This window comes from Natator depressus, chromosome 1 (assembly GCF_965152275.1).
Source record: "Natator depressus isolate rNatDep1 chromosome 1, rNatDep2.hap1, whole genome shotgun sequence".
Lineage (NCBI taxonomy): Eukaryota > Metazoa > Chordata > Testudines > Cheloniidae > Natator > Natator depressus.
This window is the reverse complement of record NC_134234.1, coordinates 206,950,594-207,237,921: the sequence shown is the minus strand read 5'-3', so window position 1 is coordinate 207,237,921 and position 287,328 is coordinate 206,950,594. Positions and strand designations below refer to the sequence as shown.

The 287,328-nt window shown below is 46.8% G+C and overlaps 7 protein-coding genes, 1 long non-coding RNA gene and 1 other non-coding gene across 12 annotated transcripts; 3 read left to right on the top strand and 6 right to left on the bottom strand.

Moving 5' to 3' along the window:
- Positions 1–37,371: 37,371 nt before the first annotated feature.
- On the bottom strand, positions 37,372–42,660 carry GAPDH (glyceraldehyde-3-phosphate dehydrogenase). Its single transcript, XM_074975384.1, has 12 exons — positions 42,432–42,660; positions 41,598–41,641; positions 40,749–40,848; positions 40,273–40,379; positions 40,090–40,180; positions 39,760–39,875; positions 39,510–39,591; positions 39,063–39,214; positions 38,810–38,888; positions 38,397–38,480; positions 38,055–38,152; positions 37,372–37,690 (listed from the first exon to the last, which is right to left on the bottom strand). The coding sequence occupies exons 2-12, from the start codon at positions 41,618–41,620 to the stop codon at positions 37,621–37,623; spliced, it is 1,002 nt and encodes a 333-aa protein (XP_074831485.1). The 5' UTR covers positions 41,621–41,641; positions 42,432–42,660; the 3' UTR covers positions 37,372–37,620.
- Positions 42,661–47,116: 4,456 nt separating this feature from the next.
- On the bottom strand, positions 47,117–50,306 carry LOC141984659 (uncharacterized). Its single transcript, XM_074947876.1, has 2 exons — positions 50,219–50,306; positions 47,117–49,238 (listed from the first exon to the last, which is right to left on the bottom strand). The coding sequence occupies exon 2, from the start codon at positions 48,983–48,985 to the stop codon at positions 47,939–47,941; it is 1,047 nt and encodes a 348-aa protein (XP_074803977.1). The 5' UTR covers positions 48,986–49,238; positions 50,219–50,306; the 3' UTR covers positions 47,117–47,938.
- Positions 50,307–50,482: 176 nt separating this feature from the next.
- On the top strand, positions 50,483–55,148 carry LOC141984663 (uncharacterized). The gene is made up of 3 exons (XR_012638766.1): positions 50,483–50,583; positions 54,049–54,168; positions 55,052–55,148. It is a non-coding gene; the product is annotated as an uncharacterized LOC141984663 (long non-coding RNA).
- A 34,814-nt stretch (positions 55,149–89,962) lies between these two features.
- On the bottom strand, positions 89,963–147,226 carry NCAPD2 (non-SMC condensin I complex subunit D2). Its single transcript, XM_074975464.1, has 31 exons — positions 146,980–147,226; positions 144,855–144,930; positions 143,171–143,229; positions 142,535–142,716; positions 141,864–142,003; positions 140,879–141,006; positions 140,674–140,797; positions 140,455–140,602; positions 138,781–138,978; positions 138,445–138,579; positions 137,782–137,866; positions 135,919–136,096; positions 135,481–135,608; positions 134,953–135,153; positions 133,478–133,652; positions 131,760–131,844; positions 130,807–130,940; positions 129,532–129,664; positions 118,759–118,843; positions 118,512–118,673; positions 118,035–118,252; positions 115,646–115,757; positions 115,172–115,295; positions 114,547–114,702; positions 114,138–114,315; positions 108,907–109,001; positions 98,790–98,870; positions 92,154–92,340; positions 91,733–91,874; positions 91,438–91,602; positions 89,963–90,092 (listed from the first exon to the last, which is right to left on the bottom strand). The coding sequence occupies exons 1-31, from the start codon at positions 147,119–147,121 to the stop codon at positions 90,010–90,012; spliced, it is 4,239 nt and encodes a 1,412-aa protein (XP_074831565.1). The 5' UTR covers positions 147,122–147,226; the 3' UTR covers positions 89,963–90,009.
- Positions 142,796–143,107, bottom strand: LOC141981109 (small nucleolar RNA U85). Its single transcript, XR_012637664.1, has one exon. It is a non-coding gene; the product is annotated as a small nucleolar RNA U85 (small nucleolar RNA).
- Positions 147,227–147,441: 215 nt separating the features above from the next.
- On the top strand, positions 147,442–149,330 carry MRPL51 (mitochondrial ribosomal protein L51). Of its 2 annotated transcripts, none has more exons than XM_074975485.1 (4): positions 147,442–147,504; positions 147,872–147,964; positions 148,081–148,188; positions 148,416–149,330. In XM_074975485.1, exons 2-4 carry the CDS (start codon positions 147,880–147,882, stop codon positions 148,610–148,612), a joined length of 390 nt encoding a protein of 129 aa, XP_074831586.1. In that variant the 5' UTR covers positions 147,442–147,504; positions 147,872–147,879; the 3' UTR covers positions 148,613–149,330. The 2 variants fall into 2 exon arrangements, with proteins under 2 accessions (XP_074831586.1, XP_074831579.1); XM_074975478.1 differs by lacking the exon at positions 147,442–147,504 and adding an exon at positions 147,554–147,755.
- A 12,995-nt stretch (positions 149,331–162,325) lies between these two features.
- On the top strand, positions 162,326–241,934 carry VAMP1 (vesicle associated membrane protein 1). Of its 3 annotated transcripts, none has more exons than XM_074975369.1 (5): positions 162,326–162,456; positions 165,207–165,336; positions 165,487–165,645; positions 166,564–166,615; positions 241,915–241,934. In XM_074975369.1, coding segments are annotated over exons 1-5 (348 nt in total). In that variant the 5' UTR covers positions 162,326–162,454; the 3' UTR covers positions 241,920–241,934. The 3 variants fall into 3 exon arrangements, with proteins under 3 accessions (XP_074831470.1, XP_074831463.1, XP_074831456.1); XM_074975362.1 differs by lacking the exon at positions 241,915–241,934 and adding an exon at positions 167,067–169,380; XM_074975355.1 differs by lacking the exons at positions 162,326–162,456; positions 241,915–241,934 and having other exon boundaries at positions 165,172–165,336; positions 166,564–166,863.
- On the bottom strand, positions 192,962–201,983 carry SCNN1A (sodium channel epithelial 1 subunit alpha). The gene is made up of 13 exons (XM_074947862.1): positions 201,725–201,983; positions 200,746–201,122; positions 200,152–200,407; positions 198,913–199,100; positions 197,880–197,980; positions 197,264–197,427; positions 196,533–196,631; positions 196,250–196,367; positions 195,891–195,969; positions 195,380–195,437; positions 195,186–195,241; positions 193,961–194,036; positions 192,962–193,746 (listed from the first exon to the last, which is right to left on the bottom strand). Exons 1-13 carry the CDS (start codon positions 201,731–201,733, stop codon positions 193,420–193,422), a joined length of 1,908 nt encoding a protein of 635 aa, XP_074803963.1. The 5' UTR covers positions 201,734–201,983; the 3' UTR covers positions 192,962–193,419.
- FBXO40 (F-box protein 40) lies at positions 241,558–273,935 on the bottom strand. The gene is made up of 4 exons (XM_074975342.1): positions 273,883–273,935; positions 249,589–249,618; positions 246,611–248,497; positions 241,558–243,250 (listed from the first exon to the last, which is right to left on the bottom strand). Exons 1-4 carry the CDS (start codon positions 273,889–273,891, stop codon positions 243,053–243,055), a joined length of 2,124 nt encoding a protein of 707 aa, XP_074831443.1. The 5' UTR covers positions 273,892–273,935; the 3' UTR covers positions 241,558–243,052.
- Positions 273,936–287,328: the final 13,393 nt, after the last annotated feature.

The window sequence follows — 287,328 nt, the reverse complement described above, 5'->3', positions numbered from 1 at the left end:
TTAGTCTGATTTTTTACATTTAAAAAAAGAATTGATTCTTCCCCCACCCTCTTTTTAGAAAATGGAACTGGGTGAGGTTGTGCGTTTGGTCCATTTGTTTGTCTCTGTGAGGACCATGTGACTGGGACACTTGGGTTTTTGTTCAGCCCCAATGTTTGAAATCTCCAAGTGGTTAATCCCTCCCTATCAGTGAAGGGTAGAGCTGAGTATAACAGGTATGTCAATTTCCTGCAGTATCCTAGATAAACCTTATTGAATTATTTTTAAGCATTTTAGGAGTTAATTATATTAAAAATTATTTGTGTTATTGTGGATTGTGTATAGGGGGCAAACATGCCTAATATAAACCTTGGGAAGTATTATGTGTGTCAGAGGACTATCTGAAACTATGTCCTTCCTTTCCCAGGAAGTCTGTAGCAGGAGATGTATGCAGATGTGTACCCCCTCCAGTTATGCAAGAACTCAGCCTTCTGAAGCTTTGCCTTTGTCTGCTGATCACCTGTTACATGAGGACAAGATCAGAGGCCTAGCTGTCTAAAGGAGTGTCTCTCAGATTCATGGAGGTGCTTGTTCTGAGCCAAGGGGGTTATGAACTTGTAACCACACAGAAAAACCCTTGTGGGGTTTGAAGGGCTCTTCACATGCCCTTGCTGGGATGATTTCTGGTAAGCTCATCAGTATGCGTGTATGTTCATTTATTGTTTTTAATATGTTTCTTCTGTAATGCTTTCACCTTAAGACTAAATATGCTTGCTTAGGAAACGCTGTGTGGTACCTTATAACTTGGCAATTACCCTGTTTATAGCCATAGAGAAGAAAAGCTAAGCAGGCCAACAGAGACAATCTGCCCGGCTAGGGAATTCGCAGTGTAGGCAGTGAACTGTGCAGCCTGGAAAATCCCTGGTCAGGAGGGAGAGAGATGCTTCTCTAAATCCAAGAGCGGTGATGGCTGACAGCCAGAATCTTAAGAGTGGGTGCCTTTGCTGGACCATAGAGGGGGGAATACAGGTCCAGTTGTCCTGAACAGTGACGCTGAGCAGCAAGACTTTGTATATAAATCAATTGTCAAGGGAGCCTTTGATCAGGAGTGGCAAATGGGAGTTTCAGAGGCACTGTGTTTAGTTATAGTTCTGCACCCACCTGCTGTGACTTGCCCTTTTATGTGCTATGTTTTCCTTTCTGCTGGAAGATAGAAGAGAGATCTAGGGTATGACATGCAAGTTGGTAGCCATGTTGGAAGAGAGGATATGTTGTCTGGAAGTGCGAGTTTCAATGGTGCATAGCAGCTGAGAAAATGGAGATCTCTTGGACAATCAGATTCAGAAATCATTGCCATGGACACCACAAGGGAAAGGATCACAGTAAGAAACTGAAGAGAGTATAAAAACTGAGAAGTAGAATGGTGATTTGTGACTAAGAAAGGAAACAGACTGAGAAGCCATTCAACCTGGCTAGAAGGATCCAATTACTCGCAGATACTCAGTGAGTAAACTACTGAGAAACCTGTTTCTGGAGGAACGAAATGGGACACACTTAAAGGGTGTCCTTATGGTATGAAGTAAGCAGCTACCAAGAGAGGTTCTTCAACCATCCTGCGAAAGCAAGCATCGGTGACTCCGTATTAAGAAGGCAATGGACAGAGAATTCAGCCAGGACACAAGGACATCAAGACAGAGTTCTGTCTCCCTGGATACAAGGTGTAACTGCAAGATTAGATGTATCATGAGGTTCTCTGCAAGTCTCCATTGATGATTATAGCCACAGTTCAGGGCAACTGCATCTGCATTCCCCTTCTATGGTCCACCAAGGGCACCCATGATTAGGCTTTAGGCTCCCCAGCCATAACATCTCATGGGCAGAGACACATGTCCCTCTCTCCCTCCTGATTGGGGTATTTCCAGGCTGCACAGCTCTCTGCCTCTACCATGATTTTCCCAGCAAGGCCAGACTTTCTAAGCAGGTCTGCTTTACTTTTCTCCTCCAGTATGGTAAACTGTAATTGACACAGTCAAGTTACCACACTGCTCCTTCTAAGCAAGCACATTTATTAATTGGGTAAAAGTATTACAGAGAAAACATATTAAAACAATAAAAGAACTTACACACATGCTAACAAGCTTACTAGAGACCACCCCCTAACTCCAGCAAGGGCTCTGGTCAGTAAACAGCCCTTCAAATCCCACCAAGGGATTTTTTAGTGACTACCATCCATAACTATTTTGGTTCAGAACCACTACACCCATGAGTCTGTGAGTTGTTATTTGGGCCTTTTAATTCTGGGACTAAGGAATACATAGATAAAGGTTCCCCCCCCGGCCCCCCCAAAGGAAGCTTCAAAAGATCAGGTGTGGAGGTGGGCATTTGTATTCCCCTCTTCACAGGTATTTCCTAGGAAACCTCAACTAACCATTCTTGTCTTCACCCATTGTTTAAGAGTCCTTTGAATCTCATAAGACTTCCCAACATTTACATTAGTCATTTCTCCTAGACAAGTTACCTACAATCCCACAAGAGTGCATAAACCTTTGCATTTTTAATACAATGAGCACCTAAGATACTTCAATTTAATTCAGTAAGGTTTGTCCAGGATAATGCCTGTCACAATTATAACATTTATAAACAATTATAATCAATGATATGGCATCACATGGAACTACACAGATTATAGAAGACATCAGAGATCTTGGAAGGGAACTGAAGAAGAGAAAAGATGAAGTGGAGATCCTTTCAGTCCCGTGAGTGAGAGAAGGCAGAAACTATTGGAGGTGAACCACTGGCTGAACAACAGGTGTGAATCTGAAGATTTTGGTTGGGTAGAGCATTGGTCAATGCTCCAATGGGAAAGGAGGCTGTACTAATGGCACAACCTGCATCTCATGGGTAGGGGAGACTTGCTGGAGTAGCCAGGAAAATGTTAAATTAGAAATGCAAGAGAAAGGTACTAAGAAGGCAAATACAATTCAAACGCACACTCTGTGTGTCATGAACAAATTGAACCAAAGTAGCAAAGAATGTAAAGAGAAGACATTTTTTCAATTGCTTGTATACCAATGCTACGAGTCTGTGTAAAAAGCAAGAGGACTTGGAAATTTTCATGGATAAAAGGAAATGTGATATATAATTGGCATTACTGAAACCTGGGAGATTTGCATGATTAGAATGTTAAAAATGTTGGTTGCAAACTATTTAGGAAGGACAGAGAGGGGGAAAGGTAGTGGGATGGAGGTTGAACTCTATATAAAAGTTTTAGTTTTCGAGTTATTGATAATTCAGAACCACAGGATCTTGAATACATGTGGATCAATGTTCTAACAAACAAACCACAAGAAAAGGATACTGGTGGATACAAACCACCAACTCAAACCAGAGAACAAGATGAGTTTATCTCCAAGCACCTGTCTGTAGTGTGGGAGGGGGGAGTGTGTTATAGGGGACTTCAATTTGTGACACACATGCTGGAGTTCTCATGCAACCAGTAGTAAAACATCCATTAGAGTTTCTAAAAACTATAGATGATACTTTTCTAATGCAAAATTTTATAATGCGCACAACACAGGATCCACCTCATTTTAGACCTCATTATGACAACTAAAGATGAATTAATCACTGGACTGAAAGTTGATGGTTGCCTAGGGTGCAGTGATCATGACATGATTAATTCAATATGAACAGAGGACAGTCCTAACCAATAATATATATTCTTGGTGCTTCAAAAGGGCTAATTTCTCAAAGATGAAGAAAATTATGAGAGATATTATGGAGATAAAATACTGGGTATTAAAAAGCCCTGCAATCTAACAGAAAAAGGCATAACAAAAACCAATGGATGGGAAGCTGAAACCAGATAAATTCAAACTAGAAATAAAACAAAAAATACTAGCCATTGGAACAAAGTACCAAGGGCAGAGGTGGCTTCTCCATCTTCAATTCAAGACTGGATCCTTTGCTGTAAGATTTGGTTTAGTCAGAGATGAGTATTGGGTTCAATACAGGGATAAGAGAATAAAATGTAATGGCCTCTGATGTGCAGGTCAGACTAGATAATCTAATTGTCCCTTCTGTCCCTTAAACTGTATGAATCAACACATGTTGTCCATTCAATCTTATTATACATACAGCCTAGAAACAACAACAGTCACCAAGGTAACAGCCAAATGCTCTTAACCCTCCCCTCCATTGAATGTTAATGTTCCTGAGGAATTAATCTTTGTTTTCCACTGTTTGTGATCTTAATCCTGGGCAAAACAATGAAATGGCTGATTAAAGGAGGGTAATATAAGTAATACCAATTAACATGGGTTGATAGAAAATAGATCCTGTCAAACTAAATATCTTTTTTGATGAGATTACAAGTTTAGTTAATAAAAGTAATACTGCTGATGTAATATCCTTACACTTCTGTAAGGCGTTTGACATGGTACAGCATAATATTTTGATTAAGAAACTAGAATGATACAAAATTAACATAATACAAGTATCAGAGTAGCAGCCTTGTTAGTCTGTATTCGCAAAAAGAAAAGGAGGACTTGTGGCACCTTAGAGACTAACAAATTTATTTGAGCATAAGCTTTCGTGAGCTACAGCTCACTTCATCGGATGCATTCAGTGGAAAATACAGTGGGGAGATTTATATACATAGAGAACATGAAACAATGGGTGTTACCATACGCACTGTAACGAGAGTACAAGTAAATGCACTAAAAACTGACTAACTCATAGGTCTCATGGGGAAAGCATCATCAAATAGGTTTGTGTGGGACCCGAGAACCCATTAATGCCAACTGGCAAGGGAGTTACACATTCTGGTATGTCCAGGCAAGGGAGTCCTGATTCTGGTATGTCCATTCTGATTCATCAAAGAATGTCATGTGAGGTAGTAAATGAAAGTTGGGATCACACTCGTCATTAATATTATTATGAAATGTATGTACAAATACTACATAAGGAGTTTTTAAAATATATATTAGGGCTGACAAGCGATTAAAAATAATTAAAATTAATTGTTAAACAACAATAGAATACCATTTATTTTAAATATTTTTTGATGTTTACTACATTTTCAAATATATTAATTTCAGTTACAACACAGAATACAAAGTGTATAGTGTTCACTTAATATTTATTTTTTATTACAAATGTTTGCACTGTAAAAAACAAAACGTATTTTTCAATTCACCTCATACAAGTACTGTAGTACAATCTCTTTATCATTAAAGTTAAATTTACAAATGTAGAATTATGTACAAAAAATAACTGCACTCAAAAATAAAACAATGTCAAACTTTAGAACCTACAAGTCCACTCAGTCCTACTTCAGCCAATCACTCAGACAAACAAGTTTGATTACAATTTGCAGGAGATACTGCTGCCTTCGTCTTGTTTACAATGTCACCTGAAAGTGAGAACAGGCATTCACATGGCACTGTTGTAGTTGGTGTTGCAAGATATTTATGTGCCAGACGCACTAAAGATTCATATGTCCCTTCATGCTTCAACCACCCTTCCAGAGGACATGCGTCCATGCTGATGACAGGTTCTGCTCAATAACGAAGCAAAGCAGTGCAGACTGACGCATGTTCATTTTCATCATCTGAGTCAGCTGCCACCAGCAGAAGGTTGATTTTCTTTTTTGGTGGTTTGGGTTCTGTAGTTTCCACATCAGAGTGTTCCTCTTTAAAACTTCTAAAAGCATGCTCCACACCTCGTCCCTCTCAGATTTTGGAAGGCACTTCAGGTTCTTAAACCTTGGGTCGAGTGAGGTAGCTATTTTTTTAAATCTCACATCGGCATCTTCTTTGCGTTTTGTCAAATCTGTTGTGAAAGTGTTCTTAAAATGAACATGTGCTGAGTAATCATCCAAGACTGCTATAACATGAAATAGATGCAGAATGCAGGTAAAACAGAATAGGAGACATACCATTCTCCCCCCAAGGATTACAGTCACAAATTTAATTGATGCATTATTTTTTTAACGAGCATCATCAGCATGGACGCATGTCCTCTGGAATGGTGGCTGAAACATGAAGGGGCATACGAATGTTTAGCATATCTGGCGAGCAAAAGGGCCATGCGAATACCTGTTCTCACTTTCAGGTGACACTGTGAATAAGAAGCAGGCAGCGGTATCTCCTGCAATTTGTAACCAACCTTGTTTGTCTGAGTGATTGGCTGACCAAGAAGTAGGACTCAGTGGACTTGTAGGCTCTAAAGTTTTACACCATTTTGTTTTTGAGTGCAGTTATGTAACCAAAAAAATCTGCATTTGTAAGTTACGCTTTCACAATAAAGAGATTGCACCACAGTACTTATATGAGGTGAATTGAAAAATGCTATTTCTTTTGTTTATCATTTTTACAGTGCATATATTTGAAATAAAATAATAATATAAAGTGAGCACTGTTCACTTTGTATTCTGTGTTATAATTTAAATCAATATTGAAAATGTAGGAAAACATCCAAAATATTTAATAAATTTCAATTGGTAGTCTATTGTTATAAGTGTGATTAATTGCGATACATTTTTTTAATCATGATTAATTTTTTTTAGTTAATCGCATGAATTAACTGCGATCAATTGACAGCTCTAATATATATATATATATATATATATATAAATATTTTTTAAAGTCTATACCAAGGTTAGGCTGAAAAGCAGGTTTTCCTCCCAACAGGAGGTAAGAAATGTATCTCTGTCAGATATCAATTAAGCATTGTAAGCTAACATAGTGGATGCCCATTTACATACAAAATCAGAAGTTAGCAAAGAGATGTGAAGTTAACAGGGAAGGAGCACCAAGGAAAAATAAACCACAGGTGGTTACGTGGCTCTATGCAAAGACAATTAACTTTGGGGAGTACACGAAGAAAGCAAAGACGACATCCCCTTATCCTGCACCAAGAAAGTAAACGGACAGCACCTTTATTCATGAAAATGGGATCACAACTAGTCATTGTTGAAACACTACAGAGGGCTTTGGGGGTGAGATTAACCTGTTGGCTTAGTCTCCAGAAAGCATGTTATGATTTTGTTTTATATGTAGCAATGTGTTTCCCTTCTTACTGACTATCTCTTGTGTTTTCGAAAATAAACTTATCCTTGTTTTCACTATAAATATACCTAAGTGCTGTGATATTAAGCAAGGTGCTGATCCTTGTGTTGAATCAGACAAGCTGGTGAGTACACTCTCTTTGTGAACAGCAGACCTGGTGTATCTGAGTGTTCAGTGGATAAGGGACTGGACACTATGGGGGAATGCTTCATAGGGACCCGGGGACTGGAGTGCACCTATTGTTAACCTGCAAGGCAATGTAAGGGCTGGCATAGTCCAGAGGGGAGTGCTTGGGTGGCTAACAGGCTGGTGGTGTCATAGAAGATTAGGGTTGGAAGAGATCTCAGGAGGTCATGTAGTCCAACCCCCTGCTCAAAACAGGACCAACACCAACTAAATCATCCCAGCCAGGGCTTTGTCAAGCCAGGCCTTAAAAACCTCTAAGGATAGAGATTCCACCACATCCCTAGGTAACCCATTCCAGTGCTTCACCACCCTCTTTGTGAAGTAGTTTTTCCTAATATCCAACCTAGACCTCCCCCACTGCAACTTGAGACCATTGCTCCTTGTTCTGTCATCTGCCACCACTGAGAACAGCCTAGCTCCATCCTCTTTGGAACCCCATTCAGGTAGTTGAAGGCTGCTATCAAATTCCCCCTCACTCTTCTCTTCTACAGACTACATAAGCCCAGTTCCCTCAGCCTCTCTTCATAAGTCATGAGCCCCAGCCCTCTGATCATTTTTGTTGCCCTCCGTTGGACTCTCTCCAATTTGTCCACATCCTTTCTGTAGTGGGGGGGCCCAAAACTGGATGCAATACTCCAGATGTGGCCTCACCAGTGCCGAATAGAGGGGAATAATCACTTCTCCTTCTTCGCTTTTTTAAAGATGGGCACTATATTTGCCTTTTTCCAATCATCTGGAACCTCCGTCAATCACCACGAGTTTTCAAAGATAATGGCCAGTGGCTCAGTAATCACATCAGCCAACTCCCACAGCACCCTCGGATGCATTGCATCTGGCCCCATGGACTTGTGCATCTCCAACTTTTCTAAATAGTCTTAACCTGTTATTTGAGGGCTGCTCACCAGTGCAGCAGTCTGGGAACTGACCTTGTCTGTGAAGACCGAGTCAAAAAAAGCATTGACTACTTCACCTTTTTCCATGTCATTTGTCACTAGGTTGCCTCTGCCATACAGTAAGGATCCCACACTCCCTGACTTCCTTCTTGTTGCTAACATACCTGTAGAAACCCTTCTTGTTACCCTTCACATCCCTTGCTAGCTGCAACTCCAATTGTGCTTTGGCCTCCCTGATTACACCCCCGCATGCTCAAGCAATATCTTTATACTCCTCCCTACTCATCTGTCCAAGTTTCCACTTCTTGTAAACTTCCTTTTTGTGTTTAAGCTCACCAAAGATGTTAAGCCAAGCTGGTCGCCTACCATATTTACTGTTCTTTCCGCACATTGGGATAGTTTGTTCCTGCACACTGAATAAGGCTTCTTTAAAATACAGCCAGCTCTCCTGGACTCCTTTCCCTCTCATTTTAGCCTCCCAGGGGATCCTGCCCATCAGTTCCCTGAGGTTGTCAAAGTCTGCTTTTCTGAAGTCCAGTGTCCGTATTCTGCTGCTCTCCTTTCTTCCTTTTGTCAGGATCCTTAACTCAACCATCTCATGGTCACTGCTGCCCAGGTTGCCACCCACTTCTGCTTCCCCTACCAATTCTTTCCTGTTTGTGAGAAGCAGGTCAAGAGAGCATGGCCCCTAGTTGGTTCCTCCAGCACTTGCACCAGGAAGTTGCCCCAACACTCTCCAAAAACTTCCTGGATTGTCTGTACACTGCTGTATTGCTCTCCCAGTAGATGTCAGGGTGATTGAAGTCCCCCATGAGCACTAGGGCCTGTAATCTGGAAACTTCTGTTAGTTGTCAGAAGAAAGCCTTGTCTATCTCATCCTCCTGGCCTGGTGGTCTATAGCAGATGTCCACCATGACATTACCCATGTCAGAGTAATGTCACCCAGTTAAGTATAAGCAAGTCTCCATCACAATGGAGGCATGGGGGTAACAAGGTGACTCCCAGTCCTGGGTACCCTGAGAACCATCAGAGTGTGTTGCTAATGGGGTCTGGCAGGGATCAGTCCTTGACCCTGCACTATTAACTTGCTTATCAATGACCTGGAAGAAAACATACAACCATCACTGATAAAGTTTGCAGATGACAAAAATAGGGGGAGTGTTAAATACTGAAGAGAACTGGTTACTTATGCAAAGTGATCTGGATGGCTTGGTAACCAGGGGGAAAGCAAACAATAAGTGTTTTAAAAAGGGTAAATCTATACATCTAGGAGCAAAGAATGTAGGCCGTACTTACAGGATGGGGGACTCTATCTTGAGAAGCAGATATGCTAAAAAAAATTTGGGGGTCATGGTGGATAATCAGCTGAACACGAGCTCCCATTTTGATTCTGTGGCCAAAAAGGCTAAGGCAGTGATATGCAGGCTATGTACACAGTACAGCTTATGTCGGTATAAATTGTGTCACTCATAAGTCTCCCCCCTGAGCAACATAAGTTACACTAACCTAAGTGCCGATATAGCTAGTGCCATTGAGAGGGGCTGGAGTAATTAAGCGGACGGGAGAATTCTCTCCCATCAGCTTAGAGCGTCTGCCCTAGCAGCACTAGCAGCGGTGCCGCTGTAAGCTCCATAGTTAGGGCCCTACCGAATTCATGGCCATGAAAAACACATCACGGACCATGAAATCTGGTCTCCTCCCATGACATCTGGTCTTTTGTGTGCTTTTTACCCTATACTATACAGATTTCACAGGGAAGACCACCGTTTCTCAAATTGGGGGTCCTGCCCAAAAAGGAGTTGCGGGAGGGTCACGGTTATTTTGGGGGGTAGGGGGTTACAGTACTGCTACCTTTACTTCTGCGCTTCCTTCAGAACTGCCCAGCTGGAGAGTGGCGGTTGCTGACTGAGGGCCCAGCTCTGCAGGCAGGAACGCAGAAGTAAATGTGACTACATTATACCATGCCAGCCTTTCTTCTGCACTGCCGCTGGTGATGGCTCTGCCTTCAGAGCTGGGCTCCTGGCCAGCAGCCGCTGCTCTCTAGCTGCCCAAGTCTGAAGGCAGCGCCACCGCCAGCAGAAGCAAGGGCAGCAGTACCGCAACCCCCCCCTACAATAACCTTGCGACCCCCTCATGACTCCTTTTTGGGTCAGGACCCCTACAATTACAACTCTGTGAAATTTCAGATTTAAATAGCTGAAATCATGAAATTTATTATTTTAAAAATCCTATGACCATGAAATTGGCCAAAATGGACCATGAATTTGATAGGGCCCTATCCATATGTAGCCAGAGCCTCAGACTGAGGCTCCTTTAATGTGTCTCCTGATACTCTTTGCAGCACATGACAGTAAAACACTGTGATTTAATTATTAATCAATCAGGATGCTTTTACTAGGTTATTAACCAATTGTAGTTAACTGTAGTAAGAGCATCCGATGAAGTGAGCTGTAGCTCACGAAAGCTCATGCTCAAATAAATTGGTTAGTCTCTAAGGTGCCACAAGTCCTCCTTTTCTTTTTGTAGTAATAGAATAATACTGGCTCAGTCCTTTTGCTGTGAGAAATATATATATATAATAAAATTGTAAATGAAACAATGAAGTCACACTACTGTGGCTCTTTTAATGTTGAGGGCTAATTTAGCTCCTGAACCACTGAGGTCTGAGCGTCTCTGGGCTAATGCAAAGCTTGGAGGCATAAAAAGGGGAATCTCAAGTAGGAATATTTGGCACTAGTGCAACTTCTCACTGAGTCCACAGTTCATGAAGCCTATTGATAAATTGGACACAGTTCATAGAATCATAGACTATCAGAGTTGGAAGGGACCTCAGGAGGTCATCTAGTCCAATCCCCTACTCAAAGCAGGACCAATCCCCAATTTTTGCCCCAGATCCCCAAATGGCCCCCTCAAGGATTGAACTCACAATCCTGGGTTTAGCAGGCCAATGCTCAAACCACTGAGCTATCCCTCCCTGAGAGGTTCAGAGAAAAGCCACAAGAATGAATAAAGGATTAGAAAACCTGTCTTAGAGTGATAGACTGCAGGAGTTCAATCTCTGTATTTTAAGGAAGAGACTGTTACAGAGTGGCTTGATTACAAACATTAAGTAGCTACCTGGGGAACAAATATTTAATAATGGGCTCTTTAGTCTAGCAAAGACAGGTGTAATAAGATCCAGTGGCTGGAAGTTGAACTAGACAAAATTCAGACTAGAAAAAAAGGTACAAATGTTTAACAGTGAGGTTAATTAACCACTGGAACAATTTCCAAGGGTCATGCTGGATTTTCCGTCACTGGAAATTTTTAAATCAAGACTGGATATTTTTCTAAAAGATCTGCTCTAGTTAAAACAAAATAGTTCAGGGAAGTCCTATGGCCTGTGTTATACAGGAGGTTAGAATATATGATCATAGTGGTTCCTTCTGGTCCTATACTTTTGTGATGCGGCAGGGAGGGGGGAGTGTTGATCTGGGAATGTGGCAGGGGAGTTTCACTGGGAATGGGAGACCTGAGAGCCTGTAACCTGAGCCAGGAGGGGGAGGGGGAAGGTAACACTTCTGCCTGGGAATGTGGACAAAGGCTGCAGGAGAGAGCCTGCTGGGGGGGCAGGGGTTAGTTTCAGTTTGGTGCTGGGTGGTGGAACGCAGGGAACCCCAGGGCTGGGGTCTAAGCTCCCTGCTCTCCCAGAAGGACTTGACTGAGGGGTCCTGGTTGTACCCACAAGCTCTGTTTTAGACTGTGTTCCTGTTGTCCAATAAACCTTCTGTTTTACTGGCTGGCTGAGAGTCTCAGTGAATCCCAGGAAGAGGGGTGCAGGGCCTGGACTCCCCCACACTCCGTGACAACTGGTGTCAGCGGTGGGATCTACTGCACCCCGTGGACGGCACTTCCTGCAGTAAGTGACTGGGGAGCAGTAAAACGAAGGGGGATTGACGGGGACCAGGCATGCTGAAGATTCAGAGAGAGACGGTTTCAGGGGGCGGTTAACCCCTGGGAGTGTGTGACCAGAGAGAAGGCCTTTTGCAGCAACAGGGTCCCCTGGTGAATTGCAGCAAGTGGTCCCAGGGGTGGAGGAGTCTGCAGCTCGACCCTGGCAAAGAGGTGGTAACCTCAAGAAGGACTGGCACCCTAGGGGTTCTTCCTGGAAACCGTGGAAAGCTGCCCAGGCCTGCGAGGGGCCAGCAGTGAGATGAATGCTAAACGCCTTAAGAGCGACCTGGTGGAGCTGTGCAGGCAGAGGGGGCTGCGCATTGGGAGGTCCACCAAGGAACAGCTGATTGTCCAGTTGGAGGAGAGAGATCTCTTGGATGACCCGATCCCTGTCCCTGAGGGAAGCCGCCCGGTGGACGCACTGTGGGCTCTGGTGCCTGACCGGGCTGGGAGGGGTCAGACTGCTGCCGAGGACATTCTGAGACCCTTCCTACCTATGCCTAGGGGAGGGGTTGGGGGAAGCCCAGCGAATACCAAGGGTACCCTGACCCCGGCAGCCAGCAGGGAATCCTCCCGGCGGAGCTCCCCGTCCCTGGAGCGGAGGCAGCTGGAATGGGAGAGGGAGATGAAAATGATGGAGCTGGAGGATCATGAAAAGCAACGTCAGCATGAGTGGGAGGAGAAGGAGAGGCAACGTCAACATGAACTGGAGCTGGCCAGGCTGAGGAGCAGTGGGGCCCCAGCTGCGGTGAGTGAGGGGGGACCCAAGACTGCAAGGAGCTTTGATAAGTGCTTCCTGGCCCAGCGTAAGGAGGGAGAGGACATAGATAGCTTCCTGACTGCCTTTGAGAATACCTGCAAGATGCACAGGGTTGACCCTGCAGACAGGCTCCAGTTTCTCACCCCCTTACTGGACGCCAAAGCCGTGGAGGTGTACAGCCGAATGACGGGGGTGGAGGCAGGGGACTACGAACTGTTCAAACAGGCCCTGCTCTGTGAGTTTGGGCTGGCCCCTGAGATGTACCGGAAAAGGTTCCGGAGTCAGCGTAAAACGCCTGAGGTCATACCTACAACTGGTCAACCGAATGCAGGGATATGCCCGCAAGTGGACAGCTGGGGCCCAAACTAAAGAAGACCTGCTTGACATAATTGTACTGGAGCAACTGTATGAACAGTGCCCATCCGACCTGAGGCTATGGTTGGTGGACAAAAAGCTAGAGAACCCACAGCACGCAGGGCAGCTGGCCGACGAGTTTGTGAACAGTCGGTCAGGGGGTAGCAGGGAGGAGTCCCAAAAGAACAGGCCCCCCACGATGCAGAGAGAGAGTCACCATGGGACCTCCCAGCGGGGAAATATGGAGAACCCCCTCCCAAGGGGAACGCCTGGCGTTGGGACCCTCCAACCTGCTCGAGGGGACCAATGTGACCTGAGCTGCTATCACTGTGGCCAGAGAGGCCAATTATGGACCCAGTGCCCCAGGCTCAGGGACAGACTGAGCAGACCCAACCTACCCAGGGTTAACTGGGTAGGGACCCAGCTGGACGAGGGGCAGACGACCCAGGCAAGGGGGGCTGCCAGCTTACCACCTGCTCAGGAGGGAAGAGTATCCCAGGGCAGCTGCTCCGGAGGGCTGGATGCTCTGGACTCAGGGTTCTCGGTTTACAGGGTGGGCGCGGGGCTGTCCCTGAGGAGCGAATGCCTTGTTCCCCTGGAGGTGGATGGGAGGAAGGTCAATGGATACTGGGATATGGGCGCGGAGGTGATGCTGGCTCGGCCCGAGGTGGTGACCCCAGATCGGGTGGTGCCCAACACCTACCTGACCCTGATGGGGGTGGGTGGGACCCTATTCAAGGTGCCTGAGGCAAGGGTACACCTGAAATGGGGGGCCAAGGAGGGCCCCAGGGATGTGGGGGTGCACCACCATTTGACCACTGAGGTTTTGATGGGGGGACCTAAAGGACTGGCCAAGCAACCCCCAGACCGCCCTGGTTGTGACCCGTAGCCAGAACCGGTGAGGGGCACTGCGCCCTGACCTTGGGGAGGGTGCCCCACCGGAGGCACAGGACCCTACCCTGGTGGGAAGGGAGCACCAAGGGGCATGGCTCAGAGAGGCTGTGGCCTCAGACCCGGTCAATGAGAGGGAACCGGTCCCCATCCCTTCCCCAGCCGCTGAGTTCCAGTCCGAGTTGCAGAAAGATCCCTCCTTGCGGAAGCTCAGGGACCTGGCCGACCTCAGTGTGGTACGGACCATGAGGAGAGGCTGCCAGGAGAGGTTCCTGTGGGAGAAGGGGTTCCTGTACTGAGAATGGGCTCCCCCAGGGGAAGTGGAGTCCTGTGGGATCAGGAGGCAGCTGGTGGTCCCCAGAAGTATCGCCGCAAGCTACTATACTGGCCTATGACATCCCCCTCTCAGGGCACCAGGGAATCCGACGCACCCAGCAGAGGCTGCTACAGAACTTTTACTGACCCGGGGTCTTTACCACTGTCCAGCAGTATTGCCGATCCTGTGACCCCTGTCAGAGGGTGAGGAAGGCCCGGGACAAGGGGAAAGCAGCTTTGAAACCTTGCCCATCATAGAGGAACCTTTCCAGAAGGTGGCCATGGACATAGTGGGACCTCTCAGCAAGACGACCTGGTCGGGGAAGAAATACATTCTGGTCGTGGTAGATTTTGCCACCCGCTACCCCGAGGCAGTGCCCTTAGCTTCCATTGAAGCAGACACCGTGGCAGATGCGCTCCTGACCATTTTCAGCCAAGTGGGGTTCCCCAAGGAAGTCTTGACAGACCAAGGATCCAACGTCATGTCGGCCCTGCTCTGGTGCTTATGGGAGAAATGTAGGGTCCGGCACAACTGGGCCTCAGCTTATCACCCCCAATCCAATAGGATGGTGGAGAGGTTCAATGGGACGCTAAAGATGATGCTGAAAACCTTTATGAACCAGCACCCGCAGGATTGGGATAAGTACTTACCTCATCTGTTGTTCGCGTACAGGGAGGTACCCCAGGAGTCTACCGGGTTCTCGCCTTTCGAACTGTTATATAGAAGGAGGGTAAGGGGCCCCCTGGACCTGATGAGAGATGAATGGGAGGGGAAGGCCACTCCCAATGGAGAGTCAGTGGTGGAGTATGTCCTGATCTTCCGAGAGAGACTTGCTGAACTCATGGGCCTGGCCAGGGAGAATCTGGCCAGAGCCCAGAAGAAGCAGAAGGTCTGGTATGACCGCACGGCACGGGCCCGTGCCTACGCCGCCGGGGATCAGGTGATGGTTCTCATCCCCGTGAGAAAGAACAAACTACAGGCTGCCGGGGAAGGCCCTTTCAAGGTTGTCAAGCAGCTAAATGAGGTAAACTATGTAGTGGAGCTGTCAAACCAGGTGCACCACCGCCGGGTGTACCATGTGAATATGATGAAGCCATATTATGCCAGGGGGAAAGTGGTGTTGGCCGTGTGTGGACATTGGGAGGAGCAGGGAGATGACCCTTTAGTAGATCTATTCCCTGGGACCAGAGCTGGTTTACCCCTGGAAACAATTCCCCTCTCAGATCAGCTAACCCCTACCCAGCAAGCTGAGATCAGGTGGGTGCTACATCCGTACCGACAGCTGTTTTCCAACCAGCCTGGACGCAATAATCTGACTGTCCACCGGATGCAGACAGGGTCGCACCCGCCGATAAGATGCTCCCCCTTCCGAGTCACAGCGCAAACTGCTCAGGACCTGGAAAGAGAGGTCCGGAACATGCTGGCTTTGGGGGTGATCCAGCCATCTGCCAGCCCTTGGGCCTCGCCGGTGGTGCTGGTCCCCAAAAAGGACGGGTCGATCCGGTTCTGTGTGGACTATTGGAAGCTCAATGCCATCACTGTATCTGATGCCTACCCCATGCCCAGGCCTGATGAGCTCCTAGACAAGCTGGGAGGAGCTCGATACCTTACCACAATGGACCTTACAAAGGGCTACAGCCAAGTAATCGGCCTTTATCACCCCTCTGGGGCTCTATGAGTTTCTGACCCTGCCTTTCGGCCTCAAGGGAGCGCCGGCCACCTTCCAGCGCCTGGTGGATCAGCTACTGAAGGGGATGGAGAGTTTTGCCGTGGCGTATATTGATGACATCTGTGTTTTTAGCCAGACCTGGGAGGACCATGTGTCCCAGGTTAGACAAGTGCTGGACTGACTCCAGGGGGCTGGGCTGACTGTAAAAGCTGAGAAATGCAAGGTGGGGATGGCTGAAGTATCTTGCCTGGGCCATCGGGTGGGGAGCGGCCGCCTAACGCCGGAACAAGCTAAGGTGGAGGTGATCAGAGACTGGCCTGCTCCCCACACCAAAAAGCAGGTCCAAGCCTTTATTGGGTTGGCAGGATACTATCGAAGGTTTGTGCCCCGCTTTAGCACCATAGCCACCCCCATCGCTGAGCTTGCAAGAAGGGGAAGCCAAACAAGGTGGTCTGGACCGAGCAGTGCCAGGAGGCTTTCCGGGCGCTGAAGGAGGCTTTGGTCAGTGGCCCAGTTCTGGCAAACCCAGACTTTGAAAAGCCCTTTATGGTGTTCACCAACGCCTCAGGCACGGGACTGGGGGTGGTGTTAATGCAGGAGGATGAAAAGGGGGAGAGACACCCCATTGTGTACCTGAGCAAGAAGTTGCTACCCCGGGAGCAGAACTACGCTACCATCGAGAAGGAATGCCTAGCCATGGTGTGGGCCCTCAAGAAACTAGAGCCCTATCTCTTTGGGCGACACTTCACCGTCTACACCGACCACTCTCCCCTGACCTGGCTGCACCAGATGAAAGGAGCCAACACCAAACGCCTGAGGTGGAGCCTGCTCCTGCAGGATTACGACATGGACGTGGTCCACGTGAAGGGAAGTGCCAACCAGATAGCGGATGCGTTGTCCCGGAGAAGGGGCCCTGAACTTCCCCAGGTCACTGGTCAGAATGACCCCGCTCAGTTCAGTCTCGAAGGGGGGAGAGATGTGACGCAGCAGGGAGGGGGGAGTATTGACCTGGGAATGTGGCAGGGGAGTTTCACTGGGAATGGGAGACCTGAGAGCCTGTAACCTGAGCCAGGAGGGGGAGGGGGAAGGTAACACTTCTGCCTGGGAATGTGGACAAAGGCTGCAGGAGAGAGCCTGCTGGGGGGGCAGGGGTTAGTTTCAGTTTGGTGCTGGGTGGTGGAACGCAGGGAACCCCAGGGCTGGGGTCTAAGCTCCCTGCTCTCCCAGAAAGACTTGACTGAGGGGTCCTGGTTGTACCCACAAGCTCTGTTTTAGACTGTGTTCCTGTTGTCCAATAAACCTTCTGTTTTACTGGCTGGCTGAGAGTCACGGTGAATCCCAAGAAGAGGGGTGCAGGGCCTGGACTTCCCCACACTCCGTGACAACTCTATCTATTATTCCTGCTTAGGAACCTTCACCAGCTACAACAAATGTGTTTGTAATATTAATATTTCTTTCTGACAGCTGTGATGTATAACAAGCTCATTATAAACAATTATTTTTATGTGTGCAGTAAAAGTGTAAGATGAAGAAACTGTGTACAATAAGATTACATGTGGAAATAGATTAGCTGTGAATGTTATGCTATTTTTGGAGACATTGTTATATTAAGACAGTATGTATATATCCAGCTCACAAATGTAGGCTACAAGCTCATTTTAATTTTCTAGTTTATGGTGTATATATAATTCCATAGTGTATTCATGTGAGGTGGGTTTATTTTTGGCATTTTTTTTATGAGTTCTGCATGTTCTCTAAAAATTGCACAAATACTAATGTTTGCATACTATGACTCTGTAAATGATGGCAGGTCATGAACACTGTGCACTGTACACACTGTCTGTTATACAGAACTATTTTGATGTATAAAGGTTAGTTTTAGACAAATACCACTGAGGCTCATTTGTCTGAGCAGCATTAAGAGAATAGCTGTGTTGATCTCTTGGGTGTCTATTACTTTGAGTTTTTTCTATCTGAAAGACACATACATTCTTTCTTACATCATTTCATGGGGAACAGAGTGTGACATTGCACCCCCATATTCATCATAGTGGTATGCTTATGACATGATTATGACATAATTATGATGCATTTTGTACAAGATGTATCATGTGAGGTCTCATTGGAAAAGTTATGATCTGCTGTATATGATTATCCTTTTTGTGTGCATGTATCATTTTTGTATCTGAAGTTATGAACATTGACTATATATCTGTATTTCAAATGTGCTTACTCTGGGTAACACCCACAACCAGACTTTCAGGTACAACAATGAAGAAGCTAGACAGTGCTAATGGACAGTGGAGCATGAAAGAGCTTAGCCTTCCTGTGAATATTTCAGCCAGCCTATGAGTAATGGCTGCTATGACCCAGCAAGGCATGCAAGGGCATGTGACCAGACCACATGACACTAAACTCCATTTTAGTATCTGTATTTTTACACAAACTGGACTGGGAACTTAGCTTGGAACAAAGGGTGCCCACCATATGGAAAAGCTATATAAGGTGGGGAGTGACATCATCTCTGGGCCTCACTCCCCACACAAGAGAACTCCTGGAAACACCTGAGGAACAAAGACTGAACTGGACGAAGTGCTGGTCCCAGGCTAAAAGGATTTCTAGCCTCTGTATCATCAGTCAGGATGTTAAATTGCTAATTCAAATCCTATCTATCTAGTATGCTAGGCTTAGTTTGCGTTTTTGTTTATTTGCTATATAATCTGCTTTGATCTGTTTGTTATCACTTATAATCACTTAAAATCTATCTTTCTATAGTTAATAAATTTGTTTTTTGTTTTATCTTAACCAGTGTGTTTTGAGTGAAGTGTCTGGGAAAATCTCAGCTCTGTAAACAAAGGCTGTTGCATATCTTTCCAACATCAAGGGGAAAGCTTACTATATTAATAAGCTTGCATTGTAAGCTGTGTAGTGCAAGACAGTATAATACTGGGTTTATACTCCAACAAGTGTGCAAGGCTGGAAAGCTGGGAAATTGGCCGTTGCCTTTTGTCTGTCCTTGAGTGGCTTAGGTAAAGCACTCAGCAAGCTCAGTTGGATGTGTGGCACCACCTGCTGTCATTTTGCGTGATAACAGGGCCTTGAGAGGCTGGCTGAATCACCAGCAGAGCAGTGTGAGAGCGACTAGCCCAGCTGTATGGTTAGGGGGCAAAGTGGTTCCCACGGCTCCAAGATTGCTCCCCAGGGGTGACAACCTGTCACAGAGAGTTCAGGTTGTCTGGGTGTGAACTTTGTGGTTAAGAAAGGTAGATTTGTTATGGCAATGGAAAGTGACTATTATCTAGAGCTAGGCAGAACATTTTTGACTAAATGAACTTCTGTGAAGCAGAAACATTTAACAGCCAGATACTTTGTTGGAAAGGAGTTTTGGGTCCAGAGATTGGTGGTCACTTCTGACATACATAGGAGAGAGAGTTGATGCCAATGTAGAACAAAACCTAGAAATTTGTCACAAAATGGAGTTATCATCTGCCAGCCTGTTTCACACAAAATTGTGGTTTATTTGAGTTTCCCTGATTAAAATAAATAAAAATTATAGTTTCAGTAGGGTCACACATCATCTCCATATTAGTGCACATAACAAAATTCCTTCCGCATATGGGTGGGAAAAATTAGAGGGAACACTGATCACAGGCCATTACATTTCACCCAGAGACCCTTGTATCAAGCTCAAAGATTTTGATTAGGCCAAAGAATTACAGACCTCAGAAGACTAAACTGTTGCGTGCCACAGGCACTGAACTAGAGAGCCTGAATGGCAGGGAATTGACTGGATGAGATATGCGCAGATGAGCCCAGTAAGGAAACCACACCCCATACAGGAAGGCAAAAACTCCCCAAGGTCCCTACCAGTTTGATTCCTTCCTGACCCCCAAAAGAGACAGGACACTGATAGTTTACCTCAGGGATACATTCTTGGTTTACCTGATTCTATCCCTCATATATAGGGGAGGTCCTCTGTGGTCACTTTGCACCAGCTATGCCATGTGACTGGTTGTAAAGGCACCTAGAGTCTCTCCTCTGGTGAGTTGTCCCCGCACAACAGCCTCCGATAAGCGCAGGGCTGACAGGGCCAGGCATCTCTACAGCATTCCCTGTCACAGGCTCTGCTCAGGCAAAAGGAAGCATGGAAGAGGCAGAGCCAAGGCAGTGCTGCACGTTAGTGGTGTCCCATTGCTATCACAGCCCTGGGGTGATGGCAGCAGGGAGCACACATTGAGGCAGCAGCCTTCAGCTTGTTGTCATCTGCTCTTGGGACCAGTCAGCAGCCCCCACAGAGCACAGGCACAAATCCTGATCAATTCCTGGACTAATTTAGGAAGGCTGAAGTACTGTTCTCTGTGTTAGCATTCCCATTACTTTTCTCTGCACATAGTCACTAGAACAAAACCAGCGCTTCATGACTTTGGAAAAAGATCTGAAGGCCGGGAAGAGCAGGCGAGGCAGCAAAGCTCACAGCTCTTCTCCAATGTCACCTCCAGCACTAGGGCTGGTTCTATGACAAACATGTTATTTTTGACAGAGCACTGGAGCTAAGCTGAAACTGCTTTGCCCCTTGTTGACGTGCCTCTGGTCCCTCAGCTCTGCTCCAGTGCCATCTACAGGAACAACGCTGTCTCCATTTAAAACATGACAAAGGCTGTAAGACAGTAGCCAGTGTTTTGGTTCAGATGTTGAGGTCATAGTTTGTTAAAGTTGGGATTTTAGTGTGATTGGTTCAAATTTGCATGGGTGCCCCCTTGCGCCAGGTCACAATGTCACTCACTGATATTTGGCCTGGCTGCCCTTCTGTGATTTTCTTACAGCCTTAAACATAATGGTCTAATGACAAAGCTGCATCTGCAGGTGCTTCAGTGACAACAAGTTGAGCCAGCCAGTCCCTCTGTCTAAGGGCTTCATATGATTCTTCTTGTCATTCAGTCCTCTTAATCGCTCTCAGTTTTAGCTCTGTGCTAAACTAATGTCTTTTGGTTTGAGTTACTAATTTGGTTAGCACAGGTGTTGTATCATTTTCAAGGAATTGCAGGCAGAGAGTAAACTGCTTGAAACATTGTGTCATATCGCTTGTGAAGAAAACTCTGTCACAGTAACGCCTGGTCCTGAAACATTGTGGAATAGTAATTCCATGCTCAAAACCCACAGTCTGTCATCACACAGTGATGCTAACTGAGTCGTCCCCTCGTGTCCCTCCCCCCGTCCCATTTTGTGTTGTTGCAATAGGCAATAGTTTTATTAACCAATGTGAATTCTTTCCTATGTATACATTTTCAGGCGGTCTTCTTGCCATGGTCTTTAAAAGATTTTTTTTTTTTGATACTCCTTGTCTGAAAAAAGTGACTTATAAAACACTAATTTAAAAACAACATAATTTTTTCCAAAAGGGCCTTCAAAAATTCAAAATGATAAAGTGTCTAATGCCAAGTACTTTAAAAAAATAGTTAAGACTAGGGCTGTCAAATGATTAAAAAAATGAAACATCATTAATTGTGCAATTAATCTCACTGTTAATAATAGAATATCATTTATTTAAATATTTTTAGATGTTTTCTACATTTTCAAGTATATTGATTTCAATTACAATACAGAATACGTGTGCAGTGTTCACTTTATATTTATTTTTATTACAAATATTTGCACTGTAAAAAAACAAAAAAATAGTATATTTCAATTCACCTCATACAAGTACTGTAGTACAATCTCTTTATCATGAAAGATGAATTACAAATGTAGAATTATGTACAAAAAATAACTGCATTCAAAAATAAAACAATGTCAAACTTTAGAACTTACAAGTCCACTCAGTCCTACAAGTCCACTCTGTCCTACGTCAGCCAATCACTCAGACAAACAAGTTTGGTTACAATTTGCAGGAGATACTGCTGCCCGCTTCTTGTTTACAATGTCACCTGAAAGTGAGAACAGGCATTCACATGGCACTGTTGTAGCCGGCATCGCATGATATTTACATGCCAGATGCGCTAAAGATTCATATGTCCCTTCATGCTTCAACCACCATTCCAGAGGACATGCGTCCATGCTGATGACGGGTTCTGCTCAATAACGATCCAAAGCAGAGAGGACTGACACATGTTCATTTTCATCATCTGAGTCAGCTGCCACCAGCAGAAGGTTGATTTTCTTTTTTGGTGGTTCGGGTTCTGTAGTTTCCACATCAGAGTGTTGCTCTTTTAAGACATCTGAAAGCATGCTCCACACCTCCACCTTCTCAGATTTTGGAAGGCACTTCAGAGTCTTAAATCTTGAGTCACGTGCTGTAGCTATTGTTAGAAATCTAACATTGGTACCTTCTTTGCGTTTTGTCAAATCTGCTGTGAAAGTGTTCTTAAAATGCACATGTGTTGGGTCATCATCTGAGACTGCTATAACATTAAATATATGGCAGAATGTGGGTAAAACAGAACAGGTGACATACAATTCTTCCTCAAGGAGTTCAGTCACAAATTTAAGTAATGCAATATTTTTTTAAAGAGCATCATCAGCATGGAAGCATGTCCTCTGGAATGGTGGCTGAAGCATGAAGGGGCATATGAATGTTTAGCATATCCGGCATGTAAATACCTTGTAATGCCAGCTACAAGAGTGGCATGTGAACTCCTATTCTGACTTTCAGGTGACATTGTAAACAAGAAGTTGGCAGCATTATCTCCCATAAATGTAAACAAACTTGTTTGTCTGAGCAATTGGCTGAACAAGAAGTAAGTCTGAGTAGACTTGTAGGCTCTAAAGTTTTACATTGTTTTATTTTTGAGTGCAGTTATGTAAAAAAAAAATCTACATTTGTAAGTTACGCTTTCATGACAAAGAGATTGCATTATAGTACTTTTATGAGGTGAATTGAAAAATACTGGTTCTTTTGTTTATCATTTTTATAGTGCAAATATTTGTTATAAAAAAATAATAATATGAAGTGAGCACGGTGCACTTTGTATTCTGTGTTGTAATAGAAATCAATATATTTGAAAATGTAGAAAAACCATCCAAAAATAGTGAATAAATGCCAGTTGGTATTCTAGTGTTTAACAGTGCAATAAATCGCAATTAATTTTTTTAATCGCAGTTATTATTTTTTTTAGTTAATCACGTGAGTTAACTGCAATTAATCAGCAGCCCTAGTTAAGACAGAACTAGAAGATTGCAAATGTCTCATTAAAAGGAAAATCCTGGTGCAATCTTCCCTATGGAGGCACCTCTATACTACTGACAAGTTGAAGGCACTCAGAGAAGAGCCACACAAACATTCAGGAGGCAAAGTACAGCAAAGCCGTTAAAAAATCCAAAATATGCCCAGCTCAGCAGGGGGAGGGGAACATCATGGAACTCATCTGCCAAAGGCTATGGGGCATGGGCTTGATCTGTGGGTTGTAGGCCAACCAGCCCTGCTGGCTTCTGAGAATCCCTTTCTTAGGTTCCCAACTCTCCCCATGCACTGTATGGGGAGCTTGGTGCCTAACGCCTCAGCACCCTGTTGCCTTATGGAAGGCTTAGGCCTGAGTCAGGCGCATGGGGTGAGTTGGGCACATAAGGGAGTCTCAGATGCCAGCCAGCTGAGCAGGGAGCCACCTAAATGAGCCAACAGAAAGTGCCCAGGAGTGGGGCAGAGATAGGGCTCAAATTCACAAAGGTAATGAAGCACCTAGGTCCCATTGATCTGGGCCTCGAGGCACCTGGCTCCACTTTGGATGCTCAGCCATGAGCCTTCTCATGGAGTTGGGCACTTAAGCCAGGTCAGAGCGAGACAGCAGTTAGGACACGCACCTGGGAGGTGGGAGCCCCAGATTCAGCTCCCTGTTCTGCCTAATTTGGGGCGGGGACTTGACCTACCATCTCACAGGAGAATGCCCTGACCACCAGACTATTGGGTTGAATCAGTTCAACTTATATAAATAATTAAATATTCACTGGAGCAGGGATTTGAATCTGGGTCTTCCATGTTTGTGTGTGTGTGTGAGGCAAAGCACACGCCGGGAGGTGTTCGCAGTGCACACCTGGGGAGCTAGGTAGGGAAATGCCTAGTTTGAAAATCCTGCCAGTGTTTAGCCATGAGCAAGGGCTCCAATCAGCCAGTGAGCTGTGGGGTTGTATCAGGACACATACGGCTTTGTGCATACCAACCAGCAAACATTTAAGTGCCTACAAGGTTAGGTGGCAGCTGAGCAGTGGTTTGGCGAATGGCAGTGGTGCCTAAATGCTGGCCTTAGTCCTGGTCCACACAACAAGTTTAGGTCAATGTAAGTCACCCTGCTTCAACCTACTTGTGCTTGTGTCTACACACAAATTTGTCTCCAGCTGCCATAAGTGTTCCATTATGGTGATGCAGTAAAATCAGCTCCCCAAATGGCCCAGAGCCAAGATTAACCTATTGAGGCCAACCAGTGCACGTGTAGGCACTGCAGCAGCTATCCCACAATGCCCCATTCTCTGCAACAGTGAATGCAGAATTGTGACCTCCACTAGCCAGGAGTCATGGAAACTGGAAGTCAAACCCACCCCCTCCTCCCCTGACATCTGTATATTTTAGAAATGCCTTTTCCTGACCGCCCAGCTTGGTGAGCACACCTAGCAAGCTCTCTCTTGTGATGTGCAACTGAACATGCTGGCTCCATGCACTTGACATACTCTTGTCTGGAGTAGCAGGAATCATAGAATAACAGAGTTGGAAGGGACCTCTGGAGGCCATCTAGTCCAACCCCCTGCCCAGAGCAGGACCAGTCCCAACTAAATCATCCCAGCCAGGGCTTTGTCAAACCTGACCTTAAAAACTTCTAAGGAAGGGGATTCCACCACCTCCCTAGGTAACGCATTCCAGTGTTTCACCACCCTCTTAGTGAAAAAGTTTTTCCTAATAGCCAACCTAAACCTCCGCCACTGCAACTTGAGACCATTACTCCTTGTCCTGTCATCTGCTATCACTGAGAATAGTCTAGATCCATCCTCTTTGGATCCACCTTTCAGGAGGGATTAGATCTTATGGGCATGTGGGGAGAAGAGCTGTGCAAGCTCAGTTATGAACCTGCTGAAAAAAGGGTGGCCATCTATGACTAGCTTGCACAAGGAATGCAGGAAAAGGGATATGACGGGGCTCAGCTATAATGCCATGTGAATATGAAGGGACTGCCCCAGGCATACCACAAGCCAGGAGGCCAACAATCAATCTGGTGCTGCGCCACTGATCTGTCGCTTTTACAATGAGCTGAATGCCTTGCTTAGCAGCGACCCCTCCCCCCCATTCCCCCCCCCCCCCCCCCAGCACACTGCCGACAATTGTGGATGCCTCGGAGGTGCCCAAGACAGAAATCCTGCTGTGAATAGTGAGGTCGGGGGAGAGAAGCAGCATGGAGGCTCCAGCCAGGGCACAAGCCAGGACCTGTTCAAGACCTCCCTATAATCTAGCTAGTCCTGCCAGCCAAGCACAGGTGAGCCTGATGAAGGAGAAGGCGCCTCAGGCATGTGTGTGCATGAGTCTTTCCTTATAACATTTAAATGTAAAGATGGCACCCAACCCATCCCCTGGTTAACAAGACACAGGTATCGACTTCTCTTTTCTGTGTTTTACTCCTACAATAAGAGGTTATAACAAACAGAGGCAGAGGTGTTATTGGCTTTTAGTAACTCAGACTATCTGTGTAATCTATTTTCAGTGGCTTATAAATTTGCCAGACTTTAACTGTTCAGACTGAAGTTGTCCATGCCTGAGGTTGAAGCATTTTGAACCATTCCAGCAAAAACAATTCCAACATTTTCAAGAACAAGTGTAGGGAAAAAGAGATAATTTTTCCCATGGTAAAAAAAAATGTGGCTGCTTCTTTTTATTTAAAGACATAAAAGTCCTGGGTTGCCGAAGAGTGCTTTGCGCTAGCTGCATGCAAATCCACAAAAAAAAGTGGCCAACATACAAATATACACAGAAAAAAAAAGTCACCATTTACACCTGGTATCAGTAGAACTTGTTTCACTTGGTCCTTAATTTTCTGACCATTAAAAATATACTGCACATACCTGCAAGCCAGCCACCATCAAATAATCCTTGCAGAGACAGAAGTAGAATCCAGGAATCTTGCTATCTCACCTGCCACTGCTGTTTAGAAAGCAGTTCTGTAACCCACTGGCAATGTGTGTCACAGCTCCACGGAGACAAACTCTGTACTACTATTAGTTAATAGATTCATAACTGCCAAAGCCAGAAGGGACCGCTGTGATCATCTAGGCAGACTGCCTATATAACACAAACCATACACCTCCCCCACAATGATTCCTTTTGAGCTAAAACTTTTTTTTTCAATCTAACCTTGATTTAAAAATTGCCACATCCCTTGGTAAATTGTTCCAATGCTTAATTACTGTTAAACATGTACACCTTATTTCTAGTCAGAATTTGTCTAGCTTCAACTGTCAGCCATTGAATCCTGTTATACCTTTGCTAGACTGAAGAGCCATTATCAAATATTTGTTCCCCATGTAGCTACTTACAGCCTGTGATCAAGTCACCCCCCAGCCTTCTCTTTGTTAAGCTAAATAGATTGAGCTCCTTCAGTCTATCACTATAAGGCATGTTTTCTAACCCATTAATCATTCTCTCCAATTTATCAACATCCTTCTTGAATTGTGGGCACCAGAACTGGATACAATATTCCAGCAGCAATTGCACCAGTGCCAAATTTAGAAGTAAAATAACCTCTCTACTCCTACCTGCGATTCCCTTGTTCATGCATTAGTCCTTTTGGCTACAATGTTGTATGGGGACCTCATGCTCAGCTGATTATCCTCTCACTCACAACTCTTTCAGAGTCGCTGCTTCCCAGGGTAGTGTCCTCTCTTTTAAGTATGTTCCAGTTGTTCCCTTCGTTTAAGGGATAGAGGTCTGTGCTGTGTATAGTGCATAGTGCTGGCTATACTTGACTGACACGTCCCATTATAATAATCTGTTTTCAGTTGTTCATTAACCATTCAGACTGAAACTTCCTATGCCAGCAATCAGGCACCAGCTGAATTTTTTCTGGAAAGTTTCAAGAAAAATGATTCAGTCATTTCCAAGAACAAAATTAGGGAAAACATGTTTTTGCCCACATTAAAATCATTTCTTCGTTAAAGCCTCTGTGCTTTAGAGTAATGGTGTGAAACTGGAGTTGGAAGCAGCAGGGTCTTTAAGGTTCAGGGTTTTGTTTTTCCGATGAAAAATCACTTGTGTTTGACCAAGTTCTAAGCTGCTGAAAAATCTGTTTGCACATGCTCAGAAGAGACTTATTTGGCAGCTAAATTTAACCAAAGATGCTCTCTGCTTTGGGCATGCTCCATCCCAGGGGACAAGCAGGACTTTCCCTGCAATTGCTCACCCAGTCTCCCAGGGCAGGCAGTTTTCTGAGCCTACACTGCTCCTCCTACACTGGCACTCAGACATCCTGGAGAACAAAGGTAAGCCTTGGGACAAGGCGCCCAGAAGATTGGGGTAGAGAGAATAGGGAAACTAGCTGGGTAAAGAGCAGGGGTAGAGAGTAAGGTGGGATAAGAAGCCGGAGGGGTTCGGGATAAAGATTGGGAGGAAGACCAAGGCTCAGGCAGGAAGCAGAGACTAACTAGCCAAGGAAAATGGGGCAGGGCAAAGGAGCTGGGGGTTACAATCATAGAAGATTAGGGTTGGAAGAGACCTCAGGAGGTCATCTAGTCCAATCCCCTGCTCAAAGCAGGACCAACACCCACTAAATCATCCCAGCCCGGGCTTTGTCAAGACGGGCCTTAAAAACTTCGAAGGAAGGAGATTCCACCACCTCCCTAGGTAACCCATTCCAGTGCTTCACCACTCTCTTTGTGAAGTAGTTTTTCCTAATATCCAACCTAGACCTCCCCCACTGCAACTTGAGACCATTGCTTCTTGTTCTGTCAAATCCCCCCTCACTCTTCTCTTCTGCAGACGAAATAAGCCCAGTTCCCTCAGCCTCTCCTCATAAGCCATGTGCCCCAGCCCCCTAATCATTTTTGTTCCCCTCTGCTGGACTCTCTCCAATTTGTCCACATCCCTTCTGTAGTGGGGGGGACCAAAACTGGACACAATACTCCAGATGTGGCCTCACCAGTGCTGAATAGAGGGGAATAATCACTTCCCTCGATCTTCAAAATGGATTCCTTGAGCACCTACTCCATGATTGTGCCAGGGACTGAAGTGAGGCTGATCGGTCTGTAGGTCCCCGGGTTCTCTTTCTTCTTTTTTATAAACATGGGCACTATATTTGCCTTTTTCCAATCATCCAGGACATCCCCCAGTTGCCACGGATTTTCAAAGATAATGGCCAATGGCTCTGCAATCACATGAGCCAACTCCCTCAGCACCCTTGGATGCATTAGATCTGGACCCCTGGACTTGTGCATGTCCAGCTTTTCTAAATAGTCCTTAACTTGTTCTTTCACCACTGAGGGCTGCTCACCTCCTCCCCATGCTGTGTTGCCCAGCGCAGCAGTCTGGGAGCTGACCTTGTCTGTGAAGTCCAAGGCAAAAAAAACATTGAGTACTTCAGCTTTTTCCACATCATCTGTCACTATGTTGCCTCCCGCATTCAGTAAGGGGCCCACACTTTCCCTGACCACCTTCTTGTTGCTAAACTACCTGTAGAAACCCTTCTTGTTACCCTTCACATCCCTTGCTAGCAGCAACTCTGATTGTGCCTAGGCCTTCCTGATTACACCCCTGCATGCTCTAGCAATATTGTTATACTCCTCTCTAGTCATCTGTCCAAATTTCCACTTCTTGTAAGCTTCCTTTTTGAGTTTAAGCTCACCGAAGATTTCACTGTTAAGCCAAGTTGGTCGCCTGCCATATTTGCTATTCTTTCTGCACTTCAGGCTGGTTTGTTCCTGTGCCTTCAATAAGGCTTCTTTAAAAGACAGTTGTAGGGAAGGAGTAGGACAAGCTAGAAGAAATGAGCAAAAGGGACAATGACTGTTAGAGCATTCTCTCTTCCAAACATCTGGAGGGGAATCTAATATTCCAGAGTCTCTTTATTCCTCCACTGCCACAAACAGCTGTGAAACTTGCTGGCAAACTGTCTTATCCCCCTCCACTGCCAGATAACGGCTTGTTACTGGTATCACTTACCTCACTACCTCAAGTGAAATAATTTTACAAACCACTCCACTGACCCTAATCCTGTTAATGAACCACATGGATAGTAATAAGAAAAGGAGTACTAGTGGCACCTTAGGGTATGTCTACACTATGAAATTAGGTCGAATTTATAGAAGTCGGTTTTGTAGAAAGCGGTTTTATACAGTTGATTGTGTATGTCCCCACACAAATGCTCTAAGTGCATGTAGTCAGCAGAGTGTGTCCACAGTACCGAGGCAACCGTCGACTTCCGGAGCGTTGGCTATCCCACAGTTCCCGCAGTCTCCGCCGCCCATTTGAATTCTGGGTAGAAATCCCAGTGCCTGATGGGGCTAAAACATTGTCGCGGGTGGTTCTGGGTACATATTGTCAGGCCCCGTTCCCTCCCTCCCTCCGTGAAAGCAAGGTCAGACAATTGTTTTGCGCCTTTTTTCTTGAGTTACCTGTGCAGATGCCATACCACGGCACGCATGGAGCCCTCTCAGCTAACCATCACCGTATGTCTCCTGGGTGCTGGCAGACGTGGTACTGCATTGCTACACAGCAACAGTTTATTGCCTTTTGGCAGCAGACAGTGCAGTATGACTGGTAGCCATCGTCAACGTAGTCCTGGGTGCTCTTTTAACTGACCTCGATGATGTCAGGAGTGCTTGGGCAAACATGGGAGTGACTCAGCCAGGTCATTTACCTTGTTTCGTCTCGTGGCGATTCAGTCCCGCACTGTCTTTTAATCTGCAGCTAGCAGAAGATGATGGCGAGTCGTCATACTGCACCGTCTTCTGCAGAGCACCCAGGTGTTGATGATGGCTAGCGGTCGTATTGCACAGTCTGCTGCCAGCAAGATGTGTAAAGATAGATGAAGTGGCTCAAAACAAGAAATAGACCAGATTTGTTTTGTATTCATTTTCTCCTCCCTCCCTCCCTCTGTGAAATCAACGGCCTGCTAAACCCAGTTTTGAGTTCTATCCTTGAGGTTTTGAGTTCTATCCTTGAGGGGGCCACTCAGTTTCTCGCAAAACCACCCCCTTTGTTGATTTTAATTCCCTGTAAGCCAACCCTGTAAGCCATGTCGTCAGTCGCCCCTTCCTCCATCAGGGCAACGGCAGACAATCATTCCGTGCCTTTTTTCTGTTCAGACACCATACCACGGCAAGCATGGAGCCCACTCAGATCACTTTGGCAATTAGGAGCACATTAAACACCACGCGCATTATCCAGCAGTATATGCAGCACCAGAACCTGGCAAAGCGATACCGGGCGAGTAGGCGACGTCAGCGCGGTGACGTGAGTGATGAGGACATGGACACAGACTTCTCTCAAAGCACCGGCCCTGGCAATGTGGGCATCATGTGCTAATGAGGCAGGTTCATGCTGTGGAACGCTGATTCTGGGCTTGGGAAACAAGCACAGACTGGTGGGACCGCATAGTGTTGCAGATCTGGGACGATTCCCAGTGGTTGCGAAACTTTCGCATGCGTAAGGGCACTTTCATGGAACTTTGTGACTTGCTTTCCCCTGCCCTGAGGCGCAAGAATACCAAGATGAGAGCAGCCCTCACAGTTGAGAAGCGAGTGGCAATAGCCCTGTGGATGCTTGCAATGCCAGACAGCTACCGGTCAGTCGGGAATCAATTTGGAGTGGGCAAATCTACTGTGGGGGCTGCTGTGCTGCAAGTAGCCCACGCAATCAAAGATCTGCTGATATCAAGGGTAGTGACCCTGGGAAATGTGCAGGTCATAGTGGATGGCTTTGCTGCAATGGGATTCCCTAACTGTGGTGGGGCCATAGACAGAACCCATATCCCTATCTTTGCACCGGAGCACTAAGCTGGCGAGTACATAAACCGTAAGGGGTACTTTCCAATAGTGCTGCAAGCTCTGGTGGATCACAAGGGAAGTTTCACCAACATCAGCGTGGGATGGTCGGGAAAGGTACATGACGCTCGCATCTTCAGGAACTCTGGTCTCTTTCAAAAGCTGCAGGAAGGGACTTTATTCCCAGACCAGAAAATAACCTTTGGGGATGTTGAAATGCCTATAGTTATCCTTGGGGACCCAGCCTACCCCTTAATGCCATGGCTCATGAAGCCGTACACAGGCAGCCTGGACAGTAGTCAGGAGCTGTTCAACTACAGGCTGAGCAAGTGCAGAATGGTGGTAGAATGTGCATTTGGACGTTTAAAGGCGCGCTGGCAGAGTTTACTGACTCGGTTAGACCTCAGCGAAACCAATATTCCCACTGTTATTACTGCTTGCTGTGTGCTCCACAATATCTGTGAGAGCAAGGGGGAGACGTTTATGGCGGGGTGGGAGGTTGAGGCAAATCGCCTGGCTGCTGGTTACGCACAGCCAGACACCAGGGCGGTTAGAAGAGCACAGAAGGGTACGGTGCGCATCAGAGAAGCTTTGAAAACCAGTTTCATGACTGGACAGGCTACGGTGTGAAAGTTCTGTTTGTTTCTCCTTGATGAAACCCCCCGCCCCTTGGTTCACTCTACTTCCCTGTAAGCTAACCACCCTCCCCTCCTCCCTTCGATCACCAGTTGCAGAGGCAATAAAGTCATTGTTGCTTCACATTCATGCATTCTTTATTCATTCATCGCACAAATAGGGGGATAACTACCAAGGTAGCCCAGGAGGGGTGGTGGAGGAGAGAAGCACCAGGAGGGGTGATGGAGGAGGGAAGGACAAGGCCACACAGCACTTTAAAAGTTTAAAACTTTAAAACTTATTGAATGCCAGCCTTCTGTTGCTTGGGCAATCCTCTGGGGTGGCCGGAGACCCCCCACCACATTCTTGGGCGTCTGGGTGAGGAGGCTATGGAACTTGGGGAGGAGGGCAGTTAGTTACACAGGAGCTGTAGCGGTGGTCTGTGCTCCTGCTGCCTTTCCTGCAGCTCAACCATACTCTGGAGCATATTGGTTTGATCCTCCAGCAGCCTCAGCATTGAATCCTGCCTCCTCTCATCACGCTGCCTCCACCTTTCAGCTTCAGCCCTCTCTTCAGCCCACCACTTACTCTCCTCAGCCCACCACCTCTCCTCCTGGTCATTTTGTGCTTTCCTGCACTCTGACATTGTCTGCCTCCACGCATTTGTCTGTGCTCTGTCAGTGTGGGAGGACAGCATGAGCTCAGAGAACATTTCATCACGAGTGCGTTTTTTCGCCTTCTAATCTTCGCTAGCTTCTGGGAAGGAGAAGATCCTGTGATCATTGAAACACATGCAGCTGGTGGAGAGAAAAAAAGGGACAATGGTATTTAAAAAGACACATTTTCTAGAACAATGGGTACACTCTTTCACGGTAAACCTTGCTGTTAACATTACATACATAGCACATGTGCTTTCGTTACAAGGTCGCATTTTGTCTCCCCCTAGCACGTGGCTAGCCCCTCCCGCCTCCCCGTGGCTAACAGTGGGGAACATTTCTGTTCAGCAACAGGCAAACAGCCCAGCAGGAACGGGCACCTCTGAGTGTCCCCTTAAGAAAAGCACCCTATTTCAACCAGGTGACCATGAATGATATCACTCTCCTGAGGATAACACAGAGAGATAAAGAACGGATGTTGTTTGAACGCCAGCAAACATACACTGCAATGCTTTGTTGTACAATGATTCCTGAGTACGCGCTACTGGCTTGGAGTGGTAAAGTGTCCTACCATGGTGGATGGAATAAGGCTGCCCTCCCCAGAAACCTTTTGCAAAGGCTTTGGGAGTATATCCAGGAGAGCCACGAATGCCAGGGCAAATTAATCATTAAACATGCTTGCTTTTAAACCATGTATAGTATTTTAAAAGGTATACTCACCAGAGGTCCCTTCTCCACCTGGCGGGTCCAGGAGGCAGCCTTGGGTGGATTCGGGGGGTACTGGCTCCAGGTCCAGGGTGAGAAACAGTTCCTGGCTGTTGGGGAAAATGGTTTCTCCGCTTGCTTGCTGTGAGCTATCTACAACCTCATCATCATCATCTTCCTCATCCCCAAAACCTGCTTCCATGTTGCCTCCATCTCCATTGAAGGAGTCAAACAACACGGTTGGTCAAACAACACGGCTGGGGTAGTGGTGGCTGAACCCCCTAAAATGGCATGCAGCTCATCATAGAAGCAGCATTTTTGGGGCTCGGACCCGGAGCAGCTGTTCGCCTCTCTGGTTTTCTGGTAGGCTTGCCTCAGCTACTTAAGTTTCACGTGGCACTGCTTCTGGTCCCTGTTATGGCCTCTGTCCTTCATGCCCTGGGAGATTTTGACAAATGTTTTGGCATTTCAAAAACTGGAACGGAGTTCTGATAGCACAGATTCCTCTCCCCATACAGCAATCAGATCCCGTACCTCCCGTTCGGTCCATGCTGGAGCTCTTTTTCGATTCTGGGACTCCATCATGGTCACCTCTGCTGATGAGCTCTGCATGGTCACCTGCTGCTTGCCACGCTGGCCAAACAGGAAACTGAAATTCAAAAGTTCGCGGGCCTTTTCCTGTCTACCTGGCCAGTGCATCTGAGTTGAGAGTCCTGTCCAGAGCAGTCACAGTGGAACACTGTGGGATAGCTCCTGGAGGCCAATACTGTCTAATTGCGTCCACAGTACCCCAAATTCAACCCAGCAAGGCCGATTTCAGTGCTAATCCCCTTGTTGGGGGTAGAGTAAGGAAATCGATTTTAAGACCCCTTTAAGTAAAAAAAAAGGGCTTCGTCATGTGGACGGGTGCAGGGTTAAATCGATTTAATGCTGCTAAATTCGACCTCAACTGCTAGTGTAGACCAGGGCTTAGAGACTAACCAATTTATTTGAGCATAAGGTTTTGTGAGCTACAGCTCAATTCATCAGATGCATTCAGTGGAAAATACAGTGAGGAGATTTATATACACAAAGAACAAGAAAAAATGGGTGTTATCATACACACTGTAAGGAGAGTGATCACTTAAGATGAGCTATTACCAGCAGGAGAGCAGGGGGCTGGGGGGAAGAAAACCTTTTGTAGTGATAATCAAGGTGGGCCATTTCCAGCAGTTAACAGTGATCACTCTCCTTACAGTGTGTATGATAACACCCATTTTTTCATGTTCTGTGTGTATATAAATCTCCTCACTGTATTTTCCACTGAATGCATCCGATGAAGTGAGCTGTAGCTCACGAAAGCTCATGCTCAAATAAACTGGTTAGTCTCTAAGGTGCCACAAGTACTCCTTTTCTTTTTTCTTTTTACGAATACAGACTAACATGGCTGTTACTCTGAAACTAGCCCTTCTTTGCAACATGAGCATAGTAATATACCTCTTAGCTCACATGTGAGCTGTGAAAATAAGTTATGTTTTCAGGGCATGGTTTGGATGGTGGATAGTAAATGAGGCCAGGAGCTACTTGTGTAACTAAGATAAGAGAAATACTATCTAACAGCTCTATATCTAGGTGATCATACAAATTTAAAACTTCACTAATACATATGAACAACAGGACCAAATATTACAAAGGCAACTTTTTCTAGTTGGGATGATTGACTTTGCAACGTTATAACCAAATAAAGCAACAATACCTAATTACATGATATACTGTACTGTCCTCCCACCTCACGTCTTACACCGGATGGACAGTGATTGGTGACTGAGCATGAAATATTTAATAGCTGCTTGTTTCCATTACAGAGGTAGTGCCACATCCTTAATCATACACCATCCAAACCTTACACTGAACATCTTTTATTTTCATGACACCCACAATAGCCAAGTGTGACATTGCACTCTATATGATTTTATAAAAATATGCTAATGAGTGTGAATATAATGTAACTGGAATATGCTTCATGCAAAAAGTCTCTTGTAAGATATCATTACAAAGCTTATAATCGACTGAGTGTAGTCATCCTATTTGTATAAATGTATCACTCTTGTATCTGAAACTAGAAATATGAAGCATAACTCTGAGGTCCTATTGTAGTTATGCAACGTGCGGGCCATTGATGGTGGTTTGGAATCTTAATGGCTTCCATTAACCAGGACAACTAACTGTAGATGGCTCCGTTTTACTTGTAAATCTTCCTGTATACCTGTGGGCTGGTAAGTGGGTAATGAAGTCTTACAGTGACATGTGACCATGTCACCTGAACTGGAATCCATCTTTAACCTGGTGCTTTTCCATTGAGGAGGGGTGGGAACCCAGAGGGACAAAGGATTCCTGCCTTATGCAAAAGATATATAAGTGGGTGGAACAGAACAAAGGGGCGGCCATCATGAGAAATCCCCTAGCTACCACCTGAGCTGGAACAAGGGCTGTACCAGGGGAAAGGATTGTGCCCAAACTCGGTAGGCATCCAGTCTGTGAAAGAAACTTATTGAAACATCTGAGGATGAGATATTATCTGTATTCAGTTTTATTACTGTACTAGACTTAGACTTGTGTGTTTTATTTTGCTTTGCTTGGTTATTCACTTTGTTTTGTCTGTTATTACTTAGAACCATTTAAATCCTACTTTGTTTTTAATAAAATCACTTTTTACTTATTAACACAGAGTATGTATTAATACCTGGGGGGGTGCAAACAGCTGTGCATCTCTCTCAATCAGTGTTTCAGAGAGCGAACAATTTATGAGTTTACCCTGTATAAGCTTTATACAGGGTAAAACAGATTTGGGGTTTGGCTCCCATTGGGAGTTTAGCATCTGAGTGTTAAAGACAGGATCACTTCTTAAGCTGCTTTCAGTTAAGTCTGCAGCTTTGGGGCATGTGGTTCAGACCCTGGATCTGTGTTGGAGCAGACTGGGGTGCCTGGCTCAACCAGACAGGATGCTGGAGTCCCAAGCTGGCAGGGAAAGCAGGGGCAGAAGTAGTCTTGGCACATCAGTTGGCAACCCCAAGGGGGTTTCTGTGATCAAACCTGTCACACAAAGTACTTCACCCCATTAATGAATTTAGTTCCCTGCTTTCTAGCAGTATTAAGGCAAGTATTTTAGAAGGCAACTGAGGAAAAAGATGAAGGCTAAATATTTGTATAAGTGCCCAACTTGGCAGACCTAGGGTCTGATATTTCCCAGAACTGCTAAGTACCCGCCACTCTGACTTCAGTTAGTTGTTCAATCAACACTTCTGAAAGTCAGGCTTTTGTTGTCAATTGAGATACTGACAAGAACACAATTAGCAGCCACCCCTGAAAGTTAAGGCCCAGCATCACACAAGAACTGTAGTAAAACTTCATTCATATAACCCCACCTCATCTATTGTTCATGTATTCATTCAAGAATGAATGAAGCATAGGGCTTATGGATTAAAAAAGGTACTGTATATGATCATGTAGCTTGAATATCATTAAAAAGCAGATTTAAGGTTCCCTGCATAGTAGGAAGAAAGCCTGAAACATAAACCCTTGTATCAGAGGCCTGGTAGGAGGCAGGGCCTGCTCACAGAATCTGGCAAGAACAGGGCTTATATCGCAAAAATACACATTCCTAAGAAGTGCTAGTCACAAAGTACTCTCAAACACATCCTGATATCAAGGATGGTACAGAAACATTCCTCAAGAATAGCAGGAACACACTCACCCCTCCTAAAAGATAAGGTCAGGCGGACAGTATGTAATAGAAATGTTTTAATTAAACCAACACCTTCAAGGTAATGGGTAATAACTAGCCACACCAGGGGCAGTAACTACAGTAGAGGGGGAGTACTAACTTGTTTGCATCTGGATATAAAAATGTATCTCAGAGGGAGTATCTTTGTCTGGCCTAGGGAGGAACAGAAAGTCCCGCCATTCACTCAGCTGGTCCATTGTTACAGGCATACGTGCATTAGTGGTCTAGTAGTCTGTAGGACACTAGTACTGTGCTTCATTGACAAAACTGGCTGGGTGCTTTCACTGCTTAACGGATCTTGTGATCATTGGGCAGTTTGCTCAAAGTCTACCATGCCAGCTATGTGCACAGGGCTGGGGCAGCCCACAGAGGGAACATCACCCCACCTCCCAAAAAAAAAAAAAAAAGTCTAACCACACTCTGCACAACCTTTCTTCTGCCATTTCCCAAGTTTTGACTGCTTGGATTAAACCTTAGTTTTAGTCTTGTATGAAATATTCTTAGTTTACAACAGCTGTATTTCCTGGCCAGTAGCTACCATTTGGGGCAGTGGAAAAGTCCCAGGCTATATCAGTGGCCACAGCAACACATGCTATGAGCCCTTTGTGGTCTCTCCTGACAGACAGAGACAGGAATATTTTAGGATAGCTATTACTTTATTTAAGAAAATGTGGTATAGAAACAGGTGAGCTTCTGTTAGCCTCTCCACCTCCCCCAAGCTTCAGAGACAAAAGTAGAGGAATGGGGAAGACAGATGGAACAGAACTGGCTTCTCGCTGCAGAGCTGAGTGGTGGTGAGGAGTGGAGGGGAGGAACAAGGGCCTCCAGTGATCCTTTTCCCCCACACCTCATTCCCCAGGCACAGGCTGATCCATGCACCTGGTTTACTCCTTAGATGCCATGTGAACTAACAAGTCCACAACACGGTTGCTGTATCCAAACTCATTGTCGTACCTGGTGACAGAAGCAGAGAAGGAGCAGTTAGGGGTGGGCAGACCCCTTATGCATTCCCACAGGGAGTCCCCGTCCCTCCGCACCAAGCCCCAGCTGGGAAAGATTGGAGACTGCTGTTGTTCATATAGAGTGAAGTTGACCCCCTAGTATCTGAGGTCTTCCTAGGCAGATATTGCCTCTTTGCCAACCAAATTCTGCTGCCAGCCGCAAAGTGTTCTCCACCTAAAATTCTATCTGGAGGCAATAGAGGGAGAGAATGCAAAGCTTGCCCTTAAGTGCCCCCAAAGTCTCCCATGGACTCCCAACCTATCCCAGAGAAACAACCCTCCAAATCTGGCATCCCCACAGCCTCTCTTCTCCATACCAGGAGACCAGTTTGACAAAGTGATCATTGAGAGCGATGCCAGCAGCCGCATCAAAGATGGATGAGTTGGTCTCACCGTTGAAGTCAGAGGAGACAACCTACAAGTGGGGAGGGAAGAGGGAAAGACTGAAACACCCCTTTTGTCCTCAACTCCATCCCCCCATCCCACAACGATGTTATTGACACCCTGATCCATGAACACTCCTAGGGGGAGGAAAGATTAATGAATATTTGATGTCCCAAAGGGTTGCTTCTCTTTTCCCATCATGTGAGGAGGTATTCACTCCATTTCCCCTCCCCTCCCACCCCCCATCATCTGATGAAACAATGGTGAGAGTTTACCTGGTCCTCCGTGTATCCCAGGATGCCCTTCATAGGCCCCTCAGAGGCACTTTTCACCACCTTCTTAATGTCATCATACTTGGCCTGAGAGAGTGACAAACAGAAGTCAGAGCATCCCAGGCCCCATGGAGTGGCAGCTGCTTCCCAGGGAAGGTTGCAGCCACAGTTTTGAGACTGCACAGCAGAGATGCATAGCTAGGGCCTAGTTATGCCAGGTACTACACCAGACAGGGGCAGCCCCTTGCATAATCTCTTACAGCCACAACAAGCAAGCAACAAGGGGCTAGTTCCAAATAGGATGGAGACTGCAAAGCAGCTGCTCCCTGCCCCATAGGTTGAGGATCTGACAGAAGCGTTGGGGGTACAGGGAAGTTGCTCCAGGGCCTGCCTGGTCCCCTTCCTGCAATACTCACTGGTTTTTCCAGGCGACAGGTAAGGTCCACGACAGAGACATTGGGAGTTGGAACACGGAAAGCCATTCCGGTGAGCTTCCTGAGAGAGAGAGAGAGAGAGAGAGAGAGAATGGATCAGAACAGGCTCCTGCCCCTGATCAGGGCTTCCGCATATCCTACTGGGGAGAGGGCAAAGTGGGCCAGCTGCAGGTTCCTTGCCCCTTCTGATGTCCCTGTGCTCCCAAAGTAAGGGATGCACAAAACTGACACTCACCCATTCAGCTCCGGAATGACCTTGCCCACAGCCTTAGCAGCCCCAGTAGATGCTGGGATGATGTTCTGGGCAGCACCTCTGCCATCACGCCACAGCTTTCCAGAGGGGCCATCCACAGTCTTCTGTGTGGCTGTGATGGCATGGACAGTGGTCTGGAAGTTAAAAGGGGGCGTGGGGGGTTAGAGCAGAATCAACATCCACACAGAGCCTCATCGCACTGAACTATTCTTCCCCCCAATCCTCCCTTTTCCTCTATTCCAGGCAGCATAGGGAGGCTGTCTCTCCTGCTCTGTGGTTCACAGCCACCATCCCTCTCCACCCAAACCTGTGGACTGGGGAAAGTCTTGGGAGAGAGGCACCCTTCAGAGCTCTGTGGTTTGCCCCTCAAACAGAGCTGGTGTGGGGGGTTCTCAGGAATAAGGGGTTCTGTGCCTCCAGATCACCTACCATGAGACCTTCCACTATGCCATAGTTGTCATTGATGACCTTGGCCAAAGGAGCCAGGCAGTTGGTGGTGCAGGAAGCATTGCTGGAAGAAAAAGAGACAAGAGGCACAGTCAGCCAGAGGCAGTCAGGGCCCACCCCACAGAAGGCAGTCCTTCTGCAGGATCACTCAGCTCCCCCACACAGGCTCACAGGAGAAGGTAATAGTCAGCTCCTGCACCTCAGGTTCAACCCTAATCCCCCCCATCCTCACCTGACAATTTTCAGAGACTTGTCATACTTCTCATGGTTGACACCCATCACAAACATAGGTGCATCGGCTGAGGGGGCAGAGATGACGACACGCTTAGCGCCACCCTTCAGGTGAGCCTGAGGGAGACAGACCAACATTAACAGAGTCCTCTACAGCACCAGTAAAGCAGCACATTTGGGACACCTTGCCCTCCCCGCCCCCCCAAATCCTACTGCAATACATCTTCAGGCAGGGATAAGTCTGTACATACCCACTTGCACCTGCAGGGGAGGGAGTGATCCCTACACCTTTTTCCTCCCACACCCAAGCCAGATGTGACCCATCACTCACGCCCGCCTTCTCCATGGTGGTGAAGACTCCAGTAGATTCTACAACATACTCTGCTCCAGCATCTCCCCACTTGATGTTAGCAGGATCACGCCTAAAAGGAGACAGACAGTTTAGGAACTGCAGGGTTGTCAAATGCCCTCTTCCATAGCTCCAAAGGAAAAGGGGAGGAAGAGTCATACTCACTCCTGGAAAATGGTAATTTGGTTTCCATTTATCACAAGTTTTCCATTTTCAGCCTTGACAGTGCCATGAAAACGACCATGAGTGGAGTCGTATTTGAACATGTAAGCCTAGGGGTAAAAACAGATGGAAGTTGAGTGCTGGCTGCATTCTCAAAGCTCCTCTATTTCAATCCTCAAAACCCACCGATAGCTCTGTTCATGCCCCTCAATCCTGATTTATAGCCACGGGACCCGGTGCGTGTAGTTTGCTGCAGCCTATAGTGACCTTGCTCATCTGAGCTTGGCTCAATTGAGAATTCCCTGTCCTATTAATCTGATCTCTCATCCCCTGGGTTGTTCTCTGGCTTTCACCAGGAAACGATATAATCCATAGGTCAGATAACTTGCATTCCTTCCCCACCCTTGGGGTACTGTGGTAGAGGACCAGCACAGGCCACGCACAGCAAGCTCAAAGTTAGAGATCAGGGTCCCACTCACCATGTAGTTGAGGTCAATGAACGGGTCATTGATTGCTACAATCTGGATTTTGCCAGAGATGAAGGCAGCTCTGGTGACCAGGCGGCCGATACGGCCAAATCTAGGAGAGGAACAGAAGAGGTTGGTACACACCCCCGCTCAGGAAGGGAACCCCTGTTCTGATGGGGAGCTCAGACTTGGCTTCATTCCAGCGGCTGCCCCAGATTCAGACCCCCCGGATACAAAGGAGACCCCGACGCTCTGCTGCTTCCCAGCCCGGAGGCACAAAGGCCATGAGGTAGGAGGGGTCCCCAGGGCGCTGCAGCCCTGCAAGGGGCGAGCAGAGATTAACATAGAACCGCAGCCCCCCCCCCCTTGCTCCAGCCCGCGCCCCCAAAGGTCGGCCGCTAAATTTACCCCGGGCCCTGGATCCCGTTACTCCGCGGCGCGGCAGGAAAAGGTCACATTCCCCGGGCCCGGCGGGGACACGCGATACCCTGGCGCCCTTCCAGGGCGGAGACTGGAGCCCGGCGTGCAGCGGCGCTTCCTGCTCGAGGTGACTCACAGCCCCCCTCCCCCCAGCAGCCGCAGGGAGACGTGAGTCACCCGGGCTAGGACCGCCCCGCCAAGGGCCCACAGCCGCTGTCCAGCCCGGGGGTCAGGCCGCTGCAGGGTGGGGCCGGGCAGGCTAGCCGCGGCCCAGGTGACCTTGCCACGCCCTTGGCGCAAGGGGGCAGGGGGTGGCCACGGCAGCTGCCGCCCACGGGCCCCCAGCGCTGGCGGCGCTGCCACAGAAAGAGACCCGTCCCCCTCCCCGCCCACACCCTGGGGCCTTACACTGCCCCTAGGGGCAGCCCCGCCGAGACTCACCCGTTAATTCCGACCTTCACCATCGTGTCTCTGCCGCGATGCTCCTGCGGAGAGGGCGGGGATGAGACACCCTCGAAGGACAGCGGGACCCGCACCCCCCAGCCACGCGCCCGGCCCCAGCCTGTGCCTCCCCCCGCCGGGAGGTGGAGGTCTCCAGCAAACAGGCCCTTAAGCCGCGGCGCCGGGCCGGAGAGCCCCTCCAGGCGGGGACTGGGTGTGTGGGGGTCAGAGCACCGGAGCCCCACGCGTGCGTGCGGGGCGGGACCCAGGCGCCCTGCTGGGGCCTCCAAACCCACTTCCCGCAGAGAGCAACTCGGTCACAGGGCGACTTCCTCCTGCCTTGGCCAGCACCAGCTCCCGCCACGCTCCACTCCCGGCTCCGTTTGCAGCGCATGTCGGGCAGTTACCCCCCCCCCCCCGCCGCCATCGGGTTTTGTCGCCTGGCCCCCCGTCCCAAAGCCCCCCTTGGGACACCAAGTACCGGTAACAGAGCTCCCCCCCCCCCCCCGCTGCGCCTCCATTTTGCTTGCCCCGCCTGAGCACAAAGGAGACTCCGGATTCAGCCAGAGCCTCACGTGCACCTGCCCCTGTAACTTCTCAGCGCCCTCCGACCTAACGCCGGCCCCAGCCCCCTTCCCAGCAGGGCAGCGAGATGCTGCCTGACCCCAGAATCCAGCCGCCCCCGCTCTTGGCCAGCACGTTCTTTATTCCTCCAGCAGCCCGAGACCCGCACTCCGTCCTCCGCCACCCCAGAGCGGCCAGCCTTGCTGCCCAGGAGCGCAGCGGGAGGCCTCCCCAGTTGCCGGCTCCACATCGTGGTGAGCCCTTTCTTACCTGGGGGCTGCCTCTGACCCGCACGCCTGTAGTAGGGGGAAGGTAAAGGGAGGAAGGCTCGCTGCCCTGGCCTTTATAGATCCCCGTATGGTAATTGCTGGGCCCAGCCTTTTGAGAAAGCGTCAAATCAGAGGCGGAGGGCAGCACAGAGCAGTGTACGTGCAGCCCTAATGCTGCTGGGTTGCGCGCCTCCCTCCTCCCACACCCATTTTTGGCTGCTCTCTTGCACTCCCTATCCTACAAAGGAAAGGCAGGGGGTGGGGGCTCCCCCTCCCTCGCCTCTCGCAAGCCCCACACAGCCAATCACTCACAGATCTCTCCTGTGTCCCCCACTTGCTGTGCAAGGCGGAGGCAGAGGGGGACTCCAACCCATGAATCCCGTGCAAGTTTGTGAGACGAGACACAGGCAGTTGGATTCACCAGCTACACTGAGAGGTTTCAGAGTAGCAGCCGTGTCAGTCTGTATCCGCAAAAAGAACAGGAGGACTTGTGGCACCTTAGAGACTAACCAGTTTATTTGAGCATCCTATGACGTGAGCTCACGAAAGCTTATGCTCAAATAAATGGGTTAGTCTCTAAGGTGCCACAAATCCTCCTGTTCTTTTTACCAGCTACACTGTAACCGCAAACACAGGTACTGCAACGTACCCAGGGCACAGGCCCAGCCATCATGGCTGAGGGGTACTAGGAGAGCTATAGAGGCAGGGGCTGACTGGAATAGAAAGAGGATTGTCGCTATTTATAGCACAACGGACCCATGGTCCTGGCTGGGCCCTCTAGGTGCTACTGTAATACAAATAATAATAAGTAGCATGCCCTGTGTGTCTGGGAATGGGGGACGCTGGTGAGTGAAATCGCCGGAGGGTTGCAGATTACCCCTAATAGGCATAGTTAGAGCTGTATGTGAGGAGCTGTATTCTATGAATAAAAAGAAAAAGGAAAAGGAGTACTTGTGGCACCTTAGAGACTAACCAGTTTATTTGAGCATGAGCTTTCGTGAGCTACAGCTCACTTCATCGGATGCATATACAGACTAACACGGCTGTTACTCTGAAACCTATTCTATGAATGTAATAGTTGAGTATTATAAACCAGGATTGAAGGGCTATGGCAGGGAGGGGGATCATCACATTTCTCAATGGGGTTTATTCTGTACCTGCTTGTTTGGCTCCTGTGAACCCCCGCATGAGCCCCTCTGCTGTACAGTGGGCCGGAAAAGGTCAACAGCATGAGGACAGAATCCCACAGGAAGCTGGAGACACAGTGGGGAGAAGAATGTGGGGAGGGGAAGCACACAGATGTCTGAGGGGATCCCTCTATTGGGGGAACCTGTTTTCAGGGGCTCTGACATTTTCAAGCAGGGAGAGGGCAAGGGTTCTGGAAGCCCCTCCCGATCCCCCTCAAAGGCCCTGCATGGGGGATGGGCCCCCTGGGTCTCTCACTGATGTGAGCCAGGGGTTTGTCCCCACTCAGGGTGAGTTATACCTGGTGCTCCCTTCTATCCCGCTCACCGAAGACTGGCAGGAAAGTAAGTGTATGCACCTCTATCACAAACACTATGGTAATATGGCAAGTGGCCAAGCCCAGCCGCTCCGCTCTGAGTTGGGGGCTGGGTTGGAGTTGCACAACCACCTACCGCCTTTGCCCCCGCCGCTGGAAAGAACAGGGAACAATTGTCACGTGGACTGAGCAATGAAGGGGCTCAGACAAGCTACCAGCTGGAATCAGAGGAAATAAATCCCCCAAATCAGCTCCAACCCTCACAGGAGCTTGCCAGGATACTACTATAGGGAGGATCCTACCACCGCGGGCACCTTTCCCTCAGCTCAGCACTGCTGCAAGGAAGCTGACAGTGCTGCTGGCCCCGAGCCCTCCTGAGCTAAAATTGCCCTGGACTTTCATTGGCTCTGTTCCCCCTGAATTGCTCTAGCCAGACATGCTTAGAATGGGACTGTGTTTCCCAGACGCTGGCTGGCCTGGCATCCCCCACCCTCGGGCCAGGTTCCCATCAGGCTGCGCTCAACAGCGTGAGTAACATTTTAATAAGGCACTGGGAGGCTCCTACCCGCGGGACGTGACTGCGGACATCCTGCCTACCACCTGACTAGCCTGCTCACATCAATGGTGTCAGGGCATTTTCATTGGCTGGAGAACAGGCCAGGGCCTGGTAATGACACAATTGTGTGTGTGCGGGGGGGAGAGCGCCCACAGCACGAACAACTGGTCTTTGGTGGTGCCCTGCCTGGATACAATGCCTGCTGCACATCAGTTCACTGCACCTGCCTAGCCCAGGTTGGGATCCTTGCAGCATGAGCTTTCCCACGGCAGCGCCCTGGCTATGCCCAGCCCAAGTTGGGATGCCCGCTATACAGGCTTCATCTCAGCAATGCCCAGCATGGGACAAGATGCCTGCAGAATAGGCATCCCATTTTAGGATTTAGAGGTGGAGGGTATTTGAAACTACATTTGAAATCCCTTTCATGAGAATGTGTGGGTTATGGAGATGCATATGGCTAGTAAATGAGGAGCAAAATCTTCCCCAGCCCTCATATCAGAGCTCAGTCTTCCAGGACTGTGTGGGTCAGCAGAGCAGGATCTGTAGGATGCAGCAGTGGAAAGCACAGATGGGAATGGGTAGCAGAGCAGATACGGGGCGGGGGTGGGGGGTGGAGGGCAGAGACAGGTCACCTGGCTGAGGAGTAATCCAACTCCCCTTATCCAGCTACTATTCCCAGTGCTAGGAAAGTGGGAGGGAGCTAAGTTTAGCTCCAATTTAAGTTATGACCTTTAATTAAAGGCCATAGGGATGGTTTATACCAGTGCTTCTCAAGCTAACTGATGTGGGGGACTGGCAATTTTTTTTCCCAATGTGCGCGCAGACTGGCAGCCAATGGTGCCGGTCCGCGGACCACCACTTTGAGTAGCACTGGTTTATAGCACAACATTGAGGAGGAACCAGGGAAGTGGGAACAATTTGGCACTTCTGCCTCACCAGGAGATAGGCTAGATCCTGGGCAAAACTTTATAGAGGAGTGAGGAAGAAGAGGGGACAGAGGACATTTCTGGGACTACTTGAGCATTTGCACAATCACAAGACCCTGTGTTTGCTGAGTAAACACAAACATTGGGAGGACTCTGTGCAGAAGGGAGAGGGCAAGTAAGACCAACCACCACAACAGCTGCAAACCGCTACACCCCCAAGCCTGCACGCCAGTGGCCAATGAACACTCTCCCCACAGCCAATACTTCTGCCTTGCTCTTCATAGTGTCTCCTGTTGGGGGAAACCAGAACTAGAGTAACTGAGCGATAACCCCCCTTGCCAACACTCCTGCTCTCCTCTACAGCACCTAGTCCTGGTCTTTCCTAACAGGAGAATATACTGGAGGTACATGTGGTTTGGAATATGCCATCTGCTTGTCTCTGTCAAGGCCTCTGGGACTGGAAAGCAGTTTCCTCTGAGGCTGCCAGGAGGGAAGGGTTGAACGTGAAGCTAGTAGACGGGCACAGGGAGATGGAGGGATTTGTTCCCAGTCATCTCCTAATTAGGCTGCCAAGGACCTGCGTATGAGAGTCTAACAAGGGGAATGCACGATCAGCAGCCAGTTCATTAGGAACCTCTCTGGAAGGCTCTGGCTTTTCTGTGACTTTGCTGCTATTGGGAAAGGAAAGGAGGGAAGGCAGATTCATATGTGGGGTTTGGCAAAGGCAAGACAAGGGAATGAGACTTGAATGGCTGTTACATAAGTGTTAGGTCAGGCTGGGACAGCCAGTAGGGTGAACACAACAGAACAGTGTCCACCTGAGGCTAAGAGCGAGAGACAAGAGAGAAAAGGAGTACTTGTGGCACCTTAGAGACTAACCAATTTATTTGAGCATAAGCTTTCGTGAGCTACAGCTCACTTCGTCGGATGAAGTGAGCTGTAGCTCATGAAAGCTTATGCTCAAATAAATTGGTTAGTCTCTAAGGTGCCACAAGTATGCCTTTTCTTTTTGTGAATACAGACTAACATGGCTGTTACTCTGAAACCAGACAAGAGAGAGTGAGAGAGAAAGATTTTATGAGGCTATACAGGGCTGGGAAGTCTTTCCCCAGCAAATAATGTGTCTGGATTCAGCCATTCTTTTAAACTGGTGGTGAGATGGGGAATAATCATGATTAGTACACTGGAAACACTGGAGCCCCTTGACTGAAAAGGGAAACTGGAGCATGAAAGAACATGTCAGTAAACTGACACCAGAAGGTTGCACCATGCCTAGGATGCTGCTGCCACCTGCTGGCAAAGAAACACCAACCAACCCAAATGAAGATTCATGGGGCAGGAGAATAAAAATGGACGTGGGAGGCTCCAAGGGGTTCAGGGGCTTTTTGCTTTTAGGTTAGTGGTTCCAGTTGACTCCAGGGCAGGGCACTGGCTGTCTCAGGGGCTTGAGGAGCAGAATACAGGGGTCTTTCACCTCTATAAAAAGAAAAGGAGTACTTGTGGCACCTTAGAGACTAACAAATTTATTTGAGCATAAGCTTTCGTGAGCTACAGCTCACTTCATCGGATGCATTCAGTGGAAAATACAGTGGGGAGATTTATATACACAGAGAACATGAAACAATGGGTGTTACCATACGCACTGTAACAAGAGTGATCACTTAAAGTGAGCTATTACCAGCAGGAGAACGGGGCGGGGGGGGGGAACCTTTTGCAGTGATAATCAAGGTGGGCCATTTCCAGCAGTTGACAAGAACGTCTCAGGAACAGTGGGGGGAGGGGGGGAAGGGTGATAAACAAGGGGAAATAGTTTTACTTTGTGTAATGACACATCCATTCCCAGTCTCTATTCAAGCCTAAGTTAATTGTATCCAATTTGCAAATTAATTCCAATTCAGCAGTCTCTCGTTGGAGTCTGTTTTTGAAGTTTTTTTGTTGAAGAATTGCAACTTTTAGGTCTGTAATCGAGTGACCAAAGAGATTGAAGTGTTCTCCAACTGGTTTTTGAATGTTATAATTGTTGACATCTGATTTGTGTCCATTTATTCTTTTACGTAGAGACTGTCCAGTCTGACCAATGTACATGGCAGAGGGGCATTGCTGGCACATGATGGCATATATCACATTGGTAGATGTGCAGGTGAACGAGCTTCTGATAGTGTGGCTGATGTGATTAGGCCCTATGATGGTGTCCCCTGAATAGATATGTGGACACAGTTGGCAACGGGCTTTGTTGCAAGGATAGGTTCCTGGGTTAGTGGTTCTGTTGTGTGGTGTGTGGTTGCTGGTGAGTATTTGCTTCAGGTTGGGGGGCTGTCTGTAAGCAAGGACTGGCCTGTCTCCCAAGATCTGTGAGAGTGATGGGTCGTCCTTCAGGATAGGTTGTAGATCCTTGATGATGCATTGGAGAGGTTTTAGTTGTGGGCTGAAGGCGATGGCTAGTGGCGTTCTGTTATTTTCTTTGTTGGGCCTGTCCTGTAGTAGGTGACTTCTGGGTACCCTTCTGGCTCTGTCAATTTGTTTCTTCAATACCCACCTGCTGAAGTGTAGTTGTAAGAATGCTTGATAGAGCTCTTGTAGGTGTTTGTCCCTGTCTGAGGGTTGGAGCAAATGCAATTGTATCGTAGAGCTTGGCTGTAGACAATGGATCGTGTGTTGTGGTCTGGATGAAAGCTGGAGGCATGTAGGTAAGCATAGCGGTCAGTAGGTTTCCGGTATAGGGTGGTGTTTATGTGACCATCGCTTATTAGCACAGTAGTGTCCAGGAAATGGATCTCTTGTGTGGACTGGTCCAGGCTGAGGTTGATGGTGGGATGGAAATTGTTGAAATCATGGTGGAATTCCTCAAGAGCTTCTTTTCCATGGGTCCAGATGATGAAGATGTCATCAATGTAGCGCAAGTAGAGTAAGGGCATTAGGGGACGAGAGCTGAGGAAGCGTTGTTCTAAGTCAGCCATAAAAATGTTGGCATACTGTGGGGCCATGCAGGTACCGATAGCAGTGCCGCTGATCTGAAGGTATACATTGTCCCCAAATGTGAAATAGTTATGGGTGAGGACAAAGTCACAAAGTTCAGCCATCAGGTTTGCCGTGACATTATCGGGGATACTGTTCCTGACGGCTTGTAGTCCATCTTTGTGTGGACTGTTGGTGTAGAGGGCTTCTACATCCATAGTGGTCAGGATGGTGTTTTTAGGAAGATCACCGATGGACTGTAGTTTCCTCAGGAAGTCAGTGGTGTCTCGAAGATAGCTGGGAGTGCTGATAGTGTAGGGCCTGAGGAGGGAGTCTACATAGCCAGACAATCCTGCTGTCAGGGTGCCAATGTCTGAGATGATGGGGCGTCCAGGATTGCCAGGTTTATGGATCTTGGGTAGCAGATAGAATACCCCAGGTTGGGGTTCCAGGGGTGTGTCTGTGCGGATTTGTTCTTGTGCTTTTTCAGGGAGTTTCTTGAGCAAATGGTGTAGTTTCTTTTGGTAACCCGCAGTGGGATCAGAGGGTAATGGCTTGTAGAAAGTGGTGTTGGAGAGCTGCCTAGCAGTCTCTTGTTCATATTCCAACCTATTCATGATGACAACAGCACCTCCTTTTCAGCCTTTTTGATTATGATGCCAGAGTTGTTTCTGAGGCTGTGGATGCCATTGTGTTCTGCACGGCTGAGGTTATGGGGCAAGTGATGCTGCTTTTCCACAATTTCAGCCCGAACACGTCGGCGGAAGCACTCTATGTAGAAGTCCAGTCTGTTGTTTCGACCTTCAGGAGGAGTCCACCCAGATGAAATTCACTTCCGATGAAGTGAGCTGTAGCTCACGAAAGCTTATGCTGAAATAAATTTGTTAGTCTCTAAGGTGCCACAAGTACTCCTTTTCTTTTTGCGAATACAGACTAACATGGCTGCTACTCTGAGCTCTTCAACCTCTATGGTTCCTCTCACCCTCATTTCTCAACATACCTCTTTTTCACAAATAATACCAGTCAAAAAAGGTCTTTTGCAGAGAAGGTTTTACTACTACTGATGTTGGGCTAATTTAACTCTACAGGACAAATCAATTACACATCTTTTTAATTACCAAATGTGTCCTTAAACACAGAAACTACTACAGAAACTAAAACTTTGTTCATACAGATAAGAGAACAACTGGGGCACGAGGATTTCTGTGAGGTCAGACTTGAGGAGCATGGGCAGAGCTGTAGAGCAGCAGGTGAGGATTGAGGGGTATTGACAGAGGTGCAGGATCGCACAAGAAGGGGGCACTTTTGGACCAGACTGGAGGCAATGGCACAATTGTGGGGTTGTTCTGTTCAACCATCTTCACAAGTTACAGCCCCCTTGTCACAGTTTCCAGTTTGGAGCACAAGACAAAAGGAGTTGAAGGGTTTCAAGTGCATATATACTGGGCACTTTGTTTTGAGTTGTCCCAAATGACAGGCTGAGTGTCTGTAACTCCTGTGCCTAGGGAAAAACAATATACATCAGCCACACAGCAATCTGGAGCCATCCTGCCATCTGTGCACCACCCCCTCTACTATGATCATACAAATAATAAAGAAAAAAAAGACCCACCTCCACAAGGCTCAGCCTCACCACATCTCTCACCCCCATGTCCCATGAAGAGAGAAAGTTAGCTCCACAACCCCTTGTTCCTCTGCTCCCACACCCCACCCCAGCACTCATATGTCCTCAACTCTGGCTCCCACCACATCCTTCATGACCCACTGCCCTTTGGTCCCACCCACCTCCAAGCCCCCCATCTCCCATCACTCCTGGTACCCCGTCCCCCCGCAAGACTCCCCTCACCTACCTGTTCCCCTCATTTCAATGCTCGCTCCTTTGTCCCTCTCCAGAGCTAGCATTCAAGGCCACTGACTGTTCCAATCCGATCCAACTTCAGCCCAAAGCAGCCTGTAGGTATTGCCTAGTGTGACCTCTCTCCAGATGATGCCCACTTGCGATTGGCCAGGGTCCGATGCCAAAGGGCTACCCAGACAGCATGTGCTCTGGATAGAAGGAGTGGTGGGGCTGAGGGGAGCAACTGAGGTCCAAAAGTGGATCCCTCCCTCATGTTATCTTCAGCCAGCATGGCTTCAGAGTCCAAGAGCAGCAGCTGGGAAAGGAACCTCTAAGAAAAGGAGACAGGAACAGACAGAGACACAGAAAGGAGACAGGGTGAGATCCACAGTGTCCTATTCCACCCTGATTCACCTCCCTGTCTTCCCTGCTCCCTCCCTTCAGTTCATCCAGGTGATTACCCTGCTTCCTCCCATCAAGCGCTGGAGTGTCACTCTCCATCCACACTAACCCACCCAGCTTCCAGCAGAGCCAGGCTTGAGAAGAATCTGGAGAAAGGGAGAAGAGGAACTAGTACCTCCAATCCAGGAAGATGGCATCTCTCAGGGAACAAGATCTTTGCCCTCTGCCCTTGCACTGACCCAGTGCAAAAACAACAGGATTACAAATAAGGCATTTTAGTGTATGTGGATCCAGATTAGATTAAACTGAGTTTTAAAACACATTAGATTATTTTTCACTTTTCCCCTCCCCTTCTGGCAGCACTATAGGACAAAGGTTGTTCGTGTGACCTGAAATTGCTTGTTTGGCTTTCTTTGAAATTAAGGCTCCCTTAACCTGTTAACTCTTAATTTCCTGAGTTTAACATTTAGTTTTGAGAATATTGCAACATCCCTCTCTACCCTAAATTACTGATATATACTCTCAATTTTAACTTCATTTTAATGTGTTTTGTCTCAGATTTCCCTTGTTGGTTGTTAAACTTCATTCATAAACAGTAAAAAACCTCAAAGAATGTTAGCATGCAAATTTCAAATGATCTAAAGATATGAATGACTTTAATTTTAACGGTTAACGCCAGATTCTCCCACATTTTCTAACTGCTTTACCTTACTATTGAGCAGCACAATGCAACTGGAAAATACTGGTCAGCTAAAGTGAGTGTATAGGTGCTTTGTTTTGCCAGAGCCGCGCAAAATATCTGGAGCACATATCCTATTTTCCCCACCTCCGTCCTCCAAAATCCTCATTTCTTGAACCTCCCTACACCTCCTTATGTTACCATGTATGCACTCATGCCCCTCCCAATGTGTCCCCTCTGCTCCTGGCCTACCTGTTCAGTGGTTCTCAGGCAATGAGTGGCTTTTGAAAAGATATTTAAGATAATATATGCAGTGTAGTTGTAGGTGTGTCGGTCCAGTCAAAGATCTTACCTCTTACCCACTTTGTCTCTCTAATTTAAGACAATGCCAATGGTCATTTTTTGCTATTATTTTTCATACTGAAAGTTTAGCTGTCATGAACCATATCCCATTGTTCTCAGTTGGGCTGAAGTTACAGCTGCCCTGAGTGAAAAGGGTAACCCCACCCCCTGTTTTGTGAGGAGATGGAAACACTCCATTCCACTGTGGAAAAATAAGAAAGGGGGAAGGGGAAAGAGATTTCTCAAAATGGCCACCAACTGAGGGCTCCAGTGGCTTCAGTCTCAGTGAGAAGAATGGGAGACTGGCAGCCATTTTGAAAGAGGGCAGTTCTTCATACTATTCTCTATAGCAAGGGTGGGCAAACTTTTTGGCCTGAGAGCCACATCAGGGAATAGAAATTGTATGACGGGCCATGAATGCTCACAAAATTGGGGTTGGGGGTGTGGGCTCTGGGGTGGGGCTGGGGATGAGGAGTTTGGGGTGTAAGAGAGTGCTCTGGGCTGGGACCGAGGGGTTCAGAGGGCAGGAGGGGAATCAGGGCTGGGGTAGGGGTGCAGGAAGGGGTGCAGGTTCCAGCTGGGTGTGCAGGCTCTGGGGTGGGGCTGGGGATTGAGGGGTTTGGAGAGCAGGCGGGGGGATCAGGTCGGAGGAGGGAGTTGGGGCATAGGGAGAGGCTCAGAGGTGCAGGCTCCGAGTGGTGCTTACCTCAGGTGGCTCCCGGAAGCAGTGGCATGTTCCTTCTCCGGCTCCTATGCTTGGAGCAGCCCCCGACCCTGCTAGAGAGCCGGAGTGGGGCCATGCAGCTGCTTCCAGGAGCTGCGTGGTGTGGCCTCTGAACCTGTGCCCCGGAGTGGGGGCGCCCCGGCTGAAGCGCCGGAGCAGGGCCGAGCAACGTGGTGCAGCCCCAGACCTGGCACCCCTGGCTGGGCTGGAGCGGGGCAAGCCCCAGACCTGCTCCCTGGAGGGAGCTCGCGGGCCTGTGAGGGTCCCATACCAATGCTGCCTGGGCTACGCTGGGGCAATCAGGAGGAGCCAGGCCTTGTCCGTCTTTATCTTCTCCGGGATCCTGCTGATTAGAGGGAACAGGGGAAGGTGTAGAGAAGCCGGCCTGACCAGGACAGGATAAAGGCATTGGAGATAGCACCCCTCCCCGGGGCCCCCCTGGAGCAGAACCGGGGGCATCGCCGGCTCTGCTGAGTCATGAATAGGTCCACCTGGGGAGTTCTGCATCTTCGGAAGAGCCGGCGGGCCACCTCCAGGTGGAGGGACCACTCGTGTTGAGAGGAAAAGTCCCTGTTCAAGCAATCCACCCTCTCGTTCCGGGCGCCCAGTAGGTAGAGGGCTTTCAGGTGGATGTCGTGGGTTATACAGAAGTCCCACAGACTGAGGGCTTCGTGGCACAGGGCAGAGGATCGGGCCCCGCCTTGCCTCTTGATATAGAACACTGAGGCTGTGTTGTCCGTGTGAAAGTAGAATGAATTATATTGAAATTATAATTCATTAAAGAAATGCTACTTGAAGGGTTTGTTGAAATATAGTTGTCAGGAAGAGAAACATTAAGGAGTGTGAGACAATGGGTCCTCAAACTAATTAACTTAGAGCTCCTACTGAGCTAGGAGATTGGTAAACGTTAGTATGCAAATAAGATATGTATGTATATTTGTCAGTTTCTGCTTTCTTTTGTCTCTTATGTTAAATTAGCTTTGGCTTAGCTGTATAAATAAGTTATCTTGGGCCTCAGAGAGGGGCTCACATCTGGGTGCATTAGCAAGGCGCTTTGCTAATAAACAGAGTGGTCTGACAAATTATGTGAGTCCTGAATCTGACTTTGACATCCATGAGGACCCTGACTACCTTGCCCTCCAGGTGCGAGCAGAAGGCCATACACGCCAGCTGCACCACCCTGAGCTCCTTGATGTTTATATGTACGGTCAGGACTTGAGCCAGCCACAGGCCTTGGGCCTGAAAGTTCCCCACATGGGCCCCCTAAACCAGGCCCAACGCATTGGACACCAGCTCCAAGGATGGGGCCCTGTCCCTGAACGGAACCCCTTGGAGCGTGTTGTTTGGGGCGGACCGCGACCGGTAGGGAGGTGATCACAGAGTCCAGCACGGTGAGGACCTTGTCCATCCTGTCCGTGGCCTGGGAGAACTTCGAGACCAGCCAGAGCTGGAGGGGCCTCATCCTGAGTCTGGCGTGATGGACCACATACGTGCACGCCGACATGTGACCCAAGAACTGCAGGCAAACCCTGGATGTTGTCATCGGGAACCTTGTGACCAAGTCGATGAGACCTTTCAGGGTCTTGAATCTGTCTGGCGGGAGAGAGGCCCTGGCCAACACTGTGTCCAGGAGCGCCCCGATAAACTCTATGCGTTGGACCAGGACTAACGTGGACTTGGTGTTGTTTACCAACAGGCCCAAGGCGGTGCACGTGGACAGGAGGAGCGCCACGTGATCCCTCACCTGTGACCGGGAGGTGCCCTTGACAAGCCAATCAGCCAGATAGGGAAATATCTGGACCCCCCGCCTTCTGAGGTAGGCCGCTACCACCAACATTCATTTTGTAAACATCCTGGGGGCAGTGGACAGACCAAATGGGAGGACCGTGAATTGATAATGATTCTGTCCCACTACAAAACGGAGGAAGTGCCTGTGCCCCTCAAACATGTGGATGTGGAAGTACACATCCTGTAGACTGAGGGCAGCGTACCAGTCCCCGGGATCCAGGGAGGGGATGATGGAGGCCAGGGAAACCATGTGGAACTTGAGTTTCACCATGTACTGGTTCAGACCTCGCAAGTCCAGGATGGGCCTGAGCCCCCCTTTGGCCTTTGGGATAAGGAAATAACGGGAGTAATACCCCTTGCCCATGAACTCCACGGGCACCGCCTCTATCGCTCCTAGTCCTAGGAACTACCCCACCTCCTGCTCTCGCAGAACTTCGTGCGAGGGGTCGCCCAAGAGGGACAGGGCGGGGAGTGGTTGGGCGGGGAGGAAGTAAACTGGAGGGTGTAACCCCGGGAGATGGTGTTGAGGACCCATCGGTCCAAGGTTAGCCGCGACCAATCCGGGAGGAAAGCACACAACCGGTTGGAGAAGGGGAGCTTCATTGGGGGTGGATCCCTGATGAGGACTGGCAGGGTGCCCCCAAGCATCCCGTCAAAAGCGCCTTTTCCCTGCCTGCTTGCCCTTGGAGGACCCAGGCTGGGGGCAGGCCAAGACTGCCTCTGAGGGCGTCTCTTATAGTCCCGCTGCTGCTTATGGGAGGCCTCATATGCGGGAGGGCGGCCTGGGCAGAAGTCTGCTGCAGCTTGAATTTAGGTTTTGCCGGAGCCTGGACATAGAGGCCCAGAGTCTGGAGGGTCGTGCGGGAGTCTTTCATGCCATGCAACCTTGTATCTGTTTCCGCCGCAAACAGAGCTTTCCCATCAAATGGGAGATCCTGCATGGAAGACTGCGCCTCGCTGGACAGCCCAGAGAGCAGGAACCATGACGCCTGTCTCATGGATACCGTGGAGGTCATGGATCGTGCGGCCATGTCCGCAGCATCTGAGGTTGCCTGCAGGGACACCCTAGCAGCCGCTGCCCCTTCCTCCACTAGCGCCTTGAACTCCTTCCTATCTTGCCCCTGGAGGGAGTCCTCAAAATTGGGCAGGAAGCCCCACAGATTGAATTCGTTCTGGCCCAGGAAAGCCTAATGGTTTGCCACTCATAACGGGAAGCTCGAAGATGAATAAATTTTCCTTCCGGAAGAGTCCCATCTCCAAGAGTCTTTGTTCTTTGGGGTCGGGGCTGGCTGACCCTGCCGTTCCCTGTGGTTGACCGACTCGACCACCAGGAAGTTGGGCGCCGGGTGGGTATACAAGTACTTATGCCCCTTAGTGGGTACAAAGTACTTGCGTTCCGCCTTCTTAGAGATGGGGGGCCAACGAGGCCAGTGTTTGCCACAGGGCATTGGAAATCTTAGCCACCCCTTCATGGAGAGGCAAGGCCACCCTACCCGGTGCCGATGGGGACAGCACGCTAAACAGGGAATCTGAGGGCTCCTCCATCTCCTCTGCCTGGAGGTGGAGGCTTGCTGCCACCCTCTTTAAGAGTTCTTGATGGGCCCTGAAGTCCTCCTGCAGGGCGGAGTGGGGCGGGGCCGCAATCGCATCCTCCAGGCAGGGCGAGGAGGCTGGTGCAGTGCTCTGGGTATTGGCTGGCACCAGAGGGTCCATCACCTGGTCAGACTCCGGGCATCGTGCCGAGGACGTACGTCCCACCGACTCCTTTCTTGGGGGTCTGGGGAGGGAGGCTGACGGTGCTTCCGAAGCTCCCGCCACCAAGCGAGCTCCCACTGGGGGCTGCGCTAGAGGCCATGGTGCCCACTGGTACCATTGGGCCGGCCACGATGCTCAGTGCCACTGCATCTGCTGTGGCACCGGCTGGGCTGGCTGTTCAGGTTGGCTGGCCTGTCCCATCGAAGGATGGCTACAAATGGAGGCCGGGCTGGTGTAATATCTGCTGCTGTTTCTGGACCGGGAGGAGCGGTGGTGCCAGGATCTACGTTGGCCACTGGACCGCAATCTCAACGTGGAGGACTGGTACTGACAGTAACTGCTGCTCCGCGAATGGCCTCAACGGGCAGGCCTGCGACAGCGAGATGCCGGCGATCGACGCCCGGGTTTGCGATGTCTTGGCGGAAACTTGGAGCGGGAGTCCGAGCGGGAACAGCGTCGACGACCGTGCCGTGACTGATTGCAGTACCTGCTCCAAGATGAGGACCGTTGGCAATGCCTGCCGCAGTCCCATTGCTATTCGGTCCTTGAGGATGAGCAGTGCCGAGAATCCCGGCTGGACGGAACCCAGCCAGACAGTCTGGTTGGCATCAAGGGCGATCCACATGGACTCTGCCCTGAATGGTCGCTGGGCAGTGAACGGTGTCAGAAACGTTCCCTCAACCAAGACCGGTACCAGGCTGGAGGTGACTGCGGAGATCCCACTTGCCTCTGGAGTGTGGGGCCGACATCGGCGGCGCTCCAGGCACCGGCATGGATATAACGTCCCGGGCCGCCTGGAGGGCTTCAGGCATGGATGGCATCTGGACATCCAGAGAGGCCTGTTCTGAAGGGGCCTGGCTACTCCGCTCAACATGAGTCGGAAGCCTGGGGCCTGGTGTGGATTGAGGACTGCCCGACATGGACCTAGCCTCTGTCCAAGACTTCCCTCGGTGCCGCTCTGAAGAGGGAGTCTTCCTGGCCCTCTTGGTGTGCCCTGTGGATGGGGAGTGGTGGTGACTGGTAGATGGCACTGGAGGGTCGCCGCATACCGACGCTGCGGTGCCGGGTACCGGTTCGGAGCGGCGTGCTGGAGTCGGGGTCAGCACTGACTCCATCAGGATGGCCCGGAGCCTAATGTCCCTTTCTCTTTTGGTCCAAGGCTTAAAAGACTTGCAAATCTTGCACCTTTTGTTGATATGGGTTTCTCCCAAACAGTGCAGTCTGTATGCAGGTCACTTCTTGGCATAGAACGCCTACAAGAGCCACATGACTTAAACCCTGGAGCGTGGGGCATGCCCCGGCCCGGGCTCACTGACTAACTAAACTAACTAAACAGCTAACTAACTACAGGTACTAACACTGAACGAATGAACGTTTCTGGGGACGAGCTACAGCAAAGCTGGAGCAGAGTAGTTCTGATGCACTTTCACTGGTGGCTAGAAGGAACTGAGGGTGGGGGGAGTGCACAGCTCCCCTTATACCGCGCCAGGCAGGTGCCGCTCCAGGGGCCGCGGGGGGCACTCCCCCCCCTTAGGGTACTGCTAGGGGAAAAACTTCTGGCACTGATGCACGTGGCGAGCACACACACCTATTGTGGAATACACATGAGCAATCACTCGAAGAACTAATGGGCTTGTACCACTAGGAGGATCCCATATGGTAATTCCTACATTCCTGGATCCTGTTGTGAACTGAACTGAGACCACGCTCCACAAAGCTTGCTTCAGACATAGGACACCAAATGGCTGACCCTTTTCTTTATTACTGACATGGGACTGGATTGAAACCAGTGTCCTAGAGGTGAAAGGCTCTGTGTGTGATGCCCTAACACCCTTCAGCCAGCCAGTCCCCACTGACTGTCTTCCACATAGAGATCCTGGTTCTCCTCTTCTTGGACAGAAGATCTGGGTATCTCAAAGCTGGTAGGCTGGAAGGGTAAGATAATGCCTGAAAGGTATGAAGGAGGGGAATAGCATCTTCCACACATACCTGGCAGGAGTAAAGGGTGGTTTAGTTTCTGGTAGCTGGGATTCTGCGCCTTTCCCATTACCCCCATTTAGAGCCCAGACATGATCTCCATGAGTTGTTCTTGCCACTTTCAAAGCCTCCCTCAGCTCCACCCTGACAGCTCCTAGCTGTAGCTGCCATCCTGGTAAGAACACAGCTTGGACACTGGCAGAGAGAAGAACCAAGAGGAGAAAGAGAGAGTAGGGCCAACACTGGAGCTTCAGCATCTTCAGCTTCTCCCAGGATTTTTGGGAGGTGAAGTAGGGTGGGATATTTAGCATCTGTACTAGCTGCAATCTCTCTCGCTCTCTGGCCATTCCTTTGGTAGCCTTAGCTCTGGCTGTCACTTGGCCCCCAATTTCCCACTCAACTACCTCCTGGAGCTCATTAACCTTCCAGCCACTTTGTACATGATGATATAGATCAGGGTGAGCACAGCAACCCCTTCCTCCAAAGAAAAGGGACGAAGATGTTTATTCAGTGTCAGGAAAGACAAATGAGACCACAGCGGCAGCTGGCCAGAAGCTGGTGGTATTTAGATGCTGGCCAGAGTCATGAGCAAGGTGGGCTGGTGTAGCACAGAGTCAGAACTGGAGTCACTTCCTAAGGAGGTAGCAAAAGCGTCAACATGTAACAAAGCTTTTTGGTGTCAGGATGCAGTTAAAGTTATACCATGTGTCAACTCTGGTGGTGGTGGGAGTGTGACTCAAATTCTTCTACTGCCAGTGGCTGTAGCTGCCACTGAGTTCACGGGGTGATAAAGTGAACTTCAGTACTAGTATTTGAAGGTGCAGATTTTGCTGAACTTGTGGGGCTGGGAGCATAAATACCAGTTAATGTCCCACAACACATATTTCACTACTGGATGTATAAATTCCAGTGATATTACTCTGGGGCATAGATCCTGCCGGACTAGAGGGGGCATGGTGGAACAGGAAGCCCAGTGCTAGTGCCCCAAGGGCCATATAGCTGCAGACATTAAACATTTCTAAATCACCAGCACCAGATAACTTGCAGCCATGAGTTTTAAAAGAACTGCCTGATGAGCTTACCGGACGGTTAATGTTGATTAGGAAAGTTTCAGAAGACTGGAAGAAAGCTAATGTTGCATCAATTTTTAAAAAAGATTAAGTGGGATGACACAGGTAATTATAAGCGTGTCAGTCTGACATCGATCCCAGACAAGATAATGGAGTGGCTCATATGGGACTAGATTAATAAAGAATTAAAGGAAGTTAATAAAATTAAATAAAAATTAAATTAAAAAATACATAAAAAGTGGAAGTACTCAATGCTTTTTTTGCCTTGGTCTTCACAGACAAGGTCAGCTCCCAGACTGCTGCACTGGGCAGCACAGTATGGAGAGGAGGTGAGCAGCCCTCAGTGGTGAAAGAACAGGTTAAGGACTATTTAGAAAAGCTGGACATGCGCAAGTCCATGGGTCCAGATCTAATGCATGCAAGGGTGCTGAGGGAGTTGGCTGATGTGATTGCAGAGCCATTGGCCATTATCTTTGAAAACTCATGGTGACCAGGGGAGGTCCCAGATGATTGGAAAAAGGCAAATACAGTGCCCATTTTAAAAAAGGGAAGAAGGAGAATCTGGGGAACTACAGACCAGTTAGCCTCACGTCAGTCCTTGCAAAAATCATGGAGCAGGTCCTCAAGGAATCCATTTTGAAGTACTTGGAGGAGAGGAAGGTGATCAGGAACAGTCAACATGGATTCACCTAGGGCAAGTCATGCCTGACCAGCCTGATTGCCTTCTATGATGAGATAACTGGCTTTGTGGATATGGGGAAAGTGGTGGATGTGATATATCTTGACTTTAGCAAAGCTTTTGATACAGTCTCCCACAATATTCTTCCCAGCAAGTTAAAGAAGTATGAATGGACTATAAGGTGGATAGAAAGCTGGCTAGATCGTCGTGCTAGAAGTAGTGATCAATGGCTCCATGTCTAGTTGGCAGCGGAGTGCCTCGTGGTTGGTCTGGGGCCAGTTTTGTTCAACATCTTCATTAATGAACTGGATGATGAGATGGATTGCACCCTCAGCAAGTTTGTGGATGACACTAAACTGGGGGGAGAGGTAGATATGCTGGAGGAGGGATAGTGTCCAGAGTGACCTTGACAAATTGGAGGATTGAGCCAAAAGAAATCTGATGAGGGTCCAACAAGGACAAGTGCAGAGTCCTACACGTAGGACAGAAGAATCTCATGCACTGCTACAGGCTGGGGACTGACTGGCTAAGCAGAAGTTCTGCAGAAAAGGACCTGGGGATTACAGTGGACAAGAAGCTGGATATGAGTCAACAGTGTGCCCTTGTTGCTAAGAAGGCTAACGGCATATTGGGCTGCATTAGTAGGAGCATTGCCAACAGATTGGGGGAAATGATTATTCCCCTCTATTCAGCACTGGTGAGGCCACATCTGGAGTACTGCATCCAGTTTTGGGGCCCCCCACTACAGAAGGGATGTGAACAAATTGGAGAGAGTCCAGCAGAGAGAAACGAAAACGATTAGGGGCCTGGGGTACATGACTTATGAGGAGAGGCTGAGGGAACTGGTATTATTTCGTCTGCAGAAGAGAAGGGGGGCAGGGATTTGATGGCAGCCTTCAACTACCTGAAGGGGGTTCCAAAGAGGATGGAGCTCGGCTGTTCTCAGGGGTGGCAGATGACAGAACAAGGAGCATTGGTCTCAAGTTGCAATGTGGGAGGTCTAGGTTGGATATTAGGAAACACTATTTCACTAGGAGGGTGGTGAAGCACTGGAATGGGTTACCTATGGAGGTGGTGGAATCTCCTTCCTTCGAAGTTTTTAAGGCCCGGCTTGACAAAGTCCTGGCTGGGATGATTTAGTTGGTGTTGGTCCTGCTTTGAGGAGGGGGTTGGATTAGATGACCTCCTGAGGTCTCTTGCAACCCTAATATTCTATGATTCTATGATTCTTCTAATGCCAATCAACATAGTTTATGGAAAATAGATCCTGTCAAACAACTTGATGTATTTTTTGATGGGATTACAAGTTTGATTGGTAAAGATAAGTGTTGATGTAATATACGTGGCCCAGATCCACAAAGGTACTTAGGTTCCTAAGTCCCAATTTAAGCTCCACTGCAATCCACAAAACTCCTGCTGAACCCTGTAGGTGGCTAAATTCAGCCAATGCCTAAATTTCTGCCTCTGGGCATGTGCACTATTAGGTGCCAGGAAGCCTATCTCCCATGTAAGGCCCAGAGCAATTCATGAACCCGGGATACATTTGGCTGCCTATCTCACGCATGGGATCCAAGCCAGCAAGCGTGCTCAGAGGCTGCCTACCAGCTCGGGTCCCTTTCAAAATCTAGCAGGAGGAGAAGTGGTGGTGGTACCTTGTAACTTTTAGCCCAGTTGTTAGAGTACTCACCTGGGACTCATTCTCTCCCTCCAGCCCATGTTCAAAGATAGAATGTGACTCTGAAGTCGAGTGGTTAGGCACCCACTGACACAGGATCCAGTCCCTCTTCAATTATTTATCCACAGTGCCACAGCTTTGACAGGAGAGACAAAGGGAGCCCTACATCAGGCTATCCCATAGCTCAGATATTAGTGCACATGCCTGAGAGGGGTAGGAGACTCTTGTTCAAATACTTTCTCTACCTGAGGAGGAAACTGAACTCAGGTTTGACCCATCCCAGGTGCGTGCTCTGATCACTGGGCTAAGAGTTATAAGGTGGCCACTATCTCCTCTCCCCACTTTTGTGTGAAGCAAGGCCGGCACCTAATTCATTTCACAAGAAACAGCTTAGGCTCCTAAGTTGTCTGACTCCAGGTAGTGGGTTCACTTGTATAGATTGCTATGCAAAGATATGGCACTTAAGCCCAGGCTGCAGGGAGGTGCCTACCACTGTGAGAGGGGGAGGGCTGAGCAGACACCCCTGGCATTTGCATCTCCCATTGGATAGTTTAGGCAGCTCCCCATTCATCATGCTAGCTTTTGTGGATCACATTTTAAGGCCCCTCTGTCCTCCCATTCATTGTATAGGAGTCTAGATGCCTAACTCAGGCTTTACAGATTACACTGTTGTTCCTGTGATTTTCTCGGCCTCTAAAAGTTATGCACCACAATGCTCAGCATTGCAGTGGCTAAGTCCCTTTGTGGCTATGGGCTTTAAACTTCTGTAAGGCATGTGACTTGGTACTGCATGATATTTTGACTAAAAACTAGAATACAAAATTAATAGGACACACATTAAATTGATTAAAACCTGGCTAAATGATAGGTCTCAACATTTAATGGTAAATGGGGAATCATCACTGAGTATGTGTTTCTAATGACGTCCTGCAGGGGGCAATTCTTGGCCCTACAAAAAACGGTTACCTACCTTTTCATAACTGTTGTTCTTCAAGATACATTGCTCATGTCCATTCCATTCTAGGTGTGCGCATGCCCACATGCGTGGTCGGAGATTTATGCCTTAGCGATAGCCATGGGGTTGGCAGTGGAGCGCTCTGGAGTGCCACACTCATGTGTTGGTATATTAGGCGCCACCAGCACTATGCCCTCTCAGTTTCTTCTTGCCAGCAACTCCAACAGAGGGGCAGGAGGGCAGGTAATGAAATACCTCAAAGAACAACAGTTACCAAAAGGTAGTGTAAGCAGGGTCTGAATGAATGCTTCCCTGGCAGCTAGCTGGGAAGGGAAGAGACTTTGGATTTGTTTATGTAAATATAGTTTGCTCCTGCTCTGCTTAGATATTCAGCACATAGAGCAGTGTCAAAGTAATCAATTTTGGCTGGTATTGTGCACAAATCACTTTAGTACTGAATACAGGGGTAGTGAAATGCTGTTACCAAAATGTTGTAATTATTGTAGGAATACAGGAAGCAGGACTGTGCTTAGCCTGTCCCAAATGAGGGGGGTCACTTTCAGCTGAAAGGACCTTGAAAGGACCAGGGGCTCGAATGCTAGAGCCCTGTGAAAGTAAGAGATGGGTGGACAGATGTCCCAGCCAGGAGGTGTTGACGCTCCCTAGAAGTCCTCACACTGATTTGACTTGTTCCTCCCCACTGTTCAAAGAAAGAACTAAATAGGCTTCATTAGGAGCCTCTTAGTTATTTTAAATGCTCAATCAGAGCTAAAAATCAGTTATGGTGGGACTGTTTCTGCCCTGCCTGCCAAGAGCTAAAAATCACTAAGAGACTGATGTGCAGAGGTCACAGCAGAGGGGCAGGTGGCAGCAGAAGATGACTGACAGTTGGCTGGAGAATGAGAGGTGGCGAGGCGCAGCGAACAGCCAGCAGGGCGGCTGGCGGAGAGCTGCAGTGAGCAGCCAGCAGACGGCTGGCAGAGAGGCATGGCGGACGAGTGCCCAGGCAGTGGAGCGAGTAAGGTACCTCCTTACCTCCACCCAGCGTAAGAGGTGAACTTTGCAGATGCACCTGGATCTGCACTGACCAAGGACAGCAACTGTGAGTGGGGTGCAGAACAGGGATGGGTATCCTAAAGGGAATTTTGGGTTGCAGGACTTAAGAACCTGAGGGGGAAAAGGACACTGCCCAACTTACATGAGTAGTGGGTCTTCTGCTGACGGTTTAGGTTTATGAACCCTGTTTGTGGTGTTTTCCCAAATTAATGCCCAGTTACTTCCCTCCTTTTATTAAAAGTTTTTCTGCTACACTCAGACTCTGTGCTTGTGAGTGGGGACATATTGTCTCTCAGAGGCACCCCGGGGTGGTGTGTAATTTTCCCAGGTTACTGGGTGGGGGCTCAAGCCAGTTCTATGTTGTATCGACAGAAAGGAACCCCTAGATTTTGAACCCGGCCCTAGTTGCTGCTGGCTTTGCCTGGCAGAAAGGTTACACATTAACCGTTTTTTCTTCTTTGAGCAGCGTGCCGAACCGGTGCTGGCAAGGCCACACAGGGGCTATTAGGGTAACCTTTGCCCTGTCCTGTTTGATCTTCACTAGGACTGGCGGGAAGGCATACATCAGAGCCCTTGACGATGGAAGGAGAAATGCATTTGACAGGGAATCCTTGTCTGTCCCCAAGATTGAACAGAACATGTGGCATTTCCTGGTCTGTCTGGATGCGAACAGGGTCCACCTGGGGAGTCCCCCACTTCCGGAAGATAGCACTGACAGGCTCTGAGTGGAGCAACTGCTCGTGGCGAGATCAGAAGGTCCTGCTGAGGCAATCTGCTAATATGTTCCTGGTCCCTGGCGGGTGCGCAGCTACCAGATGAATGGCATGCCACACACAAAAGTCCCAAAGGCAGAAAGTTTCTTGGCAAAGGCCCGATGACCTGGCTCTGCCCTGCCTGTTCATGTAATACACTGCAGTGGTATTGTTCATCAGGACCTACAACCAAGGAGTCCCTGCCCTTCAGGTTGGGCAAGAAAGCCTGGCAGGCTAGGTGAACCCTCTGAGCTCCCTGACGTTGATATGGAGAACCAGATCATCCTGCAACCAGCGGCCATGGGTACTGAGCTCGCCCAGGTGGGCTCCCCAGCCCAAGTCCAAAGCATCGGAGACCAGGGTCAATGATGGGGCCGGGGCCATGAAAGGAACTCCCTCCAACAATGACCTGGGGTCCAACCACCAATCCAATGATGACCGGATGTGATCCGGCACCCTGACTACCCGGTCTAGGTCATCCCTGTTGGGGACGTAGACTGATGCCAGCGACACTTGCAGTGGCCAGAGAAGGAGCCTGGCATGACTGACTACATATGTACATGCGGCTATGTGGTCCAACAACCACAGGCAGGTGTGAGCCACAGTGAGAGGGTGGTTCTTCACATGGGAGATCAGGTCTGACATGGCCTGAAAACGCGCTACCAGAAGGAAGGCTCTGGCTCATGTGGAGTCGAGAATCGCCCCAATAAACTCTATTCACTGGACCAGACTTAAGGTGGATTTTTTCTCGTTTATTAAGAAACCCAGGTCGTGGCAGATGGAACGCACCAGATCGAGGCTCCCTCTGCACTTGTTCCCGAGACCTGCCCTTGATGAGCCTGTCGGCAAGATACGGGAAGACCTGGACCCCTCAACATCTCAAGTAAGCAGCCACTGGTGCCATATATTTTGTTAATACCTTTGGGGCCACTGAGAGGCCAAGGGCAGTGCTGTGAATTGAAAATGGTGTCCGCCCACTATGAAACAGAGGAAACGTCTGTGACCTTGGAATATGGAAATTAGCATCCTTCAAGTCGAGGGCAGAGTATCAGTCCCCCGGATCCAGGAAAGGGATGATGGAGGCCAGGGAGACCATGCAAAACTTCAACTTCCTGAGAGACTTGGTGAGGCGGCACAGGTCCTTACTTTTGCTTTTGGGATTAGGAAGTATCAGGAATAGACCCCTTTCCCTCCATATCCTGAGGGACTTCCTCCACTGCCTTCAGGTGCAGGAGATTCTCAACGTCTTGAACAAGGAGTTGCTCGTGAGAAGGGTCCCTGAAGAGGGATGGGGAAGAGGGTGTGTGGGAGGGAGTGGCGGACAAGAATTGCAGAATATAGCCCCAAGATACTACATCCAGCACCCAGCGATCCGACGTGACCCACTATCAGGCCGAATGGTAGGGAGGCAGACGGTCAAGGAAAGAACCAGGTGGATCCGGGGAGTTGACTGGGGTGTCAATCTCAAGCGCACCTTCAGAATTAGCACTTGTGGCCCTCAGACTGCTTTGCCAGGCCGGGCTGCGCAGGTGAGCAGGAGGAGAAAGGGCGGCGACGACTAAAGCTCGTGTCTCTATCCCTTCTCCTGGCCTGATGAGGCTGCCAAGGCCTTGGTGGCAGGGACGGCTGGAACTGCTTCCTTGCAGACTGCGGCGTATACATACCCAGCGAGTGAAGGGTGGCCCGCTTGTCCTTTAACCCACACAGCCTCGCATCCATCTGCACCGCAAAGTATTCATTCCCATTGAATGGAAGGTCCTGGATTGAGGTCTGCATTTCTTGGGACAGGCCAGTGGTTTGAAGCCAGGTGCTGTGCCTTATGACCACCATTGATGTGACCACCCTAGCCTCCGAGTCTGCCAAATCCCATGCCATTTGGAGAGAGCACCTCACTGCCGTGGTACCCTCCTTCACCAGGGTGCCACATTCCTGGGCCAACCCTTGAGGGAGGGACTCCTTAATTTATGGGACTCTTTCCATAAGTTCAAAATTGTACCTGCCCAAGAGGGCCTGGTGGTTCGCCACCCGGAATTGCAGGCTGGCAGTTGAATAAATTTTCTTCCCGAAAATGTCCAGTCTTTTGGCATCTTTATTTTTGGGAGTTGAACTGGTGAGTCCCTGCTTGTCTTTCACATTGACCACAGAGACGACCAGCGAGCCTGGAGATGGGTGGGTATAAAGGTATTCGAACCCTTTGGCTGGGATGAAGTACTTCTTTTTGGCCCTTTTGGAGGTGGGAGGGATGGACAACAGGGTTTGCCAGAGGGCCTTGGCTATTTTCAGGACCCCATCATGCACTGGTAGTGCAACACGGGCAGGGGTAGAACCCGAGAGTACATTGAACAAGGTGTCTGCCTGCTCGGCCATCTCCTCCACCTCTAGGCCCAAGTTCTCGGCCACCCCTTGAAGCAGGGCCAGGTGTTCCTTAAAATTGTTCGGCGTGCTGGCCCTCAAGGGTCCTGCTACCACCTTGTCCAGGGATGAGGACGACGATTGTACCGCCGGGGGCAGGCCCCAGGACATCATCTCCCGTGGGGGAAGGAGAGTTTGGGGTGGGCACTGTCTTCTCTCCCCCGACCTCCAAGTGAATTTCATGCACCAAGCTTGGTGCCGCTGGTGCTGTCAACTGTTGCTCTGAGGTGGTGGCAGCTGAGCAGTGTGAAGGGGACATCAGCATCACCGGCATGCCTCATGCACTCCAATAGGGCCACTGCACTGGCCACTGGCCATGCTGCCAAGGCGGTGCCATTGACATTGATGTGGTCTCTGGTGCCCAGTCATGCTGGTGGAGTCTCAGTGAGGGGCTGAACTGCCCTTCTGTGCCGGAGAAATCCCCTTCCGGTGACCACAAAATCATAGAACATCAGGGTTGGAAGGGACCTCAGGAGATCATTTAGTCCAACCCCCTGCTCAAAGCAGGACCAATCCCCAATTTTTGCCTCAGATCCCTAAATGGCCCCCTCAAGGATTGAACTCACAACCCTGGGTCTAGCAGGCCAATCCTCAAACCACTGAGCTATCCCTCCCCCCCATGGAGAGGCTCTCAATGCCTGTGTTTGCCTGCTGACTGTCGCTGCTGGAGACAGGTGCTTGAGTGGGAAGACAAGTGCTGGTGTCGGGGGTACTGGTATCGCGACAGGGAGCACTCCCACGGGGCAGGTGACAGAGATCTCCGACGGGAGGGCGAACGGTGCTGTTAGGTGACTGGCACCTTCCCCTAGGCGATTCGCATTGAGATGGCAGGGACCGTGAACGCAGTGCCGGTGACCAAGGGTAAGGCCCAGAGGATCTGGGCTGTGATACCAAAGATCTGCAACGTGGAGATGGGGAACGCTGCCTTGGCTCCAGGGGATCAGCAGTGCTCCACTGTCCTCTGGGGGGTCTTGGCAGCTGGCTTGCCCTCATACGGAGCCTTTGCTGCTTCCTGCAGCACACATGGTGCCGTCGGCAGTGGTGGAGGCCTCTGCTCTCTCGGCGCTGGGGGAGCTTGGGAAGGCGTCAATGTCACCACAAGTTTGGGTCCCCTACTGCTCCCGGGAATCGGTGGTGGATCCTTTAAGGGGCTAAGGGCCCTGACTGGGGAGGCACATCCGCGTGGCTCTGACATGGGTCCTTTGCCTAATGGCCTTTCTTACCCGGTGCTGGGGAGCCATGCTTCTTAGTTTTCTTTCTGGGCACCGGTGCCGCGGAGTGGTGCTGGGCAAAGCCCAGTGCCGGGGGTGTGCTATGCAATGGGGTACTAGGAGTTGAGTCCGGCCGGGACGGCTCAGAAGTCAGTTGGAGGGCAGCCTCCACGAGGAGAGTCCTTAAATGAATATCACACTCTTTGTGAGTCCTGGGTTGAAAGTTTTTACAAATATGACACTTGTCCTTCACATGCAATTCCCCCCAGGCACTTGAGGCAGCTGCTGTGGGGGGTCACTTACAGGCATAGGCCTGTTACAGTCTGTGCAGGGCTTAAACCCCGGAGAACGGGGCATGCCCCGCCTGGGGCAAAGTCCCCGATGGGACTCTAACTACACTTAACACTAATTACTATAAACAACTAATTTATAAGGCTCTAAAGCTCAAAGTTAGAAGAGACGAAACTGCTAGCCCAGGGGTGGCCAACCTGTGGCTCTGGAGCTGCATGCAGCTCTTCAGAGGTTAATATGTGGTTCATAGAATCATAGAATCATAGAATATCAGGGTTGGAAGGGACCCCAGAAGGTCATCTAGTTCAACCCCCTGCTCGAAGCAGGACCAATTCCCAGTTAAATCATCCCAGCCAGGGCTTTGTCAAGCCTGACCTTAAAAACCTCTAAGGAAGGAGATTCTACCACCTCCCTAGGTAACGCATTCCAGTGTTTCACCACCCTCTTAGTGAAAAAGTTTTTCCTAATATCCAATCTAAACCTCCCCCATTGCAACTTGAGACCATTACTCCTCGTTCTGTCATCTGCTACCATTGAGAACAGTCTAGAGCCATCCTCTTTGGAACCCCCTTTCAGGTAGTTGAAAGCAGCTATCAAATCCCCCCTCATTCTTCTCTTCTGCAGACTAAACAATCCCAGCTCCCTCAGCCTCTCTTCATAAGTCATGTGCTCTAGACCCCTAATCATTTTTGTTGCCCTTCGCTGGACTCTCTCCAATTTATCCACATCCTTCTTGTAGTGTGGGGCCCAAAACTGGACACAGTACTCCAGATGAGGCCTCACCAGTGTCGAATAGAGGGGAACGATCACATCCCTCGATCTGCTCGCTATGCCCCTACTTATACATCCCAAAATGCCATTGGCCTTCTTGGCAACAAGGGCACACTGTTGACTCATATCCAGCTTCTTGTCCACTGTCACCCCTAGGTCCTTTTCCGCAGAACTGCTGCCTAGCCATTCGGTCCCTAGTCTGTAGCGGTGCATTGGATTCTTCCATCCTAAGTGCAGGACCCTGCACTTATCCTTATTGAACCTCATCAGATTTCTTTTGGCCCAATCCTCCAATTTGTCTAGGTCCTTCTGTATCCTATCCCTCCCCTCCAGCGTATCTACCACTCCTCCCAGTTTAGTATCATCTGCAAATTTGCTGAGAGTGCAATCCACACCATCCTCCAGATCATTTATGAAGATATTGAACAAAACCGGCCCCAGGACCGACCCCTGGGGCACTCCACTTGACACCGGCTGCCAACTAGACATGGAGCCATTGATCACTACCCGTTGAGCCCGACAATCTAGCCAGCTTTCTACCCACCTTATAGTGCATTCATCTAGCCCATACTTCCTTAACTTGCTGACAAGAATACTGTGGGAGACCGTGTCAAAAGCTTTGCTAAAGTCAAGAAACAATACATCCACTGCTTTCCCTTCATCCACAGAACCAGTAATCTCATCATAAAAGGCGATTAGATTAGTCAGGCATGACCTTCCCTTGGTGAATCCATGCTGACTGTTCCTGATCACTTTCCTCTCATGTAAGTGCTTCAGGATTGATTCTTTGAGGACCTGCTCCATGATTTTTCCAGGGACTGAGGTGAGGCTGACTGGCCTGTAGTTCCCAGGATCCTCCTTCTTCCCTTTTTTAAAGATTGGCACTACATTAGCCTTTTTCCAGTCATCCGGGACTTCCCCCGTTCGCCACGAGTTTTCAAAGATAATGGCCAAGGGCTCTGCAATCACAGCCGCCAATTCCTTCAGCACTCTCGGATGTAACTCGTCCGGCCCCATGGACTTGTGCACGTCCAGCTTTTCTAAATAGTCCCTAACCACCTCTATCTCCACAGAGGGCTGGCCATCTCTTCCCCATTCTGTGATGCCCAGCGCAGCAGTCTGGGAGCTGACCTTGTTAGTGAAAACAGAGGCAAAAAAAGCATTGAGTACATTAGCTTTTTCCACATCCTCTGTCACTAGGTTGCCTCCCTCATTCAGTAAGGGGCCCACACTTTCCTTGGCTTTCTTCTTGTTGCCAACATACCTGAAGAAACTCTTCTTGTTACTCTTGACATCTCTTGCTAGCTGCAGCTCCAGGTGCGATTTGGCCCTCCTGATATCTTTCCTACATGCCCGAGCAATATTTTTATACTCTTCCCTGGTCATATGTCCAACCTTCCACTTCTTGTAAGCTTCTTTTTTATGTTTAAGATCCGCTAGGATTTCACCATTAAGCCAAGCTGGTCGCTTGCCATGTTTACTATTCTTTCGACTCATCGGGATGGTTTGTCCCTGTAACCTCAACAGGGATTCCTTGAAATACAGCCAGCTCTCCTGGACTCCCTTCCCCTTCATGATAGTCCCCCAGGGGATCCTACCCATCCGTTCCCTGAGGGAGTCGAAGTCTGCTTTCCTGAAGTCCAGGGTCCGTATCCTGCTGCTTACCTTTCTTCCCTGCGTCAGGATCCTGAACTCAACCAACTCATGGTCACTGCCTCCCAGATTCCCATCCACTTTTGCTTCCCCCACTAATTCTACCCGGTTTGTGAGCAGCAGGTCAAGAAAAGCGCCCCCCCTAGTTGGCTCCCCTAGCACTTGCGCCAGGAAATTGTCCCCTACGCTTTCCAAAAACTTCCTGGATTGTCTATGCACCGCTGTATTGCTCTCCCAGCAGATATCAGGAAAATTAAAGTCACCCATGAGAATCAGGGCATGCGATCTAGTAGCTTCCGTGAGTTGCCGGAAGAAAGCCTCATCCACCTCATCCCCCTGGTCCGGTGGTCTATAGCAGACTCCCACCACTACATCACTCTTGTTGCACACACTTCTAAACTTAATCCAGAGACACTCAGGTTTTTCCACAGTTTCGTACCGGAGCTCTGAGCAGTCATACTGCTCCCTTACATACAGTGCTACTCCCCCACCTTTTCTGCCCTGCCTGTCCTTCCTGAACAGTTTATAACCATCCATGACTGTACTCCAGTCATGTGAGTTATCCCACCAAGTCTCTGTTATTCCAATCACGTCATAGTTCCTTGACATCACCAGGACCTCCAGTTCTCCCTGCTTGTTTCCAAGGCTTTGTGCATTTGTATATAAGCACTTGAGATAACCTGTTGATCGCCCCTCATTCCCAGTATGAGGCAGGAGCCCTCCCCTCACAGACATTCCTGCCTGTGCTTCCTCCCGGTATCCCGCTTTCCCACTTACCTCAGGGCTTTGGTCTCCTTCCCCCGGTGAACCTAGTTTAAAGCCCTCCTCACTAGGTTAGCCAGCCTGCTGGCAAAGATGCTCTTCCCTCTCTTCGTAAGATGGAGCCCGTCTCTGCCCAGCACTCCTCCTTCATGGAACACCATCCCATGGTCAAAGAATCCAAAGCCTTCTCTCCGACACCACCTGCGTAGCCATTCGTTGACTTCCACGATTCGACGGTCCCTACCCAGGCCTTTTCCTTCCACGGGGAGGATGGACGAGAACACCACTTGCGCCTCCAACTCCTTGCATGGTTCCTTGCATAGGCGCTGACTCCGGGGCTGGAGCTACAGATGCTAACTTTCCAATGTGCCGGGGGGTGCTCACTGCTCAACCCCCTGCTCTGCCCCAGGCCCTGACCCTACTCCACCCCTTCCCCCAAGGCCCCTGCCCCTTCCCCCAAGCCTGCCATGCCCTTGCTCCTCCCCCTCCCCCACAGAGCCTCCTGTGCATGCAAAACAGCTGATTGTGGCAGGTGCTTATTGGCGGGGCTGCTGGCAGGCAGGAGGCACTGGGGGCTGGAGCTGATTGGGGGCAGCTGACGTATTACTGTGGCTCTTTGGCACTGTACATTGGTAAATTCTGGCTCCTTCTCAGGCTCAGGCTGGCCACCCCTGGGCTAGCCCTTGCTGTGCAAGGAAAGGCATGCCAACTAATCACCATGGGCAGTAAGAAGGAACTGAGAGGGCGTAGGGCTGGCACCACCTGATATACCAATGCATGAGCGTGGCACTCAAGGGGGCGCCCCAGCAGACCCTACGGGTACCGCTAAGGCAAAAATCTCCAATGCCCAGGCACATGGGCACGTGTACACCTAGAATGGAATCAACATGAGCAAGCACTTGAAGAAAAACATTTAATGTTTTTATCAATGCCCTGGAAGAAAACATAAAATCATCACTGATAGAGGCTGCAGGTGACACAGAAACTGGGGGAGTGGTAAATAATGAAGAGGAGAGGTCAATGCTATAGAGCAACTTGATCCTTGGTAAGCTGGGTGCAAAGCAAACAATGAGTTTTGATACAGCTAAATGTAAATGTAGGAACAAAGAATGTAGGCCCTACTTATATGCTGAGGGACTCTCTGCTGGGACTGAAAAAGATTTGGGGGCCATGGTGGATAGTCAGCTGAACACGTGCTCCCAGTGTGACGCTGTGGCCAAAAGGGCTAATGCAATCCTTGAATGCATAAACAGCGGAATCTTGAGGAATAGAGAGGTTACTTTACCTTTGTATTTGTGGAATACTACTGGAATACTGTGTCTAGTTCTGGTGTACACAATTCAAAGATGTTAATAAATTGGACAGGGTTTAAAGAAGAGCTATGAGAATATGATTAAAGGATTGGAAAACGTGGCTTATAGCGATAAACTCAAGGAGCTTAGCCTAGTTAGCTTACTAAAGAGGTTAAGGGGTGACTTGATTATAGTCTACAAGGGCAACAAATATTTGATAATGGGCTCATCAATCTAGCAAAGGTATAACAAGATCCAATGCCTGAAAAAGTTGATAGACAAAATTCAGACTGGAAATAAGGCATAACAGTGAACATTGGAACATCAAGGGTGGTGGTAGATTCTCCATCACAGGCCATTTTAAAACCAGATTGGATGTTTTTCTAAAAGCTATGCATTAGGAATTGTTTTGGGGAAGTTCTAAGGCTTGTGTTATATGGGAGAATGGACTAGATTATCACAACATTCCTTCTGGCCTTGGAATCTATGAATGTATGTTCCTTTGAGCTAGTGTTCAGCATGCAACATCTGCAGGAACCAGGCTGTTTCCAGAGAAACAAGCATAGCAAGAGTCTCAACTAGGAAAGCACTAGGTCAAGCTGTCACTTTCTCAGGCTCAGACACACAATGCAGGAGATAGCAAGAGGCAGATTCCTATCTCCTAAATCAGCAGCCTCACTCTCCCCTCATTTGTTTATTTTCCCCCATTTTATTATAGTTTCTCACCATCTGAATGTGGCAATGAGATCATTGTTTGGAGACCAGGGCGCAGAAGTCAGCCAGGGGGCGGGTGGGCATGCGTGCGTGAAGACAGAAACTAATCAGCAGAGCCAGTATGGAAAAATGAGACCCAGTACAAGAACAGCAGCCACACTGTGAAACAGTACTGAAGGGCAGCATAGAGCTGGGTGAGGTTAATAGTACCTCTGTCTTGCCTTAATCTAATTGCTCAATGCTGAAATAATTGACACAGAAGTTGAAAGAAACAATCCATTCTAACATCCGCTATTTGCTTCTTTTGTTGAGGACATCAGTGAAATAGTACCTGGAGACTTGTGCTGCAGCTATTAGCCCTAGTTCAAATATTTGCCCTGCACTGCCTCAGATTGTCTTCCCTTCTCACAATTATACCTCAATGGTTGATACAGCTTCTAGGGCTCCTTCTCAGCCCAAAGAGCCAGGAAATGCCTATCCACTTCATTGCATCCATTCTTCCCCATACACATTCCATGAAAAATTATCATGGGGGCTTTTGTCCGCAGCACTGAAATGAGGTTTTTTTTGGGCAGGTTGTGTGAGTGAGTGAGAGAAGTGCAGTAGGAATTTTGTCCTGGGAGCAGCTTACTTTGTCACTCAGCACCAGAGACTTTGCCAAGCCACAACTGATTTAATTTAATTTTTCTACAGTGCAAAAGAACCACCTGAAGGCACAAGACACAGCACCAGGTTGCAGGGATCCAGCTGAAGAGGGAAACATTCAGAACATGGGGCACTACTGTAAGTAATGCAGCTGGGGAAATGTTTGATTTGAGTCATAGTAAAGCTTTAGAAAAGGCCCAGATGTTTTGGTGATTGAGCATCTGAAAATAGATGCAGCCACATTTTCAGAAGGGGCCACCATTTCTTGGGTACTTAACTTGGAACTTTCAGGGCTCTCACAATAGGCTCCAAATATTGAGGTAGTCAAGGATAGTGAACACTTGAAAGTATTAAGCTAAGCACCTTGTGAAAGCCTAAACCAAGATGGCCAGCACCAGGCCAGACCACGAGAACGCCCCAGGATCCTAGGTGAGAACCATTGGTGCTGACTCCGTGGGTGCTCCACATACTCAGAGAACCTGCTTGAATACAAGGGAAAAAACCCCTCCAGCTGCACCCCCTTAGTTGTCACCTACCACCCTACATTGGAAACTGTACAGGGTATAGTAATGGGTTGGATCACAGAAAACCCCTTGGGAACTGCCAACTGATGTGCTGGGTCTACCTCTAAAACTGTTTTCCCTGGTAGCTTGGGACTTCAGAACCCTGCCTTATCTAAGCCAGATACGCTAGCCTGCTACTAAACACAGACCCAGGTCTGAACCATGTCCCCCAACAACTGCAGGCTTAACTGAAAACAGCTTAAGAAGTGCTCCTGTATCCAACACTCAGATGCCCAGCACCCAATGGGGTCCAAACCCCAAATAAATCAGTTTTATCCTGTATAAAGTGTATACAGGATGAACTCAAATTGTTCGCCCTCTATAACACTGATAGAGAGATATGCACAGCTGTTTGCTCCCCCAGGTATTAATATATACTCTGGGTTAATTAATAAGTAAAAAGTGATTTTATTAAATACAAAAAGTAGGATTTAAGTGGTTCCAAGTAATAACAGACAGAACAAAGTGAATTACCAAGCAAAATAAAACAAAACATGCAAGTTTAAACCTAATACAGTAAGAAAGTGATTACAGATGAAATTCACCCTCAGAGATGTTCCAGTAAGTTTCTTTTACAGACTAGCTTCGTTCTAGTCTGGGTCCAGCAATCACTCGCACCCCTGTGGTTACTGTCCTTTGTTCCAGTTTTTTTCAGGTATCCTTTGGGAGTAGAGAGGCTCTCTTGAGCCAGCTGAAGACCAAATGAAGGGGTTTCCAGGGGCTTAAATAGACTTCCTCTTGTGGGTGGACACCCCTCCTTCCCACTGTGTAGAATCCCACCTCCACAATGGAGTTTTGGAGTCACATGGGCAAGTCACATGTCCATGCACGACTCAGTTCCTTACAAGTGGCAGCCATTGTTTACATGCTCCCTTGAACATCCTCAGGCAGATTTCTTATGTGGATCGGAGTTTTCCACAATCCATTGTCCGTTAAGTGCCCAATCAAGAAACACTTAACTTGCAAATCTCTTTCTAAAGAAGCTGACCAAATGCCTTACTAAGGCTACTTAAAATCAAACAAGTACACAGTCAGTATTCATAATTTTGAATACAAAAATGATACATGCAAACAAATAGGATGAATAGATACAGTAGATCATAACCTTTGCAGAGATATGTTACATGGCATATGTAGCATAAAGCATATTTAGTTATGTCATATATACATTCATAAGCATATTTCCATAAAACATTACGGGGTGCAACGTCCCAGTATGATGTGGAATTGACAGGTGGTGCCATAAGCCTGTAGGCGAGGTGAAACAATTGTACAGTACACAAAACGAGCAAGTGTACTTTTTTGCACAGTTCCTGAAACACTATAACATGACTACAGTTCTTACTAGAAGATAAAATGTGTAAGATATCTTTTATTGGATCAACTTCTCTCGGAAAGAGAGACAAGCTTTTGAGCTACACAGAGCTCTTCCTCAGGTCTGAGAAAGGCACTCAGTGTCACAGCTAAATACAAGGTCTAACCTAGCGGTTCTCAAACTTCACTGCACTGTGACCCCCTTCTGACAACAAAAATTACTACATGACCTCAGGAGGGGGACTGAAGCCTGAGCCCACCTGAGCCCTACTGCCCTGGGTGGGGGGCCAATTCCAAATCCTGGTGGGGCCAAAACTGAAGCTCAAGGGCTTCTACCCCAGACGGGAGCTTGTAACCTGAGCCCCACCACCCAGGGCTGAAGCCCTCAGGCTTTGGCCCTGTGCCCGAGCAAGTCTAATGCTAGCCCTGGTGACCCTATTAAAACGGGTTCCCAACCCACAGTTTGAGAACTGCTGGTCTAACAGCTAGTTTAGCATAAGTAGTTAGCACATATTCTAATGGGACCATTCAAGGCGAAGTGGCCCATTAACACCCCTGTAGTAAAAAAAGGGGCTTACTGATTGTTGTGATTGGGCTGTCAAGCTATTAAAAAAAATAATTGTGATTAATCACAGTTTTAATCACACTGTTAAACAATAATAGAATACCATTTAAATATTTTGGATTTTTTCTACATTTTCAAATATATTGATTTCAATTACAAAACAAAACACACACTGCTCACTTTATATTATTTATTACAAATATTTGCATTGTAAAAAACAAACAAAAGAAATAGCATTTCAATTTATCTCACACAAGTACTGTAAAGGCTGGTGCAGGGAGGCTGACCTCGCCAGGCCCCTGTTCTCTATGCCTCCTGGAACAAGTGGCCAGCCGGAGGCAACAGGGCATGACGCAGGGGTGGTCCCTAGAGCGAGGGGCCGGCTGGAGGCAATGGGCTGCAGCAGGGTCAGGATCCCCACCTCTTTGTCAGAGCCAGGAGCCACTTCCTCTTCTCTCCTCTCCCTCCGGTGGAGGATTGGGTTACAGCACCTGACTGGACAGTCCACAGCCAATGCCTCCCTCCCCATCCAGAGGTATGCAATTTAGAGTTAAAATTATCACTTTTTTTTTAAATTTTCAGTTGATTGCAGCTGTTAACTGCAATTAAATGACAGCCCTAGTCTAAATTATCTGAAAGAAAGATCCTGGAGTCATTGTGGGTAGTTCTCTGAAAACATCCACTCAATGTGCAGTGGCAGACAAAAAAGCTAACAATGTTGGGAATCATGAGGAAAGGGATAGACGACAAAACAGAATATCATATTGCTTCTATATAAATCCATGGTGCGCCCACACCTTCAATACAGCGTGCAGTTCTAGTCACCCCATCTCAAAAAAGATTAGAATTGGAAAAGATACAGAGAAGAGCAACAAAAATGACGAGGGTATTGAACAGGTTCTGTATGAGGAGAGATTAAAATGACTGGGACTTTTCATGATAAACCTGTATAAAATCTTGACTGGTGTGGAGAAAGTGAAGAGGGAAATATTTACCCTTCCACATAACACAATTAGCAGGGGTCACCTAATCAGATTAATAGCAACAGGTTTAAAACCAACAAAAAAGGAAGTACTTCACACAAAAGTCAACCTGTGGAACTCATTGCCACAGGATGTTGTGAATGGCAAAACTGTAACAGGGTTCAAAAAAGAACCAGATAAATTCATGAAGAATAGATTTGGCTATTAGCCAAGGTCAGGGATACAACCCCGTACTCTGAGTGTTCCTAGCCTATGTTTGTCAGAAGCTGGGAGTGGACGACAGCATGGATCACTCGATGCTTGCCTGTTCTGTTCGTGCCCTCTGAAACACCTGGCATTGGACAGTCAGAAGACAGGATACTGGGGTAGGTGGACCATTGGTCTGATCCATTATGGATGTTACGTTCTTAAGTACACAATGTAATGTGGCCTAGTAGAGAAAGGCAGAACTTGACGGTGGTTTGTGGTCTGAAAGTGACCTGTCTTATTAAATTGTTCATGGTCTTGAATCTTTCCATAGGGAGGTAGGCCCTTGCCGAGATCAAATCTATGATTGCTTCTATAAAAATCGTTAGATCTTGCAAGAGTCAAAATGCAATTTTCTTTGTTGATGCAGATTCTCAAGGTTGTAATTTGATGGAACAAGAACAATCGCCAACTGCACCTCCTGACAGGAGTCATTCATCCACATATGGAAAGACTGTATAGCCTGGATGTGATGGGCTGGGTCACAGAAACCCTTTTGGGTTTTGCCACCTGATGTGCCTAGACTACCTCTGAGCCGGTTTTCCCTGCCAGCTTGGGACTTCAGTTCCTTGCCTGATTGAGCCAGACACACTTGCCTGCTGCAAAAACAGATCCAAGACTGAACCACGTCCCCCACAAGTTGCAGGCTTAACTGAAAACAGCTTAAGAAGTGCTCCTGTCTCCAGCACTCAGATACCCAACGCCCAATGGGGTCCAATCCCCAAATAAATCCGTTTTACTCTGCATAAAGCTTATCCAGGGTAAACTCATAAATTGTTCGCTCTCTATAACACAGAGAGAGATATGCACAGCTGTTTGCTCCCCCAGGAATTAATACTTACTCTGGGTTAATTAATAAGTAAAAAGTGATTTTATTAAATACAAAAAGGAGGATTTAAGTGGTTCCAAGTAATAACAGACAGAACAAAGTGAATTACCAAGCAAAACAAAATAAAACACGCAAGTCTAAGCCTACTACAGTAAGAAAACGGAATACAGATAAAATCTCACCCTCAGAGATGTTTCAATAAGCTTCTTTCACAGACTGGATGCCTTCTTAGTCTGGACACAATCCTTTCCCGTGGTACAATCCGTGTTCCAGCTCAGGTGGTAGCTAGAGGATTTCTCATGACTGCCACCCCCATAATCTCTTTTGCATAAGGCAGGAATCCTTTTTCCCCTCTCTCAGTTCCCACCCCTCCTTCTAAATGGAAAAGCACCGGGTTAAAGATGGATTCCAGTTCAGATGACATGATCACATGTCACTGTATGGCTTCATTACCCACTTCCCAGCACACACATACAGGAAGACTTACAAGTAAACAGAGACATCTAGAGTCAATTGTCCTAGTTGACTAGAGCCATCAAGATTCCAAACCACCATTAATGGCCCACACTTTGCATTATTACAATAGGACCTCAGAGTTATGCTTCATATTTCTAGTTTCAGATAAAAGAGTGATACATTTATACAAATAGGATGACCACACTCAGTAGAGTTACATTATATTCACTTATTAGCATATTTTCATAAATTCATATGGAGTGCAATGTCATGCTGGACATCTCATTTAGGCTGCCACCACTAAGAAAGCTTTGGGTGCCGTCGCTAACCCAAATGGGAGTACTTTTAACTGGTAGTGTTCTTGTCCTACCAGAAACAGAACTTTCTGTGGGATGGTTGACCATCGACATTAGAATAAGCATCTTTTATGCCAAGAGCTGCAAACCACATTCCCTCATGGAGGGAGGGGATTATTGATTCCAGCATAACCATATGGAATTTTGATTTGCAAGTAAAAATGTTCAGTTGCTCAAGGTCAAGAGTTTCCATCCTCCAGTTTTCTTGGGACTAAAATACGGGGAGTAGAACCCTTTTCCTTGGTGCTGATGTGGCAATCATTCTATGGGTTGTTTTAACAATTGGGCCTACAAATTTATCCTAGTTGTGAGCTCAACTGTGGAAAGTGCATGAAAATTAATAACATGTCACAATAATCTATAACAAGTGTTGATTGGAAAAGGTATAAAACAGAGACAAATACTGAATTAGCCCAAACACTAAAGCCTACAGATATAATTCAAGGGCTGTGTTATGATCAGGAACCCTAGAAATCCACTTGCTGCAAAAAAAATGGAATGTGTGTTTTTACAGAGAATCTTTAATTTTTACATTTTGTGAAAAAAAAACCCCCATTCACTATATTTTATTGAAAGTACCAGTGTCATTTATTCAATGTGCGCACCACCCTCTTGTGGTTGATTTTTGAATGCTTTAAATTTACAGTGGAACCCCCTTTTGCCAATCTAATTGGGACCGGAGCCACATAGAATAATTAAAAACAAGGAGAATGGGCAAAGAGCTTTCTATGACTTATTTTAAGATTGTGGGAGGGGGGCCCTGACTGACAGTTTGGTTAATACAGAAAGCTGGAAAAATGGAGGCTCGGGGGTCTGATGAGATCCCCAAGGTGCAGCCTGGGACCACTGTGCCCCCTTAACTCTCCACCCTGGGCTCTCTCTCACAATGCTTTGCTAGTGGCAAGCAGCAAGCCCCTCCACGCACTGTTATCACTCAGCACAACCGCATGCAGAGCCCCACGCCCAGCTAGATCGCATGAATGCTCCCAAAGTTACTCATGAATCACACAGAGTAAGGTATCAGCCAAATTCCCCCAGCTCCCAACCTTGTACTTCAGGAATATACCATCTTGCACTGCTCAGGACGAGCAGTGCAAGTTAATTAGTTCACCACTTCATCAATGGAAAGTGGATATACACCAGCCTTTGCAAACCTGAGCCAATTTACCAAAACTTCAGGCAAACTCACTGGTAAAGATAAACAGTTAAACAAATTTATTGACTACAAAAGATAGATTTTAAGTGATTATAAGTGGTAGGCAAAAAGTCAGTTACCAAAAATAAAATATAAGCACGCAGTCTAAACTCTCAACCCTATTAGACTGGGCAACATCTAGATTAAGCAGTTTCTCTCACCCCACTGGATATTGCAGCCCTTAATATACAGGTTTGTTCCTTAAATCTGGGCCAGTCTCCTTTGTTGGAGTCTTCTGAGTATCTTTGTTGCTTGCAGCACGGGTGGGGGCAGGCCTGGCCTGTGTTCTATGCCAGTGCTTCTCAAACTATCTGATGTGGAGGACCAGCAATTTTTCCCCCCCAATGTGTGTGCAGATCACCAGCTGATGGCTCGCAGATGGGCACCGGTCCACAGACCACCACTTTGAGTAGCACTGTTCTATGTTATATCCTAAGTCCATGGGTTTGGAGAACACAAGTCCAGGCATGTCTGGTGGGCATTGCTGAGTCCCCAAGCAAGGTTGAGCAATTCCCTGGGTGTGGGCTTATGCAGGTGAGCCAATGAATTGTAGCTACCTTGCTGGACAATCATATAATCATAGGACTGGAAGGGACCCTGAGAGGTCATCTAGTCCAGTTCCCTGCACTCAAGGTAGGACTAAGTATTTCTAGACCATCCCTGACGGGTGTTTGTCCAACCTGCTTTTAAAAATCCCCAATGATGGAGATTCCACAACCTCCCTAAGCAATGTATTCCAGGGCTTAACCACCCTGACAGTTGGGAAGTTTTTTCCTAATGTCCAACCTAAACCTCCCTTGCTGCAATTTAAGCCCATTGTGTCCTGTTCTATCCTCAGAGGTTAACAATTTTTCTCCCTCCTCCTTATAACAACCTTTTATGTACTTGAAAACTGTTATGTCCCCTCTCAGTCTTCTCTTCTCCACACTAAACAAACCCAAATGTTTCCGTCTTCCCTCATAGGTCACGTTTTCTAGACCTTTAATCATTTTAGTTGCTCTTCTCTGGACTTTCTCCAATTTGTCCATGACTTTCCTGAAATGTGGCGCCCGGAACTGGACACAATACTCCAGCTGAGGCCTAATCAGCACAGAGTAGAGCAGAATAATTACTTCTCATGTCTTGCTTACAATACTCCTGCTAATACATCCCAGAATGATGTTTGCTTTTTTTTTTTTTTGGGCAACAGGATACACTGTTGACTCATATTTAGCTTGTGGTCCACTATGACCCCCAGATCCTTTCTGCAGTACTCCTTCCTAGGCAGCCATTTCCCATTTTGTATGTGTGCAATTGATTGTTCCTTCCTAAGTGGAGTACTTTGCATTTGTCCTTATTGAATTTCATCCTATTTACTTCAGACTATTTCTCCAGTTTGTCCAGATCATTTTGAATTTTAATCCTATCCTCCAAAGCACTTGCAACCCCTCCCAGCTTGGTATCATCCGCAAACTTTATAAGTGTACTCTCTATGCCATTATCTAAATCATTGATGAAGATTTTGAACAGAACCGGACTCAGAACCGATCCCTGAGGGACCCTACTCGTTATGCCCTTCCAGCTTGGCTGTGAACCACTGATAACTACTCTCTGGGAATGATTTTCCAACCAGTTATACACCCACCTTATAGTAGCTCCATCTAGGTTGTATTTCCCTAGTTTGTTTATGAGAAGGTCACGTGAGACAATATCAAAACCCTTACTAAAGTCAAGATATACCACATCTATCTCTTCCCCCCTATCCACAAGGCTTGTTACCCTATCAAAGAAAGCTATCAGGTTAGTTTGACACGATTTGTTCTTGACAAATGGCTGTTGATGGGTTGTTTGACACCCGACCGGGCATTAGTTACTTTCCTTGACATTGTTTCTGGAGAACTAGTATCCAGGCGCTTCCCAAACCCACAGCACATTTTAATGACTATCATACAGCACATTCTCATAACCTTATATGTATGGATTATATACATATTTAGATGGAACAATATTTAGATGGAACCTTTCCCATGATACCTCACATGGTATGCTTTATATGCAAGGTCACAATTATATATAAATGAGGAATATGGGGGTTACATGGCGTTCCCCCATGGTATAGAATGTCACAGGGGGTATCAATAAAACATTGTGTTCAACTGATACCTATATATATTGTGGCTAGGGAAACTTCAGCATTTTATTTTATTTGCAGAAAATCATGGATTTTTTTTAAATCAGAATTTTTTTTTTAAATCACAGAAAATAGGATCCCTGGTTATGATCATACTTGCTAAATAAAAATATTGGATCAAAAATTAATAAGCCAAAATTGGTGTTGGACATTAGGCCTAGTTAGTGGACAGGCTATTCCACCCACCATTCCCAGGTCCTTAAAGAAAGACATGGGTGTGTGTGTGGGGGGGGAAATTGGCTACTAAAGCAAGCTTCACCATCATGGTTGCCACCCCCACTGTAACCTGGGACCACAGGCCTTGATCATTCTGAGAGATTTTCTGACCAGGCAGGGCCAGAGAATTGGATTCAGGTGACATTGCCACTTCTACTGGCTCCAGCTGAATCCTAAACACTACCTGGGATGAAATGTTAACAGCAGCTCCAGCCCATTTCAACTAACTACTCTTTTCCCCAAAAGGACAGTTGTTACCATCTAAGACTGTCAAACGTGCAGGGTGTGTGTGTGTGTGTGTATATGTGTGTGTGTGTGTGTGTGTGTGTGTGTGTGTGTGTGTGTGTTTCCTTCTAAAACACTCTCCAGCTATAGGGAAAGGGAACAAGGGATGTTGTTAAAACAAAAGTCGTATTTAATACTTTACATTTCAAATACCTCAACTGTTTTTCCTTTTAAATAAAAAGTTAAAAGGATTTTTAATGGTGTGCATGCCATGGTCCTGAGCAGATGAAGGTCTCTGTATACAAAACCCTGAATTTTGTTTAACAGTGTTTAGTAGTCAACAGTAACTGGGTTATATTAACACCTGTATTAATTTAGATGGAATAAAGTGAGCCAAAACAGGCCCCTCGGAGGAGAGACTCTTCATGTAAGAATAGTCCCTGAAGAGGGACTGTGACAGGGGGCACTCACCTCTTGAACATCTCCTGCTGCTGCATCTGTTACTGCAGGCCTTTTCTTGCCCCAGGTGTCCCCTTGTAGGTTGTCAACATCGCCTGGCAGGTCTTCAGTGGCTCAGCCCTCCAGCCAAGTCACAGTCAGAATAAACCCCTTCCAAGGTAGAAAAAATCCAACAAAAAACTATCTGACCTCACAGGTCTTGAGACCTGTCTCTGGACCCTTTAAATTCAAGCCTTGTCTCCTTTGTGGGGCTTAGACCACTTTGCCAGAGGCGGGGACCCTGACCCACTCACTACTCCAGCCTCCAACCCAGGGACCTTATAAACAGCAGTCATTTACTGCTGCCTTCAACTAGCAGCTGCTACTTCCCTAGGCCTCTTCCCACATGATCCTTTTATCTTTATCCCTTATCTTGAGCTTCAAGCTCTCAGGTCCCCTTTCTCCCAGCTTAAATAAACGCAGACAGTCAAGCTCCTATGTCCAGAGAGGAACACCCTTCCTTCCCCCTCTGGTCCAAGCCTAGAGCTGACCTGCTCAGGCGCTGCAGCTCCTTTTATCTGAGCCTGCTTGGGCTCCGATTGGCTTCTTCCACGAGGTCTCTGCTGCTCCTTCCTGGGGAAGGGTGTAGTAGGACCACAAGGCCTCTAGCAGGGGGCCACAAAAGGGCCAGGTTTACCCCATCACAGGGGCCAAGAAGGGTTTGGGGTGGCCAGGGGAGGAAAAGGACTCTACAGAGTAGCTGCAGTGGATAATCTCTAGTACCCATTTGCCTAAGCAATTTCCCCCAGTTGTGGACGAAGAGGGTAGGGTGGCCACTAAAGATTGGAGGGGGTGGGAAGCAAGGCAGTAGTGGATGGTATCAATAGGTGAAGGCAATTCTTGATCGGCCTGTCAAAAATAACCCATGGATGATGGATGAGGCTGAGTAGTTGCAGCAGAGAGAATTGCATATCTAGGTCTTCGTACCTTCTGGCATTTTTTGAATGAGCACTAGTGGTAGAATGGTTGGGGAGACCGTCTTGGCCTGTACACCCGTGTATGGTATTCTCTGTTTGGGGTGTAAAATACCCACAGAGTGGACTGCTGTTCTTTTAATGGAGTATAGAGATTATTCAGTCCTCATTAAATAAATTAGACTCACTGAAAGACAAGTCTTTATGATATCTTGCACCTCCTGGAGAACCCCAAGGAGTGCAGCCACCTCATGACTATTTCTGTGGCTATCCTTCTAGTTGCAGTGTCAACTACAACCACTGCAGCTTGAAGGGACATTTTAGCTTCCAGGTTGCTTTCCTCAATGAGGGCCTGGAATTACACTGTTTTCTGAAGGGAGTTTGTCCTTGAAGTCCAAAGTCTTCAAGTAATTGTTGAAATCATTTTGCGAAAAAAGCTCGGTAGTTAGCAATGTGGGACTGAAGACTTGCAGAAGAAAACATCTTCCTCCCCAGTGGGTCAAAGTCATTTAGAGCCCTTATCTCTGTGTAGCCTTGGGGTGTTGTATCCTAGGCCTTTTAGTGGTTGCTTGCACCAGCAGGGAGTTGGGTGCTGGGTATGTGAAGAGAAACTACTTCTTTGGCTGGTACAAAATAGCATGTCTCAGCTCTTTTTCAAAGTGAGGGAGCAGGAGGCTTGAGTGTTACTGACTCCCCATGCTGGTTCCTTGATTGCCTCATTTACTGGGAGAGCCACCTACTGGGACCAGAAGTTTATCAAACATCAAAGAGCTAATGCTGGGTATTCTCCTCTAGTGGAACCTGGAGGTAATTTGCCACTCTTTTTAGAAGCTTGTGATATTGCCTGTGGTTGTCAGGTGGGGATGGCAAAGATGTTTTATTAGCAGGAAAACAAACAACCGCCCCAATTCTGTTTCATTTCAAAACAAATTGAATTTTTTTCAGCCTCATCTGGTGAGGAAGATTGAACACCCATCCTCTCTTCCACAGACTCTGATGGAGCCAGTAGGCGTTCCCTGGGAAAGATATGGTGGGACTCATGGACAGCTCCAGGATGTCTACCGTAGAGATCCCTTAGGCCACAATAGGGCCACTGAAGAGTCAACCACTTGAGAGGAACTGCATGGCATCAGATGGTGGACAGATCCCAAATCTGGATTGTCTGGAGGGTGAAGGATTGTCTGGAGCCTCCGAGTCCTGTTAAGTCTGGCTCTTTTTTGACCGGCAGAGCTGTTGGTGCCTGTGGGTGAAGACTCCTGCCTAAAAACTGAAGTAGGGGAATGCTCCTTTTCCCTGGAGGTAGCTTCCTCCTCTGGTGTCTCAATCTCGCTCAGGAGGGTTGGACCTGAAGGAAAAGGAGACTGGAGGATAAGAAAGCATGAAGATATCCTTTGGTTAGGTGCAAAATTTGGTTCACGCGGGAGTCAGACATTCCGGTAGTCAGGACCAACGGATCCAGCACATTCATGGCCATAGTGGACATCAAGTCTTTACGGTGATGGCTTGGTACCATCAAAGAGTCTACTAAGGAGCTCATACATGGTGTCACTGAGTGACTCTCCTACAGTTTAGGAATCAGTGCAGATGTTGAAAATGGCAGCTCCTCACTCCTTCACCCCTTGCCCTCATGACAGGAAGCTTTAAGTGAACTTAAGTCTTTAGGACCCATGTGCAAGGACATACCGGACTTGGACAGAGTCGGGGAGGGATCCCTTTTCATAGATATTTAGAGCAGACCGGATCATTATGATCTAGTCTGACCTCCTGCACAAAGCAGGCCACAGAATTTCACCCACCACTCCTGCGAAAAACCTTTCATCTATGTCTGAGCTATTGAAGTCCTCAAATCATGGTTTAAAGACTTCAAGGAGCAGAGAATCCTCCAGCAAGCGACCCATGCCCCATGCTACAGAGGAAGGCGAAAAACCTCCAGGGCCTCTTCCAATCTGCCCTGGAGGAAAATTCCTTCCCGACTCCAAATATGGCAATCAGCTAAACCCTGAGCATATGGGCAAGATTCACCAGCTAGATACTACAGAAAATTCTTTCCTGGGTAACTCAGATCCCACCCCATCTAATATCCCATCACAGGCCATTGGGCCTATTTACCATGAATATTTAATTACCAAAACCATGTTATCCCATCATACCATCTCCTCCATAAAACTTATTGAGTTTAATCTTAAAGCCAGATAGATCTTTCGCCCCCACTGCTTCCCTTGGAAGGCTATTCCAAAACTTCACTCCTCTGATGGTTAGAAACCTTCGTCTAATTTCAAGTCTAAACTTCCTGGTGGCCAGTTTATATCCATTTGTTCTTGTGTCCACATTGGTACTGAGCTTAAATAATTTCTCTCCCTCTCTGGTATTTATCCCTCTGATGTATTTATAGAGAGGGATCATATCTCCCCTCAACCTTCTTTTAGTTAGGCTAAACAAGCCAAGCTCCTTGAGTCTCCTTTCATAAGACAAGTTTTCCATTCCTCGGATCATCCTAGTAGCCCTTCTCTGTATCTGTTCCAGTTTGAATTCATCCTTCTTAAACATGGGAGAGCAGGACTGCACACAGTATTCCAGGTGAGGTCTCACCAGTGCCTTGTATAACGGTACTAAAACCTCCTTATCCCTACTGGAAATACCTCTCCTGATGCATCCCAAGACCACATTAGCTTTTTTCACAGCCATATCACATTGGCAGCTCATAGTCAACCTGTGATCAACCAATACTCCAAGGTCCTTCTCCTCCTGTACTGATTTTACTACTAAATTTACTCTACTAAAGTTACTTCTAATTGAAGAATCCCCAGCTTATAACTAAAATTCTTGTTATTAATCCCTAAATGCATGACCTTACACTTCTCACTATTAAATTTCATCCTATTACTATTACTCCAGTTTACAAGGTCATCCAGATCCTCCTGTAGGATATCCCTGTCCTTCTCTAAATTGGCAATACCTCCCAGCTTTGTATCATCCACAAACTTTATTAGCACACTCCCACTTTTTGTGCCGAGGTCAGTAATAAAAAGATTAAATAAGATTGGTCCCAAAACTGATCCTTGAGGAACTCCACTGGTAACCTCCCTCCAGCCTGACAGTTCACCTTTCAGTAGGACCCGTTGTCCCCCCTTTAACCAATTCCTTATCCACCTTTCAATTTTCCTATTGATCCTCATCTTATCCAATTTAACTAATAATTCCCCATGTGGCACGGTATCAAACGCCTTACTAAAATCTAGGTAAAATTAGATCCACTGCGTTTCCTTTCTTTGGAAACAGACATGGAAGAAGATCTGTCCTCCTGCTTGTGTGTGCCCCTTATCCAGGGCTTCTGATGAGAGTAATTCCTTGGGTTGAGCAGCTCTAGCTTCTGTTCCTGAGTTTTGGCTTGAAGGAGCACAGCTTATCAGTTGAGGTTGATGTACCATGGTGTGGAAGAGGGGGTCTCACTGGCCCGGTTCTGACTGAGGTCTCAGCCTTCTCCATATGTTTTCTTAGCTGGAATTCTTGAGCCTTGCAGGTTCGTGGGGGAAACAAATGGCAAATGCTGCACTTAGCTGAGATATGCGCCTGTCTCAGACTATAGAGACTGCACTAGTGCTCATTGCTCACACAGAAGGAGCGGGGACAGGAGACAGTTCTTAAGCCCTGGAACTCTGGGCATAGTCTTTGTCCACAGGGAGGGAAAAACAAATTTAGTTATACTAACTATACTATACTAAAATACTAAAAGCTATTTACAACATGTTTGCAGGTTTGTTAAGACAAAAAGAAACGCAGAGAAATCAGGCCATGCAGTGGTAAAAAGGAACTGGAGAGACATCAGTCCACACCACCTCTTATACTCTTGGGTTTAGAGCACAGGGAGAACAACTGCACAGGCAGAGACCAACAAACACAGCTTGCTAGAATCTCTGATCTCAAGCATATAGTACACATGCATTCCCACATCTGGAATACAGATAGGGACCGCACTCTGAGAAGAGCTGTATGTTCAGAAAGTTTATGACAAGGAAGATGCAGCATGCCATCTGCAATGTGATGTATGACCCTGCAAATTATTTTTGAAAACTCGTGGCGAACGGGGGAAGTCCCGGATGACTGGAAAAAGGCTAATGTAGTGCCAATCTTTAAAAAAGGGAAGAAGGAGGATCCTGGGAACTACAGGCCAGTCAGCCTCACCTCAGTCCCTGGAAAAATCATGGAGCAGGTCCTCAAAGAATCAATCCTGAAGCACTTACATGAGAGGAAAGTGATCAGGAACAGTCAGCATGGATTCACCAAGGGAAGGTCATGCCTGACTAATCTAATCGCCTTTTATGATGAGATTACTGGTTCTGTGGATGAAGGGAAAGCAGTGGATGTATTGTTTCTTGACTTTAGCAAAGCTTTTGACACGGTCTCCCACAGTATTCTTGTCAGCAAGTTAAGGAAGTATGGGCTAGATGAATGCACTATAAGGTGGGTAGAAAGCTGGCTAGATTGTCGGGCTCAACGGGTAGTGATCAATGGCTCCATGTCTAGTTGGCAGCCGGTGTCAAGTGGAGTGCCCCAGGGGTCGGTCCTGGGGCCGGTTTTGTTCAATATCTTCATAAATGATCTGGAGGATGGTGTGGATTGCACTCTCAGCAAATTTGCAGATGATACTAAACTGGGAGGAGTGGTAGATACGCTGGAGGGGAGGGATAGGATACAGAAGGACCTAGACAAATTGGAGGATTGGGCCAAAAGAAATCTGATGAGGTTCAATAAGGATAAGTGCAGGGTCCTGCACTTAGGATGGAAGAATCCAATGCACCGCTACAGACTAGGGACCGAATGGCTAGGCAGCAGTTCTGCGGAAAAGGACCTAGGGGTGACAGTGGACAAGAAGCTGGATATGAGTCAACAGTGTGCCCTTGTTGCCAAGAAGGCCAATGGCATTTTGGGATGTATAAGTAGGGGCATAGCGAGCAGATCGAGGGATGTGATCGTTCCCCTCTATTCGACACTGGTGAGGCCTCATCTGGAGTACTGTGTCCAGTTTTGGGCCCCACACTACAAGAAGGATGTGGATAAATTGGAGAGAGTCCAGCGAAGGGCAACAAAAATGATTAGGGGTCTAGAGCACATGACTTATGAAGAGAGGCTGAGGGAGCTGGGATTGTTTAGTCTGCAGAAGAGAAGAATGAGGGGGGATTTGATAGCTGCTTTCAACTACCTGAAAGGGGGTTCCAAAGAGGATGGCTCTAGACTGTTCTCAATGGTAGCAGATGACAGAACGAGGAGTAATGGTCTCAAGTTGCAATGGGGGAGGTTTAGATTGGATATTAGGAAAAACTTTTTCACTAAGAGGGTGGTGAAACACTGGAATGCGTTACCTAGGGAGGTGGTAGAATCTCCTTCCTTAGAGGTTTTTAAGGTCAGGCTTGACAAAGCCCTGGCTGGGATGATTTAACTGGGAATTGGTCCTGCTTCGAGCAGGGGGTTGGACTAGATGACCTTCTGGGGTCCCTTCCAACCCTGATATTCTATGATTCTATGAAACTGAGCTCCTGTAAATCTCAGCTCTGCCATTTCCTCATTTACATGGTCAAAAGGCTACATGGTTGGTTTAACACAGAAGACAGCAGAGGAAATAAAACCAGTTTTATTTCTTAATAACTAAGACACATTTGTGAGATATTTTGTCACAGAGCATGGCAAGCAGAAGTTCGGGAAATGGGAGTCACTTTGCTTGGGGTTTCATCCTCTATCAATTCGGCACAGAGTTCTAAGAGGAAGGAAGCAGAGTATCAGTCACTAAGGAGACAGCATACCCATATACCCAGAGTATCAGAGGACATAAGCAAGGGACCAAGGCTACTGATAACCCATAATATAATCTGCAGCCCCCTGCAGCAAGGGGGCGTGGCCTCCTTCCCAGATGGACAACTGCCACTGCCCCCTGGTGGGCAGAGCCAGGACACCCATGCCTGCCTCACCGGAAGCAGAGGGCAGGGGAGGGGGGGACAGGAACCCAAAGTATAAAAGGCAGGCCCCTCCAGCTCAGTTGGAGGAGCAACTGCAGGAGGACGTCACTCATCCGTTGCTAGAGGTCAGTCCCGACAGCAACCGCTGCAGCTCCCAAGATCTAGAGGGAATGCCAGAGCTGTGTTGCTGACTGACAGCCGTCCAGAGTGTTGCGGCCAGATTTCCCTGCTGACCCAGTGGCAGGGCCCTGGGCTTGGATGCAGTGGAGTCAGTGGGTGGGCCCATGTCCCCCTACCCCAGCCACCTCACCCGTGGCGGCAGCCTCCGCACCATAGGTCAAGAGGCCTGCATTTTTCAGCGGTCTGCCCTGTTTGAAGGCCTGGGCCTATAGACTTTGCTGCCCAGTCCTGTCTGAGGGCTTGGGCATAGAGACTCATTGTTCTGCCCTGACCCCAGACCAGAGACTCCTGACTTTTCTGCCCTGCCCAAGGGCTGGGGCTTATAGACATTACTGCTCTACCCTGCTGAGTGACAGAGACCCCAGTGCTAATTCCGCCCTGAACTGTGCCCTCCCTGAGGCCTTGTAGCAAAAGGTCATGGCCTCCCTTCCAGACAGACAGCTGTGAATGCCTTACACCCCCAAGAGATGATGGGACTATTTGGGACTGGGAACCTAGGAGGAACATGCAAAGAATGCCTGAGAAGAACTTTATTATTAGAGCTGAGTGAATAATTGATTTTTCAGTTCGATGGTCTTAATGGAAAAACCCATAAAAAATTCAGTTTGTATTGAACTGAACAGAATTTTTTGTTTTTCTTGATGAAACAAAAATTTAAAAAAATGGCCAGGATGAAGAGAGTGTTGACATTTTCAAAGCGAAATATTTTGAAAGTGTCAATTCAAAGTATGCCAACATTTGACATTTCCACTTTCCCCCCTCAGCTGAAACTATTTGCCAAATTTGACCCAAATTCGAAAAACAGTTTGAGGTTCCAAAAAAAAAAAAAAAAAAAAAAAAAAAAAGCCAGCTCTCATTACAACATGGGCCTTAGCAACGGCAGCAACCACCCGCAAGATTCTGTTAAAGGGCAGTCCAGGCTTCTTCCCCCACACCTCAGCCTTCTAGCATGCGCAGAGTCCTTACCATCCTCAGGGCTGTTCTCCTCATCACTAGAGAAGATGATAGCAGGTTTCTGAGATGAATGGCGCTGTGTGGCACCCCGGCAACGCCTGGGCACATGGGGTTGAGGTGTGATGAAAGAAGAGTCTGCATCTCCGTTGGCTATGCTCATGGGACGGCGGCAGGAGCCTGCAAGAGAAGCAGAGAGGTGAGGGGCCAGGCTTCCTGAAAGGGGTGAGAAACCCACAGCTGCTCTGCCTGGATTGCAGGATAGGAGGGACAAAGAGGCCAGGACTGTGCTGCCTTAGGAAGAACATACCAGCTACTTGTCTCTTCTTTCCTGGTTTTAGCAGGGGAGTCTTGCCTCCCTCCTGGCATAGAAGCTCCTTGGGAACCTCTGTAGAATCCATACCATGGTTGTGGCAGGCATGGAGTTTCTGCTCCATCTCCTCAATCAGAGCCTGATACAGTGAGACAGAAGCTGATAAGTGGGGAGGGGGGAGAGGGATTCCATGCTGCAGCCCAGATTCCCCCCGAACCCCTCAGCAAGCTCAGGAAACCCACCTTGGGAGTTCCCTACATCTTAAGCTTTGTGATCCTTTATTATGGCCTAGAAGCAGCTATATCTAGTCTTCCAGCTCATCCTGACTTTGGCCATTCCCATACCTACAGTACTAGTCTGTGATAGCTTGGAAGGAGAAGTACTCTTCCAATCTCGGAATTAGTTATCAGATTCTCACCTTGATCTCCGGTTTGGTGACCGACCTGCGGAGTCGGCCCAGTGCAGCTAGGAAACAGTTATAGACAGCCAGGTCATGGAGCTTGTCAGCAAAACAATCAAAATTATCTTGCATCTTGCGGAGGCCTCGTTCAGAGAGAGGAAGCAAAGTGAGACAGTGAGAAAGGTCTCGATACTGACGCTCTGTTCTGGGGAAAACAAAGATTGTCTTCAGCTTCAGAGCGAAGGAGCACCTACTAAGCAGAGTTGCTCTATAACAGGCGTAATCTTATAAAAAGCAGTTAAATTCCAGGAATCCTATACATTCAGTTAAAGGGCAGAAGGAACCATTAGATCACCTAACTCAGTGGTTTTCAACCTGTGGTCTGTGCACCCCTGGGAGTCCACAGGCTTTGACTAAGATTTCCAAAGTAGTCTGCTCCTCCATTTGAAATTTTTTTTAAGGGTCCGCAAATGAAAAAAGGTTGAAAACCACTGATTTTGTCTGACCTCCTGTATATCACAGCCTATTAAGTTTCACCTAGTTATTCATGTTGAGCCCAATAGCTTGCTTGACTAAAGACATCCAGTCTTGATCTGTAGGTATCAGGAAATGGAGAACAGAAAGATTACTTATCTTACAGTAACTGTGGTTTGAGATGTTGTAGTCCGTGCGGATACCTCATGCACCCGAGCTCAGAATCTTTAAGTAGTAGTGTCAGAGCGAGCTCTGGATACAGCCAAAGCAGGTAGCTTCTTCCCTTGTGTAAAGTGTCATTTTGGGAAGAACGCAGATAAGCTGATTGAGTTTCACTTAAATCAAACTACTTTGGGAATTAATCTCACAGGAGGTTTGAGTACTATCTTGTCCTTGTAAAACTAGGTATATATAGGCATTTAGATCAGAGTGCCTGAGAGCACATTCACTTTTGGCCAAGGTGATGGCCACCAAAAAGATCAGTGTGGGTGATATGGTGGATGCAGCACTGAGCGGAGCTCAAAAGATAAAACTTTCATACAGTGCCCTAGGAAGATGATATTGAGATCTCATGAATTTCAACAGGAGTTTGAATTTGTGGGTGATTCTTCCCCAGACAATAATGTGGCTGTTACTTCAGCTTCATCCCCCTCTGATAATGCTATCCAATTCCACTACAAACTTTGAAATTGCTTTCACTAGCTTTGGAAAAAGCCACTCATCGGATTTTCAACATTTTAGAATGTTAGAGACAAGATTGGAGAGGTAATATTTTATTGGACCAACTTCTCTTTTTTGATAGTTGTTTCGGGTTTCTTGATGATCTCCAGGTAGGTTTTCCTTTCAGGGCGTGGGAGCATCTGATTTCTTTTTTGAGGTGGTTCCTTCTGGAATATCTTAGAAAATTGTTGGTTTCCCCCTGGCTTCTCTGAGTAAGAGTGGCCAATTATCAAGCAGCAATGTTGAGAGATCAATTTCACCTTTTGGAGAAGATTTCATTTTTCACCAGAAATCTTTCAGAGGATTGATGGAAATTAATGTCCTCAACAGAAAAAGTCAGAATGTTGAAATACATGCACTTAGAGTGCCTTCTGATATTTCAGACACTGCTTCCAGATTGATTGCTTCCTCAATACTGCTCTATAGGTGTGCATGGTTAAGATCTTTGTTGTTACCTATAGAGACTGTCTAGAATACAAGACTTTCCTTTTGAAGGGGATGGTCTCTTCAGTGCTAAACCTTATGAAGTTTTAGAAAAAAATGGAAGACAGTCTTCCACTAATCTCAGTCTGCTACAATCTTTTAGAAGGAAATCTGCTCCTATGTTCAGATACCATGTTCACTGGACTTCAACACTCTAACAAAAATTACTACACAATCCCAGGAGGGGAGACTGAAGCCTGAGCCCGCCCAAACTCTGCCTCCCTGGGTGGGGGTGCAAAGTCAAAGCCCAAGGGCTTCAGCCCCAGGCAGGGGGCCTGTAACCTGAGCCCCACCACCCAGGGCTAAAGCCCTCAGACTTTGGCTGTGGCCCCAGGTGCTGGGGCTCAGGCTTCGGCCTTGGGCCCCAGCAAGTCTAAGCCAGCCCTGGCAACCCCATTAAAATGGGGTCCCGACCCAGTTTGAGAACCACTGCCATAGGCAGTACTGTCCACCCTCTTCTTCCTCTTCCTGTTATGACCAAAAAAAAACAAATACCAGTAGTAGCAACAATCCTCTCCTCAGTCGAAGAAGAGAGCCTTCAAACCTCAGATCAGAACAAAGAGTTCTTCAGCTAAGTCTTCATTGCCTAATATCCCACCACAGGTTTAACAGGAAAATTGAGGGCTGCAAAACAGAGGTCTACCCATATATTTGGAGACTGCCTGTCATTTCTACAATGTATGGAAGACTATCACCTTGGACAGATGGGTCTTAGACACAAAGATTTGAACTGGATAGTTAAAGCTTCCCTTCCTCCACACAACCCCCCACTCCTCAACTCCCTTTTTCACAAGAGGGTACTAAGGACATAAATACAGACTATTACAAGCAACAGCAACAGAGGAAGTTCCATTAAGTTTTAGAAACATGGGATTTTCCTCATTTTCTTATGCCAAAGGACAGGTATCTTAGACTGATTTTAGATCTCAGGAATCCAAACAGATACATCTGAAAGTTCTAATTTGGATTGCTAATTCTTGTATCACTTATCCCCTCCCTTTCTACTTTGGATGGATTCACTGCTCTCGATCTCAAGGATGCTTACCCCCGTATTTCTACAATACCATCTCAATGCAAATATCTTCATTTCACTCTTGGTCAGGACTATTTTCAATGTAAGTCTTTCCCACTGTGCTCAGAATTTTTACCAAATGCCTTTCTGCGGTAGCAACATATCTGAGCAGATTTTGTTTTGTTTTCTTCTTCCCATATTTAGATGATTGGCTCCTAAAAGCTTCTTCTGAAGAGGAAATGAGAAACACCATTCAGTTCACTTGTTCCCTGTTCAAGAATTTGAGCCTTCTAACAAACAAGAAGTCTATTGTCACCATCTCAGAGAATCTCCTTCACTGGTGCAATCTCTGAGAAATGTTTATTAAGTTGCACTCCAGCATTCAGAGATTACTTCCAAAACCCTCTCAAAGTGGGTCATGACCCCATTTTAATGAGGCCTAGTAAAGTCCCCCCCAACATATGTGACTAAGAATGAGGCCACTTCAAACACTGGGTATCAATGAATTCCAAACTCAGTATGGGTGGTGTGTTCAAAATATTCAAATACTGGAGTGAGGATTCTCTCTAACATGGTGGCTGAGATCAGAGAATGTTCTCAAAGGAGGTTCTATCCTCCTACTGTAATAGTTACATCAGATGTGTCCTCCAACCAACTTTGGAACCATCACAGCAATTTATTAATTTGAGGCCTTTGGAATCACCAAGAATCCCATTTGCACATAAATGTGTTAAAACAACTGAGGGCCATCTGTCTAGCTCTCAAGTTGTTCCTCCTACAAGTAAAGAATTCAGTTGTTCAAGTTGCCATGGATAATATGTCAGCAATGTATTATGTGACGGAGCTTATTTTAACTTTGCAAGGAGGCAATAAAGCTATGGGACTGGTGTATTCTACACAGCATTTATTAGTGGGAGATCACAACAAGATTGTGGATTGGCTGAGCAGAGATTCCATGCAGCTGTATGAGTGGTCACTGAAGGATTCAGTGATTCAGGTTATTTTCAACTTCTTGGGCTGCTGAAATATCAGTCCTTTTGTCACCAGATTAGATATCAAATATTCTTGTCTTTGTTCAAGAGCGGGCTCAGACAGTCAGTTTGTATCTGAGTTGTTGTAGCAACCTTGTTGGTCCCAAGATATTAGAAACAAGGTGGATGAGGTATTATCTTTTATTGGACCAACTTCTAAAGACAAGGTGGTTCTTAGACCTCACCCCAGATTTCTTTCTAAAGTAATTTCTGACTTTCATGTTAATATTGTGACAGGGTCAGGCCAGATGGCTACAGGAGAGTGATAGAAGGTAGATATATTAGCCCCAGATTAAGCAGATCCCTGTTCCAGATCAATCAGGAAGTTGCTGGAACCAATTAAGGAAGGTTAATTAGGACACCTGGAACCAATTAAGAAGTTACCAGAATCAATTAGGACTAATCAGGGCACCTGGTTTTAAAAAAGGACCTCACTTCAGTAGGTGAGGTGTGTGTGTGGAGCTGGGAGCAAGAGGCACGCAAGAAGCTGAGAGTGAGGTGGTGTACTGCTGGAGGATTGAGGAGTACAAGCGTTATCAGCCATCAGGAGGAAGGTCCTGTGGTGAGGATAAAGAAGGAGTTGGGAGGAGGCCATGGGGAAGTAGCCCAGGGAGTTGTAGCTGTCATGCAGCTGTTACAAGAGACACTATAGACAGCTGCAATCCACAGGGCCCTGGGCTGGAACCTGGAGTACATTGTGATCTAGCAGGCAAAGCTGGTCACTGACCTCAGAATCAGAGGATGATGTGGAGTAGTCCTCCAGAAAGGGAGGTGCTCTCCAGTAGATGTAGAAGATACTGGACAATTTGGTACCAGAACACTGGCACTAAAGAGAGTTGGTCCCAACAATCTTGAAGGAATGAGCAGTGAAAGCTGTACTGAGGATATGGAGATCTCTTTATTGGCTAGGTATGCTTCCCCCGTCAATAGTGCTGGAGAGGCTGCTGGTACCAGGGGGTTTGAAGCATGGATAGTTAATACTATGATATTACAAGTAGAATCTGACGCCATAGAAGACATCGCTGAAACAGATTGCTGTAGTAACACAATCTACAAAGTTGTCAATACAGCTAGTGGCTGTCTGGATGAGCTCAGTACCAATGAAGTCAATATCACTGATTTTGTGCTGGGAGAGACCTGGGGTAAGCCTTTTTCCACAGGGCCATGACCAGAAATCAATATTGAAGCTCAGGGACCTCTTGCAAAATTTTGATGTCAGAAGGCCTGGAATTTTTACAAGCCTGAACAGCAGGACTGGAGGCGGTGATCTGCACTGCTAGTCCATGTGATGTTTAAGCTCCCATATGAGGTCTGACCTAAGGCTTGACAATAAAGAGGATGAAGCTGCAGGGACTGACCTTGAGGCTCCTCGATCTTTAGAAGCATCCAATGGTGAGAAGCCAGGATCAGAGTCAGTATGAATGGATTATTCAATTAGAGGTGCCATGAGGCAGGACTCCCTAGCCCACTGCATCCTTTTTGAAAATGACCAACAGGTATCAACCTAGGTGACCCTCCCCTAGGCAAAATAAGCACCAGGTGTACCCATCTTTTAACATAATAGAACTTTTTTTTTAAAAAATGTTTCCCGATTTGTGATCTGTCATTATTACAGGATAAGCACCGACGTACCCCCCCCCCCAAAATTATCTAAACTAGGAAGAAAATTAACAGAAATACTAACACTACATTGAACAGCACTGCTAATTATCACTAACCACTTTAAAATATTTTACAAATAATGCACAGTGAGGAACAAGAGTGAGAATGCGCTGACTCTTAGCAATGGGCAGTGAGAAGGAACTGGGGCACAATTGGGGCAGCTCTGCCCTTTGTGATGTGCCCCCCACCAACAGTGGAATATTTTTATAGATCACTTGAAGAACCATTGTGCCAGAGTTGGGGTTAATGTGTCCTTCTGGTCAAGACGGAGGAGTGCCTCCAGAACTCTCTCTTCATGCTCACAAGGCTCTTCCTTGGGTTCAGGCATGAGAGACCTGGCCACTGATGTTACTGGCAATAGAGACCAATTACTTTTTCCTCCACATTTACAATATGGATCTGCTTCTAAACATATGGAAGCGTGGACCCTAGTAAAGTTAGCAGGGCCAAGAAAATGAGTTATAAGGTTACTGACCAGGTTGTAGTAGACCAACCTATTACCAGTTGTGCAGATGCTTGGTACAGGGCGCTTCCAGAATTTGAGAGTCCCACTCCTGACCTGAGAGGAGAGGGATCCCTACTTGATGTAAGAGAAGAGTTGAAGCTAGGAGATGGTGATTAGGGACACACCTCCTGGAACAGTCATGCTGATGCAGAGATCGTGTCAAGGATCCTGGTGCTGGTTCTGGATAAGTGTTTTAATGTTCTCTTCTCCCCACTCAAATCTTGGTGCCTGCTTGCTAGGGTACTGCTAGATGGCCTTCTTGGCTCCTGCCGCCTCAGGATTAGGCACAACTTTCACAGACTGCTCAAGTAAATGTAATAGTACCTTACATCTCCGGATTTTTAGGTGCAGAAGGCAGATCAAACATGTACTGGGGATATGTCCTTTCCCAAGGCAGAAAAGGCATCTGCTATGCCCATTATTCAAGGGCATAAGACCATTGCATGGTGGACAGGATTTAAATTTTGACAGTTTGGAATCTGCTATGGCCTTCTGCAGTCAGGCCCTGCTGAAGTCATGTACCCTCCCCACCAATGACAGAGTGATAACAGCAAACAGCTTTAAGTCTCAACTGTCCTTAATTTTTTTGTTTTAAAAGGAGGTGGGGAAAGGAAGATCCCAACCTAGAACAGGGTCTGCAGAACTATCATGCCATATGGGCAGCACAATGGGAGCCTGACGCCATCCCCATGGGAGCAGGCTCACTCTCTGGTAATCAGGGAACTCGCACTATTCTCCTTGTCCTAGAAAGTTAGAGTGCAACCCACCTGGCAGTCCGGAATCGCTGGCACAGCTTTTCCACCAGGCTCTCTGTCTGCTTGTCCTTTGTGATATAAGAGAAAAGCTGTCTGTAGGGAAAAAAGGATTAGGGAGGATGAGCGCAAAGAGAATTCCCACTTCTCCACACAGAGCCGCAAAATGGGGTCTTTTGGGATATTGCAGAGCTGAGTGAAGGAGGAAAAGAAGCTGCAAGCACAGCTCAGTACTAATCATATTTTCCTAGGCAGCAGCACTGTGAATTTGGGTAACTGTCATAGCTTCCATTGCAATAAGAATTCAGACAAAACTTTGTTATAATTAAGATTGTGGCCCATAACACTGGTCTGTGTACCCTGTACCCCTCCTGAGTGAATTTAAGAACTCAAACCAGAAGTGCAGAGTTAAGGATACATGCCAAAAACCTGCAAACGGACCCCATTTTATGGCAATTCCTGCAGCACTGCATCCCATATATTGTAAGAGCATTACATTAAATTTGGTGCTTTTTTTAACTGGTTTTTTAAAGGTAAAGCTTTCTAAGAAGATTAACTCTAACACCATTGGGGCACCAGCAACTCCTTGTTCTTTTGGTTGTGGGGAATATTTGCTTTCTGATCTGTGTGAATGACAGGAAAATAATTTGAAGAAAATCCCAAATGAATATGGCAGCTGGAAGCAAAGCATCAGCTCATCATTGCTAAATTAATCTGTTAGCCAGCAGCAGTTACTCTCTGGATCAGTATTGCTTCACAGACCATACAGAGATCCAACTGGAGCATATGAAGAGGAGTCCTCATTACGAGTTGTGCTGGACATATGGAAAGAGGCAGGTAATGTTGAGGATCAAGATGTTGAGAGTTTCATTGTTCTTCTCTTTTGAGGAAAGTACTGCCTTCAACTCTGCTATTCTGTTTTCCAAAGTTTACTGTTTTTTATTGTAACCAATGTTGTGATATTGGGAACCAATTCAACCTTATGTAAATTAGTCTTTACATAAAAGGGAGTGATGGGGTGGACTAGGCCCAGAGACCCCCTTATGGAGGTCCCAGGGTCTTTCCACACCTCTACTACTCCTTTCCTGGGACAGGAGTCCTCCAAGCAGCCTACAGTGACTGAAAGTGAAGCAGCCAATCAGGGACAAATAAAGAGGAGCTGCAGAGCCAGAGACATTCAGTTCCTTGCTGGAGCCAGAGGAGTGGAGTTGGTGCTCCTGGCTGGCCAAAGGGAACCGCAGCACTGTGGACAGCTCAGACAAAGAGCTCCTGACTTTCTGGTGGGCCTGAACATAAAAGAGCCCTGAGATAAGGGTGAAGCTTTGGTGAAGGCTAGGGCCACAGAGAAGTGGCACAGGGAACTGAAAGCAGTTTTGTTAAAGGGACACAGCGGTGCATGGCTGCTATTCTTAGGGTCCCTGTACCTGGAGTAGTGGGTGGGCCTCAGTCCCCCTCCCCCATAAGTAGGGCCCTACCAAATTCATGGTCCTTTTTGGTCAATTTCAGAGTCATGGGATTTTAAAATTTTCATGATTTCAGCCTGTTAAAATCTGAAATTTCACGGTGTTGTTATTATAGGGGTCCTGACCCAAAAAGGATGGGGGAGTTGCAAGGTCAGCGATTGCAGTACAGCTACTCTTACTTCTGTGCTGCTGATGGCAGCAGCGTTGCCTTCAGAACTGGGCAGCTGAAGAGCAGCAGCGGCTAACCAGGAGTCCAACTCTGAAGGCAGAGCCACCGTCAGCAGCAGCACAGAAGAAGGATGGCATGGTATTACCACCCTTACTCTGCAGAGCTGGGCCCTCAGTCAGCAGCTGCAATTCTCCAGCTGTCCAGCTCTGAACGCAGCAGAAGTCAGGGAGGCATGGTATGGTATTGCCACCCTGACTTCTGCACTGCTGCTGGTGGGGCGCTGCCTTCAGAGCTGAGCTCCCGGCCAGCAGCTGCCACTCTCCAGCTGCCCAGTTCCGAAGGCAGTGCAGAAGTAAGGGTGGCAATACTGTGACTCCCCACTAAAATAACCTTGTGATCCCCCTGCAACTCCTTTTTGGGTCAGGACCCCCAATTTGAGAAATGCTGTCTCCCCCATGAAATCTGTATAGTATATGGTAAAAGCATGCAGAAGGTCAGATTTCATGATCAATGACGTGTTTTTCATGGACATGAATTTAGTAGGGCCCTACCCATAAGCCACTGGGGAAGTGGCCTACAATCGGACAGCAATAAACCCCCAGAAGGGAAACCGAACTGTTAATGGACCCAACTGGCAATCAGGGGCGAGAACAGACCAAGAGGGCAAAACCATTGGGGAGGAAGCCTGGGGGTACAGCCCGATAACAGGGCCGGGACTGTTTAAAGACTGCAAATGCACCTGACCAGAAGGGCCTGTAGCCTTTCTCCACAGCTTAGAGCAGAGCTGCACAGAAAACTTCTCACTGTGGTACAGAGGCAGCAAGACTAGGTCTGACAAACATATACAGGGAGCAATTTGGGTGCCACCAATTGATCAGCTGTGTGTGATCTTGTAGGCATAGCTAACAGCCAGGATCTCCACCCCAGCCCCAGCACAGGTGTAGTGTGTGGTGGGTCAGCTGGGAGTAGGGAACAGAGGGGCTGCATTGAGGAGAAAGAGCAGTCTGGGAGCCACTGAACAAAGCTCTCTGGTATCTTGGCTGCTTCACTCAGCCCATTGTCCACCTCAGCTACTATAGACCTGCCAAGTGCTACTCATCTCACATTTACTTTTGATGTCACACTCTCCCTTACACATAGGTGAAGGGAGAGCAAGATATAGGAGCGGGGTGCCGATGGCTGCTCCTTACCCCACTGCCAGCCTTGAAAAGTTTTATCCTCCACCCTTCCCACCAAAAAGGTGGAAGGAAAGACGGGAGCAGCCACTCCACAGCTCAGTTCTGGTAAGCCCAGGCCACAGGGAGAGGAACTTCAGAATCAATAACCCCCTGAACCTTCAAAGTTGGCTGCTGTTAAGGGCTCAACTATGCCCATCCCAGTTTCCTCAACTCATACACTGTTCCTAGCTTCCCCATCTATTGCTATAGTCACCCTAGCTGTATCCACCCCCCTGTATCTCTGCCTCCCCCCTAACTCTCCAGTCCTGTTCCCTCCATAACTGCAGTCACCTTATGCATGAGCCTTTGGCTGGTGGGGGGAGGGGGAGAGACTGGTTCCAAGTGACTGCCCTCTCTGGGATGAGTTTATATTTTGAGCTCTCAGGAAGGAAGACCGTTAGAAGTGTCTGGACCTTTTTAAATACACAGAAATGGTAGCATCACCTACAGTGAAGGTTGCTCAAGACTTCCAATTATAAAGAACTTGTTTTCAGTCACTTATTTGCCAAGCTGTTCAAGCTGAAGTTTCCATGACGACTGTCTCAGGTGGTTTGGGGGAATTTTTCCAGCCAAATGCATTTCCCCACCATGTTTAAAAAAAAAATAAAATAAAAATAAATCTTACAACTGCATGAGAGCACTCCAGCAGAGATGATCCCCCTCTAGTGGCTGCTTCCTCTAGAAAGTGACTACCTAATATTGTTATCAGTTACTCAGTTAGCTCAAGCGATTGAGGTCTGTACAGTGGATCTAAAGCTTCCAATACTGCTTGTGTCCCATGTAGGTATCAATATGATGCCACATGACGACATTTGTTTCTTCAATTTGCTTTTTTAAAAGCCTAAAAGATATCAAAAAATGACATTAAAAGAAAATTAAAGTTACAAAGTCAAGCACTCAAAAGTTAAGAAATGCCACATTGAAGGTTTTCTATACAATATAAATCTGGGCCCCTTGTGCATATGCATGATACAGTCTTTAATTACATGTGCATATACTATACTATAATTACATGACTAGACACTTATCCACAGGACCCCTGCCTCATTCAGTGGACAGTGACCAGAGAACGAATCATGGATGTGTGATGAATGAGACTTGGCTGTAGAACTCCTTCCTTTCACAGGGCAAACAGTTCCTTTTTTTCAGGTGCCTAATTTGAGATGCTGAGGTCTGATTTGCAGCAGTGCTGAGCATTCACAACTGAAAATGAAGTCAATGAGAACACAGAAAATGCTATATGGTAACTCCTCGCTTAACATTGTAGTTATGGTCCTGGAAAATGCTACTTTACGCGAAATGATGTTAAGCAAATCCAATTTTCCCATAAGAATAAATGCAAACGGGGGGTGGGGTGGGGTTAGGTTCAGGTTCCAGGGAAATTTTTTTCACCAGACAAGACAATTTTATATTCACACACACACACACACACACACACAGAGAGAGAGTCTTAAACAATTTAATACTGTACACAGCAATAATGATTGTGAAGCTTGGTTGAGGTGGTGGAGTCCGAGGGTGGAAGAGGGTAGGATATTTTCCAGGGAATGCCTTACTACTAAATGATGAACTAGCACTTGGCTGAGCCCTCAAGCGTTAAGACGTTGTTAATGTAGCCTCACACTCTACAAGGCAGCACGAATAGAGAGAGAGAGAGAGAGAGAGAGAGAGAGAGATGTGTGTGTGTGTGTGTGTGGGGGGGTGCATTGCCCTTTTAAGTACGCTGACCCCACTAAGTACACTGCCTTTTTAAGTAGATTGGCAAGTTGAAACAGCAGCTGCTGACCGCAAGCTCCCTCCGTCCTGAGCCCTGTCATGTCCCCCTCCCCACACTCTGAAAATGGGGTATGGGGGGACACACCCTGACATTAGTACCCCTCTTTCCCCCACACACAGCAAGCAGGAGGCTCCCAGGAGCAGCTCCAAGGCAGAGAGCAGAAGCTGTGCACAGCAGTGCGGAGGGAGGGACAGCTGAACTGTCCATCAATTGATAGCCTGCTAGGCAGCTGCCACAAAGGGAATTTAGGGGAGCTGATGAGGGTCTGCCAGTCCACCCTGGCTCCAAGCCCTGACCAGCTAGATCCAATGGGCTGCTCTTTCTGCAAGCAGTGGACAAAGCAGGTGGCTGCCAAACAACATTATAAGGGAGCATTGCGCAACTTTAAACGACCATGTTCTCTAATTGATCAGCAACATAACAATGTTAACTGGGTTGACGGTAAGTGAGGAGTTACTGTATAATACTATGTATTCTGAAAAGAATCAGGTCATAAGCACCTCAAAAGCAGGCCTACAAAATTGGGATATTTGACCTTACTCTATGCACGTGTTTCTCATTTTCAAAACAAGTAATACCACCTCACCTCAGAGGAGTTTTGTGAAGCTCATTCAGTGAGCACTATCCACCCTGAATACTGAATGAAGCAGGGGGATCTGTAGAAAAAAATAGTATGATTGTAATTAAAAAGACTATCATAATACTTCAACATAAGGGGGCCAAATTAATGTTGCACAGGGAACCTTATTTCTAGCACTTCTTAACTTCTGCAGGTTTGACTTTGTAACCTTAAATGTTCTTTTAACATAGTATTTTTGACATCTGTATACCCCCTTCTTCCTACTGGCCGAGAAAGATTAGGACTCCTGCCATGCCCTAATCTCTCCCAAGCTTAGAGAAAGCAGACAATTTACAGCATAGTTCCAAATGGAGAGTTTACAGCTTTGGTATTTCACTTTTCACAACTAGATCATTCCAGTTAAGCAAATTATATGAAAAAACAAAAAGGCAGGAAGGAGACAAAGTGGCAAAAAAGTTAAATTTTGGGAACAGTGGAAAACATCCATTTTTAGGGTGCTGTAACAGCTTGCATTTTTGCAGGGGTTAGGGTTAAGAGAACTAGACCCATCAGTTATTAGGAGAGCACCCAGTCATCTAAAATACCCACCAGCAGAGAACTATTACAGATAAAATAATTTCATTCTACTTTCCTAAAGTCAGAAAGTATGTTGTCTTCAAAATATAGTTAATTTCTTGTTCAGAGCATGAGGATAGATTTCCCCTTTAAAAAAACCTGAATGCTAATTTTGCTTTCATCCCAGATGTTCCTTTTGTTTCCAGGATGGGGCATATTTGTGGCCCTTATTATAGATAAATTTTTCCATTCTTAGGCTAAGATTATCACAGAAAAATCTTCAAGTAAAGGCTTCCCTGTGTTAATAATGCAAAATAATTATTGCAAAAAGTGAGAGCTAGCATGATGCCCCTCTAAGACTCAAATGGTGAATATTATTCATCTATAAATAGATTACTTTGGATACCTTACTGCACTTTCCAGTGTCCACTGTGTGTGAAGCCCTTCATCCACAAGGTGGGGTATTTGGGGAACTCCCCAAAAAGCAAATGCAGCTCTGGGGCATGATTGGGATTCAGTAGCCATAAGTCAAATACGAACTGAAAAACTTTAGAGTTTTCCTCAAACATGGTCTGCAGTAGGTAAGCCTGCTCAAGACTGCCTGCTGCTATGAACACCCATCATATCTGGCTATGGCACTCTTACAGAAGAAATATTAGGACTCAAACCATCCTCAAGCCACTTTCACACAAAAGGGCCAGCTTCCTGCAAGACAAAACCAGCTTCCTCCAGAAACTCTGGAACATTAACAACCTTCCTCAGAATTCAATCCTTGCCACTATGGATGTCATCTCCCTCTACACCAGAGGTGGGCAAACTACGGCCCGTGGGACCGTCCTGCCCGGCCCTTGAGCTCCCGGCCAGGGAGGCTAGCCCCCGGCTTTTCTTCTGCTGTCCCCTCTCTCAGCTCTGGCCCACTGCTCCTGGTGGGTGGTGCGACTGGCTCCGGCTGGGCTGCGAGCTCCTGCTGCTCTGAGTGGCATGGTAAGGGGTCGGGTGCGGGGGTGGGGTGGATAAGAGGCAGGGAGTCCCAGGGGGCAACCAGGAGACAGGGGTGGTTGGATGGGGCAGAGGAGGAGCACGGTCAGGGGACAGGGGGAAGTTGGATAGGGGGTGGGGTCCTGGGGGGAGGCGGTCAGAGGACAAGGAGCAAGGGGGGTTGGAAGTGGGGTGGGGCAGATAGGGGGCGTGGGCCAGGCTGTTTGGGGAGGCACAACCTTCCCTACCCAGCCCTCCATACAGTTTCGCAACCCCAATGTGGCCCTTGGGCCAAAGTTTGCCCACCCCTGCTCCATACCAACACCCCTGCTCTACACCAACACCCCTCATTGCTGCCTGCCTCAAATATCTACAGGACAATAGACAACACTCAGATCTCGACCCTAAACCTATCTATCTAACTCATTCATTTCATTCTCACCCATAACAATTTTATATTCAACAAACATTTTGTCCAAAACAGGGGCACAGCTAAGGGTACTAAGATGGCTCCCCAGCGTGCCAACTCGTCACAGGCCACCATGAGGAAGAATTTCTGGACAAATGCTTCATGAAACCAATGATATATCTTAAGTGTGCCAATGATATTTTCATCCTCTGGACAGACAACCTAATCTCCTTCAGATTTCCACCATAACTTCAACAACCACCACCTGTCCATTATACTCTCTGGAACTAGCATCAACTTCCTAGACACCATTAGCAGCTTCAACAATGGAACCTTACAGACAAGAAACCCACACCTACCTTCATAGATCCAGTAACCACTCCAAGAATTCTTACACAGCCAGGTACTCAGACCACAGAATATGCTCCGAGGAGAAAGTCCAGGATACACACCTTAACACAATTAAAACCACCTTCACCAAACAAGGACATGCCACCAGAGAAGTAGACTGCATCACAGACTGCGCCACCCAAATACTCTGAGAGAACCTGCTTGAATACAAGGGAAAAAGCCTCCAGCTGCACCTCCTTAGTTGTCACCAGCACCCTACACTGGAAACTGTACAGGGTATAGTGACGGGTTGGATCACAGAAGACCCCTTGGGAACTGCCAACTGATGTGCTGGGACTACCTCTAAGCCTGCTTTCCCTGGCAGCCCAGGACTTCAGAACCCTGCCTTGTTTGAGCCAGACACACTAGCCTGCTACAAACACAGACCCAGGTCTGAACCACATCCCCCAACAACTGCAGGCTTAACTGAAAACAGCTTAAGAAGTGCTCCTGTATCCAACACTCAGATGCCCAGCTCCCAATGGGGTCCAAACCCCAAATAAATCCATTTTACCCTGTATTACACTTATACAGGATGAACTCAAATTGTTCGCCCTCTATAACACTGATAGAGAGAGATGCACAGCTGTTTGCTCCCCCAGGTATTAATATATACTCTGGGTTAATTAATAAGTAAAAAGTGATTTTATTAAATACAAAAAGTAGGATTTAAGTGGTTCCAAGTAGTAATAGACAGAACAAAGTGAATTACCAAGCAAAATAAAACAAAACATGCAAGTCTAAACCTAATACAGTAAGAAAGTGATTACAGATGAAATTCACCCTCAGAGATGTTCCAGTACGTTTTCTTTTCTCTCTCTTTTTTTTTTTTTTTTGACAGACTAGCCTCTTTCTAGTCTGGGTCCAGCAATCACTCACACCCCTGTGGTAACTGTCCTTTGTTCCAGTTTCTTTCAGGTACCCTTTGGGGGTGGAGAGGCTATCTCTTGAGCCAGCTGAAGACCAAATGGAGGGGTCTCCCAGGGGCTTAAATAGACACTCTCTTGTGGGTGGAGACCCCTTCCTCTCTCCTATGCAGAATCCAGCTCCAATATGGAGTTTTGGAGTCACATGTCCATGCATGACTCAGTTCCTTACAAGTGGCAGCCATTGCTTACATGCTACCTTGAACGTCTCCAGGTAGACTTCTTATGTGGATTGGAGTCTTCCAAGGTTCCCTTGTCAAGTGTTTCTTGATTGGGAACTTAACTTGCAAATTCCTTTCTTAAGAAGCTGACCAAATGCCTTACTAAGGCTACTTAAAATCAAAACAAGTACAGAGCCAATATTCATAACTTCGAATACATGATACGCATACAAATAATTTAAACTCCTAATAACTTTGCTAAACAAACCCAGACCTAATAAAGACACTAGATTTATGGCTCATTACAACAATTTAAAGCCACTATCCTTCCTTTTTTGTCCTACGATCGCATAAGTGTTAATGGGCCACTTAACATACATTCTACGGGACCATTCAAGATGAACTACTTATGCTAAATAATTTGTTCCATCTTATATTTAGCTGTGACACTCTAAAGACGTGTCGACACTAGAGAGCTTACAACAGCACTGCTGTACCGATGCAGCTGCACCACTGTAAGATCTCCTGTATAGCTGCTCTATGCCAACGGAAGTGAGCTCTCCTGTCAACATAATTAAACCACCATCAATGAGTAGTGGTAGGAGACACTCTCCAGCCCAACAAGGCGCTGTCCACACTGGCGCTTCTGTTGGTGTAACATATTGCTCAAGAGGTGTTCCCCCCCACTCCTGAGTGACACAAAATATACCAACAAAAGTGCTAGTATGCAACACTGCCTTAGTATCCTTCCCAGACCTGAAGACCACCTCTATGCGGCTTGAATGGTCTCTTTCACCAACAAACGTTGGTCCAATAAAATATATCACGTCACCTATCTTCTCCACAGCTATGAAGGCAGAACTCATGGGAGCTTCAAGAGCCAGGTCATTCCCTTTCTATCAGCCAGTGACAAGTATATCCCCAGATTGAAGAACGTTTCTAATGGATGTGTGGACCTTATGATAAAAAAACAGGCTTCTAGAAGAATCCCAGCTGCAACTCTAAGTACAGAGTTACTTCAACAAAATCCCAACAGCACTGTGGCCAGAACACAACTCTTTAGGAAAATGCTGTATGCTTCTGGGGGTGTTTGTCCATGTTACCACATAGCTCTGGAAAAGAACATTATCTGAGAAGAGCTGGGGGAATCTCACTATAGCGTCCCTCACCCATATCTGGCTACAAAGCAGGTGGAGGTGGGTCTGTGTACACATACACGCGCACACATCTCTTGAAGGCTGCACAGCCAAAGCTAGAGAAACAGATGAACAACTACTAGAGGGAGCATTCAAGACTAGTACAGGAAATACACCTACAGATTTCCTGCCATTTTTACCGCAGTTCCTATTTCAACTGCTCATTATGAAACATGTCAACAGTTCTGATCAGACAGTGACTGGAAGGTATATTATATACCACTGCAATTTCTCCTTTTCTCTAGACCTTTGTACACGTTGCATACCAAGATATACATAATATTAACACAACATCCATTTCCCCAGAATACCTCATAATGGTATGGAAGGACTCTTCCTCCACGCCACAGTCTGGGTCTGAGAGGCGGCTGATAATATCCGGAAGCAAGTTGTAGATGGCATTACCCTGCATAGGAAAAAAAAATGATCACATGGCATATACTAACAAAGGAATGACTGCACAGTTCGGGCCAAGCTAGAGAACAGAGCTTCCAACTGAAATGGCCCTTCACCAGCGCCAGTGATTTTTGGCATGGTTGTGTCCATTAGCTTCTGGAGGTGGGTCTGTGTACATGTACATGCACACACACACTTCTTGGAGGCTGCACAGCCAAAGCTAGAGAAACAGATGAACTACTACTAGAGAGAGCATTCAAGACTAGCATAAGAAATACCCTTACAGATTTACTGATGGCCTAAAGCCAGGATCAAAAGAGGTTTTGAGGATGGAAGCAAAGGAAATGACACCCCTCTTCCGGGATTGAGGACTTCAAGGAGTTGACACTGGAGTCTCAGAGTCAGCACCAAACTTTCCCCACTTTTCCTTTAGAAGATGTAAGGGAAGTATAAATATTGGAAAAGGTTTTTTTCCTATACACTGAGCCTTACGAACACTCTTACTTTGGGGGAAACCTTAGCAGGGGAAGCAGAGTCGTGAGTTATTCCCTGCTGGCCTGGCAAAGCTTGATACGCTTTCAGGATAAGCTTATCAGTGTCTTTGGTGTCGGGCAATTTGGATTCAGAATATTTGAGGAGGCTGTGTCACTGTCACTCAGCCCAGGAGAATCTATGCAAAGCTTTATTTTTCTGGCAGGAAAGCTCAAGGAGAACTGAGGAATCCTAGGGATCATTTGTGTCCATAATTGGGGGCTTAATTCCCATAGGCCCCCATAGTGGAGGTGGAGGAAACAGTTTGCCAGTCAGGCTCCCTCAAGTAGAATTCCCAGAATAATTAAAGGAATAATTCAGTAACTAGTGTAACAGCACAAACAGCATCTAATTCAGGAACGAGTTTCTAGGCAGGCTAGCAACCCCAGAGGGACAGACCTGACCAGGAAAGTAAAGGCTTGAGGCCTAAGATCTGGAGGGAGTGCACTCAGATACCACAGAAGGGGGTCAGAAGTGCAGCTAGCCCTGGACCCATCATAATGGTGGTACTAGTGGGATGAATGTGACAGTGGTCATTTACAGTAAGTGACAGCGGTAAAAACAAGGAAAAAAGCAAGAGAAAAAGTAGCTTATGTTCTTTTGGGGAAGAGAATAAGAAAAGATGGTCAGGAAAATCAAATATGAACAGCTCACAAAAAAGAAGCAAGTGGAGTTATGCAAAGAAAAGGGCTAGACAATAAACTGAAAAAAGGCATTGCTGGTCAGTCTGCAGTATCTGGAGGAAAAACTGGGGACCAGAACTGTGTGAAAACAGAAAATGACTCAGTTCTCTAGTGGAAACAGGAGAGTCCAAGGAAGAAGTTCCCAGTGGAAGGCTCGGGGGAGTGATCAGAGCAGCAGCTGGGCCCCATCCCAACTGGGCTTCCTAAAAATCAATCTTTGGAGTGGGAAAAGCTGCAGATAGAGAGAGAGAGAGAGAGAGAGAGAGAAACTGGAGTACCAGAGGCTTGCTGATTGTGAGGAGGAGAGAACTGAATAGGAAGAAGCATGCCAGCTGGAAGTGAAACTGCTATGAGGAACACAAACGGCAGTGCCAGCATGAACTAGAGCTCGAGAGATTAAAGGGACCAGAAATCTAGTGAACTGGTAAGTTATAGAACACAGACCACCAACTCTGGAGAGAGCATATATGCTCAATTGTTGTCTCTCCCAGCAGCAGGGGATTATAGGCACTTATCTCACTGCCTTTGAGAAGAGTTGTGATTTGAACCAGGCTCTACCATGTGAATCAATTCCATTTTCTTACCCTGTTACAAAAGGCACAAAAGCCTACCGCCACATAGAGCGGACAGACTGTGTGGATGATAGACAACTTAAAGCAGCCTTGAATTTGAACAGTCTCCAGAAGATTCCAGAAAAAAGGATTTCAAGGGGCGAGAAGGGGTTCAGAAGCAAAAGGGAGCACCTTGTATGGAGGAAACAAATCAGCTGAGGGAGTGGGAAGGTGGAGAGGGAGGGAGGCAGGGAGAGAAGATTACCTCCATGCAGACTGCAAGTAGCACTCAAACACCTACAGTCAACTTCCCTGCACAAGCAGGTCTGCTGACAGTTGTGGCACAGAAGCAGCTAATTGGGGTTGTGAGCCAATTCCAGAGCTAGTATAGGAGGTGCCAAAATACCAAACAGTTTCAGCTGCTTCATTAGACTATGTTGGCACTGTAACCCAGTAGTTGGATGCCAGACCAGAGAATTCTTTCTGCATGTGAAAGTAATGGAGACAGGGCTAAACAGGGAGCCTGAGGCCTGGAGAACAATCAATCAGTGAGAACACAGAAAGCAGGAATCCTGGACCCATTTAGGAACCCCTTGACTATCTTAGAGGTAGGGGAAAACCTTAATTTACAGGGTAAGAGGTTATGCCCAGGAGGAGGCTACCAAGCAAGTTGAGAGAATGTGAGCTTCCGAATGGAGAGTTAATGACTAAACATAGGACTTCCCAACAGTAGCGCTGACCCACTAGGGAATCTTGGGAATCACATTTAATGGGGCTGAAAGCAAGTCTGAAGAGGTAGGCTCTCAAGACTGGCATCCTTTATAGTACTAGATATAGGGTTTTCAAAGCAGTTTGTCTTCTGGATCCAGACTCAAAGTAGTGAGCACTTGAGCCAGTAAGTGAAGCTCCCAAACAAAGAACTGAAAACTTCCTTGGGACACTCAGTAGCTAGAGTTTGTTTTCTAACTAGGACCTGTTCAGCAAGCAAACCTTCAGTTAAAGGAGGTCTGAACAGTGGTTCAACTCAAAGAGCTGCTGTCCCAGCTCATGTCTGAGAGAAGCCAGTCAGGAACTCCTCTCTCCTCAAGGTGTGGAGATTCTTCAAACATCTTGGGGACACAGGGAAAGCCAAAGGGCACATACAGAGAAGTAGGTGTGGGCACCAAGAGAAGTATGCAAGTGGGAGGTACCCCTCCTTTGGATGAGTGGTTAAAGTGTACATGTGTGACCACATAGTGGGTGGAACTGGCTGAGAAGATATTACTTATCTTTGAAAACTCATGGCAATCGGGGGAAGTCCCGGACAACTGGAAAAAGGATAATGTAGTGCCCATCTCTAAAAAAGGGAAGAAGGAAGATCCTGGGAACTACAGGCCAGTCAGCCTCACCTCAGTCTCCGGAAAAATCATGGAGCAGGTCCTCAAGGAATCAATTCTGAAGCACTTAGAGGAGAGGAAAGGGATCAGGAACAGTCAGCATGGATTCACCAAGGGCAAGTCATGCCTGACTAATCTAATTGCCTTCTATGACGAGATAACTGGCTCTGTGGATGAGGGAAAAGCAGTGGACATGGTGTTCCTTGACTTTAGCAAAGCTTTTGACAGTCTCCCACAGTATTCCTGCCAGCAAGTTAAAGAAGTATGGGCTGGATGAATGGACTATAAGGTGGATAGAAAGCTGGCTAGATTGTTGGGCTCAACGGATAGTGATCAATGGCTCCATGTCTAGTTGGTAGCCGGTATCAAGTGGAGTGCCCCAAGGGTCGGTCCTCGGGCTGGTTTTGTTCAATATCTTCATAAATGATCTGGAGGATGGTGTGGATTGCACCCTCAGCAAGTTTGCAGATGACACTAAACTGGGAGGAGAGGTAGATACGCTGGAGGGTAGGGATAAGATACAAAGGGCCCTAGACAAATTAGAGGATTGGGCCAAAAGAAATCTGATGAGGTTCAACAAGGACAAGTGCAGAGTCCTGCACTTAGGATGGAAGAATCCCATGCACCACTACAGACTAGGGACCAAATGGCTAGGCAGCAGTTCTGCAGAAAAGGACCTAGGGTTTACAGTGAACAAGAAGCTGGATATGAGTCAACAGTGTGCCCTTGTTGCCAAGAAGGCCAATGGCATTTTGGGATGTATAAGTAGGGGCACTGCCAGCAGATCGAGGGATGTGATCGTTCCCCTCTATTTGAATTGGTGAGGCCTCATCTGGAGTATGTGTCCAGTTTTGGGCCCCACACTGCAAGAAGGATGTGGAAAAATTGGAAAACATCCAGCGGAAGACAACAAAAATGAGGAGAGGCTGAGAGAACTGGGATTGTTTAGTCTGCGGAAGAGAAGAATGAGGGGGGATTGGACAGCTGCTTTCAACTACCTGAAAGGGGGTTCCAAAGAGGATGAATCTAGACTGTTCTCAGTGGTAGCAGATGACAGAACAAGGAGTAATGGTCTCAAGTTGCAGTGGGGGAGGTTTAGGTTGGATATTCGGAAAAACTTTTTCAGTAGGAGGGTGGTGAAACACTGGAATGCATTACCTAGGGAGGTGGTAGAATCTCCTTCTTTTGAGGTTAAGGTCAGGCTTGAGAAAGCCCTGGCTGGGATGATTTAGTTGGGGCTTGGTCCTGCTTTGAGCAGGGGGTTGGACTAGATGATGACCTCCTGAGGTCCCTTCCAACCCTGATATTCTATGATCTGTGGAAATTCTGCTTCTTTTCAGGCTTGGTTCTGGCACACAAGGTGGAGCATAAGGCCACATGAGCCGAATCAGCAATGCATCTGGCCTGGCAGGGTTTGCCAGGTAAGCTGGTTAGTCTGCTGGAGCTCCAGCATTGCTGTGCCCTGTAAATGTGGTGGGTAGAAGTCTGCTCTGAGTGACAGCCACCAAGGTTGCTTAAGTGTCAAAGGCTAGATACTAGAGCACACAGTAGTATGTTTGAAGAGGGAAGGAGAGAGAACAAGTGAGCACACAGGCAGAGATGAGGCACAGGGCTGGTGGCAGCAGTTACATGCTGTGGTGACAAAGTCTTTAAGATTCGAAGGCCAGAATGGACCATTGTGATCATCCAGCCTGATCTCCTGTAGAACACAGGCCATATAGAGTCAATGTACTCTGCAGCAGATGGATAGTCACTTTCAACAATATCAGGATTGGGGCAAGGATGGTTCTGAGCGTGTCCTTCTAGATTTATACAGTCACTAGACAGCATGAGAGCGGGTCCAGGACAGACACTGTCTCCTTGGCCATGCGCAAGACAGCTTGGAAACCAGCATCCTTCTCTAGAGCTCCTCACTCTTCGCTTAGATCCCCAGTCCCAACAACCTCCTCTCCATCTCCACACCTCCTCACTGGGATCCTCCCTAGAATCCCTTGCCATCCCTCACCTTGTTGGAAAGTTCGCTGAAAAAATTCCGAGCCAGACGCACAATTTCCTCTTCAGGGTCAATGAGCAGAGCAGCCATCTCACTCACTTGCCCCTTTACTTTCACCATGTCTTTGAGAATCAGGTGCGTCATCACCAACCCAGCTGTCTGCCTCACACCTTGACAGGGGTCCCGCAGCCTAAGAGAAAGATTCAGTTACACAGGGAACCAACAGGCCATCTGGCTCCCTCCCAAAGAACCAAGTCTCCTATTTGTTCAGGCTTCCCTGCCACAACCCTTAGCACTCAAAAATTCCCTCATCTCCTCAAACCTGGGTTACTGTAGCTCCCTCACCTTCCTAAGAGGCATTTTCCCCCCCAATCAGCTGTTCTAAACTCTCCACTCCCAGAGGTGAGAGAGGAGGTTTTACCTGGCATACAGATGGGGGGTCCAGGGCTCCACCAGATTGGGGAAGCGGATAGCTAGATCTCCTGCTGCAATCATGAGGTTGGACCTCACAACAGGTAGGGTGGATTTCTCCAGCATGGTAAACAGGAGGCGCAAGTGAGAGTCACAGAATTCAGTGCTGAGGGGAGACAGGGTGGGGACACAGAAGACAAAAGCAAGACTCGATTTTTAGAGCTTCAGTGAGAACAGAGCCAAGGGCACGCTCATCGTACTTTCTCCAGAGAAGGGTGCTATGACATGGGGACAAAATCACTTTTGACAGATGTCTATACTACCCACTGGATCAGCTGGTAGCGATAGATCCAGCGGGGGTCGATTTATCGTGTCTAGTCTAGACGCAATGAATCGACCCCCGAGCACTCTCCCCCGAGCACTCTCCCCTCAACTCCTGTACTCCACTGGCACAAGAGGCACAGGTGGAGTTGAAGACACCGCGGTGAGTAGCTCTAAGTACATTGATTTCAGCTACATTATTCACATAGCTGAAGTTGCGTAACTTAGATCGATTTCCCGCCCCCCCAGCGTAGACCAGGCCTAAGAGGTTAGGCTGGGGAGAAGAGGATTATGGCCAGAAGGCTGGACATTACCTGACCATGCAGAGTTTACCAAGGGCCAGCGCTGCAGCAGCTGAGAGTGCTGGATCATTGTAGAGCCCAGGGTTATTGCAGATCTTGAGCACCAGGGGAATAAAGGCAGAGAGCAGCTGCTTTTCTGCAGTGGGGAGAAACAAACACTGTCAGTTCTGAGAGAGCATACCCCAAAATGTATCTCATTTCAAAGGAGATCACATAGGTAGTCACAAATTACTGAAGAGTCCACACAGATTTGGTGTCCCCTCACTTTTGTAGTTGGGCAAGTGCCATTAGAAATTCAGAATCATGAAACTGAGGTCATAAGAAATTCACATGAAAAGGAAATTTCCACAGCATTTTAAGTTTCCTGAAGGAATAATTTATGTGCCTCATGCTGGTTCTCTCACACATTGTGTCCATTCTTTAGGGCATGGCAGATAAAGAGGTATGGACTGGAGGGGAACACTCCCATGTGGGGGCCACACTCACCATCCAGCAGCTCTGTGTCACAGATGTTGCGGATAACTTCTGCCTCAGTGTCATCAGCTGAGGCACCTACTAGGCCCAGATCCTCCTCCATGGTGGTCTCATTCTCAATGCTCTGTGCAGAGGGAAGGAAGAAGTTATTGAACAAAAGTTACAGAAAAGACTTTGCATCATACTAGCACCTTCCATCACAAGGTCCTTCCCTCCAGGATGGGATGTGAGCACTCTAACAGCAACACGATAAAAGCTTACAAGATCAAACAAAGGAAGAATTCAACCTATTTGCCCCCTCTAGTTTGAACAGAATTATGATAGCGGGGCAGAGGTCTGTTAGTTTGTATTTTGTGGTATGGCAACATTGATGAGGGATTTAAAGAAGCAAGTCCATGTGACCTCTGATCAGCCAAGACAAACTGGGCTACAACCAGCATGAGGGCCTGATCTAACACCTATAAGCAACAATGGATATGCAAATCCAAAAGGCCAATTACTTTGATGAGGAACTTATAAAAACAGAAGATCAAACTGGTCTTGCTCTATATGGAGGACACTGTTTACCATTTCCTCCAGATGGTACTCTGGCATAAACACTCAAAGAAATGTCAGTGTAACCTGACCTGATCTGATAATAAACTAGAAACACTTGGAAACTGGATAAGCAGAGTGCATGAGGGATAAAGAGAAGAGTTTTCTGGACACAGCAGAGTGGAGGCTTCTGATCAGGAGGAAAACTGTATATACGTTTTGCAACTTAAACTAGCAGAAGTCTCCCTCACTGGGCTTTGCAAAATATTAGAGTAGGTATGATATATGATCTGTTTTTGTTATACTACCATTTTCTCTATTTTTAATATAGCTTGTTTAAGAAAACTACTCTTGTATGTGTAATTTCACAGGCTGTTCCAAAGGAAGAAGAATCCCACAACCTCAGAGAGGCTCCAGAAACTCCTTCAACCTTCAGCACCTCTCCCATCACTTAGTCTTGGTCAGACAAGGCACAAACAAAAGACCTCTGTCACTGAAGTTCATTGCAAAAGGTTGTGTCAGGTGAACACAGAAAAGAAGCCAAAAGGCCAAAGGTGCTGGGGAGTGCCAGTGCCAGGAATTACATGGGACAGAAAGAAGAGGGGAGCATGGTCAGGACACCTGGGTTCATTCTCTTTCTCCCCGGCATCCCAAACTCAAGGGCATCAGGGGATCTTTAGGGAACATGAGAGGACACGACCTCAACTGTCTCTGATCTGAAACATGTAACAATGCCCCCAGCACTTTGCTTGAGCACTGGATCAGTACTCTTCAGAGGGAGAGAAAGTCTTAACTGTTGTACAAGGAGGATAAAAACTGAAAATTCAACTTTTAAAAATTAAATACAGGTTCATTTTGTATAAATATTTAAATTAAATATGAAAATATGACAACTTATGTTAAGACCTAGTGTTACTACAATACATTAAAATCATTTAATTTAAAAATTCAAAAAATAATACTGAGCAGTATAAGTTTGCTGCCAAGTTTAAAAGCAAGTCAAATCACTGAACCGGAGGAAGTCACTCACTAAGTACCTGGAACAAGTTTGCTGAAATGCTAAACTAAATTCTGAAAGCAATAGCCTCTTCAGAGAGAATATTTTTTCATTTCAGTTTATTCAACAAGTTCAGTTCAATGACTAGTTCATTCAAAGTTAAGAAGCCAATGGGAGCTGAAAAAGTAGGAAACCTAGTTTTTCCTTTCCAGTCTATGAATAAGAACTAGGTGAGGAGGAGATCTACAAATTCTAAAATCTTGAGGAACATGGTGAACAGAAACAATTACCTCAATTCACTAACTACAGATATTTCATTTGTTTAATAATCAGTTAATTTTAATTGCAAAACACCTTTTTTCCCAAAAATTTTTCATATGTATTCAGTATATTTAAAGTAGATTTAACTAATAGAAAAATCATTTAAAAATGCTATTTTTGTGCATTTAATTAAATTTAAATTTCCAGCCAAACAGAGCTTGACACAAATCACAAGTAAAAAAATTTAGTAAATAAGAAATACTAAAATCAACATATTCTAACATAATGTATCCTCCTGGATAGCAAAAAAAGCACTAAATTTAGTGTGAAGGCTATATCAACGTGTTTTAATGGTTACCACCAACCAATGATAATCAGCCTCTCTTTAGGAAAAGAACTGAAAAGTTCATATACAAAACAAGATTAAAAATCAATAGTTTAATCCAAGGTTTCCTGCTTGCTGATTTAAACTGTGATTAGAATCAGTGATTTAAATCAATCCACGCTGGTCTTGCACACCACTCCTTACAGAACAGTTCTCCCTAGAAACTTGCTGGGGCAGTGACTGAGGAGGAATGGGCTATGCATAGGAAGGAGCTCAATTCTCACCTTGGCACTCTGCTCTTTGGTGCTGTTGGCAACATGTTTCTTGGCCTCCTGCTCCTCCCCAAGGACACGGCGCCTACGAAGCTCTGCACTCACTGCCCGCTCCAGATGCACAACCTGCTGTAAGGCCACATTTCCCACGAGGGAGAGCAGATGTGTCAGCAGGAAGGTAGGGAGAGTGTTGGCACCACCAGGGACACTGCTTGGAGAAGTCCCTGGTTCTGATGCGTGGAAAAGGAAGGTGTCAAAATTCATAGAACTTCTTCTCTGGACTTACATTCTGTTAATTATCAGCAAGTCTCAATGACTCTGCACCCCACCTCTACACCTTTGGATGTTCAGCTCACTGCACCCTCACATTCCCTTCCAATCCAGCTTCTTCTGGAGCCACTTCACCATGCCTCCCCCACCTACCTACCCCAGGGGCAGCTGGTTACAATGCTGCAGGCTATGGGAACAGACCTCCTCCATCCACCTCACCTGCTCCCACCCCTTGGGCCTCCTGAAGCCTCTCCAGAGCCTGTTGGCTACAACACTGCAGGATTTGGGCACATATCTCCTCAGGCCCTTCTGCTAACTGGTAGATGAGGGTCACTGCTGACTCCATGAAGGGGATCCAGAGTGTGCTTGGCTGGGCAAAGCCTGGTGAGTACAAAAGAGAACCACATGTTACACAGGCCAGACATATCAACACCTACCCCATGCCCTGTAGCTTCCTTGACCTCACCTGTGGTCACAGCCTCACTCAGGCGTCCAAAGAGCAGGTGTGTCTGCGGCAGCCGGAAAGGAGCATGGTTCTTCCCCTCAGCTGGCTGCAGAGAGAAGCCCAGACAGATGGGTAACCTTAGCTAACTCACAACCTTCTCCATCTGTGCTCCTGAGGGGCTCTTTCTTTTCCACACTCATACTACTAGATACAAATGTGTTATACTGATGGTAGAGCCATCCAGAATGTTTGGGGGGAGCCATTCTAGAATCATTTGAGATCCCAAGCAATGCAGAACAAAAAGTGGTTCCTGCCCCTTTCTGAAGTTACAATGGTCAGACTGCATCATACAGAAAGACTACAGCTATAGGCCAACAAAGGAAGCTTCCAAGCCAAGATGAGCAATCCTACTTTTGAGCTTGTTCTAGCAGTTATTCCCTTGGAATAGCGCTTGATCCTGCTTTCCAACCAGGTGAACAAGGGTACAAGACAGGTAAATGATGAAAATACTCTAATGCTATTATATCAATCAACAGAATGCCTTCACCTGAAGTACTGTGACCAGTGCAGTCATCTTATTAAAAGGATATAGTAGACCCTCCCCCTTGCCATTTTGGGGGCTTAAGAGAAGCAGTTTCCACAATCAGCAGCACAGAAGCTGGACAAGTAAAGCCAAATGCCCATTCAGTATGCATGGAACCTGGAGCTAGGGAGGGAGAGAGTAAGCTGGAGGAGAGGAATTACTCCTGGGCTGGGAGTCTGACATACTTGGACAGCCAATCATGGCCAGAATAGCATGGGCATATCTGGAGCTGCCTAGATGCTGAATTCACAAAAGCATGTTGTTTGGGGTGTGGAAAGTAAGAAAATCAGTTTCCAGCAGTGGGAGATATAGCCTCAGTTGGCTAGAATACTATCCCTACAGTCACAATCCAGGTCTGGAGTATCAACGAGGGAGGGAGAGAGGGAGGAAGAGCTGCTATGAGCATTCAACCATCTGCAGCCCTAGTTCCTTCCATAAAGCCGAGCTGCTGAGAGAAGCTGTGTGCTGTGGCAGAGAAGTAGCCAACTGGGGCTGTGAGGCTAATATAGGGAGGAAAGTTTGGCACTAAAACACTCAGTTTCTCAAGGCTTCATTTGTGGCATTGGTAACCCAGTCAGTCTCCAGAGCAGAGAAATTCTATTGCGCATGAAGAAGTAGGTAGATCAAGTATTTCTATTCACACTTTAGCGTATGAACAAATTAAAAAGACAACCTATTTTAAAAGATAAAAAGCTCATTGCCCCTCTATATCGGGGCCAAGGGTTCAGATATCCCTATTGATATACAAGTGTTCAACTGTTTCTGAATGCATCCGATGAAGCGAGCTGTAGCTCACAAAAGCTTATGCTCAAATAAATTGGTTAGTCTCTAAGGTGCCACAAGTCCTCCTTTTCTTTTTGCGAATACAGACTAACATGGCTGCTACTCTGAAACCTGTTTTTGAATACTAGTTTTAAAAGATTAAAAACCCCTCTCCCCTAAGAACTTAAGTAGAGATAAGGAATTTGTATTTCAGGACATAGGCCAACTTATAATGGAGGTTAGAGAAAGCAGCTTTCCCTGTGGATGGACCACGTCTCTCAATTAATGTTACTTACTTGTAATTGGAGTTCAAGATTAGGGATGTAAAAGGTTAACCAGTAAGCATTAGGCTTACTAGTTAACCAACCGTAAGCGTTAACACCCGGAGCCCCCGTGCTGGGCTGGAGCGCTTCCCCCCCCCCAGCTCCGGCCAGGCTGGAGCAGCCCTGGCGCTACCAAGCCTGCTGGAGCTACCTCGGTGAACCGATATAATTTTAAGCGCTTAACTGGTTACATTTTTTAACAGATGTTAACATCCCTATTCAAGATGACTACATATTTACACTTATGGGCAATGTGCTGACCAGGGCTGTTTATTGGTGGAGCCTTCTCTACACAGTACCTGTTGGTGTACACATGCACCACCACCCTTCCACCACCACTCCCCTCAGCATTCACAAACATTCCAAGGTCAGAGGAACTGCTGCTAACTTGTAATATTCAAGGATACTATCTGGAAATAGTTTGAAAAGACACATGCTAACCCATATGATTCTTAACATGAACAACCCAAAAGACTTCCTAAAAATCTTTATTTCTATTTAAATAATATGCTAGAACTCTTCTAGCATCTGAGATATCTAAAGCAGATTCCCCTGTATTAGCACGTGGCTTCTGAAAGAACACTGATAAATTTACTGTCCTATGTGAAACTCAGGTGCTATTTTTGGTAAAAAACCTGGGATCAGGTCTAAAAACCATCTTATTTTTATAAAAAAAATAGATAAAAGGTGGAACTGCCATCAATGCAGGCAATTAGCTCACCCTTTTGGCTGATGTTATAAACAATCAAACACAATCTTAATAGATAAATAAGGACCACCACCAAGTGCTCAAGAGAGGTCTTCATAAGCACAGATAAAACCAAAGTAAGATTGCATGCAGGAACTGGGTCCCTGAAGGGGGATACAAACTAGATAACTGCTTTAGAAATCTTTTAATCGTATCATGCACAAACAATCTACCATCAAAAGAAAAACAAAGCTGCCAAGCACACTTAGAGAAATTAGATAACCCCTCAGACTTTAGATACAATTTTTATTCCTTACATTTTGGAATAGTTGATGTAACTGGTGACCTAGGCTTGGTCTACATTACTGGGAAAAGTCGATCTAAGCTACGCAATTTGAGATACGTGAATAGTGTAACTCAAGTCAATGTAGCTTAGATCTACTTAATGCGAGATCCACACTACATTATGTCAACGGGAGCTGCTTTCCCATCAACTCCCATACTCCACTGAATCAAAGAGTAAGGGGAGAGCGATCTGCCACCAATGTGTTAATCACCGGGTGTCAATCCCCTGGTAAGTGTAGACAAGCCCTAAGATTTTTCCCCACCTCCAAAAGACAAATCTAGCTCATTTCAAGTGATAATATTTTCTTGTACAATGTTTTCTAGAGTAAAGTGATACACTATGAAACAACAAGGAACAGGATATTAGTCAGAGTCCAATAGTCCAGGCCTGTTAGATTAACAGACTGGAAATCCAGATGAAGAATTCTACATGCTACTTAGACAACAGATCCGGAGACAAGTAGTTTGTACATTTCCCCTGACAGCAGGTCTGTATACCATTGCTGATCCCTACCAGGCTGATGTGACCAGGGTCAGCCTCCTCTTGTCCAGTCTTATCTTCCTCACTACCTTCTGAATTAATGTAAAGGAGGGAAAGTATACAAAAGGCCCTCTTCCCAATGCATTAGAAAAGTGTCTGAGATGGGCTGACTGTCGTTACCTGCTCTTGGGCCAAAAAAAAAAAAAAAAAAAAAAAAAAAAAAGACTTTTTAAACACACAAGCAGGTTCAACAAAGGTCCATGACAAGCTAACCCCAACTGGAGAAGATCTCTATAAGCTGGTCCTTTAATAACCTCTTGTGCATCTGAGAGCTTTCCCTCAGCTGAGCCAAATCTGCCAACACTCTCCTGTTAAATGCAGAGCCATCAGACAGATGTCTTGTGGTATGCCCCAGCCCCACAGACTGGTTGCCTCAGCACGCAGAGCTGAATCAGCACCTCTGCTTGACATAACCCAGCCATTGTATTGTCCATCACTACCTGCATAACTTTCCCCCTTAGATGAGGAGGAAAAGAAGATTTGAGAGCTAGATGAATTGCCCACACTTCTAAAACATTTATGGGCAGATTCTTTTCTTGGAACAGGCAGTGATCTCAAACTGTCAGAGGGCCCAGTGAGTTCTCCATTCATTGTCTGACGCATCAGAGGTTATTGTGACCAACAGCGAGAGAGGACTGAACAGAACTCCCTTCAAAACATCAGTTCTGTTCATCCACCACACCAAAGAATCTAAAATGTGCTGTGGCATGGTGACTAGCATATGAAGTTTATCCAAATTTGGTTTGTAAATTCGAGCCAACCAATTTTGCACTGGACTCAGACGTTCAAACCGAATGACATAAATAGTCACTGCCGTATGACCCATCAGACCCAAAGTGAAAATATCTGGGTTTGAGAACTACCAATCTTCAGACATCTTTCCTTTGAAAAGAAAGCCTGTCCTGCTACAGAGTTCACCACTGATCCTATAAAGGTGATTCTCTGAGTTGGACAGAGAATAGACTTCTTGACATTTATAAGCAGTCCTAAATCTGAAAAGAGAAGTTTTAAACCGAATGTGAGTCAACAGATCCGTGCGCAAAGCCTACTTTACCAGCCAATCATTTTAATATATGGGTAAGCAAAGACACCCTCTTTTCTAAGATATACCACTACCTCTGAAAGGCACTTTGCAAGGACCCGTAGCACCAGAGAGAAAAAACACTAGGACCTCATACTGAAGAGGTCAGTCCCATGACAAAACAGAGGTACTTCTGATGACTGAGCTGAATAAAAATATGAATCCTAGAGAGCTTTGAACCAATCCATGCTTGAGAGTGAGGGAATGATCAAGGTTAGGCTTAACATTTGAGACCGAAACTTGCAGATGAATGTGTTCAGCTTCTTTATGTCCAACACAGGGCAGAAAGCCCCATCTTTTTTCAGCATCAGGAAATAATTTGAATCCCATAGATCTTTGGGAACTTCATTTATAGCTCCTATTAGGAGCAATCCCTGAATTTCTGACAGAAGAACAACTTTGTGAGATGGTTCCCTGAAAAGGGGAGGGTTAGAGGAATTGAAAGGAGATCGTGTTTTGAACTGTATTGCATAATCCTTTCCCATTATTTTTATTTGTTCAATGAAATAAGCCTCCAATTGCTTGCAAAATGGTCTGGCCTGTCTCCAAACAAAGGGTAGAAAGGAATTTTGCAAGTTGGTCCTCAAATCTCTACCCTCATATCAAATCTACAAGCTGTATTCAATGAAGACGAGAAAGCAGATTGCATCGACTTAGGTCTGGGCCTAAATGACAACTTTTGTTGAGACTGAGAAGTAGTAAGCTGCTGGTGTTGTTGTTGCTGTTGAGTTGAGAAATACAATAACTCCTCACTTAACGTTGTAGTTATGTTGCTGAAAAATGCAACTTTAAGCAAAATGATGTTAAGCAAATTCAATTTCCCCATAAGAATTAATGTAAATAGAGGTTAGGTTAGGTTCCAGGGAAATTTTTTTCACCAGACAAAAGATAGACACACTAAGTTTTAAACAAAAAATTTAATACTGTACATAGCAATGATGATTGTGAAGCTTGGTTGAGGTGGTGGAGTCAGAGGGTGGAAAAGGGTAGGATATTTCCCAGGGAATGCCTTACTGCTAAATGATGAACTAGCACTTGGCTGAGCCCTCAAGGGTTAAGACGTTGTTAATGTAGCCTCACACTCTACAAGGCAGCATGAATGGAGGGAGGGGAGACAGCATGGTTGGCAGACAGACAGAATGTGAGAGAGATGCACATTGCCCCTTTAAGTATGCTGAATGCACGCTAAGTACATTGCCTTTTTAAGTGGATCAGCAAGGTGAGACAGCAGCTGCTGCCAGCAAGCTTCCTCCATCCTGAGCCCTGTTGTGTCCCCGTCCCCCCCCCCGCTCTATGGAGATGGGGTGTGGGTCAGGAGACACCCTGACATTAGTCCCTCCACACAGCAAGCAGGAGGCTCCCAGGAGCAGCTCCAAGGCAGAGGGCAGGAACAGCACATGGCAGTGGGGGGAGGGATAGCTGAACTGCCGGCAATTGACAGCCTGCTGGGCAGCTGCCGCAAATGAAACTTAGGGAGCAGGGAACTGATGGGGGGCTGCTGGTCCACCCTGGTTCCAAGCCCCCACCAGCTAGCTGCAACGGGCTGCTCTTTCTGCAAGCAGTGGACAAAGCAGCCAGCTGCCAAACAACGTTATAAGGGAGCATTGTGCAACTTTAAACAAGCATATTCTCTAATTGATCAGCAACGAAACAACGTTAAGCGGGATGACTAAGTGAGGCGTCACTGTATGAAGAGGATGGTGGATAAAATTGCCTCCTGTAGTGAAAAGCAGTAGATGGGTCTCCTTTTAGTAGTAGAATATAAACCAAGTGATATACTGCTCTGTTCTCAATTTCTCCAAAGGTTTGCCCGTTTTGTTACTAAATGGACCCTCACCCTCAAAAGGAAGACTGTCAACTTTAAATCTAGTATCCACAGCCAATGAAGATCTTAACCATACATGTCTACGGGTGGCAGCAGACGCTAAAGCCCTAGCCACAGAGCCAGAAGAAGTATCAAAAGCACCCATGAGGACTTGTTTTGCCACATTCTGAGTTTAAGAGGATAGCATTAGCAAATTTCCTCTGATCCTCTGGTAATTCTAAAACAAGAACAGCCATTTTTTCCCCTACAGGTGAAACTGGTAGTGGGACATTACCATTGGTAATTGGCTACTCTTCTCTTCATCACTGAATATTACTTTCCTCTGAAAGGCAACAATGTCTTCCCTTCTCTCTCAGCAACAGTATGGACTTGACCAGACCTAAATCTGTTACTTGCTGTTGAAACCATCAAAGAATGTTGCATAGGGTACATATGGAAATACGAAACTGCTCATGAGGGAGCTGATAGTTTGTCTGCCTTCTTAGAGATGGACTGGCAGGAAGCAGGAGCAGCCCAAACTGCTTTAGCAGATTGAAAAAGTCTATCCAAAATAAGCAGACATCATACTTCTCAAAGGTGCTCCTAAAATGTCAAATACTGGATATGTCGTCTCTTCAATAACAGAAGGCAAGTTCAAAGTAGATGCCATTCAATCTACCAATTCATGGAATTGTAATTCATCCTCTGAAGGAGACAAAGCAGAAACAATGCTCATATTTTCAACAGAATACAACTCTGGTGGATTTGCAACTGGAGCCAGATGTTCCAGGAGAGGAACCAATTTCTCTTCTTCCTCAGAGGATGTATCTGGCACTATTGTTTGGGCTGCAGATGGATCTGAGGACATTGGATCTGAAAAGATCACTTTGACTGGATCCTTTTCAGCTAGAGCCTCATCACCCAACCCATACTGTAGATGATCCAAAAAACCCCAACACACCTCTTCAGGTGGGGCCCAGTAAGGCCATGTTGCCCAGGACTGTCAGTCTCTCCAATAATCTGGAAACATATCTATAAAATAAGGATATATGAACTGTCCATAAGGTTACAGGAAAACAGTTCTAGGTGGAACAAATAGACTGCTCAGGTCTTCTAAATCCATCTTGATCCTCTTGTAACTTTAGGTCTGATTTCAGAGCCGCAATGGATCTTACCAGGGATAATAGCACTGTGGGGCAGGGAGGGGCATAGAAGAGAAATGAAAGGTAAAAAAGGTCTGTCTGGTGACCCAGCAGGAGTCTTAGGAGAAGGAAGAGGAGACAGACTGTTCTGGGGAAAAAACTCAAAATATCCTCTCCTACCCGCTTCTCAAGAGTAGGGGATTTAGATCTTGCAACCATCAAGGTCCTTCTCTTCCCATCCCCAAGCGATCTCTCACTCATACCAGATGAATGATCAGATGCAGCACAGTGAAACGTCCTCTTTGGAGACAACATCAGTACTGGGGTTAATAAAAACATATGCGTCACTGGAACTGGGGAAAGTTTTCTGTCTGTAATCCTGGACTTGAACGTAGATTGCGGAACTACGTCAGCTCTTATAGCTACAACTGAAGAAAACATTTGAATCTTAAAGATCCAACAAACCTGATCCACAGGATCTGGCACTGTTAACATTGGCCATTTTCTACCTAGCCTCCTCCTTCGGAATGGAAATTAGTCAGGACAGCTTTAATATAGGTTCCTTAGCTGCAGTCTGAACAGATGATACCTTAGCAGCTTTCACAGAAGGATTCGTGTCACACTCACCATAGGTGGCACCTTCTTCAGGCTGCTCTGGGGAATAGCTCTCTTCCAGGTCCAATGCCTCCCCTTGTGGTCTCTCAAGCCATCATCTTCTCTCTCTCTGTGGCTCCTCTCTCACTCCAGAACCTGCAGCTTCCTCCTTGTAACTTGGCCCGCTGGCCAAGTCACTGTGGGGTTTTCCCCTTCTGGTCTAGTTTCACTGAACCTGCTGTCCAGGCACTGCCATTCTGTCAGTGGCTGGTAGGGGAATCCAGGCATGCCCACTGCTCTGGGTTCCAACCCAAGAACCCAACAATATGCAGCCACGGTCTGTGCAGTCCCCCAACCTTGCTGCTCTCTCTCTGCTCTGCTTCCTACCCACTTCTCACATGCTCTCTTCTCCACCATTCTCTTTTCTGGGTACACTCTTCCCTCAGGCCAGGCTCCCAAGGTCCTCCTCTTTCCCTGGGTTCCTTCCTTTCCCCTCTAATGCAGAGTGGCTGCAGACTTCTTCACTGCCTCCATTTCTGTTGCCAGCTTCCTGACTTTATACTAGCCCAGCCCACACTTGCTCAGCTGAGCTTCATCTTCCAGTCAGGGGTTTCTTCTCCAGTCTCAGCCCCTCATCTGTGGCCTATCATACTAATGGGCCCTTTCCTAGCTTCCTCTCTCTTTCAGGGCCGCTGTGGATTTCAACACCCCATCACAATTTTTATGAAGCAACTCCAGAATGTGGAACTTTAACAAAATCAGACAAAAAGGATCCCCAACCACTTCTTAGCCTCTCCTTATGTGTGCTGCATGTGAAGAGCCAACAGATGGACCACCAAGAGTGGCCTTCTCTGAGACATCTCACAGGGACATCAGATGCCAGGAAGACCATTGAGCAGGAAGCAAAATCTCCTGAAAAAAAGCAGACTTCAAATCTGCCATCCCACAGAACCCAACCAAAAAAAAAAAAATCTAACCACTCACACTACAACTGACAAGGCACTAAGGTAGGAAAAAAACCCTGGATACGAAGGTTCGGAGCAATTCACTTCCGTCTGGTGCTTGCAGTTGGGAAGGAATTGAGATGGTGAAGGGTGCAGTGCCCCTTTATATAGCCTTGAACTCAGAATGTTCGCAGACAGAGGAGATGGGCAGGAGGGAGTGCATGTGGGCTCCAATAGGCATTGCTTGGAGAAGGTTCCACTATTAGGCAGCATTGGTCAGCACATTACCCACAAATGGGAATATACAGAGCTACATGAAGAATCCCAATTTATCCTGCTAGTTTATGAAAATAAACGTCCACAGATCCATACTATAGGTTTCATCCACTACTCACAAGGCTAGTCAGACCCCTTTTCTGTTTACACCAGTGTCTGAATGAGACTTCCTTGTAGAGGACAGCCCCTATTCACAGTTTCAGGGGATTATCTTTTCTTTTTCAAGTTTCAGAGTAACAGCCGTGTTAGTCTGTATTCGTAAAAAGAAAAAAGAAAAGGAGTACTTGTGGCACCTTAGAGACTAACCAGTTTATTTGAGCATGAGCTTTCGTGAGCTACAGCTCACTTCATCGGATGCATAGCATATTGTGGAAACTGCAGAAGACATTATATACACACAGAGACCATGAAACAAAACTTCCTCCCACCCCACTGTCCTGCTCGTAACAGCTTATCTAAAGTGATCATCAAGGGAGGGCCATTTCCAGCACAAATCCAGGTTCTCACCCTTCCCCCCGCCCCCCCCACAGACACACATACAAACTCACTCTCCTGCTGGTAATAGCCCATCCCTCTTTGAAACCTCTCTTTATAATGCGCATGATAATCAAGGTGGGTCATTTCCAGCACTAATCCAGGTTTTCTCACCACCGCCACCCCCCCCCCCCCACACACACACGCACCCCCCTCCAAAAACCACACACACAAACTCACTCTCCTGCTGGCAATAGCTCATCTTACAATGTGCACAGCAATAATCCAAGTTTAACCAGAACGTCTTGGGGGGGGGGGGGGGTTTGTAGGGAAAAAAAAAAACAAAAACACTTTTTCAAGTGTTTGTTTTCAAAGTTCAAGCAGCCAGTCTGAGCCTGTTGGGTCTGAAAGCAAAGCAAGGTCTTAAGTCCTAAGATAGATTCCGTAGGACAGAATATCAGTAAACTGGATGTTAGACTGCTTGGATCTGAAAAAAATCCAAGGCCTCCTGGGTCAGCAAAGGGTGCTCAATATCACTAAAGCCCTTTCTAAACCTTTTGGATGGCCTTGTGGCCAGGACAGAGCAAAAACACATTCAACAACCTGGATGGCCATGTCTGAGACAGGCTCTCCTATTGTATCATCTTCTCCTGGAAGGGTACTAGATAGCAATCTGGGAGGCTTTGTATTGGTCTGGGGAGCAAAAAGCTCTATTGTGTCCCAATTCTTGAATCTAGGGCTGCAGACACCTATGAGCGATCAATTCACTTGCTGTATTCTCTGGGGACTGAGCCAGTCCACTGCACTGCTTGACCTTCAATTTACATGTAAAACTTTAAATGCGATTCTTCCACCAATATAAACAAAGATCTGAACCTGATGCTATGAGAATTTAGGACAGATGGTTTGAAGAAAGACTCCCCAGCTGGTCAAGCTGGCCTCCATCTCAATTACCACTCTGGAAGCTCACTGATGGGAAAACAATTGGAGAATCTGCTTTCCTAGTTTCCACCAAATGAAGTTAGCCTTATCTTGTCAGTAATGGACAGAAATGGTTCCACTTACATCTTCCAGTCTACATTGTGGAGGCATCATATGGATGTGTGGACCTAGACTTGATAAACCTATTTTCCTATGAATTAGAGGTTCATGGATAGATGATCTAACAATGGCAGCCCATCTAAGATGCTCAACATTTCTGGTTTGGGGGAGCTCACTTGCAAAGTACTAGCCTTACCTTGTTGCTGCTGGCAAGTTTGGAGATGGCACTGCACACTTCTTGGGCGAGGCGATAGTCTTCAATTACCTTCTCATCTAGCCCAGTCTTCACCAGAACATCCAGGTTACTGCCCACAATCTCTGGCTTTCCCCTGAGTGACAGTGGTTAGGGGGAAATACATGTGATTAGGTAGGGTTGCTCTTGAAAGCTTACATCAAATATGTGAAAACGGCCAAAGTTTACTCTGTGCCCCAGGGAAGAGGAGGGACTTGAGCCTGAGGAAACAGCTGCCAACTGACCTAGCTGAGACAGTAAACCAAATTCCAGGGAGGTGGGTATTACACATGCTCTGGTGGGGGGCCAGCAGCATTGAAACTAAGTAAACTGGACAATACATCCCTATAGCTGAAACAATGTTGCAAACCTCTTCTCCCCCTCAAGAAGAGAGAACATTTTTGGGGTAATGAAGGGAGAAGAGGCAGCAGCTGACATTTTTACAGGAGGAGGAGAACAGAGTCCAGCGGCTCAGAGTAGTTCTGCTCCCTCCTGTGGAAAAAAAAAAAGGGTCAGTCTGCTTCGCAAATGCTGCTGAAAGTTACCCTAGGGCTGCACAGCAGTAATATCTTTGAGGATCTATACTTAACACTTGTGACATGATCTGGCTGCAGCCCCACAGGTGAAGGGTGCACCACATGGACCTCACTGGGGATTCTCCCATCTCTAACATCAAGAGTTCTGGAAACACCCTCTAGGTGGATCATGGACTGATGCAGTAGGGGATGTGAGGACCAGTGGGGGCAGGTATGTGCTCTCATGGGTCATTAAGTTGGGAGATAAAGAACTGAAATCCCCATGTCCCAAAATGTAAAGCCATCTCCTCCCCTGACCAAAGTGGGGATGGAAAGATACATCTTACCTGCAACGCCAAAGTCTTCAAATACCCCTATTCAGTAGCTTCCCCCATCTATAGAATGCAGCTGTAACTAGGTACCCAGAAGTGTAGTATAATATACCATAAAAAAGGGAAGGTAGCCTAGCTTAGACCACAGGGAATTCAGTATCAAGTTAACAACCTAGAGAACCTGAGGCTGGTGGGACACAGTAGTTCCATGTCTAATTCAAGTATTCATTTCTGAATGATCCATCTCTGCAGAAATCAGGGACCTTGCCACAGAATCTAGAGCCAGATGCTGCAGTCCACAAAGGCGTTGTATGTAATCAACTCTGGGAAGACTCCTTGTTTTCACGGAATCAGTACTGATACAGAAAGACCTGAACTATGTATGGGCTTACCGTGCCATCATCCCCAGCAGCATGACAGCAGCATGGCGCTCCAGTGACAAACACTGTGATTTCTCAGTGAACTGCTCCCAGAGCAGGTGGACCACAAGTGGCTTTATTTCATCTTTCTGCACAAACTCTGAGATCTGGAGAGGAAGGGGACAACATTAACTAGGGATGCAAGAATACAGCAAGTGGGACATGTTTCACACCCTCATGAGGGGATCTTATTGGGATGGCTAGATTACTGTGATGTGATGGGGTATACAAACCCTACACTGGACAACAAGGGAGCTTCCCAAATGACCACAAACTAAAGGCCCCTCCCTGAGGGAAGGGAGAGACAGATTCTGATACACACTAAGGGTATGTATATACTACCTGCTGGATCAGCAGGCAGTGATCGATCCAGCGGGGGTCGATTTATCGCGTCTAGTCTAGACGCGATAAATTGTCCCCTGAGTGCTCTTCCATCAAGTCCTGTACTCCACCGCCTCAAGAGGCACAGGCGGAGTCAACGGGGGAGCAGCAGCAGTCGACTCACCACAGTGAAGACACCGCGGTGAGTAGATCTAAATAAGTCGACTTCAGCTACGTTATTGACGTAGCTGAAGTTGCGTAACTTAGATCAACCCCCCCCCCCCCCCCCCAGTGTAGACCAGGCCTAAGAGGGAATTATTCCTGTCCATTTCTTATTAACTCAGTTTATTTGAGTTAATTCCACTTACTTTTTGTTCATGAACTACCCGGGAAGAAAAGAGACATTAAAGCGGCCTGGCCAGAGGGCCAAGGAAGAGGCAGGTCACCACAGAGGCAGAGTAGCCTTTGGCAGCAGCAGGGAGAACACTGCTATGCCAAGCCCAGCCACAAGGAGGCACCAGCAGCAAGTCAAACCCTTCACAGTGAGCAAAACAAAGACTCAAAATCTTGGACAGAATCTGATACAGGGTGGGACTAGTACTTACTATTTCCCCTAAGCACTGAATGGTCCCTAGTGATGCATCTACCATGAGGAGGGAAAGAGACCGCACCAGACTCTCCGCCCTGGCCCTATACAGGAGATAAGCAAACAAAAGGCAATTTACATGCAACTACCTCCTAGATCCAAATCCCACACACAGCAAACCAGTCTGTGATATGTAGTGTGCATGTACTCCCTTCCCCCAGCAGGATACATAAACATCTGGGAATAGGGCAGTTGTTCCCAAACTGGGGTTCGTGAACCCCTGGGGGTTCGCGAATGTTACAGGGGGTTCTCGGGAAAAGTTTCCTAATGGTGGACAGAGCTGTCCCTAGGGCAGGTGCGGAGCCAGCAGCCCAGAACTCCTGGACTTCCAAGCGTATTTATCACACTGAGGAGATTTAAACTTCAAGACTCCTTATAAGAAATGGAAAGGGAGGTGGATATTTTTTGCTGTTTTTAAAATGATGAAGAACAAGTTTAAGCTTTGTTGTAATGTGCATTGTTTGCCTGGACTGCTCAAGACCTGAATGCTTGCGAAGGAGGGACTCTGAGTCAGCTTCTTAAATACCTTCATGCTGTTTCACATCTGATACTCTTTGATGAAACATAGGAGCCTTGTTTTATATCAGACTTATTCGAAGTGATACAAACTACGAAAGTGAGATCTTGGAAGAGTGTTGCCATTTTCATAATGTAAATAAATTACACTTTCACCACAAAGACTGCGCGACAGTACTTGTATGAGGAGAATTCAAAAATACTATTTTTTTATCATTTTTACAGTGCAAATATTTGTAATCAAAAACAAACACTGATTTCAGTTACAACACAATACAACATATATGAAAATGTAGAAAAACATCTAAATATTTAATAAATTTCAATTGGTATTCTGTTGAACAGTGGGATTAAAACTGCGATTAATCACGATTAATTTTTTTTGAGTTAATTGCATGAGTTAACTGCGATTAATTGGCAGCCCTAGTTGTAATTGAAGCCAACATATTTGAAAATGTAGAAAACATCCAAAAAATATTTAAATAAATGGTATTCTATTATTGTTTAACAGTGCAAACCTTTACAGAGGCAACAGACCTTTAATATCTGAACTGCGCAGGACAGGGTTAATACAATTTAACATCAGCTCAGCCAGGCAGTCAAAAGGAAGATTTAGACCTAGAGCTGGATTCTCACCACACTGTCAGTGAAGTCTCACTATTATGGTATGGTGCAATACAAGCAGAGACAGGGTTGAAGAAAAGGGATAAAGTGTTTTACCTCTATAGGTACTGGTATCAATACGGCCCCAGGACAAGAAACTAGCGAGCTCAGAAAAGCTACCTGTGTAGTGCAGAACACACATTTTCAGGATTGGGAGTGGGTTGGGAACATCTGGCAAGTAGTAACCAATGCTGGTGGAAGCCAGTGTGTGACTAGAGTGTTGTTGACTGGCTGCTGGACCAGGGCTGCAGCTATATACAGACACAGGGTGTGACATAGGCCCACCTTGATAGCTCCAAATAGCAAAGCATTGCAAGGCACTCAAGGTTGCAGGGCAGGCAATGACAACCCCTCAGTGGTCTGGATTATACCTCGGAACTTCATTAAGCCACCCCACACCCTGCAGCTCATCACCCACTAGTATTACAGCTCAGTATGAATTTGACCACTGTCCACACTCCATTTCCAACAGCACCTCCTGATTTGGGGGTTCCATACCTTTCTGAATCCCCGCTGGGGCTCAGATAGAGCCTCCTGTAGGCGCTTAGCACGGCTTCTCTAATACCTGGCTCCTTAGACCATATAAGAGGAAGCATCCTTTGAACTCCACGCAGTGCCTGGGGGACACCAAACTGCGAGACTGTCACAAAGAACTCAATGGCCTCCTGCACCACTGGGGGGAGTAGAGAGAGAAGTCAGTTCAGCTTTACACAATCCCGGCCAGAGACATCATTAAGAAATAAATCATGCACCCATTGTTCTTCCAGCAAACTCATAACACACATACAAAAGACACCCCCTTCTCTCCCCATACACACTATTGTCCCCTCCCCGTGGAGCAGAGAGGTGGCTGCTACAGCGCTTTCAGCAGTGTCCAAACAGTGGCCCAAAAAGATGTCAACTCCCCCCACCCAAAACAAAACCCAGCAAACCCTGTATTTGATTATGAATTGAGAACATGTTTCCAGAGCCACGCCTGCAATTTTTGAACAAAAGCATTTTGAAACAGATCACTTGCTACGAAAAAAAGTGATTTAAAGCAGCTGCCATTTCTTCCCTACTGCAGCTACTCAGCAGCATGCCTGCCAGCCACACACTGTTATACCATTTTCTTGTACAACTGATCCAATTGCTCCATAGCCTCTTTCATACCAGGCTACAGGAGCCCCAGGAAGAATACAATAAGAGCTTGACTGGCTCCATCAGAGATTGGGGAGCAAAGATGGTTCCTGTGGCCCCCTGCTGCTGCCCACCAAACCAGAAGAAAGGGGGGGGTGGGAGTGGGGGGAGAAGAGAAGAGGATAATTTAAGGAAAGAGAAGCTGCGAATCAAGTATTTACACCTTTCTGATTCTCCTCCCCACCTCTTACACAGGTTTGCAGCATCCTGAGGTCTGTTCCAACTTGAACCAGCTGGCTATTGCTCCCAGAGGCCATACACCAGCTGTGATTAGCCACAGCATAGCATGGACCACCAACCACTCTCCTTGCTCTTCAGCATACCTGGGAACCGTGCAGTGTGGCAACATAGAAGCCAGCTATGCTGGCTCTTTGTGTATATCAGGGAAATACTCAACAAGAGAGCTGCAGGGGGTGTCCACTACTTGAACACCACCCAAGCAGAAAAGAAGAACAGAGCAGAGAATCTTCCCCAAAAAATTGATTGCGACCACCTGACATTTTGAAATATCTTCAGCCCTCAGGCTGAATCCTCTACATTTACCTAAAAAGCTGGTTGAGGCTTTTAGATACCAGAGGAAGCCCTTCTCTCCCCCCCACAAGACTGCACTTTCCCCAAGATAACCCTCTTGACTGGTACTGTGAGCCTAGTATAAATAAGGTAGGCAAACCCCCAAGGCACCTGTCCAGCCTACTCCAGTCCCGGGCTCTCCCACATAACCAAAACAGAGCTCTCATACACCAAGGACCCGGGAAATCTTAATGGGTAGGATGATCTGTGTCTACCCCACCTACCAGAGACAGAGCTTTCATACATCATCCTGCTGACCATGCTCAAGGCTTCAGTGATTTTCATAGAGAAGCTGTGGGCATCTTGCAGATATTGCACCAGCATCTCCTGCTTAACCAGCTCAGGTGGTGGCTGCTGCTCTATTACAGGGTCTTCATCCCCACTGCTATGCAAAGGATGTTGGATATGGTTTTCCAGGTGGGAATCTACACAGCAAAAATAATGATCCATAAACAATGCTGCAGGCCATGAGAAACTGCTCTTTGACCTCTCTCCCTTCACCCCTGGTGACCTAAACCAAGAGCCCCTCTCCGAACAACACAATCTAACATCAGCTCAGCCAGGTAGTCAAAAGGGAGATTTAGACCTAGAGCTGGATTCTCACCCCACTGTCAGTGAAGTCTCACTACTATGGTATGGTGCAATACAAGCAAAGACAGGGCTGAAGAAAAGGGATCTAAAGTGTTTCACCTCTATAGTATTGGAATCAATATGGCCCCAGGACAAGAAACTAGCAGGCTCAAAAAAGCTACCTGTGTAGAGTGTCCTCAGAATGCCCAGGATCATGGTTTCCTTGTCACCCGCCAACCCTAAACTGCTGGTGAAGGGCTCCGTCCCCTGGAAGTGGCACACAGCCATCTGTGTTAGACGGATAGCATCCCTGGACAGAGAGGATACACAATAAGAAATCATCCACTAGGTGGGGAGAGCATGTCAGTGAAGAAATCCACCACTCAGCTTCGTCCCTGGACCTGTGGGACAGTGGCTTCTGTCAGCACCTCCAGCCTAGTGTATAGAGCAAAGCTCTTTCCACACAAGTCTTCAATCTCCCACATGCTGTTACCCCTTTCCCAGGGCTCAGACCTCACCTAACGATATGATTACAGATGGAAGTTCCTAGGGTAATCCTCTTCCCCAGAGTGAAGGCGCCACCCACTCAACTGGGGCCCATTGGAGGGTCCCCCACTCACTTGTAATTTAGCTTCCTCAGCAACTGGATGATACGCTCAGCCGTATTCAGTGCAGTCTCCTCAACCTCTAATGTTTCTTCCTCCTCGTCTCCTTGCAATGGGTGAAGGAGCTGATGTATGGTGGCCCTAAGCTCTGGCTGCATGGCCTCCCACTCCTCCTCTGGGGTAATTAGTGCAGCTAGGAAAAGATACAGATATCCAGACCCATTATCCTAAAGTGAGGGAAACAGCTTAGACTGAGATGGGGTTGGGGTCCTGCATTCCCCTCTCTAGATGCCCAAGGCTAGATCCACTCCCTTTGCTTACCCCTCCTAATCCTCCCTCTCCCTGCGGAAAGCTTCTGATGGTCTGGGCCATGCTCTAAGGCAGTGGTTCTTAACCTGGGGTGCATGCACCCCCTGGGGGTACAAGATGCCTTTTCTGGGGGTGTGAGACATGCCAGGTTTTTTTTAGAAGGTAAATCATTGAAAACACAAATTAAGCACAGGCACGTAAGTACAACTACTTTGTTTAATCAAACCTATGTATTACATTTAACAATTACTGTAATATACAAACAAAAAATATATCTAGGTTTAAAGAACTGACCTACTTCAATGATTTTTTGATAAGGGGTGCAAGAACATATTTTGAGAACCAAAGGGGTGCAGGCTGAAGTAAAGGTTAAGAACCACTGCTCTAAGGCCACCGAATGTCAAATGGATAAGAGATTGGGGCAAGGTCAGTGGTGAGCTGGAGCCGGTTCACTAGAACCAGTTGTTAAATTTAGAAGCCCTTTTAGAACCAGTTGTTCCGTGGGGGACAACCAGTTCTAAAAGGGCTTCTAAATTTAACCGGTCAAAAGTGGCACCTTAGGCGCCTACTCCATGGGTGCTCCAGGGCTGGAGCACCCAAGGGGAAAATTTGGTGGGTGCAGAGAACCCACTGGCAGCTCCTCGCCCCCAGCTCACCTCCGCTCCGCCTCTGAAGGCACTGCCCTGCCCTGCTCCTCTGCCCCCTTCCCTCCCCCAGGCTTCCCGCGAATCAGCTGTTCGCATGGGAAGCAGGCGGCAGCTTCACACTCAGGCCCAGGGAGGTGGAGACAGTGCGGGGGTGGCAGTGCACATGCAGCGGAACCACTCCCTGCCCCAGTTCACCTCCACTACCCTCGGCCTGAGTGGGAAGCCGGGGGGGGAAGCCTGGGAGGGCTTAGAAGCAGGCGTCGAACAGTTGATTCATGGGAAGCCGGGAGGGGGCGCAGAGAAGCAGAGCAGGGCAGCATGTTCAGGGGAGGAGGCGGAGCAGAGGTGAGCCGGGGCCGGGTGTGGAGCTGCTTGTGGGTGCTCTGCACCCACCAAATTTTCCCCATGGGTGCTGCAGCCCCGGAGCACCCCTGGAGTCAGCGCCTAAGGCACCACTTTTGATGTGATCAGTGGGGGAATGGCCGCTCCCCCTGCTCCCCCCCAGCTACGCTCCCCCGCCCCTAGGAGCCAGAGGGACCTGCCAGATGCTTCCTGGGAGCTGCCCCAGCTAAGCACTGACGGGACTCCCCACCTCACCCCCCGGCAGGTCCTTAGGGGCAAGGCGGGCACCCACTACGGTGGCCCACGAGACCCTCCTGCCTGGTTCTGGGGGCACTCAGGGGACAGGGGCAGATGGGGCAGGGGGCTGTCAAGGAATGCGGGGGGTTGGATGGGGCAGGAGTCCCGGGGGGCAGGGGTGGGCAACGACCCCCCTGTGGGGTGAGGAGGGAACCGGTTAAGATTTTGGTAGCTCATCACAGGGCAAGGCCAACAGGTTGAGTATGGATGCAAGACAGGAGGTAGAATGAGAAGTGCACAGGAACTCCACTAGGATGGAGATTAGCCAGTTGAAAGAGATTACCAGCTGTTGCTGTACGTTTGTCCCTCATTTCTTGCAGCTTCTGCATCTCTTTCTTGAGTGGCTCAGCCAAATCAGTGCAGCTTAGCTGGGGATGTGAGGGGAGAATGGGAATGTTTCACTTTCTATCCTCCATCTTCTTAAATCTTAGGATCCTCCTTGCTCCCCCACAGCCTGCTTTCAGCTCCCACTTGAAATACCCCAGGCCCGTAGAAGACACCTGCTTTTGGAAGCTGGAGTAGCTGGTTCTAGTCCACTTCCCAGAACGGGGGCTGCAGTAGGTTGCCGATCTGTGAAGCTAGGCAGTTTGGGACAAAGTCTAAGTGAAGGGCGTGCAACAGCATGAACCTCATGACCTAGAGGGGGTGCAGTGGAGCAAGATCCCGAAGTCTGAACCAAGATCCTAAAGAAGAATCCCCACTGCAGACTCAAATCAAACTGGAGCAGGTTTTTAGCAGAGTTAAGAGGCATACACCATGCCCCTGCATACATGCAAGCTGCATGAAAGGATGGAAAGCCCAGATATTAGGGCACCTGGATCAGAGGAAAAACAAGGAAGCCTCCAAACTTGAGCCTGAGCCACAACCAAAGACTGGTGACCACTCTCTCCCTGGGGGCTCCTGCCCCAGGGGAGGCACAGAAATTCCAGCATGGTACAAGGGTTACCTTGCAGGAGAAGGGGTTGTTTGAAAGAAATGCAGCCAGCAACTGGATGGCATTCTTAGCCACTGTTACTGATCTGTCTTGGAGACGGCCCACAGCCAGAGACACCACAGCCTGGAACCGAGCCAAGGGAAGGGCCTGCAGCAAAGAGCAGATTGAAGAGGTTACCCAGAGGCCCTGGAGAAATTAGATGCAATCTTTCATTCCTCACTCTGGGAAGGCTCTTTGCAGCCAAGTTTCCTCAGAGCCCAGCAAGAGGCCTGATGTTCTCCCTTACCCCTCCTTGCATAGGAGAGCAGTTTGAGGCCAACCCCCCAGTCTCCTCACGCAGAGGTTCACCTTCTGCTGGACAATCCGCGTGAAGAGCTGCAGCACACGGCTGCGCACAAACCCATTGACATCACATAAATGGGCCTGCAGTGTATCCAGGAACTGGTCCCGAGTACTCCTCGCAGCTTCCTCTAGCTGATCTCCACTCAGCACCTGCAGCAACATCTCTGCCATGGCTGTCAAGATGGCATTTCTCATCACATAGCTCTGAAGAGAGAAAATGACTTCATTATACTGGGAGCGAAGGGAGGGCATATTCCTGAAGCCCCTATCCAACCAGGACTCATGCTAAGGCAGCAAGGATGGTCCAGTGCTTACAGCACCTAGCCTGGGATTTGGGAAACCCAAATTCAATTCCCTGCTCCACCACAGAATTTCTGTGTGACAACAAGCAATTGTGGCTGAGCCCAGGAGGCTGTGTCTCCCAGCCCTCCTATGCACCTAGGTCCACAGCACCCAATCCGTGGCATGAGTATCATTTGTGGACTTTGAGAATGACTTAAGAAAATTTGTATTTGGTTATGAGTTGAAGGTAAGCCACACCCTGCAGTTTAAATAAAAGCAAATCCGGCTCCTTATTATGGGGAGCACCACTTCCCTTGCAGCTCCAAAACAGCTACTGTTCTTTTCCTGATGCATTTTCTCAGCAGCTCCTCTATTGGCCAAATGCTGAATCGTAATGAGGAAAGACAGACGTTCTGGCTGCTCTATTGGCCAGGGTTGGCAATTTCCCAGAAAAAACTAGTTTAGGACAAGATGCTGTAAATACCATCTTAAGCCCGGGTTAAACTGGGAAAAATAATTGCATCAGCAAGTACAAAACAAATCTTTTCAAACTTTGGATACATCCATTCAAAAAACTGAGGAATAGGCTTGGTCAATCCACTATGTCAAAGCTGGTCTTCTGCTACAGAATGCTGTATGGCCAAATGGACTTGGGTGGTAGTCTGCAATTCTGCATGCTTCTGATTCCTTAATGCTTCAACCCTGCATTACTGTCAATTCCACATAATCAAATGTTTTCAACTTTTGTTCATATAAATATTTAAAACTGAAATGAGTCATAACATGTATAACTTCCTTTAGAAAATACTAAACCAGAATGTATAGACATTCTGATGTTCGATATTATAATTACATGAGTATTGTGCCCACTGAAGTTTTACTTTTTATTTGTACAAACCTAAATTAGTTTACAAATCTACTGCCATATGTAACCACAACTTGAATATGTAACTAAAGCTAAGAGGAATGTGGCACGCATTTATGAAACAGTTTTTAAAATAGAAAATGCCTTAAGCTGGTACTAACTACTTTGTCCTGTGGTGGTACAAACCATTTTACCTGGTAAAACCACCTCTGGCAAATATCCATTGCATCCCTGCTATTGGCTGCTTCCTTGCCAGGCTGTAGGAGCCCCATGGAGAGCAGTATCTCTCTGCTGTTGGATATTACCTATGCTGGGAGAATTTCCAGCATGGTACTTTCTGTACCATGTGGTTCTGGCTCTGTTCGCATCACCGGAGCATGAAGGGAGTGGAGCAAGGCAGAGAATCAGCCCCAGAATATTGATTGCAACCCCTTGATCTTTGTGAAATACGCTTCAGGCCAAAAGATTTGACACCACTATGTTACACATTCATTTCCCTGGAGATGCTGTGCTTTGCCCTTTCCAAGCAGTACCTCTCCATCCAAGTGATGCATCAGGACACTCATGTTTGACAGCACTATCGCTGGGATTTGTTCAGCCAGTTCTGTGAGAAAGGCAGCATAACCCTTCACTCCGGAAGCATCTCGAGTCAGATCTTGTGGACATTTCTGGCCAATCTCCCTGCACAAAGGAAGAGTCAGTGTCCAAGGCTGCTGGGGATGGAGGGGGCATGGGCTTGGAGAGTTTCTCACCTCAGCAACTCTCCCACCATGCTCTTCATGCCATACTCTGTGGCCCACAGGCTCACAGCCCCCGCAAACACTGGGGCTACATGTTCAAAGTGCTGCAGCATCTGTGTGATCTTCAGAGTTGCACCTGCCAAACCAGAGGAAGGGAAAAAGGGTCAGAGGATACACGAGGGGGTCCCACATCAGGAAGGGGAGATGACAGACTCACTGAGCATGTGGTCATAGTGAGTCAGAGCCACAGCAAGTAGATGCATTACTGCCTCCCGCATGGCCCGATGCTTCTGGTGGCTGATGCTGGGCTTCTCCAGAATGCGGTAACAGCTGCCAGTCACTAAGCTAAAAGGAAAATAGGGAGAGAAGGAGACCTGACACTAACCTGACAACCCCATCAAAGAGATCTGAACTGGCAGAGCCTCTAAGTTTCCACCTCCTCACCCCGGGACAGAACAGGGCAAAGAGCTGTTGCTCAGGCTCCAACTTCCCAATGTCCTAAGCAATGAGGAAGGCCCTGGGTAAATAATTTCATGGACTGCATGAAAAATCATGAAATTAGCCCAATGCCATGGTTTTTCCAACAGAAGGGAGACGCTTCTACCTATCTATGGAGGCTGTAGCTGTTCATCATGGGCTAGCGGGTCAGTTCCATCCTGGGGAGCAGGGGCAGGCAGAGGTATCAACACATGGCACCAGGTGGTCTGGCTCAGTCCAGCCCAATTCATTCCACCCTAGGCCATCATTGCTACTTCTTGTCTAGCCAGCAGAGAAAGGGGGTGGCACTGAGAACACCTCTCTCATGTTGGAAAAAAAAAATCACAGCAGTTTGAAAAGGGTAGGAGAAGGGGGAAGAGAAGACTCAGGAGCCATGCCTGTCCCAGGAAATTCAAACATTACCCATGACACTGCAGTGAATTGAACAAAAAAGATTTTTCTCAGGGCCTTAGCATGAGGTGTCCATGCTCATAGATCCCTCAGCACTGGGAATGGTTCCCAAACTTTTCCCTTGGTTCAGTCTTACCCTGATCTCCCTACTCCCCTGAGGTTCACATCCTATAGATTGTCTTTGAATGAGGTGGAACAAACTGATTTACCTATTCCTCTTCCAAGTCAGCCCTTCCAAGTCTCCCACATATAGCTCACCCCCTGCAGCCATTCCATCCTGCTTTCCTCTCCCCAGCATTCACTTCAACCTTTACCTGATGAATTCCTCCTCCACCACCAAACCACACCACAGTCGACGGAGGTTCAGTTGCAGCAGCTGTGTCAGCAGCTGTATGAGTGGCTGCCTCTCCTCCTCCCAGCAGAAGCCTGAGCCCGTGGTGCGGTTTTTCTTGCTCTGAGGAGATTATGGGTATTTACATCAGGCAGCATTCCCTTTTAAAACTGGAGGCAACACTCAAGCTTTACAGTAATGAAACCCTTGCCTCAAACCTGCCAGGAACCAAAGGGCTACACCAAATGGAAGCAGCTGCTTTCCTCTAATATGCAGGGGGGCGGAAGAAGGCATGTGCTTGGGAGGAAATGCTGGTATACTGGAACTGCAACAAAGGCAGACACAGAAGTGGGAGGCAGCACAGAGAACAGCCTGGGCACTTAGATATCAGGGGAGCATTACATGCTATGTGATGTCCTGTCTCCTGAAGCTGCTGCCCATAAGCAATTCTTAGAGGTGCATGTACCACAACCTGGCTTTCCTCATGTCATATTGGCCTGCCCAGTATCCATATGGGAAATTCCAGCTATGCCACTGAACTGATATTGCAGTTCTCTGAGGGGACATCAGTGAGTATGAACAAAGTTGAATGGAGTCCAGTAAGTTTATGCATCTCCATTTTCATAAAATCCACCCCCAATCCCGCATACATACCTTCCCACTGGGATCTAGCCCTGCCAAGCCACTCTTGCAGGAGTCTATTTCAAAGGCCTCCACTAGATGAGTCAGTACATAGCAGTTCATTTTAAGAGCATTGAGGTGAATGGTGCGGTCTGAAGGGCTCAGGTCAAGATTATCCAAGATGGAGGAGAGGTCACTGGAGTGACGGGACACCACTGCAGGGAGGTGAGAAGGCATAAGCATCACTACCCATACACACCCAAGCACCCACTTCCCTTTTAAGAAATTCACAGCAGCCATCAGATTACCAAAGAACTGTGCTCATGCCTCACCAGCCATAATTTGGGCTACACCCTGTGACCCAGGACCCAGAGATGCTAAGTTTACCCTGTCCCCACATCCTGCCCAGCTCCTAGGACCACTTGCTAGGGGCAGGCATATCTCCTGCCAGGAATGAAATGGAAAATGGGACTTCCTGTCGGTCTGCCCTTACAGCGAACGCACACGACTCTGCACTGCCTGCCAAGATTACAGACCTGTATCGGGGATGGGTGAGGGTGCAGCCCGGCCAATGGGGTCACATTTGCCTTCATATCATCATAAAGCTGCAGGGAAGAAGCAAACATCTCACCGTTCCCTCCACAAGGGGAGAAGGGTCCTCATACCTACCTCTCCCCATCAGCTCCAGGGCATCCTCCTTGACTGCAGCATTTACGGATCGGAAATGGCTGTGAGGCAGACAACAGATGACAAAATACAGGATGACCACTGGCACTAGGTCTAGTTCAAGGCTGTAACACAAGAGTCTTCAGAAGCAACTCTAGACTTGTCTTCTAAACCCAGTCCTCTCCCAACCTGCCCACATTTGTGACTAGAGGGCTCAATTTATAAGAAGGTTCAAATCGGTTCCGCAGAGAGTTTCTCTGGAGAATTTGGAGACAAAAGAACTCATCTAACTGATTTTAACTCATTGATGGGTTTACCTGCAATTTCTCAGAAAATTTGGTACTCAAAACGTATGTGCTAGTTTTGGGAGGATACACTATATTCCTCCTCATGTAATGGACTGAACACCTACATTAAGAGGAAAACTCTTACTATAGTGCATCAGCACCTCCAAAACAGGCCTCTACACGTACACAAAGATTTCATAGAACATTTATAAATGTTATAAACAAAATAATGGATCTAGGTGAGCGATCAGAATTTATTGCTTATTGAATAAGCTTATTAAGCAAATACCACTTCACTTCTGAGTACCAAACACTTAGCTATGGTCTGGAAATGCAAATTATTTGAACTAGTGAGAGTCTGATATTGTACGAACACAAAAAGTTACAAAAGACAAAGGCAATGCAAGAAGTTATAATATGGTAACTAAGGCCTTGTCTAGTTTTTGCCAAGCATAGGATACCATTATATACCCCTTATTGACATAGCTATGCCAGCAAAAGTTTTGCAGACCTAGATTAGTACAAATCAAGAGATGTTTTCCCACTACAAACTATGCAAACTGCAAAATAAGCTGACAAGCAATTTTCACTGCAGCCTTAAGACTGAATTCACATACACAAACCATTACCCAATGCTATTTAACAACCAGCCACCCAGAAAAACCAAATTATCCTATAATAAAAAACTCAAGACAGCTGTAACACACGCGCACACACACATCAAAAGGTGTCAGTTTTGTCCTGATGTTGAAGGGGGGGAAAAAAGGAGAGAGAGACAGACAGACAGAGACAAAATGGCCTACCTAAAATATTGGTGAGATAGGAAATCTGTTTCCTGCCCAGCTGTAACATTCCCTTTCCTCCAGGAACTCCCAATTCCCAGCAGTGAGGTGTCTATGCTCATAGATCCCTCAGCACTGGGAAAGGTTCCCAAACTTCTCCCTTGGTTCAGCTTAACACCCTCTCCTTCCCGAGATAGCATTTGCAGTAACCAGTTAAACAGTCAATGTTTATGTTAACACATTACTAACTAGTATCCCAGTGGGATAACCATAGGGTGGGGATGGGTTTATGCCACTCACAGCATCAGGCCCCACCACACTCAGGAAGACGAGGCATCTATAAACGGACCTGGCCAGGGGCTCAGAACCCAGTGGATGAGAAGTTTGCAGGGACAGGGGTGTCCAGCTCTGTCAGATGGGTACAATTGTGCTGTGCAGGCCCAGCAGTGCTTAACTGACCTAGCCCCATCTGGATACCTCTGCAGACACACCCAGGACTCTGTTCTCCTGAACCCTTGGTAGGAGCAAGAGCAGCAGTGCCCACTACCACTGATCATCATTCCTGAAACCCATGACCAAGCCACTCCCCCTCACCCCCGCAGGTCGGGGTATACTCACTGGAGCAGACTGTAGAGGGTGTCAAAGTGCTGCAGGATGGCCAGTGGCCCCTGCACCCGGAATGCCTCCCGGAATTCTGAAAAGACGGTGAGACACAATTAACACAATATTGCCAACTGCAAGGGATCAAAAATCATGAAACAAATGCTGAAAAGTCATGAGATTGGCCCCACAAAATCATGAGATTTAAAAAAAACAAAAGCTATTAAACTTTTTTTTTAGCCTCTTGATTTTTTAACTCCCCTCCACTGTTTTGGCTATATGTAATAATTTCAGGATGAAAAGACAACCTTCAATGGACAGAAAATGGACACCCCTCTCTGGCAGCTCAGATGGAGACTCCACTTATCCTCTCCTCACCCCTAAGATGTGGGAACAGACATCCATTGTCTATTACTGTCTGGACTCCTCTGGTTACCTGCCTCACTGCCTGAAGTGTCCTCCCCCCAACCCCTTCCCTGGATCCAACAGCATCAGGTCTCTGACTCGCTGGCTCCCCTGGGGCTTCTCTTCTGCTTGGATGTCAAGTAGAGGAGAAGTCCCAAGACAGTGGGAGAAGGTAAGTGTTGTTGCAGAGCTCAGGGCCCCAGATCCAGTATCAACATTTTCCCAACTCCCCGCTCTACTGACTTCTGCTGCCCCAGGACACTATCTCATTACTACAGGACCATCCATGAAGCACAGATGCCAGTCCTCCCTAATTTTCAGTAATCCTCTCAATTTTTTACATGTATTTACTAGGGCTGTCAATTAATTGCAGTTAAGTCACACAATTAACTCAAAAAAAAATAACCACAATTAATCGCAGTTTTAATAGCACTGTTGAATCCCAACTGAAATTTATTAACTATTTCGGATGTTTTTATACATTTTCAAATATATTGACTTCAATTACAATACAGAATACAAAATATACAGTGCTCACTTTATATTATTTTGATTACAAATATTTGCACTGTAAAAAAAACCCGAGAAATAGTATTTTTCAATTCACCTCATACAAGTTCTGTAGTGCAATCTCTTTATCCTAAAAGTGCAACTTACAAATGTAGATTTTTTTTTTGTTACATAACTGCACTCAAAAAACAAAACGGAGTAAAACTGAGCCTACAACTCAACTTAGTCCTACTTCTTGTTTAGCCAACAGCTAAGACAAACAAGTTTGTTTACATTTATGGGAGATAATGCTGCCCGCTTCTTATTTACAATGTCACCTAAAAGCGACAACAGGTGTTTGCATGGCACTTTTGTAGCCAGCTTTGCAAGGTATTTACGTGCCAAATATGCTAAACATTTGTATGCCCCTTCATGCATGCATGCTGATGACACTTGTAAAAAAAAGTGTCAATTAAATTTGTGACTGAACTCCTTGGGGGAGAACTGTATGCCTCCTGCTCTGTTTTATGCACATTTTACCGTATATATAATGTTATAGCAGTCTCCAATGATGACCCAGCACATGTTGTTCATTTTAAGAACACTTTCACTGCAGATTTCTCAAAATGCAAAGAAGGTACCAATGTGAGATTTCTAAAGATAGCTACAGCACCTGATCCAAGGTTTAAGAATCTGAAGTGCCTTCCAAAAATCTGAGAGGGCTGACGCGTGGAGCACGCTTTCAGAAGTCTTAAAAGAGCAACACCCTGATGCAGAAACTACAGAACCTGAACCACCCAAAAAAGAAAATCAACTTTTGCTGGTGGCATCTGACTCACATAATGAAAATGAACATGCGTCCGTCCGCTCTGCTTTGGATCGTTATCTAGCAGAACCCGTCATCAGCGAGGGCGCGTTGTTTTCGCTGATACCGACTAACACGGCTACCCCTCTGAAACCTATCACAAACAGTTGGAGAGCGCAGCCAACTTTCCCTAGGGCAGCCTCACTCCCACACGCCGGCAGACCGTCGGGAGATGGCGCCCATTTTGCTGGCTTCAGCCCCATTGACAGCAAAGGGAGATGGCGGCCATTTTGAATAAGGGAGAATCCGTTTTCATGAGACCAGGAAAACACTCCCAAAATTGCCAGTCACAATCATAACGTGAGAGGCGGGAACGCTATTAACCGCACAGCCCGAGGCGGGGGGGGGGAGGGGGAGGGGGAGGGAAAGAGCCGCGCCTCTTACCCGCCAGCTGCACAGCAACCTGGGCTAGAGACAGCACCTCCTGCACCACATACTGCGCCGGGTCCCCGCTCCGGAGCAGATCGCCCGGGGACAGGGGCAGGTGGAACTCCCAGGGGAGCGGGGACAGCGACAGCGACGGCATCTCCCGGCTGCCCAGGAACAGGGCGAGGGCGGCGGCGGCGGCGGCGGCGGCGGGCGCCTTGCCTCCCTACCCCAAGAGCCTCCTCCAAACGGTCAAACCGCGCGGGGCCCAGGCAAACACTATAACCCCCAGCTTCCGCCTATCAGCGCCCGCGGAAAACCAGGGAGCCAATCACAGCACACACCGCTTTGTTCACCTCCATCCAATTACCCACTTGCAAGCCCTCTCACCTCCGAACGGTCGAGTTCCCGCCAACTCCTCCCGCATTCGAATTACAACCGCCTCCTTGTTACCGGCGCCAATCAGAGGGCGGTTGGAACCCAACAACCAATCACACCCCAGAGGCTCCTTCCACCTCTCAGATCTCGGCCGCCCAACGCCTGGTCCGTGGCGCTGGCAAGGCGGGGGCGGGGGGTTTGAATCTTTCGAGCCCGGGCTCATAGTCAGGGAGGGGCGTCCGGGGACAGCAGCTACCGTTGCTTTGGTCTGGACCCGTGGCCAGGGACACCGGGGTGCGCCAGGACAGGCCGCGCGGGGAGCGGTGCATTGTGGGAAGCAGCAGCCAGTCAAGATGGCTGTGTCTCGGCGGGGCTTCGGCTGCCCCTAAGTCCGTCGCTCCAGTCGGGCCTGCCCGGTTTGTGCCCCGTGGTTCCTGGGGGAAGGGAGCGGGGAGCGCATGCCCGGTCGTCCCGCCCTTGCTGCGCGGGCTCTGTCGGGGCCGCTCCGGTGACCGGGGCTCTGTCTTTGCAGGGTGGACAATGGGGCCTCTGCTGCAGCTGGCAAGATGGGGCCTCTTGGGCCGTAGTCTGTCTCTGGTCCAGGCCGCGAGGAGCCTTCACTGTGGTGAGCGGGGCACGCACCCTGACATTGTATTGCCCTCCTGGCCAGGCAAGGGCGACCTGCAGGGTCAGGCCCTTCTACTTTTAATGTAGTTCTTCAGCTATTTTCTCCGTTTCAAGGGGTCTCCAGCTGGATCCATGTGAAGTTGCCCCCTGAACCTAAAGAGGTTGATCGCTGGACAGAGAAACGAGCCTTATTTGGGGTCTATGACAATATAGGAATTCTAGGTAAGTGACCAAGTGTGGGTCTGAAGATATCACGGGAGAAGGGAAAATAACTGGAACTCCAAATCGGGGGTCAGGAGAGTAGAGGTTAGTCCTACTCTGGGGCTGGGGAAAATGTAATGATGTCAGAATGAATTGAAGTTGATGGGACCTGGGGCTAACATTTCTGCTACCCTGGGTTTGTTTTCCTGTTACTTGCATCTGTTTCACACTTACCCCTTCCTCCTCAGGAGACTTCCACATTCACCCCAAGGACTTGATCACAGGGCCCAGGTGGCTGCAAGGCTGGAGGGGAAATGAGCTACAAAGATGCATCCGCAAGAAGCAAATTGTAGGACACCGAATGTTTGAACAGGATTACAAGAACCTTAACAAAAGGATCAGGTTCCTGTACAGACGCTTCAACCGCACTGGAAAGCACCGCTAGGAGCAGACCTGTGAGAGCTAGCCATGTGCATCCTGGAAGGAATGGCATCCTGGGTCTAACAGGTTTAACACCTGGAGCTGTGCACAGAATGGGGTGTTGTAAAATCATAATAAACTGAAAAGGAGTACTTGTGGCACCTTTTCTTTTTGCAAATACAGACTAACACGGCTGTTACTCTGAAACCTATAATAAACTGAGTTTCTCTTCCACAACCACCTTCTACTTCTGGTCTCTCTTGAAGCTCAGTTCCAACCCACAGACCCTCCTGCTTGTCCAGACCTGAGCTTCCTTTGCACACCTTTGCTGATTATTCCTCCTTCACCACCACCCTTAAATTTATCTTCTTACTGCTTCCCTTAGTTTGGCTCCCCATCTTCCTCTATTGCAACCCCTCCCTATAGTATCTGGTTTCCAGCTTCATAGTTTGTCACACCAACCTTAATATTGAAATGACACAAAACATTTAAATGTTTTCAATTACCAGACACAAGCACTCAGACAACCTTAATTCCATTTTATAATTCTCCCAGAGAGTTGCAAGTCTGTCTTGTATTCTCCTTCTCCACTGATTCCCCATCTGCTACAGCTCACAGTTTAGTCATCTGTCTGTCCTTCAGAACCCTCCAGTGAACTGTGACTTGAGTAATGCTGAAGTTACCTTAACAGCCGAGAATTGAAGTTGCATTGAAATTTGTCTTTAAAGGATGATTAATCCTTTTAATACACACTACTTCCTGTGTTTAATCTCTATATTTAATATACACCCTGAACAGGTAAATTTTCTTAGCTAAAGGTTACTAATGTAACTTAAGCAGGTGAAATTTAGAGAAACCCTTTTTGAAATTTTTCCCTGAAGTCAGGTTGTCATCAGGCTCTTGTAGGAACAGCCCTGCTGGATCAGAGCTGGGGTCAAGAGTGCTGTCTCATAGAGGGGCCAGTACCAGATCCTTCAGAGGCAGGTGCAAGAAACCTGGTGTAGGCAGATCTGTGGTACTCTGCTCCCCATTAGTTCACATCCTGATTTCTCACAGTTAGAGATGGGCTGAAACCAAGTATAAAATTTAATAGCCCTTCCAAAAAAATTATTAATGATAACTAGATATTATTCAGTGCCTCTCTGAATGTTGCTAAATTCCCATCCCCACTCTACTCAGCTCTGTCCTTTGGTGCATCATCTAGTAGCTGTGTGGGGAGTTACAAGGGGAAGTGAGAGAGACAGAGTGGATGAGTTTATATCTTTTATTGAACCAAATTCTGGGATTGACATAGCTACAACACTGCGTACAGTAAGGGGATGTGAGGCAGACTTGTGGTGGGAGAGGGAAAGAGGGTTGTGGACACAGTTGCCAACTTTCACATGGTAAATAAGCACCCCGATTTTCACAGTAAACTAAAAATGAAGCTAATCCCATTTCAAAACAAGCCAATCCCTAAGAACCCCAACGCTCTATGTGACTAGATCCCCTAGCATGCAGTCTGGGACTGGTGGGCCTGCTGTGCACCCCTGACTCTCTCCCCCTGCTTCCCCCCCTTGCTTCTGCTTGCCAGGAGCTGATCAGAAAAAAAGAAGCATAAAGCTACAAGCCAAAAACTAGCCAACAAGCAACTCACAAGCTAATTAAGCCAAAAACAAGCCCAATTTCTGTAGTTTTTTTGCGGGTTTAGCATGTCTGGTTGTGGATGGGGTCTTGGGCTAGTGGATGCTAGTTCTTCTGTAATGAAGCATCAGCAGTTCATTGGCTTTGCTGAAATTTCTGCCAGAGGGAGCCCCTGATGTACCAAAGCCTCACTGGAGACACAGAGCTGAATGAGGAGTTCTGTGGTGTCCCAGGAGGAGCAGTGTTGCATTGAGATGTTATTGCATCAAGAGTTAGTCTCGGTAAGGAAGTTGTGACAGAAGAACTGAGTTCATTTCCCTCCTTCCTCCAGTTGTGGGGATAGCAGTTGTGACTGGAGAATTGAAACTGGAGTAGCAGTGCTCTCTTGGAGGAAGTTTTAGCTGGTGTCCTGGCAGAGAGCAGTAGTTTCCATTCTGATCCAGTGGGAGGCAGGAGTTGGAAACGTTTGCTGCTTGGTTTGTACCCCAGCATGGAACGCTGCTGAGCCCTTTGTCTGCAGAGGGACATAATGGAAGAATTCTGGCCCCTAGGAGGGTCAGCAATAGGTCTCTAGTCAGGAGACAGAGGGCTGTCTCCTTAGACCTGGCTACAACTTTGGCTCTTACTCTACCTTGTGTACCTTCATGCCTTGATGGAAGAGCTTGAAAGCACTGCTCCTATGGAGGCTACAAACCCTATCAGAGTGCTCCAGAGGTTATGTCTACACTGCGGACTTTACACTGTGCCACTGTAAGGTCTCCTATGTAGCCGCTCTATGCCAGCAGGAGAGAGCTGTCCTGCCAACATAGCACTGTCCATACCAGCACTTTTGTCAGTGAAACTTACGTCAGTGAGGGGGGTGTGTGTGTTTTTTCACACCCCTGGTGGACAAAAGTGCTAGTGTAGACAAAGCTTTAGAGTTTCTGACCATTGCTGCTGCTTCAGCCTATAAGGCATATGCTTGAGCTATTAAATTCTGCTATACAAAATATGGCTCCAGCAGCAATGTATTGACTGCTCAGCCTACCTGCAGCCACCCACTGTTTGCTTCCCCAAATCTCCTGTATTCCTTCTATTCCACACCTCTTGTCTCTTTGCTTTCCCTTTCTAATCCTATCAGTTTCTCCTAACTTGTTTCCCAAACTTTTTAACCTCATTTTATTAGTAGTTCATATCCTGTCATTCTAATAAAGGATGGTGTGTTTGTGGGTCAAACTATGAACATGCTACATCTGCTCTTAACCTGTGCCGGGATATAGAAAGAACCTCTCCTTTTCCCTTGATGGGATGGGGTAGATTGTACCTCAGCTCAGGTTTAATCTTGAGAATCTTTGGAGGACTGGTGGTAGAAAACACCTGTGCTACATGCACACTAATCATGGGTGTTCCCAGGGCTGTTGCAGAGGCACTGGGATCTTTTTCCAGATACGATGGTTGATTCTTAGGAACTGAGCTAACTGGCTTCATCATCTACAAGATGAATGCAAGTACTTACAGGGGCTTATTCATTAAATCTGTATCATCTGGAGGCATCTTAGTTATGGTTCCATCTTGATTTCCACTCTGGTGGGACCTTAGCCCTGTAAATACACCAAACAATTCTTGAATAAATTGAATGTTGGTGAAACAGCATTAGTGAATCTTTTAAAGGGAATGGGTAAAATAAAGGACATATCTCCTCCCAAAGCATAACTGCTTTCAGTACTGTGACACAACTCAGGGTTTTCTGATTTTTTTTCACAATCTCTACACAACAGATAAAATTTGTTAGTAGTAGATGGAACTGCAAGGTGGCATGGCAAGGAGAATCATAGGAGTAGAAGGGACCTCGAGAGGTCATCTAGTCCAGTCCCATGCACTCATGGCAGAACTAAGTATTATCTAGATTGGGGGTTGGGACCCCCTCAGGGGGTCGTGAGGTTATTACATGGGGAGGCTATCAGCCTCCACCCCAAACCCCGCTTCACCTCCAGCATTTATAATAGTGTTAAATATAAAAAAGTGTTTTTAATTTATAAGGGGGGATCGCATGCCCTTGGTGAATCCATGCTGACTGTTCCTGATCACTTTCCTCTCCTCTAAGTGCTTCAGAATTGATTCCTTGAGGACCTGCTCCATGATTTTTCCAGGGACTGAGGTGAGGCTGACTGGCCTGTAGTTCCCAGGATCCTCTTTCTTCCCTTTTTTAAAGATGGGCACTACATTAGCCTTTTCCCAATCGTCTGGGACCTCCCTGATCGCCATGAGTTTTCAAAGATAATGGCCAGTGACTCTACAATCACATCAGCCAACTCCCTCAGCACCCTCGGATGCATTGCATCTGGCCCCATGGACTTGTGCATGTCCAACTTTTCTAAATAGTCTTAACCTGTTCTTTGAGGGCTGCTCACCTCCTCCCCATACCGTGCTGCCCAGTTCAGCAGTCTGGGAACTGACCTGTCTGTGAAGACTGAGGCAAAAAAAGCATTGAGTACTTCAGCTTTTTCCACATCATCTGTCTAGGTTGCCTCTCCCATTCAGTAAGGATCCCACTTTCCCTGACCTCCTTCTTGTTGCTAACATATCTGTAGAAACCCTTCTTGTTACCCTTCCCATCCCTTGCTAGCTGCAACTCCAGTTGTGCTTTGGCCTTCCTGATTTCACTCCTGCCTGCCCGAGCAATATTTTTATACTCTTCCCTGGTCATTTGTCCAATCTTCCACTTCTTGCAAGCTTCTTTTCTGTGTTTAAAGAAAGGAAGGAAGTGTCCATTGTTTGGCACATATAGCTGATCTGAAGTGCCACGCAGTGCTAGGTTTTGGGTAGCAAGCATTCTCACAATGGCAATGAGCCTTTTCAGAACATTTTGCCAGTCAAGAGACTCTGATGCAATCTTCTCTTGATGCTGATCATCGATGGTGGCCTTTAACCTTCGTCTCATCTCAAGCTCTTTCCACCTATGAACTGCTCTCTGGTCATTTGGTGCCTTCTCATGGCATGCCAGATTTCTAGCCAGATTTTTCCAGTCCTTTGTTCCTGTAGAACCCAATGTGGCTGGAATGTTAGACTGGAAGAGTTTGCAACAAAAACAGTATGCAGCATTCTGGGTTTTTGAGTACATAAGCCATGGCCTCTCCACTTTGTCACCATTGGGGATTTCACGCCAGTAATGTGTTGGATGGAAACTTCTATTTTCATTGTCTTTGGGGAACATAAAGTTTTTCACTTGCTGTGGCCCATGCAGTACAAGGAAGTCCCTCAGGCTACTGCTTAAGTGGGTCCACAGTCCTGGATCATCTAGACTTAAGGAACTAAACTCAGGAGCAGCTGTTTCTTGTGCCTCCACCACACTCTTCTCTGATCTACACTTTTCTTCAGGAATGTGCATGGTTACATCCATTTGAGATGGAGATATGGGTGCTGCAGTAGCTGCCAGGTCACCTGCACTCTGACTAATTGGAAGATCAGGCATCTCCTCACCACTCACATACTCACTGAGACCAGAAGGCTCACCATGAACATTTGTGTCTATGTATCTCAGGAGAGCTCCTTCCTGCTTACTTCCTTTGCTTTTTTTCTTTTTCTGAATGCTGCCCCAGAGGGGTGTTTTCTTCTTTCATTCATGACAGCTGTTCTGTGCCAGCTATAGTGGCTCTCAACACTCTACTGAAGGGGACAAATAAGCAGGCTGGTAGCAGGGCCTCAGTGTCTTAAGGGCCTAATTGGCTCCTACTACAGTTGACTGCCTGTTCTCCTCAGGTGGGTTCAGGGAAGCAGCAGGAAACAGGAAGCGCCCTGAGAAGCTGGTATTAATCAGTCCAGGCTCCTGGGAGTGCTAGAGAGGTACCTAAGAAGCTCCTCCTCTCTCTCTCTCTCTCTCTCTCTCCCTGCAGCTCCTGCTGCTTTCTGTTATTCCCTCTCACCTTTTCTGCTGCTTGCCTGTTATGTCTCTTGTGCCCTCCTTCCTCCAGCACAGCACTCCACCATCTCTGTGCATCTAGAGCAGAGAGAATACATATGCACCAGCAGCAGACACAATTTTTTACACTCTGAGTCCAAGTGCCTCACCCCACCCCCCCCAGTCTGGCACCTGAGGCAGCCACCTCAGTTCGCCCCATGGTAAGGCCAGTCCTGTTTCAAGGTACAGAAGTTAAGCTGACTGGTCTGTAATTCCCTGGGTTGTCCTTATTTCCCTTTTTATAGGTTGGCACTATATATGCCCTTTTCCAGTCTTCTGGAATCTCTCCCATCCTCCGGGACTTTTCAAAAATAATCACTAATGGCTCAAATATCTCCTCAGTCAGCTCCTGGAGTATTCTAGGATGGATTTCCACAGGCCCTGGTGACTTGAAGGCATCTAACTTGTCTAAGTAATTTTTAACTTGTTCTTTCCCTATTTTAGCCTCTGATCCTACCTCATTTTCACAAGTATTCACTATGTTAGACGTCCATTTGTCACCAACTTTCTTGGTGAAAACCAACAAGGAGTCCGGTGGCACTTAAAGACAAACAAGTTTCATGTTCTCTGTGTATATAAAATCTCCCCACTATATTTTCCACTGTATGCACCCAATGAAGTGAGCTGTAGCTCACAAAAGCTTATGCTCTAATAAATTGGTTAGTCTCTAAGGTGCCACAAGTACTCCTTTTCTTTTTACGGATATGGACTAACACGGCTGCTACTGTTAAGGAAAAGTTAGCACATGTGACTCCATTTTGGTTTGGGGCCCACCATTGTCTACAAGCAAGCACATCATGCACCAGGAGGAGTGTTCCTTAGACACTGCATCCCTGTGAAAATCCTCCTCCTTGTCTCCAGTCTGCCTTGACTCCCAGTATCTGTTTTTTGTCAGTCTCTAACACCCTATCTTTGATGTGAGGCCTCCCATCCTGATAATAAAAGTTACTGATGCATGGCTTTAGGACCATGCTGTGTAATTAACATGCTGGTTTAGCACGAGGAATGCACCAAGCAGGGATAGGTGGTAGATAAGAAAAGGGTTTGTTTATTGGCTAAGGTTTCCGATGCACGAGGGCAACATGCTTTGCTAAAAAGTATAAAACCTTTGTATAATCTGTATTCAGGGTCCCCTCCTGGCTAGCAGGGGGGCACCACGCTCGAGCATAATAAACTTGGTGTTTTTTGGGAACTCTGCAGTTGTGGACTTTGTTTATGTGCCTCAGCCTAGATTCGAACTGTGCGTGACCTATCAGATATAATTCGACGCATTTGTGTGTGTGATCTATCAGGTGTAATTCGCAGCATTTGTGTGCGTGTCCTACCAGGTGTAATTCGCAGCAGTTGTGTGCGTGTCCTATCAGGTAAAATTTGTAACAGTTTTGGCGACCCAGATGGGACTCTACGCTCGCCCCAACAAGCGAGACTACACTCCTCCTCTCGGACAGCTCCAGCCGGCACAGGGTGAGTTCACCTTTGAGAACTCCGAGGAGGGGGGGGTGTGAGCCGTCGCTTAGGCGATAAGGTGGCACATTTGGTGTCCTTTTGGTAGCCCATTATGGGTTCTGGGCAGAGTGTAAGTAAGGGGACCCCTTTGGCTGAAATTCTCGAGAATTGGGGGAATATTTCTGGTACCCATGGGTTAGGTTAAAAAAAAAAAAAAGCTGTAATCTTGTGCGAGGTTAAGTGGCCAGCACTAACAACTCAAACATCTTTTGAATGGCCACCAGATGGTTCCTTTGCTGGGGAAAAATTAACAGCGCTTAGGAAAAGGCTGGAGAACAAAGCTCCAGCCCAGATGGATTATTGGTATGTATGGGACAACTGGGCTTATGCGCATGCGAAAGGACGTCCTCTTTCCTCCACCTTTTCTTATTCATCTCAGGGGTCTCCAGCCCCGCTCTGTGCTATGCCTGCTTCTGCTCCTCCTCCGGCTTACCCTCGGCTTTCTGACTTATGCCCGTCACCTCCTTGCTTGCTAATTAGCCGTGCTTTCTGTCCAGGTGACAAGCCTCATGGGGGGAGGACTCAGGTAGCCCTTGTAAGTGAGAATATTTAAAAAAAGAGACCAGGAGGGCTGGGGGCTAGTTAAGATGCCCACCCTCCTTGTTATTTTGGTAGTGAAACAAAGCTGGTGCTCATGGAAGGGACAGTTTAGAGAGAAAAACAGGATCGGGCCCAAACGGGCAGGCAACAGATAGAGAGATTGAAAAACAGGTTGGAAACTTGGAGGTCATAGTGGAAAAAGAGGAGTAAATAATTACAGGAATGGAAAACATAAATCCCGGAATAATACTTGGAATGGTAAAATCTAAGTTAATTGGGTGTCATTTTGGGAAATAAGCAAGTAATTTAAGAAAGGAAAGTAAGAAGTTAACTCTGTAGTTGCTGCAAAGAAGTAAGCAGTTGAACTTTGTGAAATACTGGAAAGAAAAAGAATTCTTGGTTTCTTTGCAGCCATTTTGGAAAAAATGGGCCCTTTTCCAAAGAAATGCAATTATACAGTGCTACTTAATTAATATCTTATTAGGCTCCAAGGGGCTACAATAGGTGGTGTCTTCCTTTTCAGGTCGCTGTGTGTTTAACAGCAGGAGTTAAAAATAAAAGGCAATCAAAAGTCTGGTAAAGTTTATTGTGCCCTTTTTAAAGTAAGAATCTTTAAGCAGTGGATCCAAAAGCAAGCCGGAAAGCATTTGTTTTAATGTAAATTACCTAACTGATAAGGTAGAAGTCACTAAAACCTGGGCTGCCTATGAAACAAATACAAAAAATATGTGTAATTCCTCTGTTTTGCCTGCAATTAACAAGGGCATTTGTATAAAAAGGAAATATTTTAAGCAATGACTGACTGTCCAGAAGGGGTAGATCTATGTTCTTTTTGTCTTTCAGAAAATCAGAGAAAACTGATGCCAGCTAAAAAGCAATTCAACATCTCATGAATTTACTGGCACAATAGGCATTCTGTTCTGTGTTCTATGTGTCCTGTCTTGTGGTGTTTGTCTTGTGGCCAGAATTGCTGTGTTTAATTTTTCATAGGACAGTTTAGTTTAAAACTAAATAGAAGGGTTAAATCAAAATGCAGATACTTGTTTTATTCAACTTGGAATACAAAGTGTTTGGATAATATCAAAAAAATGTGATATACTAAAGTTTAATACATTTGCTTAAGTAAAAAAAAAAAAAATTTCATTGGCCAGATCTTTTAATTGAAAAAAATTGTTGTTAAAATTCGCACACCAACAGTCTTTGGAAGCAATGCCATGAAAGGTTAACCCATTCCCCATATTATACATGAGATCCTTCTGGCTACCTCACATTTCTAGCCAGAGGGCTGGGGAGGAAGAAAAGCTATTGGACACCAGAGGTTGTACCAAGTGGACTCCTCAAAAGTGGGTGTGCTTGTCCTGGCTTGTTGCTCCACAGCTCTGTAATAAAGTCATTTTCCTAGAAGGGTGTATGTGGCATACATTAAACAATAAGACTGAAGTGCTGTTTAATGGGCAATGTACACGTGTTCATTTTTGAACAAAGGTGTGTGAGTGAAAAGTAAATGTTTCCTTTGCAGGTTAATAAAAGCCAAGAAGGGGAAAAGAAATAAAATGGAGGACGAGCTAATTCAACGCTGTAGCTGGCAGGCTCGGTCCAAAGATAAGACGCTGGCCTGCCCAAGGACACTACTCACAGCTAGAATTTGGCTAACAGCCAAGAAAGAGGGGGGCCTGAATGTGCCCAAGCAGCTGTGAGATCTGTAACACACTGCCAGACATTAATGAAATGTGTTAGATCTCTGTATTTACAGGTGAAAGGAGTCCTGCTTCAAGAATCCTGAGCAAACCTGCCATTTGTTAAAACCAAGTAACTGGGTCTACATAAAGGTCCATCAACAAAAGACTACTCTGGCCCCATGCTGGAAAGGCCCTTACTAAGTCCTGCTAACTACCAACACCGCTGTGAACTGCCAAGAACTGACTGCCTGAACCCATGTTTCTTACTGCAAAAAGACCCCCTCCACCTCAAGATGACTTCACTTCGACTACCGATCAGCCTGTCCCTCCTTCTGGTTTTTTTTTTCTTTCCTCCTTTTGGACAGCAGGGAAAAGGACAAGGTGAAGTGCTAGTAACCTCTCCCTTGTCCACTGACAGAGCTAACCTGCATTCAGTATTTGCTAAAGAAACCAAAGCACTACAGGGTGACGTGCTAGTAACCTCTCCCCTGTATAATGCAAAACCGTGACTGTTCCAAGAGAGAAGAAGAAACGCCTGCTCTGCTGAAACCACCAAGATCCAAGGATTCCTGACTGCAAAAGACACTGAAAATTGGCCTTGGTGGCATAGACGGAGCATTGTACATTGGCAGGGAGGCAGTTGCGGGATGTATTCTTGGGAATGTGCAGTGAAGTGGTGGGGTGGGTTTATTCCAGGGGCTGGAATCTGTGCTTGTGGGCAAGTATAAATACCAAAAACGCCTTACAGCCACGAACATTACTCCCACCATCTGCCACCACTCCTTTGCAGGTAAAGGTTCCTGGATCCATCATAACTACGTTAAGTTGGCGCTGGGACCCCCACCTGACCCTGACAAGCCATTGGACGAGCCACTTCGCAAATGAACACCACAACCAACCCATGAACTAAGCTTTCCAGCTATTGGGATCTTTATAGCCCACCAGGACTTCTTGTGTTCCTGTTTATCGGACTTACATTGGTGGTGTTGTTTTTTGTATGGTATAAAGGAGGATGCCGACATTGGTATCATTTGCCTGGGGGGTTCCTCTCCCTATTCCCAAGTCCAATACAAGGATGGGAGGGCAATAGCTTCTTGAATTTAACCCGCGCTATCAAACAGGGTGTAAATCGAACGCAGTGTTGGATTTGTATTCATACCCCCACATATTTGGGTCAGGGGGTCCTGTTGGTAGGGGTACCTATCCCCCTTAATCGAACACTCCAAACTAAGCTATGGGCAAATACTACATTTAACTGGAATGTTACAATCCAAATATGGTCTATTGATATGGTGGCCCAGGGTAATTATGCTTTATGTGTGTCACGACGTAAGGGCATAGAAGATACAGTTTTTGTAGGAAATTTTGTGGGGTGTAAGGACACCACCCAAATCAGCTCTGGTGCGGGAGGCCCCTCCACCTACTCCAGGACCCCGTGGCCAGTCCCCGAGGGGTCTGGCTGGTATTGGTTATGCAATCACACAGCCTATAAGGTTCTCCCAGCAGGATGGTGTGGTACATGTACCTTAGGGGCTATAGTACCCGCCGTGACAGTACACCAGAACCTGACCCGGGGAGAGATCCGCAATCTAGTATGGAGGGACCGACGAAGTATTCCTTTAAACCCCCTTTCTCAACGGCCCAAAGGCTTTCACTCCTTTGTGCGTTGGTTTCTGCCATGGTTGGGAGTAAGCGAGCTGAAAAAAGCTGTAGTTAACATTTCAGCTGCTTTGGAACTAATGGCAAATGCTACTGCAAATGCTCTATCTGCCCTTCAAATTGAAGTAACTCAGCTATCCCAAACTACATTGCAAAACCGTCTAGCCCTGGATTATCTTCTTGCAAACCAGGGCGGGGTTTGTGCTCTGGTCAACTCAAGCTGTTGTGTATTTGTAAATCAGCACCGTAGGGTGGAAACTGACATCCACATCCTCCAGCAACAGGCAGCCCTATTCCACCACATCAGCCTCGACACTACCAGCGCCGGATTCCAGGAGGTCCGGATTCCAGGTCCGGGTGTGGGGACATGGGGACGGTGTATTTTGTATTTACTTTTTTTGACTGTTATTGTTTTTGCGTTATTTTTTGTATGCCTACAATGCTGCAGTATGTGCTGTTGGCAGTTGCTAACCCTGCAGCGCAGTTACTCAGCCCCGATATAGCTTACTGATGTACAAAAAAAAAAGGGAGGACTGTTAAGGAAAAGTTAGCACGTGACTCCATTTTGGTTTGGGGCCCACCATTGTCTACAAGCAAGCACATCATGCACCAGGAGGAGTGTTCCTTAGACACTGCATCCCTGTGAAAATCCTCGTCTCCAGCCTGCCTTGACTCCCAGTATCTGTTTTTTGTCAGTCTCTAACTCCCTATCTCCTGGCCTTTGATGTGAGGCCTCCTATCCTGATAATAAAAGTTACTGATGCATGGCTTTAGGACCATGCTGTGTAATTAACATACTGGTTTAGCACGAGGAATGCACCAAGCAGGGATAGGTGGTAGATAAGAAAAGGGTTTGTTTATTGGCTAAGGTTTCCGATGCACGAGGGCAACATGCTTTGCTAAAAAGTATATAACCTTTGTATAATCTGTATTCGGGGTCCCTTCCTGGCTAGCAGGGGGGTACCACACTCGAGCATAATAAACTTGAAGTGTTTTTTGGGAACTCTGCAGTTGTGGACTTTGTTTATGTGCCTCAGCCTAGATTCGAACTGTGCGTGACCTATCAGGTATAATTCGCAGCATTTGTGTGCGTGACCTATCGGGTGTAATTTGCAGTATTTGTGTGCGTGTCCTACCAGGTGTAATTCGCAGCAATTGTGTGTGTGTCCTGCCAGGTATAATTCGCAGCAGTTGTGTGTGTGTCCTATCAGGTATAATTCGTAACACTACTCTGAAACAAGTCATTAAGCACTTCTGCCATTTCCACATTTGCTGTTATTCCCCCCCCCCTTTGAGTAATGGGCCTACCCTGTCCTTGGTCTTCCTCTTGCTTGTAATGTATTTGTAGAATGTTTTCTTGTTACCCTTTATGTCTCTAGCTAGTTTGATCTTTTTTTTGTGCCTTTCCAATTTTCTCCCTACATACTTGTGTTATTTTTATATATTCATCCTTTGTAATTTGACCATTTCCATGTTTTGTAGCACTATTGATTTTTAGATCATTGAAGATCTGGCTAAGCCAGAGTAATCTCTTGCCATAATTCCAATCTTTCTTCCACAGTGGGATAGTTTGCTCTTGTGCCCTTAATAATGTCTCTTTGAAAAACTACCAGCTGTCTTCAGTTATTTTTCCTCTTAGACATGCTTCCTATGGGATCATACCTACAAACTCCCTGAGTTTGCTAAAATCTGCTTTCTTGAAATCCGTTGTCTTTATTTTGCTGTTGTCGCTCCTACCATTTCTTAGACTCATGAACTGTACCATTTCACTCAAGCTGCTTTCCACTTTCCTATTCAAAACCAGGTCCACCCTATCTGTCGAAATCAAATCTAGAACAGCCTCTTCCCGCCTAGCTGTCTTCACCTTCTGAAATAAATAGTTGATCTCTATAGAGTAGGAGAGGCAAATGAATCAACACACTGGAGCCCTGCACCAGGAATCACGGCTAATGCTTGGGAGAGGAAGGGTGTGTGGCAGAAATTTGGCTAGTGTCACCTGCCGCTGTGGAGTTTCTCTGAGTCACGAAGTGGGGGGGGCGGGCGATAAATAGGCTATGTCAGTATTCCGCATTGGGGGGTGGGGCGACAGTCCTTAGCCCCAGCTTCTCTCAGGGCTGAACCACGTGTGAGCCTTGCTGTGGTGCCGTCGGTACGCCAGGCTGTGATGCCGCGGCGATTATTGTTTTTAGTCTGACGCGGCCACACGCCCCTGTTATGATGACGTCTTGCTGCAGTTGATGATCTCCGGCCGCAGCTCGGCCCTGCAATGACTGCGTCTGCTCCCGGCTGGATTTTCTGCGCTTCTTTCTCTAGTTTACAGGGTCCTCTTCTTTCCCGTGTAAACACCCATCATCCGGCTCCCGCTCCCGCTGCGCAGCTTTCTCTGAATTCAGGGCGTGGGGACTGGAGGGGTTGCCTCGCCACGCCCGTGCCAACCCTCGGCGGGAGGGTTAATCGTCCCTTAGAAGTGGTGGGCGTGGCCTGAACGTGCGGCGGCGCGAGGCCAGAGGAGGGCACGGTGGTCGGTCTGGGGACCGGGCAGCGAACGTTCTGAGTGGGCCGGAACGGAGGCTGCGGGTTGGAGCGCCGCCAGGCGGCGGTTGGCCGGGCGCTGGGGTGGAGCTGTTGGGTTGTGCGGACCGCGGGGGAGCGGCCGGACTCACAGGGTGCCGAGGCTGGCGCTGAGGGAAGCGCTGGGCCGCCGGTGTGAAGGGACGGTTGCAGACAGGAGGGGGCGTGGCCGTGTGCGCTGGCGGCGTTGATTGGGCCGGGGTGGGCGTGGTCAAATATCGCCAGAGTATAAAGGGGAGGCGGGCGGGGGCGTGGCGGCGCGAGAGCTGAAAGTCCAGGCTGGCGGAGGAGCGGAGCCGGGGTAGACGCGGAGCTCTGAGTGCGCGTTCTCAGCCCGGCGCAGCGCCGAGCCATGTGAGTACGGGGGGCGCGGCGCTGGGGCGGGCGCAGAGCCGCGCTCCCCAGGGTGCCGGCGCCGAGTGGCGCATTGTAGCAGCTGTGGCTCCGCGGCCCCTGAGCGGGGATTGGGCACTGCCCCCGTGCGAAGTGATGGCAGCGGCCCCGATCTCTGCTGCAGTCTCGCGTGGGGCTGAGCGGCCTGCAGGGAGGGGAGGCTCCTCTGGCCCGCAGGATGGACCCGCCATCTCCCTGGGACAAGGGGCTGCCTGCGTGCCACCACCGGCCGCCTCTCCCCGGCAGCCTCAGGACTGGCCCCCCTCCCCTCAATTGGTGGGAGTCTCGGCTGGCACGACATGGCCCTTCCTGCACCTCTGCCTGGGTCCCATCAGCGTCTGTGGCCAGACCCGCCCTGCACGGCGGCCTCTGCACTTCTCCAGCCCGTGCTCACGCCAGCCTGCCCTGCTCTGCCCGGCCAGCAGCAGCAGCTCGTGTGTCGTGTCTCGCCCCCAGCAGCCTTCCCCTGGCCCCCGCAGTCCCCGCCCAAGGGCTCAGAGGCCGGGGCTCTCTTGCTGTGCAGGTGTCCTAGGCAGAGGCTCCACCATGGAGTCCCATGTTCTAGGGGACTGCCTGGGGATCCTGGTTCGTGCACCCCTGCCCATGAGTGGTGTCTGTCAGGCAAGGCACTAGGTGTGTCTGGCTCCATACAGCTGAAAGTAAGGGGTGCGTATGAGGGGAAGGGTGGGGGTAGTGTCTCTTTGCCCAGGTTGTAATGGCGTTTGGAATGGGCTCGCCTCCCCCTGTAGAGGCTTGTCTAGGATTGGGAGGTGGCTTGTCTGCCCTGTGAGGCCCAGGGAGCTGCTCTGAGAGTGCCCCCCCCCCCCATAAAAGAAAAATCTGCAGGCTCTAGTTGTCCCTGCTCAAGTGGTGGGGTGGTGCTGGTTAGTTTCTTGGATGATGTGGGAGGGGAAAGTTTGTCGTGGTCCTGTGCGATGAATGCTTCAAGTAGCTGCAGTCCCTGGATTGGCTTCCTAGACAGGGAAATGCAGCCTTGATTCCTAAATGGCAGAAATCAGTTAAAGCTGACTGTGGGGGCAGCAAGATACTTGTGTTGTCCAGCTGGGCAGATCTCAACAGCCTGCCTTGTGATTCCAGTCCTGCATGCACATGTGCAGGTTTACTGCTAGATTCAATTCCCTTCCCTCGCTTCTGTTTCTTTTCTTTAAAGTTGGCCCTTATTTGTTGTTGCCTGGCATTAGGCAGCTGTGTGACATAGAATCATAGAAATGCAGGTCAGGAAGGGATCTTGAGGTCAAGTTAAGCCCCCTACATTGAGGCTGGGACAAGTAAACATAAGTCAGGTCCAACCTGTTTTTAAAAACCTCCAGTGATGGGGGATTCCACAACCTCACTTGAAAGCCTATTCTGGATATCTCGCCTGACTCTCCCTTACTGCAGAGGAAGCCCGTTATTACTTTTCCTATCTCAGTGGACATGGAGAACAATTGATCACAATTTTCTAACATCCTTTAACATATTGGAAGCCTGTATCAGGTTCCCCCTCACTAGTCTTCTCAAGACTAAACATACCCATTTTTTTAACCTTTCCACATAGGTAAAGTTTTTTAAACCTTGCCTTTTTTGTTGCTCTCCTTTGTATTCTCTCCAGTTTGTCCACATCTTGTGCCCACAACTGGACACAGGACTCCAGCTGAGGCCTCATCAGTGCTGAGCAGAGTGGGACAATTACCTCCTGTGTCTTACATAAAACACTCCTGTTGCTAATGTCGTTCTGTGATATATTCTTTTTTGCAACTGCATCATGTTGTTGACTCATTTTCAATTTGTGATCAATTATAACTCCTAGATCCTTTTCAGCAGTACTACCACCTAGCCCAGGGGTGGCCAACCTGAGCCTGAGAAGGAGCCAGAATTTACCAATGTACATGGCCAAAGAGCCACAGTAATACGTCAGCAGCCCCCCATCAACTCCAGTGCCTGCCAACAGCCCTGCCAGTCAGCGCCTGCTGCAATCAGCTGTTTCGCATGTGCAGGAGGTTCTGTGGGGGAGGGGGAAGAGCGAGGGCATGACAGGCTTGGGGGAAGGGGCAGGGGCCTTGAGGGAAGGGGTGGAGTAGGGTCAGGGCCTGGGGCAGAGCAGGGGGTTGAGCAGTGAGTACCCCCTGGCACACTGGAAAGTTAGCATCTGTAGCTCCAGCCCTGGAGTCAGCACCTGTGCAAGGGACTGCATATTAACCTCTGAAGAGTTGCATGTGGCTCCAGAGCCACAGGTTGGCCACTCCTGACCTAGCTAGTTATTCCCTATCTTGTAGTTGTGCATTTGGAGTTGTGAACTATGTCTACTACATCACGCTTGTTTTTAGTGAATTTCATCTTGCTGAATTCAAGCTAGTTATCCAATTTGTTACGGTCACTTTCAATTCTAAACTTATCTTCCAAAGTGCTTGCCACTCCTCCCAGCTTGGTATCATCCATACATTTTATAAGCATAATTTCAATGCCATTATCCAAATCATTAATGAAAATATTCAGAAGTTCTGGACCCAGGATTGACAGCTTCCCCCCACATGGAAACTCACTACATATCCTCTCCCAGTTTGAGATCCTGTATCTGTTCTTGAGCTTTTTCCTGGCTTTTCAGTTTGGGACTTGACTTCTGAGTTCTGTTTTTCTCTCAAATCTGAGGTTCATAGATGGACCCATATTACTCTATTTCCTCTGTTGGGTATGTCTCCTTGTCTCATCAGGTCTGATCCAGCTCAGCAATCTGCTCCTGGGGCCCCAGAAGGGGGTGCTCTTGGTGGGGGTCCCCCTGGGCCTCCCCCCAACATGAGTAGTAACCTTCGGCTGCAGCAGTCCCAGGCCCAGATGGAGGAGGTAAGTCTCATGAGCTTGGTCTCTTACTACTAATTTGTATTCTCATAGTGTCTAGGACTAGTGTGATGGACTAGAATCCCATTCTTGCTTTTTTGCCTCCCTCTGTGCCAGTGGTAACACATTCTGCTTTTTTTCCTTTTTCTTTTGCAGGTGGTGAGCATAATGAGTGTGAATGTGGAGAAAGTGCTGGATCGAGACATCAGGCTGACCGAGATGGATGGCAAGGCAGAGGCACTTGAGGCTGGTGCCTCAGTGTTTAAAACTAGTGCAGGAAAGCTAAAGAGGAAGTACTGGTGGAAGAACTGTAAGGTGAGCCTCCCAACCTTCCAATGAGGCCAGATCTGAAGTTGTTCCATGTCTCCCTTGGCTGCATCCAGAGGCCACGGGTCGGGGGGGGGGGCACATGCAGGGTCACATGCCTCCCCAGATTGCTCAGTCACATGATGCAGCAGGGCCCCTCCCTGTAGAGCAGCTGAGCCAGCAAGCCAGGCATGGAGAGGCAGAGGCAGGAGTTGGAGGAAAAAGTTGGGAGCTGCTCTGAGGCACTGCTGGTTTCCCTGGGGTGGTGAGGGGTGGTGTATGACTTTCTGAGATTGTGACCCTCCCTCTCTTCTACCTCCTCTCCCTGCTCCTTGTCAGCAGGCACAAGTAGTCTGACTGCATCAAAGTGAAGCTGGGGTTATAAGACAGTTGAACTTTGTACAGTTAGGGTTGTGGTTTCAGCATGAAGCTGCCCCAAGCCCTCTTTGGAAGGCAAGGTGCACAGGAAGGAGAATGACCTGGATCTCTTCATACCCTCCCTGAGGGGTTGTGGAGTGCAGCCTTCCACTAGATCCCTGCTGCTTCCTCACTGCTCTGCATGAGAGGCCTTGGGGACTGATTGCGGGGGTGGGGAGAAGATTAGAGATTGGAATCAATTGGGTCAGCATTGCATCCATGCCCTAGGATTTGAGGAAAACTTGCTGTGCTGCTAATTAGGATTTGCTGCTCCTCCTTCTTTGGAGATTCCTGATCCAACCTGGATGTTTATCTCTTGGCTGTTGAAGCAGGTTTGTGACACTGGGGGCTGAAAAGAGGAAATGTTGTTTTGCACCAGGCCGTCCTGTATGGAAGGACTGGAACTCTGAGCTTTCTTGTCTCTAGGGTGTGGATGAGATGCTTTGGCAGTACTCCACCCCATAATAACCCCTTCTGAGAGTATTAACCCTTCACAATCTTTCTTCCCAGATGATGATCATGCTTGGAGTGATCTGTGCCATTGTGATGGTGGCGATTGTACGTAAGTACCATATGGAATCTGAGTGGAGGGTCAGGGAGCCCCCAACTCTTGGAAAATGCCACCTTCTCCCTTTTGGTTAAGGGACTGAAGGTCTGAGAGTACCCTGCATGTTCAAATGGTAGCTTCTGCCTGCTGGTTAAGGGAAAAGAGACCTTCCCAATGCCTGGTGAAGGATGGAGTATCTGGGAAACTCCACAGGGAAATGGTATGTTAAAAATAGCGCATAAAGGACCCAGTCTGAGAGCTCTTTCTCCTTGAGGGAAATGGGACCTTCCCTCTACTGGGACAGAGGAGTTCTTCTCCCAAGTGTGAAAGGCATGGGAGTGGAAGGGTTGGGAAGCCCCTACCCTGGCTGGGGGTTTGTAGGCCTCAGTTGCCTACTGTGGGGCCTTGGTGTAACTTGCCCTCTTGTTCTTTTCTCTTTTTTCCTTCTGTTGCATTCTGTCTCCAGTTTACTTTTGTACTTGAGAACATAGCCCCTCAGTCTGCAGTCCACCTTCCCCTTTTCCTGTCTCCTTCCTTGTCCACGCTCCCACCTCCACGTGGCTGCTTCATCTTCAGTTCTTTTGTTGGTTTTGTTTTGTCTTCTGTGTAAGATTCTGAAGCAACTCTCTTCTGGACCTAGGTTTAACCCCTTCAACACCTGCTGCAGCCCCAGCAAGGGACAGCTCAATTTGGGGGAAGATGTTGCTCCCACTCTTAGGTTTGAGGTTAATTTTTTTTAAATCTGAATTTGATTGAGGCATGGCTTAGATGTCATCTTCATCATAGCTGTACCTAAAGGGTGTACTTCAGCAATGTGAACTTCCTCAAAGCAGTTCCCTGGCTGTGATGAGCCCAGAAGGAGGACTCCAGTGTGAAATTGATTAGAGGAGAGCATCTGGCCTCAGCTCTTGTGGAGTTTCCCTTTAACTGCTGAAGTCTAAACTAGTTTATGGTGGTCACTTAGCCTTCAGCTCCCCACAGATAGTGATGGGTTGTGCCTTGCTCTTGTTGTGGCAGCTCTCCGTTTCACAGGAATGCAACAAGAAGGGTTGGTGATCCTTTTTCCTATGCCACAAGGACAACAGCAGTGGCTATATCAGGGGTTGGTATTCCTGTAACAGATACAGATTGTCAGGATGTCACCCTGGTTAGCTACTGGCATGCACCTTATTCTGAGGAAGTCCAGAGCATGGAGGGAACAGGACTGGTAGAGGGAGTGAGTAGGAATTCTGGATTTTTCTTGCTTCATCAAGCTGTGTACCTCATTCTGTTGCATGAAGGGAGACATGGGTTGGGGGGTCCCAGGTGTGGGGAGTCTCTGTTGCTTAAATAGTCAGCTGAGCAACTGCATCCTGTGTGTTTCTGGGCAAGTCCGCATCTTGTGCTCTGATCTTTCTCCAAAGCCTCATTCTCTGAAGGAGTTACAAAAAATGGTAGTAAAATAGAGCTCTGCTCTGAGAAAGAGCTTTGGGAAAATGTCTTGAGAACTCTATATTCAGCATCTCTTGGATCTCAGCAAATCTGCCTGGTTCATAAGCCTAAAACTCTTGCTATATGCTAGTGCTACAAACTCTAGTTTAGACTTTTGAGTCTATACTGGGCTCTCTACAGAGTTTATCATCTAGTCCAGCTCTGGGAAGGTGGGGAGTTGGGAGCAGGTAAAATTGTATAACCTTCTGTGGGTAAGTCACATCTCTTCAGAGATGGGAAAGTGGAGGCACAAAAGAGCTACACAGCTGCTCTGAGTCCTTCAAGTGTTGAGGTGAATTCTGTGGATGAAATGAGCTGCACAGTTTGTGTGCAAGTCCCTACAGAACCTCTTGTGAGTATTTTGTTCTCAAACAGAATCACTGAGGGAAGAGTGTAGGGAGAAGGAGCAATGCTTCTTGTATTCTAAACCAAAAGGAAGGGTTCCTCAGTTCAGGGAGCCCTGGCTATGAATTAGAATGCACTGGGACTTACGTGCAGGGGCCAATGATGCTGGAAGGAAGGATGCCATCTGTGGGGTTTCATGGGTGTGAGGTAGACTGAATGTTGATAAAGGAAGAAAAGACTCTGTTGCAATAGGACATTCTGGGAAGGGTATGGGTTTTGCTTGCTCACCTCCATGAACCAGCATTTCATTTGCGCTGAGTCCATATGCCTGTAATTCCCCATCTCTCCCCATCTTGGGGAGGGCAAAACCGAAGATCTGGAGTGAAGTGGCCCTGAGTGCTTCCCACTATCCTCTTGTCGAATTGAGCTGGGAAGATGGATGGACACTATCCACTATCCCCGTTCTGAGTGCTTCCCACTATCCTCTTGTCGAATTGAGCTGTGAAGATGGATGGACAGAAGTACATCTGCTGAAGAGGAGCTAGGGCCTGATTGTACTGATGCCATAATTTGGGGGGAGGGCAAGCAAGATGATGCAGGGCTCCCAAGCCAGCAGGTATTGCTCAAATTTTCTTGGACAAGCCCCTTCCCCCATCCCTCCTGTTCTTCTGGGGCTGAGGCCTCTGGGCTGTTTCTTTTATTTATTTTTCCTGTTGGTGTTTTGTATGTGTGCCCCTCTTTGTGGTTCTTTGTGTGCGGGCAAAAAATATTCCCCCACCCCTGTTCTTCTGAACATAAAGCAAGGGACTTGCTTCCCTGGCCACATGGCTTCAGTGGCTGTCTCACACATGTGATTTGTGTCATTTCTCTATAAACACAACTGTAACTTTCTCCTTGGGCATGGATAGCACCCAGCTCATGTACTTTGAACTCTCTCTGCTAATAAACACAATTCTACTCCCTTACTTTGTCTGCTTGGTCTACATATAGGTGGGGAAGGGGGCCCTGGACTACTGGTGGGGCTGAGGGAGCGGGAGCTGACTCCTTTGTATCTAGCCTGAACTGCTCCAGCAGGTGGGAGGGGGGGAAGGTAGTACACCTTCTGCAATTCCAGGCCTTGTCTCTAGGGCAGTGGTTCCACTCCAGATCTTAAGTGCATAGCTGGTTCTCAGTCATTTTATTTTACTGATCTCAAATATGCCCTTGGGAAGAAAGGTGACGACCTTAAACCCTGTTACTATCTGTGTCAGGAACTTGGGTTAGTAATTGGTGCTTGTCCCCACAGAATGTAATAAAGAGCCTGACCCACCTGGCTTTTCTGCTCTCCACCATCAAGCAGTGTCTTGTTCTTCCTCTTGGACACATTAGGTAGGAGTAGTAACTTGTGAGAGGGCGGACAACTGTTCATAATGAGGGTGGGAGGAAGATGCGTGCTCTGCCTCACTGAAAACAGACTTTACTAAGGCCGAAAGTAGTAGAGTCCAGTGCTGTTTAAACTGTGTTGCAACTGGGAGGTTATTAGAGAAGGTTCAGAGGCAGTGTAGGAATGAGGTGCTCAAAGGAGATGTCCATAAACAGAAGGACACTGAAAGACTTCAAGTTTGAATTTAAAGGAGACACTCCCATTTATCAGATGGGGTAGTTAGTGGGTGCAATATGTAGGGAAGGGAGTCGGAGGAAAAACACAACTAGAGAAGAGGGGATTGAGAGCTACAGCTCCCTAAGACAGGGAGGAGGTAATTCCCTTTGAAGAGAGTTATTAAGGAAACACACCCATCAGGAGAAAGGGGGCATGGTGGTGCTCTGTATCTGTAGTTCCTAAACTGTGGGCTGTGACAGTCCTAGGTGTTCTGCTGGGGTGAAGTTCAAGGGGGCGTGGAGTGCCTGCCCCCACCCCTCCAGTTGTGGAGTGGGGGCTGGCAATGGTCCCCTGCTGAAGGAGCATGGAGCCCCTGGTGGGCAGCAGAGGGTGAAGTGGAGCTGCCCAATGGTGGGTGGAAAGTGAGGACAAGGAGCTGGCCCTGAGAGGCAATTGCTCCCAGGATGATTTCGAGAAGGCCAGATGGTCCATGCCTGTTTCTGGTCTGAGCTGCTGCACTTGGCAATCTGTGGCTGGTGGGGGGGTCCCTCTGGACTACTGGCCTTGCAGGGGAGGCCCCCAGGGCTGGGTCTCGGTGGTGCCGCTTTGTTTCCATATGCACAATGCCAAAATCGTGACCATCCAATATTGGCTGTACTGAGCACCTGACTTTGCCTGGTACTGGTGGCCCCTGAGCCTTTCTGTCCCTTCTGGGTAGGGCATGGCTGTGAGGGATCAGGGCAGGGCTGCTGGGTGACAAGCTTGGGTACTTAGTGGGCTGCTGAGGTGGAAGGTGTTGGCAGGGACTGGCTGTGGCACTGGCCCTGGTCCCTGCTGAAGTGAGGGGCTGCTCATGCCTTGACTGTCACATGTTAATAGTGGGCTGCAGTGCCTATTGCAGCTGCACAGGTGGGCCTTAGGAGATCCTGAAAATTAAATTCCTACACTGGCAGGTAGGAAGAAGGAAGTGGTGGGGAATAAAATTGTAACGTATGATACCTATGAGAAATGAAGCGGCTCACATTTCTACCTTCATATCAGAGCTGGTATCCTCCCACAGAAAGCCATTTCTACAGGGTACAGCATGCAGGAGGCATTCTGCAAACAGGGAGGGAAGAACAAGAATTAAAGTTACAGCTTGTCTGACAAACCTTCCCATCCTGTAAAGTGGTTTAACGGGGCGGGGGGGAAGGAGGTCATTTCTTGCTTTCCAGCTTCCTATGGTATTTCCTGTAATTTCTGCCATTGATGGCCACAGTTCTCTGATGTACAACAGAAGAACGTATGCAGTCAACGATGTACTGAAACTGTATCACATATAGTTGGTGATGCCTGCAAAGACATGGTGATAGTGCAGGTGCAGCCACATGCATCATCATGTACACTTAGACTCTCCCAAAGGCACTGACATGTAGGCTGTGGCCTTGAACACAGCATTATATATGCTTGGAGACCTCAACAAAGATACAATAATTAAGGCTGTGAGTTTGTCAAGGAAGTCATGGGTTCCATGACTTTCCAGGGCCTCCGTGACTTCTGCAGTGGCAGGTGCGGCTGGCCTGGGGGCTTTCTGAGCAGCTTGGGCAGTCCCTGGGCCAGCTGTACGGGCTGCTGCTGTGGCAGTCTTGGGCCACCATGTCCCCCTCGGCCAGCAGGAGTTCAGGTGTGGGAGGGGGCTCAGGGCTGGGGATTGGGGCACGAGATGGGGTGAGGGCTCTGGGTGGCACTTACCTCAGGGCTCTCTTGAAGTGGTGACATGTCCCTCACTCAGCTCCTAGGCAGAGCTCTGTGCGCTGCCTCCACCCACAGGCGCCTCCCCTGCGCTCCCATTGGCTGCGGTTCCCGGCCAGTGGGAGTTGCAGAGCCGGGGCGGAGGAAGCGCACAGAGCCCCCTACCTGCACCTCTACTTAGGAGCTGAGGGATTTTGCCACTTCCAGGGAGCCTTGTAGAGCCAGGCAGGGAGTCTGCCAGCCCTGCCAAACCCCCACCCCAGCACCAGTGGGGGTGCCAGGCTGTGTACCCCCACTTACCCCCCTTTCCCTCAGCAGCTGTGGAGGTCCTGGGCTCCCCCCTGAGCACCCCAGTGCTGCCCCCTCCCCCTCAAGATTCAGTCAAGGGTGTATAGTACAAGTCATGAACAGGTCACGGGCTGTGAATTTTTGTTTACTGCCTGTGACCTGTCCATGACTTTTGCTAAAAATACCCATGACTAAAACGTAGCATTAACAATAATGCATGCAAGATGTCCAGATGCCCACAAAGTGACACTGACAGGCATTTACTCATTAAGATATCCATGAAGGCAGAGTAGCATTAAAAGTCAAACATAGGTTCAGCTGTCCACAAAAAAGGTAGATACTCAAATTGACTGTCACACATACTTTGAACCAATTCTATAATGAAAAGAAAGTGAATTCACTTCAGAAGAACAATGAGAGACTTTGTAAGACTATTTGTGTCATACATGCAAAGACAGAGGGACTCAGAGTGGTAATGATAGTCACATGCATTCACAGAAATGCATGTCACTGATGCTTTATTAGCATGCTATCTAATGCTGCCAAAGTGTAAAAGAGACAGACATCTTTTGTATGTCTGTCAGAGGCAAGTACAGTTGCCCAGAACAGGGTTTCATGCCGTTTGGGGTTCCCTCTGCTTAGTCCATTTGTCATGTATCTTGTCATTTATGTCCTGATGCAGTGACAGGTGGTTTTATAACATAATGGCATCTCTGATGCTGCTCTCCTGTCTCCCAGCATTGGGCACCATGTTGCACATGGTCAGAAACAGACAGAGACGCTCCTATCCTAATGGCAGGGCAGTGCCATTATAGTTAAGGATGTTTCATGACCTCAGTTGAAAGGTTGGCCTTTCTAAGTCCTCTAAAATCAATATGTGTAGACGGATTCCTTTGAAATTTGGTGTGCCACTGAAGGCTACAGGGTACAGTTAGAGACCCAAATTTGGGATCACTTGAGCTATAGGTTGGGGGGAAAAAACCGAACAGCCTTTTTCAAAACATTCTAGGGGTGTTTTTTTTGTTTAGTGTTTTGTGTGTGTGTGTGTGTGTGTGTGCGCGCACGCGCTCAGACCTGCAGATTAAACTGTTGATGTGATGTCAGTCAAAATGGTCTCAATCTGTTGAGTTTTACCCAAACTAAATTTTTGGGGGACCAAATGTGAAAACAGTATTTCAGAAAATGGTCAATTTTTTTTTTACAGTGTGACTGTGCCATTACAGAAAAGTGTCAGGAGTGTTTCCATTCCCACCATTTTATATGCTTTAAAGCTTGACTCTCTTGTAAGTGCTCTCAAACCTGTACAGTTACTCGGCTTGATTTGAAATGTGCCTCTAAATATGGGGTTACTTGGACAATAGATGCCTAAGTTATAGGGCCCCCTTCCAAAAAATGGTTTCCTTTTGCTGCCTTGTGCTATTAAACTGAGAGAGATTAATGACTGGATGAACCATGTCTTGTTGAGATTGATGACTGTGAACTCACCCTTCAGTTAATGTAACTAAGAATAAATTTATCACAAGCGCCTACCTATGACAAAAGAGTTTTGGACTGAGTGGCTGGAGCTTGCTACAATTTGTGAATTATAGGTAGTAATTTTATTTTGGAGGGGAAATTAGACATGTGAATGCTTCCTGGGAGGGAAGAGTTATTAGTGGGTAGAGGGAGGAATTGGGGGAGAGGGGTTTGGTGCTACAGTGAGAGTAGTGGGTGTATGGGGATGGATTCTAGGTCAGAGAAGTGTGGGAATTAGAGGGAGGTGGGAGTGGGACACTAGGAAGGGGGAATGTGGGGCTGAGTGGCAGCAGGACTGGGGGACAGCTAGGGGTAGGGGCACCTGGCAGCCCTACATTCTCCCTTTCTGTGTGTGTTCCCAGATCTGGGGGGGCTCTTGCTCCTTTAGGGGAGTCTGAGGACGTGGCTACACTGGAAACTTCAAAGCGCTGTTGTGTGAATGCCCCCATGGCAGCGCTTTGAAGTACGAGTGTGGTTGCGCGTGAGCACTGGGAGAGAGCTCTCCCAGCGATCCTGGTAATCCACCTCCACGAGGGGATTAGCTCTGAGTGCTGGGAGCCGGACTACACTAGCACTTTAAAGCGCTCGGACTTGCTGCACTCGGGGTGATTTTTTCACACCCCTGAACCAGCAAGTTAGAGCGCTATAAAATGTAAGTATAGACAAGCCCTGAGTCTCCCTCCCTGCCCCCTCATGTGAGCTGGGATATGAGGGATCTTGCATCTCTGGTGGTGTTTGATCCCCTCTTACTGCCTCCCAGGTGTGTGCCAGGATCTGGGGGGCCTATGGCCATCTATAGTGCTTGGATATGTCGTCCCGTCCCATGTGAGCTGGGTTGTGGGTGGCTCGCCCTTTTGGGAGGATCATAAGCCCCCTCTCTGCTCCCATGTAAGCCAGGATCTGGGGAAGTCCTGCTGCTTTTGATGGGAAGCCGAGAACAAGTATACTTCGTGCATATTACACGCTCTAATCTAAAGTACTCATGAGGGCATTGGGAACCCCCACTGAGATGGATGGAGCAGTTCACATGCTATTGTTTCAGGCTGGGGTGTTCTTAATCAGCTGGGATCATCGCATTGAGAAGAATGGGCCACTTCACACCTTTCAGAGCCTCCTATACTACAGATGGATGTGTAGAGGAGCTTTTTTCCTCCATTGTTCTTCTGTCCTTCCTGTTTAAAGGAGGACACTTCTAAGAACTTGTCTTCATTTACAGTGCTGCACCGTGTACTCCTGGGGGAATTCTGCACCAATGTGCGTGTGCATAATTAATGGACCATGCATATTTAAAAATTTTTTTGCAGAAAATAGCTTCTGCTGGAAAGTTGCTGCAGATCTGCCTTTTGCCCACCAGAGGGTGCTGTTGTGCTAGAACACAGTTGCTGTTCCCAGCCAGCTAGGGAAGAGAGAGAGCCTGCAGTGCCTTCTTCACAGCGCCTGTCGGCCCAGGTCAGGAGACAGGGGCTATGGGGAGACAGACAGCATGGGGCTGCTGGGAGTTCAGATGGGCTCATAAGGGCTAGTGGGGGGAGAACAGATTGGGGCAGGGGCTGAATGGGAGTGGAGGTGCAGAGGCACAGGGAGAGGGAGGTGCAGGGTCACATGAGGATTGGGGAGGGGTGCAAGGCCACACGAGGGAAGGGAATGGCTGAGTAGGGGCACAGACTAATGGGGGGAGGGGGTGCAAGGACACATAGGGATGAGGGGGTTGGGGGTGCAGGGCTAGATGGGGAAGGGGGATGGCAGAGTGGGGGCACAGAGACACACAGGGATGGGGGAGGGGGTGCAGGAAAACAGGGATGGGGGAGTGAGTGTCAGAGTGGGGGTGGAGGGACATATGGGGTGCAGGGACACATGGGGACAGGGGAAGATGTGCGTGACTGAATGGGAGAAGCTGAGAGTCAACCATGGTCTGAATGGGGGAATCTCTCTTAACAATCCGTCCCGGCCCCTAAAAAAACCTGTCCGATATTTTTCCCACCCATACCCAACAACCTTCCAAGTTCACACCCAGGCTTCTTCCCTGTAATTACTTCCCTCTCCCTCAGCTCCTCTGTTACCCGTCACTCCCCCAAGAACTTTGCATTGGTTCTGAGGGATGCAGGAAATACGGTTCTGTATTGTAGTTTAAATGAATTATTACTAAGAGTTCTGTATTAATATGCCTAGTAAGGAATCTATTTGACAAAAAATATTTCCTGAATCTTTTTTGTTGTCTGTATTGTTACAGACATACTTGCTGACAGGTATTTTGAAATAAATTACCAAACTAATTGAAACTGGTGTGATTACATTGTGTTATTTTGAAAAAATATGCAGCATTTTAAAATATTGTGCACAGATTTTTATTTTTTTTTGGCGCAGAATTCCCCCAGGAATAACTATGTTGGTGTAGTTAATCCACCTCCCTGAGAGGTGGTAGCTATGTTGCAGGAGAAGCCCTCCCGCCAACATAGCGCTGCCTACTTGGGGGGTTAGGTTGGTATAACTATGTCGGTCAGGCGGGTGGATTTTTCACACCCTTGAGTGATGTAATTATACTGATATAGATATGTAGTGTAGACCTGGCCTAAGTGCTCTAAAATATCTGTGCTTCAAAGATTTTCTTGAAATTTGCAGCCCTTCATAGGAGTTAAGAGTAGGACCCAGAGATAGAAGCCCTGGAAAAAATAGCAGTTTTTCAGAAAGTTTTTAGGTGGGGTTTTTGTGTGTATGCAGAATTAGAGATCAAACTACTGCTGTGATGCACGTCAATAATGGTCTCAATCGGTCAATTTTTGTGCGAGGTAGTGCCACCCACTGAGTCTTTGAGGGACCCAAATTGTGAATGGTATTTAAAAACACTTTCACATTTTTGCTTGCGTAGATGTGTAATCTGGGAGGATTACAGTGTGTGCATGTGCCAATAAAGAAAAAGAATGTGAGAGGGTTTCTGTTCATCCACTTTATGCTTGCCTGGATAATATGAGGGAATGGTGCCAATTCCGTTGCCCCATGAATGCCCTGCCACTGATGTTTCTAGTCTGAACCTTTTTACCCTTGTGCAATAAAAATTTAATAACTCACATTGTTTGCTACAAGTTGTCTATTTTTACAGTATAACATGCATTTGTTTTATGGGGAGGTTTATTGTGAACACAGCAAACTAGTCAGTATCCAGTCTAACGAAAATGTCTGTTCTATTGGGTGGGGAGGAGCTAGAGACAGAGGTCTCTGTGTGGGAAGGTATCAGTGGGGAGGGCCAAGGAGAAAGGTTGGGGCTGCAAAGGGGACTGGAAATTAGGACGGGTGGTAGGTAAACCTTGGACTGGTTGCTTGAGATAATCAGTATTTTTCTAGCCCCTGTGGGAAGGAGGGGGGCAAATGGCTACTTCATTCTCGCATAGTCCGTTGGTTTGACGACGTTTTCTTGCTATCTCTTTTTGAGGATTATTATGGAGTGACTCTGAAATCCAAAGCGTGATGCGCATGCTTGTGAGCAGATTAGGCACACAAAGTCATTGGTGAGCGTCTTGGTAGCTATAGCAGTAGCATGATGGTTTTCTCTTGCAGCTAACAGTTGATGATTTCTGTCCTCATCAAAGGCTTGGAGAGCTTGGAGTGTTGTATGTTGCCTTGTTGATCTATTTGACGGAGCCTTCTCGAGATCATCTATTGCACCAAAGTGTATGCTGTTCTTAATGCTGTCCTTGTGGTGCTGTCTGGTGCGGCCTTGATTCCGGTGTCCTTGTGCCAATTCTCCATAGAAAATTTTTCTGGGGAGTCGATGTTCAGGCATCCTAATGATTTGTGCAACCCAACGTAGTTGGGCTTTTATCACCATCGCCTTGATGCTTGTGGCATTTGACTTTTGGAGAACCTCCAGGTTGGTAATTTTGTCTTGCCAGCAGATTCCCATAATGGTGCACAGACACTGCATATGGAAGGCCTCTAGCTGTTTGATATGCCATTTGTATGGTGTCCAGGTCTCATAGCCATAGAGGAGAGATGTGAGCGCACAAGCCTTGTAAAGTTTTATTTTTCTTGAGAGGGTTGTGTTGTGAGATTTCAGGACTTTCTTGTGTAGCTTTCCTAGTGACTGAGAAGCTCTCTGTATCCTGTTTATGATCTCTTTGGAAATGTTGCTGCCAAGATAGGTAAAATTGTCAACTTGCTTTAGTTGGATTCCACTAATTGATATGCTAACGGGATATGGCATGGAGTAGTGAAGATGATTGATGCAACGCCACATTTTTCTCCAGGCTGATTGTTTCTGGGCGCTTCAGCGAAGCGATCTGCAATGCACTGGAGATCTCCCTCTGTGTGTGCTAAGAGGGCACAATCATCTGCAAAGTGTGCTTCTCTTATTAGTAGTTCTGTTATTTTTGTTTCTGCTTTAAGCCTTATAAGATTGAAGACTGAGACGTCGTGTCTGTACCTGATGTATATGCCTCTGTTGAGCCTGTCTGTAGCATGGTTGAGAACTTGAGTGAAGAAGAGGTTGAACAGTACAGGAGCAAGGACATCGCCTTGTTTGACTCCATTTGAAATGGGAAAGGAGTCAGTGAATCCACACTGAGCCTCAGGTAGATTGGCTTCCGAGACAGTTTAGGAGGACAAGAGCAAAGATTTTTCTAGTGACAGTGATAGGAGAGAGATCCCATGGTAGTTATCACAGACCATTTTGCTGCCTTTATTTTTAAATAAAGGAATAATTGTGGCATCTTTGAACTCTTGTGGCATTTCTTTGTTGTCCCAGATGTCAGTAAGGATCTTCTGGAGTGTTGTTGACATCTTTGGACCAGGAGATTTATGTATTTCTGCTGGTATTCCATCTCTGCCTGAGGACTTTCCTGAGGTCATCATACTGATTGCCTTTTCTGTTTCTTCAAGTGAGTGTGGTGAGTCAAGGTGGTGCTGAATAGGCTTTTGAGGTATCTGGTTAATAGCACTTGTTTCAATTGAGGATGGTCTGTTCAGTAGTTGGCTGAAGTGTTCAACCCATCTCTGTTCTATGCCATGTTTGTCTTTGATGACTGTCTAGCCATCATGAGTGAACCTGTGCTCACCTTTGAAGGTCCATAGACTAGCTTGAAAGAATCAAATAACTTGTTTCATTTGTTTCTGCATACATTTGAGTGTATGCTACCTTCATACCTGCATACATCTGCTACCTTCTCCCACCATTTATCTTGTATTGAGTGTAGCTGTCTCCGTGTGTTGCTTTGCAGGTGTTTGAATCTGTCTCTCTTTGGGGTGGACTGAATATTATTTTGCCAGTTTTGGAAAGCCTCTTTTTTTTTTTTCTTTCAAGAGTACTGTGATTTCCTCCTCATTTTCATCAAACCAGTCACCGTGAGCCCTTTTCTTCTGTCTGAGGACGTCAGTTGCAGGTTTTTGTACTTGTGACACTCTGTACCTTGGGGGAACACCCTGCACCCCCATGTCCATCCTTATAATATGATTTTGTGGTATCCAGTGCAAAGTTTGTGATGTTGGGTGTCTTCGGAAGGCTCATGATGCACTGAGCATAGTTATTATAGTAGTGTTATAGGTTGTAATTTCATGTACTTATGACGCTGAAAACGTGTCCTTGTGGCTTAAAACAAGCCTAGGCAAAGCTTTCCAGGAGCAGAGGGGCAGTTCCCACACATGCCTTGATGAGGTGTGACAAGCCCAGCCCAGCCTCACAGGAGCAAAGGACACTGGCCTAGGCAGCAACAAGGGATCTGTTGGACTCTCGAGTGAGTCGCTCCCCTTCCCTTGGTCAGTTTGGGACTACGATGAGATAATGCTCACCTGACTCTGAAGGGGGGGGTGGGGCAAAACCAAGAGGGAAGAAAGAACATGAGAAAAGGGAGAGACGTTTGCCATGCTCTCTCTCTTCCACCTCCATCTACTGACACCACCACCACACGACTGAAGCGCTGATCAAAGGGGAGAGCCTGGCTGAAGGGCAACCAGCCAGCCTGTGGTGAGAAGCATCTAAGTTTGTAAGGGCACTGAAAGTGTTAAGATCAGTTTAGAATGCGTTTTGCTTTTATTTCATTTGACCAAATCTGACTGGTTGTGCTTTGACTTGTAATCACTTAAAATCTATCTTTGTAGTTAATAAATTTGTTTGTTCTACCTGAAGCAGTACATTTGGTTTGAAGTGTGTCAGAGACTCCCCTTGGGATAACAAGCCTGGTACATATCAATTTCTTTGTTAAATTGACGAACTCATATAAGTTTGCAATGTCCAGAAGGCATAACTGGACACTGCAAGATGGAGGTTCCTAGGGTTGTGTCTGAGACTGGAGATATTAGCTAGTGCCATTCGGTTGCACAATCCAAGCAGTGGCTGACCAAAGGTCCTCACTCATGTAGCTAGGAGCAGCTTACATGCTAGAGGCTGTGCGTGAACAATGCAGGAGTGGGGGTTCTCACAACAGAGCAAAGTAAGGCTGGCTCCCAGAGTCGAAGATTGAAGTGACCTAGCAGATTACCGCTCCAGATAACACCAGGGGAACGTCACGGTACTGTGTCTCTGAATTCCTCTCATGAAACAAGGTTATCACCAAGGTTGGTTTCTAGTGCACTTTGTAGCTTGTCTCGATAGGATGCATGATTTAATTCAGCAAGATCCGAGGATGTCTTATTGTTTTTGGCATTTGAGGCATGTGGCTACAATGCGTACATTTAGTATTGACCTAATCATTCTATGATCCATCCAGCATTCTGCTCCATCCACGCATGCCTCTGGTGATCCAGCCATCCTTTATGTCACATTGTCGGACAATGATGTAATCTATTAGATGCCATTGTTTGGGGTGCATCCATGTAGTTTTATATTTGTCTGCCTGTCTGAAGATGGTATTTGTAACTGTTAAGCAAGTGTGCAGAACATAGCCTAGGAGTAGGAATTCATTTTCCAAAGCCATTTTTTCCAATGACATTTTGCCAGTTGACAGGTTTCAGAGTAACAGCCGTGTTAGTCTGTATTCGCAAAAAGAAAAGGAGTACTTGTGGCACCTTAGAGACTAACCAATTTATTTGAGCATGAGCTTTCGTGAGCTACAGCTCACTTCATCAGATGCATACTGTGGAAACTGCAGAAGACATTATATACACAGAGACCATGAAACAATACCTCCTCCCACCCCACTCTCCTGCTGGTAATAGCTTATCTAAAGTGATCATCAAGTTGGGCCATTTCCAGCACAAATCCAGGTTTTCTCACCCTCCGCCCCCCCTCCCCCAAACTTACTCTCCTGCTGGTAATACCCCATCCAAAGTGACCACTCTCTTCACAATGTGTATGATAATCAAGGTGGGCCATTTCCAGCACAAATCCAAGTTCTCTCACCCCCCTCCAAAAACCACACACACAAACTCACTCTCCTTCTGGTAATAGCTCATCCAAAGTGACCACTCTCCCTACAATGTGCATGATAATCAAGGTGGGCCATTTCCAGCACAAATCCAGGTTTTCTCAAATCCCCCCCCAAAACACACACACAAACTCACTCTCCTGCTGGCAATAGCTCATCCAGACTGACCACTCTCCCCACAATGTGCATGACAATCAAGGTGGGCCATTTCCAACATAAATCCAAGTTTAACCAGAACGTCTGGGGGGGGGGTTTAGGAAAAAACAAGGGGAAATAGGCTACCTTGCATAATGACTTAGCCACTCCCAGTCTCTATTTAAGCCTAAATTAATAGTATCCAATTTGCAAATGAATTCCAATTCAGCAGTTTCTCGCTGGAGTCTGGATTTGAAGTTTTTTTGTTGTAAGATAGCGACCTTCATGTCTGTGATTGCGTGACCAGAGAGATTGAAGTGTTCTCCGACTGGTTTATGAATGTTATAATTCTTGACATCTGATTTGTGTCCATTTATTCTTTTACGTAGAGACTGTCCAGTTTGACCAATGTACATGGCAGAGGGGCATTGCTGGCACATGACGGCATATATCACATTGGTGGATGTGCAGGTGAACGAGCCTCTGATAGTGTGGCTGATGTTATTAGGCCCTGTGATGGTGTCCCCTGAATAGATATGTGGGCACAGTTGGCAACGGGCTTTGTTGCAAGGATAGGTTCCTGGGTTAGTGGTTCTGTTGTGTGGTATGTGGTTGTTGGTGAGTATTTGCTTCAGGTTGGGGGGCTGTCTGTAGGCAAGGACTGGCCTGTCTCCCAAGATTTGTGAGAGTGTTGGGTCATCCTTCAGGATAGGTTGTAGATCCTTAATAATGCATTGGAGGTGTTTTAGTTGGGGGCTGAAGGTGACGGCTAGTGGCGTTCTGTTATTTTCTTTGTTAGGCCTGTCCTGCAGTAGGTGACTTCTGGGAACTCTTCTGGCTCTATCAATCTGTTTCTTCACTTCCGCAGGTGGGTATTGTAGTTGTAAGAATGCTTGATAGAGATCTTGTAGGTGTTTGTCTCTGTCTGAGGGGTTGGAGCAAATGCGGTACCTACCAACATTACAAAAAGAAGGATTCTAGGTGGACTCCTCCTGAAGGTCGAAACAACAGACTGGACTTCTATATAGAGTGCTTCTGCCGACGTGCACGGGCTGAAATTGTGGAAAAGCAGCATCACTTGCCCCATAACCTCAGCCGTGCGGAAGACAATGCCATCCACAGCCTCAGAAACAACTCTGACATCATAATCAAAAAGGCTGACAAAGGAGGTGCTGTTGTCATCATGAATAGATCGGAATATGAACAAGAGGCTGCTCGGCAGCTCTCCAACACCACTTTCTACAAGCCATTACCCTATGATCCCACTGAGAGTTACCAAAAGAAACTACAGCATTTGCTCAAGAAACTTCCTGAAAAAGCACAAGATCAAATCCGCACAGACACACCCCTGGAACCCCGACCTGGGATATTCTATCTACTACCCAAGATCCATAAACCTGGAAATCCTGGGCGCCCCATCATCTCAGGCATTGGCACCCTGACAGCAGGATTGTCTGGCTACGTAGACTCCCTCCTCAGGCCCTACGCTACCAGCACTCCCAGCTACCTTCGAGACACCACTGACTTCCTGAGGAAACTACAGTCCATCGGTGATCTTCCTGATAACACCATCCTAGCCACTATGGATGTAGAAGCCCTCTACACCAACATTCCACACAAAGATGGACTACAAGCCGTCAAGAACACTATCTCCGATAATGTCACGGCTAACCTGGTGGCTGAACTTTGTGACTTTGTCCTTACCCATAACTATTTTACATTTGGAGACAATGTATACCTTCAGATCAGCGGCACTGCTATGGGTACCCGCATGGCCCCACAGTATGCCAACATTTTTATGGCTGATTTAGAACAACGCTTCCTCAGCTCTCGTCCCCTAACGCCCCTACTCTACTTGCGCTATATTGTTGACATCTTCATCATCTGGACCCATGGAAAAGAAGCCCTTGAGGAATTCCACCATGATTTCAACAATTTCCATCCCACCATCAACCTCAGCCTGGTCCAGTCCACACAAGAGATCCACTTCCTGGACACTACAGTGCTAATAAACGATGGTCACATAAACACCACCCTATACCGGAAACCTACTGACCGCTATTCCTACCTATTTCCAGGTGCTCTGCCCTGCTTCAAGGTTAATTTCTTTACCATACCTTGGAGCACATGATTCTCTCTCTCAATTGTCTCGGAGGCTTTAACTTGGTCTGCCAGGACAACAACCACAACAACCAAATTGCTGCTGCATCTCTTTTGGCAGCACTAGAAGGTTTGTATGTGAGGATATACTGAGCCAATCTATCCTCTAGGTCCGAAATAGTGCAGACATCAGCTAGGGCTTGTTAGTCCAAGGACTGTGCCCAAATTTTTGAAGGATTTGTTTAAAATGTGTAATTTTTTTTAAACAGAAGGTGAGGTTGGAGTTCCTTCTGACTCCATTCCTCCCTCTGGTACTGGCTTACCCTGTTTTCTTTTAAACATCTTAACACGGATATTTCAATCTCTTTGTCACTCCTGGTATTACTTAGCAAGTGACACAGCCTAGATTCTGAAATCATATTTTATCAAATTTCCTCGTCACACCTGGCACAGGTCAGCGAGTGACATAGCCTAGATTCTCTGAACCTGCTACTCCTTATTCCAATCGAGTAACTTAGCCTGACCCTTAGGTCTTCTTGCTGCCCCTGATACCTCAGTGAACAATAGGACTTAGGTTTAGTAATTGTAGCTTAATCTATACGCGGCCCCCTGCTACCTTCCCGGAGGCCAGCAGGTCCCCTGCTACCTTCCCGGAGGCCAGCAGGTCCCCTGCTACCTTCCCGGAGGCCAGCAGGTTTGGTTAACCCGATAGAAATGCCTAGCTCAGTATTGCTGGCGGTGTGCACACCAATATTTACAATAGCTGAGGTATTTTACCAGTATTCCCCCTTTTGCAATTCTCCACCAAAATGTTATACCAATAAAATAAAAGCCAGCAGGATCTTATTAAAGGGGAAAAGGCAAAATACCACATTTGTTGTGAACACAGAAAGAATCATAGTAAGCAGTTAGTTATAGCTATAACATTCAATTCAATCTCATATTTATTCACACATTCATTCATACACACACACACACACACACAGGTTCTGCAAGGTTGTTATCATAGTTACCAATCTTGGAGTTGCTCATGCCAAGCCACTGGCCAGGTGGTCTGGACATGAGGAGGGAGCAGGGCCTTATCTGATGCTCCTGGAAGTTGGTTTGCAGAATCAGACCCCAAAGTTCTCACTTTCTAGAGTCCATTTTTATAGGAATTTCTTCCTATGCCAGTCTATGGGAATTGCTTCATCATGCTGTTGCTGAATCAATCAGCAGGTGGCACATTCTTGACGGCTCTGTGCTGCCAGATGTTATCTTGTTCTTTGGTTCTCCCATTCTTGAGGCTGTTGGGTGGATTCCAGTCTGCCCTCCAGGGGGTCCTCTGGTTATTTCCACTTGACGCCTTCTTTAGCCGATGGACACTGGATTCTTAGGCTGGCAGCTCCCTGATCGTTCAGTTATTATCCACACCAAGCATCCATCCACATACATCCTCTATCTCTGTTTTAATCACAATTGTTAACAAAGCGAGATGAATACAACAAAAGGCCGGGGAGTCTCTGGGTGCTGTTTCTATTGTTACAGAGTATTGCTTTGAGTCTCTCTGTGTGTGAGTAGTTGTTGTTACAAAGAATTGCTTTGAGAACAGACTCTGTCTTAAAATGTGCTAACACAATTAGCAGCTTGCAAGTTTCACACACAGAGGGAGAGAAACAGTACCAAAAACCAAGAGACCTCTTAATTAGTAATACCTTGGAATTTAAACTATGGGGAATCAAACTCATTTGTGATTTTAATACAGAACTTCTTTAATATGATCCAACACTGCCACAAGGGCCCAGAGACCATAGACTAAGCTGTGCACGGCTTCTGCATGCAGGGCTCGAGGGGTATAAGCGCTTGGCTGCTTGGCCCGTTAGCCCGGTTGGGACACTACGCCTAACTCTAATTCCCCTGACACTAGGCAGCGGTCTGACGACTTAGTGAGGCGGTGTGGCCTCCCTCCGACCCAGAGCGGCAGGGACAACAGTGCCACCACTACAGTAGTTTATTTACAATGTTTTTATCCCTCCCACCAATACATATCAGCGTCTCCATGCCTTCACACACTGTATCTCAACTTTCAAAGCTCTTCTTTAAAATAGGGGGGAGGGTAAGGTGTCACTATTGAGAGGACACCCTTTGTCACGCTCGCCTAACCTTCTGTTTCTCAAACACTCCTTGTTGGCTCATCTCCTGTTTGTCACAAAGTGTTAAATTGTCTCATCCCACACAAAGAGGAGGAATTTTGATCTAGAAAATTAAATAAGATGCTTCAGGCTGTGCTAAGTAGTTGCTGCTCTTAACAATTTCAAAATAATAAAATACAAATAAATTAGACTAGTTCAGATATTATGTCATAATCTGATAAGACTCAACGTGATAGGACACCTCATACTATGTGCTGCTACTAGTGACACTCAAACTGATCCTCCGCTCCTACCACCATGAGGTAGGCAGGAGAGGATTGTTATCCTTCCTTGACAGAGGGAGAAACTAAGGCTGAGAAGGGTGAAGTGACTTGTCTTAAGTCACACAGCCAGTCAGTCACAAACCAACATCAAGACATGCCTATTTATTATTGGGAGTAGCTCCCTATTGCTACTTTTACTTAATCATTGGGTACCCACTTCAGTAATACTACAGCACACATTAAGACAATGCTGTGGGCCATAATCCATGTGCCTAGAGTTTGTGTCCATTTGCTTTTGCTTCAGTCTGTCACCCTCTCTATCCCTAGAGCAGGTTGAGTGGATTTTTTTATGCTAGAGGTAGTTGGCAATGTTTCAGTGAAATGATTTTTTTTATCAGAAAATGCCAGTTTATTGAGACCAAAACTTTTTGTGTGAACATAGCCGTTTTGACAGAACTTTCATAAGGAAGGCAGTTCTTTGAGTGCTTGCTCTCGTCGATTCCAAGCAGGTGTGTGCGCGCTGCGTGCACAGTTGTCAGAAGTTTTTTTTCCCGTACCGGTACCCATCTGCTCGGGTGTGGAGCCCCCGGGAGTCATGCCTTCATGGCAGTGTATATAGATCCCTGCCAACCCACTGTTAGGATATAGATATTCAGGCCTGTCTGCAAAAGCCTGTACTCTAAGAATTTAGGTGTATTCTTATCACTTCGTTAGTTCTAGAAGTATAAAAGAAAGAATCAAAATCACTGTCTGCTGGTGTAAGGGCCTTCTCTTACTGTGACAGTTTGAGGCCCTGTTCTTAGGCTAAGGCCTTTGGCTAAGCAGCAGAGGCAGCCATAAGCTGGGAAGCGACCGGTCACATCCTCACATTCCAAACTAGTCACATTGAAAGAAGGTGCTATTGGGCTGTTAGGAATACAATCCTGTCCTGATAATGCCTATCACCTCCAGAGAAAGGGAAGTGCCTAGAAAATGTAAAAGGAAACTTAGTTTGATAGCATCCTGTCTGGCAAGAACTCACTTATCAATAGCTGGGATGTGAAATCCTCACTTCTGTATTGTTTTGTCATTAGAGTTCCAACTTTGCTATTGTTTGTCTGTATAATCTCTGTCTGGTTCTGTGATTGTTTCTGTCTGCTGTATAATTAATTTTGCTGGGTGTAATCTAATTAAGGTGGTGGGATATAATTGGTTAGCTAATCATGTTACAATATGTTAGGATTGGTTAGTTAAATTTCAGTAGAATGATTGGTTAAGGTATAGCTAAGAATATTACTATATAAATTAGGGGCAAACAGGAAGTAAGTTGGGATTCGAAAATAAGGAAAAAGGAACTTGTATTTAAGCTTGCTGGAAGTTCACCCCAATAAACATCGAATTGTTTGCACCTTCGGACTTCGGGTATTGTTGCTCTCTGTTCATGCGAGAAGGACCAGGGAAGTGGGAGAGTGAAGGAATAAGCTCTCTAACACCCACCACCTCTTCCTTCTTACCGCCAGTGACAGTCATTGGAGCAGCTCTCTTCTCTTGCTTTGGCAAGCAATCCCCTAGTGGATTTTTCCCTTGTATCTGTAAATAAACTTAAATAAAGTTTTCATTAGTCCATAGTTAAGATAAGTTTTAGTTGGGGGTTTCCCCCCATCACCACGTTCTCCCCCTCCCAGGGACCAGGGCATGCCTTGGTCTCAGGGATTCAAACCGTGCGGGTCCTGTCTGAAGCCTATGCCAAAGGGAGACCCACATGACTCCTGTTTGAAGTGTTTGGGGGAAGCCCATCAGACTGAGAAGTGCAAAATCTTCAGAGACTTCCATCCAAGGACTACGAAGGAGAGGGACTTTAGGCTAAAATTGCTCCTCATGGAGGTAGTCTTTCGTCCCCAGCCAGCACTTCGGTGTGGAGCACACCAGCCTCCATAAGAGAGGCTGTGGCGCCGATAAAGCACTCAGACTCCAGAGACCATTGGCAGCACCACTCCCCAGCACCAAAGACCTTCTCTGGTGTGAGTGCCCGGCACCACTCCCATTCACCAGTGCTGCACAAGAAGAAGACTGACAGAGGTCACTCTCCCACTAGAGCAGCAGAGCAAGGAGGCACTGAGACACCCTGCTCTAGCTCCTACTCTGCTGGCACCATCAACTCCAGTCTCACAGGGAGGGCCATCGAGTCCAGTTCTTGTGGAATCCCCAGTGTGGGAGTGTCCAGTGGAGGAGTTGGACCTTCCCTCCACTCTGGATCCCTTTGAGGTGGCCAGGGACCTTACAGCAATGGCAGAACAACTGGTGCCACAAAGAGGCACCATGCCTTCTAAGGGCAAGCCGGCGATGATGCGGCTCCACTCCCTCACACCATCTCGCTCCTCTGTCGCCGAGGTCTGACTCAGAGGTGTACGTGTCTAGGTGGAGCTGGCACTGCTCTTGGCACCGTTCCCGGCACAGCTCCAAACAGGAGGGGCAGCCATTGCCTATGATGCCATGGCCACTCCAGTGGCAGGCACTGGCTCAGTGGCCCTTCTGGACCCCACGGGCCTACCACCAAGCCCAAGGGCTAGGGTCCAGATAGTTGTAAGATGTGTCCAAGGCATGGGCCCCTCCATCATGATCTGTAGCCCAGGAACCTCCTCGAGGCCACGAGATCGACACCGAGGCCACAGCAGGAACTGGCACCGGGGCCGGCACGGGGCCAGAAGCCGGCATCACTCCCAGCACTGCACAAGACGCATTGGCGCAGGGGAATCTTCACGAGCCGGAGGGACAGGAGGACCCAGTACCCCTGCGGGCATCCTTCTTATCCTCTCCTAATGAGGCAGGGGCAGGCACATCTACCACACTGCCAACCTTGAACAACAGAGCCCATCAGGAGTTACTCAGAAGTGTGGCTCAGAATTTGGGCATGCAGGCGGAGGAGACTGAACCCATGGTCGATGTTGTGGTGCCTGAAGGTCCCTCGGGGGTAGATTTGCTCCTCATTAAGACCCTCCAGAACACTACTAAAGCATTGTGGTAAACACCCGCCTCTCTTCCCTCCATGACCAAATAGGTGGAGAGGAAGTATTTTGTGCCTTCAAAAGGGTATGAGTACCTTTTCACTCACCCTCAGCCGGCCACATTGGTTGTGGCAGCTGCCAATGAAAAGGAAAGGCAAGGGCAACTGGAACCGACTCCCAAGTCCAAGGAGGCGAAGAAACTGGATCTCTTCAGTAGGAAGGTGTATTCTACCAGGGTGGGGGTCCAGCTTTGCATCGCCAACCAACAGGCGGGTCTCGGCCGCTACAACTTTAACTCCTGGAACACATCCAAATTCAAGGAGCTGCTTCTGGCTCACTCTCATTCAGAGTTTGCTGCCATTCTCGAGCAAGGCAAGGTCATTGCAAGGACCTCCTGACAGTCCTCCCTGGATTCTGCAGCTCCATCCCCTTTCAGGCTTGGCTAGCCTCCGTATGCAGGCTGAACCGAGACCACCTAGACAAGTTGGTCATACTCACTCCTCCAGTTATCGAGTCCCTCCTGTGGTGGCTTGACTTGCAAGTGGTGTGTGCGGGAGTGCCCTTCTCTGGGCCGCAACATTCGCTGTCTCTAGTAACGGATGCATCGGCAATGGGTTGGGGGGTGCACCTAGGAAGACTCAGGACCTAAGGTCTGTGGTCCCAAGCAGAACTTTTGCTGCACATCAACGTCAGGGAACTACGTGCGGTTTGCCTTGCTTGCCAGACATTTCAAACACATCTGAGTCCTACCAAATTCATGGCCATGAAAAACACATCACGGACCGTGAAATCTGCTCTCCCCCCATGAAATCTGTATAGTATAGGATAAAGGCATACGAAAGACCAGATTTCATGGGGAGACCAGTGTTTCTGAAATTGGGGGTCCTGGCCGAAAAGGGAGTTGAAGCGGGGGGGTCACAGTATTATTTTAGGGGGGTTGCAGTATTGCCACCCTTACTTCTGCGCTGCCTTCACAGCTGGCTGGCCGGAGAGCAGTGGCTGTTGGCCAGGCACCCAGCTCTGAAGGCAGCACCCCGCCAGCAGCAGCATAGAAGGGTGGCAATACCATACCATGCCACCCTTAGTTCTGTGCTGCCGCTGAAGGCGGCTCTGCTATCAGAGCTGGGCTCCCAGCCAGCAGCCACTGCTCTCCAGCTCTGAAGGCAGTGCCGCCACCAGCAGCAGTGCAGAAGTAAGGGTAGCAGTACCGCGACCCACCGTCCCCGACTGTGAAATTGACCAAAATGGACCATGAATTTGGTAGGGCCCTATATATCAGTATTGACAGACAATACAATAGCGAAGTTCTTTATAGACAGACAGTATGTGCTCGCTCTTCTCCCCATGCCAGGAAGCCCTCAAGCCATGGGACTTTTGCATTGCCCACTCGATACATCTGGCGGCATCGTACCTTCCGGGCTCTCAGAACAAACTGGACAATCATCTCAGCAGGTCCTTTCACAACCACGAGTGGTCCCTCTTCCCGGATGTCGTGATCAACATCTTCCAAAGGTGGGGATTTCCCCAGATAAACTTGTTCGCAACACGGCACAACAGGAAGTGTCAGCAGTTCTGTTCCTTCCTGAATCACAGCCCGGGCTCGTTCGCAGACTCCTTTCCCCTCCCTTGGAAGGGGCACCTGCTGCATGCATTCCTGCCCTTTCCTCTTCTGTACAAGGTCATGCTGAAAGCCCAAAGAGAGGGAGCATCAGTGATCTTGATAGCACCAGCATGGCCATGACAACACTGGTTCACCACACTTCTAGACGTGTTGGTGGACATGCCTATAGCACTGCCCCTGGTCCCAGACTTGATAACGCAGGACCACGGCTGTCTCCAGCATCCCAGTCTAGAGTTTCTCCACCTCACAGCATGGAAACTCCATGGCTAAACCCTTTGGAGCTCACATGCTCAGAATCTGTTAGGGAAGTTCTCCTTGGCAGCCGGAAACCATCCACTCAAGCCACTTATTTGGCTAAGTGGAAGAGATTCTTGATTTGGTCACTGCAAAAGGACACTCCATGCCATTACAGTCATAGATTCCCTTTATCCTGGACTATTTACTGCACCTGAAACAGCAAGGCCTGGCGGTGTCGTCAATAAAGGTGCACCTGGCCGCCATCTCAGCTTTCCATCCAGGTTTTGCCGGCTGGTCAGTATTCGCTAACCCCATGGTTGGCAACTTCCTCAAGGGACTAGATAGACTGTACCCTCAAGTTAGACAGCCAATCCCCCCCCCCCCCCATTGGGATCTCAACCTGATGCTCTCAAGGCTGATGGACCCTCCTTTTGAGCCCCTAGCAACATACTCTCTCCTCTGCCTTTCCTGGAAAGCGGTGTTCCTCATGGCTATAACATCAGCCAGGAGTGTATCTGAGCTTAAGGCCTTGACATCTGAGCCCTCTTATACTGTTTTTTATAAGGACACAGTACAGTTGCGGCCACACCTGGCTTTCCTCCCAAAGGTCGTTTCGCAATTCCACGTGAATCAGGACATATTTCTTCCAGTGTTCTTCCCTAAGCCGCATTCTGGTAACCAGGAATGGATGCTCCGCTCCCTGGATGTCAGACAAGCGTTAGCTTTTACATTGAGCAGACAAAGCTGTTTTGAAAATCAACACAGCTCTTCATTGCAATTGCTGTGTGAATGAGGGGGTTTCCGGTGTCATCCCAAAGGACCTCTTCATGGATCACGGCCTGTATCAGGAGGTGCTACGACATAGCAAAGATACCTGCCTCAGCACTAACAGTGCACTCCAGAAGAGTGGAGGCTTCCTTAAGAGTGTTCCTGGCACAGATCCCCATTCAAGACATTTGCAGGGCAGTGACGTGGTCATTGATACACACCTTTACATCGCACTATGCCATTACTCGGCAGGCTAGAGACAAAGCCACATTTGGCAGGGCGGTGCTGCAGTCTGCGACTCAGTGAACTCTGACCCCTCCTCCTTGGGACTGCTTGGGAGTCACCTACTTGGAATCAATATGACCAAGCACTCGAAGAAAACACTGTTACCTAGCTCTTGTAACTGTTGTTCTTCGAGATGTGTTGCTCAAATCCATTCCAATACCCGCCCTTCTACCCCTCTGTCAGAGCACTGTGGCAAGAAGGAACTGAAGAGGCGGTGGGTCGGCAGGGACCTATGTACACCACCATGAAGGCACGACTCCAGGGGGCTCCACAGCTGACTCGATGGGTACCGCTAGGGGAAAAACCTTTCGATGACTATGCACGTGGCACACGGACACCTACTTGGAATGGACATGAGCAACACATCTCAAAGAATAAGAGTTAGGAGAGGTAGGTAATCTTTTTTTTTTCCTCAGGGCCAGGATGAAAGAGAACAAGCCACCCCAAAATAGCCAATAGCCCAGGCTAGAGACAATCTGTCTCTGGCCCCATGAATATTTAATCATTTATACCAGGTAGAACAGCTCCAACAGCAGACTGTGAGCAAAAGAGACTGTAACCTGGTGGTTAGGGCTGGGCTCTGAATCAGGCCCAGTAGGGACTTGAAGCTGGGTCTCACATTCCATGGAAGTGCTCTAACCTCTGGGCAATTGGCTATTCTGGGCAGTTCGCTTTCTCTTGTGTTTTGGGTTTTTAAAATTTTTTTAATTCCAAAGGTCTCATTTTTGTTCTGAAGGGGCATGAAAACAAATTTAAAAATCTTGACATTTTTCACAAAGCAGGTAACAGAGCCAGCCCTACCCCCATGCAGTGGGTATTCTGTGGTTGAACAGATAAGGGATGGGTGGATCAGAGCTGTGGCGGACCTGCACAGTTCTGATTCTGTGCTGCAGCAGCTCAGAGGGGCCACTGAAGCAATGTCACAGTTTAGGGCAGCTCTGCAGGCTCTGCATCACTGAGGCTACTTTGGCCCCCACAGCTCCTGATTATGGAAGATATAAACCAGTTGAGACGAATTTAGCCCTGAGTGTTCAGAAAAGAGCTGAGAGGCTGAATGGAGAGTTAGAGTGAGACATGTGTTATGTTGCAAAGAAGAGTCTTTGTATTGGCCTAAGAATCATAGAATATCAGGGTTGGAAGGGACCTCAGGAGATCATCTAGTCCAACCCCCTGTTCAAAGCAGGACCAATCCCCAATTTTTGCCCCCGATCCCTAAGTGGCCCCCTCAAGGATTGAACTCACAACCCTGGGTTTAGCAGGCCAATGCTCAAACCACTGAGCTATCCCTCCCCCCAAGAGTTGCAGGTAGCCTGTGGAAATCTTGAGAATATTCCAGACCTCATACCAGGATTAGGATCCATGCAGGACCCCCCCCACCCCCCCCCCCCCAAAGCAACCCAGACTTGGGAAGCAGTATCTAGTCTCCTGCACAGTCCTACAGAGGATGAGGCATTTGTGCACACTAGTACCCCCTTGGGTTCTATACACCTCACCCCTGTCCGCTGTCAGGCATACACAGAAGAGCCTAATTTTTCCTGGTCACACACCAAAGCCTTTTTCATTAGTTTTTATTCTCAAACGGTTAGAGACCAGAGTGGCCACGTTCTTGGGTGCAGAGAAGTGTGTGTGTGTATGTGGAAGGGGGCCGAGACAATATCCCCCACATATGCTGTCTCTTCCCATCAGTGGTGACTCTACAGCAAATGTGGCCAAGGGCATTGTCATCTGTATTGTGGGAGAGGACTGCAGGGTTTACCAACAGCAGGGAATGTAAACGAACCTCCCCCTCACCCCCCAACACTGCAGTCACCTGCCTCCCGACGGAGTGTCATGATTGAGGTGATGGAAGCTCTGCGTCAGCATGATAGAAATGCAGCTGAGCTGCAAGTGCTGTAGCACCAAACAGGAAATCAGTCCCTGCTCCAAACTGCTGCATGTCTTCAGACCCAACTATATAATCTGTGGTGTGGGACATGAAACTCCTCCACCTCAGTGTGCTACCCCACCACAATCGTCACTCCAGTCCAATCTCGGCATCCCTGTCCCGCCCATGCAGTTCCAGGCTGTTGTTGGAGGGCAGCGTAGTCACCACAGCCTCGACAGTGAAGCCATGTGGAGCACTGGGGCCAGAGGGCTCGGGCTGGAAGGCAGTGTTGTCGTGAGCACCTGGGGTTGGCACAGTGGAGGCCGGTAGCTGACAGGAGCGGAGCCACCGGAAGGAGAGAATGAAGGTGATGGCAATGAAATCCAAAATCAGCTCAGCGAGCTCCACCACAGAAAGAACAGAAGAACCAAACCAGAGACTCCACTGATTCCCCAGCTGGGAGAGCAGCGTCACCACCTGCAAGAGAGAGATGGGGGTAGTGAGAATTGTGTCTGCATGGGGATGCTTGTATTCCCACTTGCTGCCATGATCACCCACTGAAAGCATCCACAGCTGGGGCTTTATTCCCATCTCCAGTCCTGCCACAGGAGGAGAAATGTAGAAGTCAGGGATGTTCCTGGAAGGCAGAGGATCATAAGGGGGAGGGGCAGCTGGAAGATGAGGTATATACCGTGAAGGCAGGAGACTCCCCATTGGTTTTATACTTCCATTCCTCAAAAAATATGTTCACTTTGGCCACTCCATTCCTGTTTAATAAGAGAAAGATATGAGTGACTCTAATCCTGCAACCCCTGTATTGGAGTATACGCTCCTTATCCTGCACGTACACCAAACCTTTAAGCCACCAAACCTGCAGTTCCCCCATCTGGCAGCCCACTTAACACTCAAACCTGCAGTCTGCCCAAAATCCAGTGCAGCTGGCCATACCTACAGCATTCCTCTGAGATTCCTGTGTGATATCCCAGATTTAGGATCCCTCAAACCTATGACACCCACAAACTCCCACCCAACCCCCAAGCTTTTATCACTCCCACACACTTCAGTGCAGGGGCGTGTGCAGAAATTTAAATTTGACCCCTTTTGGCGGGGCACAGAAGCTCACTCTCCCCAGCCCCATCTCCGGGGCTGCGACATGGAGAGAGAACTCCTTCCCCCACCCCTGGGGCTGTGGCTCTCTCCCTGCGGGGGGAGTACTGTGTCCCTCAGTGATTATTAGGGGGGCCTGTGCCCCTGCTTGCCCCCTACCCCTTGTGCATGCTCCTCCTTTGATACAACAGCTCCAAACTTACTACTGCACCAAACTCACATAATCTCCCAAACTTTTAGAATACCTCCACATTTTCAGTTTGATTCCCCAAATTCACAATCCCTGCCCAAGGCTTCACCTCATTACATCAGTCCCTTGTCCAGGGATCCTCCCAATCGTTCTGTCAATCTCTAGACCTGGCCCCCTAAACCACTCCCCAAATCTCAAATTACCACTGGATCAAGTCCATTGGTCTGGTTCCAGGCCCCTGACAACACTCCTACCCCATTACTAGGCAAGACTGTGGGCCTGGTCCCAGGCTCCTGAAACCTTTTGTCTTCCCCCTCACTAGGTCTGTCTCTAGGTCTAGCCCTGGGCCCCCAAATTTCCACCTATCTCCATGACCGCGTAAGTCAGGCTCTCCTGTCTCCCCATCACTGGGTCATTCTTCCTGTCTGGCCCTGCGCTCCTGGACCCCTGCTTCTCTCCCTACCTGATTTGATCTCTGTGCTTGGTCCCAGGCCCCCGATCACCCCCATTCCTCCATTTCTACCCATCATTGGTTCATCTGGGCGCAGGCCTCAACCCCCTGACCCCACTATCACTGAGTCCCATCTCTGGTCCTGAGCCCCAGTTCTGGAGGTCTCACCTCTTGGATGTGATATTGTACTTATTCTGTCGGGACAGCATATGAAACACCCAATCCTGAAAGAAAAGCACAAAAAGCATTATAGATATACACCACTCTGTGATCCCAGCCTCCCCTTGTTGAGGGTTAATAAATGGTGGGACAGGTCTGCAGCCTGGGTAGGGTGGGATTACCACAAGAAACAATATCCTTACCTCGGAAACAGAGGAAGGCCAGTGGGAGTGTCCAGCTGACAGCTGATATTCAGTCACCCTGGAGGAAGACAGATCTATTCTTAACAGGAAGGGCTATTGGATCCACAAGGTCCAGTCTCAGCACAGCAACCTCAACAACAGGGAACTTTCTCCAGATCTAGCACTTCTGCCCTACTCCTTACAGGGCTGCCTCCTGAACGTAGCCAGACTGCAATATCCAGGAGCTCTCCCCCCAGCCAGCATTTTTGCCCTACTAACTTTGCTTCCTGCTTGGAGAGACCAGATTGAAGTATCTATCTGGATGTTTAGTTGATCAAACACTATTTGCCCCACATAATTGAATACTTGGTTTGGCAAATCAAATTCTCAGCCATTCAGTCAGCTCTCGGGATGAGACACACATAGGACTGGAAGTGATCTACTGGGTCAAGTCCAGGCCCCTGAGATCTCAGGCAACTATGCCATATAATGGTGTTCATAAAACCCTAGTTTTTATCCCGCTGAGACTTACTCGCAAGGTTTCCGACATTTGCTGAAACAGCCCAGAATGTTGGATTTGAATTCGACCTGGAGTTTGTAATAACAGTGACCTGAGTAGGGGAGAGAGAAAAGCAAAGTGAGCTCACCCTATGTGTACAGGGAAGAGCATCTCTGGGGAATGTACATGGGTGTTGCAGACCCAGAATAAGGTAGCTTCCTTGGAGGGGTTGAGAGCTCCAAAGAAGGAATCCTTTGGAGGACTTAAACAGGAGAGTTGGGGAGCTGATAGCAGGGGATAATGCGAGTCTCAGTGTTCGGGGGTTGGAATGGGTAGGTTCAGGAAGGCTTGGGGGTTCATTATGTAATTCCTTCTGCGCCGTCAGCACTTACCCCATGCTATATGCTTAGTGTAGTCACAATACTCCGCTCCAGAGGGTAAGGGATAGAAGTAATATGCACAGCCGCAGCGTTCTACCATACTGATCTGGAAACAGGAACGAATGCAGACCTGGGAGGCATGAGAGAAGGGGAGAGCTCAGCAAGGGAATCCTCACATCCCAGCATAACCAGGCCCAGAAAAAAGATGAGATCCACTCATGGCAGGGAATGGCTGAGATTGTTTCCCAAGGAGGGCGGGGACAGGTCTGGGATAGGACCAGTGGTGACGGATTACCTGCTCAGTGTAATGGGATGGGTACAGGTTCTGCACTTGCACATCACTGCCATCTTCAGTGCAGTCACTGTAGCTGCCCCCAAGACGCATTGTCGTCTCCTGACAACAAACAGCAGTTTGTCAATCTTAAGAGTCAGAGAATTTAAGGCCAGACAGGACCACCAGATCACCCAGTCTGACTGCCTGCATGTGACAGGCCACTAACGCCCCCCAGCACCCACACGCTAAGCCCAACACCTGAAATTGTACCAAGGTATTACAGCCCTCAGGAGAATGAGCTATTATGTGCCTCAGGCAGATAGCTGGGACTGAGGTGCACCAATGCCCGAAGCCCTACAATGGCAGGGAATTGATGAAGGGACACATACCTATGCTCCTGGTGCCTCCCCTTTCTGCCTGCTGCCCTGTAGTGCCATCCACCCGCAATCAATAACAGATACGATGGTAATAACCTCCCACTCCTCACTCCCATCTCATGTCACCAACTCCTCCTTGCTATCCCCCTTTTCCAGCCCTTCACTGATTAGTAATAGCTTCCAAGGTAATGTCCTCCCCCTCAGTCCCTCCCTCTGTTGCCACCCTCTAGGATTAACTTTTCTGCTCCCCACATCCTAGTTCCACGGCAACCCTTCTGCTCCCTACTGACCAATCTTGTGCTGACGCAAGTCTTCATGCAGGTGCACAGTGAAGCCCATGCCACCTCTTCCCTCGTTCTACCTCCCCCGTCATACCTTTCTCATGCTGATGGAGGTCTCCATACCCGGACGCACATTGAAGCCCCCATCGTCCATGAAGGCTGGTTCATTCTGCTCATGGACCATCACCCGGGCTCCTGTCACTGTGGATAGCAGTGGGATATAGTCGTTCTGCTCTGTGCGCACTAGCAGAGAGAGGCCTGTAGAGATTTCAGAGAGTGAGGAGGGATCAGGGCCAGTCACTGGGGTGGGGGGACAGCAGAGAGATCACAACTGGGCTAGTGGGGGAGGAGGCAGAGTGTGGGGGCATCACAGCTGAGCCAGAAAAGAAAAGGGGATCAGGGCTGGGCCTGAGTTGAGCAGAATGTAAGGGGGTCAGGCCTGGGGGGAGGCAAAGTGTTGGGAATCAGGGCTGGAGGTGGCAGAGAACTGGGATTGCAAAGCCAGGCCTGGAGAAAGCAGAATTTGGGGAGGCCTGAACTTTTGGCACTCCAAACTCACATGGGTCATGTTGGGGGATGCAATCCACCATCACACAGGGGAATAAGCAGAGCAGGATCTTGGTGCTCACAGTTCTCTCCCACCCCCAAAACCCTCATATTCTAGATATACACCTGAATGGGTTCTCCCCACCTGCTACAGGGACCCTCACCATTATTGATCCCAGGCAGGGATGATGTCCACAGGCTGCTATTGCCATCATTGAATGTGTAGCAGTTCCCATAAATAGGGTGATGGAAATGGGTGTAATTCCTGGGAGAGAAATGGAAATATTCAGATTAGGGCATCCAGGCATGTGGGGAAAAATCCCCAAGAGATGATGAGGGACAGGGTATTCTAAAAGGAACCATTCTTTGTACCACCCTATGGAGAGGAACTGAGAGCAATACAGAAGAGTAGTGTCTGTAGTGTAAACAAGCCCTGAGAAATGGGTCAGAGCAAGGTTATTTAGCAAGGTGCTGAAAATGACTTCTGAAGCTGAAGAGCTGTTAGATTCCTCACGTTGCTAACTCTGGAGGACCAAAACTGGTGTTAGCAGCAGTGGGATATTTTTATAAAATCTCCTTAATATAGGCCTGGCTTTAAATTCTCCCACCTCTTCTCCATCCTCTTGGATCAGATATTAATTTGATTGCCCCTTTGGGATCATTTGAATGTAGACTATAACACCGGGAACTGGCTTGTTTCTTACTATTCTTTCTACAGCAGCTGCCCCTCCTTCCTCTTCTTGTAAGGGTATGTGTCTGTGGGCTTTGGTACACACAAACATTGTACCACTTTTAATTACATCAGTATAGTTAAAGTAATACAACCCCCTACTGTGGATTCAGTTACACCAGTATAAAGATCACTTTATACAGTATAACTGCACCCACACTAGTGTATGTACCTGAATCACAATTTCAGTTATCTGAAACAAAGGGAAAAGAGCACAGGAACTATCTCATGGCACTTAGGGGTCAGTGAACCTGAGGAGCCAAAACCCCAAGGGCAGGACCCAGAGCCAATCACTTGAGATTATGGGATCCAGGAGCCTCAGGAATTGAACAAGGGAGAATACCCCAGGCTTGGGCCCTGGCAGTGAGTGTAACTGTTCTCCAGCAGTAGTGTCTTGGCTTCTCCTTGTACCCAGCAAGGAATGCAGAGGTTGTTAAGATGGGATATTGGAGCCTCTCAGCACTCACGCCTTGTCACATGGAACCTCATTGAAGCGGCAAGCGTAGATGAAGTTCTCAAAATTGGACTCATCCAGGGCCTTTGTGTTAGGCATCCGTGCCAGAATGTTGATGTAGTGGAAACTGTACCACTCACGCACAGCATCTACACCTGATGAATACGTCTGATGAAAACAATCCTCATTGGTCTCGTTGCACTGCAAGAGAAACATCAGCCGTCTCAAGGAACACAAGTCCATGAGGAGGGATGAGGGGGTATACTTGACCTCCCCCCGGCCCCCCGAACATGGACAGGAAATAAATTAAGATTATACTTGACAAGTGCAGCTAACAGACATAAGGGGAACCCCTCCCCCGCAACCCCAGATCCTCAATGGGAGGGAAACTCCTGGGCAGGGGGAATGATCAAGAGACTGAGGAAGCAGCAAACCACAGTGAAGTTATTGCAATGAGCTGTGCAAAAAATGAGATTGTGGAGTATACACAGCAGCTTTCAATTCTGGAACAGGGAGTCCCTCTCTGTGGGTGTACTTACACCTTGGCATAAACTTAAAATTTAGATCAAACTAGCTACATCACTCAGATGTGCAAAAAATTCAAACCCTAAGTGCTGTAGTTAAATTCACCTAGCCCCGGTGTACACATGGCTAGGTTGAGGGAAGAATTCTTCTATTGACGTAGCTACTATCACTTGGGGAGGGAAACTACCTACATTGACAGAAAAAACCCTTCCATTGATGTAGGAAGCATCTACACTACGGTCCTACAGCAGCACAGCTGCAGTTGTGCCATGGAGCGCCTGTAGTGTAGACATGCCCTAGCCTAGACTAGAGTTTTTGCTCCTGCTGGAACTCTAGTTAATTGATTGATGGTTGAGTATGCTCTAGAGCAGTGCTACTCAAAGTGGTGGTCCGTGGACCGGTGCCAGCCCACGAGCCATCGGCTGCCGGTCTGCGCGCACATTGGAAAAAAAAATTGCCGGCCCCCACATCAGATAGCTTGAGAAGCACTGCTCAGGAGAATGGATGGAGAAGGGGGACAGTCCTTCCCTAGATCCCTTAGGGAGAGGCTGGGACTTGAAAGGCTTTTTTCAGCTCTTAACAACTTTCATTAGTAGCAGCAACAACAACTTCACCAGATTTCCAGACAGTGGAGGGTGGAGCCGACACTGGTACGAGAGGATCTAATGAGAGATTAGGAGCTAGGCAAAGTCTGTAGAGTACAGGAGAGAGAGGGATCTATTCTCACCAGGATGAAGCCAATTTTCCAGTCACTTTTGTCCACTGGAGGACTGTTCCCCTTCAGGCTTGCTGGTTCATCACGCTTGTGTCTCCTCAGTGGGTGGCGCTGGACATGGTGGGACAGGCTCCTAGGGCTACGTTTCCGGGTGGACTGGGCTGCCCAGTTGCTTTGTACCAGAGACATGTTGTAGTTATACAGGTCCATTAGTGTCTGATGGGTGATACGATCCAGTTCATCCAGCTCCTTCTGGACAGCACTGTATCTGTGAGATGGGGAGAGTGGACTCCAGAGTTAGGGCTTATCTCTATTGGGGAATTTCCCACTATAGCTATACTTACACTATAATACTTATTTGCCTATAGCTAGACAGGTATAAGTCCCCATGTGGGAATAAAAGTGACTTTATTCAGATATAATTACTCTGCTTCCAAACTGTAGTGGAATAGTTATTCCAGTATAGCTATGTAGGGAAATTTACCCATGTAAACAAGCCCTTAGTATCTCAATATCACCTGTAGGGGTACTGGGTATTTCTCCTGATCCAGTAGGAGTGCAATACACAATATATATACCTGTAGGCCCTGGGAGTTTGTCTCATACCTGTAGGGGTTGAGAGTGCACAGTGTGACAGCAGGGAAGGTCAGCTTGTCTGAGTTGAGGTTAAGGTTCAGGTTGACAGGGAAGCTGAAGTACTGCCTGTAGAGGATCCCAAATTGCCAGTACATTAGGCCAAAGGTGAGGAAGAAGAGCACAGACCAGAAGGCTGTCTTCATTTTGTTCCTCTTGGAGCAGACTAAGCGGATGGCTCCATGGATGGTTGTGTTGTTACAGAAGAACTGGAAGAGTTCATGGTATGACTTGTGGAACTCAATGAGGCCCTGACACTCCTTCTCCACCTTCTGCTGCTTCTCTGCTTCCTGTTCACATCTCCTCAGCCTCTCCCGCACTGGCACCTTCTCTGCCTTCACAGCTACAACCTATGACACAATAAGCTTGGAATCAGGCAATATATAGATATCAGTTAAGTCTACCGTGACCCACCTAACTCAGGAAGCCTTTGCCTGCTGGGACCCTTCAGCCCCTCCACATCCCATTGTCCTCCACATTCAAGCTGTTCCACACACACACCCCATGCTCTCCCACACCCTGTCCCCTCCACACACACCCCCATTCTCCCCCATTCCCTGTCCCCTCCACACACGCACCCATTCTCCCCCATGCCCTCACCCCTCCCCCATGCCCTGGCCCATCCACACACACCTGCTATCCTCCCTCACAATCTGGTCCCTCTACACACACACTATCCTCCCCCATATCCCAGCCCTTCCACACATATACACACACCTCTATCCTCCCCCATGCCCAAGAGTCTCCACACACACACCCTATCCTCCCCCACACCTCAGCCCTTCCCCACACACTCCCCCATCTCTCCCCCGCCCCAGTCTCTCCATACACGCACCCAGACCCCCTCCCTCCTTTACCCCAGCATCCACTCTGTAGAAACCCCACTGCACCCTTCTTCAGAGGGTGGTGTTTAAAAGCAAGGTTAGAAGCAACTGAGTAGAAAGACACTAACTTGGTGCATTTTAGCCTATGATGCTGTTTCCACTGAGCTATGTGGACTCCACTCTCCTTGGAAATGAGGATCTCCCTTTGGTGTTGTCCCCCTGTGGAAGTTTCTCTCTCCTAAGCGAGATCTGTGCTTTGCTGTGCCCTGGTCTCAGACTCCCGGCTCTGCCTCCTGGCAGCTGCTTTGCCTTGGTGGTTAGGATTAGACTGGTTTCTTTCCAGCTCAATCTGGCAACCTGTCCTGCTCCTGCCCTCCCAGCCGCTCCCCGCCTCCGCAGCTCTGGGGAAAAGAAAAGCCTCATTAACATCTCAATATCTCGGTTCCTAGAGAAAAGGGAGATGGGCCGGGGTAGGGGGAGAGCAAGGGGTAGAAAAGGACAGGCTGAGAGGGTAGAGGCGAGGGGGCTAGGAGAGGAAACAAACAGACACTAATAAAGCCCCAGGAGTGGCCCGTGTTGACTGAGGACCACTGTAGAAAAAATAATTTTGTGGTCTGGGGCTTTCACTGGGGGCTTGGGGCGGCAGCAGCTCTGATCAGCAAAGAGAGGATTCAGGTACACAAGTGTGCAGCCTCAGGGGCCTCTCTCTGCTGAAACAACAGGGTGGGGCTTTGAAATAGCTGAGCCGTTTTAAGTCAAGGACACAAGCACCCCACCCATCCTTCTGACTCCCTGGGCTGCAGTCTCAGAGCAAACCGGTACTGACACCCAAGAGCCAGCTGGCAACCTCGCTTGCACCTCCCCCACTCCCTGCAGAAGGGTGGAGGAAGAGGTAAGCAGTGCTGGCTGCTCCCAGGTAGGGCTGCAGACTGCTCCGAGAGCATTACATTATGTCCCTCCCCCCACCCCTTCTCCTGAGCTGGGAACACAATGTCCCAGCAAGAGGAGAAAGGTAGAAAAAAATGTTGGCAGCAGTGTCTCAAGGACATGGGGACAAGTCAAGGTAATGCAACAGTAACAGCAGCTACCTGAGCTGGGCACACTCTCCTGTACCCCACCAGGCTGCGCGAAGGCCTTGGCTCAGGGCAGGTACTGTAGGGATCTCCCCAGTTACCAATTTCCAGGCCATTCCAGGGGTCTGGGCTCCTAGCCTGTCCCTTTAGAGCTCTCAACCATCTTCAGTGCTCTTCAACCCCAGGAGGACGTAACCTGTGGGAGCTAGCAGCATTGAAGGAGGGGCTCTTAAGCCCCAGGAACCCAACACTGCCTGTCATTCAACACAGGACTGTGAGGCAGTAGTATTCTAATAAACACCCTAGGCACTGTAAAAACACTTAAGAAGTACTTGAAGAGATTACAGCTAAAATAGAAAAGGCAGAATTATTATCCCCATGTTGCAGATGGGGAATTGAGGCACAGAGAGATTAAATGTGTGCCCAAGGTCACACAGGGAGTTTGTAGCAGCCCTAGGACCTAATCTAAATCCTAGTGCAATGTTTTAACCACAAAAACATCTTTCCTCTCAAAAATCGTTGCCTTCTAGTCCCAGCTGTGGGAAGGGACTGGCATCTACTGGGCTATCAGCAAGGAGATTTGGAGTTCAGACTCCCAGGCTACGTCTACACTGCGTGCCTTACAGTGACACAGCTGTGCTGCTACAACCATGTCTCCATAAAGTACGCAGTGTAGCTGCTAGAACGAGGAGTACTTGTGGCACCTTAGAGACTAACAAATGTATTTGAGCATAAGCTTTCGTGGGCTAAAGCCCACTTCATCAGATGCATGCAGTGGAAAATACAGTAGGAAAAGATATATATATACAGAGAACATGAAAAAATGGGGGTTGCCATACCAACTCTTAACGAGACCAATCAATTAAGGTGGGCTATAATCAATTGATTGGTCTTGTTAAGAGTTGGTATGGCAACCCCCATTTTTTCATGTTCTCTGAATATAAATATATATATATATCTTCCTACTGTATTTTCCACTGCATGCATCTGATGAAGTGGGCTTTAGCCCACAAAAGCTTATGCTCAAATTCATTTGTTAGTCTCTAAGGTGCCACAGGTACTCTTTGTTCTTTCCGCTGATACAGACTAACATGGCTACCACTCTGAAACTTGTCACAGTATAGCCACTGTTTGTCATCAGGAGAGAGCTCTCCCACCAACAAAATAAAACCACCCTCAATGAGGGGCGGTAGCATCTCCTGCTGACAAAGCACTGTCCATACTGGCGCTTTTCATTGGTAAAACTTTTGTTAGGCAGGGGTGTGTTTTTTCACAGGAAAAAGTTTTACCTATGAAAGTGCAGTGTAGACATAGCCCTAGATACTATTTGCAGCTCTGAAAGTTTTTTCAGTATATTCCAAGGTGTGAATTTAAACTTATGTAGTTATGTTGGTATAACTCTTGGTGTTGACACTGTTATTCTGCTGCCTGTTTTTCAATTTAGTTTTTGTTATTTGGGAAGGATTAAAGCTATATTGGAAAACGTCGCTCGTACACCATGAGTGTGTCCACTACAGGGAAAGGCAATGGGAGCACTACATCTGTATAACTATATTGGTATAATCAGTAAACCTTTCACATGTAGACAAGCCTTAACTCACTGTGGCTTTGATCAAGTCCCTCACTCTCCTTGTATCTCAGTTTCCCCATCTATCTAATCCTCTCTTCCCAGGAAGCTGTGAGGGTTAACGAGTTACTGTGTGTGTCTCACTAGGAGTGCTGTCACTAGGAGGACTGGGAATAATAATGGTCATCGCAAAGCTCACCAGGTTTTGGGATACAAAAAATTATTCGTGCAGGAAACTTCAAGTACTATGGAATTCCTTCCTTTAGTGTAAATAACTTTCTATAATCCCAGTTTAATGATTCTGTATTTCTGATGTATTCCACTTTTATTCCAACAACAAAAGTGAAGGGACATCAAATTTGTGTTGAAAGGAGGTTGTTTTGGAATGATAATGAGTAGCGTCCCTTGATGCTACTCACCCACTTGCTGAAGTGAAGAAACAGATTGACAGAGCCAGAAGAGTACCCAGAAGTCACCTACTACAGGACAGGCCCAACAAAGAAAATAACAGAACGCCACTAGCCATCGCCTTCAGCCCACAACTAAAACCTCTCCAACGCATCATCAGGGATCTACAACCTATCCTGAAGGACGACCCATCACTCTCACAGATCTTGGGAGACAGGCCAGTCCTTGCTTACAGACAGCCCCCCAACCTGAAGCAAATACTCACCAGCAACCACACACCACACAACAGAACCACTAACCCAGGAACCTATCCTTGCAACAAAGCCCGTTGCCAACTGTGTCCACATATCTATTCAGGGGACACCATCATAGGGCCTAATCACATCAGCCACCCTATCAGGGGCTCGTTCACCTGCACATCTACCAATGTGATATATGTCATCATGTGCCAGCAACGCCCCTCTGCCATGTACATTGGCCAAACCGGACAGTCTCTACGTAAAAGAATAAATGGACACAAATCAGACGTCAAGAATTATAACATTCAAAAACCAGTCGGAGAACACTTCAGCCTCCCTGGACACTCAATTACAGACCTAAAAGTTGCAATTATTCAACAAAAACACTTCAAAAACAGACTCCAGTGAGAAACTGCAGAACTGGAATTAATTTGCAAACTGGACACCATTAAATTAGGCTTGAATAAAGACTGGGAGTGGATGAGTCATTACACAAACAAAAAACTATTTCCCCATGCTAATTTTCTCCCTACTGTTACTCACACCTTCTTGTCAACTGTTTGAAATGGGCCATCCTGATTGTCACTACAAAAGTTTTTTTTTTTTCCTGCTGATAATAGCCCACCTTAATCGATTACTTTCGTTAGAGCTGGTATGGCAACCCCCATTTTTTCATGTTCTCTGTATATATATATCTTCCTACTGTATTTTCCACTGCATGCATCTGACGAAGTGGGTTTTAGCCCACAAAAGCTTATGCTCAATAAATTTGTTAGTCTTTAAGGTGCCACAAGTACTCCTCATTCTTTTTCCTTGAAATGAAGGACATTTAAGAGGTATGACGGTAAGGGCTGGGCCTTTGTGTACTTAGTGCTGCTGAAAGGTGTTGGCTTGACAATGCTGGTAAATGAAATCCTCTGTTAATCTATAGGGAAGTAGCAGGGTATGACTTCCTTTAGAGGAAAAAGGGACAGTTCAGCCTCCATTATCCGTGCAGTTCTTGGCCTTGATGATGAGTCTGCCAAAATCATCTCATGTGGGGCAACCTAACATCTTTTAGATTAAATGCTTCAAACCTTCATTTACAGAGTTGAGGTTATCCAGTGATGCCTTTGAAAACCAGGAAATAGCTAAGGCAGTGTAAACTTAAACTTCTGAAAACCAGGAAATACATAGATAGTGTCTTCTATGATAGCAAGGTACTGGACCCACAATGACCCAGAAAGTCCCTTCCAGTTTTGTATTCCTGTGTTACACACTGGTGCAACCTTAACTCCGTCCTTCTGGAGCTGGCAATAGCCAATGGGAATTCTCTGTGTGCACTCCAGCTACATTCTCTGAGTTAGCTCTCGTTGTATATAATGGAGGGATTCATTGGATTAGCTTGGTAGTGCTATGATAGTGTTATGAGGATATCTGTGGGGGGCTCCTGCTCCCGTGGAGCGGGGTTCTGAGTCCTCCCCAGGGGCATGTGATCAAAGGAAAGAGGTGCAAGTGTACCTTGAGAGATTCAGACTGCTTCATTTAAGCACTGTGTTGTATAGGTTGTCACAGTAGCCATTCACGGGGTTCTTCTTGCCATGGGGATTGTCAGCAGTGAGGTGGGATATGAGAGTGGAGTGTCAGAGAGCTTATTGATGTGACTGAAAATAGAGTATTAGATGGAATTGTGTCCATAGGGTGAAGGGGTTGTAAAATTTAGCAAGTAGGGGGTTATTTCTATGGAGTGGGATCAGAGTTTGAGAGTACAGCAGGTTTAGATAGCTCCTGCACAGTAAATAAAAATTTTACCTTAGCAGAGAAAAATCATATATTCTGTCGTACAGTGGTCATGTGCCCTGAGTGTTCTGCACTTCTGCAAGATCAGAGTGCTAGTATGTGTTTTGTGGGCATTTTGGGGCAGTGCTCAGAAAGGGCAGAGTTAAGGTTGTGTTGGCATTTACCTTAACACTGTGTTTCTTAGTTTTCAGCAGTTTGTTTACATTACCGTAATTCTTTATTTCCTGGTTTTCAGAGGCTTAGGTTTAGCCACTATCCATGTTCTGGAAGGGCACGAGGCACCACTTATCTCTGTGTTGTTGAAGTTTTGGGGAATTTATTTTCCTTGGTTTAAAAAGAAATATTTCTCAGTACCCCTGTGTACCAGAGTCCAGCTCTACCTCTGGATCATTGGCAATGATTATGCTCGCTACAGAATTCTTTGGCTGCACATAGGTCCCTTCACTGTCTCTGCATCATTTCCTTGTCTCCTTTCTTTCTGCTGGTCTAGCACAGCCTGGTTCTCCCTCCTCAGTCATGGATGGAGAGGCAGAAATCAACTGGGTCCTGTTGGTTGAGGCGCTCAGGAGTGGATGCAGGAACAGTGTAGAGACTAGCATAAAGTTAGTAAGGATCTTTTTAAAAAGAGAAATTGGGGGATGAGGACATGAGAGGAAGGGTGATCCAGTGGTTAGGACCTAGGAGATCTAGGTTCAATTTCCTGCTCCATAACTGATCTCCTGTGTGACCTTGGCCAAGTCCCCTAGTCTCTCCAAGAGGGTTAGATCCAGAAACGTATGTAGGCACTTAATTTCTATTGATTTCAATGGAAGTTAGGAGCCTAAATACCCTTGTGGATCTGACCCCATGTTCCAGTTCCACATCTGAAAAAATGGGGGTAATAAATACTTCCCTACCTCACAGGAGCATTGTGAGCATAAATACACTGACACTCAGATCCAGGTCCACAAAGGGATTTAGGCACTGCATCATTCACTATGATGGCACCTAAAAAATCACAGTAACGACACGGCAATACACAAAGCTTGAATTAAGCAGGTTGGATAAATAACTAGAGTCATGGGATCAGGGGCACTGCACCATGGTCTTTCACCTCCCAGGTGGGTGCCATAACCACTGGACTACAGAGTCATTCTCATTGTCCCAATGACTTTTTAAGTATTTATATACTGTAGAACAGCTTCAACAGGAGAGCTTGAGACCTCTCCATCTCAGAGTATCCTGTAGCTCAGTGGTTAGAACACGCTCTTGAGAAGTACGAGACACTTGCTCAAATCTTTCTCCATCCTTAGGCAGAGGAGGGAATTGAGCCTGGGTCTCCCACATAACAGGTGAGTGTGCTAACCACTGGGCTTTGTCACCTACCTCTTAGGCACATTCCATTCTAGAGAGCTGCATGTTTTCTTTAATAACATTTTTAATATTGTTTCCTCAAAGGGGCAGTGGGTGCCATGCACTAGCTGAACTAAATGTTGAGTGACTGAGATCAGTTGGGGGAGGTTTGAGTCAAGGTTTGAGCCCCAGGGATGTGCAAAAAAGTAACACTGTTGATTTTGTAAAATGCTAAGGTTTTTTTCAGGAAGCTGTATCTTAGGAACCCCGTGCTCAAATGACTCCAAATTTGGAACACTAACCTGACCCCTTGCCCTCATAAAGCACAACAAATTTCAAAATATTCTAAGCATGCAGCTTGTACAGCACTTAGAAAAGTTGCTCTTTAAACAGAAAGGGCTTCTCAACCTGAACCAAAGTAGATTTGGCACTCTATTGTAATGGGAACACTTTTAATTCCAGTTTTGCTGGACTGGATTCAAACTGATGACCAGCTGGTGAACGTTTCAGTAGCTCATAACCAATGCACTGAGACATCCAGTTCCTTGCATCCAGAAATTAAGCTTCCTTTCTGGAAGGATGTTTATTAAATCAAGTTCTGACTTGATTGAAGTTTACCCAGCCATTTTCCAGTCTCTGGACATGAAGGTCTTGTCTTCACTGCAAAGATAACTTGAGTTCTCACTCCAGTGTTGTCCCTAACCCGAGTCTCATCTACACGTGCAGCCATCTCACTTAAGGGTGATGGTGCTTTTCACTTGAAATGGCAGGGCTGGGTAGGCTAGAGCTCAGGTGTTGCTAAAACTCAAGCAGTTAACATGACCACTCTGCAATGTGGATGTCGGCTAACACCACTGGAGTGCTCTTAGTCTTCCAGTGCCTTCCCACATTTCCCCCTGGGCCACATTTTCTTGCTGTCTACATACTAGCCAAAGTTACCTATTAATTCACATAGCACAGTTTAGTATTTGACTCCACATTCCTACGTGGGTTACAGACTGCAATAGCACTCTGTTGCAGGGTGACTGGCCCCTTTAAGAGGGAGGGAGGTGTCCAGTGCACCTGTGATTCATCAGCTGCCGCCAGATAGGGCTTGAGTTGAAAGAGAGCATCTAGGCCCTAGAGGGGAGGAGACTGAGTGAAGTGGAAAAGGGCTCAGGGCTAAAAGACCAGTAGAGGAGCTAGCTTGTTGATCTTCCTGAGCTGAAGAGCAAATGCTGGGAGGCTGAAAGGGGCTGACTTGTTGGAATGTGTGTTTGATAGAGGAGTCATGAGTAGGGCTCCGTGTTTGTCTTGGAGGCTGCGGAAGTCACGAATTCCAAGACTTCCTGCAACTTCCTTGACTTCTGCAGCTGCCAGTGTGGCTGACTCCAGTGCCACCCAAGCAGCTGGCCTCTGAGCCAGCTTCTCAGGCGTCCCTGGGGACAGCCACAACTGCCGCTGCTGGAGCGGCTCTGCAGCCTGCTGCTCGGGTGGCCCCACAGCCAGCCACACCAGCTGCTGCTGGAGCTGCCTCAGCCCCGGGGCCAGCCATACTAGCCGCTGCTCAGGCAACCCTGGGCAGCTGGCCCTGGGGATCACCTGAGCAGTGGACCCAGGGATGGCCGGCACAGTGGCTCCCCTACAGCGGTGGCTGGAGCAGCCACTGGTCCCCTGGGGCTCCCCCACTCCTCCGGCTGCTGGTGCTGTGGGCTCCCCTAACCCCCCACCCCACCCCGCCCCCCTCCCCGCAGTCATACACTCATAGGACTAGGAAAGGACCTCGAGAGGTCATCTAGTTCAGTCCCCTGCACTCATGGCAGGACTAAGTATTATCTAGACAATCCCTGACAGTCCCTCACCTAAGATTCAATCAGGGGTATTTATAGTATAAGTCATGGACAGGTCACAGGCCGTGATTTTTTGTTTCTTGCCTTTGACCTGTCCATGACTTTTACTAAACATACCCATGATTAAATAGTAGCCTTAGTCATGAGACTGGTCACTCCCAGTTGGATGGCCTGGAGATTGAGGTCCTGGAACAAGGGCAGAAAGGAACTGGGAACAGAGTGCTGGTGGACTCATGGCTGGATGACGTGGGAATGATGTCCCTGGACAGGGGACTGGAGAATTGCTGTAGTTGTATGTTTTACTGTGGGAACTGGGAGGATAATTTTACCATGAGGGTTCTACAGACTATTGTACATGTACATAAATAAATTATGCCCAGAGGTGGGACTTTTTATCAGATGGTGAGAAATACTGTGCTCTTTATGGCTGGATTGAGGGGAAACTGAGGCAGGTGCACTTGTTTTGTTGTGGCTTGCCCCAGGTTTGGGCCACCTTGTGATATACTCCTATTTTGGTATAGCACTATGCCCAGAAGAAAAGGCCTCCAGAAGGTCATTTTCCCAGCATGATGCCAGCTGGCCAGAGGTTGACACCTGGGTTTTGATGGATCTCGGTGTGAGGCCAAGAACTATGTCGTCAGGACCATGTATGGGTTGTGCCCCCAGAAGTGCTAACCCTAGCTAGAAGCTGGGACTGCACAACGGGGGGAGGAGGGCACTTGATACATTTCCCTGTTCTGTGTACTCCTTTGAAGCATCTGGCACCGGTCACTGTCAGAAAACAGGATCTTGGGCTAGGTGGACTATTGCTCTGAGCCAGAATGGCCATTCTTATGTCCTCATGTTCTTATCAAGCATGGGATGTGTCCCCAGAAGTCCTAGCCCCTCACATGAGTAACAGCACCCTGGACTTGAAAATGATTTTGTAGTGTGTCCACACTCAGGAGGTCCCATTCAAGTGAATTGTGCAATGGAGAGAAGCCCACAGTCAAAACTTCCCACACACTGATCTCACTCTCCTTCAAACACACTCTGCAACCAAGCTTACCATCCTAAGCTTGAAGAAACAGCCTGTGACACAGTGGCCTATTGGTGCCAACTGGCTCCCTGGGGTTCACTGTTCTTTACAAGCAACTCCTGTCTCAGACCTGATAAACCCATGACACCTAACATACCACTTTCATGGTATTTAACTATGAAGGGTAGCATGTGGGGCCTCTGCTGAAAGCTTGTAACTTATCAATACTCATAATCATTGTGAGATGTGTGTACGGGTGATATTTAAGGGGTAATGCCACTATTTTGAAAATTATGCCCTTATGGTCTTGGAGGGAAAGTGAGTCACCAGGCAATAATACATAGGAGCTGGAACTAGGGGTGTGTGGGGTGCTGCAGCACCCCCTGGCTTGAAGTAGTTTCCGTTATATACAGGGTTTACAGTTTGGTTCAATGACTCTCAGCACCCCCACTATACAAATTGTTCCAGCACCTCTGCAGTAATATGTCTTGGTGATGGCCCATCATGCAGAAGGGAGCTGTCACCCTGTCCCCTGCTTATGTAATGTAATTCTCAATTGTCTGCCTTTACACCAATCCAGAAAAGTCAATGGAAAACCATCAAAGACAAACTATAAACAGTGAAACCACTTGGGAAGTGAAAAGGAACAATGTGATAGTGAGAGGATCACCCTGTCTGTGAATAAAGGTGACAGACTGATTCAGTAGAACACAGAGTGGAGAAAGACACTATGTAGCTATTCACTGCCTTGATGAGCGGGGTTGCTTCATGAAATTCAACTATTAACCAGGGACTGGAATGCTGCTAGCTGTGGAGATCCCCAGACTGTTTGTTTGCTGACAGGGTTCTGAAGTGCTTGAAGGCACCTAGGCTTGATCTACACTTACAACTTATATTGGCATAGCTATGTTGGTCAGAGTTGTGACCTCACTGACTGACATAGAGATGCCAACAAAACCCGCAGTGTAAACACAGCTACGCTGACAGAAGAATGCTTCTGTCAATATTGTGTAAACCTGTAAGGGACATATACAGCAGTTATGGCTTGAATAATTAACAACTACTGATTCTTTCTGGTCCTCAAAAATTGGAAAATATATCCACCGGAAACCTACTGACCACTATTCCTACCTACATGCCTCCAGCTTTCATCCACACCACACCACATGATCCATTGTCTACAGCCAAGCTCTACGATACAACCGTATTTGCTCCAACCCCTCAGACAGAGACAAACACCTACAAGATCTCTATCAAGCATTCTTACAACTACATTACCCACCTGCTGAAGTGAAGAAACAGATTGACAGAGCCAGAAGAGTACCCAGAAGTCACCTACTACAGGACAGGCCCAACAAAGAAAATAACAGAACGCCACTAGCCATCACCTTCAGCCCCCAACTAAAACCTCTCCAACGCATCATCAGGGATCTACAACCTATCCTGAAGGACGACCCATCACTCTTACAGATCTTGGGAGACAGGCCAGTCCTTGCTTACAGACAGCCCCCCAACCTGAAGCAAATACTCACCAGCAACCACACACCACACAACAGAACCACTAACCCAGGAACCTATCCTTGCAACAAAGCCCGTTGCCAACTGTGTCCACATATCTATTCAGGGGACACCATCATAGGGCCTAATCACATCAGCCACCCTATCAGAGGCTCGTTCACCTGCACATCTACCAATGTGATATATGCCATCATGTGCCAGCAATGCCCCTCTTCCATGTACATTAGTCAGACTGGACAGTCTACATAAAAGAATAAATGGACACAAATCAGACGTCAAGAATTATAACATTCAAAAACCAGTTAGAGAACACTTCAATCTCTTTGGTCACTCGATTACAGACCTAAAAGTTGCAATTCTTCAACAAAAAAACTTCAAAAACAGATTCCAATGAGAGACTGCTGAATTGGAATTAATTTGCAAACTGGACACCATTAACTTAGGCTTGAATAGAGACTGGGAGTGGATGGGTCATTACACAAAGTAAAACTATTTTCCCATGTTTATTCCCCCCCTCCAGCCCCTACTGTTCTTCAGACATTCTTGTCAACTGCTGGAAATGGCCCACCTTGATTATCACTACAAAAGGTTTCCGCCCCGCCCCGTTCTCCTGCTGGTAATAGCTCACCTTAAGTGATCATTCTGGTTACAGTGTGTATGGTAACACCCATTGTTTCATGTTCTCAATATATATAAATCTCCCCACTGTATTTTCCACTGAATGCATCCGATGAAGTGAGCTGTAGCTCACAAAAGCTTATGCTCAAATAAATTTGTTAGTCTCTAAGGTGCCACAAGTACTCCTTTTCTTTTTGTGAATACAGACTAACACGGCTGCTACTCTGAAACATATCCACTGCTGTTTGTGTCAAAATAGGATCCACTCAGGAAGTCAAGACAATAAAGAAAATGGGTCACATCATGTGAGACATTTTGTCTAAGGACCCAGAGATCAGCCAAGGTTGGGAGTTGCTCTCTCCAGTAATAGAAACTAAAATGGCTAAATGAGAGTATTGTTAATCACATCACATACACAAGAATCTCTCATAATTTGCATATAGATAGACTCTCTTTTTCCCTCCCAGTCTAGCTAAAAAGAACTACAAGTTACCAAGGAAAGGTGACATCCAGATTTGCTATGCAAACATTGCATAGTGTTCCTTGTGAGTGGATCAAGAGATGGGTGAGGAAGCTGCAAGTTAAGCAAATTAAAAAAGTAAGTTTGAAGGTCAAACTGGGCAAACTACCTGTTACACCAAGAAATCTAAACCACATGTTTTCACCCCAAATTGTAAGATATATATTGTTTTCCTTGTAAATCAAAAATACCGTGGATAATCTGTCTTTCATCCCAAATTAGAAGCTGCATATTTGTTTCCCTTGTGAGTCAGATCTACATCCTTCTGTACGTGAATACCACTTGTTCTGTTGGAAGGCCTAAATAATGTGAAATGCTTATGTACAATCAATGAATGTATGGAGTACGTCCTCCAAATTTACAGGTTTCAGAGTAACAGCCGTGTCAGTCTGTATTCGCAAAAAGAAAAGGAGTACTTGTGGCTAACCAATTTATTTGAGCATAAGCTTTCGTGAGCTACAGCTCACTTCATCCGATGAAGTGAGCTGTAGCTCACGAAAGCTTATGCTCAAATAAATTGGTTAGTCTCTAAGGTGCCACAAGTACTCCTCCAAATTTAGAAGACCATAAGAGATTTTATTGGTTTCATAACAAACAATTGTTGCACCCCAGAAGTAATAGGTATTTCCTGATACAAGGAAGAAGGAATGTTGAAAGATATAAACCAGGGTGTAACTTTGAAATATGAAGAAAAATTACTTGAAACCAGTGATCCCAACTGATATTAGGGGCTAATAATGAAATACAGTCCTTGAAATGACTCTCATGAAAAAAGCCTCTGATGAGAAAAAGAACTGAAGATATTTGCTGTACACCACCTGCTGGATACCAATGGAAGCAGCAGACAAACAGAGCTGAAATCTGAACAATCACTTGGCACGTGTCCAGTAGAAATCAGAGCCTGGCCCCTTACAATGAGACCTGAAATTAGGGTACTGTATATAAAACTGAGTTCACCATGTGCAACTGGAGAGCTGACTGTCACTGAACTTAACAAGAAGGCACAGCCTCCTAAGTGTGACAGATTCCTGGACCAGCCATGTGAAAAGGACTCTCCCCCATCCCAGTGTTAAGAGGATAAGAAGTGGTAAGATCTTATTTCAAATATTGTATTTCCCCTTCTGTTATTTAATATAAATAACTATAGGTTCTTCTTTGAGTAGCGTCCCCATGAGTACTCCACTTCAAGTGCCCATGTGCCCTTGATGGAAGATTTTCAGTAGCAGCCCCCTACACATGTGCCATACACATCCTTGTACCCCTTATTGAGGTATATAGGGCTGCATGGGTAAGCTGTCCTCAGTTCCTTCTCAACCACCTTTGGCCTACACAACCTGCCTGCTTCACTTTTATCTAGTTGTAGTTTAGATGATCTTAGTTGTAATTAGTTTAGTGGATTTGTTTGTTTGTTCCTTCCCCTCTGAGGGATTGTTCTGGACTTTATTATCTGGGGTATGCTGGGATCCCCAGGCTTTAAGCATTGTCTTTCCTACCAGGAGCCATTTCCTGACGGACATTCTCAGTGTTTGCAGTGTTTGGGAGACACCCATGTACTGACCAAGTGTAAGACCTGCTCCTCATTCAAGAGCAGATTTTGTAAAAACAGGGAAATAAAGTTCAAACTGTTGATGAATGATCAAGCCCTACAACAGGCTTCCAAACCAGGCTCCAAGAACCCCCTTGTACACTGGGCTGTGAGCACATTTAGTGCCCTGCCTGCATCAGGATCCTGGTCACTGAGACCCTTGAGGGATGGAATGGCTGGTACCCTGTCCACCTTCAGGTCGCAGTAACTGAAAGCCTTGGGAGATGCAGCACCTATAGCCATACCCATGGTACCAAGAGCCCCGCGCATTAAGTCTGCGTGTACCAATAAAAGGAGCAGGAGTGTTAGATCTCCTTCCAAGAAGTCTTTGTCACTGACTGTGAAGAAGGTTCTGGAGACCTCAGGTCCCAAAGGGAATACTATCAAGGTTCTGAGTCAGTCCGGTACCGAGAAAATGTCTCAGATTTCCTCTAAGAGCCATGCTTCTTCTAAATAAGACTCGGTACTGAAGAGCCCTTCTGCTTCAAGCACTCATGTCAATATGAGCAGAAATTCCTCTTCAAAAAGGTCGGCAGCATCAGATTAATCAGTAGCCTCTGTACCTATATTGGTGCCCCGGATCACTACATTGGTACCATCTGAGTCAGTCTGGATGTACTTACTCAAAGCATTTAGTGTCTGCTGCACTGGCACATTCTGGATAGGTCCGTACCTCGGTACCGACACAGCTCTCCACAGGATTGCAGCCAGCTCCCATTTACATGGCAGTACCATTGGTGTTTAGATATTCAAAGGTTCTTGTTGTGTCGGATCAGCCAGAGTCTCCATTACTTACTGGTACTGGATAGCTCTCCATACCAAAATCTTCTGGGTCACTGACTCTGAGTTTTTCACTGAGACCTCCTTCGACCCAGACGTCAGCCATCCAGGGTGAACACTTATCTTTCCCCGCAGAATATGTTGACAATGAGTCTTCTTATAGTATTGTGATTCAGGGGTCTCCTGTCTATTCTGCAGGACACCATTCTTCTACCTATTCTGAGATAATGGAAGACAGATAAATTTGTCCCCCAGCTATCTGGGATGACCAAGAGCAGATGCCTCCTCCTTTGCCATCTGGGCTCTCCGCCCCCCCTTCCCCCAGTGGCCTTATTGGGACTCCTGGGCCTTGCACCGCCAACAGTTCCTGAAGGCGGTAAGCCATTCCTACAGGGAATATAGGAAGATCCATTATCACAAACCCTCATTCCCACCTCCCCAGCCAGAGCTGGTAGTGGAGACCTTTGAGGAATATGAGGCAAGGGCTCACTTCACACAAATATTTCTTTGTCATCGCTGGGTGAGGCTGTAAATGCCTCCACTGCCTTTCATGGCAGATGACTTTAGACAATTCCAGGAGCTGATGACGCGCGTTGCTGATACATTTCAAATCCTTTTAGAAAAGGCCTAGGACTCCTCGACATTTTACATACTTCAGCTTCTGCATGGGTGGCCATTCCTGTAAATGAGGCTTTACTAGAGCCTGCTAAGACCATTTGGCAGAGTCTAGCTAGGGGAGAGGTGGGCAAACTATGGCCTGCGGGACCATCCTGCCCGGCTCCTGGCTGGGGAGGCTAGGCCGGGCTCCTCCCCCGCAGCCACGCCACCGCGCAGGCAGCGGGGCTGCGAGCTCCTGCCGCTCTGAGCGGCATGGTAAGGGGGTGGTGGAGGTGTGCGCGCGGGGCGGTGGGGGGGTTGGGTATGGGGTCCCGGGGGACAGTCAGGGGACAGGGAGCAGTTGGATGGGGCGGAGGTTCGGGGGGGGGTCAGGGAACGGGGGGGGTTGGATAGGGCGTGGGAGTCCTGGGGGGCCTGTTGGCGGGGTGGATAGGGGCCGGGGGGCAGCCAGGGGACAGGGAGCAGGGCAGGTTGGATAGGTCGGGGGCTCTGAGGGGGGAAGTCAGGGGGTGAGAAGTGGGAGGGGGCAGATAGGGGGCAGGGGCCAGGCTGTTTGGGGGGCACAGCCTTCCCTACCTGGCCCTCCATACTGTTTCGCACCCCGATGTGGCCTTCGGGCCAAAAAGTTTGTCCACCCCTGAGCTAGGGCATCTCCTGCTTGAAAACATGCTGACAAAAAATATTATGGTCTGGCCAAGGATCTGGAGTTTTTATTTTCACACCTGTCACCCAATTCTCTGGTTGTAGAAGCAGCCAGAGTGTGGTAGACAGCACAGTACAAAACTTACCCCTTTCAGCAAGACCAGAAGCGACTCCATCTCTTTAGTCTCAAGAGTTACTTCTCTGCAATGTTGCAATTCAAATAGCAAACCACCAAGCGGTCAGGTCAAAGTATGACTATCTGAATTACAATAAATTCAGCACCTTTATTGAGCATTTGCCAGAGGAACACTGCAGACAATTTAAGGGCAACTCTTAGTGAGAACATCATTACAGGGCTCCTTAGATGCAGCCAGTACTACAGTCTGGTCCATTTCCACTGTGATCATGATGTGATGAGCATCTTGGCTCCAGCTGTCCAGCTTCCCAAGGGAAGTGCAGAGAGCTGTTGAGGACCTCTCTTTTGATGTCACAAGGTATACCTTAGTCAAATGATGAGTCGCTTCACACTTTGAAGGACTCGAGGGCTACGCTTAGCTCCCTCGGGATTTATACCCCTGCGAATAAAAGAAAATTTAGCAGGTCTCAAACAGCTCAGAAATCTCGCTTGTTCCATTTCTTGAATTTCCATAGGCTGCCTGAACCACTGGACAGGAGACCAAAATACTAATAAAGAAGTCAATAATTGTCACAGATACTTCATCCCAGCCATCCACATCGTCTAAATCAGTGGTTTTCAAACTGTGGGTTGCGACCCAGTACTGGGTCGTGGAATGTCAGGCACTGGGTCGCAGCAGCTCTGGTTAGCACCGCCGACCGGGCTGTTCAAAGTCCCGTCGGCAGTGCTGCCCGGCTAAGGCAGGCTAGTCCCTACCTGTTCCGACACCACACTGCACCCTGGAAGTGGCCAGCAGCAGGTCTGGCTCCTAAGCGGGGGGGCCACGGGGCTCCGTGTGCTGTCTCCGCCCCGAGCACTGGCTCCGCACACCCATTTGCCAGGAACCAGCCAATGGGAGCTGGGGGGTGGTGGTGCCTGCGGGTGAGAGCTGTGTGGAGCTGGTTGTGCGCCTCAGCCGAGGAGTCAGACCTGCTGCTGCTGCTTCTGGGGAGCAGCGTGATCCGCGGTGCCAGGATAGGCAGGAAGCCTGCCTTAGCACCCCCACTGACCGGGAGCCGCCCGAGGTAAGCCCGTGCCCCAAACCCGCACCCCAAACCCCTGCCCCAGCCCTGAGCCCCCCAAACCCAGAGCCCCTTCCTGCACCCCAAACCCATCATCCCTGGCCCCACCCCAGAGCCTGCACCCCCAGTCCAGAGCCCTGACCCCCTCCCACACCCTAACCCTCTATCCCAGCCCTGAGCCCTCCCATACCCCAAACCCTTCATCCCCAGCTCCGTTGGGTCACGGGCATCAACAATTTTCTTCAACTGGGTCACCAGAAAAAATGTTTGAAAATCACTGGTCTAAATGCCAGTCCTGATAGCTTTGTTGAGGGCTGAACCATCTGCTCCACGGGAATCTACTGACGCACTATCCCTCCAACCTCCCTTTGGATACTGTCTTTCCCATTTCCAACGGGCATGGGAGAGAATAGCCTCTGCCAAATGGGTTTTGGAGGTCATAACATCCAGTTTTTCCATTCATTTCACTTCCATCCCTGCCTCTTACCCACTTTCTCATCTCTTTTCAGGGACCCATCTCATGATCAGTTGCTGAGACAGGAAGTTGCCTCTCTTCTGCTTTTAGGGGGCATAGAACCAGTTCCAGTGCAGCAAAAGGGAAAGGGTTTCTATCCCAAGTAATTTCTGGTCCCCAAAAAGAATGGAGGATGGAGACTAATATTAGATCTCAGATATCTAAGCAACTATGCAAAACAGCAGATATTCAGGCTGATGACCCTTGCAGCTATAATTCCCTCCCTAGGTTCTGGAGATTTGTTTGGGGCTCTCGCCGTTCAGGATGTGTATTTCTATGTCATAATTTTTCCTTCTTTACGAGAGATTGCTTTGTTTTACAGTTGACCACGATCACTTTCAGTACTGCGTGCTCCCTTTTGGCATCTCCTGTGCTCCAAGGATATTCTCACAGATCATGACTGTCATAGTTGCCCACCTATGTCAGCTAGGGATAATTGTCTTCCCTTATCTTGACAATTAGCTATTCAGAGGTCAATCTTACCAGAAGTCCTATTGGCAGTACAAGCAACAAGATCTCTGTTTCACAATTTAGGCCTCCAACTCAATCTCAAAAAGTTTGCTTTGACTCAAATTTCATAGGAACTTCTCTGGATGCTGTGACAGCCAAGGTCTACCTGCCTACAAGTAGGTTTGTGAGCCTAAGAAATCTAATTTTAAGGATTCCGATAAATCCTCAAATCTTGGCAAGAAACTGTCTTTGAGTGCTATGTCATAAGGCAGCGTGTATCTTCATAACCCAACTCACCAGATTACATCTTCAGTTCTTCCAGGGAGATTCAGGACAGTTTATGTACCAAACAAGCACAATCTGGAAAAGCAGGTGTCTGTTCCATGTGGAGTTCTGGAGTCATTCAGTCAGCAGAAGGACCCCTCCAGAATTTGTTCAAGCCCTTCCCACCATCACTATGAGTTCTGTCAAGGTGCACTTGGCAGCTATAACAGCTTTTCATTCACCTGTTGAAGGCTTTTCATTTTTTTCCCACCCCATAATGTCAAGATTCTTCAGAGGACTGATGAATCTTTTCCCACAGATTAGAGAACCTACTCAAATATGAGACTTGAACTCTTTCCTTAATTGCCTTAGGAAACAACCCTTTCGAGTCATTAGCTACGTGTTCATTGCTGCATCAGCTGTCCATGAAAACAGCTTTCTTGGGAGCCATCACTTCTGCCAGAAGGGTTGGAGAACTGGGGGCTTTAATGGCAGATTCCCCCGTTTAAAATGTTTTTCAAGGAAAAAGTCTCACATCCTAAATTTATGCCTAAGGTATCTTCTGAATTTCATATTAACCAGACCATTCATCTTCCAGTTTTTGCCCCCCAAACCATATTAGACTAGGCAGGAAGCTGTCTTGTTACCAGATGTGCCCGTTACTTTGGGGTATGCTCATTTATTAGGGTTACTCTTCTGGGGGGGCAGGGGGTGTTCTGTAATTCTATTAATGTACCGCTTATGTCACTTGTGTGTTCATATGGCGCTCTACTCCTTCCTTCTGCAAGTCCCCTCCCAATGGAGCTATCCTGCAGGACCTAGGTTCCCCAGGACTAGGTTCCTCCAGCCCTAGGAATAGATGAACACGCATACACACACACCACTAACAGAGCAAGTCTGAGCAGACCGGGTCAATCAGTGCTCTCAAGCTGATCCCCTCATGTGTCCCTGTAGTCAAGGGGCTGGGTTAAGCAGCACCTTCAAGCTGTCACCCTTATGTGCCCCTGGTCTCAATAGGCTGGGCTGAGCTGAGCAGCACTTTCAGCTGCACCCCCCCAGTATGCCACAGGTTTAACATGTCCCTATCCCCACTTTCACGTCACAATTGTACTGGTAGTAACCCACTTGATGAGCAAACCCCACAGGATTTTTGGGTGCTACAGGGACCTTTAGCTTATGTAAAAGAAGCGTTGCTGCAGAGTAAATGGGGGAAGAAATACAAAAGAGTAAAGTTCAGAGAGAGAGAAAGAAGCTTAACCGTAAAAGTTGTTTATTGAATAATAGTGATAACTACACAAGGAGAGCTAAACAAATATAACAGTTACATTATTAAAGATTAATACCTGAGGTAGAAAAGAAAACAGAGAGAGAGAAAGAGGGGGATCTCACCCACTCCATGAAGCTTGAACTGGTCGGGGTTCCCAGGTGATGGTAGCAGCTCAGGGTTCTGAGTGCTGGAGACAGGCAGAGCCCCCAGCACCAGCAGTCAGACGATGGAGTCCCAGTGAAACTGATGCAGAGTTTGGATCCATGCATCAGGACACTGACTGGAGGGTGAGCAGGGATTTTTGTAGATAAAATACAGTGGTTCAAGGGAGAACACTAGATTTTGTTTATAGGTAAACTGATGACTTAAGGGTTTTCTTTAGGCTAGACAATAGGAGCTGATCACTCTTGGCTATGGGTGGTGTTTTCTTCCAGGGAGCTCACAATACAACTAGGCTGCTTCAGCATTTTGGATATCAATCAAGGATTTATTACTAGAATTGGTCTGATAATTGCTGAGCTGGGTGTGTGCAGGCATATGTTCATTAACATCTGGAGCAGAGATTCCCATGATGCTGTGCTTCCCTGCTTTTCTGGTCCCAGAGTTCAGTGCGGTTCTCTGTTCTTCATTCTTTATGCTAATCCCTGTCCCATCTTTCATGCAGATGAGGCTAGGGGAATTGTCTCTGTTCTTCATTCTGTATGCTAATGGAGCTGTCTTAATCTTGTTACCCTTGTCGGGGTGGGGGGTCTAGGTGTGTCTCCCAGTGCCCTTCACTGCTCTCTGCAAGCCTTTTCTCTGATCGGTTTTGGTTCAAGCAGAGTCTGGTGGTGGTGGGGTGTCTTTCATGAGTCAGAAAGGCTAGATACTGCGCCCTGGTTCCCCAAAAGCACAGAGCTGACTGGTATCAGTCTTCCATAACTTGGATGTAAGAAGGGTGTTAACCTTCTATCTGGACAGAACCAAACAATTCAGAAAGTCTCCCAGACTCTTGATTTCAATTGCTAACAGATCCAAAGGATCCATAATCTCCACCCAAAGACTCTTGAGGTGGATCTCTGGGTTTATCATCTTGTGTTATGAGTCTGCCAACATTCAACCTCCTTCTAGAGTGTTAGATCGAGATCTTGTAGAATGGGCTACTTCTATGGCACTACTCAAGAATCTTCCATCATGGAAACTTGCAGAGCTGCAACCTAGACTTCAGTACATAGTTTCTCTAAGCACTGAGCTTTGGTTTATGCCTCTAGATCAGATGCTTCAGTTTTCAGTGCAATTCTGTCTTCATATTACGCTCTGCTCTGAAGCTCCCTCCTCCCTGTGGGCACACTGTTCAGGTGTCACCTGAAGGGGGGTGCCCATAGGGACACTACACAAAGAAGAAGGAGAGGTTGCACGCCACATGCAATAACTGGAGTTCTTTGAGATGTGTGTCCCTATAGGTGCTCCACTACCCACCCTCTGCTTTGAAGTTTCCTCTGCAGGGCTTTTCTGTACAGAAGGAAATGAGGGTGAATCGCCTGTGCATTCCTATATAGCCTCAGTACGGGGCATGAGGATGTGTAGGGCCACACAGGCACCACCATTGAAACTCTCTGATCAAAGGTGCATGGGGGTACATGAGCACCTGAAGTGGAGCACATAGGGACACACATCTTGAAAAACTGCAGTTATTGCACAAGGTGAGTAACCTTTCCATAGGCGCTGACTCTGTGGGTGCTCCAGGGCTGAAGCACCCACAGAAAAAAATTAGTGGGTGCTCAGCACCCAACAGCAGCCAGCTCCCCCCTCCCCCGAGCGCCTCCCATCTGCCCCGCCGATCAACTCCTCTCGTCACATGCATCTGACGAAGTGGGTATTCACCCACAAAAGTTTATGCTCCAATATGTCTAAGTCTATAAGGTTCGACAGGACTCTGCCTTCTTTGTGTAGTGTCCCTATAGGTGCACCCTCTTTATCTTACCTCCCTTGTCTTGCTAAGTCTACACTTTCTAGTGAGACTTCAAGTAACCACATTTTAGATTTTAACTCCCTTATCAGTCCAAGCAAGTTGGCCTAATAGAGATTGTAAACAATAACTTTAAGAGATTGCTTTTGATATTCTAAACATGTGCCTTTTGGATCAATCCATTCAAACACTCTTAAAAGTGCTTTACAGGCAAGTGCACCTTTGGCAGCATGATAAATGTGTTAGGTATTAAAGAATTAAGAATGGATGATCATAAGTAAATGTAATAAGAACTCTTGGTAATTTGTATTGTTCCTTGGTATAACTTCTGAGTCTTAACTCTAGTCTGTGAAAATTGCCTGCCAGACTTCTCTTACGTGATTACACCACTCCCCTGTTTGTACATCCAAGAATGTCATTAGTTCTTTTTGCTACAGCATGACATTGGGAGATCGTGTTCCATTGTTTGTCCCCTATGACTTCTAAAATCAAGGAGACAGTCCCCCTCTCCATAAGTATGACCTACATTTTTTCTTCCTATAGATATAACTTTTTATTTAGCTGTATTAAAACACATTTTGTTTGAATGGGTCCATCTTACCAAGTGATCCAGGTTGCTCTGCGTGACTGCCCTGTCCTCATCATAATTTACAACTCTGGCAATTTTTAGCGACGCATTTTATCAGTGATGAATTTATATTTACTTCCTGATCATTGATGAAAATATTGAACAGCATCAAGCTTAATATTGATCCCTGTGGAACCCCAGTAGAAGCATTCCAATTCAGTGACGATTCCCCATTGACAACTACGTTTTGAGATCTGTCAGCTAGTTCTTAATCCATTGAATGTGTGCTCTATTGATATTGTATAGTACTAATTTTTTAATCAAAATGCCATGCAGTACTAAGTAAAACACCTTACAAAAGTCTAAATCTGTTACATCTACACAGTTTCCTTTCTCAATCAAACTTGTAATCTCATGAAAGAATGAAATTGGGTTTGTCAGACAAGACCTTTTTTCCAGTAAAGCCAAAGACATTAATTATACTCCTATCCTTTCGTTCTTTACCAACTTAATCCCATGTCAACTTTTCCATTATTTTGACCAGAATTGATGTCAGGCTAGCCTGTGTCATAGGATGCTGCCCTCCAGCATGCCACCCTGTCACCCCTCATGGTCCTGCGACTGGGGTAATTGACAGAACCACTCATCATCATGCTTGGGTTCTTTCAGTTACCCCGACTAGCTTTGTTCAAAACATGCAACCCCTTTGTGGTATCTGAATTATTACGACTTTCTACAAAGTGTAACTCACTTCATTTGTTGCCCCAGTTCTTGCCCACTCTGGGTCCACATAAGAGTCCGGGTCAGTTTTTTTTCCCCTGTTCAAGAGACACCCAGCTCCCTTGGGCTGTACCTTCAAATGGTCACTCTATCAAAACAGGATCCCCAGCTCTCCTCCTTGGAATTGCATTGTAGGACCGTAGCCAGTTTCTTCTTCAGGTGGCTCTGTGACAATCAGGCTCCAGGCACCCTGAGGTTTAAACCCCCAAAATTAGTAGTTGATACAACTGATTGTATACTGTATTATTGTACTATAAAAGTATATCGAGTAAGGTCTTTTATGAAAGATTGTAATGTTATAAACTGGATGGTCATTATGAGCTACGTATATAGACTGTGGTTATGAATTTGTCTTTATGCATACAGAAAACTGTGCTGATAACCTTTACTGCAACTTCAACTATACTGTACTGCAGAGAGGAACATTTCCCAAGCCCAGTGCATACACAAAACTGGCTCCAATTAACTGTCCATTGTGCAGTCCAGGAAAAGACAATGATGGGCCAGTAGAGTTAATTGGAAAACACTGAGCCATCAAGTCAAAAGGGAATTTCTCCCACTCTGAATAATGAGTGGTCACCATGCAGCAGCAGAGAAAGGGGGGAAGAGGGGGGGAGAGAGGAAAAAGCCTTTTTAAAAGGAGGTTTGAAACTGGGGTTTTCACCCAGAAACTTAGGGACAGTCTCTGGGCAAGAAGCTGCCTGTGAATGCTGGGTCCAACCGTGTGGCTAGGTGGTACGCTGGGAAACTGTTCAAAGGCAATAGGTAACTTGCGTTAGACAAGGAATTTTTATCTAGTATGGAGGTGTAAAGCCTGAGATTGTGTCTTTATGTTTATTTTCTGTGTAACTTATAGGTATTTGCTTTCCCTTCCTATGTCATCTTTGAATCTGTGGGTTTTCTATTAAATAAACCTTTTTTATTATATAAATCTTTTTAATTTTTATCCCAAGCAGGTCTCCGGTGTGCAGTGTGTGAATGGCAAAGTGAACTGAATACTGGGTGCCTGGGTTCATGGCACTGGGGGTGACACACCTGATGGGAACAGTCCAAGTGTCTGGTAATTAAGAACTCAGGGAGGACAGATTTGGGGAGACTGGGAACTGGAGGGGCTGTTGGTGTCACAAGTAGTGACTTAGCTGATGAGAACCAAGGTGAGACCTTATACTTGTGGGCTGGCTGCTGGCATGAGGGCTCTGAACTATAGCTGCCCAGCACCAAGACTCCCCAAAGTTACAGGTAGGGTTGCCAACTGTCTAATTGAGCAAACCCAAAGACCCCTGTCCCGCCACCTTCACTCACTTTCACCAGGCTGGGGCAGGGGGTTGGGGTGAAGGAGGGGGTGTGGGATTGGGCTCTGGGAGGGAGTTTGGGTGTGGGGAGTGGGCTCTGGGGTGGGGGTTGGGGTGCAGGCTCTGGGAGGGAGTTTGGGAGCAGGCTTTAGGCTGTGGCAGGGGGTTGGGGTGCAGGAGGGGATCTGGGGGTCAGCACTTACCTTGGGCAGGTCCCGAAAGCAACTGGCACATCCCTCTGGCAGCAGCTCCTAGGCAGGGCGAGGGGGTCTCTGGTCACCATTCACTGCAGGCACCACCCCCGCAGCTCCCATTGGCCACAGTTCCCAGCCAATGGGAGCTGTGGAGTCGTTGCTCAGGATGGGGTCAACATGCGGAGACCCTCTGTCCCTCCTTCCCCTGCAGGGGCCGCAGGGATGGTGCTGGCCGCTTCCGGGAGCGGCACAGAGCCAAGGCAGGTAAGGGAGCCTGCCTTAGCTCTGCTGCTGCTCCAGACTGTTAGTGCCAAAAATCTCCTCGTTTGGCTGAAGTAGCCTCCGCAAGATAGAGCATGATTCCAGGAGACTCCCAGCAAAAGTGGGAGGGTTGGCAACCCTAGTTACAGGGCAGTTGGTGACAAAAACCTCTTATTAGTCTCCCAAAAGTGACACAGGCTCCTTTTCTCCAGTTAGTACTCAGAGCATTCAGCAGGCAGCTTCTCCTGCTGTGGTGAGTGTCTGCCCCTGATATGAGGGAGGAGGCAACATATATGCTGATCCCCTTCCTTAAAACTCCTCCCAATTGGTTGGGTGAGGGGAACCTTGCCATGCCCTCTCTGCAAGGCTCCTGGCCTCAGGCCTTAAAGAAACAGTGATGGGATTTCCTCCCCAGCACCATAAGTGCTTTTTAGTTATCATCTCTTTTCCCCATTCTAGTTCTCAGTGACCTGGTGTTTCTGCACCCACTGTCACACAGCTCTTATCCTCAGCTAACTGATGTATCCCCAACAGTTGGATATGGGACACTAGATGCGGAGGATTAGGACTGGGGCAGGTAGGGCTCCCTTTGCTAGGGTTGGGGTTGCAGCAGGTATGGTACCTTAATTTAGGGTTAGGTTTAGGGGAGAAAGGGCAACCAATGCTAGGCTTAGGGTTGGGGCAGGTGGGGCCCTCTTAGGATTCAGGTTAGGAGAGTTGGAGCACCCTTGTTCATGTTAGGTTTGTAGCAGATATGTCCCACTAACAGTTAGGTTTGGGGCACCTTGAGCCCCCTTGTTAGGGTTAAGGTTGTTGCAGGAAGGGCCTGCTGACTTTGGGCTAGGATGAGAGGATGTAGGGCACCCTGTTCTAGGCTTGGGGTTGTGGGAGGCTGGGCCCCATGATTTAGCATTAGGGTTAGGGGAAGTAGGGCACCTGGTACTAGGGTTAGGGTTAGAATCATAGAATATCAGGGTTGGAAGGGACCTCAGGAGGTCATCTAGTCCAACCCCCTGCTCAAAGCAGGACCAATCCCCAATTAAATCATCCCAGCCAGGGCTTTGTCAAGCCTGACCTTAAAAACTTCTAAGGAAGGAGATTCTACCACCTCCCTAGGTAACGCATTCCAGTGTTTCACCACCCTCCTAGTGAAAAAGTTTTTCCTAATATCCAACCTAAACCTCCCCCACTGCAACTTGAGACCATTACTCCTTGTCCTGTCCTCTTCTACCACTGAGAATAGTCTAGAACCATCCTCTTTGGAACCACCTCTCAGGTAGTTGAAAGCAGCTATCAAATCCCCCCTCATTCTTCTCTTCTGCAAACTAAACAATCCCAGTTCCCTCAGATTGTGGGAGGTAGCCACTCTTTGTCATGGATCCACATGTCCCGTGCTCTGGAACAGCTCTGCAACCATCCCTGGGAGGATCTCCTCAGCGTGCCACACCCTGTTAGGGTCTCACTCGTTCACTCAGCTTCACCACCTCCTTGGACCAAACCTTGGAGCCTTCGGCACCCCTGCTTCACAATCTGAGCTCCCTTCAGCAAGTCCACCTGAGATGGGCACCTGAGAGAGACTAATACCCCGAAAGAAAGCAATGCGCCCCCACATTCAGCATCTGCCGTGGCACTCAGCCACATTGTAATAACATGAGGGTTTATCAGATATCTGGAAAACAGCATAGAAAGTCCTTGGTGTGCAGTGAGAAAAGAAAGTGACAGCATGGTCCATTCTGGTTAATCACAGCCCCAGCCAAGCTGTGTGTCCCCCCTTGACTCTCACTTGGTCTCTGAGTCCTCTTTGTTCAACTTCCCGGGGCAGTTTCACTTGGCCCCTCCTCAGTCCTTTGTTGTCTAGCTGGTCAAATGCGCCTGGCTGCCTATGGTGAGGTGGGCCATTCATGATTGTTAGTTGCTAGGTACCAAATGTCCCAGTGATTGGAGTGGCCATTTTCTTCAGGGACTCACCATTGACCTGGGCCCCAAACCTAAGACAGCTCACTCCTGTATCTCTGGGCCTTTGCAGAGAGTTAACAGCCCTTTTCAACCCCAGGTGACAATGCAGCATATGGGGAAACTGAGGCACGCACAATATTCATACAAAATATTTACAGAAAATTCCCATTCCATCACACACCCTTGCTAGGGTTAGGGTTATGGCAGGTAGGGGCCCCTGACTTTGGGTTTGGTTTCTGGGCAGGGGTCCTGGAACTGGGAGGGTCAGGGGTACTCTGGCCCCCATCCACTTTTAAAAGTGGTAGGGGCATAGTTTGGTGGGCAGGGAACCGCATTCCCCCCCCCAAACTGCAAGCCTGTAATATTTTGTATGAATACTGTGCATGCCTCAATTTCTCCTATGTGCTGCATTGTTAACTAGATGGTGGGGAAAGGCTGTTTGCTCTTGGGCAGGCTATGACAAAGGTGTGAATGGCACCCAGTTGCCTTGGCTTTCGGGCCCAGGTCAATGGAGGGTCCATGAAGACAATGGCAAATCCAATCACCGGGACATTTGGTACCTAGCAACTAATGACCATGAATGGCCCATTCTGCCACAGGAAGCCAGCCAAGTTTGACCAGCTGGGAACAAAGGACTGAGGAGGGGCCGGTGTCACTCACCTGGGAATTTGGACAAAGGGGCACAGAGGGACAGAGGAGGGAGCCAAAGGTGGACACCACTTGGCTGGAGTTCTGGACTAACCAGAATGGACCATGTTGTAACTTTCTTTTCTTTATGCTAACCAAGGACTTTCTGTGCTGTGTTCCAGATATTTAATAAGCCCTTCTGCTTTTACAACGCTGGCTGAGACTCACTGCAGATGGTGAAGGTTGGGAGGGGGCATTGCTCCCTTAGGTGCCCATCTCAGGTGGACTTGCTGAAGGGAGCTCAGGATGTGTAGCAGGGTTGCTGGTGGCTTAGAGGTTCGGTGCAAGGAAGTAGTGAAGCCAAATGGCTTACCTTAGTGAACGAATGTGACCGTACAGGCTCTGGCACACTGAAGGGATCCTCCCAAGAACCGTTCTTAAGCTGTTCTAGAGCATCAGACCTGTGGATCCATGACACATGGCAGCTGAGGATGGTTCCTGAATGCACCAAGAGGATGGTTGGCTGCTGAATGTACCATGAATATTTTGCAGTAAGTGACTGGCAGCGGTAAAACTAGGGTAGTTAAAGGAAGCAGCAAGAACATGGCATATAACCAATTTCCTATGAAGCACATTGCAAGCCTGTGCAGAGAAGAAGGGCTAAGCATTGAGAAGCTCAACAAAGAGCAACTGATTGGCCAGCTGGACAGAGATGACTAGTCCAAGAAGCAGGTTTTAACCCCAAATGGGGAGTCAAGAAGGTTCAAGAGCAGCAGAGGCAGCAGCAGGGCATCCACAAGATCCTGTTCCCCATCCAGCAGGAGGGTCTTCACAACCTGGCTCCCAATCGACAGATTTGAAGCAATGGGACTTGGAGATAAGAGCGAAGGAGCTGGAGGACTATGAAAAGCAGCAAAAACACATGGAAGAATAGCAGGAGAAGCAGAAAAAGCATGAACTGGAGATGGAGAAGCTATGGGGCAAGAGGACCCACCAAGGGGAAAGTGGGGAAAGACCCAGCATGCTAATTCCACAAGGAACCTAGATACCAAATTGCTACCCTAGTTTAAGGAGGGGGAATATAGATGCCTACCTCACTGCCTTTGATAAGGCTTGCAATTTGAACCAGGTTGACCTTGTCGACTAGCTCCTCTGTCTCATCCCCTTATGTGATCTCAAAGTCAGGGGCTTACAGCCAGATGAATGGAATTGATAGCAGAGACTATGAGTTATTCAAAAAGGCTTTACTGCTTACATTGAAGCTGACCCCTGAGGCTTATAGGAAAAGGTTTCAGGGGGTGCAAAAGACTTGGGGTGTGACCTATATGGAACTCACCATGGTGATAGATGAATATTTCCAGAGATGGTGTAAGGGAGCTAAGGTCACTACCCTGGAGGATTTGTGTAACCGGGTTGGGTCAGAGAAACTTTATGAAATCTGTCCTCAGGACCTTAAAATGTGGTTAGTGGACAGGAAGCCCATGGATTTGCATAGTGCAGGCTGGTTGGCTGATGAATTTGTGGACAGCAGGTTCTGGTATGAAAAGAGACCCAAAGGGGACTGGCCTAAGCATGGGGCTGGGGAAAGAGACCCACTCCATGGTGGCATCCCAGAACTTAGGGAAACCCAAAGCTGTTCAATGGGACTCAGAGAGCTGAGATGTAATATCTGCAGATGGACGGAATGTAAGTGAGCAGAATGCCCAAGGCTTGCTGAAATAAGGTTTGTCCGGGACAGAAAGGCTGTGTCATACACTGTCCAACCAGGAAGGCAGCCTGTAACTCAGGCTCTAGAATGAACTACATGACTGAACTTTCAGAGGAAAGCAGTCACATAGCTCAGGGACACCAGCGCTGGTGACTAAAGGTATGTCTACAGAGCAAAGAAAAACTCATGGCTGGCCCACACCTGCCAACTCCAGCTTGTGGGGCTTGGGCTGCGAGGCTGTTGCACTACTGTGTAGACCGAGATGCAGCTTGAGCTCTGGCACCCTCCCACCCCGCAGGGTTCTAGAGCCTGGGCTCCACCCCAAGTTCAGAAGTCTACACAGCAATGAAACAGCCCCACAGCCTGAGCCTCATGAGCATGAGTCAGCTGACACAGGCCAGCCGTGGGTGTCTAGCCCAGAGGGGTTCCAACTCCAGGCATCAATATACATGTCCTGTTGAACTCAGACACATCTGATCCCCAGGGGAGTGGAAGGTTAATGGGAAGATATTCATGGGGTGGAGAGTTTCTGGTAGAGAGAGAATCCTTGTCAGGTCTTGTGTGGTACAACCCCATCAAATGCTGAAGGGCTGTGTAACTTGGGTGAAAGTTCCAAATTTGAAGCCATTTGCCCCGCTTATGTCTCAGATCCCTGTGCAGAAACAGGAGGGAGCAGGGTGGCTGGTAGTTGGGGTTCTCCAGGGCATTAGCTTTGATGTCCTTTTGGGAAATAACTGTGTCACGTTAAAGAGACAAGGTGGGTGAGGCGATATCTTTAATTGGACCAACTTCTGTTGGTGAGGGTCCCATCTTGTCTGTCTAATATCCTGGGACGGACATGGCTACAACTGCACTGCATGTGTCACTTTAAGACAGGATCCAGTCTCTGGGCCTGTAACAGTCAAGGATTTGAATCCAGGAAACTAGCAGGCTGAGAAAGCAGGTGTCAGTGAACATGCAAATAGGCAGGCTGGCAGGGAGGAGGGGGGTTTCCCATGGCTAGTAACAAGGCTGGTAACAGCACAGGACACCTGGCTGTAACCAGACACCTGTAGCTGAATGGGATGGAGGGATGGTCCCTGCCCATCTCCACACAAGAGATGACTCACACCGTCTTTGATACTGTCATAAAGGCAGTCAGTGCTCACTGCCTACACCCCCACTGGGAAAGCAAAGGCAGAGCTGAGCACAGTGGTAGCTGACCCCAGCTGAGCATTGGGAGACAGTGACACTGGCAGGGCAGGATGATTGCCAAACATGCTTGCCTTGTCCAGTGGTGAGATAGGCCCAGAGGAAGGTGAAGCAGCTGGAAGGTTGCTGCTTGTAACAGACACACTTGGTCAGAGTGGTATGGTGTGTTTTCTTCACCGAGACCCCCCAATCATGACCCTCCAGGAAGAGGGGCTGGGAGGTGACTGTGTCCTGGGGTTGAGGGCAACAGATTGTCCCCAGGCTGGGAGATAGGCTCCTTGCATGTACACAGCACTGGGGTTAGGACACAACTACAGAGGGGGCCTGCCAATGTGCAGGAGCGCCCTGCATCCCTTGCCAGGTGTTGGGATACCAGAGCCCCAGAGATGTGACTGGGTTAAAAACCAATGCACACCGGACCACTCCCTGTTCCAACCAAGGGTAAGGACACCCCAGGCTACAGCTAAGATGGCTGACACATGGAGGAATGTGGGGTCACTGTGTTCCTCACTCCCTGAGCACACAGAGGGGAGAAGGAAGTGACAGGACCCCAGCTCAGTTTCAAACCCAAAGGTTTTGGGGTGGCAAAAGGGCTGAGAGCTCTTCATGGGCACCCTGCGAGTGCCATCGAACAGACCAATCCTAAGGGATGATGTGAAACTGCTCTGAGCTGGGTAGTGGAAACAGTAAGTGCCGTAGATTAGTAGGGTGCTAAACGGATCATGGATGTGCCTTATAGAACAACCACCAAGGAACTTGGAAAGATGCTGTGGCACCTATGGGTAACATTGGTGGGTTCGAACTTCCCCAGGTCACTGGGTAAAGTGACTCCTCTCAATTCAGTCTCAAGGGGGAAGAGATGTGATGGGGGAAGTGATGTGATGTAGTGGGAATTTTCTGTAGTACTTTATGAATACTGTGGGTGCCTCAGTTTCCCCTATGTGCTGCATGGTTAGCTAGGTGATTGGAAAAGGCTCTTTATGCTTGGGCAGGCTATGACAAAGGAGTGAATGGCACCTAGTTGCCTCAGGTTTGGGGTCCAGGTTAATGGAGGTTCCATGAAGACAATGGCAAACAAATCACTGGGGCATTTGGTACCTAGCAACTGATGACATGAATGGCACACCCCTCTGCAGGAAGCCAGCCGAGTTTGACCAGATAGACAACAAAAAACTGAGGAGGGGCCAGGTGTGACTCACCTGGGAATTGGGACAGAGGGGCATAGAGGGACAGAGGGGAAGCCAAGGGGGGGCTAATCAGAGGAGCTCTGGGCTAATCAGAATGGACCATGCTGTAACTTTCTGGTCTGTATGCTAACCAAGGACTTTCTATGCTGCGTTCCAGACATCTAATAAACCCTACTGCTTTTACAACACTGGCTGAGAGTCATTGCAGATTGAGAAGGTCACGGGTGTCATGTATTGCTCCCCTTGGGGGTACTGGTCTCCCTCAGATGCCCATCTCAGGTGGGCTTGCTGAAGGAAGCTCAGGATGTGAAGCAGAAGTGCTGGAGTCTTGGTCCAAGGAGGTGGTGAAGCTGAGTGCCTTAGCTAGTGAAAGAGTGAGACCTAAGAGGGTCTGGCACACTGAAGAGGTCCTCTCAGGGACTGTTCCAAAGTTGTCATAGAGTACCGGACTTATGGATCCATGACAGCAGTCCCCTGACCAAAGGTTAGGGTTGTGGCAGGTAGGGTCCCCTAACTTAGGGTTAGGGGAGGTAGTGAATCCATTACTATGATTAGGGCTATGGCAGGTAGGGTCCCCTCAATTAGGGATAAGGTTGGGTTAAGAAGGGCCCTCTGTACTAGGGTTACAGTTGGGGAAGGCAGAGCTCCATCACATAAGGTTGGGGTTAGGAGAGGTAGAGCATCTGGTGCTAGGGTGAAGGTTGTGGCAAAAAGGGCCCCTGACTTAGGTTTAGGAAGGATCTGCTGTTCTAGGGTTAGGGTTGGGGGCAGGTAGGGCCCCTTGACTTAGGGTTAGGGGAGGTAAGGTACCTGGTGCCAGGGGTAGTGTTGTTGCAGATGTTGCCCCCTGACCTAGGGTACAGGTTTTTGCAGTTAGGTCTTCTAGTCCAAACATTAAGATATACAAAGAATACCCAGTGGCCTCATTTCACATACAGTTGTAAGCATGTACAAGATGGCTAACATGCTGGCTCCATCTAGAGTTCTGTTTGAGATTTAAGGTTGCCAACATATTAAGCAGGGTCCAATTAAAATATTCAGGCTGTGGATCTCCCTGTGGATGATAGGCTATTGTCCTAGATTTTTGATGGTTTTTTTTTCACCTACCATAGTTACAAGTTCCTGAATTAATCGGCTCTTGAAGTCCTGTGCATCCACTTGGGTTGCCCATAATGCACGCAGTAGTTTTCCCAAGGAGTTTTAGAAATAGTAGCAGGCTTTTTGGTCTGTAGTGGGGAAAAGCCTGTGCCTACCTTGTGAAATGATCAGTTACAACTAATACAAGTATTTCTGCTATTGGATTCAGTTGTGAGAAAATCCATATCAACTAAATCCACACGGCCTTCACTGTGAAGATGAAACAGTGGAGCAGCTCTTGTGGGTAGAATCTTCCACTGTGTATACTGGGCACAGGTCTTACAATACTGCTCCCCATCAATCTTCATCCATCGCCAGCAGAATCTGTCTCATACATGCCCATAGGTCTTATCCAACCCAAGATGCCCGAGGTCGTCATGTTTCATTTTAATACAACATTGTGAAATTGTTGAGGTAAAACGAATTGCTTTTTGATGTATTGTTTGGGCTGGTACTAATTCTATACAAAAGTCAGTACTCCAGGGAAAGTCGCCAAGATTAATGTCTTTATAACGCTGTGAGGTGGCTTCAGGATTCCCACCTATCCAACATTAGCATTGGGATACTGAGGATCTCCTTTACTGTTGACAATATCAGGTGCCTGGGACACCAGGTGAGTGTTGCCTGCTCCTGAGTAGCTCAGGAAGGAAAGGGGAAGTGGATTACATTTTGGAGGCACCGCTGGACTCCCTCTGCCACCCCAACTTCTGCAGCAAGAAAGCATTCATATCTAATTTTGATGTGATTGAAGTTCTGATTATTCGTCTGAGCCCTACTGGACTTTAAAAGAGCATTGTAAGCTAATTGTTCTATGTAAACCCAACCAAGCCCTTATACCGGCTAAGGTGCCCATAAACACTGAGGATGCTACTATCTATCTGGAGTTGGGAACCGTGAAAATCGTCAGGAATACCGTAATTTACAGATGGTGAGATGACCCCCCAACAAACAGAGTGTCTATATTTGTGAGAGTAGCTAATGACTTTGATGCACAATGTATTCCCAAGGAAGTTGGTACTCTGGGTGAAATTGGCCTCTGGCATGTGTTTCTGGCTGGCGGTTACCCAAAGAAGGAGACTACACTAGCTGGGACCCGACTTTACAGCTAAATTGAACGCTTTGTTGAAATGGAAGGCAAGACATAATGAGAAGATATAAAAGCCATCGTTACACTAACATCTACTCCCTCAACTGCTACTAATGAGGTTTGATAACTGCACTAGGACAATTGGTAGAATGCAGTAGTTGGTTACCCTATGAGAGAGTTGGGGACCATAAACTTTTCTCTGGGATAAAACCTACCCCTTTTGGGAGTGACTGGGATCCACCCCAACATCCGTGAGGCCTAGAAACTCTTTTAGGGAGGAGCATCCCCACCTCTGATGAAGATGCTGATAGACGAGGCACTGTATGGTATACACAGAGAAGGACCATCACTTAACTCCCTGGAGGTGTTTGTCAAGTAACTGGGATCCCTAAGTTCCCCCTTTGCCCTATAGATCAGCTGTTCCTAGGAAATAGTCCCAGAGGAAATCTATTTCTGCATTAAAAAAATAGGACAAATATTTTTTTGAAAAAATTCAATGTGTACACTATCAAAAATTAAAAAGAAAAAGATAACTGATACTTTTTTTGCAAAAGATAGAAAAACTGTTTGAAAAAAATAACTTTTGGAATAAAAATAAATATATATATATTTAGATATAAAATTGATTTCTGTTAGAAGTCATAAGACGAAAGTATTTTTTGAAAAAAAAATAGAAAAATAAATTCTTTATAAAAACTGAAAAACAAATCAAAATTTTTTTGAAACAATACTTTCTGCATTAAAAACAAATTTTATTTTTCAAAAAATTGTGCAAAAAAAGAATAATTTATATTTTAGTCATGTAAAAGAAAAAAATATTTTCTGGCATGTTAAAAATATATATTTTTTCCATCATATAAAAAATTCCATCAGTTAAAAAAAATTCCATCCTATAAAACAAAATTTTTTTGTGGTGTATTAAAAAAAAATTCCTCCTTGTGTTAAAAATGTTTTCCTGAACATGTTAAAAATAATATTCTGTCATGTTAAAAAAATCTTCTGTAGTTAAAGAATTTTTCCTCCATAATTTTTCTTTTACATAATATTTCCCCCTCATGTGAAGAAAAAGATTTTTTTCTCTTATTCTAAAAAAAAAAAAAAGTTTCTCCCTCATGCAAAAATATTTTTCCCTCATGTACAAGGTGAACAAATTTTTCCTTCATATTAAAAAATATATATTTTTCTCTCTCTCAAGTTAAAAAAATTAAATGTCCATCCAAAAAAATTACGCTCCTCCGCCCCCCTCTCCCCACTCGCGTTCGGCCCCAGTCCCCCCTTTGCTCAGCCTCCCCCCTACTTGCTCCATGGGTTTCCTCCTTGCGCCCCCACCCCCCACTTGTTCCCCAGCTCAGCTGCTGCTCCTGGGGAGCGGGGGAGGGGGAGAAGGGGTGTGGAAGGAACGGGGGAGGGACACAGTGGCGGAGAGGAGACATAGAATAAGAGACTCAACTGTTTTTAGAGGATGGGGGATTGCATCTGCCTGGTGACCAGTTTCTCATGAGAATGGGGCTACCTGGGGATTTGGTTCCTTCATCTCTGGGGATATAGAGTCTGGTACATAAAGGTGGCACCACCATGTTGCCTCAATGGGACTTTTTGCCTTCTTGGTTCTGTGAGGGGATAGTAGTGTTGTTAAAGTAGCCTTTATTTTACTGCCAGGATTAATGTCTAGCTGCAGCAGCCACTCCTCTTGGCAGGTCTTATTTATTGCCTGTGGTGCTTACTGCTGTTGAAACAACAAACACAGGAAGCTCAAGCTTTGTTTGTGTGAAGAAGTGAAAATGAGGTGGCAGCTTTTGCAGTCTGATTCCAGCCATTTTCTTCCTGTCAGGGTGCAAATGCCAGCTGAGAGTGAGGCCTGACACCTTGTTTTCTTGTGTGAAGAAAGGAGGCCAGAGATCTGTTAGTCTCTAAAGTGCCACAAGGACTCCTTGGTTCTTTTGGCTGATACAGACTAACATGGCTACCCCCTGAAAAGAGATTTCTCGATTAGCTTTAACTGCTGCTTGCCATTATATGTTCCCCAGGATCAATGAGATGGGGGGGCACTTGAAAAGGCCATTTTGCAGGATGCCTGCATGTCAGCTATCAGCGTATCAAAAAATCTGTGACTGGCATAATTTATTCCCAAATTTAGTGCTTTTAATTAGGTACCTTCTGCATGTCCAGTCTTCACAAACACAGTCTGGCACACAGTGGAAAACATGCTCCATGTTCTTTAGAAAGAAATTGCAGAAAAACGGAGTTTTCTTTAAATGTCATTTGCTTGGTTTCAGGGATTTGGCTAGAAGGGGGTGCGCATGCGGTGAGCTGGGGGGGGAGTGAGCAGGGATGGGGAGGAAAGTGAGGAGGGAGACATGCATGGCGGGAGAGCGGGCCAAGTGGGGAGGGGGAGGGGTCTGGGCGGAGTGGGGTGGAGTGTGGGCAGGGCCATGGGCAGAAGGGGCAAGTCAGGGAGCTAGCCTCCCCAAGTGAAAGCTTCACCCATCGCCCATGCATGGGAGCAAGGCCATGGGGATAATTGCTGATGAGTGAGATCACAAGGACAGTGCAGAGGAGAAGCATGAGACCAGACTGCTGATTCAAGATTTGTTTGGCACTCTGGACCATGACCAGGAGACCCTGAAGGATTCAAATGGAGGTTTCTACAGAGACTAGTTACAGATAAGTTGTATGTAAGAATGTTTAAGGGATTGGAGTAAAAGCAGTAGAAGAACACCAGCCCCATACATGAGCATGGTTTCAGAGTAGTAGCCGTGTTAGTCTGTATCCGCAAAAAGAAAAGGAGTATTTGTGGCACCTTAGAGACTAACAAATTTATTTGAGCATAAGCTTTCGTGAGCTACAGCTCACTTCATCGGACGCATTCAGTAGAAAATACAGTGGGGAGATTTATATACACAGAGAACATGAAACAATGGGTGTTACCATACATACTGTAACCAGAGTGATCAGGTAAGGTGAGCTATTACCAGCAGGAGAGCTGGGGTGGGGGAGGGGGGAACCTTTTGTAGTGATAATCGAGGTGGGCCATTTACATGCCTCCAGCTTTCATCCAGACCACACCACACGATCCATTGTCTACAGCCAAGCTCTATGATACAACCGCATTTGCTCCAACCCCTCAGACAGAGACAAACACCTACAAGATCTCTATCAAGCATTCTTACAACTACAATACCCACCTGCTGAAGTGAAGAAACAGATTGACAGAGCCAGAAGAGTACCCAGAAGTTACCTACTACAGGACAGGCCCAACAAAGAAAATAACAGAACACCACTAGCCATCACCTTCAGCCCCCAACTAAACCTCTCCAAAGCATCATCAAGGATCTACAACCTATCCTAAAGGATGACCCATCACTCTTACAGATCTTGGAAGACAGGCCAGTCCTTGCTTACAGACAGCCCCCCAACCTGAAGCAAATACTCACCAGCAACCACACACCACACAACAGAACCACTAACCCAGGAACCTATCCTTGCAACAAAGCCCTTTGCCAACTCTGTCCACATATCTATTCAGGGCCTAATCACATCAGCCACACTATCAGAGGCTCGTTCACCTGCACATCTACCAATGTGATATATGCCATCATGTGCCAGCAATGCCCCTCTTCCATGTACATTGGCCAAACCGGACAGTCTCTACGTAACAGAATAAATGGACACAAATCAGACGTCAAGAATTATAACATTCAAAAACCAGTTGGAGAACACTTCAATCTCTTTGGTCACTCGATTACAGACCTAAAAGTGGCAATTCTTCAACAAAAAACTTCAAAAACAGACTCCAACGAGAGACTGCTGAATTGGAATTAATTTGCAAACTGGATACAATTAACTTAGGCTTGAATAAAGACTGGGAGTGGATGTGTCATTACACAAAGTAAAACTATTTCCCCATGTTTATTCCCCCCGACCCCCGCTGTTCCTCAGACTTTCTTGTCAACTGCTGGAAATGGCCAACTTTGATTATCACTACAAAAGGTCCCCCCGCCCCCCTCTCTCCTGCTGGTAATAGCTCACCTTATCTGATCACTCTAGTTACAGTGTGTATGGTAACACCCATTGTTTCATATTCTCTGTGTATATAAATCTCCCCACTATATTTTCCACTGAATGCATCCGATGAAGTGAGCTGTAGCTCACAAAAGCTTATGCTCAAATAAATTTGTTAATCTCTAAGGTACCACAAGTACTCCTTTTCTTTTTGTGGATACATGTGCATGTGGTCAAAAATGATCTCTAAGAGCCCCGGAAAGGGTGGGAGGGAACTTCCTGAGGGATGCAGACTGCTTATTGAAGAAATTAGGAGGAGGGACTAAAGGAGAGTCACTAACATGGGGCATGGTGGGGGTGTGGAAACCTGTCTAAATTATATGGTGATGGAAGGTGTCGAGCCTATACTACTCACTCATCCACACCCACTTTTTTCTCCCGACCTCATCTCCGTTCAAATTACCTCTCCCAAGCCCTCCTACTCACACACCCCTTTCCTGAATTCTGTCCCCACCTGCCTCTCTCCAGTCCATCCTCACCCATTTAACTTTTCTGTACCCAGTCACTTACCTTTCCTGACTTCAATCCCCTCCACCTTTCCTGATCCTCCCCACTCCCTCCCTGACCTCTCTGACTTCTGTCCTTTCACCTTTCCTAAATCCCATTACTTCACATCTACCAATTCCCATTCCCTGATGAGAAGAAACTTCTGTCAGCGCGTCATGGTAACTACCTCTGTCTCCCCTCCCCTCCATGGCAAACTTCAGGAGTTCCCAGTCAGGTCTCAAGTCTTCTGTCATTACCCGTCTCTGGGTAGAGACCCTTGTCTGCAGGGGTTTTAAGGCTGCATGGCTCCCTGTCTTACATTGTGATATCCCCAGCAAGTCAGTCTGCCTAAAGGTCAGTGCTTATGCTTTACTTTCTCTCTAAGGGCTATGAACAGTGTGGCCTTGTCTATACTTAAAACTTAAGTAGACCTTGCTACATCACTCGGGGGTGTGAAAAATTCATACCCCTCAGAGATGTAGTTAAGCTGATCTAAGCCCTATCGATCTAGCTACCACCTCTCAGAGAAGTGGATTTACTACAGCAAAGGGAAACACCTGTCTGTCGCTGCAGAGAGTGGCTACCCTAGATGTTATGTGGCACAGCTGCAGCGCCATAGCAGTAGCTGCTGTAGCATCTGTAGTGTAGATATAGCCTATATTGCAGTGGTTCCCAAACTGTAGGTCACAGTGGAGTAGCGCTATCAGCAGATGGGGTTGTGGCCGTCCTGAGTATGCAGAGGAGGCCATGACATCCTCCACGCAGCATGACATCACACACACCATATGTGTGAGGTCAAGCCACACAGAGGATGCTATTTTGCTCTGTAAAATGGTGCTGTCCATACAGTGTGACCTTGCATGCAGCATACATGTGCGAGTTCATGCTGCACAGAGGATGCCATTTCGTAAAGCAAAATGGCATCTTCTATGTGATGTAACCATGCCCAGATGGTGCATGCAAGGTCACATAGAATGGAGGATGTCATTTTTAATGGCATCTTCCATGCTATCGGCGATCATGGGAAGCAATACATCTGAAGATCTGAAGATGGGGTCATGCAGGGAAAATGTTTCCAGCACAGAGAAAACATACATAAAACAATAAAAGAACCAACATACACACTAAAAGCTTACCAGAGGTCATCCTCAGGGCTCTGGTAAAGGTCAGTCTATCAAACCCCATAGCTGGGTTTGCCCCCTTGGTTACAAGTTCATGTCAATTTTTAGATCCGGCACCAGAACCCCACTTGGACAGTTCAGCTGTTTCTTTATACAGGTTGGGCCTTTGGTCACCAGTCTCCGGGAACAGGTAATCACCAGTTGACGGCTCTCTCCTCAGGGGGTAGCTTGAAAAGGCAGAATTTTGCATAACTGTGGTAGTTGAATTTATATTAACCACTTCTAGCTTACACCTCTCGGAAAGGTGGGTTTGTTACAGCAACGGAAAAAACCCTCTTCTATTGTTGTAGCAAATATCTATACTGGATGCCACAGTGGCACAGATGCAGCCCCGTGGCTGTGCCGCTGTAGCGCCTGAACCATAGCCAAAGCCTGCATGGCCAGCGGCTACAAATCACCACACACCACTTTCCAAGCAAGCACATTTATTGTTAAGGTAAAAAGCATTACAGAGAAAACATATACAAAAGAATAAAAGTACCTACATGCATATAAATAACTTATTAGTGGTCACCCTAATTCCAGTTGGGGATTCTGATAGGGGTCAGTCTCGCAAACCTCACAGCTGGATTTGCCCCCTTGGTTACATGTTCATGTCGGTTTTTAGATCAGGCACCAGAATTCCAACTGGAAGGTTCAGCTGCTTCTGTATACAGCTTGGGCCTTTGATCTCCAGTCTCTGAGAACAGGCAATCACCAACTGATGGCCCGCTCCTCAGGGCATAGTTTGAAAGGACTAGGTTTTTACATAACTCCTGTAGTGGAATTTACATTAACCACTCCCCAGGGATTCCTCAGGAAACCCACTTAACACTTATTGTTCCAAAAGTCCATGCTTGTCTCATGCGTTTAAATATATTCCTTATACTTCCCAGGTCTCACCTAAGCCATAGTTTCAGTGTAGGGTACTGGGACTGACACATAGTCTGTCAGTCAAGACCCAGAGTAGAATGTGACTTTTATTCTTTGGAAATAAAACAGGCAACTAAAATGGGGCCAGGCCATGAAATTCAAGTATGAGATCTGGATCCAAATGTCCTCAGTATTAGAGAAGGTTTGGATTCAGTCTTCCAATTGGAGCTCCTCTATAGCAGACAAGTTGTTTTACAAAAGCAACAGGTGCCCAGCTTCTCCTAGCCAACCCCCTCGGTATCCGTCTTTAAAATGTATCCATGTTGTGCTCACTAAGATAAATAGGTCAGGATCTAGCTCAGACGATTTCAGTGAAGCTTTTATCAGAGGCTTCCAGGTTAGACCAGCTCAGCATATCTCTTCTGATTAATTAAATCCTAGCTAGTGCCTGGTCACCAGTTAACAGGGACAACATCCTGCAGCATCAAATGAAGGGAAGGGAAAGGGACCACTGTCAAGATGTTCTCTTCTCTAATTCATACCCTGAACTGCCAAAATTAAAAATGTTGCCCTTTCTCTCCAGTCTGATTCCAGGACCTGCTTTCACGGACAGAATAAAGGAAGAGTCAAGATGATAGGTATGGAGTGGGGGTGAAACTGATGTCATAATCTCTCTCTCTATGTAAAGAGAGCTAGCGGGGCAATTTTCTCTGGACTTGACGCAAGCAGACCAGAGCTGAAATAATACCAACACCATTGGGACAGGTACTAATTGTAAAATGGGCCAGATCCTCAGCTGGTATAAACTGACTTTCATGGTGCTATTCCACTTCGCATCAGCTGGCCAATGAGAATTGTTTAGAAGGTTGAGCATAGAAGCCAGGAATGTTTCTGACTCACTGCATGACATTGAAAACAGTGTCATTTAGGGCAAATTTGTTAAAAAATGGTCTTTAATTTTGGCTGTCATTTTTGACAAAGAATTTTTTTATTTGAACTGTTTCAACCATCTCTACTTTAAGCATGCACTTAAATGCGGTCCAGAATGGGGATACTTTCATGAATCAGGGCCTAAAGTCCTTTTCCCTCAAATACCAGTTTGTTACTGTTTGATGCATTCCTGTCTCCTTGATAAAACATCTATATAGCTGTAATTCATCCACCAATTTGGGGCTTGTTCTCCTGTGCCTATGCACACCAGTACCCTTGCTATCTCCACATCTGTCAGTTTTCAAGTAATCTAGCAAATGCACACTCTAGGAATTTCTCTGTGTGCTAGTAGTCGTCGATGATTCTGCTTACTGACAGGGATAAGATTCATCCAAACTAGGTACTCTAGCTGCTCTTTCCTCCCTCAGGGAAAAAGTATGGTGACAGTAGCTTTTCCCTGATTTCCAGATTGCCAGGCTGCCTGCTATAAACCAGTACTCTTATCATTGCTTTTTCCAGGTGGGTCTATTTATGAGCAGGCACGAAACACAAAAAATAAACAGAAAGCCTGTGATATCAGCAATCAGCTGAATAAAGTACTGATTTTTTTTTTTTTAGTATTGCTAAAATACTGAAGGAAAATGATGCAACATATTCCAAACAGAACAGCAAAAGGTTGATTTTGAGTTTCCAAAGGGAATTTTCTTATGGGGTGCCCACATAATAATCTCTACAACCCAGATCCCAGTACTCCTCTGAGAGACCTGGGGGAGGAAGCTGGGGGGATGTATTCAGGATCCATGCCTGAAGGTTGAGACCAAGCTATCTTGAGCCCGCTTTCGGGGTCCACACATGCTGGCAAGCAAGAATGGATCCTTCTTGTGCTCTACATCGTAGAATGGACAGATCTTCAGGTGTTCAGACATGGAGGGAACATCACCGAACTGCCAGTTGTTAACAGGGGAGAACAGGCTGCTGAACTGCCAGATCTAGTATGTGGGAATAAAGGAGAGAATACTAGAACATTAATTAAAATGCAAAGAGGTTTTACAAACACATCGATGTTCTGATATTAAAATGGACTGTCATTACTCTTAATTGATTGGACTGACTAGTGGAGTCATGATAGCATAGGATTGGTGTAACAGTGGAAAATCAGGTCCTATGTCTTTATATACACTGTCTTATAACGTCTCTCTCTTTGTGTAAATACATTCTTATGTATACCAAACCAAAAGTATATTAAAATGGAGTAATGTTGAGAGTGCACATGAATAACTTACAGGTAAAAAACATTCGACCAATGTTATAATTATTCCAAAACCAAGCATTATAAATCTAGGAACTTCAGAGTTAAAGTTATGTGTAACAGAAATCCAAATATTAGAAGTATTAGCCAATACATATATGATAGTAGTCGTATACACCATATTACTAGGTATTATGCATAGGGCTCCATGTCTGTCACGGAGGTCGTGGAAATCACCGATTCTGTGACTTCCTGCGACCTCCAGAAGTTCTGCAGCGGCCAGTGTGGCTGATCCCAGAACCACCCAAGCAGCTGGCCCTGGGGACAGCCACGCCAGCCGTTGCTGGAGCAGCTCTGCAGCCAGCTGCTCAGGTGGCCCCGCAGCCAGCTGCACCAGCCGCTGCTGGAGTGGCCTGGGGCTAGCTGCACCGGCTGCTGCTCTGGCAGCCCCGGGCAGCTGGCCCCGGATCGCCCGAGCAGCGGCCAGTGCAGCTGGCCCCGGAAGCTGCCTGAGCAGCAGTCCTGGGGGTGCCAGGAGCAGCTGCAGCTTGGTGGCTCTCGGCCACGATCCCAAGGCAGCCGGAGCAGAGTCACAACACAGCAGTATGGAAATTCTGGGACAGTGCTAAATTCTTAGCTGCCCATAGGAAGCACCAGAGAATGAATTGTAATTTAAAGCAGGTTCCAGCCTGCCTAAATTATACTAGGGCTGTTTTCGCTCCTGATCAGCCTAGACCTGGAAGGAGGAAAGGTGGTTTAAAAGTTCACCCTCTTTCCCTATATTTGTTAGTGAAGTGCTGGTGAAATGTACCAGACTGACAACTCTGTAAACTTATGTCCTCTGTCAACAGTCCAAGAGAAGCAGAACAGCGGCAGTGTGAGATCCCATCCCCAAACCTTGTACTCCTTCACCAATCTCCCTCACTTCTCACCTGGAGGAGTGAGAGAGGCATTCCATTAATAGACTGACAGATTTTAAGTCCAAAAGGGACCACTGTGATCATCTAGTCTGGCCTGCATTACCATAAAATTTCACACAGTAATTTCTGCATAAAGCCCATAAATTGTGATTTAAAGATTTCAAATGATCAAGCAGAATCCACCACATCACTGAGTAAGTTCTTCCACTGGTTGATTCCCAGAAATTAAAATGTTGTAACTTATTCCTAACCTAATTCCAATTTGCATTTGGCTAGCTTCAATTTCCAGCTGTTCAATTTTGTTATGCTAGATTAAAAAGCCCTCAGCTCTTACATATCTTCTCCCCATATAGGTACTTGTTATAACAATGATCAAGTCACCTCTTAACCTTAACAGACTGAGCTCCCTATGCCTCTCACTGAAAGTCAGATCTTAAAACATTTTTGTGGTTCTTCGCTAAACCCTCACCCATTTTTGGTGTCCTTTTTGAAGCACAGACACCAGGCATGGACACAGTACTACTGGAAACAATGTGGTGGTAGTCCCCTGCCTGCCATATACATAGGTAATAATAACATCCCTATTTCTACTCGAGATTTCCTTTTTTATACATCCAAAGTTCACATTAGCTTTTTGGCCAGAGCTTTAAACTGAGAGCTTATGTTCATTTGGTTATCTACTTTTACCCCTAAGTCCTTTTCAGAGTCACTGCTTTTCAAGATACAGTTCTCCAGCCTGTGTGACACACACTCTTTGTCTCTGCGTGTATGACCTTGTATATGTAGTCATATTAAAGAGCTTGTCTGCACAATGTGTTAATGTGCACCGGGGGGCATAAATTCTAATGTGCACCAGTTTGCACACTGACTGGCTCATGTGGACCCTGTTGGGACACACTAAAGTCCTCTAGGGCACACTGATGTAATCCCATTTCAAACAGTAATACATTAACGCACATGAGAGAACTTTTAGTGCACACCAGCAGGAGCAAAAGACATATCTGGCTTCAAGACTAAGCTTGATAAGTTTATGGAGGAGATGGTATGATGGGATAGCCTAATTTTGGCAATTAATTGATCTTTGACTATTAGTGATAAATACGCCCAATGGCCTGTGATGGGATGTTAGGTGGGGTGGGATCTGAGTTACTACAGAGTATTCTTTCCTGGGTGTCTGGATGGTGAGTCTTGCCCACATGCTCAGGGTTTAGCTGATCGCCATATTTGGGGTCAGGAAGGAATTTTCCTCCAGGGCAGTTTGGCAGAGGCCCTGGGGGGGTTTCGCCTTCCTCTGCAGTGTGGGGCACGGGTCACTTCCTGGAGGATTCTCTGCATCTCGAAGTCTTTAAACCACGATTTGAGGACTTCAGTGGCTCAGACATAGGTTAGGGGTTTGTTACAGGAGTGGGTGGGTGAGATTCTGTGGCCTGTGCTGTGCAGGGGGTCAGACTGGACGATCATAATGGTCCCTTCTGACCTTAAAGTCTATGATTCTATGATTCACACTGGCCAGTTAGTGTGCAACAAGCTGGTGCCCATTAGAATTTCCATCCCAGCTGGTGCGCTCTAACATACCATGTAGACAAGCCCAAAGTCTCCCAAAACCATTCAGTCCTTGACTTCTTGTGAGAGTAACAGCAAAATCAGTGTCAGTTGTGATGATGAATGTGTAATACTGACACCCACTGACTGAGAGCTGGAGTGAGACCTGTCAACACATTTCACTTAGACCACCAAAAGTCGCCAGCAGATGTAATTAGTTTTCAGTCATTACCAACCTGGGCTAGTTTTAAACTTAGAGGTAAAGGGCTTCCTATCCCATGCCTGATACCTTAAGCAGCCAAGTCCCAATAAAGCAAATTTTCATGAATACCCTGTAAATTACCAATCAGTGAAAACATTAGGAGTTGATGTGAAAATCTGGGCTCCCTTCACAGTCACAGTTACTTGCAAGTATTTCACTTTTGCCTTACAAAATAGGATGTGGTAGTTTCAGGCTATCTTTAAGCACTGTACAGAACCCAAAAGAGATACAAGTCCAATTTCTAAAAAGTTCTGTGTGTGACCTTTAAGTGTCAGGAAAGCTCAATTCACATCAAACAGAGTCAAGTCTTGTGTTATATTTTTAATTCGATGATCCTGCAAATACCTTTTGTTTTCCAAACACCACTGTCACTTGCCTTTTTGCGAGCTCTCCATGAAGTACCTCCATGGGAATATCTTTTTTTCTCCCACAGCAGGAGGACCATCCCTCTCTCTTGAAGTAGAGTGGCACAGATATCCCTCATCAGTACAGATACTTGGGACAGCTGAGACAAGCTGAAGCTGTCCAAGAACCCAGCAATATACTGTAAAAGTTCCAATGGAAGGCTGCTCAAGGATTCTTTACTTTTTCCTTGATTACTTGTTGTAAAATTGCATTTCTGTATTTCAGAGAGCACAGGGTCAACTTCTGGTTTAATAGCAAATGTATCAAGATGCTGGCTGTAGATAATCTTTGCTTTATGACTAGCAGGGTAGAAGCGGTTTTGAACAAAAGTACATCCCAAGTAGGCAAGTGGACAACGATGTTGGAACCATCCATTTAGAGAGGACTGGATATCAGCATGAACATTCTTGAAATGTGAAGGAAACTCATCCCTCCTGAAGAAGTGATTGCAAGTGAATGTGAAGGCTGAGCAGCTTTTGTTATGTCTTCTAGTCACACACTCAGTATGAAGCTCTACATGGAGTTCTGGTGGGCTTTTTATATCCAGAACATCCGCTAGAACAGCTCTAGAGGAGAAGGGTTCCACCTGAAAGCTGTATGTCTGTGTCCCAAAATCTATGAACAGTCCATCAATATTCTTTGCTTCTGAGATCTCATGACCTTTCAGTTCCTTTTCCAATGCACACAATAGTGTACTTCTGGCTGTATCTGATTTAGGAAATTCCTCAAGGCTTATTTGCAAATCTGAAGTATCCACTGACTTGTCCATCATTGCTATCTTGTATGCCAAGGAATCTCGAAGTTGTGCTCTTTTGCCATGATAGCTAACTGGCACTCTGAAGGTGCACACAGTCTTCACCTCATGAGCCTCCAAATTCCCATACACAAAGTCTTTCTCTCTTGGTGTACAAGCAGCTAGCTGACCAAAATGGATGAGCATTCTCCCATGATGCACCAGGTACATGTTATAATCCCCTACGTTAACTTCTTTTTTCAACCTCTCCAGGATCCCATCTTGCCAAGGAGCCAGACCTGTCTTTTCTGCACCTGTAATCACTTGATTATTTTTGTTTTCTTTTGGCTCTTCCACAATAGCTGCTTCCTTTGTCTTCTCCTTGGGGTTGCCATCACAAAGAATCTGTCCTGTTTTCTTGTAGCAATCTCCTTCCTTTTTTTCCGAGTTTGCTGAAACATCTGTTGCCTTCAATGCTGAAAGCTCTTTGCTAAACATGTTCTCCCAGGCTTTGTAACTTACTAGATCCATCCCCTTCTTATCCTTTGCCAAATCCTCACGCTCCTGTTGGGTAAGCTCAGCAACTTGGCCATCAGCTTCTATAGAATCACATGCTATTCCTCCAACAGCTCCTTCTTCCAAACCTGCTATTGGCTCTTCCGTGTTATCATCTTCTCTCCATTCTGGAAATAGCTCAACCATTTTCAGAGTTCTAAAAAGAATCTTCTGATCTCTGAGGGCTAGGGCTGTATCTAGATACTGCTCATTATGTGGCTCCTTCATAATGTTCTTATGTAGAATGGTTTCTGAGTCTACATTTGGCCAGCGATTCCATTCCATAGAGCAGTGGACAACACTGGCTGGACAGACCTGAAGGTGCTTTGCCAGCTTAAAACGGGCCATGGAGAAAGGGCAGCCATAAACTGAGTTGAGGCATGAGACCTGCTCTAGGGGACATAAGAGTTGGTGTTCTTCCTGTTTACACATATGAAAGGCAGCCCCACAGCGTGAATGGCAGTTGATCACTAGGCAGGAGATGGTGAGCTCGACTGGGACTTGGCATTTCCGGTTGAAACATTTCTCACAGTGCTTGTGCTGTCCAGGACTGGTTTTCTGATCCCTGCCCTATGAACATCATAGATAAGAGAAGACAAAAAGAAAATACAGTTATTGCCTAAAACAGCATATTGACCACAGGTGGAAGTTGCTTGACTCCTACATGCCAAGTCTAAAATGTCGTTCTAGTCTGAAAAGTGATTACATAAAAATGACACCTGCTTACATATCAGAGCTGGTCCTTGTGTGTATCAGAGTCATCTCTGTTAATAATGGTGATGTAAATAAGCCATTACTGCTCTTTACTCTTCTTAGTCCAGCAGAGCAGCACAGCTCTGAAAGAGTGAGTCGGCTTCCAATCCTCCTTGTGCATCAGTAACAGAGTTTTTTATTAAATTCCAATCAACTGGAGGTAAGGTGTGAGAAAGTTCACAGTACACATTTGAGCTCTACAATAAATCTTCCAGCGAAACAAAGGAAGGCCATATTTGACATTTCCGATATGGCTAATCATGGCTGCTTTCGCTCAGGCTTGCTTTATTTTTTAGAGCTTACAAACACCAAGCAGGTTACTAGGCTACCAGTTTTGTATTAAATGAACTGCTTACCTACCTTTCGTTTATGATTGTGGTTTCAATTAATCTCTTAGCTGTAAATTAAATGAGTTTAGTCATATAAAAATAATTATTTGTATTTGTGTAAGACCTTTCCAAAACAGTTTTCAAAGTGTCTTGCAAACAATTAATGGAGCATGAAAATAATTCTGGGAGTCACCTAGTATTATGCCCTTTTACAGATGGGGCAACTGAAGCACAAAGATTAATGCCAAGCACAAACAGGCTCCATGGATGTCAATGACTTGTCCCAAGGAAGTTGCTGAGACAGGAAGAGAATGCAGGACTTTCCCTGCTCTAGCCACAAGACCACATTTCAACCTGGTTCAGCCCCATATTTCATTTGTGGAGGGAAAAAGCCAATGATCAGAAGGAACTGTAGTTAAATCTATAAACAGTTCCCTTTCTCCTTTTCCTTTGATATACAACAAAAAAAGGTACAAAGTGGGGGGACCTTTTATGTTGTCAGGATGAAGAAAAGGATATGGACAATTTTACTGGTAGAGTCTTACAAGGAAATCACACGTCCTTCCCAAAAGCACTTACCATAATTCCAGCAGACCGTCTTGTTTGTCTCTGAGGAAAAAATGCAAATAATTAGTCAAATAATGAAGACTTCTGGGTTTCAGTAAACTAAAAAATACAATGGTGATAGTGCCCCTCAAGAGTAGTGCTAGCCTTTTGGCTGCCCAGGGTGGAAAATGTTTTCAGCATCCAGAAACCGAACCATAATAAACAAACAAATAAATAAATAAAATTAATAATAAATAAAAATTATGAAAACTGAGCAGCACAGAGGTCCAATGCCCCCTGGAAATTGGGGCTCAGGGCAACCACGGTGGTTGATCACCCATACAACCAGTGCTGGTGCTGAGATGTTAGTGTTTTGCATTGCTATGCAAGAAACTCAAGTTCTACCATCCTATCCCCAAGAACAGCAAGATGCCTCACAGAAAGTAAGCTCAGGCCCTGTGGGAAGAAATGATACATAATGCTTCTTCGCCCACATTCTTTGAATCCTGTAGTTTGTTCTTCCCCATGAAGAAGTGACATTTTCACAATTAGCAAGAGGGAATCAGTAATACTACTAAGGGAAGGAAATTGATCTAGATAGGACACTACTTGGTGGGATCTGTATTCACTACAGTACATACATCTACAGTAAAATTTGTCATACATTGGTCCCTCAACACCTCTTCAGCTTAGATTCTCAGCTCTCATGGAATCTGCAGCACTGAACTAGCCTGTTGTCTCTGGCAGTGACCAATACCTGTTGATTCAGAGAAGTGAAACCAACACTGCATGCTGGGAGAAAAAATTCCTTTCTGACCTTCTGCCTTGTAATCAACTTACATTCTGAATCATTAGTCTTGTTTACCTAATCTGTATCAGCACACAGGGAAAGAGCCAGTTTTAGCAGATTTATAAATTTATGTATAGCTTATTAATATCTTTTCAGTCCTACAAAAGTGAAGACAAAATATTTTCCTCATTGGCAGATGTCACGGAGCCAATGGCCCTTCAGGAGAATTAGGGCCTAACTAGCCCATGACAACCCTGTGGGCTACAACTGGAAGCCATCAGGTGCTCCAGGTGGTGCCCCTTTAGCTAATTAGTAATGGAGCAGCAGAGCTAGAAGCAGAGGCAGCTAGAACAGTATAAAGGAAAGGTTGCTGAGAAAGGAAAGAGAAAGGAGCTCTGTTTGGAGAAGTGTTGTAGCTACTGCAGGCTGGAAGCGAGCCATTATGTAAGCGGGGGAATGGTCCTGCTATTGTGGGGAACTTTCCTGGCTTATGCACTACCCTGGTGAAATGGGCTAGCAAAAGGATCTGAGTCCTTGCTCCCACTTCCTTTACCCAGAGGCCTGCCTGACCTCAAGGGTTCCCCTTCTAATCTCCTGTGTGGCGGAGTCCTCATAACCCCAACAAGGCTGGGCCCAGGATTCCTAGTAGGCTTGTTCCCCATCCTTGTTGTGGTCACTTAGGGCAAGGGCTAGGGTGTCTCCACTCCGGGGTGCTCTCTCTGCACTGGATGCTTCCCTGACCAACTGATCATTACATAAGTTCAAAGTAAATACAATTTATTAAACAGCAATCAATTAAAAAAAATAAGGAAAAAATGGGAAAGGTTAAAGGAAAACACATAACCCTGCCATAGGTGCTGGAACTAGGAGTGCGGGGGCTGCTGCAGCACTCCCTGGCTGGAAGTGGTTTCCATTACATACAGCGTTTACAGTTAGGTTCAATGGATCTCAGCGCCCCCCACTTTGTGGGCACAGGAGAACCACAACCAGTGTCTCCGGAATGTAAGGGAAGTTCAGTCTGTTCCTCACAAGTCCCAGGCCTCCTTCTCAGGCCCTGGCTGTGCTGCAGGGATGCTGCGGGTCGGACACTTGCTCTGGCAGTGGCCACACGCTCTCAGGCTCTAGGGGGCAGGACCCTTCTTTCCAGTGTCACCCTCGCCCTGTCGCGGTTACGATCCCCCTCCAAGTCTGGCCTGCTTGGCATCTTGGCTGGGGGCAACTCCCTGCGCTGGGCCCGTTGCCCTGTGTCCCCCTCGCTCTCCCCAGCTGCTCACCGCACCCGGCTTTGGACTGCTCCAGCTCCTGCCTCAGCACTGCTGCTGCTCTTCCTCCAGCGCAGCTCCCTGGGCTGCTCCTCTGGCCCCTCTGGCTCTGGTTGCTGCAGCTCTTCTCCCAGCACTGACCCGCTCCCTGCGCTGCTTCCCTGGCTCTCTCTGGCTGGCATGGTTCTGCTCCCCAGCTCATCTCCGGCTCCTGCTCTCTCCTTAGCTTGGACCCCCTCTGTTCCAGACAATTCCAGCTCACACGGCGGACAGGACCCCCCTGGCCTCCTGACTCTATCATTAGCCTGCCACTCTGTCAATCAGGCTGACCTGGAGCATTGGCCTCCACCGTTGGTAATGATTTCCCATCAACCCTTCCCCTTTCTTTTGGTACTGGGAGCTAGCCAACCAAACCCCCTCCCCCCCCACCACTGAATTTTAGTCAGGGGCCAACAGTCCCCTTACACATAGGAAGCAGGGTAGGCTGCTGTGGGGTCAAGCCCTGAAGGAGGGCTTGGAGCTGACAGTGAGAACCCCAAGAGAATTGTCAAGATCCCTGGAAAATGGAGACAGTGGCAGAGCTCTTCTCACTAGCCTCTGGGAAGAGAGCTGGCATAAGCCTCCAGACCAGAGTCCTACAGGTGGAAACTGGCTTTGGGGAAGGGAACAAGACAGATAGAGAGAGATCTGGTAAAGAAACCCCAGGGGACCAGAGTAGACTCCTGTGGAGGAAGCCCTGAGTTAGGGCCCATGATGGATAGAAGAAACCCACAGGGAGCAGGTTAGTCTCCTGGGGGAGAAGCCCTGGGATAGAGCTTGTAAGTGGGAGAAGGGAGACCCCCAGAGGTAAACTGCCAGAGTCCCTGGAGGAGGGAGGCAGTATGGGGAATCCTGCTGTGAAAGAACTAGCCATTAGTTTGGCCTGAGAGGGGCTGAAAAAGAATCATCACTTTGGATTTGTTAGGATTTTTGTTTGGACCTTTTTGTTACCCTGAAAGGGGACTGAACTTGGCTGGAGGGCTGAGCCCCAGAAAACATGGTGAGAGAGAGATGGCCTCCAGGAGGTGCCAGAGACAAGGGCTCCTTGCAACATCACAGCCTGACACAAGAGGGTACTACAGGTGGTGCGCAGACCACTTTACAGCAGATTATTCTGTAATTGTCCATTATGGAGTTTCCTTCACCTTCCTTGGAAGCATCTGGTACTGGAACAGATGGACCACTGGTCTGATCCAGTTTGGCAGTTCCTATATTCACATACTATAGAAGATGAGATCTTTCTTTCTTGGAATTTAGTTTTATCTACATTTGAAGTACTCACAGGAGCAAGAGACACCAACCCATTTATTTCTCACTGGCAGCAGCACTGCTGTGCTAATTCTTGTCGTATTTCACTGCAACTGTAATCTCTGAAAATAGTCTCAGCCATGACTTGCATAAGGTCACAGGAGGACTGGTGTTGTTATACACCAATAAAAACAAACATATGAACAATGCTTTCCACTGGGAGACTAAATCCAAGACAAATAATTGATAGATACATATATAACTCAATGGGGACCAAAGCACATAAGCATCTATGTCAGTAATAACCTATGCCGGTCTCATCCTGTCCCCCACCAACACAGAAAGTTCTTTTTGGAACATTTCTGGGCCTAATCTTGCTCTTACTTATACTAGGGCAAATCAGAACTCCATCAAAGACACTGGTGTGAAAAATTGATGTAAGATGTTTTCATTAGAAGAAGTGGAACTGAATCAGATCTATGTTTTAATTTGGGCCCATCCCTAATTTTTGTGCTTTTCTATCAGAAAAATTATTTTACATATCTTTCAGTGAATATCAATTTTTTTCAATTTACAAAACAAAAGAGGATTTTTTTTATAATTTAGCCACAAACTCCACCAGGGACTTTCAAGATGTTTTTTCTCCCTGTCCTTGGAGATCATTTTATTAGTAATAAGAAGCTCCATATGCAGACATTAGTTGATGATGTTGTTGCTGATACCCAAGGCACAATAGATCTCAGCTCATTCTCCAGTAGCTATATCAGCTCTGAAATGCTAACAGGAGATAAAACTTTTTTTGTCAGTAAAGTCCGAAGATAAAATTCTAAGGCAAACACAAAGCACCAACCCAGGAACCAAACCCTGCAACAAACCCCGGTGCCAACTCTGTCCACATATCTATTCAAGGAACACCATCAGAGGACCTAACCACATCAGCCACACCATCAGGGGCTTGTTCACCGGCACATCTACCAATGTGATATATGCCATCATGTGCCAGCAATGCCCCCCTGCCATGTACATTGGCCAAACTGAACAGTCTCTATGCAAAAAAATAAATGGACACACATCTGACATCAGGAATCATAACATTCAAAAACCAGTAGGAGAACACTTCAACCTCCCTGGTCACTCGATAACAGACCTAAAAGTGGCAATTCTTCAACAAAAAAACTTCAAAAACAGCATGAAACTACAGAGCTGGAATTAATTTGCAAACTGGACACCATCAGATTAGGCCTGAATAAAGACTGGGAGTGGCTGAGTCATTACAAAACCTAAACCTAATTTCCCCAAACTAATTTCCCCCTACTGCTACTCACACTTTCTTCTCACCTGTCTGAAATGGGCCATTCTCATTACCACTTCAAAAGTTATTTTTCCTCCCTTGGTATCCTGCTGTTAATTGAATTGTCTCCTTTTGTTGCTGCCAGAAATTTTGGGTTCAGTTAAAGGTTCTGGAGAGGAGTGTTCTCTTTAATGTTATAGACCCTTTTGCCCCATACACCAGCTTCCATCCCTGTTTCTGTTCCTCTTTATTCCTCTCCTTTGACTCCTGTTCTTCCTTGGTTCCTATTTCCTATCCCCAGCTTTTGTCCATGTTACCATAGCCCCTATTATCCATTCCCCTCAGCTTATGCCCTGGTTCCCTTCTACTTCTATTACTTCTAGCCCCACCTCTGTTCCTCACTTCTGGTTAGAGACAGGCTCTGTGCTCCTTGTCTTCCATGCTGCTTGGGCATTGCCAGGGCACTGAAAGCACAGAAGGGGTAGGTCTCAGTTCAGGTGCCTGAGTAGTAAAGACCTCCGTACATTCCACCACCATATAAATTGACATGTTTCCATGCCCCCTTTTTGGTTTATGTCCTGTCCTCAGATCTCATTTCTGGACATTTACACATTTGATGTGGTGACCATTTTGAAAATGTTTTTTTATTTTTTAATAGGAAACATTAGGACTGCTTGGGTGTTTTTCACATTTCGAGACATTTTAAAGGTTAGAATAAAAGACTTTTTTTCAGGCTTTTTACACATTTTTAAATAGTTTAGCAAACAGAAATAAAGTGTAAAGAAAAATATGTTAACAGGCCTTTTTAGAGAAAATATTTTTATACAGTCTAACGATGCTGATTCTGACGGGACCCAACTGCGAGTGCCAATTCAGGACAAATTGCTTAAAGCAGGGCAGTTACAGCCCAAGGCTGGGGTTTCTAGGCACACCAAGGCAAACCAAACCAGCCAGACACAGAAGACTTTGGTTTTACCCCACTGGCTAACTGCAAGTCACACAAACAATTCTCTTAGACACTCCAGTTTCCCAGTATCACCACCAGTGCCACTCGTTATGGGGACAAATGGTTATGAAAACCAATACCCCAGTAAAAGAAAAAAGGTTCTCTCGATCCCAAAGGACCAAGCCCCAGACCCAGGTCAATATACAAATCCGATCTTACCCGCAAATCACACTGTTGCCAATCCTTTAGAATCTAAAATCTAAAGGTTTATTCATAAAAGGAAAAAGATATAGATGAGAGCAAGAATTGGGTAAATGGAATCAATTGCATACAGTAATGGCAAAGTTCTTGGGTTCAGGCTTGCAGCAGCGATCAAATAAACTGCAGGTTCAAATCAAGTCTCTGGAGTACATCCACAGCTGGGATGGGTCATCAGTCCTTGGGTCAAAGCTTCAGTGTAGCAAAGTTCCTCCAGAGGTATGAAGCAGGACTGAAGACAAGATGGAGGAGCTGCAGCAGCTTTTTATATTCTCTTGCCATGTGGTCTTTCTTTCTTTGTCCCAAGGACAAACTGTCCATCACATGGCATGGAAAGAGAAAAGGAGTACTTGTGGCACCTTAGAAACTAACCAATTTATTTGAGCATGAGCTTTCGTGAGCTACAGCTCACTTCATCGGATGCATCCGATGAAGTGAGCTGTAGCTCACGAAAGCTCAGGCTCAAATAAATTGATTAGTCTCTAAGGTGCCACAAGTACTCCTTTTCTTTTTGCGAATACAGACTAACACGGCTGTTACTCTGAAACATGGCATGGAAAAACCTCAGAGTTCTGTCCATAGGCATGTCCCTGCATACCTTGCTAAGTCACAAGGCGTGTCTGCCTTCTCTCAGTGGGTCAATTGTATAGCTGCTGGTCCTTAATGGGCCATCAAGCGGGCTAGGCAGAGCTGACACCAACTTGTCTGGGGTGTCACCCAGAAGCATAGCACAAGTTTGAAATACAGACAGTATAGAGCCAATACTTATATCTTTAAATACAAAAATGATACATGCAAACAGATAGCATAAACATAACCAGCAAACCATAACCTTGTCTTAGACACCTTATTTGACCCCCTTTATAAAAGATTTGGTGCCACTACAGGACCTTGGTTGCAACAATGTTCTATACGATCCCAGTTCAAGTCAATAACGTCACCATACAGTTTTTGAAATAAAGGCTTTAAATTAGTTATAGAACATGTATTTTTAGAAAAAATAAAGTTGGGTTGGGTTAAACAGAGCACAAAGTGAGAGAGGCTGTAGAACAGCCGAGAAAAGCAAAAGCCTTTCAGCCTGTTACAGAAAGAGAGAGAAAATCAAGTGAGAGAGGCTGCAGAGAGTTTTAAAATTACAGGAAAGGAAGAAAAGCCTGTGTCCCTGACCAAGCGCCAGAGACAAGAGAAAATCAGTTTACCCCTTTAGCTGCCCTAGTCAAATGCTAGTAATTTCAGGACAGTCAGCCTTGGACAAGCCACACCTCTTGCCTGAGTCAATCAGAAGCTATTCTTTAGACATGTTTCAAAACTGAATTTTTCGGAACCAGTTACAATGCACCAAGGGGTGTGGCTATGGACCATTGGCCCGTTTAAAAAAAATGCATCTCTTTAAAGCAGTGGTTCCCAAACTTGTTCCACCGCTTGTGCAGGGAAAGCCCCTGCCGGGCCAGGCTGGTTTGTTTACCTGCCGTGTCTGCAGGTTCGGCTGATCGCGGCTCCCAGTGGCCCCAATTCGATGCTCCAGGCCAATGGGAGCTGCTGGAAGTGGCGCGGGCCGAGGGACATACTGGCCGCCACTTCCAGCAGCTCCCATTGGCCTGGAGCAGCGAACCACAGCCAGTGGGAGCCGCAATCGGCCGAACCTGCGGATGCGGCAGGTAAACAAACTGGCCTGGCCCGGCAGGGGCTTTCCCTGCACAAGCAGTGGAACAAGTTTGGGAACCACTGCTTTAAATAAATGAACGAAAAGACTGACACTGTACATAACAGAAGTTTTTGTAGAAAGATACTAGCCTTTTAAAAAAAAGTGTTAAAGTTTTGCCTAAAAGAAAACTGCTCTAAAACTTATTACTTGTAAACTGTAAAGAAAGCTTTAAATACTTTATAGAATATGTTCACCCAGGCTAACTTAAAAGAAAAAAACCTGCTTATGTGAAACAGTTGATAACACTTTTTACCAGAGATAAGAAGGCTATTTCTTCCCCATACTCTTTCTTTCCTAAATTTTTAAAAATCTAAATGCTGTTAAACCAGGTAAAGTTTTTGTCATAAACATACAACTAAGGGTAACATAAAACCCCTCCTTTACCTTTAAGGTGTTAAGAAGCTCAAATAACCTGGTTGGCACCTGACCAAAAGGACCAATAAGGGAAGAAGATCCTTTCAAATCTGTTGGGGGAGGTTTTGTTTGTGCTCTCTTTGTTCTCTCTCAGGACAGAGAGAGGGATCAGGCAGGAAAAAAACCCTCTCCTAAAAACGTACCTGAAATAAGCATCTAGAATTACAAAAGTTGTAAGGTTTCAGAGTAGCAGCCGTGTTAGTCTGTATCCTCAAAAAGAAAATCCGATGAAGTGAGCTGTAGCTCACGAAAGCTTATGTTCAAATAAATTTGTTAGTCTCTAAATGCCAAAAATTGTAAGTAAAGGCAAGGAAATGTGTTAGATTATCTTTTGTTTCAGCGTTAGATTATCTTTTGTTTCAGCTTGTGAATTTTCCCTATGCTAAGAGGGAGGTTTATTCCTGTTTTTGTAACTTTGAAGTTGAGCCTAGAGGGGAATCCTCTGTGTTTTAAATCTTTTTATTACCCTGTAAAATTACCTCCCATCCAGAGGTGCTTCTTTTACTTGTTTCTTTATAATAAAGTTCTTCTTTTAAGAACCTGATTGGGTTTTAGTGTCCTAAAAACCCAAGGATCTGGTCTGTGCTCACTTAGTTAACCTATTGGTTGGTATATTATTCTCAAGCCTCCCCAGGAAAGGGGGTGAAGGGGCTTGGGGGGATATTTTAGGGAAAGAGGAACTCCCAGTGGTCCTTTTCCTGAATCTTTGTCTAAATCACTTGGTGGTGGCAGCATCCAAGGATAAGGAAAGGATTTTTGCCTTGTGGAAGTTTTTAACCTACGCTGGTAGAAATAAGCTTAGGGGGTCTTTCATGTGGGTCCCCACATCTGTACCCCAGAGTTCAGAGTGAGGAGGGAACCCTGACAGTTTTAACAAACTTTTAAAAGTTTAACATGGAAAAAAACTGCATTGGTCATTTTTGACTGAGATGAAAAATCCTGCGACATGACATAAAGATCTGTCTTTATAATCTAAGGGATGTTTTGTGGAGATTTAGCAGAAAAAATATTTAAGGTACACTACCCTAGCCTTTCAAAAATAGTGTTTGCTTATTTTTAAAATGATGCATCTTAATTGTAGGACTGGAAGGGATTTCGAGAGGTCATCTAGTCCAGTCCCCTGCACTCATGGCAGGACTAAGTATTATCTAGACCAGTGGTTCTCAAAGCCGGTCCACCACTTGTTCAGGGAAAGCCCCTGGCGCACCGGACCAGTTTGTTTACCTGCCACGTCCACAGGTTCAGCCGATTGCAGCTCCCACTGGCCACAGTTCACTGCTCCCGGACAATGGGGGCTGCTGGAAGGGCCGCCAGCACGTCCCTTGGCCCGCGCCACTTCCCGCAGCCCCTATTGGCCTGGAGCGGCGAACTGTGGCCAGTGGGAGCCGCGATCAGCCAAATCTGTGGACGCAGCAGTTAAACAAACTGGTCCGGCGTGCCAGGGGCTTTCCCTGCACAAGCGGCGGACCGGCTTTGAGAACCACTGATCTAGACCATCCCTGACTGGTGTTTGTCTAACCTGCTCTTAAAAATCTCCAACGATGACGATTCCACAACCTCCCTATGCAATTTATTCCAGTGTTTAACCACCCTGATAGTTAGGAAGTTTTTCCTGATGTCCAACCTAAACTGTCCTTGTTGCAATTTAAGCTTATTGCTTCTTGTCCCATTCTCAGAGGTTAAGGAGAACAATTTTTCTCCCTCCTCCTTATAACAACCTTTCAACAACAATCAAACAAAAATTGTTCAACTTGTAAATTGTAAAGAAAGCTTTATATACTAAAGCATAATATAGAAATCCTCCCCTGAGGGGGCTTACAATAATTTTTTTTTTAAAGCAGTGGGGGAAATTTTGCTGTCTGGAGTGGCTTACGACTATGAATGCCTATCTCAGGGCAGGCTGTCAAAAACAGGGCAGACACCCCAAACTGGTAGTCTGTTCTTTAATTAGATTTCACCAAGCCAATAACAAAAGTGAACTCTTGGATCTACTCTATCAGTCTCACCTTGGAGTCACAGACAAAGTAAAACTATTTCCCCATGTTTATCCCCCTCCCCACCCCCCACTGTTCTTCAGATGTTCTTGTCAACTGCTGGAAATGGCCCACCTTGATTATCACTACAAAAGGTTTCCCCCCACCCCCCTGCTCTCCTGCTGGTAATAGCTCACCTTAAGTGATCACTCTTCTTATAGTGTGTATGGTAACACCCATTGTTTCATGTTCTCTATGTATATAAATCTCCCCACTGTATTTTCCACTGAATGCATCCGATGAAGTGAGCTGTAGCTCACGAAAGCTTATGCTCAAATAAATTTGTTAGTCTCTAAGGTGACACAAGTACTCCTTTTCTTTTGGCCCACATAGAGAACATCCATATCCAGCATGTTTTGCAGGGTGGGGAATTTAAAGTAGAGTCCTATTTTTTAGATTGTTATGGTGTCATAGTTGGTAATGGCTGCTTTTTTCACACTGTCCCAACTACTGCTGGGAGAATGACTGCAACCCGCTGCTTAATGCAACATATGGACAGTTGTACAGTTGAACCCTCATTAAGTCCTAATTTCTTAGAAATCAGGAGTATGAGGTGAGGATGATATGGAACATGGATGGAAAGCCTTGTTAACTAGTAATAATCAGGTGGGGGATTTATTACTTGGAAAAAAAACATGTCACAGCCTTTGGTTCCTAGACACACCTTTTACAGAGGTAGAACAAACACTATCTGTCTGTATTACAAACTGTAGCCCAGGAAGCATATTCATTACTATGATTTTACCAGCTTCTGCCCTTTTGTTAACAATATTAAGAAGTACCCCATGGGGCACCCTGTCATCGTATGGGAGGATTTGGGGGATCTCAGACAGTCCATTGGTGTGATGTTCCCCTCTGGTGTTATCTGGACCTGTGATCTGCTAGGTCACTCCAATCCTTGACTCTGGGAGCCAGCCTTACCCTGCTCTGCTCTGAGAACCCCCACTCCTGGGCTGTTCACGCACAGCCTCTGGCATGTAAGCTGCTCCTTGGATTGTGCAACCGAATGACGCTAGCCAATATCTCCGGTCCCAGACACAACCCTAGGAACCTCCGTCTTGCAGTGTCCAGTTATGCCCACTGGACGCTGCAAGCTTATATGAGTTCCTCAGTTTAACAAAGAAATTGATCTGTACCAGGCTTATTATTGCAAGGGGAGTCTCTGACACACTTCAAACCAAATGCACTGCTTCCGGTGGAATAAACAAACAGATTTATTAAGTATAAAGATAGATTTTAAGTGATTATAAGTCAAAATATAACAAGTCAGATTTGGTCAAATGAAATAAAAGCAAAATGCATTCTAAGCTGATCTTAACACTTTCAATGCCCTTACAAACTTAGATGTGTCTCACCACAGGCTGGCTGGTTGCTCTTCAGCCAGGCTCTCCCCTTTGATCAGTGCTTCAATTGCTTGGTGTGGTGTCTCTAGATGTAGGTAGAAGAGAGAGGTAGAGCATGGCAAATGTCTCTCCCTTTTATCATTTTCCTTCTCCCCTCTTGGCTTTGCCCCTCCCACTTCAAAGTCAGGTGAGCATTACCACATCGCAGTCTCAAACTGACCAAAGGAAGGGGGGTGACTCACTCAAGAGTCCAACAGATCCTTTTGTTGTTGCCTTTTGTTGCTGCCAGAGTGTGGACTCTGAGATGGAGCTGGGGATGAGGGGCTCAGGGCTGGAGCAGAGGGTTGGGTGCAGGGGGTGAGGGCTGTGGCTGGGAGTGCGGGTTTTGTGGTGGGGCCAGGGATGAAGGGTTTGAGGCACAGGAGGGTGCTCCAGGGCTACAGCGGGGAGAGAGGACTCCCTCCAGCTCTCTCTCCCTGCAGCAGTACCTGGGATGGGGCGTGGGGAGGTGCCTCTCCCCACCTCAGCAGCTCCAGGGCTAGGGCTGCAGAATAGGTGCCCCTTCCCCGGCCCCAGCAAGTCTGGGACATGCTTGGATCTGGACCGTGCCTCTCTGGCCGTGCCTGGGGCTCGGCTGCTCTGGCTGTGCCTGGAGCCAGGCCACTCCAGCTCGGCTGCACCTGGGTCTGAGCCACAGCGCCCCGGCCACAGCTGGGTTGGCCATGGCAGGTCCGGGCCGCAGCTGAGTTGGGGCTGGCAGAGTGGTGCCCCGGCCACAGTAGGTCTGGGCTGCCCTGGCTGCAGCAGGTTGGGGGCCAGGCTAGCTTGGGGCCAGGGGAGAGGGCACCCCTCCTGTAGCTGGTCCCCGTTTGGTTCCCTGAGCCCCTGCGTGGTGATAAATAGGCTGTTGCACAGCAGGGAACTTAGGTGTTGTCTGTACAGCTTACAGGGAACTTAGGTGTTGTCTGTACCATGATACTGATTCTGTGATTTTTGTGAGTAAAGAAGGGGAGTGGAACCCACGCGTAGGGGATTATTTAGGTGATCTGACTGGCAAGACACCACCAGATGAACACATTGTGGAATCTGTATCTGCAGGGCCTAAAACATACAGATACACACTCGCCAGAGGTAAGTCCTGTACTAAAGTAAAAGGGAGCACACTGAACTTGGGGAATATTGGGAAAATTAATTTGGGGAGTTTAAAGCTCTCATCCAGGGCTACTGTTTGAACCCTGAAGGGGAGGACCTAAAAGAGCTTGTGATACAGCAGCATGGGATTCTGGGGGTGAAAAAATACTGGTTGATAGAGACAAGAATTCTTTAAAATACCCAGAAAGTCATTTACGATAAAAGAACCCTGAAGGCAGATTTACAACTTTGCCATATTGATGTAAGATGCCCCCATACTTCCCCCCTCTTCCACCCAGGCTAGGAGGTAAACTCTGCAGATGAACTTCTGAACTCTTGGGGCTGCACTGACCAAGGCATTGATTATTATGCAGAATCACATCTAATTTGTCCATCCTTTTTCCTTTTTGCTTTGTGGCCCTTCAAAAAATTGTTAGAAAATAGTAATAGGCAGTTTTGCGTGCCTGAAATACTGTGAGGTATTAAGAGTTGTTGGCAACAGTTGTATAAAGAGTTGTTACATGTATTTCCATATATCACATTTTTGTAAGGTTTACCTGATAGTTTTAAGAATGAATGCTTATTTCCTAGTGTAACCCTTCTGCCTGTTAGAGTTGGCAGCAACAAGGGCCGGGTTCAGTATCTAGGGGTTCCATTTTAATAACACAATGCAAAACCGGCTCAAGCCCCCACCCAGTGACCGGGGACAATTACATACCACCCCCGTGGGTGCCTCTAAGAGTCAATACTTCCCCTCTTGCAAGCACAGAGTCTGAGTGTAGCAAAAGCCTTTTAATAAAGAAAGGAAGCAATGCGGCATTCTGTTGGGGAAACATCACAAACAGGATTCATAACACAAACCATGAGCAAAAGACCCACCCCAAGTAAGTTTGGCAGTGTCCTTTTCCGCTCAGGGTCTTAAGTCCAGCAACCCAACAGTCACCCCACCCACAGTTTCTGTCCTTGGTCAGTGTAGCCCCAAGAGTTCAGAAGTTCATCTGCAGAGTTTACCTCCTAGCCTGGGTGGAAGAGGGGGGAAGTATGGGGGCATCTTACATGCTCTGCTGCTCGGGTCGAGAGCCAATTGCCATGCCTCTCTGTGGGGTTCTGCTGCAGTCTTCACCACCAGCTGTGCCTCTCCGCCAGCTGTCCTCCTGGATGCTCCTCTCCACTAGCCATCCTGCTAGCTGCTCACCAATATGTCTTCAGCCCCCCCCAACTTAACACAGAACTCAGTGATTTCAGCTCTTAGTAACTTCAGCTCTTTAACAACAAGGAGTCCGGTGGCACCTTAAAGACTAACAGATTTATTTGGGCATAAGCTTTCATGGGCTAGAACCACTTAATTGGATGCATGGAGTGAAAATTGCAGATGTAGGCATTATTATACTTTCATTCCATGCATCCAGTGAAGGGTATTCTAACCCACAAAAGCTTATACCCAAATAAATCTGTTAGTCTTTAAGGTGCCACCGGACTCCTTGTTCTTTTTGTGGATACAGACTAACACAGCTACCCCCGATATTCAGCTCTTTAGCAATTTCAGCTGGTAACAGGAGGGCCCCAGTGCTGGCACACTTAGAACCCCTAGCCCAAAGTAGGTCTAACGCTTAGACCTAGGAATCAGAAATTTCAGCTCTGCAGCACATAACCAGACTCCCAATGGAGTCAAAATTAGCTCTGCTATTACACAGTAGAAAGAGGAGGGGGTCAAAGTGATGTTTAGGACCTTAGACACAGACCCACCCTCTCTCAATTCACTGGGCTTTGGAACTCATGTCCCTTGCCTAGCAAGTTCTAGGTGGTTGAGGGCGAGTCCATCCGTCATAAAATGCCAAGTACAGTTCTATTGTCCTTGATTCACATAACCAGGATAACAACACTTTATTACTCCTGCCCCAATAACAAAGAGACTGGGGATCCCACAGCAGCCAAAGTGACCATTTGGGCAAGCAGTCCCATCATGCTAGGCATGGTGGGTGTGCCCATGCAAACAAGATCAGCCCCTGAAGTCCTTTTCTACAACTCACCACCAGATGTCAGCGTAGAGCTCATTCTGACTCTGCTTACACTAGTAATAAAGTGAACACGGTGATTATAGATGTCCTGTTGGAATCTGCTTCCGAAAGCAATGAAATCAAGAAAGCCTTTACAAAATACATAAGCCACAGGAACCTGAATATTATGTACATTGTGCAAAATGTGTTTTTCCAGGGAAAAGAGAGCCGTACAATTAATTGAAATATAAAATACATGGTTCTATTAAAAACCCACTAAATAAACAGCAAATTGCCATGTTGGCATGTCAAATGTACCCTGGGTAAGACACATTCTTTTCGGAGGCTTTTAAGGATGCTACTAAAAAACCCTAAGGGGACCTATTGGTGGATTTAAATGCTTCAACCGTCAAATCCTACAGTTTGAAAATAGGCCTTCACCCTCCCGAGTAGCCCTGTGTAAACATTTTGAAAACAGCACATAAAAAGTCGTATTTTTTACCAAGCCCCGACCATTTTAAGAACGGCCATATGCCTTACAAGTATGTTTAGCCACGTGCGGAGAAAGCTGGCACTTTTAAAACTGCTTATCAAAGCCAGACTGTCAATCTTCAAACTCACACCATGAAAGACAGGTCTGGTCCTGCTGAAACGTGTTTGGGGCACCTCTGGACATGCCTGGCTTTTTCCCTTTTGCAAACTCCACCACCCTGTGGTCATTTTCGGGTAAGTCATCTGTATCCAATTTTAAAATCTGATCAACAGGTAACCCCTTATTATATTTCTTTAAAAATATATACACAATGACAACCACCAGTTACCATGAAGAGGTCTTGTAGGTGTTTCTGGTGAAACACAATATTATCAGAGTTATAATTCCAAAAAAAGTCATGGTAGTTTTAGGAAAGAAGCTACTGTCTGGGGAAAATCCATAGGAGTCAAAAAAACTTGCCTCGCCTGTGTTTTGGTACATAGAGAGCCAGCTAGTGTTCCCCTGGTAAGTTGTGAGTATGTGTGTTCATAGGCGCCACGGGGAAAAATTAGTGGGTGCTCTGCACCCACCGGCAGCCAAGCTTCCGGCCCCGCCCCCCCGTCCCACCTCACCTCCTCCTCCTTCACCTCCCCTGAGCGCGCTGCGTCCCAGCTCCTCCACCTGCGTCCCAGCACTTGCTCCCGCTGAACAGCTGTAGCAAGCTCCGGGAGGGAGGGGGGAGAAGCGGGGACACAGCGCACTCAGGGGAGGAGGTGGGGAAGAGGCGGAGCCGGGGCGGGGATTTGGGGAAGGAGTCGAATAGGGGCAGGAAAGGGGAGGAGTTGGGGCGGGAACTTTGGGGAAGGGGTTGGAATGGGGGCGGGAGGGGGCGGGGCAGGTGTGGAGTCACGGCGGGGCCGGAGGCAGAGGGGGGTTGAGCAGAAGTCGGCGCCTATGTGTGTGTTAACATATGTGTGCATTAACAATCAGCCCCATGGGTCTGGTGGCCATAGAACCCTTCAGGAGTAGGTTTCTAGGAAAAACATCTAAAAATGAAGCATCCTTTGGTAAAATATGTGCTAACTGCACAGTGTTCATAATCACATATACAATCGAACATCAAAAATACAAACACCAGAGTTATGTACTGACCAGTCAACGTGACACCAAGTGAAACTGGAAGTAACCAATCAGGCAGCAGCAGAGACACCCCCCGCCCCGCTCCCAAAAGCAAATACTGTACTGTGCCTGTATTTCATCTTAAAGGTAGGCTCATCTACCTTTGTAGATAGGGATAGGCTGCCTGTCCCCACCCGCGATCCCCATCCCCACTCATGGGGCAGCCACATACAGTAAGAGGCTGGAGCCGGAGCCAGCTAGCAGAGCTGGGGTCTGCACGACTTTCACCCCTCCCATTCCAGGATGGACACATCACACACACACTCAGACACACACACACACACACACACACACACACACACGATTTTCAGTCGTCAAGTTAAGACCCTGCAGCAGTTTGTAGCCTGAGGCCATGAATATATTTAGGATCCGTGCCACATGCAACGTAGAATTAATGCCTATCATCTGGTTTAATGTTTCTACTTGCCCCTACAACATACAATCATGGTGGTGTTGACTGGGTTTGTCTAGCACACAGGCTTCACAGTTATCAAAGAGCTGACCCTTCCAACAGTGGAAAATGGTTTTTACTATAACAGCCCTATGTAATGTCATCTTTAAAGATCTGTTGGCCAGACTCCTTACTTTTTACAGTCTTTTTTCCAAAGACTTGCTTCATGCAAAGCCAGCACATGAATATGAGGTTTATTCTTCTCAAAGGTTGATTCTCTTTGTCTGCTTCATCCTCTGAAGATGTCTGTCAAAAGCAAAGGAAAAAAAAAGGTTTCAGCTTTTTTGTTGTGGTAATTTAAAAGTAAAACAGGCAAAAAAATGTCACTCATGTTACCTCTACCACTCTGTCGTCTGTTTCTGAATTATCATCATCCCCAGAAGCCCTGCTGCCGGGCACTGCCTGGGTCTTCATGTTATCTGTCTTCGATTCCTGTTATTAAAAACAAACATATACATGTATTTAAACCCTTATAATTATAAATCAATTACTTTTTAAAAATGTTCTAAGCTGTTTTACCTCATCATGCACTTCTGGCTTAGGTAGTTTTGCATCTGGAGGCAATTCGCTACACACTCAAGCCATGGTCCTGTGTGGACCTGGTTTGGTTATCTGTCAAAAAACAAAAAAGCACCTTTTAAACTCATAGCTGTAATAATTTTTTGAGAACCTTAAAAAAAACTTGGTTGTGTTACCGTAATAACATCGCCATCTGCCCATGAATCATCGGTTACTGCTTTCCTATCCTCTCACAATCTCACCACTGCCATGTGAATGTATATAAGCTCTTCTTCTTTCCTCTCCTATAAAAAATATAAATATATTTAACCTCTTATAATTTTGCAACAATTTGTTATACTATAATATAGAATGCCTTACCTCTCTCCCTGACACTGCCTGTTCCATAGCTGGCAACAGATCTCTCCGCACCCTGTCCTGAAGTACTTTTACATCTTTTTCCCCATTTACAACCAGTGATGGCCCCATGGAATCTCCCTGTTTCTTCAGGTCAATATCTGGATGGAACATGGAGTTCAGTATTGGTGAAGTCTCTTCAGCAAAATAAGTGTGAATGGGTTGTCTCTTCTGAACACATGCTAGTGCATCCAAAGGCAATTCAGGCTTCTTGGAGGCTGTAGGTGTCTTGTAAAAGGCCAGGATCACAACCTATAAGCTCCCAGCTAAAAAGCTCTTGCAAAAAAGTATGTTTTTAAAAATGGTTCAGGAAAATGCAATTCTAGGACATGTCTAAAGAATAGCTTCTGATTGGCTCAGGCAAGAGGTGTGGCTTGTCCAAGGCTGACTGTCCTGGAATTACTGGCATTTGGCTAGTGGCAGCTGAAGGCATAAGCTACTTTTCACTTCTTTCTGCCACTTGGTCAGTGACACAGGCTTTTCTTCCTCTCCTGTTTTAAAACTTTCTCTGCAGCCTCTCTCCTTTCTCTCTCTCTCTCTCTCTCTCTCTTATTGTAATAGGCTGAAAGGCTTTTGGTTTTCTCAGCTGTTCTACAGCCTCTCTTACTTTGTGTCTTGTTTAATCCAACCCCACTTTATTTTCTCTACAAACGTATGTTCTGTTACTAATATTTAATGCCTTTATTTCAAAAACATACCATTATTTTTCAGACTTTATTTCAAAACAACCTAAATCCATAACAATTATTTCTAAAAATACATGTTTTATTACTAATATTTAATGTCTTTATTTCAAAAACTGCATAAAAAGTATTTTATCTGTAAAAAGGCCTATTAACATATTTATGTCTTAACACTTTATTCCTCTGTTTACTAAACTTTATTTAAAGTGTGTGAAAAGCCCATTTTCTTCTGAAAAAAAATCTTTTTTCTTCTAACCTTTAAAATGTTTCTAAATATGAAAAAAACCACACTCAAGCAGTTCTAATGTTCTCTATAAAAAATAAAAAAAGCTTCAAAATAGCCACTGCATCAAATGTGTATATGTCCAAAAATGAGACCAGAGGGTGAGACATAACCCAAAAAGCGGACATGGAAACCTGTCAGAATGTATATGGTGATGAAAGGTATAGAGGTCTTTACTACTTATCTGGCACCACAACAGACCCCATAGCTTGCAAGGACAAGTGGCAGAAAAAGTCCTGGTCAGCCCCAGTAACCCATAGGATACAACATGCTCAGTTGCTATGTCGGACTATCACATGTGCAGCACATTAGGAGCTTTGTGGGGATAGAGTATGCTCAATGTAGATAGAATCTTTGGCAAATAATGCTCCCAAACTCTAACAAACCCCTGAGGCCTAGTCTACATTACAAAGTTAGGTTGACTTAATTACATTGCTCAGGACTGTGAAAAATTTTGTCCTGTGAAACGTAGTTAAGCCGACTTAATCCCCAGTGTAGACACCACTAGATTGATGGAAGAATTCTTCTGTTGACCAAGCTACAGCCTCTTGGACAGGTGGATTTACTATAGCAACGGAAGACACCCTTCTGTCTCTACAGTACATGTCTACACTACCGCTGCATCTGTGCCACTATAGTGTTTCTAGTGTAGACATACCCCCAGTGTGTGCAAACTGCTTTTTTTCCAGAGGCTTATAACTTGACCAAGTTTTGGCAGATTTTATAGGGATGACAGAAGGCACACCTCTAATACCAGGGTGACGCCCTCTGTCAAATTTAAAATTCCTGTTCTACAGCATTCAGGGACTTGAGCGTCTCAACAAAACAGCAAAAAGAATTTTTTTATTAACATTTATATGAATCTAACAAGAACATCACCAAGAATTTTTTAACCTTGTTCTAGGGAAGGGCTGACTGGGTTTGGCTGAAACAAACAAACAAAACAAAAACAAAAACAAAAACAAACTTAGCCTAAGCCAGATACCAACATGGAAAAGTTTGATCCAAACAGTTAAAGTTTGGCAAAGTTATTAACAACTTAAGAAGGTCTTATAATGGAGAGTGCACTGTTAACCAACCCTAACTATAGGTGGTGCTACTGGCTTTGCCTATATTTATTATGTTACCTTTAGAATAACAATTGAAGTTGGGCTAAAAATGTGAGGCTTTGCATTATGGATATAGAAATGTCTCCCAAACAAAAAAAATAAAATGCATAAATCGTATGAACAGCTTGCTCCAGGGCATCACAAAGCTACTCCTACAGAGGAGCCAGCCAGAGTCTCTACCTGATAGGACTAGAAGCAGCCAAAGCAGGGATTGCTGCTTTGTGAGGAAGGGGTAAAATGGGCCCAGCCGGTGCCATCCATCCCCAAAACACCCTCCTGGACTCAGAACTGTGCGGGGGAGACCTCCCTTTCCACTGTGGGGGCACTAGGACCCAGGCAGTGCCTCCCTTCCCCAGCACCATGTGAGCTGCAAAGAGGGGTCAACCAAAGACTCTGTCCTGTAGGGGCAGTAGCAGCCAAAGCAGAGACTGAGGTTACAGGGACAAACCATCCCGATGAGTTGAAAGAATAGTAAATATGGCAGGCGACCAGCTTGGCTTAACGGTGAAATCCTAAAGGATCTTAAACATAAAAAAGAAGCTTACAAGAAGTGGAAGGTTGGACATATGACCAGGGAAGAGTATAAAAATATTGCTCGGGCATGTAGGAATGAAATCAGGAGGGCCAAATCGCACCTGGAGCTGCAGCTAGCAAGAGATGTCAAGAGTAACAAGAAGGGTTTCTTCAGGTAAGTTGGCAACAAGAAGAAAGCCAAGGAAAGTGTGGGCCCCTTACTGAATGAGGGAGGCAACCTAGTGACAGAGGATGTGGAAAAAGCTAATGTACTCAATGCTTTTTTTGCTTCTGTCTTCACGAACAAGGTCAGCTCCCAGACTGCTGCGCTGGGCATCACAACATGGGGAGTAGAAGGCCAGCCCTCAGTGGAGAAAGAGGTGGTTAGGGACTATTTAGAAAAGCTGGACGTGCACAAGTCCATGGGGCCGGACGAGTTGCATCCGAGAGTGCTAAAGGAATTGGCGGATGTGATTGCAGAGCCATTGGCCATTATCTTTGAAAACTCGTGGTGAACCGGGGAAGTCCCAGATGACTGGAAAAAGGCTAATGTAGTGCCAATCTTTAAAAAAGGGAAGAAGGAGGATCCTGGGAACTACAGGCCAGTCAGCCTCACCTCAGTCCCCGGAAAAATCATGGAGCAGGTCCTCAAGGAATCAATCCTGAAGCACTTACATGAGAGGAAAGTGATCAGGAACAGTCAGCATGGATTCACCAAGGGTAGGTCATGCCTCACTAATCTAATCGCCTTCTGTGATGAGATTACTGATTCTGTGGATGAAGGGAAAGCAGTGGATGTATTGTTTCTTGACTTTAGCAAAGCTTTTGACACGGTCTCCCACAGTATTCTTGTCAGCAAGTTAAAGAAGTATGGGCTGGATGAATGCACTATAAGGTGGGTAGAAAGTTGGCTAGATTGTCGGGCTCAACGGGTAGTGATCAATGGCTCCATGTCTAGTTGGCAGCCGGTGTCAAGTGGAGTGCCCCAGGGGTCGGTCCTGGGGCCAGTTTTGTTCAATATCTTCATAAATGATCTGGAGGATGGTGTGGATTGCACTCTCAGCAAATTTGCGGATGATACTAAACTGGGAGGAGTGGTAGATACGCTGGAGGGCAGGAATAGGATACAGAGGGCCCTAGACAAATTGGAGGATTGGGCCAAAAGAAACCTGATGAGGTTCAATAAGGATAAGTGCAGGGTCCTGCACTTAGGATGGAAGAACCCAATGCACCGCTACAGACTAGGGACCGAATGGTTAGGCAGCAGTTCTGCGGAAAAGGACCTAGGGGTGACAGTGGACGAGAAGCTGGATATGAATCAGCAGTGTGCCCTTGTTGCCAAGAAGGCCAATGGCATTTTGGGATGTATAAGTAGGGGCATAGAGAGCAGATCGAGGGACGTGATCGTTCCCCTCTATTCGACACTGGTGAGGCCTCATCTGGAGTACTGTGTCCAGTTTTGGGCCCCACACTACAAGAAGGATGTGGATAAATTGGAGAGAGTCCAGCGAAGGGCAACAAAAATGATTAGGGGTCTGGAACACATGACTTATGAGGAGAGGCTGAGGGAACTGGGAATGTTTAGTCTACGGAAGAGAAGAATGAGGGGGGATTTGATAGCTGCTTTCAACTACCTGAGAGGTGGTTCCAGAGAGGATGGTTCTAGACTATTCTCAGTGGTAGAAGAGGACAGGACAAGGAGTAATGGTCTCAAGTTGCAGTGGGGGAGGTTTAGGTTGGATATTAGGAAAAACTTTTTCACTAGGAGGGTGGTGAAACACTGGAATGTGTTACCTAGGGAGGTGGTGGAATCTCCTTCCTTGGAAGTTTTTAAGGTCAGGCTTGACAAAGCCCTGGCTGGGATGATTTGATTGGGGATTGGTCCTGCTTTGAGCAGGGGGTTGGACTAGATGACCTCCTGAGGTCCCTTCCAACCCTGATATTCTATGATTCTATGACTCTATGACTTTTGGTCCCCTGGACTTTCCAGTCAAAACTGCAGAATGTTCTGACTTTCTCTGTCCTGTGCTGTTTGGCTGTTTGCTCCAGCCCTCCCCTTGGGTCTGTTCACCTCAGCTTCACTCCACATCTTTCCCTCTTACTCTCCCGTCCCTTTCCTTTCAGCTGACCCCTTCTGAAGTAAAATCACCCCATCCCCCTAAAAATCATGGAAGTGACATGATCTTTGCTGCCATCACATTGCTCACTCTGCTTGTGTGTTATACCCTTCTCCCATTCTGTGTCTACCTTGTCTGTTTAAATACTATTGTCTTATTGTTTCTTTGTACTCCACCATCAGTCAGTATCCATCTGTTTTCTCTTGTCTTACACTTAGACTTTAAGTGCTTTGGGACAGGGTCTGTCTTTTTGTTCTATATGTACAGAGCATAGCACAATGGCACGACAGTAATACAAATAAATAATAATAACATTCCTGATGCTTCTCCAGCTCCTCATGTATCTGGATGTTTTCTAAAATTCCTTTTGCAAAACCTTTCGAAAATTACAATGCTTGAAACTCCAACGGACCCTTCACCCGTCTGCTTCTGCAACTTCATATGAAAATTCGAATTTAGAGAGGGTTTGGGGTTTTTTAAAATCTCAATTATTGTTGTAACTCCAGAGTAACTCTACTGACTTAAACTGAGCTAATCTCAATTTACACCAAGGTAACTGAATTCAGAATCTGACCCTTTAGAAAGGAAAAGTGTTTTGCCATACACAGCTGTTCCACTATCCAGCACTGTTCAAGAAATGGTGCAATTGTTCTGATCCCTTAAAAATATTCAAAATTTGTACAGATCATGAGAAAAAAACAATAAAACTTAAGACCAATATTTTCAGAAGTGTTCACTGATACTGGGTGCCTCTATAATGTGGAATCCAACTTGAGACATCTTATACCTGATTTTCAGAGGAGATAAGAAATCAAGCACAAGGGGCTAGATTCACAAAGGGATGCCTAAATCCAACATTTAGGCACCACTGAGATCCTCAACCCCCCTGCTCAGCTGCCACCTAAACTTGGAGGCACCTAAATTCCCTAGGTGTCACTATTTCTGTGATAAAGTCCCCTAGGTGCCTAAACTTCCACAGGTGGTTCTCAGAATATGCTTACTGGTTCAGGCCCCACACTAAAGATGGCTTGAGGCAGCCAGAGCAGGAATATTGGCAACAAAGTGTGTGTCCCAGAATACCCAAAAGCTCAGGTTTACGGCGCTCACCCAGGACATGGGAGACCTGTTTTCAAATCCCTGCTCTGCCTGGTTTGGAGCAGGGACTTAATGGGTCCCTGGGACCCACCCAGGTGAGTGCCCTAACCACCAGGCTCCTGGGGGTAGATCTCTCTCCTCTGTTGCAGCTGTTCCACTTTGTGTTAAAGAGTTAAAATATTCATTGGGCCAAAGAGAAAGAGACTGACTCAATATCCAGATGGCTAGGGCACTCAGGTGGGCCATGGGAGACTTAAGTCCTTGCTCCAATGAATTATTTAATTATTTATACAAAGTGGAACAGCTTGAACAGGAGAGACTGAGAATAACCTGGTGGCTAGGGCCTGGGGATATAGGGGACCCAAGTTCAAGTCTCTGCTCCAAATCAGGTAAAGCAAGTATTTGAAAACAGGTTTCCTACATCCCAGGTGAGTACTCTAACCACCAGGCTATTGGCTATGATAGCAAGGAAATCTCTCTCTGTTTATTCTTGAGAAAGAGATGGCCTGGCTTAGGTGCCTATCTCCAGGAGAGGGTTCTTGGCTGTGAATCCTGAGCAGAGGTAGGCACCCAAAGACCTATGTTGTGTCTAACACTGATTAGGCCTAACCCCTCTCCTCAGCATTTTCTACTGGCTATCTGAGGTAGCTACCCACTCAGCTTGCTGGCTGCTGTGAACCCCATTCTTAAGCACCTAACTCTCCCCATACACTGTGTAGGGAGCCTGCACCCCTCATGCAGGGCAAGAAGTCCACTAGCCAGCAAGTTACCTAAAAGTTAGGCACTGCACCACTGAGCTTTGCAGTGCCTAAGTCTTTGTGGATCTAGCCCAAGGTACCTCACATTAAGCATCCAAAAACTGGGACACCAAGCATTAGTGAACACTTTTGAAAAATTTGGCTGTGAGGGTTTTCTGTTGTTTTTCTTTTTTTAACTCTAGTCACTGAGATTGTTTTGTAGATTTCAACCTTGATTTAGGCTTGGCTGTGTAGATATTAGCATAAGCTTTGATTAATAAAAAAACAAGACTGTTTCCTATTTGTAAAGCCTTACCTTGATCATACAGTCGCTGTGATTGTATCCAAGACACTTGTTCTCTTGTTTTTTCTCAGCTGGGTTGAAGTGAGGTGATTAGGGATAAGTAGAAGGCGAGAATGGGGGACGAAAGAGCAAGCCCAAGTAGAAAGGTATATCAAGTGATTTTGGATGTTAAAAATAAAACCAGCACACTGAGCAATGTGACCACATGGCTCAGCTTACAGAGCTGTCCTTCCACTGTATTTATTAACAGTGTCATTGCTGGAGTGATATTTAATAAAGAAAACAGGAGAAGAGCTGACTCATTTCTTCAGTACTAGGTGCTTAGAGAAATGGACAATAACTTTCTCGGAGTTTCCTAAAATACTGTACTGTAACTGTTTCATGTTTCCTGGAATTCTTCAATGAAGATCCCTACTCCTACACCTTTAGAACTTGAATTCTTACTGCCCATATGATACTGTGTCTTTTACTGGCCTAGTTATCACTATATCCTCTGATCCTATTGCTGTGAACTCCAGTAACAGACACTAAAGGGCTTGTCTACACTACACAGTTTTGTCGATGCAAGTTACGCCAACAATCAAAAACCGGTATAATTACATCCCTTATGCATGTTCACACAATGCTCCTTCTGTCAGCAGAGCACGTCCACAGTTGGTACTCTAGCATCGACAGTGAGCGCAGTGCATTGTGGGTAGCTATTCCAGAGTGCTACTCGCAACCTTCTGCCGCTAGAAGTTGTGGGAAGGCAGAGTGGATGACAGTGCATCATGGGTGCAGGATCAATGTCCCATGATGCAGTTTTTTCCATCCCATCATTCCATGGGCTTCCGACTGCATTTCATGGCATTTTTCAGCAAGCCATCTCTGTCTGAAAGGATGGATCCCGCACGGCTCTCTATTGTTGTGGTCTCTGTTATGAACACATTGTGGATGGTCGTGCAGTATATCATGAACTCCCAATCTGCACAGGAATCAGAGTTGCCTGCTCTGCTGTGAGTCATGGAAAGAAACAACACCAGATTACTTCCGGTATTCACAGAGCAACTGAACATGGTGGATTGTCAGTTCTGGGCTCAGGAAACAAGCACTAAGTGGTGGGATCACATTGTTATCCAGGTCTGGGATTACAAGGAGTGGCTACAGAACTTTCAGATGTGGAAAGCCACCTTCCTGGAACTGTGTACGGAGCTTGCCCCAGCACTGTGGTGCAAGGACACCAAAATGAGAGCTGCCCTCTCAGTGGAGAAGCACATGGCGATTGTAGTGTGGAACCTGTGACTCAAGACTGCTACCGGTTGGTCACAAATCAATTTGGAGTCCAGAAGTCCATGGCTGGGGCTGCATTAACACAAGTGTGCAGGGGCATTAAGTGCATCCTGCTATGAAGAACTGTGACTTTTGTCAATGTGCATGAAATAGTGGATGACTTTGTGGCAATGGGATTCCCTAACTGCAGAGGGGCAATAGATGACACGCATATTCCAATTTTGGCCCTGGATCATCTTGCAACAGAGTACACCATTAGAAAAGGGTACTACTCCATGGTATTGCAGGTGCTTGTGGATCACTGTGGGTGTTTCACTGACACCAATACAGGGTGATCCAGGAAGGAGCATATGACACTCATTTTCAGGAACTCTGGCCTATACAAAAAGCTGCAAGCAGGGACTTTCTTTCCAGACCAGAAGATTTCAGTGGGGGATGCTGAAATCCTCATAGTGATCCTGGGAGACCCAGTATACCCCTTACTCCCATGGCTCATGAAGCCTTACGTGGGAAACCTGGACAGAAGCAAGGAATACTTCAACAATAGGCTGAGTAGGTGCAGAATGACCACAGGATGTGTTTTTGGCAGATTAAAAACATGCTGGCACTGCCTTTATGGCAGGTTAGACCTAAATGAGGAAAATATTCTCAGGTCATAGCAGCCTGCTGTGCACTCCATAATATTTGTGAGGCTCAGGGTGAAAAGTTTCCCCCAGGGTGGAGCTCGGAGGTGGATCACCTGGCAGCTGATTTTGAGCAACCAGATACCAGGGCTATTAAAGAGGCACAGTGGGGGGCTATTTGAATCAGGGAAGCTTTGAGGCAACATTTTGACAATGAGCACCAGGAATGTGCCATCCTTTGTTAACTTGCCACCTTGCAAGAAAATTGTGATTATTCCTGACTGGGATTTGTAGTCAGCAAATGATCAAATTGCCACTATGTATTACTACCAGCAGCAACCACCATTTGTAGGAGACAAATAAGTTGGTTATCTTTCAGAGAGTTTGTTTTTATTCAGTTCCAATTAACAACACATACAAAAGTCTTGGTAGGAAGGGAGATAAGAGTGCAGGGCAGCGTAGGCTCTCATAGCTGTGTGTAAGTTTAGCTATCATTTTGGAAACTATCCAAAGAGTTGGAGTGAATGGGGTACCGAGACATTCCAGGAAGTTGCAAGGAATATGTGGGAGGAGTTTGGGGAGAAAATGTAAAGCAGTTCTGTATTGACTGAGGTGGGGGGGATACGAGCAGGTATGTGTTCTGCCTGGAGCATAATTAGGGACTTCAGCTTCTGTGCATCCACTCCTGGTCCTTTACAACAGAGGTTCTCAACCTTTTTCTTTTTGAGCCCCCCCCAGCATGTTATAAAAACTTCATGGCCCACCTGTGTCACAACAACTGTTTTTCTGCATATAAAAAAGTCAGGGCCCGTGTTAAGGGGTAGCAAGTACGGCAATTGCCCAGGCTCCATGCCACAGGTGGCTCCGAGAAGCTAAGTTGCTCAGGCTTTGGCTTCAGCCCCAGGTGGCGCTCTGGGACTCTGGGCTTCAGCCCCATGTGGTGAGGCTTTGGCTTTCTGCCCTGGGCCCCAGCAACTCTAATGCCGGCCCTGCTCACGGCCCCCCAGGGGGCTGCAGACCCACCATTGCTTTATTATGCACTCCTTGCTCTCCTTTCTGCCCTGCCTGTCTATTTTAAATTTTTCCTTCTGGGTCTCTCTCCACTCCGTGTTCTCTTTTTTCAGCCTCTGAGAATTGGAACACCTCTCGGAACATGTCCTTCTTGCTCCACCTTGGTTGCTTCCTTATCTGGCAGAGGTGCTCTGCCAGTGTTTAGAGGGTTCCCACAAAGGCCACATCTGCATAAGTGCAAGAAACAATAAACAGAAGCATGATTGTTAGTTCACACACAGCATTGAATCATTAAAGTAAAATATACCTTTTCTGACATACAAATCACTTTCTCACTGTCCTTTGGCAAGCACACATCTTGGCGAACACCCTAAACATGGGGAGTTCAGCCCCAGGGGGAGGACTGTTGTGTGCTCAAGATGGGGCAAAGTGTCTAAGGTTTTTTTTTTTTAAGGGGATCAGTGAAGGTGATTAAGGACAATAATAGAAATTCCTCCACCATTTTCCACAGGTGGGGGGTCATTGAAGCTGATATATCACTCCTGAGGGGAAACAAGGATGCAAGGGTGCATCTCCTGCATGAATGTAGCTTCTGACCTGGTCCCTATGCTGCTCACCTGTGTGCTGCTTGCATAAGTGATTGCCGATTGGCACAGGAAAGTTTCCTACAATGGGTGAAGGAACAAAGCAGCTCTGCCAAGGACCCTTCGGCAGAGGATTTGTGAGTACCTCCAGGAAAGTTTCGTAGAGCTCTCTCCGGAGGACTCCTGTTAGGGGGCTTATCCCTTCACCCACTTACTTCTCTGGTCCTTCTCGTATGAAGAGAGAGCAACAATACCTGAAGTCCAAAGGTGCAAACAATTCGATGTTTATTGGGGTGAACTTCCAGCAAGCATGATTCCAGTTTCCTTCCTTAGTGTCCCCCTTCCCAGCTCTGACACCACAGAGCCTTACCTGTGTCTCTGTTCCCATTCCCCCCCCCCTTAGCAAAACATGATTCCAATTTCCCCACCCCCATTCCCTGTTCCCGTTCCCATTCCCCTCCCCACTCACTCACTTCCTGATTGACTGCAGACTATATAGTAAAACTTGTGTTCTGCTTAGCTATACCTTAACCAATCATTTTACTGAAATTTAATTAACCAATCCTTACATATTGTAACATGATTATTTAACCAATTATATCCCACCACCTTAATTGGTTTACACCCAGCAAAATTAATTATACAGCAGACAGGAACAATCACAGAACCAGACAGAGATTATGCAGACAAACAATAGGGAAATGGGGACTACAGTGATAGAACAACAAAGAAATGAGGATTTCACATCCCAGCTATTGATAAGTGAGTTCTTGCCAGACAGGATGCTATCAAACTAAGTTTCCTTTTACATCTTCTACGCACTTCCCTTTCTCTGGAGGCGATAGGCATTGTCAGGACAGGATTGTATTCCTAACAGCCCAATAGCACCTTCTTTCAATGTGACTAGTTTGGAATGTGAGGAGGTGACCGTTCGCTTCCCAGCTTATGGCTGCCTCTGTTGCTTAGCCAAAGGCCTTAGCCTAAGAACAGGGCCTCAGACTGTCACAGTAAGAGAAGGCCCTTACACCGGCAGACAGTGATTTTGATTCTCTCTTTTATACCTCTATAACTAGCTAAGTGATAAGAATACACCTAAATTCTTAGTATAGGCCTTTACAGACAGGCCTGAATATCTATATCCTAACAACTCCCGTTAAATCTCAGTGTGCATCAACACACTGTTCTGCCACACTGCTTAGCTGTACAGGGGTATGTGAAGCACACGCAAACACAGTTAGTCTTGTACATTTCTATCCTTTCACCCACTTCTAGAATATACAGAGCAGAGGACAGCTTTACCTCATATAACCGAGTAGCATCAACTCAAAAAGATCGCTTACCAGGGCTCTCCTCTCCTGCATCATGTGTGCCAGAGATGGATGGACTGCTGGGATTGGCTAGACCTCTCTCGAGTGGAAAAGAGGTCCTGAGTGGCCATGTCACCAGACGACCCTGCCGTGTGCTCCACATCGTCCTCATACTCAACCTCCTTGTCCACGACTTCATCCTCAGGGTTGAGTCCACTGTCCGCCATCTCCAGCCCCACCGAAGTATCCACAGGGCTCTTGGTGGTAGAGGTGGTGTTGCTGTCGAGGATGGTGTCCAGCTCTTTATAGAAGTGGCAGGTCTTCAGTGCAACACCAAAGCAATGGTTTGCCTCCCTTGCCTTCTGGTATGCCTGCCTCAGCTCCTTTATCTTTGCATGCTACTGATGTGTGTCCTGTTCATAGCCCTTATCCAACATGCCATGAGAAATCTGACCGTAGGTACTGAAGTTCCTATGGCTGGAGTGGAGCTGGGATTGCACAGCCACCTCTCCCCACAGTGCTAGCAGACCCAACTCAGGTGTGCTCCAAGTTTGGTGCATGGAGCTGCCATGGTCAGCTGGGAAGATGCGATGTGAACTGTCCATGCCAAGCAAACAGGAAGTGGAATTACAAAAATTCCTGGGCCTTTAAAGGGGGAGGGGCAGATGCTTGTGTACCTGGGTGCAGGGCAGCGGAGTTTGAATTGCTGACCACTATGGTCAGGATGGGCATTGTGGGACTGCTCCTGGAGGCCATTTACAGCAATATAACCAAGCACAGCATCTACACTACCACTTTGCCAGAAAAAGCTCTACGCCTCTCGTCAAGGTGGTTTTATTTTGTTGGGAAAGCTGGAGAGTTTTGTCAGAAGAAGGAGCATTGAAGTGTGTACAACTCCACTGTTTTTTGATGAAACCTGACTTTTGTTGACAAAATTGAGTAGTGTAGACAAGGCCTAATAGTGATTGTTTGTGTCTGATCCACTGCAGACTAGTCTTATCTCTGCCCTGAAGAGATCCCTCCCATTCCTAGAAGGGAGATGCCACACTGGTGGTGAACCAGAAACATTCCGTTAAAATCCAGGCAAAGAAGGCCTATATACCTATTTTCAAAAACCAAGTGTTACTGTTAAAACTGGCTTAGCAAAACAAATAGTTAATAGATAGGTGCCAATAGATGATGCCCATAAAGATGCAGTATTATTTCTGGGTTTTGTATGATGAATACAACTTCTTGTGCCCAGGACTGCAAAAGGAATAAAGAAACAAGAACCAGGCAACTTTTCTCTAAAGTTCATAAGTGTTGCATGAAACTGCACAAAACCGTGAGTCATTTTAACTGTCCTGTCCATGGGTCAGATCCTTGTAGGTTTCACTCAGGCAAAACTCCCACTAAATCAGTCTTAGTTTGCCTGAGTAAACACTGCAGGATCAGATTCTGTATCTTGAGTTTGTGTGTTCTCTGTTCTGTATAGTATACTTTACTTATTCATACAGTTAGACTGTAAGATCTTCCAGGTATGGATATGTTATGGATATATCATATATGATATGACAGCACACACACCATGTTACAGATCACCATTGCACAGCTGACTAATTTCATGCAGCTCCATGTGCCATTATTTGTGAATGTATAAATAAGTGCAGGAAATAATACATATGTTTGCAAATAATTTGCATATAGCCACAAACTTCATCCTAAGGTCCATACACCTTGTCCTAGGCAGCAACAAGAGTAAGTCCTGGAGCTGCACAAACCTTGGTAGCTATGGGAGGTGGGTGGATGCTAACGAGTGTCTGGGGAGTTAGTGTGTGCTGGGAAACTTTGTTTGTGGGAGTGTCTGGATGATAGATAGGTGTGGCTGGGGGGCTACTGGAAAGACTACATGGGTGGAGGTGGCTGTGGGAAGTTGGACAAAAGGTAATGGAAGTTCATTTTGTGGGGGTATCAAAGAGGAAGATGGGGATGACTTTGTGGGAGATTGAGGGGGTGTTTTGGAAGAGATGGAGGCAGTTGAGTGGGGTGATAGGCAGCTAGGAGTTAGGAGAAAGCCTTGTGCCAGTACTAGGCCCCCCACCTCACTTTTTGTCTATTGCCTCCTGTCAAGGTTCCTTCCCCACTCTGAACTCTAGGGTACAGATGTGGGGACCTGGATGAAAACCTTCTAAGCTTACTTTTACCAGCTTAGGTTAAAACTTCCCCAAGGTACAAACTGTTTTACCCTTTTGCTCCTGGACTTCCACTGCCACCACCAAACTTTATCTGGGTTCCTGAAAAAACGTAGTTTGGAAACATCTTTCCCCCCAAAATCCTCCCAACCCTTGCACCCCACTTCCTGGGGAAGGTTTGGTAAAAATCCTCACCAATTTGCATAGGTGACCACAGACCCAAACCCTTGGATCTTAGAACAATGAAAAAGCATTCAGTTTCCTTACAAGAAGACTTTTAATAGAAGTAAAAAAAAAGAATCACCTCTGTAAAATCAGGATGGTGAATACCTTACAGGGTAATTAGATTCAAAACATAGAGAATCCCTCTAGGCAAAACCTTAAGTTACAAAAAAGACACACAGACAGGAATATTCATTCTATTCAGCACAGCTATTTTCTCAGCCATTTAAAGAAATCATAATCTAACGCCTACCTAGCTAGATTACTTACTAAGTTCTAAGACTCCATTCCTGTTCTGTCCCCGGCAAAAGCATCACACAGACAGACACAGACCCTTTGTTTTTCTCCCTCCTCCCAGCTTTTGAAAGTATCTTGTCTCCTCATTGGTCATTTTGGTCAGGTGCCAGCGAGGTTACCTTTAGCTTCTTAACCCTTTACAGGTGAGAGGGTTTTTCCTCTGGCCAGGAGGGATTTTAAAGGGGTTTACCCTTCCCTTTATATTTATGACACCTCCACTGCTTGCTTTTCCAGCAGGGGAAGCAATGAAACAGAGGCCACTTGTCTGCTTACTCAGCAGGCACCACAGTGGCTTCTGGTGGTTTCTGCAGTCCAGTTGAATGTATTCAGTGTGGTCTGTTGGAATGCATAAGGGATGGGCTGCATGCATGAATGTCACATGAAATGAGTGACATTTGGCAAGTCTACCAGTGGCTAGGAGAGTTAAGATTGTAAATTGGTTTCTAGTACTGTTATGCCGGGAGCCACCAGGTGACGCTATTATATACAGTCTTACAAGTTCTTTTTCTTAAAGTGCAAGTAGCGTACAGTCTTTGAAAAAAATGTATAGGGCACTCCCCTATAGTTAAGGTTGAGAAGCCCTTTCTGTTTAAAGCACAACTCCTCTAAGCACTCTAAAATCCATACTGTTATTCAAATTGCCTTGAAATTTGGATTGCTGCATGGGCTAAAGTTAGTGAAAAAAACAGACACCTGACTGACATGGCTATGCCAACCTAACTTTTATGTGTAGACCAAGCCTCAGTGTTTGAGCATAGTGCAAGTACAGGTACCATCTGTCCATTACAGTGAAAAGGCAGAGTATGAGTACATGCGTTATGGGTGTTGTGGAGCATTGCTCAAACAGGGGTAGAGTTAAGATTGCATGGGCCTTAGCTTAACTGTGCCTTTCCTAGTTTCAGAAGTTTGAATTTTGCTGAACTCAACATTCTGAAAGGGTACAAGCTATCACCAGGCACTCTTAACTCTGTGTTAATGAAGTTTTTTGCCATTTAATTAATTTTGTGACGCAGATTCATTTGGGAAAACCTATTGCAAAACAGCAGAAGCACTCGTATACTATTTTTTCATTTTTCTCTGTAGTAAAACATTTAGCAGATATTTCCATTCTTATCCTCTGTTATACACAATTCCTTAACTATGGCTGTGGTGTTACCACTCCATTATAATGTTGTAAGTAGTAAGTTGACAGATATGGAACCAGTAGATAGCACTCATGAAGATTCAGTATTGTTCTTGGGTTTGGTAGAACCAATACCATTTCTTGTTATTGTGCATGGCAAATCATTTCTTGTTTGCAGAATATAGTGCCAGAAGTAAAAGTATTCTTACTGCTTTATTTCTTCTTTGTAGCTGACCAGAGGCATTGAGGGCTAGTTTCACAAAGGTATTTAGGCATTATAACTAAAATACAGAAAATATAAAGTAAAAATGCACTTGCAGAAAAATCCAAAGGTGTTACAGAAAAGTATGGTAACAACGTACAAAGGTTATTTAGAGACTGAAAAATCTCAGAGATGGGATGGAGACATATTACACTGGCCTCAAATGAACAGTGACATTCAGGAAGCTGTTAAGGCTTGTTGCACGTGCCAAACATACAGGCCAAATTGAGCAAAACTGCTCATGTTGGTGGCAAATAAAAAAATTAGCCCCTATAGCAAAGTAGGCATAGATTGATTTACATTGACTGATTATGTATTTGTCCAAAACTATTATTCTCACTTCCCTAAAATAGCTTTATCAGAAGATACTACAGCTAATCTATTTTTGCTACACATAGCATACCTGACATAGCAATGGGTGACAATAGGCCACAATTTAGTGGGCATGAATTAAAGCATTTTGCAATGAAGTACAGGTTCAGGCATGTAATTGTTAGTCTCCATTATCCCCAATCCAAGCAGCTGATGGAAAACTGTGTGAAAATAATGAAGTATCTACTAAAAAAGGCTGCAGAGTTAGACTCTGATCTGTATTTAGCACAGTAGAATTACAGACTGGACAACCCCATACACAGTTGGGTGCACCTGCTGACATTTTCTTCAGCAGACAACTGAAAATAAGAATACCAGCAGTGTTAGAAACTGATGTCACAGTCACCGGGGACTTCCAGATGTATAAAGGGACAGACAAGACAAACAATAAAATAAAATAATAATAATACGATTTGGTGTCCTGCGAGCTGCCACTACTTCATGAAAATGATGCTGTGTGTGTCTATGATGGGAAACAAACAGCGATAGTATTAGAAAAGATAGCCCTGTGGTCATTAGAGGTTATCATTCCCAGATTGACACAGGCAAAGAAGGAACAGGTGACAAATCCCAGAATGGAGGGAGCTACGGGGCACTGAGTCAGCTGTTTTGCTGGAGCCAGTCTCAGACAAGCAACAATTACATGACATTGAGATAACTGAGTCCGTGGACATGGAATAATGAGAAGAAGTAGATTTGCCACCTCCTGACAGCAGTAGTGCTGATGCTCCTGAGGAGCCCCACAGATCCAAATGACAGTGCAAGGCACCTCAAAAACAAATTGAATATTTTTAGTAAGCTTAGTTATTAGGTTGGTAATAAGTATTTGTGTGTGTTATATTAATTTTTTTGTTATTAAATTTTGTGTTGGAAGGCAAGATGTGCTATTGGGGACTGTGGCTTTAAGAGCTGAGCTTTCCAGACAGGGAGTCTGGGCAAGGTGCTGCGAAGCTCTTGCTGCTATACACAGCTAGCTGGAATCTGACTCAGGATAAAGAAGTGTTCTTGCAAGCATCTTAAGCGCTGTGTCATAATAACTGAATACCACAGGACATGAGTTATTCCCAGAGATTCTCAGCTTTAATTATTTTTTTAAAAAAAAGTTTCTAGCCCCTTGTGATTGTCGAGAAAAGCTTGAATATGTGACTCCTAAGCATGCCAACATCAAAAGGCAAATAAAGAAATGCCAAAATTTAATTTTTAAATCTCGTTTTAAGGCAATATCATGATTTTTTGAGGGCTTGACTCATGATTTTTGAACGCTGGGGTTTGCTATACTCCTGCATGCAAGCTACTACCCCTCACACATTTCTGCAGACCTTAATGTCAGGTGATCGGCTGGACTACAGAAATGACCTGCAATTGTAGTTCATGGCCACCAGAGGCCGCTGTGTTTCCCGCAGAGCAGGCAGCCCACTAGTCTCCAGATCGCTCATTTTTGGTTTGAAACAACTTTTTGTTTAGAAATTTAAGCAAATTATAGTAAAAAATTAAAAATGATATAAAGTCAAAATCTAACCAAAATATTTCAATCAACTTGAATCAAAAAAGTTTTTGGATTGTTAGTTTGTGAAATTTTTCAAGATTTTGACTTTAGTCTCAGTTCAGACGAGGACAATTTTTCAAAATCTCAAATATTTTCCTGAGATGGGAAAACCATTTCCTACCCAGTTACACTCCAAGCTGACCCAGCCAGAAACCAACCCACCCCTGGACACTCCGGTCCACCCAGCAATCCCAGCTACCCGGAGCTCCCATCCAGCTGCCTCTATAACCTTGTCCCCATGTGCATCTTCTCCTGGACACTATCTCCAAACCCAGCCATCCCTAGCCTCTCCCCAAAGCTATCCAACTACCCCTGGACATCCCCACAAACCTAGGCACTCTCCAGCTGCCCCTCTGGACATGTGTACAATCCCAGCCTCTAACCGTGCCCCTCTTCTCCCTTAGACACGCCTACAAAACAGTTCCTCCCCCAACTATCTCATGATTACCCTACAAACCTAGCTTTCCTGCAGCAATCCCCCCAGATATCCACACACTCAGCCCCTCTGATAGCCACCAGCTATTTCCAGTTTCCACTCCCCCCAAACCCAACTCCCTCAATTACTCCCCTGGATACTCTTGCAAACCCATCTTCCCTCACCTTTCACCCAATTTCCCCCAGCCAAAGAACATGAGTCAGACCTTAAAATATCATAAGATTGGTTTATAAATCCTGAGAATTTTTTAAAATGTGCGTGTTTTTCATTTGACTTCTCCTTTTTGAATCTTTAAAGTTCATGTTTTCTAGCTTTTCTCTAAAACCATGAGGGCTAGAAACTTTTTTTAAATGAAAGCTGAGATTTTCCTATGGTTCAGGAACTGAGGCTATAAGAAAAAAAAAGCAAGACTTGTGATAAAATCATGAGAGACAGCAACACTATATGTGTAGTCCCATTAAATTCGTGCATCCGATGAAGTGAGCTGTAGCTCATGAAAGCTCATGCTCAGATAAATTGGTTAGTCTCTAAGGTGCCACAAGTCCTCCTGTTCTTTTTGCAGATACAGACTAACACGGCTGCTACTCTGAAACCTGTCATTAAATTCAATGGGACTACTCAGGTATATGTTTTTGGAGGGCTGGGGCTTTCTCATTCTACCTACACAACTGTTGATATAGACAAGCTACGCAGGTATAAATTTTTGTATTAAAGCTAATGTTAAAAATATATAATACACAGGTTAAGGAAAGAGTGTCTGTAACTCTGGGTAGAAGGCTTAAATTATGCAAAAGTACAAAGTTTCGTTTAAAAATCATACAATACATATAGTACATAATCTGCAATAACCCAAATTTAGATTTATACATTTAATGATACAGTTTAGATATTAGCATCCAAATACTTGGGTACATCACTAATAAAAGTTTATACTAGGAGTTGGTTGTGGAAAGCAAATATTGCCATGAGTGTAGATTGTCCCTCAGTAATTGAGCATTTAGGATAGGTTGTCCCTCAGTTGATACAATCCATCAGAGAAGCATTCCAGTTACTTTCCAACTTTGCTTCTCAACAGCACTCCAGCTCATCTCTTCTGGTACTGCTGATGTCCAGTGATGTGTTGTAAATAGATGTCCCTCGACTACCTGATGTGATATAAACAAGTACAGGCAGTGCCCTGTATCCAACCATCTTCTCAACATTTCACCAAAAGGGGTCATGTGGGGTCTCTGCTGAAAGCTAAGTGCTAGCTGGTTATCATGGTTTTGTGGGATGTTTGTGTGGGAAACAATTTGAGAGTTTTGGAACATGTACAATATTGTGTTCCAAAACTGTTGGAGGTAAAACGTGTCACGTGAGGCAGGGTGAATCTCAGCTGATTCAATCAACACTGAGAACAACTGACATACTTTGACCAATTCCAGTCCTGTGTTTACAGTCTGGACCAGATGCAGGCTCAAGCATTTACAAAGACAAAAGAACCCCAGGAAACGACTGAATAGGGGACACCCAGGTTTAGCTAACATTAACAAATCACCATGATGATGAAAAGAGACAAAAGTCTGGGACCACATAAGAGAAGGAGAAAGGGCATAAGATGTTATCCATTATGGAGGAGATGTTCTGCCAGTGAAAAGTATCAGGGGGTACCCGTTTTAGTCTGTATCCACAAAAACAACAAGGAGTCCAGTGGCACCTTAAAGACTAACAGATTTATTTGGGCATAAGCTTTTGTGGGTAAAAAACCCACTTCTTCAGATGCACGAAAGCTTATGCCCAAATAAATCTGTTTGTCTTTAAGGGGCCACCGGACTCCTTTTTGTTTTTGCCAGTGAAAGTGTACCATGGACAAGCGCTGCATGGATTGACCATTGGGTGAGAAACACCTTATTAGACAGGAAAATAACTTGTTAGTAAATACAGGCTTTAGATAGTTTTATGTGTTTCTTCTATCTGTAATCTCATTTCCAAATCATTAAACTTATTTTATCTGAATCTTTATCTCAAGCTCAATTAAATAAACTTCAACTTGGTTTTACTATATCTACATCTAAGAGCCTTGTGCTAAGGAGAATGTTGAACTGAAGAGAAATTAATGAATGGGGGTGCACTGCTTCCACAGAGGCAGTGGATTGGTGTACACAGTGATTGATCAGAAGACAAGGGACTGGGTAGCTGAGTTTAACAAAGCGAGGAGTATAAACTGCTAACCTACAAAGAGAAAGAGTGGAGCTT

Bases quoted from the DNA above. Each gene is read 5' to 3' on its own strand.
- NCAPD2 (XM_074975464.1), bottom strand. From the start codon at position 147,121: ATGCCGTCGCTGTCGCTGTCCCCGCTCCCCTGGGAGTTCCACCTGCCC. The intron at 143,230-144,854 runs GTGAGTATACCC...TCTGCCTCACAG, and splicing joins ACCCTCTACAGTCTGCTCCA to CCATTTCCGATCCGTAAATG. The intron at 135,154-135,480 runs GTAGCTTTTTTG...TTTGCTGTGTAG, and splicing joins TCTGAGGACACTCTACACAG to ATTCCCACCTGGAAAACCAT.
- FBXO40 (XM_074975342.1), bottom strand. The intron at 248,498-249,588 runs GTAAGTGCTTTT...TGATGTTCATAG, and splicing joins GACGGTCTGCTGGAATTATG to GGCAGGGATCAGAAAACCAG. The intron at 243,251-246,610 runs GCAAGTGACAGT...CCCACATACTAG, and splicing joins CATGGAGAGCTCGCAAAAAG to ATCTGGCAGTTCAGCAGCCT.
- VAMP1 (XM_074975355.1), top strand. From the start codon at position 165,187: ATGTCTCCTTGTCTCATCAGGTCTGATCCAGCTCAGCAATCTGCTCCT. The intron at 165,337-165,486 runs GTAAGTCTCATG...TTTCTTTTGCAG, and splicing joins CCCAGGCCCAGATGGAGGAG to GTGGTGAGCATAATGAGTGT. The intron at 165,646-166,563 runs GTGAGCCTCCCA...CTTTCTTCCCAG, and splicing joins ACTGGTGGAAGAACTGTAAG to ATGATGATCATGCTTGGAGT.
- MRPL51 (XM_074975485.1), top strand. From the start codon at position 147,880: ATGGGGCCTCTGCTGCAGCTGGCAAGATGGGGCCTCTTGGGCCGTAGT. The intron at 147,965-148,080 runs GTGAGCGGGGCA...CTCCGTTTCAAG, and splicing joins CGCGAGGAGCCTTCACTGTG to GGGTCTCCAGCTGGATCCAT. The intron at 148,189-148,415 runs GTAAGTGACCAA...CTTCCTCCTCAG, and splicing joins TGACAATATAGGAATTCTAG to GAGACTTCCACATTCACCCC.
- LOC141984659 (XM_074947876.1), bottom strand. From the start codon at position 48,985: ATGAATAGGTTGGAATATGAACAAGAGACTGCTAGGCAGCTCTCCAAC.
- GAPDH (XM_074975384.1), bottom strand. From the start codon at position 41,620: ATGGTGAAGGTCGGAATTAACGG. The intron at 39,215-39,509 runs GTAGGTGATCTG...TTTAACTTCCAG, and splicing joins GCATAGTGGAAGGTCTCATG to ACCACTGTCCATGCCATCAC. The intron at 38,481-38,809 runs GTGAGTATTGCA...TCACTCTCTCAG, and splicing joins CCTGTCGCCTGGAAAAACCA to GCCAAGTATGATGACATTAA.
- SCNN1A (XM_074947862.1), bottom strand. The intron at 197,981-198,912 runs GTGAGTGCTGAG...TTTCTCTCCCAG, and splicing joins GAGGTTCCATGTGACAAGGC to GAATTACACCCATTTCCATC. The intron at 195,970-196,249 runs GTAAGTGCTGAC...TCCCCTACTCAG, and splicing joins CACTAAGCATATAGCATGGG to GTCACTGTTATTACAAACTC.